This window comes from Carica papaya, chromosome 9 (genome assembly GCF_054855325.1).
Source record: "Carica papaya isolate Zhongbai chromosome 9, ASM5485532v1, whole genome shotgun sequence".
In the NCBI taxonomy this organism is placed as follows: Eukaryota; Viridiplantae; Streptophyta; class Magnoliopsida; order Brassicales; family Caricaceae; genus Carica; species Carica papaya.
In genome coordinates, this window is record NC_142317.1 from 33,321,471 (window position 1) to 33,609,828 (window position 288,358).

The 288,358-nt window shown below is 35.5% G+C and overlaps 13 protein-coding genes and 12 pseudogenes across 32 annotated transcripts; 15 read left to right on the plus strand and 10 right to left on the minus strand.

Moving 5' to 3' along the window:
• The first annotated feature begins 271 nt into the window (after positions 1 to 271).
• Positions 272 to 7,223, plus strand: LOC110819697 (benzoyl-CoA reductase subunit C, putative (DUF630 and DUF632)). Of its 3 annotated transcripts, XM_088210965.1 has the most exons (7): positions 272 to 633; positions 1,002 to 2,061; positions 2,685 to 2,741; positions 3,648 to 3,829; positions 5,271 to 5,494; positions 5,831 to 6,161; positions 6,467 to 7,223. In XM_088210965.1, the coding sequence occupies exons 2-7, from the start codon at positions 1,266 to 1,268 to the stop codon at positions 6,908 to 6,910; spliced, it is 2,034 nt and encodes a 677-aa protein (XP_088067091.1). In that variant the 5' UTR covers positions 272 to 633; positions 1,002 to 1,265; the 3' UTR covers positions 6,911 to 7,223. The 3 variants fall into 3 exon arrangements, with proteins under 3 accessions (XP_088067091.1, XP_088067092.1, XP_088067093.1); XM_088210966.1 differs by lacking the exon at positions 2,685 to 2,741 and having other exon boundaries at positions 3,627 to 3,829; XM_088210967.1 differs by lacking the exon at positions 2,685 to 2,741 and having other exon boundaries at positions 274 to 633.
• A 1,131-nt stretch (positions 7,224 to 8,354) lies between these two features.
• Positions 8,355 to 40,565, minus strand: LOC110819651 (ABC transporter C family member 12-like). 6 transcript variants are annotated; one of them, XM_088210960.1, is made up of 28 exons: positions 40,408 to 40,561; positions 39,229 to 39,696; positions 38,725 to 38,903; positions 37,632 to 37,671; positions 36,752 to 36,908; positions 36,350 to 36,464; positions 31,901 to 31,981; positions 31,739 to 31,763; positions 29,895 to 29,951; positions 28,598 to 28,663; positions 28,297 to 28,371; positions 28,085 to 28,192; positions 25,486 to 25,620; positions 24,886 to 24,992; positions 24,701 to 24,794; positions 23,964 to 24,131; positions 18,810 to 18,950; positions 16,883 to 17,086; positions 16,672 to 16,770; positions 16,438 to 16,590; positions 15,572 to 15,972; positions 14,885 to 15,065; positions 14,260 to 14,583; positions 13,329 to 14,085; positions 11,509 to 11,630; positions 10,360 to 10,605; positions 9,776 to 10,202; positions 8,355 to 8,912 (listed from the first exon to the last, which is right to left on the minus strand). In XM_088210960.1, exons 21-28 carry the CDS (start codon positions 15,796 to 15,798, stop codon positions 8,815 to 8,817), a joined length of 2,382 nt encoding a protein of 793 aa, XP_088067086.1. In that variant the 5' UTR covers positions 15,799 to 15,972; positions 16,438 to 16,590; positions 16,672 to 16,770; positions 16,883 to 17,086; positions 18,810 to 18,950; positions 23,964 to 24,131; positions 24,701 to 24,794; positions 24,886 to 24,992; positions 25,486 to 25,620; positions 28,085 to 28,192; positions 28,297 to 28,371; positions 28,598 to 28,663; positions 29,895 to 29,951; positions 31,739 to 31,763; positions 31,901 to 31,981; positions 36,350 to 36,464; positions 36,752 to 36,908; positions 37,632 to 37,671; positions 38,725 to 38,903; positions 39,229 to 39,696; positions 40,408 to 40,561; the 3' UTR covers positions 8,355 to 8,814. The 6 variants fall into 6 exon arrangements, 5 of the variants coding, with proteins under 5 accessions (XP_088067086.1, XP_088067088.1, XP_088067087.1 ...); XM_088210962.1 differs by having other exon boundaries at positions 39,229 to 39,742; positions 40,408 to 40,536; XM_088210961.1 differs by lacking the exon at positions 40,408 to 40,561 and having other exon boundaries at positions 39,229 to 40,042.
• Positions 40,566 to 42,035: 1,470 nt separating this feature from the next.
• Positions 42,036 to 84,480, minus strand: LOC110819648 (ABC transporter C family member 2-like). 2 transcript variants are annotated; one of them, XM_088211261.1, is made up of 29 exons: positions 84,322 to 84,474; positions 84,213 to 84,248; positions 83,016 to 83,463; positions 80,626 to 80,804; positions 80,366 to 80,405; positions 78,813 to 78,969; positions 78,086 to 78,200; positions 77,913 to 77,993; positions 77,078 to 77,102; positions 76,048 to 76,104; positions 75,492 to 75,557; positions 63,503 to 63,577; positions 62,637 to 62,744; positions 55,100 to 55,234; positions 54,408 to 54,514; positions 54,206 to 54,299; positions 53,443 to 53,610; positions 51,294 to 51,434; positions 50,421 to 50,621; positions 50,103 to 50,201; positions 49,835 to 49,987; positions 48,834 to 49,219; positions 48,350 to 48,530; positions 47,833 to 48,156; positions 46,158 to 46,914; positions 45,287 to 45,408; positions 43,263 to 43,508; positions 42,721 to 43,147; positions 42,036 to 42,490 (listed from the first exon to the last, which is right to left on the minus strand). In XM_088211261.1, the coding sequence occupies exons 3-29, from the start codon at positions 83,346 to 83,348 to the stop codon at positions 42,393 to 42,395; spliced, it is 4,875 nt and encodes a 1,624-aa protein (XP_088067387.1). In that variant the 5' UTR covers positions 83,349 to 83,463; positions 84,213 to 84,248; positions 84,322 to 84,474; the 3' UTR covers positions 42,036 to 42,392. The 2 variants fall into 2 exon arrangements, with proteins under 2 accessions (XP_088067387.1, XP_088067386.1); XM_088211260.1 differs by lacking the exon at positions 84,213 to 84,248 and having other exon boundaries at positions 84,322 to 84,480.
• Positions 84,481 to 90,495: 6,015 nt separating this feature from the next.
• On the plus strand, positions 90,496 to 95,615 carry EDA35 (temperature sensing protein-like protein). 6 transcript variants are annotated; one of them, XM_022049021.2, is made up of 3 exons: positions 90,496 to 90,653; positions 93,770 to 94,881; positions 95,100 to 95,615. In XM_022049021.2, exon 2 carries the CDS (start codon positions 93,852 to 93,854, stop codon positions 94,857 to 94,859), a length of 1,008 nt encoding a protein of 335 aa, XP_021904713.2. In that variant the 5' UTR covers positions 90,496 to 90,653; positions 93,770 to 93,851; the 3' UTR covers positions 94,860 to 94,881; positions 95,100 to 95,615. The 6 variants fall into 6 exon arrangements, with proteins under 6 accessions (XP_021904713.2, XP_088067745.1, XP_021904714.2 ...); XM_088211619.1 differs by having other exon boundaries at positions 95,124 to 95,615; XM_022049022.2 differs by having other exon boundaries at positions 95,134 to 95,615.
• A 1,454-nt stretch (positions 95,616 to 97,069) lies between these two features.
• Positions 97,070 to 118,800, minus strand: LOC110819767 (DNA damage-binding protein 1a). The gene is made up of 19 exons (XM_088212182.1): positions 118,542 to 118,800; positions 117,689 to 117,737; positions 115,076 to 115,135; positions 114,821 to 114,912; positions 107,954 to 108,005; positions 107,766 to 107,828; positions 107,557 to 107,606; positions 107,340 to 107,415; positions 103,972 to 104,181; positions 103,746 to 103,852; positions 103,521 to 103,629; positions 102,825 to 103,025; positions 102,506 to 102,721; positions 101,410 to 101,520; positions 100,244 to 100,519; positions 99,314 to 99,588; positions 98,543 to 98,891; positions 98,089 to 98,373; positions 97,070 to 97,810 (listed from the first exon to the last, which is right to left on the minus strand). The coding sequence occupies exons 1-19, from the start codon at positions 118,643 to 118,645 to the stop codon at positions 97,229 to 97,231; spliced, it is 3,267 nt and encodes a 1,088-aa protein (XP_088068308.1). The 5' UTR covers positions 118,646 to 118,800; the 3' UTR covers positions 97,070 to 97,228.
• A 1,595-nt stretch (positions 118,801 to 120,395) lies between these two features.
• Positions 120,396 to 120,513, plus strand: LOC148240282 (5S ribosomal RNA; annotated as a pseudogene).
• Positions 120,514 to 121,762: 1,249 nt separating this feature from the next.
• LOC148240283 (5S ribosomal RNA) lies at positions 121,763 to 121,880 on the plus strand (annotated as a pseudogene).
• Positions 121,881 to 123,606: 1,726 nt separating this feature from the next.
• Positions 123,607 to 123,725, plus strand: LOC148240284 (5S ribosomal RNA; annotated as a pseudogene).
• Positions 123,726 to 123,938: 213 nt separating this feature from the next.
• LOC148240285 (5S ribosomal RNA) lies at positions 123,939 to 124,057 on the plus strand (annotated as a pseudogene).
• A 531-nt stretch (positions 124,058 to 124,588) lies between these two features.
• Positions 124,589 to 124,707, plus strand: LOC148240286 (5S ribosomal RNA; annotated as a pseudogene).
• Positions 124,708 to 125,155: 448 nt separating this feature from the next.
• On the plus strand, positions 125,156 to 125,274 carry LOC148240287 (5S ribosomal RNA; annotated as a pseudogene).
• A 206-nt stretch (positions 125,275 to 125,480) lies between these two features.
• Positions 125,481 to 125,599, plus strand: LOC148240288 (5S ribosomal RNA; annotated as a pseudogene).
• A 206-nt stretch (positions 125,600 to 125,805) lies between these two features.
• LOC148240289 (5S ribosomal RNA) lies at positions 125,806 to 125,924 on the plus strand (annotated as a pseudogene).
• A 206-nt stretch (positions 125,925 to 126,130) lies between these two features.
• On the plus strand, positions 126,131 to 126,249 carry LOC148240290 (5S ribosomal RNA; annotated as a pseudogene).
• Positions 126,250 to 127,397: 1,148 nt separating this feature from the next.
• On the plus strand, positions 127,398 to 127,516 carry LOC148240291 (5S ribosomal RNA; annotated as a pseudogene).
• A 2,765-nt stretch (positions 127,517 to 130,281) lies between these two features.
• PSAK (photosystem I subunit K) lies at positions 130,282 to 132,521 on the minus strand. Its single transcript, XM_022048980.2, has 3 exons — positions 132,362 to 132,521; positions 131,209 to 131,289; positions 130,282 to 130,594 (listed from the first exon to the last, which is right to left on the minus strand). The coding sequence occupies exons 1-3, from the start codon at positions 132,440 to 132,442 to the stop codon at positions 130,367 to 130,369; spliced, it is 390 nt and encodes a 129-aa protein (XP_021904672.1). The 5' UTR covers positions 132,443 to 132,521; the 3' UTR covers positions 130,282 to 130,366.
• A 23,719-nt stretch (positions 132,522 to 156,240) lies between these two features.
• Positions 156,241 to 158,912, minus strand: LOC110819811 (Carbohydrate-binding X8 domain superfamily protein). Of its 3 annotated transcripts, none has more exons than XM_088211864.1 (5): positions 158,753 to 158,912; positions 158,441 to 158,619; positions 156,927 to 157,259; positions 156,623 to 156,653; positions 156,241 to 156,494 (listed from the first exon to the last, which is right to left on the minus strand). In XM_088211864.1, the coding sequence occupies exons 2-5, from the start codon at positions 158,496 to 158,498 to the stop codon at positions 156,395 to 156,397; spliced, it is 522 nt and encodes a 173-aa protein (XP_088067990.1). In that variant the 5' UTR covers positions 158,499 to 158,619; positions 158,753 to 158,912; the 3' UTR covers positions 156,241 to 156,394. The 3 variants fall into 3 exon arrangements, with proteins under 3 accessions (XP_088067990.1, XP_088067989.1, XP_088067991.1); XM_088211863.1 differs by having other exon boundaries at positions 156,927 to 157,265; XM_088211865.1 differs by lacking the exon at positions 156,623 to 156,653 and having other exon boundaries at positions 156,927 to 157,265.
• A 10,716-nt stretch (positions 158,913 to 169,628) lies between these two features.
• On the plus strand, positions 169,629 to 171,059 carry LOC110819766 (3-ketoacyl-CoA synthase 7 pseudogene; annotated as a pseudogene).
• A 1,309-nt stretch (positions 171,060 to 172,368) lies between these two features.
• Positions 172,369 to 174,259, plus strand: LOC110819722 (myosin heavy chain-like protein). Its single transcript, XM_022049019.2, has 2 exons — positions 172,369 to 172,785; positions 173,201 to 174,259. The coding sequence occupies exons 1-2, from the start codon at positions 172,683 to 172,685 to the stop codon at positions 174,001 to 174,003; spliced, it is 906 nt and encodes a 301-aa protein (XP_021904711.2). The 5' UTR covers positions 172,369 to 172,682; the 3' UTR covers positions 174,004 to 174,259.
• A 441-nt stretch (positions 174,260 to 174,700) lies between these two features.
• BRCA1 (breast cancer susceptibility1) lies at positions 174,701 to 181,579 on the minus strand. Of its 2 annotated transcripts, XM_088211335.1 has the most exons (15): positions 181,401 to 181,560; positions 181,065 to 181,136; positions 180,903 to 180,956; positions 180,698 to 180,768; positions 179,949 to 180,059; positions 179,098 to 179,576; positions 178,655 to 178,765; positions 177,541 to 178,584; positions 177,361 to 177,461; positions 176,315 to 176,501; positions 176,092 to 176,189; positions 175,888 to 175,993; positions 175,641 to 175,806; positions 175,358 to 175,476; positions 174,701 to 175,263 (listed from the first exon to the last, which is right to left on the minus strand). In XM_088211335.1, exons 4-15 carry the CDS (start codon positions 180,756 to 180,758, stop codon positions 174,913 to 174,915), a joined length of 2,934 nt encoding a protein of 977 aa, XP_088067461.1. In that variant the 5' UTR covers positions 180,759 to 180,768; positions 180,903 to 180,956; positions 181,065 to 181,136; positions 181,401 to 181,560; the 3' UTR covers positions 174,701 to 174,912. The 2 variants fall into 2 exon arrangements, with proteins under 2 accessions (XP_088067461.1, XP_088067460.1); XM_088211334.1 differs by lacking the exon at positions 181,065 to 181,136 and having other exon boundaries at positions 181,401 to 181,579.
• Positions 181,580 to 186,838: 5,259 nt separating this feature from the next.
• LOC148240292 (tyrosine decarboxylase 1-like) lies at positions 186,839 to 188,406 on the minus strand (annotated as a pseudogene).
• Positions 188,407 to 193,728: 5,322 nt separating this feature from the next.
• On the minus strand, positions 193,729 to 195,273 carry LOC110825659 (tyrosine decarboxylase 1-like). Its single transcript, XM_022056133.2, is given in 1 exon segment — positions 193,729 to 195,273. A coding segment is annotated over 1 exon segment (1,545 nt).
• Positions 195,274 to 232,563: 37,290 nt separating this feature from the next.
• Positions 232,564 to 235,433, minus strand: LOC110819815 (Tetratricopeptide repeat (TPR)-like superfamily protein). The gene has a single exon (XM_022049128.2). It carries the CDS (start codon positions 234,931 to 234,933, stop codon positions 233,170 to 233,172), a length of 1,764 nt encoding a protein of 587 aa, XP_021904820.2. The 5' UTR covers positions 234,934 to 235,433; the 3' UTR covers positions 232,564 to 233,169.
• Positions 235,434 to 237,088: 1,655 nt separating this feature from the next.
• On the plus strand, positions 237,089 to 241,540 carry ERD4 (Early-responsive to dehydration stress protein (ERD4)). Its single transcript, XM_022048958.2, has 6 exons — positions 237,089 to 237,766; positions 238,765 to 238,910; positions 239,083 to 239,358; positions 239,589 to 240,433; positions 240,591 to 240,846; positions 240,931 to 241,540. The coding sequence occupies exons 1-6, from the start codon at positions 237,496 to 237,498 to the stop codon at positions 241,306 to 241,308; spliced, it is 2,172 nt and encodes a 723-aa protein (XP_021904650.1). The 5' UTR covers positions 237,089 to 237,495; the 3' UTR covers positions 241,309 to 241,540.
• A 2,415-nt stretch (positions 241,541 to 243,955) lies between these two features.
• On the minus strand, positions 243,956 to 279,240 carry LOC110819665 (Galactosyltransferase family protein). Of its 4 annotated transcripts, none has more exons than XM_088211919.1 (10): positions 279,110 to 279,240; positions 278,219 to 278,518; positions 270,519 to 271,426; positions 263,711 to 263,943; positions 262,967 to 263,257; positions 260,316 to 260,417; positions 252,587 to 252,715; positions 252,227 to 252,400; positions 244,670 to 244,777; positions 243,956 to 244,471 (listed from the first exon to the last, which is right to left on the minus strand). In XM_088211919.1, the coding sequence occupies exons 3-10, from the start codon at positions 271,414 to 271,416 to the stop codon at positions 244,265 to 244,267; spliced, it is 2,142 nt and encodes a 713-aa protein (XP_088068045.1). In that variant the 5' UTR covers positions 271,417 to 271,426; positions 278,219 to 278,518; positions 279,110 to 279,240; the 3' UTR covers positions 243,956 to 244,264. The 4 variants fall into 4 exon arrangements, with proteins under 4 accessions (XP_088068045.1, XP_088068044.1, XP_088068046.1 ...); XM_088211918.1 differs by lacking the exon at positions 279,110 to 279,240 and adding an exon at positions 278,701 to 279,100; XM_088211920.1 differs by lacking the exons at positions 260,316 to 260,417; positions 279,110 to 279,240 and having other exon boundaries at positions 278,219 to 279,099.
• Positions 279,241 to 288,358: the final 9,118 nt, after the last annotated feature.

Consider the following 288,358-nt stretch of genomic DNA (forward strand, 5'->3'; position numbering starts at 1 on the left):
ATATAGTATATTAAATCTCAAAATACTTTTAACCGTATCATATTATTTTAAATGAATCAAATTAAATTTGATAATATTTTATGCACAGTAAACTCGCACGGTTGATTAAAAAATCTAACCGCGTTTGGTTTGAAATAATTTTCAATAAAGTAAAAATTTTAATAAATTAATAATAATGATAATAGTTAATTAAAAGAATATGCGAACCTGACGAGGAAAGACAAGTAAAAAAGAATTTAAATTTAAAAAAAAAAGAAAATTGAATGCTGACCTGCAAGACAACAGTTACAGCACTCAATAACTTAGATAATTCCTTCTTCTTCAAGCATTTTCTTCTGTCCCAGCCAAGATCCTTTCCTTTATTGTCTACTAATTTAATTAAATTTTGTTCCTTTCCTTTCTGAATATTTCGAAACCGGCCAATCTCTGTCTCTCCCAGTTTCTTTGTCAGTGATAGTAGCATTATCTTCCTCCCCGTCCTTATTTTTTTGAGATTAGTTTTTAAAAAATTTTGAATTTCAGTTTTTGGTTTGTGGGTAGACACGGTTGGTTCTCTTTTGTCTTTTTCCCAGGATCTGAAGCAGTAGCAGAAATGGGAATGCATGTAGTTGAAGAAATGCAGGGATATCTTCGGTATGGATGTCACTTTCCTTACCCATAAATCAGTAACAACCAGATTTACTGAGCTGATGTCTGTTTTAGGTTTTTGAATACATGGGTTTTGATGTAGTTTTGAAACTGAGTGTTGCTTCATTTGCTATCTTTCCGTTAACATGTTATTGACTTAATGTGGAGGATGCTCGTTGGTATTCGTAAAACAGGAAATTTAAGTTGATGGGTATCAATTTTTTTTTTTAATGATTTGACATGAAATTTTAGTGAAATATGGAGTCTGTTTCAGAGGTTTTGCTGGAGTATTTTAGTACCAGAGTTTTGTAGCTACTGTCATTTTTTTTGCGTGTTCCGGTTTCTGTTTTATTGATTTTGATCTTAAATTCCAGGAGAGGGAATGCATCTACAGTTGCAATGGCAAAATCTGGAGGAGATGTCTTTTTCAATAACTTTTATCATGCGTGCTATGAAGTAGAATAGTTGATTTAGAATGGAAATTTGAAAGGAAGTGCTCTTGTTTCTTTCACTAGATCAAAGAACTCTGGTATGAAAGTGCAACCAAGTGACTATTTGGGTTTATTTTAAAATCTTCATTATTTTTGGAGCAGTACTAGGTGATAAGAACCCTTTTTTCTTATATTCATATTGAGGAAATGGGTTGTGCTGCATCAACCATTGATAAGGCGGAGAAGGTGCAGGTATGCAAGGGGAGGAAGAGGCTTATGAAACAATTAGTGGGGTTTAGAGAAGAATTTGCAGATGCACAATCTGAGTATTTGAGAGCTTTGAAGAATACTGGTGTCACTCTCAGACAATTCACAGAATCAGATTCTTTAGAGCTTGAAAATACAACTTATGAGCAGGCATTACCTCTGTCACCACCTCCTCCACTGCCTCCTTCACCCCCACCACCTCCTCCTTTCAGTCCCGATTCGAGAAAGCCCAAAGATGAGACACAAAAAGAAATTGCTGAGGAAGAAAGTATGGAGATTGACAGAATAGGTGGTTGTACCCCACCGCCTCCTTCAGTTCCAAGTTCCTCATGGAACTATTGGGATCCTTTTGAATCCTTGTTGCCTCATCCTAACCCACAGAAGAGTGAAACAGTGGAACAAATTGAGGAAGAAGATTGGGCAGAGACACAGACAGAATTCGAGGGTGAAGAGCAGGAGCCAGAAGTTGCTGGCGTTGTTGCTGTTGATTCACCGTCTGAGAAGAAGCTGCCTACTGAATTTGTCGATGACAACTCATCAATGATGAGCTGGCATACAAAAAGTACCGCAGAAGTTCCCACGATAGGGTGGAGAAGCAAAAAGACCCTAGAGGGTATCGTTAAGGAATTAGACGAGTATTTCCTAAAAGCATCAGCTGGTGAAAAAGAGATTGCCATTTTGATGGATATCAATGGAGGGGACACTGCCCTTCCGCAGAATCAGAAAGAAAACAAAAGTAAATACTGTTTCCTGTAAAATATTCTTTAAGTTAACATTTTTTCTTCCTATATTTGTGCTGCATACTACTTAGGAAACTTACACTAAAAAAGTACAAATAGGAGGCATTTTATTTCAAAAACAGGTGCAAGTTTTCAACATTTGCTTAGGATTCTGCGTATGTTGTACTATGGTGTGGCTTTCTTCATAGATTGCAGATTCAGGAAATGAGCTGTTCAGAATAAGCTAATTTGTGAAACTGTTAAAATCTTGTGTGTGTTTACTTTTATACTTGTTGATTGCTTGTGTGCTAATTTTTTAAAATGTTTCTTGAGAGAGTTTTAAAATGATTTTATTTTGTAGTTTGAGTACTACATTGTTTCTTTTACATCCATTACTTTCTTTTATAGAATGGTTGTTTCTCAAGGTCATGAGCGATTTGAATTTGAAATAAGTGGTAGGTTATATGTGAATTAATTATCTGTGACTTAGAAAGTTGAGTTGTCTGTTTTCTCCACAGACTATCAGAATTGCTTTTAGTTTTTGGATGTGTAGCTTAGTAGTGAACTTGATTGAAGACCTGCTACATGCATTTTGGGACTTGTTAGTAGTGGATAATAAATTTGGAACTTAGATATGCAGGGCATATTTGGGAGTTCATGGCACCATTCAACTGGCCTTTCCTAGATGTTGCAAGAGGTTTGATTGCATTGAGTATTGGATATATGGGCATGCTCTCTTGCAATATTTCATACCATGTTATTGATGATTCTGGATATGGTACTCAAACCTATATGAATTTCGGTCCTCCATCTAGTCTGTAAAATACTCCTCTATGTTCTTGATATTTAAAGTTCTTCATTTTGTTCTCTCTTATTTCCTTAGATATTTTGAATCTTAATCCAATTGGTAAAAACTTCTATGACCTTACATTTGAGGTCATTTCTCTTTATTAACTTTTGCATGCCAAGAATACAAATAATAAAATTGGGTTATTTCGTATCAGATTAAGCTTTCATGATATTCATTAACATTTGAATCTTCTACATTGGTCTTTGACATTTGATGTTAGCGGTTAGATAAATAAATTGCACAAAGAACAACATCTGCTGAAAACTCTTTAGACATTTTTGACATTATTTTAGGAGCATGACTATGTCTTGCATATAGCAGGTGTGAAAACCACCTGGAGTTCTATCTAGTTCACTTTTAGGTTTGGCCAGGTAAAGAAACAGAAAATTTCTCTTGTAACTTCAGCTTGTATCATATTTAGAGCTTTGAGATACTAAAAATCTGTTTCTCGAGTGTGTGAATTGGCTTCCATTAGGCTGTCTTAATGAGGGTTATGGTTTGAGAGATTAATTTTGTCATCACAGATTACACTGTGTTTAGTTATCCTTTTATTTTTCTTTCACTGTCCGCAAGCTTATTATATTTTGTTCATCTTTTTGGCCGAGCAGTTTTATGCTTTGATCGACAGTATTCCGCGTTTCTTTGTCACTGTGTTTCTTGAGTTCTGATTAACCATTTTCAAAGGAAAAAAAGATCATCAGTTGCTGTTTTTTGATATCATATTCCTCTTAGTGGTAATTGTATTGCCTACAGGGAAGAGGAGCAATTCTGCCAGGGTCTTTAGTGCCTTGTCCTGGAGCTGGTCTTCAAAGTCACTTCAGCTTGCAAGAGATGGTGCTGAGTGCAGCTTTTCTGAACCATGCAGGCCCGGAGCTCATTCCATCACACTCGGAAAACTATATGCGTTAGAGCATAAACTTTACAAGGAAGTAAAGGTAAGAGTGATACTTGACTTGTATTCAATAAGATCTGTGCATAAGTCAGAGTTTTTTACTGCAGTAAATCTCCTGATTTTGATGCTAGAAGGATTATCAGTAGTTGACTAAATATTCCAAATTTATTTTGAAGTGTATAACTAATTATAATTATAATTTTAAAAATTTTATCTGCTTCTAAAAAATAAAGAAAAACAAACATTTAGTTTTCTCCTAATTGGACTTACGTGGTAATCACTAACACTGTTATTATTATTTTTTTAATTGTTAATGTTGTTTCTTAATGTTAACATATTAGTATTTTATGTAACAAATTAATCAATATCAATATTTTTTATTAATATCAGCGAATAATATTGTATATATACTAAAATTTATTTATTATATATTAATTTTATAAATGATGTGATATTTTGGTGTTCTTGAAAAATAGTTTAGGGTGTCTAGATCTTTCTAATTTAGTTCATATATTGGGGGTTAAGTCAATAATTTTAAAATATACAACGTACGTACTAGAGTAAACATGAGGGAGATTAGTACAATTTTTCCTAAAACAAATATGAAATATATTAACAATTTAATAATGTTTGTTTTGTTACATATTTTAGTTCTTGAATTTTACTAACTAAATACTATTTATAAAATAAAACTAAAAATCAAATGACATGATAATAAATAAGAAAGAGATATTTTATGTACTTTAGAAAATGTGGTGTTGACTACATTACCAAAATGAGGGAGGTCCGTGCAGAATTTTTAAACATAACGGAGGTAAGTGTATATTTTCGAAATACTAGAGGGTTACTGTAATATAGATCAAATTATAGGTTGGCTTTTTTAATTCGCCTCATTTTTTTTCTTATGGGCAGATGCTGAAGTATGTATTATTTTTTAATGACTGATGCATTTTAGTCATTCTCATAGCTGTGGGTTTATCAAGAAAAAATATTTGCCACATGAGAGTTGTCGACAGTTTCTGAAAAAATATGTGGTCTCTTCTGCAAACATTTTTTTTTCTTTTTGTTGTTTTTTTCAATATCTATGCCAGCTATAAACTTCTATTGTAAGTACCTTAGAGCACAATGGCATGAATGCAGAAGAAAACAAAATTTCAGGGTTGGAAGAAGGAAATAGTGGTTCCTAGTTGACAATATTATAGAGAGTGGTTTCTGTATTATTAAGCCATTATCTTTTTGAAATGGTGTTTGACTTGATTTCAAGTTCAAAAGAAAGAAATAATACACAGTTGCTATGGTTGTCCTCTTCCAACAATAACTGATGGGGATCTCTTTGAGGATCAGGATGAGAAGACATAATCTTCCTAACAAGCTTATGTTGCTAAAATTAAAAAATTATTCATCCTAATTCAAATGGTTCTGTTTTTATTGTTTCTTAGTCCGGATTTAGCACTTGCTTATGGATTTTGTTATCCTATTTGTAGGAGGAAGAACTTACTAAGCTAGAGCATGAACGGAAATCCACATTGCTGCAGAAGCAAGAAGATGAAAACCATGATTCGACCAAGAGAGATAAAACTCGGTTAAGTGTTGAAAGTTTGGAGTCTGACATAACATGTCTGCGGGATTCAATAAGTATGACAAGTTCATCCATATTGAAGCTCATTGACGAGGAGCTGCATCCTCAGCTGGTTGCATTAACTTCTGGGTAAAAGTTATACATTCTCATGGCTCTTTTTTGATTTGCTTTTGGGATTACATAAAAATTAAATAATATTCAGTATCTAGTATGTCTTTGGAAGGTAGAGAATTTATCTATGGCATGAACCAAGAACGGTTGTTCTTTAACTTTTTCTGATCGAAAAATTTTCTAGTTTTTGAAAGAAACTGTTGTGAGGCATTCAGGAAAACAGATCATTCACCTGTCACCGTTTTTAGTGGAAATTTTTCATTCATAATATAAGTATCTTGTTTTTATATGTTGATTAAGACTAATTACTTGTATTTCTTGTTGAATTATGTTTTTTCCCTATTATTTTTGCAGTCTGATGCATGTGTGGAGAACTATGTCCGAGTGCCACAATGCTCAGTATGAGATATCCCAACAGTTGAATCATCTCATGGATTGTCAGAACATAGACCTGACCACTGAATACCATCGTCAGGCTGCAGAACAGCTTGAAGCTGAGGTCATTCGCTGGTACAACAGCTTCTGCAAACTTGTAAAATCTCAACAAGACTATGTAGGAAACATCTGCAAGTGGATCCAGCTGACTGACTTCCTCGTGGTTGATCATCAACGGAGTGATTGCTTATCTGCTATGAGTAAGCTTTGTGAAGAATGGCAGGTGATCTTTCAAAGGCTACCTGATAAGGTACTATAATTGTCAACCTTGTTTGGGTGTTACTGACAGCATGAATGACCAAATATCCTCTGCTTGCTTTTCTGTATTTATGTATAGTGAAGTATCTTAATGGCAATTTAATGGGTTATGGTTAACTTGAGATGAGGTTGTCTGGCAGTTGCATTTATTTGTATGCTGTTTACAGAAGGCGCCCTGGATGATTTAACCTAGATGAGCTCGCAATTCCGACAAGGAGAACTATCATGTATCTCCATACTGAATTATTGGAGGATTAATGATTTTGAGATTTACACTTGGATCTGGTATGCTTACAGGTAGCGGCAGAGGCTATTAAGAGCTTTTTATCAGCCATTCAGTCAATAATTGAGCAGGAAGCGGAAGAACAGAAGCTGCATAAAAAATCTGATAAGCTTGAGAAAAGGTTGCAAAAGGAATTAATGTCGGTAAGTGAGATGGAACGGAAACTGGAAGGCGGGTCAGGTGCTGAAAATACAAAGTCTAACTTGAGTCCTAATGATTCCTTGTCACTAAAATGGGCAAAAATTGAAGCCTTAAAGAAACAAGTGGAGGTTGAGAAGGCTAAATATTTGAAGGCAGTTGAGATTGGGAAGACAATGAGTCTGAACAACCTGAAAACAAGCCTCCCGAACGTGTTCCGGGCATTAATGGGGTTCGCAAGTTCTTATGCTCAGGCTTTTGAGGCCATTCATGCCCCACAACAATCTGATATTTGCAATGCATCTCAGCCTCAGGACTGAGATTCAAACCGAATATGCATAGATCATCAGCCTTCTTTTATTCTCACTCAATATTTAGTAGGTCTATCTGCTGTTTACAGCATCTGAGATTTACTGCCACGAAGTTCCGATTATATTAGCATTTATGAAACAAAAATGTTATATTTATGTTTTTTTCGTTGAAAGATGCAGGATCTTTGAATTTTTGTTCTAGACTAAATCTTCTCTCGGAAGATTTTAGGTGCACAACATAAATAATTTACGAGTCTGTTTTCGTTGATGTACTGATCTTGTGCTGACGGATTTTAATACGACTTAGACTGAATTTTTATAACCTTTGTGATTAAGAACTTCATATTTTCTAGAAGTCCTCTAGACATGACATAATATTTTTATAGAATATGTTTTACAAGAATCTCCTAGTTTACTGGAGTTTGATTTTGGATCAAAGTTTTAACATTGTTTCCTATTTTGATTTATTGTTTAAGCTTTTGGTTTATATTGAAAATCTTTTAAGTATGATCATACTATGTGATTAACTTTTAATTGACTATAAATTTTAGAACTATACACCATACAAATTCTTGATCACTTGTTTTCTATCTATATCTAATTCGTTTTGTAAATCTTTTATAAAAAATTAAAATATAATAACCTTCTAATATAGTAATAAAAATCTATTTATTTTACTTTTATATAATTATAAATATATAGCTATTTTAAATTATTATTTATTTTATATTTATTTAATTAAATAATTTTCCTTCATATAAAATAATATTTTATATCATTTTTATATAATTATAATTATGATAAATTGTTAAATTACTTTTTATTTTTATAATTTTTTTATTATAATTTAATTATTAATGTTTTTTTTTTAATTTTTTTAAATATTTAATTTTCTTTTATTTTTTAATAAAAAAACTAAAATAATCAAGTTATGTTTAATACTTTAAAAAATATTTTAAAAAGATAATTTTGATTTAATAATTGAATTAATAAATTATTAACAATTTATTAGAGACCAAATTATAGTAAGTGCCAAATTTTAAAAATTAATTTGATAATTTATCCGTATAAATATTATAATATGCACGTAAGATAAGACATGAATATAGTAAAAATTAATGTTTGACGAAATAATTTAAGAGAATTTTCTGATGATCTTATTCTTGCCACATAGCATACATACATAATGTGAGAATGATATAGATTGTCAACTCTCATTCAAATTATGCAATCTTGGTGTATATAGAAATTAGACAAATATAACTACAACGGAAAACAAAGACGAATAAAAAAGGTCATCCGAAGAGGGAGATCGGGAGGCTAAAGTTGCTAAAACGTAATTCATAAATAATAGCTTTGAACACCATAACTGAGTTTATCCTTGCAGTAGAATTTGAAAAACTTTCTCACACAGAATTTCTCTTACATGTATATCTTTATGAGTTATTCCAAGTAAAAGAAAGGTGGGTATAGTACTATATTTAGATAGATGAAATGAGAGACTTACACATATCTTATGTTTTCTCCATCGCAAAGCTTAACGAGCTTCTTGATCTACACTAATGATTAGTTCGTACTATTACATTGTGTTCAAACTTAACTAATTTAGAGAATTTTTTTATGAATTACTGGATGTCTTAAATTAATATAATTCGATCTGATCTAATTAAAAGACTAAGAATAACAATTAACATGCTCGTGGGCGAGAAGACTAGTAAGAAGAGAAACCACTACGCTCCTTTAAGAACCTAAGGGACACACCTAGAGGCTTGTCCTCCACAACAAGTGATCGTAAACCGAAAAGAAGAGAGGAGAGGAGTGTGAGAAACCAGTATGTGAAGATTCAAATGATATCAACAGCACCTTTCAGACATGACCAAACATTTGGGTGATCTCTTCAATATTGTGGTTGCCTAAATTTCAAGACTGTCCCAATCAACAGGCTTGTCTCCCCACTGATATTCCAGTTGTTGATGCCTTTTCTGAGCCAAGTTGCCCATCAGAGCAAGACCTGAGATATTCCACAACTCCATAAAACAAAAAGGACAAGAGGAAAATAATCTCATAAAATGGAAAATAATGTCATATCATGAAGAGCACGGGAGAAAAATAACAATCTAGTTACGAACTCAAGTTTCATGCTGTGATTAGCATAAATTTATTTTTATATATCGCGTTATTCTCATATAATGTTAACACTCTTTATTAGTCTTCTTTCCAAGTTAATATATAGCTTATTACTTGTGTATGTAACTTTAAGCATTTTCCCCTCCAATTATCTCTTCTTTAGGTCAATAGGTTCCTATATAGAACATTTACGTACAAGTTCTTCATAAATCAATCAATTATAGTTGAATAACTTTATTTTATTTCTTCCCTATGGTATTAGAGCCAATATAGTCTTAAGGGATTCAAATTGCTTTCGTGTACTCCTTACCAACACAACAAAGATGTCGTAGTCCCAAGTTAAAGATCGTGTACAGGTTGACATTTGTGGAAGTTAAGGTTTAGGTCCTTAAAGAAGACTGGCCAATCTCCAACATCAAGTTATTCTACAACATTTTTTTAATTAACTATTCTGGTATAGATTTTCTGCCACGAAATTGTTACATATTTATAGGTAAGACATATGTAAGCTTTCCTTTTCAATAAAAAAATGGCCAGGATTTTGGTTACCAATTTTTTCGCCTTCAGTTAGGTAATATATTTTCGATTTTATTGCTCTTCTTCATAAGATATTGAAGTCATAGCATTTTCTTTAATACATACAAAAACAATATGAAGGCATTTATCAAAGTTTGCACATTCCTATTGATGTCTTGGAAAATTGATGCTGAAAGAAGTCGTGTACACGTAAAAATAGTATGTGCATACCTTCAATTATTCTATAGAGAGCTGACCACCATCTGTCTCTTGGAACATGGTAATGCTGTAGCGTGTCATCTACAACTTCATCATGCTTCCCCTCCAAAACATCCTGCAATGTGAGAACAGCATCTTTTGTTTTCTTCAGGATATCATTCTTGTCTTGAATATCGAACCCCTTGAGGTTATCTTGCAAAGAGGTGAGGCTAACGGAAAGTGCAAACTGGGTAGCAGCAGCCCACTGTGAAGAGGCGGCCAACCACCTCCGCTGTCCCTCCAGCCCCATAGATTCTTCCCTGGTCAGCTTGTTCTCTTTACGTTCAAAAACTAAGTTATGTAAATATTGGGCATTTGCAGGTCCTGTGCTTCGAACCATCTGAGAAAATGCACTTTCACCGTTTGATAGCAGTTCTTCAGGATAATCATATTCCAGAACCTGAAAGTAAGAGTTGAAAGTTTCCAACTGATAAATAAATAAAGAAATGCCTTTAATTATATAAATAAATGATGATATGATTCAGATTAAACAATCTGCTAGCCACTTTGTTGTTGAAACAAGGTGAACTAGTGAGCTAAGAAGATTCCAAGCATACCTGGCCAGCATCCAGCACTAGGATTCGGTCACTGTCAATAATGGTATTTAACCTGTGAGCAATGGTAACCATCGTGCAGGATTTGAATTCTTCACGAATTGTTTTCTGGACAAGAGCATCAGTTCCAACATCAACAGCAGCAGTTGCTTCATCAAGAACAAGGATCTTTGATCTTCGCAGCAGGGCACGGGCAAGACTTAGCAGTTGTCTCTGTCCAACACTAAAATTCTCTCCTCCTTCAGAAACCTTGACACAATTGAAATTTCATTGTTTACCACTTCCCAGTTTTGATCTCTTTGAACTACACACAGTCTGGCATAGATCAAATACTCAAACGTACTTTCATATCTAAAATTTTATGTTTGTACAATGTTAGGACAAATGAATTTCATAATAAGAAAATGGGAAATTCATTTGCAAATTTATATTCTTAGGTTTAAAATGTGAAAAATATATGGATTTTGCGAATGAATTTTATGTTTCTCTTGCATTTGTTTATTCAAAACTAACCTATATGCAACGAACAACATGCTATTTCTTGCTATGTGTATTCATCAGCAGAAGGTCCAAAGTTATTCACGTAGATGTCCTACATTCTTCAGATTTTTTTTTTCTAAGTCATAATAAAGGCTGGACATATATTTAAAAGTATTAACAATTCCACTGCACTTATTTGAAAACAACAGGCAGATGTCAATGATCTGTAAATCAATGTTTTCGGTGCCTGTTCAGTTAAAGTTACAATTTGAAATTATCAGGTCGATGTTATCAGGGCTGAGGATAGGTTTAGATTCTGATTACAAAAACTTTACCCACTCCAAAAGTTTACTGTTAGAATGTGGGCTTCTAATCCCAGAGAATCAAAAGAGAATGTGGCATGTTTCTCTTTATCTCATTTTACTTCACTCGACTCCTTTAATTTTAAAAAATAAATTATATATCAAAATTTAGTAGTTAAACCAAGAGGGCGTAGAGGAATGCTAATTTTATTCTTGTAAGTAGTTTTAAGTAGTTTCTTTCAATGTCTCTGTTTGGAAACATAAAAAATATCTAAGAAAAAAGAAGAATCAGCTAAGGTTTTCCATGGTTAATGACAGAAATCTCGCACCAAATCACCTTTGATCCATAAAAGATAACGATAACTCATACCTCAGCATCAAGCCCAAAGGCAATCCTCCTGATTACATCCTTCAGATGTGCCCTCTCTAAAGCCTCCCAAATGTCAGCATCATTATGCTCACCAAAAGGATCGAGATTAAATCGTACAGTTCCTATAAAATAGCAACAAGAAATAAAATGATATCGCATATTATTTAAATGTTATATCACAAAGTATTATTGAAACATAAAACACGTTTTATCAGGACATATTTCCCTGGATGAAAAGCACATGGGAACCTCATTGATATATTTGTTTCTAATTTATCACATGCCTTCTTTTTATCTAGAAAAATGTTTATAAGCTCCTATGACATAAATATCTTTCTGATTTAGCTTGGCTTGCTATTTGTAAATCGCAGCTGTAATTGTAATGCTCCAAGCTCAAGAATTACTAGTCCAGAAACTGTTGAGCTCAAAATCTCAATGTTGAGAACTTCATTCTTATATGAGCTTAATCAAATATGTTCCTGTTCTAATTGCAATATAATATCAAACTTTACTTATGTAGGATGAGTAACAGCAAAGCTAACTTGTCCTGTACATAATTTAATAATAGAGAAAATTTTGTGATAAACAGAAGAATGAAAATTGCTTGAGGAAATTAGATATCGATATGAAAAAAAAACATAGGGAGAAATAGGCTGAACAAGATAGATTAGATAAAACAATAATGAGAAGAACAAACATGGCCAGATATAAGGGAATAAAAGGTAACTAAAATAATATAATGTCTAAATAAATCTGAATAACTTAAAAATAGAAAGAAAAATAAAACAATTACAGACTTTTCTTTTAATACAAACTATATTCCAAACTGAGATCTTATTCTGCATTTTTCACCCTACTTCGATTATTATCATACTCATTAAGGCCACATATAAAGGTCATGATATAAAGTCCAAATATTACTTGAGCTTTGGAGACCAAAGATAATTGCCGAGAAAGGTTGTATTCTTTCGACAGCTATGAGGCAGTATTAATAATAACCTTGTACAAAAAAATTACAAGACAACCATAACATAGTAAACCCTATATAACATCATTAACTTTTATGTATCTGTTAGGATACAGCAATCAAGGATTACACTCTCATAGCACAATGATAGCATTATCAATGCCATATGTGAACATCTTCTAAGTCTAAGCACCATTGGGCTAAAAACTTATCAAACTCAAACTACTAATGCTCATAACACAAGCTCAAGCTACTGAAAATGACCGACTTGAATCCTTGTATGTGCTTCTTTGACCAAAATTTTATCTCATATAAGATAGCAACATTGTTCAATTCTTAGGTTGTCCAGTTACAACATGATAACCTGAAAAAACCACAGTATCTCCACACAATTTAAAGGAAATAACAAAAATATTTGTCTTGTGGGAATTGTTTTTCTTTTATGATAGAGAATGTGAATGACAAAGAATTACAGGTTTAGCAATACAGTTACAAAAAAATTGTGGCTGAAAAACATAGTCTCAAATTTAGTTATATACCTAGTCAATCAGCAAAATATTACATGGCAAGCCAATGAGCAAAATATTACATGGACCAAGTTCAGGTACAAATTAAAGCTTCAACGTCATACCAGACTCCTTTTGCATGCACAGACATTACCTTCACTCCATTCTGTAACTAAATATATAAATGCATATGAAAAGAAAAATGCTCAAAGAAGTTCTTGATACTTATGCATGCTCATAAAATCAAAATGTTTATTGAATTTCCTTGAACATCAAAGGAATTTCAAATTGAAGAAAGAGGCTGGTAACGAATCAAAACATATAGTTTAAAATTTTATAGTAAGTACCTGAGAAAAGAACCGGTGATTGTGGTATGATACTTAGGACCTTTCGTATATCTGTTAATCCAAACTTGGCAAGGTCAAAACCATCAATCAAGATTCGTCCTCTTTCAACTTCTACAATCCGAAATAATGCATTAATCATGCTGGATTTCCCTGCACCAGTTCTGCCAACTATGCCCACCTTCTCACTTGGACAGATACTGAAGGACAATCCATGAAGCACTGGAGGAAGTTCAGGTCTGTAACGTAGGACAACATCCTCAAACACAATTGATCCGGCAGAAGGCCAACCACTTGGAGGACGATTGCTTTCAATTATATCTGGAGCCTCAGGGAGAAGATCTATGTATGTGCCAACACGCTCAACAGCATTTAAACTATTTTCAGCTCTGCTTGCTTGCCTTAGAACACCACTCAACAGATTGGTGATATTCAAAGTATAACTGAGAAGCAGACCCATTGTAGATGCAAATGCAGCTTGATTATCAAATTTTCCATTCTGCAGCACTGCAAATGTTGCTGTTAACCAAATCATGATGCCTCCTAAAGTTTCCAACCTTATGGTGAGCCAACGATTTGAACTAACATTTGCAAGGGTGAATCTGATATTATTATCCATGGACTTTCCATTAACATATGCCATCCTATCATAGCCTTTGTATGCACGAATGGTTGACAAACCATTCAATGCTTCCCCAAATTGAGCATAAACAGGAGATCTAGTAATGGAATCCAAGCGCTTCACTTCACGAGCTGTACTCTGTGAAAATACGGATGGCATAGATGAAAATACAGCAATATGGAAAGGCAAATAATTCACATGAAAAAATTTTAATGAATAGCATATATGAGAGTCATAGAACTATCCATGCAAAGCTGTGAGATGTAGAAAAAAAAAACCATAGCCAAAAGCTGCATAAAACAACTACTTTACCTGATAATAGAGATAGGCAGCATAAAACAAGATAAGAAGTGGCATGATAACCCACAACGATACCGTGCTAATGATGCCTATCAGCAAAAAAGTTGAAAGGAGCTGCCACACCTGGCCAAGAAACATATTCATGAAACTGGCAACATTTCGGTCTATATCTCCTAGATCCTTTGCGAATCTGTTTATTACACGTCCACTTGGGTTGGTATGGAAAAATAGCATTGGAGCTCTTAAAATAGATTTTAGCATGGCGTCGTGCAAATTTTTGGCCGCATGTAGACTTGATTTGATCAACCAGAAAGAGTTCGCAAGTGTCACAGTCACCTAAAATCAAGAAAACATGAATTCTTCATTCCAATGTAACTGTAACTAAGAAAATGATCCCAATGTTATCATGCCAGCAGGAAAGGCAGGGCTTTATAAGGCAAACAATGAAGCAATTTCGTTTTATATTTTTTCTTTATTGGATTTCCTAGTACCTCCTATTTTTAAATTTTCAGATTCAAATTCTTGGATAACTTAATAACAGTGTTGAAAGCACAGAGAAGATAAGTTACCACAAGATCATTCAGTCAGTAACTTCATATGATTGTTGATGTTAATTATACACTGACCATATACACACCTGGCCAAATCCTAGAAGTGCATAAATGACAATAAAGAATCCAGGATTGAAACTCCTTGAAGTGCTTTGATCTGTCCAAACACTTAACCAAGTGCTACTCAAAATTCGAAGAACTTCAGTTGTCAAATAGCATGAAAAGAGTATCATGACTACCCACAACCCTCCCAATGCATCCTTATACCTGCACGTAGAAGCACCACAAGAGTAGAAGCACCACAAGAGACATGAGTTCGAATTATATGTATATAAAGCCCCAACAACAAAAGTGGAGGCAAATCCATGGAAGAAAAGCTCAATTAGTGTTGAGTACATTTCATTTAGATTCTTTGAACTCAAGGACTATTAATGATGTAACTTTAAATAAATCACCTTAAAGCTTGACTACAAGAAAAAGTAGTGAGGGTTTAATGCCTCCAACATTAATAGACAAAGCAAACGGGTCTGTACCATAAGAATAAATGCTATTTATAGTTATATGGTGTCATTTATGAGCTGGATTAAAAATTCTACTGAAAATGAAAGAGGCCTATCATACTTCATACATCAACACCAAGTAGGTGACTTGACAAGGTTGCAACCTCTAGTTGTTCATTGAGTTTAATTTGTTTCAGAGGAAACTTCTTGAAAGAAATCAAAGTTATAAATAATTCTTGGATTAATGAGTTGGAAAATTGCACACTTCATTACCTCATCAAAACATGCCAACTGACAACACCTGTTTCTCGTTCTTCTTGCTTGATAAGTACAGATCTACCTCCTTTCCCTCTTTTGCCATAGCTTGGATTACTTGGCAGCCCATTCACATAATCCACCTTGTTAATGGCGGGTTTTGAGGTTTCTAGGTCAAAGCTTTCTTCGCTTGCCTTTTCTTTACTCTGTTCTTCCATTTCTTCCATTTTCCCTGCATTTTCCATCAGTTTCTAGAATAGCCTGCCATTTCTTGAGAGCTCCTCGTAGGTCCCCTCCTCTTTAATCATACCTTCACTAACAAGAATGATCTTATCCACCTGAGGGAGAAAATGCAGCTGGTTCGTGACAAGTATTCTTGTTTTGCCCCGTAATTCTTCCTTGATACAGCTGTTAAATACCTGTGAGTTATTTCAGAACAGCTGAGCATGATACATCTCAAAAGCTTAAGGTGAAGGGAGAATGGGCCTAATGTTATTATATTTTCACCATCATATAAGAGCCATACTTGGCAATGGGCGTCGATGTAATGAAAATGAGTTTTCCAAGGATTGAAAGACAATAGTTCCTTTCTTGAAACTATGACTAGAAAGTTATTGCTTAAAAGGTTAACCTATAGCCAGGAGGCCCAACATTAAAGCTAGATGAAAATAAGAGAAAAAGAAAAACACAAGGCCATGGAATTGATAATTGTATGGAAGAATCCTACTCAGACTGCATAAGTGTTTCCTTTAGAATTGTATCAGTGAAGATTATGAGATATGATCACTAGTGACCCTGCTTTTAGAATCTTAGGATATAAAGTAACAAAAATAGTGATGGCTGACATGGCTAGCTAGATTATACTGGTTAACATGAACTAATACCTCTCGAGAAACATGAGCATCAAGAGCACTTAAAGGATCATCAAATATGTATACATCTGAATCAGAGTAGACAGCCCTAGCCATGGAAACTCTCTGCTTTTGTCCACCACTTATATTTACTCCTCTCTCTCCAATTTCTGTGAGATCACGATCCTGAAAAAATAGTTGTTAGATTATTGAAACATTCTGCATGGGATGAAACTAGGGACAAGTTTAAGATCATAATCCACTTACAGGAAGTAAATCAAGATCATGCTGGAGTGAAGTGACATCAATAGCCTTCCAATACTTTCCAGGTTCATAATCAGATCCAAATAATATGTTTTCACGTAACTGTGAAATTGCATTTTCAGTGTGAGAAGCATGATTACTGGTAACAAGTTAATAGAAGCCATCAAGTATAGAAATTATTCGTATAACTGGTTATTCATAGAGTAGAACGCACTGTGGCATTGAAAATCCATGAAACTTGAGGAACATAAGCAACGGTCCCCCTAATGAGAACACTGGAATCTGCTGCTGCAGGGGGAAGTTCCCCCAATATTGCTGAAATCAGTGATGTCTTTCCTTCTCCAGTCCCACCAACAATTGCAACCAATTCTCCAACTGATATGTCCAAATTGATATTTGAAAGCGTGGACCCATCTGCCTGAAAAAAAAAAGCACAAGCTCAAAGCACAAACTTTATTCAATCACAAGTCCCCAACAAATGCTGCTTCTTTTGGTAGGTCAAACATTTCTGATGAAAGTGGAGATGTTCAAAGAAAAGGTCCAGATCAGGGAAGTTAAGTTTCTTAACAAACAGAAGGATAGAAGGCTAGTTTCCATCTTTCAAACTGTAGAAGACCAGTATTTGCTCAAATAATTGATGTTTTCCTCTAGAGCAAGTATTCAGGGCCTGGAATGCTACAAATTATAAATTTTATGAGATTATTTCTTAGAATTATTCTATTGTATTATGATGAAGAATAATACAACAATATATAGAAGAATGATTACACAAGAAACCCTAACTTTCCATCCTTAATTTGATAAGAGAAGGATAGAACTTTGGAGAAAATATTGGAGGATCTGGTTATTAAATAATTGAGAATCCCCATTATATAGGAGTCAAACAAAGCTAGAATTACATGGAATCCCAGATAATGACACTTTCCTATTCTAAAATGCTACACTCTCCCTCAAGCTAAATACTTAACAATGTCACACAGTTCTTCAAAGGTGGTTCTTGGAGGGCTTTAGTGAGAATATTAGTAATTTTTGATTTTGTAGGTGTGTAGATTACTTGAATTATTGAGTTTTTAAATTTCTCTAAAATAAAGTGGCGATCAATTTATATGTGCTTTGCTAGGTCATGATGCACACATTTGCTTATGTTGTCTATTGAATAAATTACCTTACATCTACTAAAGTAGCCTATGCTAGCTTGGTTTGCATATATAAAGAGGTACTTAGGGGCCCCTTTTTGAGTGCTGACCTTCTCTTGTGCTTATAACTTTCTGAGTTAGGCAATTGAGAATATAAACGTTTCAGACGAGAGTGCTTTTGAGGACTTCAAGGTAAGTGTTTCTTGCGCTTATAATCTTCTCTTGCCCTTTTTGTTTTGGTCAGGGGGCCTCTCCAGCCAATGGACTTATACCTTATTGGCTCCTAAATGCTTTGGCTTCAATAGAAAACTTAAAAATTTCTGCCATAACTTTTAAATGAAGAGAAGAGACTCAAAAGATGGAAGCTACCAAAACAAAACGAAGGAAGAAGAAAATAACTCCGGAAAGAATTTTTTACCTGATGCTGACGCTAATTGTACATGCCAACATTTTTCTAATTTAAATCAATTCTCTTCAAAGCTTAAATTACCGGGCATGAATTTTTCAGAAGGCAGTTAGTCAACTCTACAGTTTGACATCTTATTGTCAAAAATTAGCAAACACAAATTTATAGGACAATGAGTCTTCCAACTCTATTATCTGATCAAAACTTACTAACAGTTTGAACTCAAGATCTCTTGCTCAAATAGGGGTTAGCCATCCAAAAATTTCCAACTTATCAGAAAGAGCTCAATTTAGTTTTTATATTTTAACAAAAGAGCCATAGTATCAACCTCTAAACCCTAAGGAATTGAAATATTTGTATTAGCTATTCAAAAATTTTCAGCTAATGTGAAAATGCTAAATTTAGTTTCTTTTTTGTTTAACACAACTTAGTTTTCATATTTTAACAAGAGCCATGGTATCAACCACTAAAACCTACGATAATAAATGCACAAAAAAAGTAGGAAGCAAATATAAGTTCTGTCAATTAGTAGAATAAATAAATGTTCCATTCAAAATCGACTATGCATATAAAGAAAAGAGATAAAACTTGAGGTTGACCTGTGAATTCCAGGAAAAGAATCCTTTCTTAATTGTGACAGCTGGAAGCCCTGGTTGAAGAGGTGGGTTAGGTATCAGAACTCTTTCCTCACTCAACAATAGCTCTTGCAGGCGCTGTAATGATACATTTGCATTCACAACCTGTGAAGTGCAGAAAGAAGGTCAAATAAATATGGAACCAATCTGAATATCATTGTAGATACACCTGAAAGTTTTTTGGGTAAAGAAACACCTAATGGAAGGAGGAAAATACAAATAAAAGAAGATAACCTATCCTTGTATATAAAGGGGGAAAAGAACAAATTGTAATGTCTTCCTACTCCTATGCCAAGAAATTGGAATTTAAAGGAAATTCAACATAAAGTAATACTATATGATAATATGAAGACGATGACGAAGACCCCTAATTAAGAGTTGAAAAAAGTATAGAAATAAAAAACTGGCTCTTGAATTTTCAGGGGTTGTTTAGTTATAGAAAAATTCTACGTTTGCAGAGAATACTTTGGAAATAAAATGAAAAGCTTTATAGTTCATTAAAGTTAAAATAACACCTCTTTCTTCAAGAGGGAAAGAATCTCTGATGTTCTTCATCTCTCGCCTAACTCTGAAGAAAGAAAATGATTTTGGGATTAAATTGAAAAGATAAGTGAAAGTAAGGGCTTGTTTGGCTGGAGATTTGCTGCAGCTTCTGCGGTGCCAAAGCACCTTGCAGCCAAACAGTAAAAATTGAAAGCACTTGTTGATAAGGATTTCATACTAAGTAAAATACTACATTAGTTAAAGTTCTAATAATATAATTATATTATATAATTAAAGTTAAACTAGAATAAAAATAACTACTCTATATATATCTTTTAAATATAAACACAAAAGATAAGTAATAAAATTTAAAAATTTATTTTATTCAAAAACTTCATGATATCAGAGTCAAAAAAAGATTATTTTAGGGTTTTGAACCTAAACTAAGCAAAATATGCCAAAATTAGTACTCAACTACCAAAGAAACCAAACCCAATATCATCCAGATGGAGTTACTGCTCAACCTCGGCCAGAACAGCCACAGTTTCCGCGCGCGTCCGCCACGCGCAACCAGCAGCAGAGGCGTGTGAGCCACACATGTTAATATAGTAAAATTAGGTATTGCTCAACCTATTTCTACTTCTGATAATTGGATTATAGACTCTGAAGTTAACAGACACATGACAGACTTTTTTAAAGAATTCTTAACCTATTCTTCTGAATAATATCCGTATAGCAGATGGGTCATACACCTTCGTGTCGGGAACAAATTCCATTAATTGTACTTCTATTATTACATTGTCTTCAGTTTTACATGTGCTTAGTTTTTCTGACAATTTTTTATCTATTAGTGCCATAATTAGAAATCTCAACTGTAAAATTGAATTTTTTCCTAATCATTGTATCTCTTAGGATCTTCAAACCGGGAAGATGATTGACACTAATAAACTGCAAGATGACTTATATGTCTTAAATAGACATATGAACTTGATTGGAAATCAAACAACTATTGAGAATAAAGAAGTCAATATGGCGATACTACAATGACACCGACGATTGAGATATCATTCATTTTTTATTTTAGAAAAATTATATGCCAAATTATTTAAAAGAACGTCTATGTAGTCTTTATTTTGTAATGCATGTGAACTTGTTAAATATAAGAGAAGCTCTTATCATTTAAGTAATAAAAGAAGTACTGATCTTTTTATGACTATTAACTCTGATGTGTGGGGATCTACTCAGAATACCTCTCTTTCTGCTTATAAATGATTTGTTACTTTTATTGACTATTGTACTAGATTAATATGAATTTATCTGTTAAAAACAAAAGGTGATGCATTTTCATATTTTCAATATTTTCACAAAATAATATGTATACAGTTTGGTGCTAAAGTTAAACTTTTACGAACTGATAATGGTATAAAATATATGTGTAGTGGGTTCCGCATCTACTTGGAGTCAAATGAAATAATTTATCAGACAAGTTGTTCTTACACTAGTGAACAAAATAGGATTACTGAAAGAAAAAATAGACACATACTAGAGATAGATCGCTCACTAATGTTTACCATAAATCTACCAAAGAGTTACTAAGGAGATGCAGTTCTGTCAACTGTCTATCTTATCAATAGAATGCCTTTGCGGTCCTAAATTTTAAAAGTCTTATGAAGATTTTGTAAGGAAAAATTTCCTACATTATTTCCCTAAAAGCATTTGAATGTATGTGCTTTATTCATACTAGAAATGTAGGTAAACTAGAACTTAAGCTCTTAAGTGTATATTTGTTGGATATTCTTCTACTAAAAAAGACTACAAGTGTTATCATCTACCATCTAAAAAATACTTTATAACTATGGATGTTACTTTTAGGGAGAATGAGTTTTACGTTAACTCAAACCCAACACCTTTTTAAGGAGAGAGTGAGAAAGAATAAGTGATACCTAATTGGTTAACAATTGAAAGTTATATCCAGAGAAAGAATTCTATTGCACAAAGTTTTAATCAAGAAGATAATATTGGATACCAAGATAAACAAGACTTAAAAAGATATTCAAGAAGAGAGAAGTTTGAAAAAGCCATCATGCGGTCTGTCGCAGATCAAGAATCTTCTCTGGTTTTAGAAGATATTGGTAAGTTATATTTCTCTTGTAATTTATCAAATAAACCTATTGCTACTAGAAAGGGAACGAAAACTTGCACTAAGTACGCTATATCTAACTTTGTTTCCTATGACTCTCTATCCCATCCTATAGAGTTTTTGTCTTATGTATTTCTTTTGCGTCTATCTCACAGGATTAGAGAGAAATTCTAAGAGATTTCAAATGGAAGAAAGCCATGATTGAAGAAATGAAAACATTGACAAAGAATGAAACATGATAACTTATTTCAGCTCTACAGAGAAAGAAGATAATTGGTTGCAAATGAGTGTTCACCATAAAACACAAAGCAGATGGATCGATCGAAAGGTACAAAGTTAGATTGGTGATTAAAGAATTTACTCAGACCTATGGGATTGACTATCAGGAGACATTTGTACTTGTTGCGAAGATGAACACAATTAGAATACTTTTGTTTTATGCAACTAATCTTGATTGGGATTTACAGCAGTTTGATGTAAAAAATACATTCTTCCATGGAGACTTAGAGGAAGAAATGTACAAAACTAGATTGTATAAAATACAAAGTAGATAGATCGGTCAAAAGGTACAACACTAGATTGGCAGTTAAAGCATTTACTCAAACCTATGGGATTGACTATCAGGAGACATTTGCACATGTTGCGAAGATGAACACAATTAGGATACTTTTGTCTTGTGCAGCTAACCTTGATTGAATCTACAGTAGTTTGATGTAAAAAATGCATTCCTCCATGGAGACTTAGAGAAAGAGGTGTATATGAAAATTACATATGGATTTGAAGATGAGAAGACACAAGGAAAAGTTTACAAATTAAAAAAGACTTTATACAGATTGAAGTAGTATCCAAGAGCACGGTTTGAACGGTTTAGAAGAGTTATGATCTCTTTTGGATATCAACAAAACAATACGGATCATATCTTGTTTATCAAACATCGTGAGGGTAAGGTTCCTATTGTCATTATTTATGTGGATGATATTGTGGTGACTGGAGATGACACAAAATAGATGACTCGGTTGAAGGAATTTCTTACTTAAGAGTTTGAAATAAAAAATTTAGAAAAGTTGAAATATTTCTTGAAAATTGAAGTTGTCAGATCTAATAAAGAGATCTTCATTTCTCAAAGGAAATATATCCTAAATTTACTAAAAGAGACTGGTATGATAGGTTGCAAGCCGGCAGAATCACCTATTGAGAGCAGCCGCAAATTGCAAACAGGTAATAGTACATCAGTTGACTTGGAAAGATACTAGAAACTACTTGAAAGACTCATTTTATCTCTTACATACCAGACTTGATATACCATATGCAGTTAGTCTTGTGAGCTAGTATATGCATGATCCTCGTGAGACTCATTTACATACTGTCTTTCGTATATTACGATACCTAAAATCTGCATAAGGAAAAAGTATGCTCTTTTCTGAGTATGGTCACATTAAAATAGAAGTATTTGCAGATGCCGATTGGGCTAGATCCCTAAATGATAGAAGATCAATTATAGGTTACTGCACACTTGTAGGAGGCAACTTAATTATATAGAAAAGTAAGAAACAAAGTGTAGTTGTCTGCTCCAGTGCTAAGGCAGAATATAGAGTAATGACTCAAGAAATATGTGAATTACTATGGTTGCATAAGCTAATGAGGGAGTTAAAACTGCTTAAAAATGAGAAACTTTCCCTATTTTGTGACAATAAAACAATAATTAACATTACTCATGATGCAGTTCAACATGACAGAACAAAACATATTGAGATTGATTGACACTTCATAAAAGACAAGGTGGTTAGTCGCTCTCTATGATTATATCATATATCTTTTGACGACCAGGTAGCTGACATTTTTCATAAAGGACTATGCAATAAATCTCTTCATAACCTAATTTGCAAGTTGGACATGTGTGATATGTTTATGCCAACTTGAGGGAGAGTGTTGATAAGAATTTCATGCTAAATAGAATATTATATTAATTAAAGTTCTAATAATATAATTATATCCTATAATTAGAGTGCAACTAAAATAAGAATAATTACTCTATATCTTTTAAATGTAAACACAAAAAATAAGTAATAAAATTATAAATTTATTTTCTCCAAAAACTTCAGCACTTTTTGCCAGAAGTAAATCTAAAATCTGCTTTTCTAATATTGCTCTTAAATAAATTAACAAACTACAAATTTGACCTCTAAAAATCAAAACCTTAAATCACCCTCTTTGTTCTTCTTCATTTTTGTGCCCCCATGGCAAAAGTTTTCCATCCCTCAAAGGGCAACCAGTTATTAGTAGTACTTGTTACATTATGCTACCATTAATAGCATGGCTTGGTGTTAAAATAATTCAAGTGGGAAAGCCGTGTGACTGATCACCTTATTACATACAAAATTTAACTAAATATACTAGTTATTGAATTAAAAACTTAATTATAAAACATATTGAGATCAGTATGCACAAAATGCAGAAGAAACTACGAAATTTTAACTATATAAGAATGAAAGTACCTGACTTAATAAATTAGGGAACATATTCAAAGGAAATCGAAGCACTGCAAATAGAGAAAGAGATGTAAATGCCCTCGCAGGTGTCAGAACCCCACCAAGCAAAGTGAACATCCCAAATGAGACTACTGTCACAACAACTGGGATGCTGTTCAGTATAAAACTGTTAAACTGCAATAGCAAAATTAAACAGAAAATAAATCGTTAGAAGAACTTGGTTTCAAAAATGAGAGCCAGATCTCAATATATGTGCGACATCTAAACTGTGCAAGAACGAAATATCGCAAAAATGATAGACATTCTTATGTTTTTTTTTTTAATAAAACATACCATATATTAATTTTGTAATAGACAAGGGTCAAAACTTGAACTCTAATGTAAACAAAAACATGGATAACCACTGAATCAAAACTCATTGATTGATAGACATTCTTATGTTGGATGTTACTACATGACACCTGTTTATGGTTATAGATCATGAATTTACTACAAAGATATCATCCTATGTAAGATTTGGGTGAATAATGTTTTCATGTGATAGGAATTGAGCCATTTTAGAATTGACATTGCAAAAAAAGCAGATGACTTTTGGGATAAAGCTGTCTATAATCAGATAAAGCATACATATTATCTTTTTCAGCAGTAAGCCACACATGCCATGAAGGAGTTATGACGGGTGACCCACAAAATTGAAATGAGATGAGCAATAAGATACACCCAAACTTCGGTTTGTTTCGTACAGCGGATAGTAATTGTGCTTTACGGAACCATGATAGCTCTTCATTTCGTATATTTTGAACTCTAGACTGGAAACTCCTCTCCCACGCGTAACATCTGAAAAATGTCCGCAATATTAGAAGTATCAATTTCATTGCCACAACATTGGACAGGAACCTTAGGAAATGGACCTTAAATTCAACCATACTTGACGGTATCCATGGCAGCCAAAATCTCATTCATGAGGCTAACTCTCTTGTCGGTCTGCTGGAGTCCTTCCTTACTTAGTTTCCGCATTTTACTTATCACAAATGTCTACTCGCAGGAAAAAGAAACAAAGAACTTATAAATATTAGTAAAATAGGTATCTGTTTGATTTTGTCATGAAAATTGCAAAGAATAAAACACTCGAGATATTTAGTTATCTAAACTACATTGGTACCCAATTGAGGTTACCTAGGATCAGAAAATTTCTAATTCACGTAAAGGAACATCAAAACATGAATATATTTGTTTTCTCATTTAATTTGATAAAAGCAGAAGAATGTGTCTTAGGTACTGTATTCTTGCATTCTAAAATGGGGTTAATAACCTTCCTTGTGAATGATAAAATGACAATTACTTGCTGATTTAACACGTGTTGGAGCTTCTTTTCCATTTTCTCCTGATTGAAATCTATTAAAATATCAAGATCAATTTCTTACTCCCGGAAGAAAAGAAAAGGAGGACCTTGCATACTATTCTTACATGGATGAATAAAATTTTTAATGAAACAACAGAAAGAATAAGAAATCAGAAATTTTATTACCTGTAGGGGAACCATAAGAACTAGCATTAGTGACCCAAGAAGCGAAGCAACTCCTAGTTGCTGATAAAGAAGAACCATAGACATGATAATACGAAATGGAGCTGACCATAGGCCATGAAGTTGTTGGCATATTTGCTGACCAAAATCAAAATATTATATTCACAGTGGTCAGTTCTTTTCTCCCAAATCAAGAAAAAAATGTATAAGTTAAAAAATTATTTCACTGTCAATATAGATTTTTTTTTAGTTCCATTTTCAGTTTGCAAAAATGTGTAAGAATAAAGAATGTAAAACTTAAACCTAATTGCGATGTGTATGGATATTCACTAATCAACTGCATACCATAGAAAACCAACTTAGCTTGTAGTTGACTGCCAACATTTATTTTCTGTATTATTCAGTAAATATTCTTCATTTAAATGTAAATACCTAACTTTCAGATAGGTTATTTTTTTAGCATATAGATACCATTAAAAATATTGTGCATATAAATGTATATGAAGGGTGTAATTGATGAGAATAATAACAAGAAAATGATTTTTCTCCCATCTCTAGTTCAGCCCCGACTTCCAACTTGGAATCAGTGCTGTGCTTAGATTGCTGTGTTTTATGAGGAAACTCTTTACTCTTCAAAGTACACAATCTGTTTCTTGGGTACAACTGCTTTCTAAATTAGACTAAAACAGACAACTTCTCAGGTGCAATCGACTACAAAAGATTTCTCCATAAGGTCACTGAATTAGGTTCAGGTACCACTTTTTAGGCTTGCCTGAGGATCTGGTTCAGGCCCCATTATTCTGGCTTGCTTGGAACTGGCTTAACTCTCACAAAACTTGTCTTAATTCCCATTTTTTCCTTTTTTTTTGGGGATCTTGACTGTGCATCACCTCTTGCCAGTTGTTTTTTCCTTGTCTGAGTAAACAGAGGACCTTTCTTAGTTCAATCAACCATGGTGAACGAGAAGCTCCATGATTTATTAGCAGCGACTTAGTAGTAATCTTGTTGCCATCAAACAAGTTTACTATGGGTAGGAACATGCAAATGTTGCTTATCTCTCGTGATATTGAGTCCTAGAGTCAAACCATTATTGTTGAATCTTCCTTGTCCTAAATATCAAATTATGGATCTTCTGGTTTAGGTCCAATGTCTAGAATATCATTGATTTTTCCTTTTCCTTTATGGATCGTTCGAATCAATTGTGACCAATTCAGATAATTTTTTCTATTCAGATGATAGATAGCCTGAATTGGTTGAAATTTTTTGCTGGATTGTTGTGAATTTACTATGTTGGGATTTGTGTCAATAACTTGAGACATAACCTCCAATTTGATTTAGAGTTTTTCAGGACAATCAATGCTGATTTGATAAGATGAAAACAGAGATTACCAGGCTGAACAAGTGGCTGAATAGAAGATTTCACCCTTGGATAGAGTTGGTTACGTCTGCTGGGCAAAGATGTGGCTGGAGGGACGCGCCGCTAGTCGGCTGGTGATAGCTGGAGGCACTCAGCTGGATGGCAGGCACATGGCTGGAGGCATGTGGCTTGGTGGCAGACACAGTTGAGTGAGGCGTGCTGTTGGCTGGTGCTGTTGGAGTTTTTTCAGATGAAAAAAACTAAATTTTTATTGACCTCACTTATTTAAAAATTAACAACTTAAAGTGTTTTTAAATAAACTTACATCTAAATCAAATTTCCTAAAACTAAGCTACCACTATTTAAAAGATAAATATGAACCAAATCTCTTAACAGATAAACTCGTACTAATTACATGATATTTAAAAAATAAATATGCACTAAATCTAATTCAAAAATAAATTTTATTTGAATTCAAACTAATAAATAAAATAAATTATAATTTCTATATTAATTTTCAACTGATGCATGCCACTGAGTCTTGCTTGGTGGTGCGTGAAGCTGCAAGTGGCAGCAGCTAATGGTTTGTTGAGTTTTTCTAGTGTCCAGCTATGAAGGGCCGGATGTGATGATGGTGGTGGTTGGCTATGAAGGTTGGTATTGTTTACGGTTTTCCTTTTTCTTATTTCAATAATAAAAACCAATTAGAGTTATAAAAGAGTTGGAATATTTACTGATACTATGTCAAGAATGATGTGTTGTGTATTTTATTGAATAATATGACCCTATACACAAGTTCTGTAATATAAGAAAGGAAACCGACAATTAATTACATAGGAAGTATTTGACCATAATCCTCTTTAACCTAATTCAACTCTAATTAATTACATATGGAGTACATTGTTTAACACTTCCTCATCTATTTAAGTGTAAAAGAAAGTCAATGTCAGTCGGGGTGAGGACTATAACATTTTGAGCTGGAAATATCATGCTTAAACACAAGCCTTACTCCCTTTCTCTTCAATGCCAGAACCTTTGCTTCCATAATATCTTGTTGATTAAATACTGTTTTCCAGGTAAAATATGTTAGTGCATTTAGGATTACTAACGTCTAGACATCCACCATGGATTGTCGTGAGACTACCTACACCATTATAATTGACTATCTTACTGATTATGCATAAATTACTTTGGGGATTTCCATACACTAACCATGCATGTTCCTGCAATTGAAATAAGCCATACCTGAAGTGCACTAGCATCTGTCGTGATCATATTGGTAATCTTCCCAGATGGAAAATTCTTGCGGCTCTCATGAGTTAGTCTTAAAGATTTGCGAAATATAGCAGCTACCTATAAATAGAAACTGGGTTCTTATAAAAATATGAATTATGATGTTGGCTGAGACATATTATCAAAAGGTATGTTATTTTAAACATAAAGAAACGATATTTTACCAAAGTTGACCTCAAACGGAAACCAACACGCAAAACATTCTGAAAATACTGAGCTTCACATAGCACACCAGCTGTCTGAACCAAATCACGCAACTTCTCAGTAAAAGAATAGTTAGCAGCTATGCTATCAGTTACCAGTATGAAATGATATAAATGCTACCATTAGTCAAAAAAGAATTTATGAACTAAAACTCCAGGGAAAATGAGGATAAACTTAAATATTTGTTTCTGAAGGATACCGTTACATTTCTATTAAGATGAATGAAAGGTATTGAAGATTAGCAGAAGATAGAGATCTTACCACCCCAATAAAAATTAAGAAGGCATATATGTAACCAATCCAAGCTGGATCACCTCGTTGCATAGACTGCGAGTGTAGTATAAAAATTATTAGTTATGGTGATCGAGAACAATGTAATACATAAAATAGAAGCCTCATGCTATGCCTCAATGATCAAGATATAAGAAGAATGATAGGTGCAAGTACCAAAACTATTTAACAAAGAAATTAGTATCATATGCAGCTGTTAGATAATTAATTGATGATCACCTTTTCCCAGCTAATTAAAAAGATCTCAACCTTATCATTTATACTTTTAACATACCATCTCATGTGCAACTATGATAAGAAAACCTAACAAGAGTAAGACAAATAGAAACTAAAGGGTTTTACAAAAAAGCTGAATTGCTAATAAGAAAATGAGTAAGTAGTAATAAATGAGGTTCATACAGTTTGAAGATCTCTTTTTTGACACTATGACCTCTACTTTGACGGTGTACTGAGTAATTGACTAGGTGATTATTTAAAAAACTTAAAATAATGGGAAATTAGTTAAGTTTTTTATACGGTAACTTTAGACTGGATTTAGAGAGGCTTGTGATTGGTCGACTAACCTGGCCAGAACAAGGATAGATCCTATAGAATTTATCCCTCAAAGAATCAGTTCTGTTTAATCTCTATCAGTTGAAGTGGTAGAATTTCTCTTCAACGTTTGAACTCAAAACCTATTCATGGGGTAGACTTCAGCCACTATATAGAGTTCCCAATGGTTAGAACCCTTCGACTGTAAATGAGGCTGCCATAATAATTCTAAAAACACCACTATGCATCGAAGAGATACATATAGTGCAGCTAAAATGAATAAAAGAAGCGGATGAAATTTGTAATTATGTACCCAACCCTAAAGTTTTGTGCATAAAATACAAGTCACATGAGAATCCTAGGACTAAGAAATAAAAGCCAAAAAGTGGTATGGTTAAGATCCTAAGCTTGGAATTCTTCTATATTCTTGCTTTAATTTGCATAATATATAATGACAATAACTAAAATCTACAGAAAAAAGAATCAATCAGAAATGAATCAATGCTAATTCATTGTTAACTAAAGTTCCATAACCTTGACAGTAATAAAACCCATACAATGACCAGAATAAAATTAAATAACCATAAAAGGGTGGTTCCTGAATCAGAATTGGACATAGATAGATTTTTAATACGAAGACTTTATTAAATGCAAGCAAAGGCATGAAACCTACTATAGCAAATAAGAATCAATGCAAAAGGTCTTTCCAAAAAGCTTCAAAAGGAAAATATCTAACCTGTAAGAGATGATTCAGTAAAACAGGCCCCACAAATTGAGAAAGATCATTTCCAATCTACAAGATGGCCAAAGAAATAAACTCATTTCAGAAACATGGAATTGAATTTTAATTTTGACATAATAGAGAGGGTTTCTGATGTTCTACAAAGAGCCAAATATCCACATGGATGATAGAACAAATTTTAAGCAGGAAATAGATTTCATTTTGGCAGTATATAGGGAACAGTAAAAGGGGAAGACTCACCTCAATTTAAGAAAATATTGTAATTTGATTGTGTTAGAAAGAGAGATTGTTTTAATTTATGATTTAATTCAACCCTAGGTTTGAAATCCAAACTTGTTTGAAGTTTCTGGAAAATTCTCCGATCTTATATCTTTTGTTCTGAATTTTCCACATTTCTTCATTATATTGTGATAAGATTTGCTCTCGGACACTTTTTGCTGCTAAATTGGGCATCATGGTGAGTTTATGATTGTTATGCTGATTCTAGGTCAAGCAAATATGAAGGTGTAGTATTCCTCCTAATTGCTGCTTTAGGTCTGGTTACTACATTATGTGACATACTGCACTGGTTCAGCAAGTTGTTGTGGCTCTGATAATAGAAACCAACTAAGAAATGAAATAAAAAAGCATTATGGACATTGAGAGTTACTTGCTGGCCGACTGATGTCCAACACTATTGTTCTTTCTCTTGTCTTATGTGGCCTCTTCCCAGGTTCCAGACCAAGTCTAGTTGGCCAAAACAAAGGTTATTCTTCATGTCGGGTTCTTTTTCTAGGAAATTCTTGATTATCAAAAGAAAATACTTTGACATAATGCTCTTGGGGGAAAGGTCAACAGCGTTAACATTAGCTAAAATGGCAAAGGATTCCGTTCCACTATTGTCTTTATGGGAGGGGAGATAGATTGGCTATCAGAACTTTTGGGCATTCTGTTGTTACAAGGGACATGTTCCTGGTTTAGGAGTATGGTGGGAAGAAACTAGATGTTACGGTTAGCTTTAGGCATCAATGTGGGTGCAAATTCTTAGCCATCGTGGACAGGATGGTTGATAGGCGACCGAGGATCTATATTCCCAAGGAGCCTCATGCAAGTGGTGGTGGCAAATGATGTCGACAGTGTGTGGAGTTGTGGGGAGAAACTTTAGACCTCCTTGGAAAGCTAAGACAATGTGTCTTTGCTTCCTTATGCAAGGAAGCCAAAGACCGCTCCAGTAGACCATTCTATTAGTTGCAAACTGTTACGCGCAGGATGCAAGACCATGCTCAATAGCTCTGGAGGCTGTCTCACATGGTACTTTGAGAGGTAATTTGCAGAGGTTCCAGATGGTGCAGATGCTTGGGTTGATGAGAAAGTATCCCAAACACAGGCAGGTCAAGTGGAATTAAGAATTTGAAAATCCCCCATCACAAGCCCATATTTTTATTGGATCTATAGGCAACCTTTTCTGGGCAAGCCCAATTCTTTTAAGCTGAAGGCTTATGTTTTGGAGAAAGAAAAATGGAAAAATGCAATGACACCCAAGCTTAGGTGGCGGGAGAAAAGGCCCAACTTACGGAAAACACCATCAGGACCATAGAACAGATATAGGCTCCAAATGAGTTGACACCACCTTCCACAAGTATTTCTAATCACAAGGAGGCAAGAGGGTGGCTAGGGAAAAAGTACCTCTAGCATGTGGCAGAATCTGAAAGGTGCTTTTGGAGAAATTTTGAAAGGGGAGATACATGAATGTCAAAGTAGAAAAAATATCAATACTGAAACTTGTCTTCCTAATAACTAAAGCTTTATGAAACTTGAAATTAGCATCCAGAGAGCAAAAAAAATGGAAGACTCATTACCTTGAAAAAGCCTCCCAACCAAAACCTGGAAGACAAATAAAATGAGACAGTTAAACATCAAGTAAAATATACATTTACTTTTCTTCGAATGTTTAAGCAACAAGGCAGGTTAATAAAAATTGTTGAAAGATAAAAACCATATAAAGGTCATTTAGCTAGTACGTTTCACCAAGGCTACTATTCAACGCTCTTAGAAGCCATGGCTTGGACCTTTTTGATTCTTCAATCCAGCATCTTTGGAACCTGCAGGGGTTAAATATTAGAAATTTGTGAACAATGGTATTAACAGCTGTATATTGAACAAATTCTAGTAGATATGACTGTTAGCTATATACTTTCTAAATCCTAGGAATTATTTATGAATCTAAAGTATTAATTAGACTTGACTATGAGGGGTTTACTTATAGCACAATCCCCTAGGTTCTTTGAGTCACATCCTCTAGGGTTTCAAGCTGCAAAAAACAAGAGTGTATCTATAATTTCTTTGCAGTTTGCAATCCTGCAATTTGGACAAATCTAGGGATTATAAATCAACTGCCACGAATGAACAAGGTAGTGGCAGAATGGTTGGTTCGTTCAGCAACAGTCCTCTCTAGATTAGTCCAATAAAATTGGATGTCACAAACTACCTAGCATAATCACAATCGTCTCTGTTTTTTACTCATGCCCATGGAGCGCAAGGTTATAGCACATTCACCAGAAATCAAAGAAGCAAGCAACTTTTGGCCCATCTCTTAACCAATTGGAATCTGAAAATTCTGTTTTATGTCTGGACTAATTAAATTAATGCAACGTCTTGCGATTATCTTCCCTTGATAAAGATCAACAGATTTAGAGTGTTGCATCTCAGACTTATTCTCAACTGGGAAATGAGGCTCAAGTACGAGTTGAGAAACAGTTTCACGAAACAACGCAGAAGGAGATGACAATAATACAGTATATTTCAGAACTCAGTGGATTATAAAAAGGGTTAGATTACCATGTGGACTTTAAAGCTGATGTACAGCAGATTTAACCAGATTCCAAAAACTGTTTAAGAAAGAACCAGTGTAACAATCTGAAAAAATGAACTTGCATTATTAAGGTATTTTTGACATGATTTGCATTATCGAGGTGTTTTGGCATCATTTGCATTATTGAGGTACCTTGGCATAATTGCATTATTCTTGGGTTAATATACACTTGAGGAATCTTTAGTCTTCAACAATTTGCATTAATTGAAGTACTTTTAGATGAAGAATGAATACATGTTTAATATGCATATAAACAAATTGAAGAGGAAGAAATTTGTCCCCCAGATGAGAGAAAAGTTGGAAGAGTTAAGGAGGGAGAAATTTTTCCCCCGATGAGAGAAAACAATTGGAAGACTTAAAGAGGGAGAATTTATACCCCGAATAAGAGAAAAGTTGGAAGAGTTAAAAATGGAGAAATTTATCCCCCCAATGAGAGAAAAATTGGAAGAATGGAAGAGGGAGGAATTTTCCCTCGGATGAGAGAAAAATTGGAAGAATGGAAAAGGATGGCACCTCTTTTTCCTCCTTTCCTATTCCATTATTATGTTTTTCTTCATGGTATAAGAGCACCTCTTTTGGGATAGTAATCTTTGAACCTCTGGTTGCCTAAATCATGTCTAAACACGCAACTCTTCATCCCCTAACACCCAACGGTCATGGTTCTGGCTCCCTCAACACTGCGACTATTGCAGAAAGCAATCTTCTGCCCGTCATCAGTCATAAACTTAATGGCCAGAATTTCATTCATTGGTCACGATCAGTTATTATTTTTATTTGTGGGAGAGGAAAAGAGGATTATCTCACAAGGTGTTGCTATGAAGCCCAGAGAAGATGATCCCTCGTATCGGACATGGAAGCTGGAACAACATGAATATGTCATGGCATCTTAATTCCATGACAAATGAGATAGTAGAGAATTTCATGTACTACAAAACCACACAGGAAATTTGGGAGGCCGTTCATGAGACATAGTTGTCAAAAAACCAATCACGATATATCACCTCCTCTGCTTTCTTCGGTTTTTTTCTTTGTCCTTCATCACCACATAGTTGGCATCAATCTTCATTGTTGGCTCCCCCAATGGACTCGAATTATCTGTCGGGAGCTTTAATCAGCAGCATTCCTCTTAGCCGCTCTATTATTGGATCCTTACAGGAGGAGATCTGAGCACCATTCTGGAGAAGAAGTCAAAAATGGCTAAAATGACATTGTTGTTCAACACCACCGATCAAATCAAGTAATTCTCCTCAACCAACTAGCATGAGAGCTCCAAAATTCAGACAACATATAGACTGAATAGGAAGAATTACCTCAAGTGATCCCAATTTATTTGGACCTATTTGAAGGGAAATAGGAAACTCAACCATCTAGTGATTGAACTTAAAGAAGGTCTAAGATTTTATGAGAGGGGTGAAGCATATTCAATGATCATCATGGTTACGGAACTCAATGGATCTGAAGATCAGTGACACGTGTATTTTTATCCATGCTAAATAGACTTGGGATGCTATTCGACAAGTGTATTCAGAGGCTCGTGATGCAACACAAGATGAAAATTAGTACAATGAAACAAGACAGGAAAACTGTTACTGAATGCGCAAATCTAGTACACAGGCTGTGGCAAAAACTTGACCAATATCAATGCATTAAATAAGAGCACCAAATATGTTGCGCAGAAACATATAATTATTGACTCAGGAGCCATAAGTCATATGACTCATTTTTCATTAAATTTTAGCACTTATACCCCCTATCCAATCAATCAAAAAATAATAGTCCCAGATGCTTCTCTTAGTACCATAGCTGGTCCACGAGATTTCCATCTCAGTCCATCCCTAAATTAGAAAATGTTCTCCACATCCCCAGATTATCCACTTGTCACCATTGGATAGATAGAAATTTATCCTACTACTCCTAACTACTAACTTTAATTGACAGTCACAACAGTTTGATATGATGAATATCTTTCTATATGAGGAGTTGGAAGAGAAAATCTATATAGAGATTCCTCTTGGATTCACTGAAGAAGGAGAGAAGAATAAGGTATACAAACTCAAAACGACACTATATGGCCTTAAACAATCTCCTAGGGCATGGTTTAAGAGATCTGTCAGTGTCATGTTATTAAATGGCTAAAGACAAAGTCAAAAAGATCATACCATGTTCATTAAGCACTTGGAGGCAGGGGGAGTCACAGCCCTACTGATGTATGTACATGGTATGATTTTTACAAGGAATGATGAAGGAAAGAAGACAACTTTCTAGTAATGTCTGGCCAAAAAATTTGAAATTAAAGAATTGGGAAGATTAAAGTATCTCCTCAGGATAAAGGTAGTCTACTCCAAGGTCCGATATTTTTATCTCAACTACATTCCAGCTTTTCTGAAAGAAATTGGCAAGGTGACATGCAAACTTGTTAATAGCCCAATTGATCCCAATCACAAACTGGGACTTGTAGAGGAAGAACCTAAGGTGGAGAATGAGATGTATCAGAAGCTAATGGGAAAGTTAATATACTTGCCATATAGAAGGCTAGACATTGCATATTCAGTAAGTGTAGTAAGTCAATTCATGCACAAGCTCAAAGAAGTACATTTGCAAGCTACCTATAAGATATTCCACAACTTGAAGGGTACTCTAGGAAAGGGAATTATGTCCAAGAAAACAATAGATTGCTCCTTGAGACGTATATTGATACTAACTATGTAGGACTATTAGTTGACAGAAGCTCTACATTTGGTACTACATATTTCTTGGTAGAAATCTAGTGACTTGGAGGAGTAAGAAACAAAATGTTGTATTCCAATCCAATGCAAAGTCAAAGTTTAGAGCTTTGTTTTAAGGGGTGTGTGAAATCTTATGGTCGAAGATAATATTGAAAACTTGAAAATTTAGTGAAATGGATCTATAAAGACTCTATTGTGATAATAAGTTAGTAATTAATATCGGTCACAATTCTGTATAACATGACAAGACGAAATATATTGAAATTGATCAACACTTTATAAAAGAAAAGTTAGATAGTGAATTGATATGCATGCAATACATGCCTACTACATTGCAACTTGTAGATATATTGACCAAAGGGTTAAGTAATCCTGACTTTTAAACTATTATTGGCAAGCCGAAAATAGATAATATCTATTCACTAACTTGACGAGAAGTTTTGAGAAGTGTACATGAGTAAGTGAGTAGGATATAGATTATACTAGTATTATATCGTTTCGGTATAATCTTCACAATCTTTGTAATTAAGTTTCCTTGTATACTTACCAGGGACTTATATATATACGGTCCAAATACTCAACAAAATACAATTATTCTTCTATACTGTGTAGTGCAAAATCCTATGAGATATTACCTATCTCCGTATGGTAACTCAATCTTAGGAATTATTTATGTAATCTTAAGTGTTAAGAGTTGACTACAAGAGGTCTATTTACACAATTTCTTGTACACTATTATGAATATATATATATATTCCTATGGGAGTAGGCAAACCAAGAACTTTTTTGCAAATTATTCCAATTCCTAAAATTTTTCAAATAGCAATACAAAAGCACACAGAAAAATACAAAGGAAGAAGCAGGATTCAAACTTTTCAATAAGAGTTTCAGTCTGATCCCATGTGTCTAACTTCCAAACATCCTTCTCAGTGATAGGCTTTTTATAGCCTAACTGCATGAGCTGTGTCATCCATCCAAAACATATTCCTACAAGAGGAGAAAGTACCCAACTATAAATATAGCAACTCACAAGCTCAGAATGCCAGTATTTAGTCATCAGAATGGTTCTCAGTTTCATCTGGCATAATAATGTTACTCCAAAACTTATAGCAGAAAACATACAAGCCACTAGAAATTTTAAATGTCCCATCTATCGGTCATGCTACAAAGATTGAATTTACCAAAAGTACAGAAAGTGAAATTAAATGAACAAGTGCAACCTCTGGTAATTCTGAAACTGTTTCCAATAATGATACAACTTGGAAACTACTTACTGGAAAAAATACCAGCATGCCTCTCTGGGCATATTTGCTCTCCTCCAGGAAGTGCTTCATATTGAAGACTATCCAGAGGCTCATCATCCATCACAACATACCCCGGGTAAGGATCCAAATTAGGAACATAAAAAAGAAGAAGAATCCCCAATATAACCTACATCATAAGAATAGTTATAAAAGAAATGTCATGGAATCATTTGAAGTTAATAGACCAGATTATAATCTCCACTACAGACTACATTCGTATAATCTGTCCTCATAAGAGAAACGCATCCAAGGTTAATGCAAGGTTGTCAAAAATTGTGTTCGATATTGTCATATGTCAATAATAAAGTATGCATGTCTTCATGCTCATCAGAAAGCTTGTCAAAAGTATTCATGTGTTTTACAACATATAAAGCAAAATAATACACCGCCCAGGGTACTCATTGGCATATAATATGATCACATAAGCAGGCTCAAGTGGCAGTTTGTCCTCAAGCCATGGAACATAGATAATATATCTAGACCGAGCTATATTTTTAGAATGTAAAAAATGTCCTATTTCCTTCAGCCCAGTCCTATCTATCTGATTTCTAAGAAAAAAAATTAGATTTCAGCAGAAAGTATAATGGAACTGTGAATGATCCGTGCTTTCTAACTAACAGATTCCATGTGAATAGGCATATTCCAAATATAAATGATCGAGCTTGAGCTTTTCAAAAAACTGTTTTCAATCAATTGTTTTCACAGGATATAAGTATTTAGATTTCCAAAAATCTGTCAGGTGTAAAATTTAGTCAGCTAATTACCAACCTTAGGTTTAAAAACCACTCTATCAGTGGAAGGTTATCTTTTTCATCCTAAAGATGGAAGAAGAGCATATAGACCAACGAACCTGGCAGGAAACCTCACTGATGAAAATATCCACTGCAGATCTGCATATCCAAATAAACAAGTGAAAAATAATGGTGCCCATGCCCAAAGTTCTCTAATTCTCCTAATCAAATAACATTTACATAAAGTTCATGCAATCACATATACAGCAGGTAACATTCTTCTAGAGGCTACGATATCAAGAAATAATGTCTCTATGATAAGTAGAGTAAGGAAAGATAAGACACTCTCCTATTAAAGAAAAAAGAAAAACAAAGTTTAAAACAACTAAAATGGAGCAGACACTGATATGTAATAGTCTCCCAATTACTTTGCATAACAAATAAAGGCAACCATCTCAAAAGCACCACACACCTTGGCCCATATAGAGGCCACACACATCATCATAACCCAAATAAAGTCTGCAAACCTGACACGTTGATTGGAGATCCTAAGATTACACTCTAGCCATAACACCAACATCCAGCAAAAGGAGCAAACACCATATTGTTGCATGCTACTTATTCTTCAAATCACTTAAGTAAATAGAGAAAACATGTCGATAGGTGGAAGGAAAAAATACCAGACACTTTCCAAAGACAAAATACCTTATTCTATACTTACAAGCTACCTTAAACGTGAAGAAAAAAAGGAAAAAAAAGATGTCCATTTGTCCAAAGCCCAATACACGGCAAACAAATATTTGAACAAATAATTAACATACTTCCCTTTTTGGAAAACAAATAAGGTTCTATTGGAATTTTAACTTGTTGTGGCTATCCCAACTAAGGGAATTTAATCATCATGAAATGTTTCTTTTGTCCAAATATATCATAACTCGTTTAGACGAAATCTAACTTGATTAACGTAATCCTACTAATGATTAACATACTTAATATCAAGTTGAATGGTTTGCCTAATTCTTCATAAACATGACATTCACCACAAAAAAAATGATGAAAGATGAACTTGAGACTCTGACAAATGAAATAAACAAGAGCAGACAAGAATTTATTATTTCTATCACTTATATTAACTTGCATAACTATTGCTTAATAAGAAGGAAAATCACGATACTAATAAGCCAAAAAGATACAAAATGGAGGAAATCAAACCTACGGCAATATTCCTTTACTGACATGATGAGATTTAGCAGCACAGCATCCCCCACTAAAACATAGACCATCCCAAACCGCACATACCATCGAAACTCTTTGATGTAAATTTTAGTTTCCAACCCAATCATAATAATCATAGACAACCAAGTACCAGCCTCGATTGTCAAAGAAGCCAACTGCACAAGGGAAAGGGAACTTGCATATTCAGAAATTAAACTGCTATATTATTGCTCCCGTGGCATAAAATAAACACCAGATGAAACTGTGGTAAAAAGTTAGTGCTACCAGCCTAAAATATAGCAATATGGTCAGCATTTTATGACGTCAAATTACTATTAAATCCGAGGAAATATGATAAATATAATTTACAACTCACAGAGAAAAAATAACTGTGATTCACAGTTCTTTACAGAGTGAACAGAACATATTTAGATTATGCGCGACTTTAAGAGAAAAAGGAAAAAACACAAAACTACTTTCGAACATGAAGAGAGAACCAACCTCAAATGGAGCAAAAACAGCCTCTTCGCTCAAGTTAAGGAGTGAAATTCCCATCAATAGTCTTAGCAGAGGCCCAAGAGCACAATAACCAGCCAAAAGTCCCAGCATATAGTTATAGTAATTTGACCTCAAACGAAACCGTTTTGCTTTAACATTGTTCTTAATGAGATATGTTCGGTAAAGGCACAAACCCAAGAGAACCAAATGAGAAAAAGAGATGACTAACGAGTCAATAACACAGGGAGTATATGCACCAAATGCACTATCAACTGCTTTTTCCCAAATCCTATTCGCCATTGGTTTACAGTACCAATCCAATGGCTCAAACGCCATCTCTGATAGCCAACCTGCAGATTTCCAAACTGGAAGAGACATTTAATACTTTTTTGAATGATGGGAAGACGGACGCCAACAAAAGCACCCACAAGCTTATTCCACAGCAAATTGGTTCCCCCCACAATACACTATCTGCAGTACAAGCAAACCATCTTCATAACTCCAGTGTAAAGAAAATCTGCAACAGATTATAACAAGCTTTCCATTACAAGAACTCTGCATATACAGAAGAGAAGAGAGAGATCCATCTTCTGCACACCCATTGACAATTCAAACTTAACAAGGCCAGATTAAAAGAGCAACATGTTTAAAACTTTGATTCAATTCTCGCCTAATCCCCACGTCTTATCTTCATATTAATCATGAAATATAGCATTAGAACTTCAAAATTTATTCAAAATGGAAATTAAAAGTGGGGAATTCTGGATGCCAATTGATATAAAAACTAGAGGCGGGAATCAAGTGAGAATGAAGTAGGAACTAAACCCATTTGCAGAAAAGAGCATTGAACTTTAACTGCCTCAGATAAGTCACATTTGCACAAAAGAACAAAAACCCATGTCCATTTTATTCTTTTCCACTTGAAACTTTACCTGATATGGGTAAAATGGAGAAAAATAAAAAGCTTTCCCCAAGTACCTTAAACACAGATCAAAACAAATTAGCAAGAGAAAGATTTGAGTTTTACACCTCCTTTTCCTCAAAAGAAAAAAAAAAAGAACAAGTCAGATGATTGGAGACTTCGATTTTCTGAGCTTCCAAACAAAGCAATAAAAATCCAAAGCCCAGAATTAGAAAAGATATGAGACAAGTACTACAGCTCAAACGATACAGTAATCATACCTCTGTAGTAGCAAGTCAGTTAAGAATCAAACTGGAATACTGAAGAGAGGTGAAGAGAAACGCGGCCATGCAGGGACGCTCTTTCATTACATCCTCTCTCTAGTCAACTCGAAGTAAATTTATACTGTAGAAAAACATAAGATGCAGTAATTTAATGAATTATACACTATAAATAAATATTTATACACAATACAATTATTTTTTAATGAATTATATACAAACTGTGTTGTAATACTTCACTATGGATTTTTATGAGGTATGATTTATTTCAAATATAAAAATTTTCTCTTGAAATTAATTTATTTTTCATTTATTCTTCATATAATCTTTAATTTCTAAAATAAAATGGTATTATGTTATTCTTTTATTTAAATTTTAAATTATTTTTTTTAAAAAAATTAAAAACTAAACTGTAATACTCCAAATTAATTTTTTTAGATAATTTAAAATTAATTTATAAATTCAATTTTTTAATTTTCTTCTAAACCATTCAAATTTAATGTTTTATTTTTTAATGTCACACGAAATTCTATTGAGATTAAATTTTTGTTCTTGACGTAATATAAAATTTTATTTAATCAGCAGGCCTGGGCTACCATATCCTCAGACCATTTTTTTTAATGGACATGGCAGAATCTTTTCCCTGTCAATATATATATATATATATATATATAAAGACAATAACTGCATTTACCATCTTTTAAATATATATATATATATATATATATATATATAGTCCGACTGCTTGCGTCATGGATGACGTCATCCATTACGAAGAAAAATTAAAGAATTTAAATGGATCGAATGTGAAAATATTTCAATTAAAAAATATAAAATATGTCGAAACTTTTTAAATTCACCCTCATTAATTTTTTTTTTAAAGTGTATATCTAAACTTTATGTATAAAATATGTAAGATTTAAAAATTAGATAAAATAAAACACTACATATATATATATATAATGAAAAATAAAACATTTAATTTATAAAATAAAAAAAATATCAAACGACATAAATTAAATTATTAAAAAGTATATTTAAATTACAGAAAACCAATTCACATAAACTAAGACTATAGTTTGCACATAAATATATTTAATAATGTTATACGATCATAGAATTTAAAATTTTATGATTTTTCATAAAAAATTTATGTACTTTAGTTTTTTATGTTTGTCTTTTTACAATTTCTCTGGGATATTATTTTTGTATGCAATATATATATATAACCACTATTGTATAGCTTTGTGGCTAAGATTTGTCTACAAGGAAAAAAAGTGAATAAGCTCATTTTGACTTTCACAGAGAGATGACGTAAGACGTGACATAATCAAGCTATTAGACCTGGCCCTTACAATGCAACGACGAGGATTGACTGTCGTTTTCCTTTTTTTTTTAGTAGTCGTCATGTAATCCGCTTGTACTCTGATATTTATGCACATCATATGTAATTCTCTAACTGTGTAATAATCCTGCACTTTTACTAATTAATTGTTCTTTTAATAGAACAAGTAATAGAACAAGTAATAGAACAAGTAAAAGAGGTAATTTTTGAGTAAAATACATAGAATTCTATCAGTTGCAATCTGTAAAACTTTTATATCAGATACAAAAAATTGGACATCGAGTTAAAGAAATTGGAATCGCATCCAGAAAAGCAATGCTGCAGAGTGCATGTGCCAGTGTTGATTAGTTAATTTACATACTGAAATTTCACAACTAGCATTTTCCACAGTTGTTGGTAGAAATTTTTATGATATGCAACAAAAAGAAATCCCCAAGAAATGGTAAAATTCAGTTGGTGGACAACTATTACCTGCAGAATCTAATGTACAAGAATGGAAGCATCTTAAAATGTAGTGACTGAAACCTATATGCACCCAAAAATATCTGATAAATTTATATCATACTCAACATCCGAAGAAAAGAATGCTCTGCCCACGGAATCGCTCTCTCTCTCTCTCTCTCTCTCTTTACCTATCTATCTATGTCTGAACACCGTCCCAGTTGATTGACCTGTCTTCCATATCATAATCTGATTGTTGAAACCTGCTCTGAGAGAATCTTCTCATCATAGAGAGACCTGGAAGGGCCAACAAAGCAAACAAATCGATAAATATTCTATCAGTAAAATAACAGCAACTATTTTCTATGGAAGATGGCCTTTTAGTTAACAAAAATGCCAAAGCATAAAATCCCAAAAACAATAGATTGAACAACCAACATAAAGAAAAGACAAATTTGGCAAAATGGGTTCGAGAACGTGCAGATAGCCACACAAAATCATGTAAACCAAGGACATTCGGAAATCACCTTCAATTATTCTGTAAAGAGCTGACCACCATCCATCTCTAGATATATGATGTTCATCCAAGGACTCTTCAATTTCTTTGTCATGCTTCCCTTCCAGAACTCCCTGTAACGTTATAACTGCATCCTTTGTTTTCTTCAGGATATTGTTGCCATCCTCAATTTCCAAACGTTGAAGGTCATTCTGTGATGAGGTGAGGCTCACAGCAAGAGCAAACTTAGCAGCAGCAGCCCACCGTGAAGATGCTAACCATCTCCTCTGTCCATCCGATGGCTTTTTGTTTTCCTTTTGCAACCTGTTCTCTCCATCTCCTCCAAGTACTAAGCTCCGTAAATATTGAGCATTGGCAGACCCTGTGCTCTGAACCATCTTAAAGAAAGTACTTTCTTCATTTGACAGCAGTTCCTCTGGAGTATCATATTCGAGAACCTGAGTGAAAATGAACAAATAAATTTAGAACAGATGGAAAATACAAATCTTTAGTTGGAAAAAAAACACATAGGCAAACGCATGAATGAGCAGAGCCTTAAAATGTGATTCATACCCGGCCAGAATCGAGCAAAAGAATCCTGTCACAGTCAATGATGGTATTAAGTCGATGAGCAATTATTAGCATTGTACAAGTCTTAAATTCTTCTCGAATAGTCCTTTGGATGAGAGCATCAGTTCTAACATCAACAGCTGCAGTTGCTTCATCAAGGACAAGTATCTTTGACCTCCGCAACAATGCTCGAGCAAGACTTAACAACTGCCTCTGTCCAACACTAAAATTCTCCCCAGCCTCTGAAACCTAGATAACACATATATCAGACTTGGCAAGAAACTCCAAAGAGATTCGACAAAGGATCAAGAGTGTTTATATTAAGATATTTAGAATATTGAAAGAAATTGTATTTGTATCAAAATTCAAATCACAGAAATTGAATATGGAGCCCATCTGAAGGTACAGAGGCAGTTTAAGATCTTTATCAGCAATCAAAGATCTAGAATTCAACTCACTCTCTTGATTAGGAACAAACTCAAATCACTTTCGCAGATATCAAATCAATTCAAGCTTGAACAGTTCAGACGCTTTGGCAATAGTCTTTATCATATCCAAACTGATTGTTGTAGAGGAAATCCTTATCTTTAAGGAATCCAATAAAAGGTTGTTTGACCTAGACTAAACTTCACGAATTTATATTAAATAAGATGTAGACAACGAGAATTTTACAAACAATTTATTGAACAAGTCAGTTAGCATAAGTTATAAAGTATAGTAGTTTATTATGTATTTTATAACATATATTATGAACTCTCGGTTTTTAAAATAACCAAAAAGGAAATTTCATTAACTTAGTAGATAAAATCATCACAATGTATGTAACCTAGGTAAATTATTTTGCCATTTACTACATTCAAGTTCTGGTTTTCAATACTTATGCTTCATGATACCCATGTTTATGATAAAGAAGTATTAGATAAAAACTTTGGCTTTTAATTGTTCAGATTATCATAGGTAATCAATCAACAGAAATTCTTATGGTGAAGAAAAAATTAAAACAGTAATCGACCCAGAGTGAAATGGACTACCAACATAAAAAACAGCATTCCAAAAAAATCTTCTAAATCCAAACAATAATCCAAGTATATCCCTCATCTTATGAAGATAAAAGCTTCAATGAAAAGAATGGAGGACGATAGAGATGCAGGATGTAGGAGGAACAAAACCATCACTATCATGGTTTATAGGGATTTTTAGGATTGGAATTTTTGGGTTCATTTGAGGGTATCTTAGATACTAATTGGGTGAATATAAGCTGGTTTGAGAAGTTTAGAAGCTCCATAATATTAAAAATACCTTTAAAGATTTTCTAAAAATTTTATTATAAGAGCTTACTACTTGCCTAACAAATTCCTGATCAATTCAAACATGCCATCAAATTTTTTAAGCTCTTTAAAGAGCGTACAACCTCCTAGACCAATCATCCTTTGTGGAATCTAGAAAGATTCACCAGAAGACTTCAATTTCTTTTTTTGTTGACGGAACACTTTAGTTCTTTAGGTGCATTTTTCTGTTCCGGCTGCTAACTGTTAGCTGGGCAGGAGAAAATAGTTAAGATCAATTGACTGAGGCGTGGAATTCTTCATCTTAGTATATTTTCAAATATCAAGTATACAATATCAACTAGGTTTTCTTCTAATATCCATCCTCACTAAGCTTAGAAGTTTTCTAACATCCATGTCTGCCTGTTCGTCTAGATCTTGCTTCTCAAATCTACTTTCTTATTTACTCAAGCTATGCATCTTAAAATTGGCCCATCCCATGTCAGATTCGGGAGGTGTGCATGAAAATTACATTGAAGACTAGCTTCAAAATGTAATGGACCTAGAGTTCGTGCTGGCAAACAAAATGATCTTTTGAGTAGAATGAATGCTTTCAATTCTTAACTAAACCTGACCAAGAAAAACAATGGCCAAGTATTTTCAGTCACCAAAACAATTGAAATGGGAAGTTATAAGTCCTGTATGAAGATTTCATTACCCTAGGTTGTTAAGGCTCAATAAGAAAATTTATTACGCAAGTACCTCAGCATAAAGACCAAGAGAATTCCTTCGTATGACATCCTTCAGGTGTGCTCTCTCTAAGGCCTCCCAGAGGTCAGCATCATTATGTTCATTGAAAGGATCAAGATTGAATCTCACCGTTCCTAAAAGAATAGAACATTAATTTTTTTAAATAAAAAATAGAGCATAGGTTGAAATAATGTATAGTATTCTCTTGCTAACATGAATTTTTACTTCACTCAGGTATGAATGCTGAAAGTAACTTATTTGGCACTTTTAGCTCATGTTTTTACTTACCACAAGAGAATAAAAACTAAGAGTTGGATGCAAATGGTATATACAAGCCATTCAGTTGAACCAAAACAAAAACTTAAGTTTTTAATAGAAAACTTTTTGCAGTATAAGGTTGCAATTTTTTGCTTTGGAGATGAAGGTAGGTAAAACAAGAAAAATCCCCAAGGTCTTTTTCAGTTCAATTCTCATTTACTTCCAAGCTTATTCATTCACTTAGTTATTATTAAGAAACTAGTCATTATAATTACCTGTACATCACAATCTTCATGTTGAAATCACCTCCACTGTCACCTTTTTTTGGAGGTAGATTTTGAATTCCAACTTTGAAAGAATTCAAGTGGCGGTGGTAGCGACTTAAATATGAAGGTTATGATGGAGATTCAAACAGACAAATCATACAATCTTTGAAAACATGATTATTTAGTAACTAAGTGAATAAATAAGATAGAAATTGAATGCGAATCGAGCCAAACAAACTGTCAAGGTAGAATTGGAACTATCATAGAAGAGGAAATATCTGAACATGGACTAATTTTATGACGGTCCCAGCATATTTAGAAAAAAGGAAAAAAAAAAAAAAGAAGATTAAATGTTGTACCTGAGAAAAGAACAGGTGATTGTGGTATGATGCCAAGTACTTTACGCAGGTCCATCAATCCAAACTTTGCAATATCACAGTCATCAATCAATATTCTTCCTCTTTCCAGTTCCACAATGCGGAATAAAGCATTCAACATGCTTGATTTCCCAGCACCAGTCCTTCCAACTATCCCAACCTTGTCACTTGGAGAGATTCTAAAAGACAATCCATGTAGAACTGGAGGAAGTTCAGGCCTGTAACGTAGAACAACATCTTCAAATTTAATTGATCCTGATGAAGGCCATCCTGGGGGAGGACGATTGCTGTCAATAATAAGTGGTGCTTCCGAAGGCAAATCTATATATGTGCCAATCCGCTCAACAGCATTTAGACTATTTTCAGCCAAACTTGCAAGTCTAAGAACACCTGTTAACAAACCCGTAATATTTAAAGCATAACTGAGAAGCAAACCCATGGTAGATGCAAAGGCCTGTTGGTTCTCTGCCCTTCCATTCTGCATGACAGCAAATGTTGCAGTGAACCAAATCATGATGCCACCTAGTGTTTCCAATCGGATTGCTAGCCAGCGATTTGCACTCATATTCACAAGAGTAAACCTGATATTATTGTCCATAGCTTTTCCATTAATATTAGCCATCCGATCATAAGCTTTGTATGCACGAATTGTTGACAGACCATTCAGTGCTTCTCCAAATTGAGCATAAACAGGTGATCTGGTTATAGAATCCATTCGCTTCACTTCACGAGCTGTGCTCTAAATTAACAAAATAGACCATATAAAAGGTTGTTCACTACTCCTTGCAAAGGAGAAAATTGCTGCAAACAAAAAATCTTACAAATATGGGCTCTCTACTTCAAATGCACAAGTAACTAGCTAGATTGACTCTAATAACCATTGAGAGAGGCTGTAGAATTAAAGAACAAAAAGAGTAAGTGCACCTATTTATTTTTTACATATCAAAATTCTACTGATGTGAGACAAAAATATCTCAATTGGAATAAATTTTTTATCAAAGAAATCTCTTGTAATTACTATTATTATAATTTTGTAGTTATTTATGCTTATTTAAATTCATGTGGCCATTAAAATATTTTAGTTTCCTTTTAGTTAGGTTTTAAACATTATAGAAAATAGAACCTTTTAGATTTCCTCTTTCATAATTTTCTATACTAGTTGATATTTATTGTAACATTTAGTTTCTTCTAGGTAAATAGTATAGGAATTAGAATCTTTTGTACTTCCCTTTTTATAAGTTTCTTATTCGTCGTAACTAAAGTATATACAATACACATATAAACAATTAGATAAGGAAAGAGAAGATACGATCTAAATGATGATAAACTATCCTCCAAAATGAAAAAAACAGAAATAATTGTTACATCCACAACAAAGTTGAAGAAATCCCTTTGATGCTTAGAAACAGGAAACACCAGAAGAAACCATGTGCTTTAGCATAAGTGTACAATCCTTTCCCAAAAATTGGTCCAAGGGGAAACAACAGTATCAAAAGTTTAAAATTTTTAAACATCTCAATTCTTGCTACCCTTGGAAGAAAAACATGCTAGAAAATTTTTGAGTGAAAGACAACAGGTGGTATGCAAGTAAATATATCACCATAACGTATTACATGGACAGGAAATATATGAATAATAAGGATAGAATTTTTATTACCTGATAATAGAGATAGGCCCCATAAAATAAAACCAAAAGTGGCATGATGGCCCACAGAGACATTGTGCTCACAATTCCTATCAAGACAAATGTAGAAAGAAGCTGTGACACTTGTCCTAGAAACATGTTAACAAAGACAGCCACACTTCGATCTATGTCTCCCAGATCCTTCGCGAATCTATTAATAATCCGCCCAAGAGGATTGGTGTGGAAGAAGACCATAGGAGCTCTTAGTATGGAAGTAAGCATAGCATCATGCAACCTTTTAGCTGCATAGAGACTTGAAATGATTAACCAATATGAATTGGTCAATGTAACCAAAACCTGAAAAAAAGGAAGAAAAATATTACTATAAAATAGACATGGTATGACCAAGAAGTTTAAATAAATTCATACTAATTCTAAAAGCAAAAGTAAATTTTGAAAAATATTTGAATTCATTATTTAAAAACTTTTGGACAAATCCTGAAAGAGTAGAACATGGTTTAATCTACTTATAAACAAAAACAACTCATACCTGACCAAATGATAGAAGAGCATAGATCCCATTGTAGTAACCAGGTCCATGAGTCTTTGTCGACCCTTGATCAGTCCAAGTACTCAACCATGTGCTACTTAAAACTCGTAAGAGTTCCGTTAGAAAATAGCATAGCAGAAGTATTGACACCACCCATGCACCTCCTAATGCATCCTTATATCTACAAAGATTGAAGGCTATTTATTAGAACTAAGGAAAAGAATTAGATATATTAGGATAATTCTCAAAACCAATTGTTTGCTGGTCTCTAACAATTCTGCAGAGGTGCATAAAAAAATGATAAATCTTCTTGTTTGCTATAGTTAACAATGCAAATAAAAACAAAGATTTGAGTTTGCGGTATATACATAACTATATGTTCTATTCTAACATACTTCTTCTTTCTTTCTTAAAAAAAAAAAAAGATATACGTAATTGTACGTAAAATATGTCCTTAAACACGAGAATTAATTAACAACATTACCTCATTGCCACGCCCCAACTTACAACACCTGTTTCTCGTTCCTCCTGCTTAACGAGAACAGATTTTCCTTCTTTAGGTTTCTTTTTCTGGCTTGCATCCTTTGGCAGATCATTTGTTACTCCATTAGCAACAGGTTTTGAGGATTGATTATCAACCCCCTCACTCTCTCCCTTTTCTTCTCCATACTCTTCAATTTTTCCCGCGTTTTCCATCAACTTTTGGAACAATGCACCATTATGAGAGAGATCCTCATAGGATCCCTCCTCTTTCACCCTACCTTCATGGACCAATATTATCCTATCAACCTGTGAAAGGAAGTGCAGCTGGTTTGTGACAAGAACCCTTGTTTTCCCCCTTAAGTCTCCCTTAATACATCTATCAAAAACCTGAAGACAATAAGTAGCTTAATTAGATGAACACAGTCTAATCAGAATGCATAATAGTGCCATCATTAAAATGAGAAGCCAACTGAAGAGCTAACAATGTAGTAAAGAAAAATTACTAAACAAATATTAAGCAAATCTAATAGAAAAGTAAACACTAACAATACTACACCAATAATGGTACTGGTTCTGTAGAAAAGCAAAAAGAATTATTATTGTTAGCCAATCATTCAAGGAAACGAAGTTTTCAGAACTATGCACTAATAAGATAAGCAGAGACATGGTTTCCATTTTGTGGAGGATAGTTTTTATCTTGGCTTGGTTGCATATATATACATATATATAGACACGACACCAATATATGTAGATATTCATGATTTCTTCCCTTTGATAGAATTTGCAGCATTAAAGTCCTAGAGATTAGCTCATGAAAATCTTCATGATCAAACCAGGATCCTAATGCTTACAAACTTGAACAATAATAATGGACCACGGGTCATGATTATACTTTTCTTCCCGAAAGGAATCATGTGTATGCATACACTTATATGTTACAACATCATATAGAACTATAATCAAGAAAAAGAAAATGATAAGCAAAGTGAACTATGATTTTACCTGCCGAGCCACATGAGCATCCAAAGCACTCAGGGGGTCATCAAATATGTAAACATCTGAATTGGAATATACAGCCCTAGCCATGGAAACCCTTTGCTTCTGCCCACCACTAATATTCACACCTCTTTCACCAATCTCAGTGAGATCTCCGCCCTAATATTGAAGCAAACAAGCTACATAAGGAATTAAGTCCAAAATTAATAATATGGGACTTCTTCCCATCCTTAAAAACTCAGATGTAATATGTCGGGCAAGTGCAGATATTTACAGGCAGTAATTCAAGGTCATGTTGCAACGAAGTTACATCTATTGTTCTGTCATATCTTGCCGATTCAAAAGGAGACCCAAATAATATGTTGTCCCGTACCTGCAAGAAGGAATTCCAGATTTCACTCATATTATATGAGATCGACTTAAAACAAGATGGATGCATCTTGTTTTTTACTGGATCTAACTAAATTGAAGCCACACACTGGAACAATATGAAACATCCAACAGTAAGGATTCCATGAAGCACAGGGAGATGATATGGAGATTGGCAATAACCATTTACTAACATTCAGAACTTATGCAATTAGTAACTTACTGTTGCATTGAAAATCCATGACACTTGTGGAACATAAGCAACTGTCCCTCTAAGAACAACTCTAGCCTCTGTTATTGGAGAAAGTTCTCCCAGCATTGCAGATATAAGCGAGGTCTTTCCTTCCCCTGTACTTCCAACAATTGCAACTAGGCTACCAGTAGGAATATCCAAATTGATATCTGATAATGTTGGAGTCTCTGCCTGGAAGAAAGCAAAACTAAATTTCCAAAGTAGTCCTCCAAGAAAGTTAAAGCATAGTTAAGAAGCTGCAAATATGTTAATTTGTCACTAGGAACATGAAAAGGAAAAGCAAAATGTCATATAAATAAGTAAATACATATGGTTAGTATATTTTATCAGAAAGCAAAAGAAGTGGTAGATTAGAAATTTAAGTATCAGAAAGCAAAAAATATTGACAAATTAGAGTTTTTGGCTACATAGGACAAAATTCCAAAATGTTACCCGAAACTAATCTATGGTCATAGCTAAAGAGACAAATATAAGATGAAATATGAACTTCAATACAAGGGAAGTTAATCAGAACAACTGGCCCCTGACAAAATTTGACACCATATAAGATAGGGACTATAACAATTATTTTAATCCACACTTACATAGATCATATTCAAATAACAAGCTAAAAACATGCCCATCAGTGGCATTGATAGAATAACAGAAGATAAGTTTTTTAACACTGGGAACAAGCATGGGAACCAGAACTCTGATAGATTTGCTTTAAATTTGATATCTGTATTATAATGAGTTATCAGAAAGAATAAGAACTCAGATAGCACGTGTAAGCACATGCACTAAGGTATATTTGTTCGACGGGAAAAAAATAGGTGCAAGGTGATAAAAATTTTGATAAAGTACCTTTGAATCCCAAGAGAAGTTCCCATTTCTGATTGATATGGCCGGCAATCCTGGCTCAAGAGGAGGATTTGGTAAAAGAACTCTCTCATCAGCTAACAATAGCTCCTCCAGACGTTTTAACGACACATTAGCATTGACCACCTATCAAAATAAATCAGCATTATAAACTTAAAACAATTAACTTTTTTTTACATAAAAAGTATATCATATGTATTAAATCAACGGCACCAAGGAGGTGTCACCCGTTTACAAAATATTTACAAATCAGTAATATACCTATGGTACTCCCTAGAAACATAAAAACAATCAACACAACTCGGAAACCCTAGTAAGCAACTAATTTCTTTTCCACAAAAGCCAATAGATTCCAATATCTCAACAAATACAAAACTCCAGTAAAAGATGTCTCCCTGTAACCCAAAATGAACTGATCCCCCAAAAGATATTGAAAAATCCAAACCTCTACAAAAAACAAAGTTTTTTTTTTTAGAAAAGAATATTATATTAAGATTGGAAGAGGATATGAAAAGAAGAGGTAAGTATCCTTAATCAAAAAGAAAAAATAAAGCATTTAAGATGAAAACTAAAGACAACAAAAGGGGGCCAAACCTAATAAGTCAACCACCCAATTCCTTTGCATAAAAGACAAAGGCAATCCTGAAAAAGAACCATGCACCTTAGCTGATAAAAAGGCCAAGTCAATCTATCCAAATAGCTTGTGTAGCATTAACATTTTTGGCATTTTATAATTTGGAAACGATAATTTGTTTGGAGTTTCTTTAGGCCAAGATACATGGCCTTCGTAAGGATACTTCTTTGTCTAGCTTATATAGATATTGACCAGTTATCTTCCATTCAGTACTTTTGTTCTCTATCGAGTTTGGCCAGCTTTTCTCCTTTTGCTTCGTTAAAAATTCCTTTTTTGGAGGAATTAAGTCCCCCTCTTGCGTATTTTCTGCTTGTTTGTTACTCTTTTTCTTCGAAAAAATTTCCTGGCATTTCACTCAGCCACAGAATCCAACAACCAGCAGATAGAGCAGCTCTTCAAAGCATTTATGCTCTTTCATGCTTAACTCAACCCCTCAAATAGGCAGAGAAAAACATCAGAAAATTGGGCGGAAACACCCAACTCTGCACGAAGAGGTCAATAACTTACCCTAAATTTAATTAGGCACCTTTGCAATGCAGGAACTGATGACTATTAGTCTCCAACTCCTTAGAACACATCACATAAATACCAAGAGAAATAGAAGTCACCTGAAGCAAGTAATCATTGTTAATCTAATTAAGAACTGTGGTCCAGACAAATATTTTAATCTTTGAGGGAGTCGCACCATCTCGAAGAGTTAATAAAATCTAAATTGGTGTTAGGATTCCAAATCAAAGTAGCCAGTAAGAATTTGTTTTCCTCCATATGGGAAAATAACTGTGTCAAAACAAATAAACCTTTCTTATCTATAATAAAACTTTAATCTTAATATTCCATTAAAGACTTTTTGACAAAACATAATACTCAACATCTCAATGAATTTGTCTAAACAAATAAAACTTTCTTAGATATAATAAATCTCTAGTCTTAGTATTCCATTAAAGACTTTTTGACAAAACATAATACTCAACATCTTAATGAATTATCACATAATCACCATCATTTACACATGAAATGATAGGAAAATGACATGTCCCAGGCACCAAAAGAAAAGAAAGAGAAAATAAAAAGAGGTATAGATCTGATTGATGCTCTTGTTTGCATCAGAGTTGCTGGGAAGAAAGAAAACTGAGCAGGAGGTTGCCACGTGAATACACTTTTTAAAAAAAAATAAGAAGTGTGGAGTACATATTGACAGGCAATACACTTAAAGACATACATATCAATGGTATAGCGTTGGTCTTAAGGCCAATATATGCACGTTCACATATATATGCTTCTGATTTTGGCCAACCAGGAAAGAAAATATGTGTTCGTTATAGCAGAAAGTACATAATATAACCACAGAATATAACAGAAAAAGAAGCAAAAACTGAAACTATAAAAAATGGACATTCATGCTATCTACATGCATAAGGTTTATCTATAATGTTTCTGAAAGAAGCAAGATCCCATTACAAGAAAAAAAAAACGAAAGTATAGAAGGGCAAAGAAAGCAACCTGAGTTATAATATTAGGAAGCATAAATAAGGGAAACCGAAGCACCGCGAACAGTGAAAGAGACGTGAATGCCCTTGCAGGTGTTAGATCTCCTCCAAGCAAAGTGAACATACCAAATGAAACAACAGTGACAACAACAGGAATGCTGTTTAGAATAAAACTGTTTAACTGCACCAAAAAAAAACATGAAATGGTCAGCAAAAATAATTACTAGAAAAGCAGTTATGACAGATGGCCCATGTTCGATAAAAGCATGAAAGACTCGCACATAATATAAAATATATCAACTTAGTCTTAAGTATAGAAAGAACTTCTCTTCAATATCCAAGATATTCAACCAAAAAATATCTAATTAATCAGTTGTAAACTTGACTTTCAGATATCAACAATTGCAACTGCCTAAGAGGACAAGTTCATATGATTTTTTCGCATGCAGAGAAAATTTTCATCAATGATAGTTAGGTAAGATTAACTGCTCCCGTGATAGATAAAATTTAGGAAAAAAAATGATAGCAACTAAATCCATGTGCATGTGTATGATGCTTCTTTTACCTCAAAAAAGCATGCATGGGACACCAATATTACATACAAAAGCTAGATACTGGCCACTGAACAGATTTGCACAATACATTGGTTATCTTCAAATATATCACGGGGAGAAATGATCCATAGTCACTGGATGCCAAGCTAACATATCAGCATTATATCAAGAGTGCAATGCACAAACAAACAAACTCCAAAAAAATCTTGCTCTGTGCCATACCGATCCCAATAGCAATGCTTTGCGGAACCATGACAACTCCTCGTTCCTGACACACTGAACTTTAGATTGGAAACTGTTCTCCCATGCATAGCATCTGCAAATTTTCAAAATGGAAAATGAAAATAGTCATCAAATAAGGCTTATTCTAAAATAGATCGAGAGTATCAGAGAGTGAGAGAATTTCTTATGATATTTATCATACTTCACAGTGTCCATGGCAGCTAAGATCTCATTCATAAGGCCAATTCTTTTGTCTGTACGCTGCAACCCCTCCTTAGACCATTTCTGCATTCTGCTTATAATGACAGTCTGTTCAAGAAAGGACAAAGAAAATTGATAAATCAGACCAATTTTATGAGCAGCCAATCAGGACGTACATGAAGCAAATGGCCCACAATTTTGTCTACAACAAACAATGAAATTTAATTCACCAAATAGCACTAAAGACAATCCCATTTTGTGCCGAATCAGTTTAATCTTTAAAATAAAGTCCAAAGATAAGCTTCAAGTCACTCTACTAGGACCTACAAGAGGCTTGAGTTCACATGTTCTCAAGTAAACCTTTTGTAAATACTTCTTCTAAAAAAAACCATTAGTAAATACCAAAAATTTTAATAATATTAACCCCCCTGAGTTTTAGAGTTTTCTTAGCTTTTCTTGTTCCTGACAGATTTTGATTCTTAAACTAGGTCAGATCCGAGGTTATCCATTCCCATCAAACATATACATGTCTGAAAGCAATGTCTCCTCCTCATAAGTGCAGATACACAAAGAGTGATTAAGTAAGTTTTAGGTTACCTTAAGCTAACCAAATGAATTAGAGAAAAACCCCATGGAGAAACTAATCCAATATTTGGAAAAAAGGATATTAATGCAAGAGAAAATTACTCATACCTGTATGGGGAACAAAAGGACAAGTAGAACTGCACCAAGAAGAGAAGAAACACCCAATTCCTCATATAAAAGAAACAGCGACACAGTTATACGAAATGGAGCTGACCACAAAGTGTGAAGCGACTGGCATACTTGCTGTTAAAAAAAAAATGAATACTCAGATTAGTAGAAAATCAACTCATTTTACATCTACAAATTTTGCTAGAATGGTTATATTCTTATAGATGCAACCAACTCTTTTTAGTCAAAGATCCCTAAACTTGTAACTTACAACATAACTGGGTGCATTTCTAAGTAATAATGCAAGTGAATTATTGCTCACTTCTTCAATCAGTTACTTGATTTCATGTATCAAACAATCATCTATTACGAAGACAAGCAATTAGAAGCCATTTAATTGCACAGAATTTGATAATAATTTCCAAGCTCCTAGTTCTATTTCTTCAAAAAGCTAACTACATTATTAGAAACAGATCCAGAAGCCCATTAACCTGTGGCTGGAATCATATCGCTTCTTATATATGTACTAAGGTAGGTATATAGTTGCTAGTGATAGGATTTTGTCAAATATAAGTAATAAACTTATGTCACTTTCACATTCCACAGCAGAATAGGGCTCAGAAAAGATAGGAAAAAAAAATTAACAAAAATCACAGGTTGTACAACCACAATTTAAGCAGTCTAGGAAATAATGTCAAAATAACTCATCCACTTCTAAATTGTTTCTAAAACCTGATAAAGACCTAAAATAACAAAATAAAACTTTTAACTGAATAGGAAATAAAAATCATAAACTAACAATCAGAATATTTTTAATAGTTCCTAATAAGTACAGTACGCCACAGTGCTGAACTACATGCATTCTAGGATCTTCTTGTTCTGCACTACATTTTCTATAAACTTAAATTTTTTGGATAATTGACTATATCAACCAAATTATTTCACAAACTAATCTGGAAACTAATGTGGAGCTGAGTTGAGTATTTCTAATAATTACATAATTGAGAATCTTATTCCTTTCCCTTCAAACATTGATTCCATCCTAGTGGCCAAACATCACTTGTTCGTTAAAAACAGCCAATACTCTTTACCTTATACTAAATGCTTAGGAGAAAATTTTTTAATGGGTGGGATAATGGTGAATAGTGGTAGTCAAGAGATTGTTAAAGAAAATTTATTTTATGTAAATTAGGTTAAAGGGTACAATGATAAAATATATTTTATGTAGTAATTGTTTATTTTCTTTTCTATTCTAAAAAATCTGTATAGATAGAGTTATAATATTCAATAAAATACAGTAAAATTACACATTTCAACCATTCTTCACATAGTATCAGAGATCTAAGGAAAAAAAGAAAAACTTAAGCCTCCTTCACGAATCCTCATCAACCTTCGTTGCCAAATTAATATAACCCTAAGGGGCCAGTCTTTATTAACGGCCACCAACACCAAGACCAGCCTTCATCACCGGCTCTAAAACTCTCCAACCGCACCTCCAGTAGCACACAACTCTGTCCACCCGCGCATCCAGCCTCTATCTGCATGCAGTCCAGCCATGCAGCTTCCAATCACTGGTTCCACCATAAGCCAGCCCTAGCCCCTAACCTGTGTTATCAGAAGCAGCCAAATGGAGCTGCTCAGTCGCCAATTGCTAGAACTGCACTTACAGAGCCTCTCTCTGACTCAGCCGCATGTCCAACCTCCTCTGCCACACACAAATCAGTCGCAAGCACAACCAGCTGTGACTCCCTTGCATCGCGGGCCTCTACTTTTCCATCCACCTCTATTCCATGCACTCAACCAGCCTCTACCTAGCTGTCCTTGCGCCTCCACCTTTCCGTCCACCTCTGTCCCACTCACTCAACCAGCCTCCAACAGGAGTGATTCCTTTCCGTCTAGTCCTTTAGACTCTTCCTGTAATTTTTATATTTGATCTTAATAATCCTACAACTCTTAGAAGACGTAGGAGGTAACATCCCAAATCACTGGAACAAACTCCCATATGAAAAGTTCCACGTAGAATAACAGTGAATTTCAGCCCATTCAGGCTACCTATCATCTCACATGTAAAGATTATTTGAGCTAGTCTCAATTAATCTGGACCGCCCTCAAGGGAAAGATAAGCTCAATCATTTTCTGGATACCTGACCAAAACTCAAAGGCCCAACCTTTGATGCTTGGAAGGAAGATGATTCAATGATCATCCCATGGCTCTAAAGTTCCATGGCTCCAAAAATCAGTAAGACCGTGATGTTTTGTCTACAATAAAATGAGTCTCGGATGCAATCAATGAGACCTACTCTATTATCAAGGATGCAAAACAGATTTATAACCTGACCATAAAGACATGTTCCACCAAGTAATGAAACAGGTCAGTCAATAAATTTACTGTAAAAAAATGACGGCAGGAACTAGACCAGTACCATGTTTTAACATGATTGCAGCAAAAATACACTCTGCCAAAACAAATTTGTGGAAAAACATTTTGCCTATTAGTTTCTGTCAGAACTAAATCCTGAATATGATCAAGTAAGGATTCAAATCTTAGGAAATGAGGAATACGACCCCTCAATGAGGTAATTTTCAGTGTAACTGCAGAGGAGAGCAGGAAAAGGATCATGCTAGAACCACTCGGCCATAGTCTCATGAGGCTCCAGATTTCACCAACAAAAAAAGGAACTGAGTCTGACTAAGAACTCGTTATCTGTAGCGGATAACAAGGATAATCTTTGTTGCATTTTTTACAAGAAACCCATACATACCAAAGGAAAATGTAGAAAACTGCATGACAATCCCAATACCTCCAGCAATGAATGGGGAAACAAAACTATTCCCCAGAAAATTCCCAAACATTTTCATGTGGTCAACCAGCAGGAGGAAGCAAAATATGCTGATCTCACTGCTTAAGGGCTAAAATTGAACGACTGGCAAAAGTTGATTGGAGGATCTTGAGAAACAACAGGCACAGGCGTAGTAAAGCGCTTAACTATGTTTTTCTTTTCACATAATACGAATGCTTCAAATAAACTATTTGAAAATTCATAAATTGTAAACTAGGAGCCATTGATCATATGAACAATACTTGTAAACACTTTCATACATATGTTTCTTATCCAAGTAAGAAAATTATCATTGCAAATAGTTCTCCCAATACCATTGCGATTAAGGACAACATTAAGCTTAGTCATACTCAAATCCTAAAAATGTGTTAAATGTTCTCAAACTGTATATTAATCTTATGTCAGTCAATAGGTTATCACAAGATTTGAACTAAAAAGTAACCTTTGTCTCTTTTTACCATGACTTTTAGGATTAGAACTCAAAGAAAATGATTGAACATACTAAAACCAGAAATGTATTCTACTAATTGGATGCACATGAGATATCTTTCTCAACTGTTATTACCGACCCTAAACACAAGTTTTGACACTACCACAAAGAATTTCGGCACCCATCATTTACCATTTTAAATCTTATATTTTCCTTCTTATTTAAAAATTTACATTACAGAGATTTACAATGCAACATATGTGAGTTTGCTAAACATAAACGTGTAACATTTCCTATTAGTAATAAAAGAAGTTTAGTTCATTTTTTATTAATGCATAGTGGTATTTGGAGATTGATTCAAACACTTAATATTTTATGGGATTTGATGATTTGTGATCATTAATTGACAACTACACTAGAATCACTTGGCTTTTTTTTTACTCAAAACCAAATATGATATTAAACATATAATACCCAATTTCGCAACATGATAAAGACCCAATTTGGAATCTGCACAGAAAGATATTGAACCGACAACACCAAAGACTTTTTTTACCATATACTTTCATCATTCTTCACCAAGAATTTATAAATCATTTTGGATCACACTCCACAATAAAACAAAGTAGAAAATATAAGAATAGTCACCTTCTAGCCACTACTAGAGTCTTCCTCTTCCAAAATCACTTCCAACAACAATATTGGCACTAAAAAGTCCTCACTGCCACCTAATTATTAGCAGCTTCCCTCCAATGTTCTAGACTTCAAAAGCTCTCTAGAAGCAGTTTCCAAGTTTTACCTAGAAATTAGTTTACAAATCATATGGTCCCTCGGGTATTTGAGTGTGTTAACTTTATTCATATTCATTTCTATCAAAGAGGAAAACTTGATCTCTATTCCTGAAATGTGTATTTGTGGAATACTCCTCTTTTAAAAAAGGTACAAATATTACCATATGTCCACTTGTCCACAGATGTCACATTTATTGAACAAAAATCATATTTTACTAGACCATATATTCAGCAGATACCTACATTGAAAGATAAGAATACAGATCTCTTAACTAACTTCACCATACCGTTTTTGCCACGCACTCCAACATTACCACCACAAGAATGCCTTCAGAACCCACTAAAATCACCCACTCGAGAGACTATGACTGATCTTAGGTTCAGGCAAGTGTATATAATGAGGAAGAATATGAGTTCTAAGCTTAAGTCGATCTAAACATCCAACCTTGATCTTGAAACGAAATCCTGTAAAACTTATACAATCTGATAATTATATGTTTATTGTATTTCGTAAAAGTACCAGAGAACGCACTAATATCTTAATCTTATCTCACAGTTTGTATTATTTGATAAGTACTTACAATCCCATAAAACTTTTCTTATAAGTTTAAATACTAAGTCTATTCCTAACACCATACCTGAGGTATTATCTTGTGAAAAATATAAAAATACTACAAACATAGAAATGCAAACACTAGAGAAAAACCAGACATAAGAAATAGTGGACCTACACAAAAAAAAAAACTTGTAAGATTCAAGTAGGTGTTTACAATCAAATATAAGGAAGATGAAAGATTTGAGAGGTATAAAATAAGTTGAAGTATTTCCTTAGAAACGAAGCCGCCCTCCCAAAATTTGGGAAATTCATTTTTTAGCAGAAACACATTCATGATCAGTCAAAAGATAGTAGCAAACTAGCATATAAACCAAGCTAATACTCCTATTAATCTCATTCATAAATTAGGAGAAGCAAAAAATATACCAGTAGATAAGGAAATGTACCAGATATTAGTTGGGAGATTGATATATTTGTCCCATAAAGAATCAGATATCACTTATGCAATAAGTCTCATAAGTCAGTCATGCAAAACCCTAAAAAAGTTACAGAAAACCTATAAAGCATTGCATTAACTAAAAAGGTTACCTAAAAAAAGAATTATATTCAGAAAGAATGATAGATTGCCTCTAAAAGTCTATACAGATGTAGATTATGTAGGGTTACTGGTAGACAGAAGATCTACCACAAGTTATTGTAACTTCCTAGAAGATAACCTAGTTATCTGGATGCGTAAAACAAAAATATAGTTGCTAGATTATGTGCAAAATAGACTTTCGAACAATGATCCAAGAGATATATCAACTATTATGAATAAGAAAAATTTTATAAGATATAAGAATCAAGAGGGGGAGTCTTATACGCCTGTGCTATGAAAACAAATCAATTATAAATATTGCACATAATCAGGTACAATATGACCAAATCAATCATATCAAGATCGATAAAAACTTTATCAAAGAGAAACTTGGCAGTGACCTAATATGTATTCCATACGTACTGACCAGTTTACAGCTACTAGCTACGTTGACTAAATGCTTGAGTAGTTAAATATTCTAGGCTATCATTGGCAAACTGAGAATGGATAATATATATTCTCCAGCTTGATGAAGAGTTTAAAGATTTATCTCAAAAAAATGTTAAAGAAAGTGTATTTCATGTAAATTAAATAAAAAGAAATAAAAGTAAAATGCACTCTAATGTAATAAATTATATATTTTCTTTTCTATTATAAAAAACCTGCATTTATAGGATATGATATTCAATGAAATACACATTTTAACTATTCTTCACAAAGGTAAATGAGCAATACCACCTAAATAGTCCTAAAAGACTAAAGTTTCTTTTCTAACTTTTTTCTTCCGTCTCTATACCTTGACAATTATAATAACAAGAACCTCACCTGCCGCTAGCCCCATAGTCGTGACCACTGCCAATATCACTACCACAATTATTGTCATCATAGCCACCACATCCACGTTGTTGCACCCCCACCATCTTTGTCACTTTCACTACTGTCACCACTACTGTTGTTGCTTTCATAGTTTCTACCACCATTGTTATTACTACCATAGTTTATGCCACTACTAATATCAACTTCGTTACTACTACTACTACAATCATTATAGCTACCCAATTTTTGTCATTTTCATTGTTTTCTCGCCGCCAACATTATCAATGTTATGGCAATCACTACCATTACTACCATTGTCGTTGTTCCAATCGTCACCTAGCACTACCATAACTGCCCCCGGTACCACTCTTGGTGCCACCACCGCTGTAAAGGCCATCTTCACTGCCCCTACTATTGTCACCTTGTCACCAATGTCGTCAACATCGCTTTTGTTACAATCACTACTACTGTCACTTATCCACCACTATTGAAGTCATTACCACCACCACTAACACTATCCACAAATAATTATAAATATGAATTAAGAGATTAACATGGTTTTTGTGCTATATTGTACATTTATTTATCTTATCACCAAAGACATATGGTAAGATAGAAACCTTAGCCATTATTAATTTATTATACCCTACCCTACCTAATATACAAACCAACAGCCAAACGTGGAGGATGTTTGAGATTTCTTATTTCGTCCTTATATATAGTTTTAAGCAATCATACTCCTACATTCATGTATAGTAAACAAAAAGCCAAGATGCATATTAGTTTCTTAAAAGTGATTTTAAAAATATAAAAATAAGCATTGCAATCCTAATTCCTAAGATTCTTATTTTTTTTCTAACTCTAATTACTCTCTTTATATATCTTAAAACTAACAATATATAAATATAAGAACAAAAATAATAAAATATTTGTAATAGATATATATTTTTCTATTAATTTTTATAAATAATAATAGTGTATTCCTTGCGGTCAGCATTTCCTTTTAAACTCGTAATCTTATTCTAGAATAAGAATTTAACTACTTTAAGTAGTCTGAAACATTCTACGCTTTAAAAACATTTTTTCGACAATCTTAAACATTCTTATCCTAAGTGTATCAAATTCAACTTTTTTATAAAAAAGAACTCACAAGACTTCTAGAATATGAATACTTCCACCATCTAATTGTAAAAAAAGTTGGAAATGAGGAACTCTAAACTAAAACATTATTCATTCCTACAAAATAGGTCTTGTTTGAAAATCAAACTAGAGATGCCTGCATAAACCATTCACAAGCAATATGCATGCTTCTACAAAGATGAAATCAGAGAAAATCTTAAGAAAATCCATATTTCTCATAAATTATGAAATTAATCCTAAACAAGAAAGTAGCTAGAGTCCAAAAAAAAACATATTCTTGAAACAACTGATTTTACATGAAAATCTCATGTCAACGAGCTGTACAATACACCCAGACTCCCAAGCCCCCCCCCAAACCAAAAACAAAAAGTTAATTCAAGAACGTGCCTGAAGTGCTTCAGCATCGGTTGTCATCAAGTTGGTTATTTTGCCAGACTGAAAGTTCTTACGACCCTCATGAGTTAGCCGTAGAGATTTGCGGAATACAGCAGCAACCTACAAACAAAAATATTAGAGAGAAGGGAATATTAAAGCTGAAGAAAGAAAAGGTGAATTTTCTAAGTAAAACATTATAAACTTGATTTTACTGAAATTAATTGCAATCCTAGCTAGTAGCTTAGCAGCCTACAATGGAACTAATAGGTTATCTGAATGGAAGGTCACACAAGAAATGACTGAATATAGAACAGAGGGATTACAAGGAACACGTCTGAACTGCCATTTAAATAAAGCAACAAGAACAGATGGAACCCAATACTCCCCATACCTCTTCAAACTTTCAGGTTCAATTCCCCCAAATTGGCAAAATTTGGTAGGAAACAAATACCTTCATTGATCTGATTTGAGAAGAACTTTCACTGATCATCATATCCTAACTTTTTTAGTTTATCACTTTCTTCCTCTCAAACCAAATAAGAAACAAGACATAACGAAAAAAACAAACTTCAATTCATTGAATTCTAGGCTATAATTTGATGGTCACCAAGAAAAGTTTTACTAATGAGAAATGGATTAGTGTTGTGATCTACCAAAGCTGCCCCATCCCCCAAATGCCTGTTCACACCTTAAGAAAAAAAGAAAAGAGTATATGCATTGGACCTTAATCAAAAAATAAAAGATAATATGCAGTGACTGTTAAAATGGACATGATTATCTCCTTATTGACAAAAAATTATTACGCTAGTTAAGTTTGAACAAAATATGAAATTAAGGCCTAAGCACAAGCAGATAAATAAATAAAAAGGTCAAACTACCAGAGTAGACCTAAGCCGGTAACCAACTCGCATGACATTCTGGAAATACTGGGCTTCACATAACACCCCAAATACCTGAATCAGTCGCAACCAATCAGAAACTTTGTCAGTCTTGGTGTAGAAAATCATACAATAACTGTATGCAAGCTAGAGAACAAAGATATAAACTTAGACAGCAACAAATAATTTGAAGATGCAGAGAAGTCAAGTTAAAAAATAAGTGCAATGATGGTAAACAAATGAAATTCCAACAGTGAGAAAAGATTTGTGCTAGAAGAATCATCTGAATAGAGCTCTTTTCCCTGACACTTTTGTATTATATTCTCATGCTATGAGACTAATAACTATATTGTTTTGCCCATAGAAGCCACAACTTTGGGATTAAGTTGTTTCCACTCTTTATGATGTCGGGTTTGTTCTCTCACTCTTGAGCTGTTTCTCTCGTGTAAAGAAAACTAAGCATAGAGTTGGGAGGCACTTATTCCTAAGAATTTAGTTTATAGTTAGAACATTATGCAGATTTTGTTTTTGTTTTGATAAAAGAAAAACTTCATTGAAGAGAAAGAAGATGTATGTAACAGGAGAGAAAGAATATTCTTCACCCAAAACAACAAACAAGAGATGCAAAAACTTACTAGAAAACCTTAAGACAAAATAATCCAATCCCTAGAAACAAACCCTTGAAAAAACACAGGCTTTAGCCCAAAGCAAAGCAAAATAAATACACCAGTCTCGGACCATGTTATGCATTTGAAAATGATGCTTGTTCCAAACACATGACTCATAAACCAACAAAATAAGCCTCCTAGGTAACAATCTATGCTCCTTATTCATCCCAGTGGCCCATACGGTAGAAGAGATACCTCTAGAATAGGTATCCAATCCCTAGAAACAAACCCTTGAAAAAACACAGGCTTTAGCCCAAAGCAAAGCAAAATAAATACACCAGTCTCGGACCATGTTATGCATTTGAAAATGATGCTTGTTCCAAACACATGACTCATAAACCAACAAAATAAGCCCCCTAGGTAACAACCTATGCTCCTTATTCGTCCCAGTGGCCCATACGGTAGAAGAGATACCTCTAGAATAGGAGGACACACCCACTCATCCCCAAACAACAAAAAATCTAGCCCGTAATATCCAAGCCTCATAATAATGGAGAAAATAATAATGATTGCTCTTTCAAGTTTGATAAAACACCAAAAAAATGTTGAGAGACAACTTTGCAATGTCTTCCAATTTTCACTTTCCACAAAATGTGAGATGGAGCACTGTGTCAAGATTATAAAGAAAGTTAAAAAACAATGTTTTATAATGCTCAGATATTTAATCGACGTGTTAACTGCTTACAAGATTGATATGCATAGCATTATCATGGGGTAAGAATAATTGGTTCTTTTGGGATTTTCATTGGCAATTATGCAATGGCAGGTTTGACTTATATTGTTATCTAACACCCCCCTCTCTCTCTCTCTCTCTCTCTCTCTCTCTCTCTCTCTCTCTCTCTCTCTCCTAGTGCTTTGATCTCAAGTTCATTGTGTAGGCACTAATTTACTTGTTGTTTCTCTACACCATCATCTCCCGTCACCACTGTGTCATCCACACAAACTAGAAAGCTAGTAACTTTCCCTAAAGATTGCTTAATGAACAATATATGACCTCTTTGGCTCTATTTGCATCCCATGACTATCATAACTCTTGTAAATTTGTCAAACCATGCTCGTAGTGATTACTAAAGTCCATACAAGGCCTTCTTAAAGTTTACACATGCTACAATTAGTCAAGTTCTCTCCGTGACACGATGGAATATCCATAGATATATATTCCTCTATATCATCATGCATAAATGCATTTTTGACATGAAGTGCAATTCACAATAAACATTAACAACTAATGTAATTAGATTCTTATCATATTCATCTTTGCAACTGGAAACAAATGTTTCCTGATTGTCAATTCCATACGATTCCATGTAGCATCTTGCTATTAGTCTTATTTTGTACTCTTCTATTGATTTATCTAATCTTTAGTTTACTATATATACCCATTTATAGTCCATCAACTTTTTACCTACTAGTAATGTCACTAACCCTCGAGTCTTGTTCTTCCTAGTGCTTCTAATTCCACATTCACAGTTTGCTTCTTTGTCTCATTGGATCATTCCTCGAATAAGAAAGTAAGATTAATGATGGTGGTTAGGTTAATTGGATTCTCATCATATTCATCTTTGTAATTGGAGCAAATATTTTTTCGCTATTGATTCCATACAATTGAATGCATCCTTTTACTACCAGTCTTGTCTTGTATCCTTCTATTCATTCATCTATTAATTAGTTTACCATAAATGCCCATTTACAGTCCACCAACTTTTTACCTATTGGTAAATTTACTGGTTCCCAAGTCTTGTTCTCCCCAGTGCTTCCAGTTCCACATTCACCATTTGTTTTTTTTTTTTTTTCTACTGGATCATGCCTCAAATAGGAAAGTAAGAATAGTGATGGTGTTTAGGTTAACAAGAAAGGTCTTGTAGGATGATGAGAACTTCTTAAATGATACAAAATTTGAGAGTGGATATAAGGATCTTTTTATGGATTCTCTTGTACTTTTCCCGATAGCTTTAGTTATATCTTGTTCAAGGTTACTCACATCAACTTCTTAGTTCCCTTGCAACGAATAATCAGAATTTGTTACCTCGTTCTAGAAATTTAAGTTGAATTCAAGGACTTACACAGATTTTGGAATGATTATCTTCTTCCTTGAAGACACCTTACCTTTGTCAAATCTTACGTTCTCAGAGACAATATCGAGTTCTAATTCAAGAAGATCTTCAGACATTAAGTTAAGTTCATGAGAACAAAGTAAAGAATCTTGATTAAATGTAGGTAATACTGCAATTTAAAGACAAAATTCTTATTTTCCTCTATTGAACTTGTAAAAATATATGAAAAGAATCAGAAGTTGACTGCATATATTTAAAATTATTACTGTATATTTTTAAAATTTATTATTGCATATTTATAATAGTTATTACTGCATATCTTTAGTATTTATTACTGTAATTTTTAGGAGTTATTGATTGTGCAGTTATTTACTTCTAAAATTAAGAAGATAAAATAAGAATGTAAAATTTTATAAATTCAGCCTTTTATACCAATTGAAAAACCAGAAAATAAAGAAGAAAAAATCCTCCTTCTCCCTCTGCTTCCATGAGAGCCATGGCTTAACTAGCATGACCTAAATACATTTTTTTCTAGCATTCTCTTTTCTATTCAGTTTTTTTTTGTGATGGCGCAAACCTCCGTGCCTGGAACAGTGAGGATAGGCAACATCAATTTCAAAAAGGTCTTCCACTCCACCATTGAGCAGAATAGGAACAGAGAAGTTGTTGATGCAAAACCTTCATTCAGTAAGGAATAGTTAGAATAACCGTATGGATTTTTTAAGTCTACATAATTCTTTAATCCTGTACCTTTCTCTTGTTCCTTAGCCCATAAAAATAATTATCTTCAAGCTATTGTCTTTAATGTGTCAACTATTCCTTTTTGTCCATGAATGATAAATTCAGGTGCTACAAATCACATGAGATTATTCCAAATTGTTTTCTTCTTATAATCCTTGTGCAAGCAATAAAAAAATTAAGATCGTCAATGACTCACTTTTAACAATTGTTTGGAAAGGGTCAATTGTCATTTCTAATACTTTTGTTCTTCATGATGTCATTCACATTTCAAACTTTTCCTATAAGCTTTTGTCTGTCAATAAAATAATTCGTTACTTAAGGTGCTGTGTTAAATTTTTTTCAAACTGTTTTGAATTTCAGGATCTAAATACGGGAATGATAATTGGCAATGCTAGAGAACATGGAGGTCCCTATTACTTTAATGATGAAAACTTCTTGTGTGAGCAACCGAAATCCTCAAGTCTTGGAGTATATTTTAATTCTACTTATGATGAAATAATGGTATGGCACCATAGGTTAGGTCATCCTAGCTTTCAATATTTAAAATATTTGTTTTCAAACTTGTTTCGTAATAATGATTTACCATCACTTCAATGTGACATTTACCAATTAGCTAAACATCATCGTGCATCTTTTCCTACTCAACGATATAAACCATCTGCGCATTTTTCTCTTATTCATAGTGATGTTTGGGGACTTTCTATGACATTAACCAACTCCGAAAAAAAATGTTTATAACATTTATTGATGATCATACATGTCTGAGTTGAATATATCTACTTAAAGAAAAATCTGAATCAGAAAATGTGTTTAAAAAATTTTATAATATGGTTGAAACCTAATTCCAAACAAAAATTTGAGCATTTCAGGAGTGACAATGGAAATGAATATTTTAATAAATTTTAGGGTCTTTTTCTTAAAAGAAAAGAATTGTTCATCACAGCTCTTGCAATGATACTTCTCAACAAAATGAGATAGTGGAAAGAAAAAACAAACACCTTATAAAAGTAGGTAAGTCTCTAATATTTACTACTAATGTACCTAAATATTTATGGGGGGAGGCAGTTCTTATTGATCAACAACTACATTATCTTATCAAGAGGATGCCATAAAGTTTTGAAATTTTAAACATATCTGATAATTTTTAAAAAATAATTTCCAATATCTTGACTAACCTCAAATTTACCATTAAGAATCTGCGGATGTGTTGCATTCATTCATATACATAATCATAATAGAGATAAGCTAGATTTACGAGCAATCAAATGTGTTTTTTTAGAATATTCTCCCTCACAAAAAATAAGCACCTTCTTTGCGTTCCAAAACTTTTTTAGTCCTCTTCAAGGGGAGGAAGAAATTAAGACTCGGTGTTTGAAAATGAAAAAATTAAAAAACATTTTGATGATTATACAAATAGTGAAACTGTAACCTTTAATCTTGATATCTTGGATAAGTAAAACAGGGGGCCCACCTTATTGGCTGAACATAAAACTAACACTAAGACAATGGATTATGCACATTTCAATAATGAAATATTGTTCAAAAAAACTTACACTAAAAAAAACCCAATTCAAAGTAAGAAAGATGAATCTATGTCTCCTCAAAACCAAAAATCTGATCCGATATCAGGATCCAAAAAATCAGGTACAATCTCTGAATCTGTAGAGTCTGAGTTTTTTCTCATTCAACAAGTGCACACTGACCCTCTAGACCTCCCTACCGCTCCTAGAAAAAGAACACAATTATGTACTCAACACCCTCTATCAAATTCTGTATCTTATAAGAACCTATCATCATCTTCCCATACTTTTGTCTCAAAATTATCAAGTGTGGATATATCTAAATCTATACAGGAAGCACTAAATGTTTCTAAATGGAAAAAAGTTGTTTTTGAAGAAATTGAGGCCCTAGAGAAGGACGGTACGTGGGAGATGACTTGTTTGCCTGAAGGAAAATTGATTGTTGGGTGCAAATGGATTTTCATTGTAAACTTCAACTCATATGGATCCTTAAAACATTATAAAACAAGATTAATAACAAAAGCATTTACGCATACCTATAGAGTTGAATATCAGGAGATGTTTGTCCTTGTTGCCAAACTGAATACTATTCGAGTGTTATTCTCTGTACTTGTGAATTTAAAGTGGTTATTGTTTCAATCAGATGTTAAAAATGCATTCCTCAATGGAGAACTAGAAAAGGAAGTATATATGGATCCGCTACCTGCCTTTGAAGAGAAGTTTAGAGAAAAAATCTGTAAGTTGAAGAAATCATTATATGAACTAAAGCAGTCTCCTCGAGTTTGATTCGAGAGATTTACCAATTTTGTTAAAAAAGAATGGTATACTTAAGGACAATCTGATCATACAATTTTGTGAAACACACTAGTGATGGAATGATGGTTGTCTAAATTGTATAAGTGAATGATATAATATTTATAGGGAGTGATGATGATGAGATCTGTAGATTGAAGAAATATCTTGTCTCAAAATTTGAAATTAAGAATTTGAGGCCTTTATACTACTTCCTTGATATAAAAATTGTAAGGTCAAAGATGAGAATCTATGGGTCAAAGAAAGTATGTTCTCGACTTATTAGAGAAGATGGGCATGAACAATTGCAAACCAAGATATACACCCATGGATCCTAATCAAAAGTTGAGAAATACTCCAAATAAAGTTCCAGTTGATAAAGGTAAATACAACGTTTTGTAGGAAAATTCATTTATTTGTCTCATACAAGACTTGATGTCGCCTTTGCGGTTACTATTATGAGTCAATATATGTACTCACCTTATGAAGAACTTCTGGAAGTTGTATACAAGATTCTCAAACATTTAAAAAATACACCAGAAAGGGGGTTGTTGTTCAAGAAAAATAATAAAAGGAGTATACAAGTCTTCACGGATGCAAATTAGGCAGGTTCAATTTCAGATAGACGATCAACCTCTATCTACTGTACGTTCTTATGGAGAAATCTAGTTACTTGACAAAGTAAGAAATAAAGTGTGATTGCTAGAAATAGTATAGAAGTTGAGTAAAGAGTTATAGCAAATGGAGTTTGTGAGATATTATGGAATAAAAGAGTACTTGAAAAACTAAGTTTAGATGTAGAAGCACCTATGAGACTATTTTGTAATAACAAATCAACTATAAACATTGCTCACAACCCAGTTCAACATGATCATACGAAACACATTGAGATTGATAGGTATTTCATTAAAGAAAAATTGAAAAATAGAGTTATTTGAATGTCGTTTGTGACTTTTGAGCAACAAACAAGTGACATTTTTACTAATGGGCATTTCAGACCAAAGTTTAAATCCTTCATTTGACAAGTTGGGTATGATCAATATTTGTGCACCAACTTGGGAGTTGGTGTACAAATATATGAAAAAAATCAAAAGTTGACTGCATATCTTTAAAATTATTACTGTATATATTTAAAATTTATTACTGCATATTTTTATTAGTTATTACTACATATTTTTAGAATTTATTACTGTAAATTTTAGAAGTTATTGTTTTTGATTGTGTAGTCATTTACTCTTAAAATTAAGAAAATAAAATAGGAATGTAAAACTCTATAAATTCAATCTTTTGTATCAACTGAAAAATCAGAAAATAGAGAAGAAAAAATCTTCTTGCTCCCGTCTGCTTAAAGTAGGACTCATGCTCATGGAACAAGACATTCTTCATGACATGGAAGCTTTTTGAGTTGTGGTATACCCAATAAAGACACCCTTCAAAGTCTTGAAATTTAATTTCTCTTGAATTGTGAACATGGACAAAAAAGACAAACTTGAATATCCTACGAACAAGATGATTTATTGTATGTAAGTTAGGATAGTATGTGGATAGAGGGTTCATGAGGATCTTGAATCCCAAAACTTTAGAAAGTAATCGATTTATGAGATGTTGATTGCAAGTACAATATTTTCCCAAAAGAATTTAGGTACATTTTTCTGAAACAAAAAGGCTCAGGTGATTTCAAAAAAATGGTTCTGTGAACCAGTTTTGTTGTGGGAGTATAAACACACAAACATTCATGTATAATAACTTTTTTAAAAAAATAGGATTAAGATTTGATTGAAATAGCCTCAAGCATTGTCCATCTTAAATCTCTTTATAATGCACCAAAAAAATTTCTGAACATAGAGTAAATGTTTAGAAGGACAATGTCAATTTCGTACTTATCTTTGAGCAAAAAAAATATCGTGTAAGACAAGAATAGTCATTAATAAAATACACAAGTCATCTTATTTTAAAAACATTAGAAGAAGTGAAGGGTGTCCCATAAATTACCATGAATCGAATAAAAAGGAATAGAAGTTCTTTTATTTATTTATGTATTTTGATAAAAGAAGAAAATAATATTAAGATGATAAGGAAAAGTATGGCTAGGGAGGAAAACTAATCCTTACCAAAGATACAAATAAAAAACCCAAACATGCAAAGAAGATATAAGTGATAAAACGAAACAAACAAATAGTAGAAAAGCTACGAGTTGTATATAAAAATATCCCAATGACGATGGAGATCAGTGACGCAAATATCTGAAAATAAACTATGAGCTTTGGTCCAAATGGATGCCAAAAAGGTCACCCCTCTCCCACATCTAGCAATTAGAAGAGATCCTATTATTAAAAATTCTCAAGTTTTACATCAGTTATATACACCAACGCCCAGTAAACAACGCCCCCTACCACAATCCTAATCTCTTCCCCTTTAATGAGGTGTAGAGGAAGTTATTCACAGTAGCAGGCACAGTCAAAAGACAACTAAATAGCTTAAGCACATCATTCCACAATTTTCAAGTTGGCTCACAATGAAGGAACAAATGTGCATTAGTCTCTCCCTCTCGGAAGCACAAAACACAAATATCAAGAGAAAGAGCACGAACAGGACGGTAGATTTGGAGCAGATTGTTTGTGTTAAGCTTTTGATGAGTCGCCCTCCACGCAAAAAGTTTCACCTTAGTAGGAACAAGAACTTTCCAAAATTCTTTAGCAACAGGCATAGAATGGTCGATGGGATTATCTGTGAAGTAACTAAATAAGGATCTACATGTAAAAAAGACAAATGTATCCAAGATCCATAGTATTCGTTTAGGCTGGGGAGAAATAGTAATAGGTGCCAAGATGTTTACCAGGGTTGATATGCCTAGGGTCTCCCTATCTTGAAAGGATATGAGAGCTCTAGGTCTTGTGGAAAGCCAGTACATCCTTGAATTTGGCTGCTAATGATTGATTACCCAACTGACAATCTTCCCAAAATATCAAGGTGGAGCCATTTCCCACGTTGATTTGGGTATGAGAAAGAAAAAGAGGGTATACCTAGGAAATGGCTTTATAAGAAATATGATCATAAGTACACCTTTATACAGTGACATCCTAACCATCCAAAGGAACTTCCTTATGTGATCCTCTATCCTATCTGCTAACCCTCCAAGGATCTTAAAGTGAAAAGGCTACTCTTCCAACTCTTTAGTAGCTTAGCAATTTTGTTCTCAACCCTTTCCCAAAAGTGTCTACTATTCGAGTTGCCGCGCAAAGGGACACCAAGGTAGATGAATGGCCACTCTAATTAGTTGGAGCCTATATCTGTCACTAATTCATCAATAGTGACCTCCTACACGTTAATTCCAATCAGTTCACTCTTGCTTAGATTTATTTTTAGACTCGAAATGATTTCAAAAACCTAAATGAGAATTAAAACCTTGGAGGTAGACTCATTATCATGCAACAGAAATAGAATTATGTCATTAGCGAACTAAAGGTACGACACCTCAACATTGTCCCCTTCCTACCCTCATGCCCTTAACATATCCCCTACTCTCAACCTTGGATATTATTCTCTGAACATCAACCACACGAGTGAAAAGAAATTGGAATAAATGATCCCCTTGTCTCAATCCTTTAGAGCACTCACTCATTCCTGTGGTTTCTTGTTAACTAGCACTACAAGACAAAATGTAGTTAGACATCCCTGTATCCATTTTCTCCATCTAATCTTGAATCCTTTTCTCTCCATTACCTTATCAAGAAATATTTAATTCACCCAATCATACACCTTCTCAAAGTCTGGTTTTAGAGCTGTCTTTCCCCATTGATCTCCTAGTACGCTCCACAATCTTGTTAACCACTGGAGATGCGTTTAGGATCTGTCTATCCCCCACAAAAGCACTCTAATTAATGGATATTGTCTTATCAAGAGAATCACTAAATCTAAGAGATAGAATTTTTACTATAACTTTGTAGACACTCGTCATAAGGCTTATTGGCCCCAGATCGAATGCTTTCCTAGACCCGCCTTTTTTTAGGATTAGGGTAATAAATATGGAATTCATACTCTTACATGTTTTCCCGTTAATAAAAAACTCCTCAAAGACTTTGATCAAATCCCCCTTCACGATGTCCTAATTATCCTTAAGGAACTCAATATAATGCATTAGGGCCCAGTGCCTTGTCCTTGCCCAAATCCCATAGAGCTCGTCTAATCTCATCCTCCTTAAAGGATATCTCCATGCTCTCGACCATATCCATAGGGATAGGGGCCCACTCAATTCCTTCAATTAATGGCTTGTGCTTGTCTTCTTCCCAATGCAATCCATGAAAATACTTTGTAATCCCTTACCACTAGCCTTGGTATTCCTCTCCATGACACCATTACCAAATTCAAGTTCCTCGATGACATTCTTGCTTCTCCTTCCATTACCATCTTATGAAAAAGGCTAGTGTTGGCATCTCCAACTGGAAAGAGTACACGTTTATGTTTAGATCATTCACACACTTCACAATTGAATTGTTGACAGCAACATCTTCAAGACATTTAATTTTTCAACACCTTGTAGTCATCCAGTTCTTGTCATACAGCTTTCACCCAATTGGCATATTCTGTAATTATTTTATTACCTTTTTTTGCAGCTATCTTCTTCATTTTAAACCTCATATACCTGGGTGCCATCTCTAACCTTCAAATATCTTTAATGAAGTGGGTCCAAATGTCTTTGGCAGTAGGCAAGAAAATGAAAATGCACGTCATAAATCTCGAGTATCATGGAGTTCCATGATAAAGTCATAGTCATTGAGTCTATTTTCCCATACTTCAAACTAATGATCTCCTAGTTTTGATGTTGTGCATCTGAGGTGACTGATTTTCATTTTTCCTTGCAGTTTAGTACGAACAAGTTAGGACAATTTCAGAGAGATCTTTCAATGCAGCCTTTATGCTGCCTGAATGATTTGCAATTCCATGAATAATTGGGATCTAATAGTCTCCTCTGTTTGAGCAGGATAATTTATTTCTGTAATTTCCAACACCTTCTAGGTTACTTTGTGTAGAAAAAATTACTAGTGATTTATTTAAAAAAAATTACTAGTGATGAAGGCTGATCAAGAAGGGGACTGCACAGCTTCACACCACCAGTGATGGAGGCTGGTTAAGGCCGAACAGGCTGGTACACGACCACTTGAGAGGTGAGCAGCAGTGGTCATGCAGTTGAAGCATGCGGAGGTGCACAGCTATCTCGGCTGGAAGGGGTTGGTTGTGCAGCTACTGCAGATGGAGGCCTGCAACTGGATGTGGCTAGCTGGGTGCAGCTTTTGGTCATGAACTGCTATGGCAAGTGAGCAGCTGGGAGCCACTTGCGTTCTAGCTCCGTGCGGCTAAGGCCGATTCTTTGAGTTTTAGGATTCTGTTTTGACTCTGGCAATAAATACTTGTTAGGTTTTATTGAAGAGAAGCTATGGATTTTTTCTTTTTCCGATAATCTAATACCATGTGAAGACAACTGAATTTTTAGTGAATATAACAAGTGATTACACACATATCTGTAGTGTTACTATAGCTATATAAAAGGAAACGTAATTATCTTGGAATTCAATGATTTATGGGACAATTCCACCGTAAATAGGATCTTACTTTAATAGGTCTTATTCTATATATTACATAAAGGAAAAAATATATACACTTTCCTTTTCCAACAGGGTTCACAACAACTTTTTCTAAAAACTAGTCCAGCCATCCTTGAGCAAAGCTTTAAGACTCGACAACAACAAATTTATTGGACGCTAGCTCTTTAGAAACTTTTAAGGAGAGTTTTAGAGAAATAAAATTCCTCCTGAGAACTTTTTGTGTGCTAAACAAATGGCAATCCATACGGTTTCTCTTCTTTTCCATGCCGATATCTCCACAATAAAGATTTTGGTCATTGAAAGGAAGTACTTTGACCTTTTGTTAGTAGGTGAAGAGGTCAATTATGTTAGAATTTCAGAGAATAGGAGAAGAGTTAGGCTATCCATCTTATTGGTCATAGCTGAAGTTGATTGGCAATGAAGTTATCTTCAGATAGATGGGAATAGAGTATTTTCTATTAGTAACAGGCATATGAATGTAACAAGAATTAATATCATCGAAAAGCAGAAAATGGCATAATAAATATAAGTGGCCAGAAACAGAGGCAGCATTGTTAATATATCTTTGCATAATTCTGTGACTGTTATTAGAAAGGAGCTTTATTTCATACCACTCCAACAAAAATTGCGAATGCATAGACATAACCAATCCAAGCTGGATCCCCTTGTTGCATAGACTGCAGGTAATTCGTTAGACAAAATGAGAAATGTTGTTGAAATAATCAAGAGAACATAGGCATACAAGATCAACAAAATCCCCAAAATGACTGGCTATAACAAAAGTGTGACTGTTGGAGTGGTTCTGGTAAACCAACCATCTTTTAAGACTAAAGAGATGCTGCTAGTCCTTAATCTGTGACAGGCTTAAGCTAACAGGCACTTTACAATAAAAGTAGTTCTACCAAATGTATGAAATATATCAAAATCATGGATTTGCAAGTATAAACCAGCTACATGCTGGCTAAAGGAGCACTGGCAGCTTTACTTTGACTTAAAGAGGATGGCCAGGTTCCATTCATTGGATGGATTAATTTAAGCACAATTACTCAGTACCTCTATTCTGATACATATTTAAAAATAAACACGCATTTAAAAACCACAATAAAGAGCTCTTTGAAATAAATTTTCTATCATGTGGATCAAGAATAAACGAACAAAACAGCTAACCTGTAAGAGCTGGTTCAGTAAAAGTGGCCCCACAAACTGGGAAAGATCATTGCCAATCTACAAGTTAATGCAAAGCGTAAAACAGATGAGAAGATTTGCCAGTAGTAATTTAACCAAACACAATAGCTTCAGTCTAAGCCTTCAACTGTCACCAAATTGCATAAAATAATGAATTCTCAAAGAATTCACTAAATAAAAGGGAAAAGACTAACAGCACAAAGGCAACATTTAGTTATCCCGAGTTCCAAGTCAGAAACAACCAAAACCGGAAAAAAAAAAAAGGCAAAAGAAAAAACAGAAACTCAAATTGTTGAACTACATTTAAGGTTGAGCTTGCATGATGCTACTATACATGGGTACCCACTACCAGGCTTACTAACATAAAGGCTAAGTTTGAAACAAATGGACAATTTTTTGGAAATTATATGGAGCTTAGGTCGACTAGGTGTAGATAAAGACCCCTCACAAAATGATAAAGATTTACCTCGTACAGAATTTTAAGTGGAACTAAAACAATAAGCTCTGAATCTCCTCAATTTCCATAGAATTTATAACATATTGCTTCAATTTTATATCAGATTTTCTAAGAAGTCAACTCCTTTATCAACTTCTAAAGAATTTTCATCCTTCCAAATGAATTCCATAATAATTGTTTAATAAGTCCAAATATAGCCTAAGTCTTAGACAACTTGTTCTTCATATTTCATAAATATCCATAGCTTTAAAATAACAAGAGTATATTCCTCCTAGGAATTGTAGCTCTTTTTCTTAGATATGTATATATAAACTATCAGAGGGGAAAAGGGAAAGTATATCAACGCAGCACTAGTTGTACACCAATCATATTCTTCAGTATTTCATAGCTAACAGCAGAACCATTCTAATCAACTACACAGGTAAATCTTACAAAATGATACTATGATAAGATTGTCCTGAGATTAAAATAAATAAATTTTCAAATTTTCAAACAAACATCAGAAGAGTGAATTTTTTTTTTCTTTGAAATAAATCAGAAGAGTGTATTTATTACCTTCCAGAAGCCTCCCCACCAAAACCTATAAAATTTGTGGCAGAAAATACATTAGATGCAAATTTTACATAAGGACATAGGTATCAAATGTCAATTTCAACAAAAAGACACAAGAACATAGGAAATTCTTATAAGATTCTTTTTATAGGAAAGGAAATATTATTGAGAAGAAAAAAGTGAAAAAACGAGACCAAGATACCCTCAGAAAAAAGAACAACTTTTTTTAAGAAAAGAAGAAGCATTATTGAGAACATAAGAAAAATAAAAGATGTAAAAAAAGGGAAAAAGGAACAATTATTAAAAAAAAAAAAAAGAAAGAAAGTCTCCTAATCCAAAACTAAAACAAAAATGTAAAACAAGAGCTTACAACACTACCAAGTAAAGGCCTTCCCAGCCCCCAACCCATCTAAAAGCTCCAAAACAAAAGCCAGTTAGAACTAGCATAAGAACAAAGAACTACTTTTCCTTATGCATCTATTGCATCCACCATAATTTCCTATAGTTACTAATCACCAAAGTTTCTTTTCCACTATCTTTTCTCTTATTGTTTGTCTTTGGAAAAAAAAAATCCATCTTCACATTTTGGTCTAAAGGACCAACCGACTTTAAAAGAGATTGATATCTCTATTTTCTTTTGCAGTACCTAAGAGCACAATAAAAATAACTCCTCCTGTTAGGATCTTCTCACTTGGACCCCCAAATATTTCTTTTTGTTTCATTTTTCCTGGTTTAGTCTCAAATCCTCAATTGTTATTTAATGGTGAAAATGCCAGGTTTAATCATATAACAAGGTCTGACAGAGAAATTACTATCTGCTGAGAGTTTCTTCCTTTACCTTCCCCCAAGGCTACAACTCAATGCCCTCAGAAGCCACGGTTTTGGCCTTTGTAATTCCTTGACCCAACAACTCTGGAACCTACAGGTTCAAGAAAAAATGTCACTGAATACCATGACACTTCAATTATTAAGAACTTCAAAGACGAAGATAAAGGAAAAGTAGGCACGCACCTGTCATTCAGTGTTCTAGTCCGATCCCATGTATCTAATTTCCACACATCCTTCTCTGTGAGAGGTCTTTTATATCCTAGCTCCATGAGACCATTCATCCACGAGAAACAGATTTCTGTCGAAAAAACAAGGAAAGAAGACAACTATGGAACTGCAAAACTTACTAAATAATTTAGAGAACATTGATGAATTTGTCTTCGCACTATGCCAAAAGTTAGGATGGAACGGGAAAAAAGAGGATGTTTGGCTTTGCTTATTTTCTATTTAGAAGGAAGCTTCCAGGCTGGGTAAAAGCTTAAAATTATTCTTTCATGGGATAAATTTTTTTTTTTTTAAAGAGGCAAAAAATAAGTATACTAAACAAAGAGGTACAGAAGTTTTTCATCTGAAAAAATTCCGTGATCCAAGTAGCTTATAAGCTTTTCCAAAAATTTAATTTGAAAGCTGATGAGAGTAGCTTTTTCTAGAGAACTTAAAGGCTCTGGTAAAGATCTCTTAAACTTGAAATTTTTCAATTTCAGAACATTTTCATTACCGTTTTCAAAAGAGGGAATTAAATAACAACCAATAACTAATTAATATATTGTGAACAATCAGCTTGGAGATAGAACTTTGGGGAATAAATAAGTATAATTTTTAACCAATCAGTTAGGTACCTACTGGTTTAATAAACATAAAGTTCCTTTTTTTTTTAACACTGGCAGCACAAATTTTAAAATGTACATACTGGCAAGAATGTTACAACGTCGCTCAGGACAAATTTGCTCTCCTCCAGCGAGTTCTTGATACGCAGAATCATCAACAGATTCAGTTGGCATTGGAGTATAACCAGGGTAAGGATCCAAATTAGGGACATAAACAAACAAGAGTGCTCCAAACAAAACCTGGATTGAAACAGACAATACTTAAAGATAATCATAACATGCTTTACAATTCAATCAGAATGCAATAAATTGTCATTTGCACATACTAAGTGCCTACTTGGCCAAATCTGGCAAACACCAAAAAGAAATATGCTTTTAGTTTGATGCATAAACTTTTTTTACTTTTGATAAAAGTGAAGTAAAATAAATACACGTGAATAGTATTTTTAATGCATATATCTACTAAATTTTATATTTTACTAGTTTATTAATTTCATTTTTAAAAATGTAAATTTAAAAGTAATCTATAATTATTATTTTTTATTTATTGAAATAATTTGTATTTAAACACTAAATAATGATGATTCAAAATTAATAGTTATATCGAATGCAATAAAATATAACTAAATTAGAATAAATACTAATTTACGTAATCAATAAAATTTCAAGAGAAATATTTAATATTATTTCAAATAAATGTAATAATTAACATTTTATCACAAAAAATTTGTTTCTTTCCAACATTCATTGCTAATGTCAACAGAAATTATAATTATTTTATTTGAGAACACTTTTACAGTAAAATTTACCAAACGATACAGCTTTCATCTTAAAATTGTTTTTCCTTGCGTTTGGCTTAAACATATTCTATTCTTATTCAATTCCTAGATCTTAATTATTTTTATATGTAGAAATTAGTCAATATTTACACATTTAGTATATAATTTAATCAGCTTCCCTCGTATCTTTGATTCCACAATGATTTTGAATTCTCACCTATCAAGTAGAAAATCAGAAAAATACTTGAATTGGAGACAGAGTTGACTTGGAATGAAATATTTTAATTCAAATTTCTATCATATGTGCATTATATTCCCATTCTTATTCTGTAAAATTGGAATTTGCAGTAAACAGAATGTATCAGTCATTTTCACAACACTTCTAAACTCACAACACAAATATCAGCAATAACAAACAAGCCCCAAAAAATCATATTTGTGCATAAATTGTACATTTATTTCAGCTAATCTGCTCACAGTACAGATGGCGTTAACAAATTAACCATCAAGAAATGAGAATTTTATCACCTAATCAGCAATATTTAATTGACATAATATCAATCCAAGAAATATGCAGGCTGTTTTACATTTAATTCATGTTTGCATTGAAATGCAGAATGGGACCAAAAACTTCCTCCTCCAGATGAATAAATGGGTAAACAGAAACATTAGGAAAATATTGTAAAGGTCTACAATTTTCTCTATAAAAAAAATTTTTCAAATATAGCCTATCCTACCGTACAGGAGTCTAGGGCTTAGGTCTTATAATATTACATGTTAAATGACCTGTAATGTCCTAGGAATGAGACCCATGGGAAAAAAAAAAGAATTTTGGAAAGCAAGACGTGACCACAAACCTGAACGAAGACCTCACTGAAGTAAATATAAAGTATAGACCTGCAAAAACATAAACTGTAAGTTTATCCTGCACAATGATATTAGTGAAACATAAAACTGAAGCTTCAAAGGGATATATTTGCTTTACCAGAGAGACAAACAAATGAGAAAAGACTGGAAGAAACAGAGATAGACATGAAGACAGAAAGTAAGCTTTCAAAAGAAAGAGGACAACTTCAGCTAAGAAAGCCCTCAACTAAAATTAATGAGAAAGACAAACCTACTGTAGAACGCCTTCACTGAAAGAACAAGATTCAGCATGACCACAGTCCCTATCAAAGTATAAATTACTCCAAATCTTACAAACCATCGAAATTCACGGATATAAACTTTAGTTTCAACACAAGTCACGACCAGCATGGAGGCCCAAGCAAGAGTTTCAATGATCAAGGAAATCACCTGCAAATAAGGTGGATAGAAAATATTGTAAGTGCAGAAAATGCAACAGCCTGTCAATAAGGTCACTGATGTCAACGGCAGCCGATATATTCTTCATGCAGACTAGTATTGGGTTCAGGTGATATCAAAAACAAATTAGAGCTTATTTTGGAATTGGTGAAATAAAGTGCGTGCTGGTTGCATCTTAACTATGGAAATGTAAGCTTTGTCCATGCAAATCCTGGAATCTATCATTATTAACTGCAATTTCTTTGTTACCTTAGTACATCAATGCAATCTCTCAATATTATCCTGGTTAATTAGTAAAAAGTAGATATTTGGAAATATAAACTTAAAAAAGAAGGATCATAAAATTGCAATTGAAACCAAGAACAGACTGGAAGATGCTCTACCAAACAACCTGGAGTAACTAACATACCAAAAGCTTTCTTTTATAAATCAAGGTTAACGTTTGCATTATGGTTCAGCCAGGAAAACAAGAATATATCCGTTGACACATTGAGATAACAAATTCACTATTATCAAATGACGGTAATATGAGGATAAAAGGTAAACACTGTTTTTATAGTTTATAAAAATATATAGACTACATAATTGATTGTAACCAACTAGCCTACAACTTTAAGCTGATAAAAGCAACTCAATTTATTATTTAAATTGAATCTTAACACTCCCTCTCATGCGTAAACAGAATTACATGTGAATCAATCAAACCCAATTCTAGGCTAGAAAATACAGAGAAAGTCACGGCACAACTATGGTCTACAGGATAAAGGTCAACAGATAAACAAACAGGGGCCAAGGTTGAACTCAATACTTCACATTCCAGTACCATACTAAATTAAAAGAAAAAAATTTAACTTCATTATCCTAAAAACCCAACCTACTGGGCCTATTTTATTTACACTCTATCATGCTTTGACATGCAAAAATTAAATTTTGCTGCAATAATTTATTTCACACGGTATCAGTTTCAAAAGTCTAGACCATAGAATTCAAAATTTTGGTTGTCACCTATTTTCTTAATTAAAATTCAGTATAAGGTACGAGAACTTGATCCACATTTTAGCTTAATGGGCTTGCTAGTCCGAGTCCTTCATATCTTGTGTGAAATTAAATTTTAACAAAAAAGAAATGGTCAAGATTTGAATATTAGACATCTATCTTTGATATCATGTCAAACAATTTGATTGTAATCAATTATCTTAAAATTTTAAAATGATAGTCAAGAGCCTAATTTATTGTTTGCATTGTACATTAACATTACACTTAAACATTTATGAGCCTGGATATTCAGATTGATATAAATTGGTTATCTTACAAGTAGATGCAGAGATGTTGTGCGAAATCCTAGCATACTACTTAAGAAATACATGAATATTACACTCTATAACAAAGACCAATAAAAGATGGTACCATTGATCAGCTTTTGTGAAGCAAAGTAACAGATGAAATACTCATTCAATTAACTGGTCTTCTTTGGGGTTTCTCTTCAGATATTTTACTAGGCTGCTATTTTGTATTGGTTTTGTTTATCCTCTCTCCTTTGCTTTTTGTGGTTTTGTAGTGGCTTTACTATTTTGTATTGGCTTTTTGCTTATCCTCCTTTTCATATTATTCTTCCTTTGTTCAAACAAAACACAAAAAAGTTGATCGTAGCAATGCAACTTTAACTATTTTACTGATTTAAAAAAAAAAATCTGATCTAAAAAAAATAAATCAGCATCTGTATCTTTCTTATATATGTGGAAGAAGCTTCTTGCATGTACCTTCCAGTGGCACAAAAGATGAGAAATTTCTGTGTACTACCATTAGTTAACTTAGTCTTTTGGGTTGGCCATTAACCAGAACCTTATGGAGTTTCATAAATAAGTTAATAACTTGAAACATCTAAGCAACCTCATAAACAAATTTGTAGCAACTTGAAGTGGTTATGATATTATCCACACAACGCCAAATAAGAACGTGAAACAGTTAGCAGGCTAAGTATCAGAAAAATGTAACAGATACATAGAAAAAGTTATTCATCCTCCAATATGAATCAAGAAGGCTTTGCACAAACATGCAATCCTGTTACTGAATAATTGGAGAGCGTATGACATTTTATCTAATTACTTTAATTTATATCAAAGAGGCATAAGTAACATCGATCGCCACTGTGCCAAGAGCAAAGAAGAAAACCATTCAATACCAGAAAGTAAAGAAACACACCTCAAATGGAGCAAGGTTCATTTGCCCATCCAAATCCAAAATAGAAATTCCCATTATCAACCTGAACAAAGGCTCTGCAGTACAGCAGCCAGCCAAGAATGCCAACATATAGTTATAATATTTTGACCTCAGACAGAAGCGGAGGACACTGAAATCCTTCTTTATCAGCCATATCCGATAGAGGCACAGGCCCAGTAGAACCAAATGAGAAAGAGCTACCACCAGGGAGTCAGTGGCACAAGGTGTGTATGCACCAAATGCATTATCCACTTCTCTGGCCCACACCCCATTAGATACCGGCTGGCAATACCAAACCAATGGCCCAAAAGCCATTTTCTCACGACCTGCTAGATACTAGGCCACCAAATCAGAATGCATAAAACACTACACTCTCCCTTCTTCTTTTCAGTAATTAATTTGTTTTTAGTCACAAAAATAAAATAAGGTCCTGCAAGAAGATAATAAACAAAAATGAGCTTCCACTGAGAAAAATTATTCTCTTAGGCCACATCAGGATTGAAATTTGAGGAGAAGCTAGAGATATATCTTGATAGTAGAACAAAAAAGAAGAAAAAGAGAATAGCAATGATAGAAGTAACTGGCAATTAGATACTCTTGTAACAAAATAAAATAAGATCATCTCTTGATAAGGCTATTTATCTTACAAAGTAGAGATGAGAGGTTAACCATTGAGATAGTAAAACAACTACAGAAACACAAACTAGCCTCTGAACGGAATTAGTTTTAGAAAATTCGTATTACAAACGATAAACTCCTTCCTCCCATTAACATTTAGAAAATTCGCATTACAAACGATAAATTCCTTCCTTCCACTAACATTTCTCAGTATCCAATCACTAAACTATAAACTGCAAAATTATTCGTCCTTTAATCAACAGAGCAGGCAGACACAAGCCAAAAAAAAAAAAAACTAAGAGCAAGATACAGAAATTAAAAGTAAGAATGTCTCAGAAACGTAAACTCATTAACTAATCTCATTATCAAAAACAATAAAAAACAAAAACAAAAACTCCAGAAGAATCATAACGACAAAGAAATTTGCAAATGAAAAGAAGAAACCAAACAAGAAAGATCAAGTAACAAAAAATGTCACATCCAGCTTCAGTTCAACGCAACGTTCTACAAACTAAACAAAAACAATCCAAAAATTGTTAGCAAAGACCTTAGAAAACTCACAGCTCAAAACGCTAATATCCATGATTGGTTAGAATCCTGGAAGAGAAGAAAGGAGAGAAATCCTTACAGTCTTAAACAGAGATAAAGAATGAGAGAATCGGTTTCGTACCTTAGTTTTTCAGTATTGAATACTAGAGAGGGGAATAGAACTGATTCTCCTTGTATCCATGAACCATAGAATACGAGAACCGAATGTTGTTTCACTGAAAATGAACGATATCCCGTTGGTCAAGACGGTAAACCTACGTCACCGATGACGACCTCATCCCATTGTAGGTTTGTGTAAATGGAAGGACATTAAAAATTACGACATTTTTTTAATATATTTATATATTAAAATAATTTATTTTTAGAATCGCGTAAATCGACTACCATGATAATTATTTTTTTATTAAAATAATTTAGTTGCCAAACAATTTTTTCAATGCTAAAGTGATAGAAGTAAATAAAATTAATATTTAAATTAATTAATAAAAGTTAATATATTATTATTTGATGATAATATTATTATTCTACATAAATTATTTTATAAATAAAAACTTAAAATATTTATTTATTTTATAATAAATAATATTATACATAAAAATAATAATAATACGAAGAGTTAAGAAGAGTCATGGCCTCCATACCCAATGGGAATTTAATTGAAAAAAAAAATTAAATTTATATCTTTATTATTTTTTATCTCTCCATACCATAAATAAATATATTTGTACATAAAATAGCAAAAAAAATTTAATAAAATTAAAATAATATATTCAAATTTTTGTTAACCTTTTGAATTTTTAAATAGTTAATTTTTTATTCAAATAAAACTTCCATCATCTCCTAACTAAATTAAATGTTCATTTTATTCCAAAAAAAATATATTAAAATGCTTAAATTCCACAAAATAATATTATAATGTAATAAAGTCTTTTAGAATATGAAATTCATCATCTCATCAAGTTATTATACAAAATTATAATATATGTATGTATATAAATTAATTATGAAATTATATTTTAATTTCATCAACCTCACAAATCATATTTTAATTGATCCTAAAATTTTATTATAGATATAAAATAATAATAATAATAATGGTTATAAAATTAACAAGCTTTATTATTTATTTATGCTTTTTTTCACAGTGGAGAGTTAGTTTTCATTATTTTATTGTACTGATTTCATATATTGTGTTTTCTTTTGGAAAAAATAATATATACGTGTATATATTATATTGTGTTTATTATATATATATGTATATAATAATAATAATAATAATAATATAGTAAGACCGGTGTAGGAGGGCGAAGGGTCACATTTAACATATGGGTTGACGGTTGACGAATTGTGAATGGCAGGTGAGTGTTGTATACGACGACAAAAAGGTCGTGGGTTTTCCAAGGGTATTTTTGTCTTTTCATCGTGCGTTTTCTAAGGGTATTTTTGTATTTTTGTCTTTCCAGGGTATTTTACTTCGGGAATCAGATATGGCGAAAGGAGTTGCTTTTACTGGCGCAGCGACAAAAGAGAGGACAACGCACGTACTGACTTTTTGGACAATAATTTCTCACTTTGGGAATATTCTCGGTACTTTAATTAATTACTTTTTAATAATTTATTATATTTAATTAATTCAATATTTTAAACTAATTAAATATATTTTAGTTAACGTTAATCAATAATGATTATATTATCTTATTAAAAATAAAATAAAATATGATTTTATTAAGTATCGTGCGAATTATAACTTTTAATAAAAATACGATAAAAATAATTTAAATATTGGAATTCTAATTTAGATATTTATATTATATATATAAACAGTACTATTTTAATTATTTATTCATTTTAAGATATCTTATATTTAATATTACAAAGTATGGAGTAGTTATTTATTTATAAATTTTAAATATAAAAATAAATTTGAAACGTGTTAAATTAAAACTAATATAATAATATAGATAATTATTATATATCTATTAAATATATTAAAATAAAATAATTATGTATTTAAACACTTTAAATGTAAAAATAAAATATGAACGTGATAAGATTATTATGTAGTTAATTTTTGCTTATCAATAAAAATATATATTATATACGCTATTATCACATATTTTTTTCTTATGCATAATTCAAATTCATCATTAGATTTTTTTAAAAAAAAAAAATCTAAACTTTTTTTCGTTTTCATCATTACATACTTTTTTTTTAACATTATGTCACTATCAACAATATTTATTATTTTCTCGATATGAAAGCACCACTAACTGATAATAAATAATACGGTGAGTTTTGACTCATAAGATATAAGTCATTATATTGAAAGTTATTCTTTTGATATGTTTTTTTAAACTCTATTATAGATTATTCACTTGAAAATATCTTCATTAAAGTAATTATAAACTATTTACTCGTGAGTTTATATTAGGGTCGTTAAAAAAGTTTGGACCTTATAGAGGGATTTGAGATTTGAGCGCCCTTAAATGCGAACTCTTTATTCAAACAGGCTTCATCGTCTTCGCATGGCTATTTCACAATCATTTCCTTCTCCTATAATGATTATATTAAATATATCACATAATATTTATCGTAATACTCATTATAATATTTTTTCTTTTTCATTCGTCTTATTTAAGATAGTAATTGTCCCGTTTTATAATTATTAATTATTATATATACTGGCGTTTCTCTCTCACTGTCATTAATGTCCATTAATTATTTCGTTGCACTAACTATTACCAACAATAATCATCCATTATGTGACATTAACACTCTATATACCTATAGTCTCTATATTTATATTTATAAATTATAGATTTCCCAAGTTCTTAATAAAGTTTTTTTTTTCTTTACTCGTTTCAATCATGTTTAATTTACACATAAATTAATTACCAACCAACCACAATACGACAACAACATAATCACCTTCCATTAGAAAATTCTCCAAATCCTCATATTGAATTATTATTGGTATAAATTGAACTTTTACCATTAAATGATTAAAAAATAATAGCAACTAAAATATAATAGTTTATTTATAAAGGTTTATAATTTAAATAGAAATAAAGTTATAAATTAAATACGATAGCAAAATAATAGAGTTAGAATTTACATTCCTTACACAATACCTTAAAATGTCCAATAAGATTACGGTAATATCCATTTTAAAAGAACAAACAAAAATTAAATAAATAAACGAAAGACAAATAGTTAATCAATTTTATGACGACCTTCACTAGCTTTTGAATGGAGTCCGGGTGGTGAGCTATTCACAACTTCCTTGTTGATAAGGATCTGGATCTTAATAATCTTGACCTGAAATAATTAACGAATGGGTGAACTACACTGCTCCAGTAAGAATATCACATTAATCACAGATATAAAAAACTGAAGACTAGTATAAATAAAAAAATAACAAATTGAGCTCTTAATTTAATGTAAATTCATTTACTATAAACAAAAGTCATTTATTCTATATTTGTGTAACAAGTATTTCCCAACAATAACTTATAAAAACTCATATTCATACATTATAATTTATTACATAAAAGATAAGAAGAAACGATCAGTTTATATTTTTACCCGCTTACCGGTACCCTTGAGGGTCCATAGGGATGTCCTCCTACTCGTGAACCCAGTATCCAATTAAACAATTAACTGACTGTCCCCATATCCCGTCCGGTAGTGGGCGTCAAACATTCTACCACCTCGATACCCCGTCCGGTATGAAAGTGAACTATATCTCTCAAACTTTACTAGTAAATAACTTATCAACCCCATCCGACTGAGGTAACGTTCACCGTAAGGTTTCCTATATACCAGGCCCGTCCGCCATTTTTCGGGTACCCAGTAAGTCTTTCCCATACAGATTTCTATCAGTATAACAATCAACCAAATAATAACCATATCTCATTTTATACTCACAGTTTACTTAAACAACAATATAGTTTAACAAAGCCAAATAACCAATGACCGAAATACCAGTACACAATACAAGAAAAACAAATAACCAAAAAGACCATAAAAATCATCAATTGAGTTATGCATAGTATAATAATAATCAAATATAGACAATACATAAAAATAAATAGAAAATAAAAATGATAATGAACTAACCGGTTCCAGCTCCACTAGTGACCTATAATTATTTTTAAAATTCTTTAATTTTTTATAAAAATACACAGTTATTAATTATAAAGCCTCAATTTGCCGTAACGGAGAAAAGGGTGAGGGATCCTTATCCGAAGCAGTATTTCGGGACGCCACGCTATCTACTACGTTTTTTAATGGGTATCGAATTTCATGAATTATCTTTGCAGAATTCAAAACAATCGTCACGTACCTAAAAATACCATAGGAATCCAAAATTGATGTTCAAAGCTTGTTCTGGCCAATTTCGAGATTCTAGCACGGCGACACCGCCATGCTCCGACAACGACATCACCGCCCGTGATGGCGATTTGCCTCAGTCTGGTCGTTTTCAGCATGTTTTGGCTGGTTTCGATCAGCTATATATATATCCCTACGAAAAAATACGTTAGGGGGACTCGGTTGGCAGAAAAAATAAAAAAACGAAAACCTACTGGTGGTAGAGTTTTTCGAGTGTGACGGCTTTGCTGGTTCACCTTCGCGATTGGGAGTTTTTCTTTGGTCAACCTGTAGAAAACAGAACGGTGAACCCAACGGTAAAAAAATCATACGAAGTGAAAAACGGGAAGGGGTTCATCGAAGGAAGTTGCAAGTTTTGTGTACACCAGCGTTGCCAGGCTTTGCCCACGGTTTTCGGCTCACCCACTGTTTGTTTTGCTCCGATATGGCTACAGGGGTGCTCGGAATCGAATTCTGAGTGGGTGAGAGAATCTTTATCTTTTTTCGGCAGTCAAAGGTGGTTCTAGTGCGGCGATGGTCAGCTCCCTTCTCTGACGACTGGCTCTTCTTTTCTGACAGGAGGCTGGCGGCTAGGTTTCAAATTCTGTATGATGCAAAAATATTTATATTTATCTCGCTTTAATTTAGGTTGTTTATCGCATTTGATCTCGAGCATTCAATTGCACTTAGAGAGGAAACGAATCTGAACCATTCATCGCGTTTGATCTCAACCGTCCGATCGCATTTAAGAAAAAAAATGTATATGGATCCTTCATCGCGATTTGATCTCGACCGTCCGATTGCGTTTAAAGGAGAAACAAATTTGAGCCGTCTACGCACGCGGGATCGATCCTGGGCCATTCGATCGCAGGGCTCGCAGATTGCCCACGTGGCACCGACATCAGCGTGCCTTATCCCGCGGCGTACTTCAATTCGTCGGGTTTGCTGATTGGGCGATCTACGTGACAAAATTTTTTTTATTTGCACTCTGACCCCTAGTTTTCGATTTTTCTTTCAAAAACATCATTCGAACCCAAATTTTTACCTACTTTTCTTAAATTTGTTTTCAATTTCATCGTTAATCTATTTTTTCCCCATAAATTCAACAAAAATTAAAATAAATTAATTTAAAAATAATTTTTTTTATATATTTAAAATCTTAAAATTAATTCCGGATCAAATTTCGGGTCCGGATATTACGTTATTATTTATAAATGTTAAAATCGACTAAAAATTATAGTTAAAAATTAATTAAAATAAAGCAAAAAATTAAAGTGGACTTAGATCTACCACTACATTAATTTATTGTAAAGCTATCTCATTAGTGTCCTAATTCAATACATGTTAAAGTTATGAACCTAATAAAATATGACAACATTAGATCTTAAGTTAAAGAAATATTATAAGTATATAAGTTTATTGTTTGACCTATATATTCTTAAATATTATGTGTTAAAGAAATTATACACATTTCTTGTATTAGTTAGGTCAAGATCTAAGATACCAAACCCACTTTTTGACTCTAGAAAATTGAAATATTTATTTAGGACAATGAATAATTATTTTATAAGTAAGGGGTTTTTTTTTTTTTTTTCTTTTAATCTTTTTAGTTCTCAAAAATTAAAATTTAAAAATTAAAAATTAAAAATAATAACTTTATAGAGAAAAAAAAAGTGAATCTTTAAGATATAAATTATAAATAAGTACTACATTTTATTATAAATAATAATTTATAAAAATATATATATATAATTAAAATATAAAATTATAATTGAAATTTTGATTACGCGGAAGTAATGTAGTGGGCCGGTCTCGCGCACTCAAGCCCATTTAACTCCATACAACCAGCCCACTTGCCCTATCCGGGTCCATCAAACTTAACCATCAAAACGGCAACGTTTTGAAAGGGAGCTTGAGAGGGAGAACCGGAGAAAGGCCATAAAGGAAAATGGAAAACAGAGGGTAAGCTTTCTTATTTAGTGAGGAATCGAGAGGCTTGAGAAGCAAAATCAGAGAGGAGAACAGGGAAGGGAGTAAAGTTCTGGAGCAGAGCAGATTCCAGTTGCTTACGGTTTAATAAAGGTAACTCAATCTTCCAATTAGATTGTTTTAATTCTCTAAATGTTTTGTTCAAATGAAAAATGGAATTTATATGTGCTTTGGTTGTGTTGTGGGTGGTGAGATTGACTTGAGGATAAAATTCTTGTAATCTGTTTCTCTATTTACTAATTCATTCCATCTGTTAACTGCATGTGACAATTAGGATCTTGGTGCTATATGGATACAAATTACTTCGTTATTTTTCATGAATCCTTGCTGCAGTGATTAGGTTCGGTATTTAGGCTTGCAAATACACTGGTTGTCTTCCATTTTTTCCTTCCTGTTTGGGCATATTAGGATGTGAATTACTTTGTCGGGGAATGGAACGGGCACGTAAGCTATTTGATGTGGTTTTTGTGAATACGAGTTAAAGAGGAAAATAAGAGAAACGGACGTCATTAGAGAGGTTGGAACACTCCCTCTTAAAGTCCTCTTTTGTAGTTACTATCAAGGCTATTTCTGAACTAAGGTGGGGAAACAGTTGGATGAGACTATCAATACATACGGGTTTTCTATGGTTTTCCTATTTGAAGATATGAATGACTCGAATCATGAAAATTTTGTTTGATTTTAGGACTCTTACCATCAATCATAAATTTTCTTTCAATATTTAATAACAAATAGACATGAGAAATTTTCCATATTTTCATTTATGTTTTGTCCAAATTTTCTCTTTACTATCAGGGGTGAATGTAACCATTGAAGTAAAATTAAGGTGCATTTGAGTTTTATATACATTTTTATGTAAGGGCATGATGTCTAAAATAATTTCTAATTAAGGTGATGCGAGTTTTTTTCCTTTGTAGGTTAAATTTTCTAGGTTTTGATTGTGATAGCACGAGAGTCCATTACTTTCAAATTGAGAGTTGCTTAATTTAGTGAAATTCAATTGATTTAAGGAAAAAAAATCTATGAATAACCCTACATCTTTTTTATTCCCCCCACACTTTTTTTGTATAAGATAAGTATTTCATTTCACATTTATGATGAACTTCAATTTATGCCGATTGTTTTTTTCTGTTGGTAGAGTCTAATTTACTAATTTGCAGTAAGTTACTGAACTTTTGCATTTGAACAATGTTTCAGTAGGCACCTCTGAAGTAGATGATGGTTGATAGAGTAATTCTTAATATTAATTTCCAGTATGCGTACTGTGTACAAAAAGGACTTGGGACTGGTAGTAAAACAATGATGTTTAGTTAAAAAAATGTTAATAAAGAGGGTACCAAAAATGAAAGAAGCAAACTAAGAAAAAAGTTGAATTTATTTTCGATGAAATAATGGGAGTGGCTTTGAGGTGAATTTCTCCTTCAAAGAGGATGTGTCAAATTTCATATTGCTTGGAATGAAACACAATTTAACAAGGGTACTTGTATTTTGGTAGCCCCATCCCCGTTAATTTGTATGTATATTAATTAGTGAGATTTTGTTAAAGAATGAATCTCACCTTCACCCACTTCACTTTAGATAGGCCATTAATAAAATATATGCAAATCATTCGTAATCACTTAGTTACACCATGAGACGGATGCCTCACCCTTACTGTTTTGTATCATTTTGGAACTGAGATTTTTATTTTGACTCTGCTTCCAATAGGATTGTTGGCAACTTCAATATTTTTAATTGCAGGGCTTTTTCCTTCATCACAGCTGTAATAATTGTGATTCCAATTTAGAACTAAGACTTTTGATTTTGACAATTGGCTGGGTTGCTCTAGTGTCAAATCTGGCATCCAATAGGATCATTGACAACTCCAATATTTTTAAATTTATATATGTTTGCAGAGTTTTGTCCTGCATGACAGTTGTAATAATTGTGATTCCAATTTGGAACTGAGACTTTTGATTTTGATAAGTAGCTGGGTTGCTCTAGTGTCCAATCCCGCTTCCAATAGGATCGTTTGACAACTCTAATATTCTTAAATTTATATTTTTTGAGGAGTTTTGTCCTGTCCTGCATCATAGTTGTAGCATTTGTGATTCTGTTTTGGAGCTCAACTTTATGTTTTTCTTGTTTGATGGAATGTCCTTGCAAATGGTAGTAGTTTGTGATGTTTCTTAGAAGCTGGTTAAATCAATGCTTTCCTTTTTCCTTTTATTTCACTCTCAAGGGCAGGATTGAGTGGTATCTTGACTGCTTCAACTTGCTCGGAAATGTTTTACTCTAATAATGTGCACCTGCCGCCAATGTAATGAAGTTTCCAAATTTATTTTATTTCATTTTTATTTTTTGTTGCCTTTGTCCTTATTGCGATTTGTCAAAACGGATTTGATGATTGATGGTGATGACATCTTAGTATGTCTATCTTCATTGTGTAAGATCCATTTTGCCTGCCTATGTTGTCATCTTTAGTTGCTTGCATGCTTTAGCGGAGGTTGGCGACTGGTCTACAGGGACCAGCTATGTACTCCTTTTAGGATGTTTTTTTTTTGGTTTATTTTAGTAATGAAAACCGAATAAGGTTTGTAGCTGAGGTTAAGTGTTCTTCAATTTAGGCTCTAAGAATGATTTAATGTATATTTTGTTGAATATTACAGTTTTATATATACTATTTTTTTAGAATGGAAAAAAAAAATAGATAATTGATTATAAAGGACCTTTATATTTATTAACCTAATTTAGCATTTCTTTAACAGTCGAAAACAATTTTTTATTCTTGTATGTTTTACCGTAGTGGATGACATGCAACTAAAGCACTTAAACTGGAAACTCTTACTCAGGCCCAAATTAAAACTTGTAGTGGATGACAATTGACACATACGTTTAAAGCACTAACTAGGACAAGCCAAGAACGAAGTTAAAAAAAAAAAAAAAAGAAATATTGTCTGTCAAAACGCAATAATAATTTGGACAGTAAAATAGGTGTCTAAACCTTCCTGGTCTATGACCAATTTCCTTGCCATTCTGTTTCATCAGTTGTAATTTGCTGCCCTGACCCTGCCGTGTTTTTGTTTTTTTGTTTTCTTTTGTTTTTTCTTTTCAAATTGTTCGCATTGCATATGATTTGATTTCATGTGAGGTTGCTGCAAATAGCTTATCAAATTCCTGAATCTTGACAGTAAATAGTTCTTTTTGGGGCGTATTTGCCATTCTACCAGGTGCACGTGGAAGGATTTTCAGCATTTCTAGAACTCTGAATTATTTTACAGGAACAACTCTTTTTAGTCTTTACCCTCAGTAATGAAGGAAGAAGAACTCAACCGATGTCAGATTCAGGAATGGTATCCAAAATTTAAATCCGTGTCTATTAGAACCCTAATCCATGAACTTCCTGAATCTTTTGTCCAGTACCTTGTTGATGATTCTGGGCCCTTCCTTCTTCCTGTTTCTGTTACGAAGGAAGATGCTCTACCTAACAGAATCCATAATCCTGAAGAAGAAGACGACTCTCAGGTGTCAGAAGGATCAGAAGATGAAGCGGAATTGTCGACCCCTCCATCTTTCCCTGAGCTTGAACTGAAGATTAAAGAGTCAATTGAAATACTTGGGGGTGCAGTCTTCCCTAAGCTAAACTGGAGCGCACCAAAAGATTCTGCTTGGATTAGCACATCAGGAACCCTGCGATGCACTTCTTTCAGCGAGATTGCTCTTTTATTACGATCATCTGACTCAGTGATCCATGACTTGTGTTATGCATATGATTCATGCAGTGACAAAACCTTGTCTGGACCACCGAGTTTCTTCCTTGCCCTGCGCAAGTGGTACCCATCTTTATTGCCAGAGAGGGAATTCCGTTGCTTTGTCCGAGGTCAGCAGCTGGTTGGAATTTCCCAACGTGAGACTACTACATTCTACCCCATTCTGTTGGAGAAGAGAGGGAATTTCAACATTTTGATTCAGGAATTTTTTGAGAATAATGTGAGACTGAAATTTGAATCAAGAAATTATACTTTTGATGTATACATCACAAAGGATGAGCGGGTCAAGATTATTGATTTCAATCCATGGGGCTCTTTTACATTACCACTAATGTTTACTTGGGAGGAATTGGAGCAGAGCTTTAGGGAAGGAGGTGGTGCTCCAGAATTTAGAATTGTGGAGAGCCAGTGCGCTGTTCGGCCAGGGTTAAAGACAGCAGTCCCATATGATTACATAGATACTAGCTCAGGGAGTGGTTGGGACCAATTTCTGAGGAATGCTGATGCTGAGTTGCAAAGACAGGCCAAATCTCCTGAGGCAGGGGCTTGAGGAATCTTTTGTCTATTCTGAGGTTGGTATCTGTCCATTGTTTCTTATGAACAATCTGGAATTAATGCCTTGAATAAGCTGTTATAGTAACTTATCATTTTCCACCATCCTCTCCTAAAAATACTGGAAAAATGTAGCAAAAGTATGCCAGTTACATTTTATGAATTAAAGCATGGTGATGATGGAACATAAATGAGGAATAGTGACAAACCTGTTAATTAGTTTTTGAATATAATCCAGGCAAGACATGCTGACTTTTTTTAGTCTGGGCAAGACATGCAGACTTTCTTCAAAGGCTAATTCACTGCCATTACAAGAGATCCTTAGATGTATTCTTGACAGTTCTGTAAGGGCTGAACATGAAAGTCAATCTTGAGCCTTGCTTGCAGACAGAAGCACAGAGCATGTTCTTCCTTTTCTGTGGTGGATCTCTTTTTCAGACATGATGTTATCAGTGAATGGTTGGTTTTAATGGTTGCAGTGTTTGCTCGGGAGATATTGGTTTTTGTTCTTGGAATCTTTAGTTTTAGTTTATAACATTGTGCTCTTTGAATTACTATTTAGTTATAGGCTTTTCATTCTTGTAATCAGACTACAAAAGCAAGTGTGGTAGCTTCCTAAAAGATGGGACTATTCTAAATATGAAACTATTGCAGCTAGGTTTAAGGAAAATACCAGATGAAAGGCCCTGCATGGTTTGTTGAATAAGCTGATATGATTCCGATGGCAATTGCTGATGTAAGAGTAGCTTTTACATGGTTTGATTCACCTTTATCAATTCTAAATAACTAATACGTGTACTCGTAATTCCCTTCTGGAAAAAAGAAGAGTAAATTTCTTCCTTTAAGCGATTGAGATAGTGGATCATGGGTGAGTTATTCACCCATGAAAGTTGGTTAGTTTACTTTTTAACACTGTTCCTCATTTGTAATTCCCTTGGAATTACTTGAGCTTCACGGATGAATGAAAAAAGTAGCTGAATTTTGTTTTTAGATTTAAAACAGCTGAATCTTCCTTTTCGTGCCTAGACCTTTTGATTTTTACGAATACGGACAGGCTCATCGTCAAGGGTCAAGTTAATTCCAATAGATGCAGTTTGAAGTATGCTTGCACTCATCTTGAATTCCTCACATATTTTGTGCATTAAATCAGACTGGAATTTGTTGCTAGTAGCAGCTTCATGTTCGGTTTTTTTAATTCCAGGCTTCACGGTGCCTTCAATATGGAAAATGACTAATTTGATGGTCTTTGAAAATTTTAGATCGAGAAATACGATTTGAAGTAATAACAAATTGGGAACTTGGAAAAAGATGTCTACTTTTTTGAATCTTGTCGATTCGTGCTCTTGAACCATTTTGTATATGTAATTTCACTTGGAAGTACTCTGATTTTTCTTTTATTTTATGTTATTATTATATTAGCTTTTAATCCCTTATACTTCAGTTTTAGTTTGAAAATTTTTTAGTCTTCATTAAGTAGTCTATAGTTACTGCATGGGTATTCATCTCTTCCCATTTAGTGATGGTTGAGAAGACATTTTTATAGGCTTTTGTCCCGTACTACTATTATGACATAATCTATTTAAAAAGGTTTTAAAAAATTACTATTATATTTACTACATTTAATATTTTAGAATGTTTATTTTAAAGAAAATTAAAAAAAAAATATATATATATATATATATACATACATACACATACAACAACGGTAATGACATAATCTATACTTAGAAATTAGCATACAACATTAGAATGCAAAATTTTGAAAAATTTTAAAACATTTTCATTGTCATGTTTTATTCTTTTTTCTTGACCAAAGCTTTATCTTTCAAAGTTCTCCAAAAAAATTTTTTAACGAAACAACTTTTCTATTTTACAATGAACATCAATGGAAAAAGAAATACAAACCTCTTTATGTATTTAATCCATAGTCTCATATGAACTTGTAAATAGAAGTTATAAGAAAAATTAGGGAATACCTCTAATGAAGGACAAAATACGGTTGTTTCTCTTTTCTCCTATTGGGAAGATTGTTACTTAAAAAACTCGATATTTCCCGAAATCTTTTTCACTTTCTTGCAACAAAAAGCAAATCTTACAAACCATTACATTTACACGATTTAAAGAGCAAACTCTAAGCCTAATTAGGCAGGCAGGCATGATTCGCAACTTCGGCTTATTCAAAAGGATAGAAGGAAGGGAAAAAAAAAATTTAAGTACACAAAAGACTATAATATACAGGCGTCTCAGTTCCCACAAAGAAACACATTCACTACTTGCCATGCACTATTCACGAAATTGGTTTGTATAAAGGCTACACAATGGAGAAACCAGAAGTAAGAGAAAAGTGAAGTTAAAATGCCAATCAAATCAATGTAACCTTGTAAGTTCTTCAACTCTTTTGCAAAGTTCCTCCACCGGAACACTCATTGATTTTGAGATCTCTTCCATCCGATTTCTGTTGAGATCTAGAAAAGACTCGATCAGATCTCCATCCAAGAAATTTTTGGCATCAACAGTTTTCTTCTCATTATTGAACGACCTCCATTGCTCATGGTTCAACCCACCCACACCCTTTATCACCTTCCTTAGATTCGACTGGAGCTTTTCTAAAAATATGTACTGATCATGTGGCAACGAGGCAATGACTCCAATCACACCATTGACGGTGCCAAAAATAACAGTTGGAATTTGACCTACATCGGAATCTGGCAAGCGCATGACAAGAGAACCATGCCGGAACCTATTGACGAATTCCCCAAGGTGGTATTCACCAACAACCTCTAGACGTCCTCGTTCCTCATCTGTGGCTCCTTCACTGTTTTTCCGAACTGTGAAGAGATTGAAGTTATTTTCAGCACCAAGGTATATGTCATCATCAAGAATCTCAACAGCTGACATCCAATTTGCGTTATAGTCACGTGCCCGCTCTTCTATAGCACCTTCCTCGTGCTAAAGTCAGAAAAGCAGTTGCGTCAATCAGCATTACTAGAAAATGAATTATACACGAACATGTGCAGAACGACAGATTACTTAATTGATTGCAAAGAGATGACAAATGTTCATGTCAAGTTGTCAATAATGGATTCAGCAACAAATATAAATGAGAGAAGCTGAATCTTTGCTTAATCAACTCGAGACCCATCAAGAGGAGGTATATTGTTCAATAGCTGAGAAAACATAGTGAATCAATTTAATAAGAGAGATATGAAAGTGATGTACTTGCTTACTTTGTAGATTAACAGGGAAATTGACTTCATCAGATCACCAACAACAATGAAATCTCCACGAGTTTGTACATACAGGGCAAGTATGTGTCCATGATGTCCACACTCAGATTGCAACTCACGAGTACCATCATCTCGCAGCATCCACTTGTACAACTGGATTTTCTGATTAATAGCGGCAAGCAATTTTCCATTGAAGGCATTTAGAGAGTAGACAGCTCCTTTAGTTTCTTTCTCAGCAATAAGCTGTAACTTTCCATCCTCAACCATGAATACCAGTATTCGGCCCTAAATTATACGATAGATGAAATTCAAGATACAATATTGATAACCATTTGTACAAAGACGAAAAAGAAAAAAAATTAGCAAGCACAGTAGATCAGGTTTTTTTCAGAAGATAGATGAGATTTTTATATTAGCAAATGAATATATACATATAATATAATATATGCTATACCTTGGTAGGTTCATTTTCTTCAGGCAAAACATATGCTGTCCCAACACAATAATATACATTAACATCATCCGAAAAGGAGCAGCTGAGAATTGAGCAACCATACTCAAAAGTATCAAGAGGGTAGGTTGACATGAACTCAAATGTTTGGTCATCTAACAAACGAATGAAGTGCATTTCAGATTCTTCTGCACTTGGCTGGTTTTTCAAACTACAGATGGCAAAAGTCCGAGATTGTTCCTGATGGCAAATACGACGTGCATGTTCCCCAAGCGGGATAGAGCGGATGTGGAGCTTCTGAATATCATCAATGGTGCCAATAGTAAGTTCACCTTCCTTTGCAATTGCAAGGCTGTTCACAAAATAAAACCAGAAATAATTGCTGTTCAGCCACATTTATTTTTAAGAAAAGAGCAAAGTTCAATTTTATTTCTCTGATTGCTGCTCGCAAACATAAGATCATGGAAATCAGAGTCAGGTGTTCCAAGTGTATATCAAATATTATCACTTAACACTTAAGCCATCATCAGTAGGAGACACTCCCAATACTAAATTTGTGATAGCAACTGTATTATAGAAAGAACTAGGTCTATCTTAGTTCTGAACCCCATGGATGATAAAGATGGAGTGAAATCTCTAATGTCACACAGCAAATCTAAGAAATGTAGATGGAAAAACACAAGAATATAATTTCAATTAAAGTGGAAATTGACAAGTTATATATGGAGATACTAAATGACGCAGGCCACACTGCTCGAGTAACAACATATTTACCTGTCTGGAAAAGCAGCAGAGTTGAAAGGGCACATATGACTAACTTCTTTCAAATTCACATTGCTGTACAACAGTTTCTTGTTACTGCTATAAATTACTGTTGGCCTATCTGAAGCAGCAAATACATGTGTAGTACTTTTGGATGAGAATGTACGGAGTGTAATGGGCTGGGTCCCAAGAGAAACCTTTTTCCTATCTGTTAATTCACCAGTGTTCATGTTCAATTGGAAGTTCAAGAGGTGACCATCTCCAAGGGCACATAACAAGTAAGATATCTGGAAAGAAGATCAATATTTAAATGCTAGCTCTATTTTCTAGAGAAGAAAAAAAATTAAATGAACAACGAAACAAAGGCAAACACGCGAGTTCCAATAAACTAAAGATTTCCTGCAAAAGACAATTTGATTAAAAACACAACTTCCATCTCCAGGTTCAATTGACTGCATCAGTGGTTTCACATCTCAATCCCCATGTTCTTTTTAGGCCAAAAAAAAAATATAACACACCCAATAAAGAAATTTTTAAAAGCTCTGCCTTAACTATTTTACTTAGATACTGCATTTATGCTGCAACTTGTAAGCCATGTTTGCATATATACGTGGATGTGTATGTACATATATATATATATATATATATATACAGCAAATGCATAAGGGATAAGAAGAAGAGAAAAGGCTGTTATACACATATATATGTGCATAACAGCCATTATATATATATATGTATAACAGCCTTTTCTCTTCTTCTTATCCCTTATGCATTTGCTGTCCAGAAATGATAGTCCAACTTCTGTGATCTCAAGAAGAGCCAGTACACTACATAGTACACAGTAGCCTAGTATAGATCAGAAGAGAAAAAAAAATAAACAAAGCTTCAGGAGTAATAATGAAGACATGCAAATATTCAAAAGAAAGAGAGATGAAAACATACCCCTTCAAAGGAACAAAGAAGAACCGAGCGAGGTATGATTTCTCCTCCTAGATACTCCTTTGTGATGAGATTCAAATCTGGTAGCGAAAATACCCTCACACTTATGTCTGTCCACATTCCTACTGCAGCTAACTGGCTGTAGTTAGGATTCTCGCCAATGGGGTTTATGTCAAGGCATGAGATCTCATATTCCAATTGTGCATGTTTTACTTCAGTTAGTTTACCATCACCAACTTCTATATAAACTAAGTGGCCGCCTCCAGTTGCCAACAGAACCTGTCCTTGCAGTGAAACATTTGGATCAATAACATATATTATTAATATCTCAAACTAGATGTCACTTCAAAAAATGCAAACTTTCATCCTTGATGCAGAATAGACTTTTATCCTAGATTTTTATATGGATTAGAAGTTAAGACAAAAATGCTTTTCTCCAATTCTTTAATCTATTTGAAATCTCTTTTTTTTTTCTTTAAGTAAAAGAAATTTTGTTAGAGAGAGGGAAAATTACAAAACTGGAGAACAAGACATACTCCACAAAGAATCAATAAACCAATAAACTAATACATAGAACATTGACATCCTATGAGCCATCTGTGATTGCTTGACGAAGTGCTGAGAGACTAACACCCATGTGCCCATAAGATTGCCAAAAAAGTTGCCCTTTCCCACAACTCATAGAAGGAGGTATGATGGTCATTGAAGATCTTATAAATAGTTCATTCACACCCTTATTCAAAAGCTTTTTAATAAAAATATACACAATACTCTTATTACTCGAACTTCAACAGCATTGTGATTATAGTTGTGACAACCTTGCGACGGCTCTATGAATGTAGTTCCATTTTGATCCTTGTGATGGTTGAATAAGTTCTTTTCATTTTCTTGATGGAAAATGGTATTATTAGAAGGAAGCACAAAAGAAAAAAAAAATACAACTAAAGAGGATAAGATATCCTCTGCAAAACTTCCACAAAGGACAGAATGAAAACAAACAAACAAACAAAAACTTACTTAGGAGATTGGTCTAGGTTACTCTTAAGACTAATGAGGCTGGTGATCATTCCATTGTATTATGTTCAATTGGAAGAAAAACTAACCGGTTAGAGCAAAATCCAAAGACAAACAATTATAATGCAGACATACAAAGAGGAAAAAAAATAAACCTGGGTGGCATTAGCTGTGGCGACGTTAATTGAATACCCATCAGGTGCATTCCATATATCCCGCAGCTCTCTAGTTGTAGAACTTACAAGTCTTACAGAATTTGATGTGACCTGTTACAGAACTTATCAGCGACCATGTAACTAATGCAAAATCTCATTGTCCATAAGTAAAAGAGAAAAAATAGTCATTTTGGTCTATCAACATAAAGAATACTGTAAGAAATATAACTGATATTAGGAAGCTCCTTGTTTGAAGTTCAAGGAAGATTGAACAACCCAAATGTTCTTAGTCAGCACATGCTTATAGATGTTATTGAGAAGACAAAAAGTTAAAACCAATAGAAGGTTGCAAAAAGAGAAATGGTTTGCAAACTTCTTGAATTGAAGTTTATGTTGCAACCTCTATGATATACTTTGAATAAAATGACCATTTACATAATTAGAAATACTTCAAGACACACTTTAACAAAGTACAAAAACCTACCGTAAATACTTTTGTGAATGGGTTGCGACCCCTAGGTGCCTATACTGCATACAGTACACACTTTTTATTTCAAAAAGAAAAAAAACAAAGTATAAAAACCTTAACAGCTTAGTTGGAAGTTTTTGGGTTAAGAAGTGTAGGACATCTACTTATAAAACTCTGTTTGGGGGGTGTTTCAAGAGAGTAAGAGCAAAGCATGCTCAAGGATGTGTTCTTAGAACCCCTCTTAATCCTTCTAAGCCCATTTACTCAATCCGCAGGGCCAGAAGGGGGTGGAAACGTTTTAGTAATATTTCCATAATTAAATTTCTTAAATGCCCACCCTACATATAACATAACTATCTTTTACCAAATGAGGATATTCTTTTCATATTAGAGAAACCCTTACTCTATTTTATCCAACCAACAAGAATGGGTCTCAAACCTCCATTTGTTTTCTTTATTATAATTAACTCCCAAACAAAATTTCATTAAAACTCTTATTCTAAACCCTCCACTCTTTTACTTTAAATCCTATAATCCTAGCTTATCTTATCTAAAATCTCTCAGACACATTGTGAGTTGCCTGTTAAAGCATAAACTGGAGAAGAAAAAGGAAAAGAAAAGCCTTACTTGTACAAGTTGGTTGTACATAGCATCATGGCAAAACAAAGTCTGCACTTGAGAACAGAAACCCTCTATCTCTGTTTCTTCCAACTCATCCTCCAGATTCATAGCCAATATACGAGTCTCACTAATAAAACTAACAACCAGGAAGGTGTCAAATGGATCATCAGTAGACGATCTCAACGACCACATTCCTTTAATTCCTTGAAGTTCAACAGATGCCTATTATATTCCAAAAATACACAGGTGAGAATTTCAAACAAGAGTAAACTTATCACAGTGAAACATCAATAAACAAGAAAAGAACCAAGAAAATAAATATAACCTGTTCATTGATTCCAATCCCATTCCTAACTATGCGAAGAGAACCATCTTTATAAGCTCCAGAGCAAGTCACAACCTGACCTTGGCCTTGTCTCTCAAGATCCACCACACAAAAGTCAACAATTGGGCCCAGATTGACATATCTCTCTAGAACTTCTACATAGGAACCTTTTGCATCAGGATGTAGATTTAGCTTTACAAGCTGTATTGACACCAGATTTGAGCATTAAGATTCGAGTTTAAAAATAATTGTGCATTATAAATAATGATAAGGCTCGAGTAAGCTTTAAATTCAGAATAAAAGAATAAACCCATACTTTTAGTTTTCTTTAGTTTCTTTTTTAATGCAAAAGTAAAACACCCATAAATAAATTGATATGAGTAGAATAAGCCACATGTATATTCAACAAATAGACTTAAAAATCCTTAGAAACAAGCATCCCAATACATGTATATGATAAAACAGGATCATCTGGCATACTTCTCTATCATCTTACAAGTTTAAGGTTGTTAATAGAATATAAAAATATTAGCTACGAGATATACAATCGAGATGAAGATAAGCTATTCTCCAAAAAGATAAGAGGAGAAACACTACCTAGTATTACTTGAGATTTAGATGAAGAGAAGAGAAATATATATGGAATTAACAAGCACCAAGTCAACAAACAAGGAGGCAACAGTAACATAGCAACACCTGTGAATCTCCATAGCTTGAGCCAATATAAACAACTGCATTATCGAGATATGATATTGTTGAGGCAATAGAAGTTTCCCCCAATAACTCAATTTTTAGTCCAGTAACCCTGTAAGACAGAAACATAAGACAACAAAAATATCGAAGTTATGCACAATGTACAGAGTGGAAGTTTTTTTCTGTTAATCTAATCAAGCATCCAGGAAAATATTGAAGATAACATACTTTTCTTTCTCATGGGTTATAACAAGTAGGTGAAGAAGCCCAGCATGATCGCCGAGTAAATATCTAGAACCATCAGCATCAACTCTTCCATATGCCTTTGTAATGGACTGTCAACCATAAAAAGAGGACAAAGTTAAAATAACTCTACAAAGAATAAAGTTACCAGGTTTTTAAAATTCATTATCATATGCTTATTGAGAAATAGTAAGTTCAAGAAGCAACTTACAGGTCTGATTGGTATTGCTTTAAATGCATTGGCACTGCAGTAAACAATCGTTTCCTCTCCAATGATCAGGACACCACAAAGAGGAGGGGGAACTGGTATCAACAAATCAGCACCATTATCAAGATTGTTCTGAGACCATGGACCCTCAACAAAATCTTTATCCTTCAAAGCAACCTCGTAAGTTTTAACATGGCGGGCATCTTTATTATCCTACAACAATTAAAACACGAAAATGAAAACAATTTAGGTTAGTCTACCAAATACACTCATAATACAGTGATGAATATTGTGGAGAATCTATTGATAATCATAACAACAAGAACAATGATATCAACACAGCACATATATATGCAATCACCTAAGACTAAGGAAACAGGCAAAGCGGTGATGCTTATGTCAGACAACTTTGACAACCCCTCAGAATTTCAAAAGATTCAGATCAAGAAATGCTTCTGACTAAATCTTCCAACATATCTCACTTAATCTGGCCTAACATTGTATATGCTGTTAGAGGCATCTTTTAGAACCTACGTTGCTGCAACTAGCCAAATTCAGTGCCATAACCCATGAAAACAAAGTATAATCCCAGTTGGGCATGATAATATGTCTCAATGGTTGACATGCATTGCAGACATATTCTTTTTTTTTTAGATAAAAAGAGTAGTATAAATATTAATATTGGCACCAAGGGGGTACCACCCATGTACAAGAAATTTAAGAGTCAATTAGTAGATCAATGACATTCCCAAAATCTTACCATCCTAAAAATATCATGACCCAAAATCAAAAATAAAAAATATTTATCCACCTATCCCTAATATTAACATTCTCCCCTCAATTCCCTCAAATGCTCTAGCATTCTTCTCCTTCCAAATCACCCAAAAAATAGATAAAGGAATAAGACTGAGATAAGTTTTCTTTAGACAAATTCTTGCCTAGGCCCAAACTCGTCCCTCACCGACCCCATAATCACCCAATTAATCCCTAGAAGGCCATACACCATAGGTCATATGTTATACACAAATGGGCACCATAAAAGAACGCGGTTACAAGATCTGCAGCCATCTTGCATAAAAAACAGCAATTCACTAAAATTTTCCCCTTTTCATCAGTTTATCAATAGTTAAGATGCATTCTCTACCCGCTTCCCAAAAGAAGAAAGCAATTCTTGGTGGGGTCTTTGCCTTCTGTATCTGACTAACTGAAAAATGTGTTGTCCCCATACCTTCCCTCCTGGTCAGATACTTGTATGATTTGACAATGAATTTCCCTTTTTTCCTTCCAATTCCACACCAACTGATCCATATTGCCATTTAATGGAATCTGGATTAACAAGAAAAGCACCGCTTCATACTCTTCAATTTCCCAATCATTAAGATTTTTTGTGACATTCACATTCTGTCCCCTCCTTCCACTCCCCTCAGTAAAAGCAGCAGCAATCCTCATGTTTTTAGGTGAAGCAATGACAAAAATTCTCGGGAAATGATCTTCAAGCCTACCTCTTCCAACCGATTCATCCTTCCAAAAATGAATTCTATCTCCCTTTCCCAACTTCCACTTGATGCAATCCTGGAATCTTTGTTTCACCATACTGATTTTTTTCCATAAACTCGTGCCATGCGACCTAGTCACGTCCCTAGAATCCCCACTTAGTTCACCTGTACCCCAACAGGCCTTCACAATTTGCTTCCACAGCCTCCCATCTTCCCTCAAATACTTCCATAACCATTTTCATTGAAGTGCGATATTCATCTCAACAATAGATCTCAGGCCCAAATCCTCATCCTCCAACGACATCTTCACATCATTCCACTTCACGAGATGGTAACTTCTATTACCTTCTTCATCCCCCAAAAGGAACCGACATTAAATGTTTTCTAACTTCTTAGCAATCTTTAAAGGAACAATCAACACAGATAAATAATAGATAGGAAGATTAATCAGCATGCTCTTAATAAGGGTTAATCTTCCTCCTTTGGATAAGTAAATCCTCTTCCATCCCGCAAGTATTATTTCAAACAACTCAACCACTGGATCCCACTTCTTCATGTCTTTATATTTAGTTCTCAAAGGAACGCCAAGGTACTTAATAGGAAGTTTAACTGCCTTACACCCTAGCACCCTCACAATCCTTTCTTCATCTCTCGTGTCCCCAGTTCTCACCAATTCAAATTTTTTCAAGTCGATATTCAGACTTGACATGGCCTGAAAGCATAAAAGGATACACCGAAAATGGAGCATCATCCTCTCCTCAGTTGACAAAATTTAAGAGTGTCATCAGCAAAGAACAAAGGAGATATCTTTACCCGTTGATCCCCTCTGCCTACAACCACCCCCTTAATCAAATTCACCGCCCTAGCTCTCTCCAACAACCTACTAAACACCTCCATAACAATGATAAATAATAGTGGAGAAAGCGGATCACTCTGTCGCAAAACTCTACTTGCCTTAAAGAATGAAGAAAGTCCTCCATTAACCATCAAGACGAAGGAAGCAGTGGTAATACATGACTTCATCCACTTGTTCTCGAACCCAAGCCTTCCCAGCATATAATTGTGGACATGTTATTGTTCAATAAGAATAAAGAATTAAGTGAGGAAGCATTTGATGCCAACAATTTTGGATTGTTCGAAGGGAGAAGAGAGAAATATGATGGGTATTGACAGAACTCGAACAAAGAGAAGAGAGAGAGAGAGAGAGAGAGAGAGAAAGAGGTGAAAAGTAATGCAAATACAAACAATTCTAAACCACTCCAGGATGGGAAATGAATAAAAAGGCAGGATGGGAAATGCTTCGCATTAAGGTTTTTATTGAGAGAAGCTTTTTAGATTGCACTTGGGCTGTGCTTAAAATGTTTAGGACCTTAGGCATATGGACTTGGACCATAAAGGTTTGCCTTAACTAACTCAAACATGAAAAAGGAAAACCAAAACACCATAATGGCATCAAATGTTCCTTTTATTATGCAGGATATTGTTTTAAGTTAGAGAAATAGTGTTAACTCTTTTATGAATTTGAACTCTTAATAAGTCTGTCTAGTATTTTTGACTACGATAATTGCCAAGTTACACAGATCCATACCCATGTACAACATTCATGCCTGAGTCTCAGCAACATAGTTCAGTGCAATCAAAAATTTATCCACTAACATAAGATGATAAATTGATGTATATAGTATCTGCCTTGGTCAGTTCATGTTAGCAGGGACCAGATTCTCTTTTTTCAGACATTCAAGTTTTCCAAACATAATAATGATGACATGAAATAAAAAATATTGATACCTTCTACGTAAAAGGCTAAAAATAATAATCTAGAAGGAAAATTTAAGGTTGTAAATAAAATAAAAACATGAAAGAAATGCAAGGGACCTGATAAAGAACTACGATAGTAGGTTTTGTGCAGCCAAATAGAAACTTGATATCCAAAACTTGAAGTTCCTCAAGCCTGAAAAAAGTCACCATCAATCTCTCATCTCAAAACCAGTATTAATTAAATGACTCATCAATAAAATCAATAAAATTTTATCTTGGATGTTTTAGAAAGATAGATGTTTATGCTTAATACAAGACAAATCAAAAGCAATACCTTATGTTAAATGCTTCTTTGAGCTGTCCTTTATTATCAAATGGAATAACCTGGAAAACAAGGATAAGAGAAGATTTTTTTAATAGTTAATGCAAACAAAATGCAGTAGTTCCTGGACACTCAATAAGTAAGCACATTAACAAACATTAAGTAACTAGGAGTAGCCTAGGAGTAGGCTTTAGTTATGGTCTGCATTCGATCTTACATACCTTGAACAGCCCATCATACAAATGGAGTCCAATTAATCTACAATCGGGATCTATAATGCCGATCTACAGGGGGTAATGGAACAAGGAAAAAGAAAAGTTACGATAAATATCACAGAAGCTCTGGAAAAAGATGAAAAATGAAATAAATTAGTCCACCAAACCAAAGGACAAAATTGCTTCAGACAAACCTGACCATTGTCTGTAGGGCGTCCAATACGATCAGAAACATCCCCCATTGCTCTGCAGAAAGATAGTGCAAGCCCATAGATCAAAATGCAGCAAACATCTATACATTACAGGCTTTTTGAGGGAACACAAGAAGAGTTGTTTTTCCTTCATACTAACTTTCATACGTATAGCATACATCCTCCTTAACTCTACCATGTCTTTGATTTCAATTTGTGAAGAATGAGTATTTTTTTAAGAGAGTGCAAAATGCACACATAAACAGGCACAGATCTTTGTATGAGAGAGATTACTTTATAGACAAATCCTTCCAGTTCCTATCAAAGAAAAAAATTCTTTTCAGTTAATCACTTACACTGCTAACCCAACTTCCAGCTGTTTCATTTTATCTTTTTTTATATCAAATTATTATTTTTTCCTAAATCCCTTAGGTTTTAAGGTGATGAAGAATACACCTGTATGGCAGACATATATCAAAAGATATTAATAATCCTTAGAAAACAAATCCTTCCAGTTCATTCCCTTACACTGCCACCCAAACTTGCGGCTGTTACGTATTAATTTTTACATATAAACTTCTTAGTGTGAATCAATTGGGTTTTAAAGCATTCTTCTAGATTATACATCACGGCATTCCAAAATTCTAGCACATGTAATAAACCACACAAAATGAACAATTTTTTTTCTTAAAAAAGGCAACCCCAATTTTCATAACAAATCCAAGAAAATGCATGACTTCAATGTTTCCATGCCTTTTTAGATGGATAAGTGAACCGAGCAAGGGATCAAGAACGAAAAAATGATGCTGTCATTAAAGTTTTTTGGATAAAAAGTAAAAATTAATAGAAGGAATGGATGGTGGAAAAAGTTTGTTAATAAAAAGACCAGCAAAGAGAATGGTTTGCCACAAAGGTATGGCATCCTTCTACAGCCCACGCCCACTCAAATAAGTACAAAAGAAACTCTCCACAGTAGAGGGCAGTACCCAGACAAGACCAATCAGCTTGAACAAATCTGTCCACAACTTCCAAGCCACCTCATAGTGAAGAAACAAATGATTATGTGTTTCTCCCCCATTTAAGCACATGACACAAATATCAGGAGAGAGAGAGCCCAATAAGGACGGGGTGTGTGGAGCAGATTGTCTCTATTTAGTTTACGGTGAAGGGCAGTCCAAACAAAGACCTTCACCTTTGAGGGAGCAGGCGCCTTGCGTTTCTTGGCAACATGTAGGAGCAGGTAATGGCAAACGGCATGTTGGATGAAGACTGGGGCTTGATGTATGGAGGAAAGGCTATATAATCTAGGAAATAATGTGGCAAATGGTTACTTACCCAATCAATAGTCCTCCCAAAAGCTCATGGTTGATCCATCTCCCACTTGAAAGCGGATAGGCTTATGAGATGGCTTTCCAGAGACCGCAGTGAGAAACATACCTTCATGCAGAGACATTCCAAACATCCTTCTCGCTCCCGTGGATGCTTCTGATCAATCTATGCTACAAAGAATCTGGTTCCCTTGGGAATCATCAAAGCCATTTTAGCCAGTAATGATAAGTTTTTTAATCTAAGATTCCTAATCCCCAACCCCTACTGAATTCTTAGATTTACAGCAAGTCTCCCACTTGACTAAATGATCTTCATACTTCTCACCTACCCCATTCTAAAGAAATCTTCTCATATAACCCTCGTTCCTCTCTGCTACCCTTCCCAGTGTCCTGAATAAAGATAGGTAGTAGACTATGATGGTAGAAAGACACACTTGGATCATAGTTACTCTAAAGACACACTTGGATCATAGTTACTCTACCCCCTCTGAAGTGAACAGTCCACCCTTCCAGGTCTTAAGACATTCAGCTACCTTGCTCTCCACTCTATCCCAAAAGGATACTTATCGTGACTCCCCCCCCCCCCCCGCGCTCCACTCTATCCCAAAAAGATACTTATCGTGACTCCCCTTCCCTAGGTGAAACCTTCTAGCTAGTTCCTCAACTAGAACAATGTCTATGTTGATCCCCAAAAACCTGCTCTTCCCCAAGTTAATCTAAGACTTGAATAATATCCAGTACCTAAATAAGAGTCAAGGCATGAAGTGAGGAGTAATTGTCATTTTTCAGGAAAAAGATGGTATCATCACAAACAAAAGATTTGAAACTTAAACAGTTTCCTCTCCTACCTGCAGGCCCTTCACAAAGCCTGTACTCAACCTCTATGAACATCCTGCTCGGTATATCCACCATGAGAGCAAATAGAAAAGAAGAAAGTGGGTCGCCTTATCTCAAACCTCTACAGGCCTTGACCCAATCATGTGGTTTCCTGTTAACAATCACTGAAAAGCATATAGAAGACAAGCATCCTTGAATCCACCTCCTCCATTTGATCCCATAACCCTTTTCCTCTATCACCCTGTCCAAGAGTCTCCAGTTAAGCTAATCATAGGCCTTCAGAAAATCAAGCGTAAGTACCGGATCCTTCACCTTTAGATCTCCTAGAATATTCCACTACCTCATTGGCCACTAATGTTGCCTTTAAGATTTGTCTCCCATCTGCAAAGGCACTCAGAGTCATGGATATAGTTTGGTGAAGGGAGTCACTAAGCCTACGAGAAAGAATCTTAGCAATGATCTTGTACACACTAGTTACCCAGCTAACAGGCCTACAATTGGAAACTTTCATTGAAGCATTGAGTTCAGGCTACGACATTGAAGCATTCCCAAACACCTTTATTAGCTCCCTTTTAGTCACATCCCAACAATTCTTACAAAATGCTAGGGTGACCCATCAAGGCTAAGTGCCTTATCACTACCCAACTCCCACACTGCCCTTCTAATCTCTTACTCTCCAAAAGGTCTCTCCAACTACTCAGCTAGTTCACTACGTAAAAGCTCACCACTCAATGCCTTTGATGAAAGGTCTATTGGTGCACTCTTCCACGTACAAGTCTTGAAAAAACCAGGTAATCTCTTTACCAATTACCTTGTTTCTTCTCTCTATATATTCATTGTCGAGTTCTAGCCGTCTTACAACACTCTTCCTCCTTACCATTCACCACTTTATGGAAAAAACGAGTGTTCACGTCTCCTTCCTTTATCCATTTGAGTTTAGTCTTTTGTCTCCAACTTCTTTCCTCATTGACTAATACCATGCCAAGACCTTTCTTCAAAGCCAATAGTCTCCTTTGGACATCCAAATCCTGTTTATCCAAGACATTGATTTCCTACAAAGTCCTTGTCGTCTTTAGAAAAATGTCCCAAGTTCCTCCTTATTCCACTTTTTGGTTTTCTCTTTCAAGTTTTTTAGTTTGTGCACAAACCTAAAACCTTCCCAAACCTTAATCCTCCTTCCGACACCCACCTGCCTCTAACGAAGTTTTTTTTTTTTTTTTAAATAAAATGTGTGAAATTCTATTAACATGGTACCAAACAATCGGGGGTACTGCCCCTATACAAAAGCTTTATAATGTAGTTCTTCAAACTCAGATCAACCACATGTTCTCAAACCTAAATGGAAGGGGGTCCCTAGTTGATGTGTTGAGATTCCAAGAAGATAGGGAAATTGTCAGAAATAGGTTGTGGGGAAAGCTTCGTATACCAACTCTGGTAAAGTGTCCTCCAATTGGGTAGTCAATAAATTAGCCCATACGTGATGACACAATGCTATATCTGTCCATTGACCAAGTAACTCGGAATTAGCTAGTGGCAGACATCTACGACCACTTTCTTCAATAAACTTGTTAAAGTTGGGAATTGACATGGTCATGCCTCCTCGTCCTCCCACTTTTTCCTAGGGAAATTGACAAGCATTGGCATCCCCTCCTAAACACCAAAGAGAGGTCATTTTCCTACCAGAAAAAAAACCTCCCTCTATAACTAGTAGGTCCATAGACATTTGTGAATCACCATCTTTTCCTTTAATATTCAAGAGGATTGAAAGTGAGAAGCGCCTCTTCACCATGTCTACTCTAGTGGCAAACCTAGAGTCCCACATGGTGAGAATCCCTTCCAACGACCTTATAGAAGGGATCATTGCTCATTCCCTGAATCTACTTTCCCAAACACTTCGAATGAGATATCTATCGACCCCTTCCTTTTTTTTTGTTTCCTAAATCATTTCCAACACTGGGTTAGCTCTACCTAAGCTCCCCATAATTTTCTTCCTTTTAAGCTTGTACCCTAACCCATTAATATTCCAAGACACTATCTTTATCTAGCACTTTCTACTTCCCTCTTTTGTTTGACTTCCCTGTTAAGAATGTTTAGGGCCACACTCCTAATCCTCCTCTCCATATATTTTTTCATTCAAACATAAGTTGTGGGACATGTGGCTATCTTGGTACTTATCATTAGTTGATTAATGACAAAGGCTTTCCCCTTAGTTATCCTTCCTCCAAGTGGCATATCATGGTTCTCAAGCTTTATATTATGACTAGGAGGTTGTAGAATACCTCTACCGGAGAGCATATTTTCTACCTGTGCCCTTGTCTCGTGGATAAAATCGAGAGGGTTAGATATACAAAGCTTGCTAAGAGGCTTACCAAGATGATTATAAGGTTGTTGTTAGGGTTCTGTGCGGGCTCTTTTTCCCATTCCGATCACTGACTTATGCTTAAACTGTCATCCTCCTTTTGCCTAATAGTCTCAACATGCTCCTCAACCCCTCTTGATCTCTTGTTCAGCCTTTGCCTTGTCGGTGAATAAAAACTGTAGCCCCTCCCACACTTCATTTAAATTCTCTTCACATGCTTTCTCTGAAACGATTGATTCTTCTCGTTCATCCTCCTCGAATTCAATCGAGCCAAAAGAGACTAAAGACTGTAGTCCTCGTCTTCATGGTGCAAATAGTGACCCTCGAGCTTCCTGCCCCAGGTTTGACTCTAGTTTAATAATCACTTCAATTCCTCAATTTGATTTTCCAACCACTTCCTTAATTCTCAACATCAGCGCTTTGTTGGGAGTAATCGACAATCTCTTTAACTATGTCCAACCAGAGAGAAATAAAATCATTTAGCTCCAGAGTTTCGACGCAATCGATAATTGATTTCAGCCCAACTTTTCCTTCCTGTGGTGGTGTGGCACCACTCTGTCCCTAAAAAACTGGCCTTTTTGTTGTTTCCCTCATGAAATTAGATAAATTTCGAGCCCTTGGTGACGACCCTGCCAAGAAGGAGAGATGTTGAACTCATTATCTCCATTAAATCAATGGTCTCCTAGTAAGCCTAACGGACATGACCTGGCTGGAACTTTGCTAGGCTAGGCTAGTTGGACTTGGGCCTGGATGTGATCCGAGCGGATTGGAGATGGCCTCCCTGTAATTGACCCGTAGGTCTGTTGCTGATCTGTCTTCACTATCCACCTAATTTTGCATGTCCCCAATGGATCAACTTTACACATAATTGATAGTTGTCAGTGCTTTTCTGATTTGCACCATCTCCTCTTCAAACAGAATTGGGCGGTTACAATGCTATAGCAGATTATGTGGCAAGATTCTCACAATTTTGAAAATCAACTTGTGGGTGCCATCACTTGCCCTTTATTATATGTCTTGGTCTTTGGCAACCCGACCTTCCTCCTGTCTAACAGCAGCTTCTTCCTTAAATTCATCCTTTGTGCACAACTAATCAAACTAGTTGGGTGAATTCTCCTTTCTCTTATGGATTTCCCTCACTCCACCCTAATTCCCAAGCTGAATCATCATTTTCCAACTTGTCCCTTCACTGCCCTCCAGAAAACATATAGAATTGCATAGTGCAGCCCCTTTGAAATAGATAACCTTTGGGAATCTTCCCTGCATTTTTGCTGAGTGCTGCCATGAGATAACCATTTTTGGTCCTACATACAGAACTATACATGACCCTCTCCTCCACTAAAGAGTTCAAACAATTTTGCAACCATTCAGCTTACCACATGGCATGTTGGATTACAAAAGATTGATTCTTTCACTTGTCTTGGATAAGCAAAACCCCTTTCACTTGTCCTGGATAAGCAATACACCCTCTTCCCCTAGAATCCCAACTTCCCTCGAAAGAGTAAAGGATCTCCTTTTCACTGCAAAACCACCGACGATCCCCCTTGACAGACAACCATTAAATTAACTATCATTATTTACTACCTTATAACTTTTTTTAGCTTATTTACATAGTTCTTAAGTTAGTTGAAACTTAGACTATTTGGTTAGATTTAAGGATTATAAGAATTAAAATCTTTTATATCTCCTCTTTTTATATTTTCTTATTAGTTCATTTTTTTTTAAAAGAACTATTATTAAAGTCAGAAAGAAAAAAGTACAATCTAGGAGAATGAGACATCCTCAAAAAAACTCAAACAAAACCAAAAAGAGAGATGCAAAGAAATGTAAACAAGCCAATATTTTAATTAGAAGAGATAAAAGCTTCCTAGTTATAATGAAGCTCAGAGATGCCAATGGTCGTTTACCAAAACGCCAAAGAAATGGTTCAAAATTCACACCATAGTTTACCAAGTTGACTTCAACTCTTCAAAGGATCCAAAATGTTTCAAGTGATTAGGCAAGGCATAATGATGCAAAATAGATAGATCAAATTCTCAAAGCTTCTATCTACCTTTCCCAAGTATGACAGCATACTGAAAATTAAAACACGTTCTACATTATTCCTAAGTTCCCATAAGGTTGATGCATGTTGGGGTGGATACAAGCACATAAACTTCAATATTGTTGGAAATCAACAACGAAAATGTAATCTAAAGCTATTAAACACCAAAGAGTCTTCTACAGGATGAATGGACTCATAGTCTAAAAGAAGCAGAAAGCAATAAGTTTAGGCCCAAGTAGTACAACATTGAACGGCTTAGCTAAGAAAATGAAACAAAAGTTTCCATCTTTTCACATTTGGACCTTGTAATAAGCTCAGAAGACTCGGCATCCCACTGAAGAACACAAAATTTGTATCTTTCAGTTGCAATGAATAAGAAATCTTGTACTTCACCCTGTGACAATATGATGAAGAGAATGGGATCAAAGCAAAATCCTTTCAACAAGAAAATAAGTATTACAAGAAAGAAAGCATGTACACAAGAGAGTCAAGAGAGAGAGAGAGAGACAGAGAAAGAAATGCAGTAAATTAGTAATAAAATAAATTATTATGCTTACATGAGGACGGAAAAGCTCCAATGTTGCAATTCTCCCATATATTGGCACATCCAACATAGGCTGCAAGGAAATGTTCAAAATATGTTTCACATATTTGGGTTTCACTTCTAAATGAGCCACATCTCAAAATTAAGAAAATCAAACTAGAGTTTAAAGACAAACGAATATACAAAGCAAACATTAAGGAAATTCTCTCTATTTGTTGTGTCAAAAGTAAATTGAGAATATCTGAAGCTCTATGCTAACATTCGTTTCAATTATCACCAAGAAAGAAACAACTATTTATAGAAGCACACTAAACAAAATCCCATAAGGTTGTCCCCAGGCATAGGAAGTGTATTAGTAAGTTTGGTATTTAGACTAGGAAAAGGTGATGCCAGGCTGGCGGAGGTTGAGTTGTAAGTTTGTTATTCAAACTAGCACTTATGAGTTAAGGTTATGAAGAGAGAATGCTTGGGCAAGAGGTGGAGATGGGAATGGCCACAAGACAGGTATGCCATGCCCAACGCTCAGCCCACTACAATTCAGCTTTTACCTTACACACCTCATTCTCATAGTTTTCTGAAATAAAAGAGAGAAATATTATTCACGAAGGTACCAAGGGGGTATCACCCATATACAAAATAGTTACATATCTATCAAGTGATCCATAACTAATCTAATGTCTTCCCAATCATGCACATCATGACCTAACAAGGTAGACCCAAAAGTATGAAACTATCTATTCTTAATGTTTACAATATTAGTTACAAGGCTATATATCTAGATTTTCCCATGAGTGATTCTTCTCACCCTCCATTCGCCTTATCATCTGCCTTACCTATCTTCCGCAATCCCAACCTATGTCCTGCTTGTTTTTCATTTTCAACCAAAATTCAACAATGCATAATATAGTGAATTTGAAAAACGAACCAAGGACTTTCATTGCAGAAACACTCATCATCATCCTTTCTCAAGATATGCCAAATTTCAAATATCAATTAGAAACATAAACTAATACAAATAGAAAAATATTTTAAAAATTGCAAAAAAAAAATCAATTTGTTTCAAATTGGTCAAGGAGGTATTTGCCAAAAAAATAAACAAATAACTACAAACTCAACCCAAATTTCAAAGTGTGCTAAAACAGCTTCATATAGCTTTTTCAGATTTGTATTAGTTTTTGCTTTTGCTCGCTATGAAACCTTTACAAAGTAGGAGTAAACTAAGAAATAGCAAAATAATCAGATTAAAAAACTAATATTAATAATATGAGGAATACTCGTAATAGTACAATAGGAAATATTAATACAAATAGGAAAACTAAATACCGAAAGAATAAGAATCTCAAAGTTACTTATTTCAAGAAAAAAATCTTAAAGTTGCCAAAACTATACTAACACTCCTAAATAATATAATAAACTCCTAAAAATATAATAAACTCCTAAATGTAAAACTTCTGTAATATCTAGGAGTTTATAATAAACTCCTAAATATTATAGAAGTTTTACATTTAATATAATAACAATTTTGTGATCTATTTAGATATATAACCCATTTTGCATCAATGTTGGGTGTAGACCAAACTACCTCCTAATAATTATGCCATAAAGAGTTTGGTTCCATAAGCAAACGGTCATAACCATTCAGCCAAAAGAGATAAATCTACAATAGCGGTCCCAATAACAAGTCTTGCATCTGCTTTGGGCAAGCAACGCTTCTCCCAACTAACTGATCTCTCAGAGACTCACTTGAACTCGTGCAAAGAAAAAATCTCATCATCCTCTCAACTCTCTTGACCACTCATCTAGGAATTAGAAACAAAAAACAAGTAACAAAATGATATACTAAATAAAAAAGATTGAATGAGACACTATCCAACAAAAAAAATAGCAGTTCGACCGACTATGTTTTACCATCCACTGGTTTCCCATGGTTGTGCAATCTATCTCAAATTCATCATACTCATATCATCTTTTTTCTCTTATTTACTCTGTGAGTTCATCGTTTATGGTATCCATTCTTTTTTACAAATCTTAATCATCTTAAAGGTGTTGATACAATTTCTTTTATTCAACTCCTCAATTTTATCTTTTCTTCCTTCGGAGCCTAGTGTAGTAATTTTTTTCTTGCAAGTGCTTCTTTGCCTTCTTAACCCATAATCCTAATGAACAATTCTTTCCAGTAGCCATTGACCAAAACATTTTGATATAAAAAAAAAAGTAACCTACAACCAAACATGGTTAAAGAAATTGTGTATTGTGTATGCATAGAATAAGACATACAGACCCATAAATTTGTTTGATATATTCTTTTATTAGGATATGATATTGAAACATGAAGAGGATGCAAAGGGAATTTTCGAAAGTGCCTAACATTTTTTATTTCATGCTAAACTGAAATATGCAACCCAAAAGGTGTTTTAAGAAAACTAAAAGAAAATTATTGAAACAAATCGATCACCCGGCAGCCATGTTGGAACCCTTTAGGTTGAAGAAAACAAAACTAATCAAAGCAGAGGAATTCCTGCTTATTCTGAATACCAAAGCACAGGAAGTAGTTTCATAATTGAAATTGTCATGGAAAATAAATTAAAAACATTCGAAGGAGAGAGGGGGAGGAGGAATATAGTACCTGTAAACCCTGAGGAGTAAGTAAATGGATTTCAATACGGGTGCATTTCCTGCAACCAGAATTAAATGGTGAATAGCCTGCTGACGGACAAATATTTAGATATTTCACACGACACACTCTTAAACATGATATGACAGAAAGAAATAGAGTAGTAAAACGCAGACAAGTTAGTATACTAAACTCCTTATTAAACTAGAAAAATACTTGAATAATTTCATTACTATACAATCATATATCTACCAAGACCATTCCAACAACCTAGCATCCAATGTACCAAAATAAGGTATAATGTCATCTGCATTCAATGCATGGCATTGATAGCTCATTTTTTGCTTTCCACGAGAAAGCTAATTCAATAGCAACTTCTTTTTTATTTTTTTATTTTTACAAGAAACAACATTACTCATACCAAGCTTCAACATAAAAAATTCATGAGACCAGGCAAGATATATTCGAAGAACAATAACGAAAATCTCATCATTACAGTACAGGAACTAATTCCCAAAAAATTAATTTGCAATGTCCACACATTACCAGAATACCAATGGATGGATTAGAAAGTAAAAACTGAAATTTCTTTTAATTCCCGCGAAATCTCCAGCATGCATTCTCCTAAATCTTAATGTAAAAACACAAAAATAGTAGTAATACATTAAAGCACCAAAATGAAAATTCATCAAAAAATCAAACCCCAGACATTCAACTGCTGAAGAAAACGAAAAGACATCGAAAAATGGACATACTGAAAAAACCCTAACATGCAAAAAATCTCAAACCGAAACGAAGAGAAAAGTGGAATAATAATATAAGAGTAGACAAATAAGAAATGGAGAGAATCAGAGGAGAGGCCTACGCGATAATGAGATTGAGTTCATGGGGGCTGGTGAAATTGCCGACACATGAGTGAGTGACGTTGGTGGGTTTGTGAGCGGTAACGACGTAGTTCCATACACTCATCTTGTGACTTGAGGATTCCTGAAGAATCTCTCTGTGTCTCTGTGTTCTCCTCTCTGGCTCGGAAGAATCGTGATTTGGAACCCTAACTTGGTGGTAGCTCGGGTTCAGTACCTGCTGACACGGTGGGTGGCACAGTTTCGAGAGCTGTGAAGCGGTGGGAACGAACACATGTAAAGCGCTAGAATGGAGCTTTAATGTTACCCCTCTATTTCTTGTTTATTTCCAAAATGCCACGCTACTTGAAATTTTAAATTATTCACTTCTTTTAAACCAAAAAAGGAGAAATATTACCATAGAAATTTATGTTTTCCTCTTATATAAAAAAGCATATATATGATATTTCTCAAATATAAAGATATATTTATTTTTTAAATCGTGAGAGTATCACTTAAAAAATAGGAAATAAGGAAAAAAATTAATTAAATAATATATGTTAAATATTTATTTTTATTATTTTAAGTTATTACAATGATATAAAAATATATTAGTTATATGTTAATGTATTAATAATTTTATTAATAAACATTTATGCTAAGATAGCATGTTACTTAGATAGATAAATGAGTTTTAAAGTGCATGTAAGTCTTCGATTATTCTGATTAACTCAGTCATTCTTCTTAAGTTAACGAGCATCGTAAATAATAGAACAAGCAAAACAGAGATGCGGCGGGCGGTCCGTTCATCTGGACGTAAGTCGAGGCAACGGGGCATTTTGCTTGATATTACAACTAGAAGTAGAGGTGCGGTGTCCACAGAGAGCGAAACTACTGATGGGAGGGGAGAGGGAAAGAGAAGGGGTATATGTATTTGAAGTGAAGAATAGGACGGGTGGGATCATACTAGCACTAATGCATTGTATCCCATCATAATCTGCAGTTAAGCGTGTTTAGGCGAGAGTAGTACTAGGATGAGTGACCTCCTGGGATGTGCTCTTGTTGCACCCGTCTTTTTGCGGACATGGTTTCAAACGTTACGCGCGACCCGAGTCATAGTCCACTGGTTCATTTGCCGGGGTGAGTCGCCGCGCCGGGACATTTTGCTCATTTTTTTGTGTGCATTCATTTATAATCCACCACGAGATAAGAGAGTCATTACGAGCATCTTATATAGTAGAACAACGAAAAAAAAATGTGTGGCAGATGGTCCTTTAATCTTGGCATAAGTCGAGGTGCTGGGGCATATTGCTTGATATTAGAACTAGAAACAGAGATGCAGTGTGCGCGCACATCGAAAAAAATTATGGGAGAGGGGAGGAAAGGAGAAGGGGTATATGTATTTGCAATGCGGAATGGAAGGGGTGCGATCATACCAACACTAATGCACCGGATCCCTTCGAACTATGTAGTTAAGCATACTTGGGCAAGAGTAGTACTAGGATCGGTAACCTCCGAAGAAGTCCTTGTGTTGTACTGTCTTTTTGTAAACGAGGCAGAAAACGATACATGTGATCGGAGCCACAATCCGCTGGCGTGAGTCACGTCGCCAGAAAATTTTGCTTACTATTTTTTCGTGCATTCATTTATAGTCTACCACATGATAAGAGTGTCATTATGAGCATCTTACATAATAGAATAAAGAAAAATGAGGTATGGCAGGCGGTCCTTTCTTCTGGCGTGAGTTGAGGTGTCGAGACATTTCTCTTGATATTAAAACTATAAACAGAGGTGCGGTGTGCGCGCACAGCGAAAAAAATGACGGGTAAGAGGAGGGAAGGAGAAGGGGTATATATATTTGCAGCGCGGAATGGAAGGGTTGCAATCATACTAGCATTAATACACTGGATCCCATTGAACTTCGTAGTTAAACATGCTTGGGCGAGAGTAGTACTAAGATGGGTGACCTCCTGGGAAGTTTTCTTGTTACACCCGTCTTTTTGCAGACGGGGCATCAAACATTACGCGCGATCGGAGCCACAGTCCGCCGGCATGAGTAACGACGTTGAAACATTTTGCTTAATATTTTACGTGCACTTATTTATAGTCCACCACGTGATAAGAGTCTCATTGCGAGAGTCTTACATAGTAGAACAACGAAAAAAGAGAGGTAACACGCCTCCGTTCTTCTGGGCATGAGTCGAAGCGACATGACATTTCACTTTATATTAGAACTAGAAGCAGAGATGCGGTATGCCTGCACAGTGAAATAAATGATGGGAGGGGGGAGGGATGGAGAAGGGTTATATGTATTTGCAGTAGGAAATGGGACAGTTGCAATCATACAAATACTAATGCACAGGATCTCATTAGAACTTTGTAGTCAAGTGTGCTTGGGCGAGATTAGTTCTAGGATGGGTGACCTCCTGGAAAGGCCTCGTGTTGAATCCGTTTTTTTGTAGACGGGGTGTTAAACGTTAAGTGCAATCGGAGCCACAGTCTGTCGGTGTGAGTCGCGAGGCTTGAAAATTTTGCTTAATATTTTTCGTGCATTCATTTATAGTCTACTACGTGATAAGAGTGTCATTACGAGTATCTTACATAGTATAACAATGCAAAACAAGGTACGGCGAGCGATCCATTCATCTGGGCGTGAGTCAAGTTGCCGGAGAATTTCGCTTGATATTAGAACTAGAAAAAAAATGTGTGGTGTGTGCGCACAACAAAACAAATGACTGGAGGGAGGAGGGAAGGAGAAGGGGTATATGTACTTGCAGCGTGAAATTGAAGGGGTGCAATCATACCTGCACTGATGCACTGAATCCCATCGAATTTCGTAGTTAAGTGTGGTTGGGCGGAAGTAGTACTAGGATGGTTAACCTCCTAGAAAGTTCTCATGTTCCACTCGATTTTTTGCTGACGGGACGTTAAACATTATGTGCGATCAAAGCCATTATCCCTCGGAGTGAGTCGCAACGTGAAGACATTTTTCTTAATATTTTTCATGCATTTATTTATAGTTCGCCATGTGATAAGAGTGTCATTACGAGCATCTTACATAGTAGAATAACGAAAAACGAGGTGCAGGGGGTAGTCTGTTCATCTGGGCGTGAGTCGATGTGCTGGAGCATTTTACTCTATATTAGAACTATAAGCAGAGGTGCGGTGTTCGCGCATAGCGAAACAAATAAAAGGGGTAGAGGGAGGGAGAAGGGGTATATGTATTTGTAGCGCAAAATAGAAGAGGTGCAATCGTACTAGCACGAATGCACCGGATCTCATCAAACTCCGTAGTTAAGCGTGCTTTGGCGAGAGTAGTACTAGCATGGGTGATCTTTTGGGAAGTTCTCGTGTTGCGCCCGTCTTTTTACGGATGGGGTGTTAAATATTATGTGCAATAGGAGCCATAGTCCACCGGCATGAGTCGTGGCACTAGAATATTTTGCTTAATATTTTTCATGCATTCATTTATAGTCCACCACATGATAAGAGTGTCATTATGAGCATCTTACATAGTAGAACAATGAAAAATGAGGTACGACAGACGGTCCATTTATTTAGGCGTGAGTCGAGGTGCCCAGACATTTCGCTTGATATTAGAACTAGAAACAGAGGTGTAGTGTGCATGCATAATGAAACAAATGATAGGAGGGGGGAGGGAAGGAGAAGGGGTATATGCATTTACAGCACGAAATAGAAGGGGTGCGATCATACCAACACTAATACATCGGATCCTGTCGAACTCCGCAGTTAAGCGTGCTCTGGCGAAAGCAATATTAGGATGGGTGACTTCATACGAAATGCTCGTGTTCCATCCGTCTTTTTATAGATTAGGCATTAAATGTTACGCGTGACCGGAGCGACAGTCCGCCAGTGTGAGTCGCGGCATTGGGACATTTTTGCTTAATATTTTTTATGCATTCATTTATAGTCCATCACGAGATAAGAATGTCATTACAATTATCTTACATAGTAGATCAATGAAAGTAGAGTTGTGGCGGGCGGTCTGTTCATCTGGGCATGAGTCGAGATGCCTTGGCATTTCGCTTGATATTAGAACTAGAAACAGAGGTGCGGTGTGCGTGCACAACAAAATGAATGATGAGAGGATAGAGGGAAGGACAAGTGGTATATGTATTTGCAGCGCGGAATGGAAGGGGTGCGATCATACCAACACTAATGCATCGGATCCCATTGAACTTCGTAGTTAATCATGCTTGGGCGAGAGTAGTACTAGGATGGGTGATATCCTAGGAAGTTCTCATGTTACACCCTTCTTTTTGCAGATGGGGCGCTAAATGTTACACAGGACTAGAGCGACAGTCGCCAGTTAATTCACAAACGTGAGTCACGGTGCCCGAGTATTTTGCTTAATATTATTTGTGCATTCAATTATAGCCCACCACGTGATAAGATTATTATTACGAGCATCTTACATAGTAGAACAACAAAAAAGGAGGTGCAGTGGGTGTTCCGTTCATATAGACATGAGTCGAGGCGCCGGAGCATTTCACTCAATATTAGAACTAGAAGTAGAGGTGCGTTGTGCATACAGCGAAACAAATGACGGGAAGGGAGAGGGAAAGAGAAGGGATATATGTCTTTGCAGTGCAAATTAGAAGGGGTGTGATCATACCAGCACTAGTTCACGGGATCCATCAGAACTCTGCAATTAAGCGTGCTTGGGCGAGAGTAGTTATACGATGGGTGACTTCTTGGGAAGCACTCATGTTGCACCCTTTTTTTTGCAGACGGGACATCAAATGTTACACAGGACTGAAGCGACAGTCTGTCTGTTCATTCATAAATGTGAGTCACGGTGCCAGGGCATTTTGCTTAATACTTTTTGTGCATTTAATTAAAGTCCATCACGTGATGAGAGTGTCATTGCGAGCATCTTAAATAGTAGAAAAACGAAAAATGAGGTGCGGCGGGCAATTCGATCATATAGGCATGAGTCGAGGTGTCAGGGCATTTCGCTTGATGGTAAAACTAGAAGCAAAGGCGAGTTGCACGCACAACGAAACAAATGACGGGAAGGGAGAGGGAAGGAGAAGTGGTATATGTCTTTACAGCACAAATTAGAAGGGGTGCGATCATACTAGCACTAGTTCAACGGATCCCATCAGAACTCTGCAGTCAAGCGTGCTTGGGCGAGAGTAGTACTAGGATGGGTGACCTCTTGGAAAGTACTCGTGTTGCACCCTTCTTTTTGTAGACGGGGCATTAAATGTTAAGCAGGGCCAGAGCGACGGTCTAGCAGTTCATTCACAAACGTGAGTTATGGCGCCGGGGCATTTTACTTGATATTAGAACAAGAAGGAGAAGTGCAGTGTGCACGCACAAGAAAACAAATAACAGGAGGGGGGAGGGGGGAGGGAAGGAGAAGGAGTGCATATATTTGTAGCGCAGAATGAAATAGATGCGATCATATCAGCACTAATGCACCGGATCCCATAAGAACTCCGCAGTTAAGTATGTTTGGGCGAGAGTAGTACTAGGATGGGTGACCTCCTTGGAAGTCCTCGTGTTGTAACCATTTTTTTGCAGATGGGTCGTTCGATGTTACGCGTGACTGGAATTATGGTCCGCTGGTTTATTCGCAAATGTAAGTCACGGTGCCGGGGTATTTTACTTGATATTAGAACGAAAATAAGAGGTGCAGTGTGCACGCACAAGGAAACAAATGACGGGAGGGGGGAGGGAAGGAGAAGGAGTATATGTATTTATAGCGCGGAATGAAACAGGTGCTATTATACCATCACTAATTCACCAGATCCCATCAGAACTCCGCAGTTAAATGTGCTTAGGCGAGTATAGTACTAGGAGTGGTGACCTCCTAGGAAGTCCTTATGTTGCAACCACTTTTTTGCAGATGGGTAGTTCGACGTTACGCGTGACTTGAACTATGATCCGCTGGTTTATTCGCAAAAGTGAGTCATGGCACCGGAGCATTTTACTTGATATTAGAACAAGAAAGAGATGTGCAGTGTGCACGCACAAAGAAATAAATGACGGGAGTGGGGAGGGAAGGAGAAGGAGTGTATGTATTTACAGTGCAAAATGAAAGATGTGCGATCATACCAGCACTAATGCACTGAATCCCATTAGAACTACGCAGTCAAACATGCTTGGGCGATAGTAGTACTAGGATGGGTGATCTCCTGGGAAGTACTCATGTTGCACTTATTTTTTTATAGACGGGTCGTACGACGTTACCCGGGACCAGAGCGACGGTCCAGATAAGGAAACAAATGACCCGGGGGGGAGGGAGGAGGAGAAGGAGTGTATGTATTTGCAGCGCGGAATGAAACAGGTGCGATCATAGCATCACTAATTCATCAGATCCAATCAGAACTCTGCAGTTAAATGTGTTTGGGCGAGTGTAGTACTAGGAGTGGTTACCTCTTAGGAAGTCCTCGTGTTGCAACTATTTTTTTGCAGATGGGTTGTTCGACGTTACCCGTGACTGGAACTATGGTCCGCTGGTTTATTCCTTTATGTGAGTCATGGCGCCGGACATTTTATTTGATATTAGAACGAGAAGGAGAGGTGCAGTGTGCACGCACAAGGAAACAAATGACAAGGGGGGTAGGGAAGGAGAAGGAGTTTATGTATTTGCAGCGCAAAATGAAAGATGTGCAATCATACCAGCACTAATGCACCGGATCCCATCAGAACTATGCAGTTAAGTGTGCTTGGGTGAGAGTAGTAATAGGATGGGTGACTTACTGGGAAGTACTCGTGTTGCAACCATTTTTTTGCAGATAGGTCGTTCGACGTTACACGTGATTGGAACTCTGGTCCGCTGATTTATTCGCAAATGTGAGTCACAGTACCGAGACATTTTACTTGATATTAGAACGAGAAGAAGAGGTGCAGTGTGCACTCACAAGGAAACAAATGACGGGAGGAGGGAGGAAAGGATAAGGAGTGTATGTATTTGCAGCGCAAAATGAAAGTTGTGCGATCATACCAGCACTAATGAACCGGATCCCATGAGAGCTCCGCAGTTAAGTGTGCTTGGGCGAGAGTAGTACTATAATGGGTGACCTCCTGGGAAGTACTTGTGTCGCACCCATTTTTTTGCAGATGGGTTGTTCGACGTTTCGCGCGACTGGAATTATGGTTTGCTGGTTTATTCGTAAATGTGAGTCACGATGCTGGGGCATTTTACTTTATATTTGAACGAGAAGGATAGGTGCAGTGTGCACGCACAAGGAAACAACTGACGGGAAGGGGAAGAGAATGAGAAGGAATGTATATATTTGCAACACAAAATTAAACAGGTGCGATTATACCAGCACTAATTCACCAGATCCTATCAAAACTCCACAGTTAAGTGTGTTTGGGCGAGAGTAGTACTCAGATGGGTGACCTCCTGGGAAGTCCTCGTGTTGCACCCATTATTTTTCAAATGGGTCGTTCGACGTTACGCGTGACTGAAACTATGGTCCGCTGGTTTATACGCAAATGTGAGTCACGGCACCGGGGTATTTTACTCTATATTAAAACGAGAAGGAGATGTGCAGTGTGCACGCACAAGGAATCAAATGACGGGAGGGGAGAGGGAAGGAGAAGGAGTGTGTATATTTGCAGCACAGAATGAAACAGGTGCAATCATACCATCACTAATGCACCGGATCCCATCAGAACTGCGCAGTCAAGTGTGCTTGGGCGAGAGTAGTACTAGGATGGGTGATCTCCTAGGAAGTACTCGTTTTGCACCTATTTTTTTACAGACGGGTCGTTCGATGTTATGCTGGACCAGAGCGACGGTCTGAAGGTTCATTCACAAATGTGAGTCACAACGCCGGGGCATTTTACTTGATATTAGAACGAGAATGAGAGGTGCAGTGTGCACGCACAAGGAATAAATGACGGGAGATGGGAGGGAAAGAGAAGGAATGTATGTATTTGCAGCGTGGAATGAAACAAGTGTGATCATACCATCACTAATTCACCAAATCCAATCAGAACTCTGCAGTTAAATGTGCTTGGGCGAGTGTAGTACTAGGAGTGGTTACCTCCTGGGAAGTCCTTGTATTGCACCTATTTTTTTGCAGATGGGTCGTTCAACGTTACCCGTGACTGGAACGTTGGTCCGCTGATTTATTCCTTTATGTGAGTCACGGCGCCGGGGCAGTTTACTTGATATTAGAACGAGAATAAGATGTGCAGTGTGCATGCACAAGAAAACAAATGACGGGAGGGGGGAGGGAAGGAGGAGTTTATGTATTTACAGCACAAAATAAAAGATGTGCAATCAAGAACTATGCAGATAAGTGTGCTTGGGCGAGAGTAGTAATATGATGGGTGACCTCCTAGGAAGTACTCGTATTGCACCCATTTTTTTTTTCAGATGGGTCATTCAACGTTACGCACGACTGGAACTCTGGTCCGCTAGTTTATTCGCAAATGTGAGTCACGGTGCCGGGGCATTTTACTTGATATTAGAACGAGAAGGAGAGGTGCAGTGTGCACGCACAAGGAAACAAATGACGGGAGGGGGAGGGAAGGAGAAGGAGTGTATTATTTGCATGGCAAAATTAACCAGGTGCGATCATACCAGCACTAATGCATCTGATTCCATCAAAATTTCACAGTTAAGTGTGCTTGGGCAATAGTAGTACTCAGATGGGTGACCTCCTGGGAAGTCCTCGTGTTGCACCCATTATTTTTCAGATGGGTCGTTCGATGTTACGCGCGACTAAACTATGTTCCGCTGGTTTATACGCAAATGTGAGTTACGGCGCTGTGGCATTTTACTCTATATTAAAACGAGAAGGATAGGTGCAGTGTGCACGCACAAGGAATCAAATGATTGGAGGGGGGAGGGAAGGAGAAGGAGTGTGTGTATTTGCAGTGCAAAATGAATGATATGCGATCATACCAGCATTAATGCACCGGATCCCATCAGAACTACACAGTCAAGCGTGCTTGGGCGAGAGTAGTACTTGGATGGGTGACCTCCTGAGAAGTACTCATGTTGCACCCATTTTTTTACAGACGGGTCGTTCGACATTATGTTGGACCAGAGCGACGGTCTGGCGGTTCATTCACAAATGTGAGTCACGGCGACGGAGCATTTTACTCTATATTAGAGCGAGAAGGAGAGATGCAATGTAGACGCACAAGGAAATAAATGACGGGAGGGGGGAGGAAAAGAGAATGAGTGTATGTATTTGCAGCGCATAATGAAATAGGTGCGATCATACCATCACTAATTCACCAGATCCAATCAGAACTCCGCAGTTAAATGTGTTTGGGCGAGTGTAGTACTACATGTACTTTTTTTTTTATACTTTACTATGGGAATAATTATTATTCTAGTATTTTGATCACCACAAGATAACCAATTGATCCTTAATTGTGGTGTTTGCATAAGCCCTTCCTTTCAATATAGTTCATATAACTCCCTCTCGTTCAGTTTTACCAATTTTATAATTGTTTCACTTTGGCTTTTTAATTGCACATTTGTTATTTCTTCTTTAGTATGATTTATCTTTGTTTTTATGCTGTTATTCACTTATTTTTCTCAAAATTTTAGTTTTCCAATAGAAGTCAATGTCTTACCATGGAACTTTCTTTTGTTCTCCTAACGATGAATTATCCACTATAGCTTCTCTCAACCATATAATCTTGAGAAGAAACTTTATTGTGTTTACTTTCTCTGAACATCTCTTGTGTGTAAGTTTAATAGAATTAAGGCATGGTTGGAACCATGTCATATAAGATGTCGAACACAATAATAAGTAAACAAAAATTTCCAAGATCAAGAAGCCACACACATGTTATGACATTCATGGATATTTTTCTTCCCTTTTTGTCCATTCCTCCATGTGAAGCGATTTTCTTGACAACTAAAGATCTTGCGAATTATAATTCATCACATAGTCATGATAGGAGGCAAGATGATTTATATTCACATGGGCATTCTCCTAGTTTTCATTTATGAATAAAGTATTGTTAAAATCTCTTTTGATCATCCAAGGAAATATATTTACATATTCAAATAATCTAAAGGTGCCTAAATGTGAGGGTTTAGTTGAGATTCCTACCACTTGTGTAGCCTTGTAAATCTCTACTCATCGTTTTATAATCCTAAATTGTAATGCCAATGTGATGGGAGGAAGAAGAAATTAAGTGCACTGTCTATTCGTTGTTTCACAATGAGGATAAATCATCTGCTTTTAAATTACCATTTTTGTTACATGTCACCACATGTGCTTTTATATGGTAATTTTTGTTTTACATCTAACTTTTATTTTTCTTAATCTTAGTAAAAGATGGTCACTTAAGAAGTACATGTCCAACTACTTGTTGGAGAATTCGAATTACCATAGCTCTCCCCAAATCATAGCAGTTCAACATAAAATATTAATAATTGTTGGCAGGATATCAAACAGTCTCTGCATACGTCACTGTGTTTAGGCCTTCAAATGAGTGAATTGTTGTCTTCGTCTTTCTTTTTATATTTAATAGTCATTCTATTTTTATTAATATAATATTTTTATCTTCAGCATAACTGTGTTTTCTTATAATTCCACAATAATTGTCAAATTTCACCTTTGACTTTATTATAGTAAACTACATTCATCCTTTCCAATTATCATTTACTGTATTTACCTTATTAATATGGAGTTCTTCATATCTTCACCCAATCTCTCTAGCATGATGCAATGTTGTAGCATTTCCCATGCTTATAGTGAAAGGGTATAGGGAATCTAATGGAGGAGAGACAAGATCGGCTAAGAGAGGGGTTTTATCTTTTGGATTTGTATGCTTCAATTTCAGAGACTCAAAACTTTTCGTTATTCAAGTTTTTCATTTACTAAAATTTCTTCAAAAATATTCTTTAAAAATATTTTTCACTAATTTTTTAAAGAACTGATTTAATTGAAAAAATATTTTTTTTTGTAAATATTAAAAGTATATTCAAAATAACATTAATGTGTCTAAAAATTTGTTTCCATAAATCATTTGAAAATCATAAGGTTTTCAAAAGATTTTTATGATGTGTTAGAACAAGTAATTTTGCAGGATCACGCATGAAATTACATCAAATGCAAATTTTAAAAAGCATGATATCGGAATTATATTATAAATCTCTTTGTACTTAACATATAATTGCTATTTTATTATTTAAATACACTTTTTTCACATCATTTAAAAGAGAGAATAAAGGAATTTGAAAATCATTTAAGAGATTATTTAAAGAAAAAGTTGTATTTTTAATATTTATTTATCTTCAAATTCTCTAATACGTTTTTACCCGCAAATTTATTTTTTGAGAAGAATTTTTTAAAAAAATATTTCAAAACTTTCGTGGGTTTTTAAAAGATTACTTCATTTATAACTTTTAAAAGATAGTTTAAAGAAACTAAGTCAAAAGTTTCATTCTTTAGTTTTAAATCCTTAAGTGTACTTTTATATAATAATTCATTATTTAAAAATGATTCTTTTGAGAAAATATTTCGAAAACTTTCTTGAGCTCTTATATATTATTTTACACACAACTTTTGAAGTTTTCAATAGCCGTTGTTAAGCTACAAATGTGTTTTCTACTCATAAATTAACTCGTTGAAAGAGAAAACTATAACCTCTTCTTCTACATTTTTACGAAATTGTAAAAAAAATTTATAAAGCCATTTCGAGAATTCCTAATTTAAAATATACATAAGTAGTCGGTAAGACAGACACTAAAATCATTTTTTAGGGTTCTCGTACAAAGATTTATTTAAGTTTTTCGGAGGCAAAAAGTGGGTATTAACATATTCATAACAATTAGATCGTAATTCGAAAAAAAAAATTTACATATTCATCAAAATAAAGATTCGAAATTAATTTACAAAGCACCAAGATTCTTAAGGCCAAGAACAACACCAACACCAATAATATGACCCACAACACCACAAGCCAAAGTGTCTGCAAGTGTAAATCCAGCTGGGTCGCCTGTTTGCAGCCCTGAGTCCCTCACTTCTAGCTTTAATCCTGCGGTCGCCTTTCGATTTGCCGATGGAGCTAACCCGAATCTCCCCGCGAATAACATTAGACTTGTACTCGTCACCATTATCTGTTATCGAATATTTTTAAGTTATTTTTGAAAAAAATTTAAAATTTTTATAACATTTATTTTTGTTTAATTAAAAAGGTAGTAATTTTTTTTTTGGAACAATGCATTTTAAATTTTATTATTTTAATTTAAATATATTTTTTAAATTCATACATTTAAATCAAATAAAAATAATGTAATTAATCTCTTAATTAAAACACACAAAATATATAATTTAACTCAAATTTTATACCATGGTAAAGAGAATTAAAGATATAAATTATGCAGCTAAAGGATTATAGATAGTTTTAAATAAAATTATATATATATATATACACATTTAATTTTTATTATTTTTTGGTGGAATTTGTAATTTTTAAATTAAAAAAAATACATAAGTGAACTCTACAAAAAAAAATATTTTTTAATTTAAATTTTATATATCATTTACTATATTAAAATTTTCATAATGTAATTCAATTTATATTCTACAAATATTTTATTAATTTCATAATTATCACGTCACTTAATTTTTTTTTTCCTTATTCTACGATCACTCAAATACGAATTTAAAAAGAAAAACCAAAAAATATTTTTGCTATAATTAAATTTCTTCTAAAGAACAAATTAATTACCAAGTTAGTGGGGGAGCCAATGAAATCACAGCGAGCACCCAGTGCTCCATTTCCCTTTCTCTTCATTGGTCGAACAGCTGCCTGCAACACACATATACGTACACATTATATATACATCATATACATATACCTGTACGTGTAGACACATACACATGTTATGAGATAAAATAGAGAGAGAGAGGGAGTAGAGACCAGGGTTTTTATTATAATCGTGCAAAAATTTATTCAGTGGTCACTCAAATTCATAAAGAGAGTATGAATATATATGTACATATAGATATATATCATTTACATACACCTATACATATACACATACATATATTATGAGAGAAGAGAGAGAGAGAGAGATAGTTGAGACCAGGGTTTTTATTATAAAGATGCAAAAATTTATTCTATGATCACTCAGATTCATAAAGAGAGAATATGAATATATATATATATGTACATATAGATATACATCAATACATACGCCTATACATATATTACGAGAGAAGAGAGACAGAGAGAGGGAGATGGATAGCGAGTAGAGACCAGGGTTTTTATTATGAAGATGCAAAAATTTATTCTATCATCACTCAAATTCATAAAGAGAGAATGTGAATACATGTGTACATATAGATATACATCAATACATACACCTATACATATATTATGAGAGAAGAGAGACAGAGAGAGGGAGATGGATAGAGAGTAGAGACCAGGGTTTTTATCATGAAGATGCAAAAATTTATTCTATCATCACTCAGATTCATAAAGAGAGAATATGAATATATATATATATGTACATATAGATATACATCAATACATACACCTATGCATACATTATGAGAGAAGAGAGACAGAGAGTAGAGACCAGGGTTTCTATTATGAAGATGCAAAAATTTATTCTATCATCACTCAAATTCATAAAGAGAGAATGTGAATATATACATATGTACATATAGATATACATCAATACATACACCTATGCATATATTATGAGAGAAGAGAGAGGGAGAGTAGAGACCAGGGTTTGTGCTATAACCATGCAAAAATTTGTTCTGTGATCACTCAAATTGACAAAAGAGAGAATAAGAATGTATATGTAGATACAGATATACATCGCATACATACACATATACGTATATTATGAGAGAAAAGAGAGAGTCGAAACCAGGGTTTTCACTGGAGCTGCTGAGAAGTTGGGTCTTAACCCAGAAAATTGAGGGAGAGAAGTCATCACAGTGGTTGCCATTTGCTAGCCGGAAAACACAAATGAATTTCTCAGCTTCTCTGATGAGTTTATTTTATTTTTATATTTTTGGGTTTTAATTTTAATTTTTATTATATTCATTTCGTGAGGCTGTAATGAATGAGAATCACCAGCCACATGAGTGGCTTTGGGATTTGAGAATTGGATACACTTGGATTCTGCCTCTTACGTGGCGTCATCTCATTGGGCTGTTTTAACTGGATAAGGTTCTGCCTGTCCTCCTATCCTTATGCTTAATTGTACTTGATTTATGACGTAAATAATTATAATAATAATAATATTAATAACGATCTAAATTAAGTATAAATTTTTAAATAAATTCTTCTAAATATATCATTAGTGAAAAATTATTGAGATTTGGTTTTCTTCCTTCCTCTATTAATAGTTACTTTATTTGCTTGGTGGCATATATATTTTTCACCACATTTCTTATCGACAAGTGTAATATCTGAAAATTTCCGAAAAAACAAGCCACGATCGACTCATTTTATATGAAAATAAATAAATAAATAATTAAATATATAAGAGCAAAAAATAATAAAAGTAGAAAATAAATTAAGTTGAAGCGATAATCAGTAATTTCTTCTTAAACTGTCATTTATTCATAGATTTCATGATAATATTTTAGAGTACAATGCTTATTTATTTTTATTTTTTTAATAATTCGTCTATTATTGTCTTCACATTCATTAATTATTGATAGGAGCTTTAAGAGAAGCTTTCTTTCTCTTTGATATGCTTTTTCACCTTATTACAGACATCCTACAAAGATGCATACATATATGAGGTCTCACTCGGGCTTAATTCACCAACTGGTTTTAAATATATGTCAAATTCTAAGTTGCTGAGTTGTAGGCGAAATTCTAACCCACACTTCTTTGCTTCATCCATTTGGTTTAGTAAATCATTAAGGTTCTAATTACGATTTTTAATTTTATTGGCATGCTGTGGATCGACATTGATATTGTTGTTGCTTTCTTGTTGACATGAGAAGTGCTGAAAAATTTCATCAACACTTGGACTGCCATAAGAGTACAGAATTATGGACGATGAATATATTAAAATGGTCATTTGAACAACACATAATGTAACTAGCTCACTTGCCTTCTTGAAAATATCTAACTTGACACTCTGAGAGGGTCATATACTTAGAGAAATTATTCTCAATCGTTTTCATTGCAATTTTTCGACAGCCCATGATTTCTAAAATTTCTATATATGTTGTGACAAAAGATGGTGTTGTACTTAAATTCAAAGCTATATTTATAGTTGAATGTTCAACATTATCAATCTTCAAGATTTTCTCTATTCTTTTAGAATTCATTTTTTTCATATATGAAAATTCGTTATTATATAATTAGAGTTTTAAATTAGGTAATTTTATCGAGATAATGTATTTTATACACTAGATAATCTATTAAATAATCATGATTTATAGCACGAAAACTAATCAGAACATAAATTTAAAATTCTTAATAGAATTAGAGACTTTTTTTTTTTCTTATTTAGACATTAAGTACAAATGTTATGACGCTCTTATTGTGTAATATGTTGTTAAGTTAGTCGAAGAGGAATGTGATACGTTATAATGACATAAAATGTCATTCAATTAATAAAAAATATTACTAGAGAGACTGTTGTTTATAGGACAGAGTAATTGATTAACTTTTAGAATCAATTAAGACATTTTTGGGGAATTAAATGCAAATTGGGTCTAGAATATTAAATTTGCAAATTGTGTTTTGGTTAGAGGTGAGTAAAAGCCAAATTAAGACCAAAAAACTAAATGAACTGGACTAATTAAAGGACTGGTTCAGTTTATTATTTTGTTCGGTTAAATAGATCAATAATTGAATAGTTAATCTCTTAACCAGTTTGATTTTCAATTCTTAAATTTTGGAATAGAATGTGATCCAAAATCAATTCCCTTTTTCTTAAAAAAATTAATAACTATATATAGAGATCTAAGATTTTCTTCATTCACTACTAGTTTCATCATTCTCAACATTAGCTCCAACTTGTCACCTCACTCTTCTTTTTCTTTTTCTCTACCTCTGATTGTTCTTCCTTCCTCCATTTAATTTCTCTAAAATTTAGCCTTTACATGTTATGCTTGCTACTCCCATATAGTCTCGTCGCTCGCATTTGGAGGCTTTTATTGCTCTCTCCTATTATTGTGCTCTCATTGCTTTCTGCATAAAGGTAATACGCATATTCTGTATATATAAGCGGTTAAGTATTTTGTATAAGCCCTAAGTAATAAATATATTATATACCAAGTGATAACAATAGTATATACATAATATATAAATAATATTTATTAATGTTATATTACATATATTGTGAACATAAATAATAAGAATTATATATATATATATTATATAATCCTTTGTGGTATTTTTTTAAAAAAGTAAATTGACCAAGCTTTTCAAATCGGTTCAATTTTAGTCTTTATGGAGTACTTATGTTTTTTTAGTTTTTAAAATTTGCAAACCAAACTGATGAATACTCACTGTGTAAGGCACATGAGTATGACACATGGAATGTTTCTGTGTATTATGTTTATAGGTTGTGTGAGATATATCCAACACTGTTTATGTGTTGCACATGATATATGCATGTGGTACATGTGCGCGACACAATCATTGCGATTCATGACCTACTACACGCTACACTCACGTGTTATGTGATACATGTGCGCGACACAATCATTGCGATACATGACCTACTACACGCTACACTCACGTGTTATGTGCAACACATCACATCTTATGTCTAGTGGTATGACATTTTACCTCTATATTTTTACCTATACTTTTGTGCATTTTTATTTTTAGTTTTTGTTAATTATAACTTATTTTTAGTGTGTAGGGTGTGAATATAATATTAACCTAGAAGCTAATTATCACAGTATTTGCTAACCTCACGAGAAATTAAGGGTTAAATTACATCCAAAAGAAAAAAAAAAAAGTGACGAAGTAAAAAGCTTAAAAAAATCTAGTCATATTCTACCAATGGTCGTCTCCTCAAAATTCTCCATTTTGGAGAAAAGATTAACATCACAATGTCTATGCTAATTTAATCAATCGCCAACAAGATAAAATTTCTCATCATTTTTCTTTTTCATGTTATTAATTATTTATAATTTTTTACACTCTTGACCATGTAAATATATTAAGTTTCAAAATATACCTGACATACCATTTTATGAATAAAAAAAATATGTGAAAAATTAGGGATTTTTTTTGGGTATTTTGTTTTATTGTTATTTTAAATTTTAATTAATTAAATTCCCTGACAAAATAAGGGTATGACCTTATACACCAATAAAAACTAAATAAAATTATCGTAAAATATACTTGAAAACTCAAGAATATTAAGCAAATGAGGTTTATTTATTGGTAAAAACCAACTCATCATGTGACTCTAATACTAGTTATCCAAATAATAAAGTAACCCGAAGTGAAGGTGAATTAGGTTTTTTTATATATATGATTTCACTAGCTAAAATGATAATGAATTCAATATGATAGTTTTTAAAGCATACATAAAGAAATAAAAACTTTGAATGCTTAAAAACAAAAGAGTAAAGATAAAATAATACAAATGATATTTATAGAGGTTACTCATCATACTGGTGTTAATATATTCTCATTGAGTCACCAATTTAAGAGTTTTATACTCTTTAGAAATCTTCTTACAAAAGTAAACTAACTTAAGAGTTTAAGGTGTATATAATACTTTTAAAATGATGTAGATACTAGTGTATTTCCTCTTTTATAATACCAAAAGAAGTAAAAATAAATAAATTTTCAAGCATTTATCTTTTAAATAGTAAGATTACAAGATGTAACACAAGAAGATTCAAACATTATGGGACAAGAGGAAAATAAAGCTTTTTTCTTGAAAATTCAAATTTAATGATATGAGCGTAGGTAGGTTTACTCAAATTAGGCTATAAGAAAGCTTAAGACCACTTGAAAGCTCATGGTCAGATGAGCACACATGACTATATGAGTCATTAGTTCAAGAAAAAACATGGCCAATTGATATTACAAGGCCATGACCACCTTGAGGAAGAGCAAGACACATTCCAAGATTGATCTCTAGGCCTCATAAGTATGAAAGGCCACAGTTTAAGCACCATAAAAGATGAATGTTGTAGTATGGACTAGCTAAGCTTGGTAGGTTGCAGTTTGGTTTGTCTAAAAGAAGATCAAGGAAGATTGGGTTGTATAAGTGGAGATCACGACCTTATGAACTATTCAAGACAAGGCCACGGGTAAAGTTCATATGGGTACATATAATCCCTCGAGCACCTTCTACTAAGTCTTAAATTGTGACTCTTTCTCTCTATAAATTCCTCTATTTTCCTTGATTTTCACGTCTTTTGACATGTATAGTTCTCCTTCTCCTTATTTTTACAAATTTACTCGTTTGATCTCTCCATTTTTTCAACCAACTCCCAAATATTCTTTGGCTTTGTTCTCCTACTCCGTGACTCAAATAGATAATTGTGCTCCTTTTATCATCATCATACGATCACTTTAGCCTTATGTATCTCGAGCTTTTTTATTTCCTTGTTTCTTTCGAGTTTATCATCATTGCACAATAACGATTTCTTTAACTCCACGACATCAAATGTCCTTTGGTATACGAAGCACTTTAAAAATTGACAAGCTTCACGATCCCCCTCGAGTTCTTTCTTACTCCTTTTGAATTGTTGTGTCTAAACCACTATGCATTTTGGGTGAAACCCTAAAGACACTAAAACGATGTCGTTGGAAAAATAGGATGGATATATGAGTTAAAATTTGCTTTACCTTTACATTAAGACTATATGGGCCAAGCTAGTTTTAAAAAAGAAGTAGACTTTATAGCTTTATTTGAACCTTTTTTGGGTTTAGGTTAGTCTAAAAAGGTAATATATATATATATATATATAATAAGGTTTTTGTGTTTTTTTTTTATTTTTTTACAAAAACAACAAAGTTTGATAATAATAATAATAATAATAACAAAAATAGTATTAACAAATATTTAAATAAAAATTAGTTGAACAAACTTAAGGTATTAGAAAATATTCATGTTTTCATCCTTGACCTAAACATAAATCTTCAAATAAATTTCAATAAATTCTTCCAAACATATTATTAGTGGAAAAATTATCGAGATTCTATTTTCTTGGTTTTTTTAGTAACAATAACTTTTTTTAATTGTTATTAAACATACTTTCATCTACATTTCTTATCAGCAAGTATAATATCTAGAAACTCGTAAAACAAGCCACAATCAACTCATTTTACATGAAATAAACAAGTAAAAAATAATTGAATATATAAAAGAAAAAATTATTCAAAGTAGAAAAAAAAACTTTAACTTAAAGCAATAATCAATAATTTCTTCTTGAACTACCATTTATTTTAAGATTTCATAATGATATTTTGGAGTACAAGTACAATGATTATTTATTTATATATTTTTAGTAATTCATCCATTATTGTCTCCAACTTCATTAATCTTCGATAGGAGCTTTAACTTCTTTCTCATTGATATGCTCTTTCACCTTCTTATGAATCCTGCAATGGTGCATACATCTTTGAGGTCTCACTTAGGCTTAATTCACCAACTTGTTTTAAATATTTATCCAATCCTAAGTTACTGAGTGGCTGACACAAAGTTATAACCCATGCTTATTTTCTTTCTCTATCTGGCCTAGTAAATAATCAAAGTGTTGATTGAGATTTTCGACTCTATTGGCACGCTGTGGATCAACATGGACATCACAATTACTTTTTTATTGAATTGAGAAACGTTGAAAAATTTCATCAACACTTGGACTGCCAAAAGATAATGGAGTCCCTGATGGCGAATATATTAAGATAGCCATTTGAACAACACATAATGTGATGAACTCATTTGCTTTTTTGAAAAGGACAACTTGGCACTTTGAGAAGGTAGTATGCTTGGAGGAATTATCCTCAATCATTTTTATTGCAATCTTTTGACAACCCATGATTCCAAAAATTTCTAAATATATTGTGACTAAAGGTGGTGCTCTACTCAAACTCAAAACTCTATTTACACTTAAAATTTCAAGATTAACAATGTAATATTTCCTCTATTTTTGCAGAATTCATTTCGTCCATATTTGAAAATTTCATATTGGCCCTACTTATGGTCATTTCCACCTCCTTGTGATAGTTCTTGAAGGATATAAATCTTTATGTTAAACACTGCAATTTCTTGTGGATTTCTATATAATAATAAGAGGGTATGAACTTTTTTTGCATGATGCCCTTTATCTTTCTCAAGTTGGAGGCTGGTCATTCTTCATTTCACCGACTAGTAAAGATTAACTGGTCCTATAATACTAGGGCATATTCAGTGAATTCTACAGCTACCAACTTGATCTTCATTTCTTCGATGTTGTTGCAGTAATTGAAGATCATCTCTACTTTTATTTTCCACTTTAAGTAGGCTTCTGCATCATTTCTACATTTGAAGGGTGGTACCTTCATTTTGATGGAGCTCATATTATTGTTTCTCTTATCTTTTCTCCTTATAATCTGACTTTCAGCTTTATAATCATTACAGGACTCGGCCTCATAATTAGGGATTTGGGTTTTAAGCCATATGGTATTAAAAGTATCATTTCTCACTTCAGTTAGACTAGTCCTCGTGTCTTCCACTACTTGACTCAGTCGTGCTAGTTTGACTTTTATCACCTCTATAAATAGTCGCCTATCGATAAGACTTGATTTTTATTAGACTTTTTTTTTAAAAAAAATAAACACTTCTTTACCCCGTCTCTTGTGTTTCACTCACTTGAGTTTTACCCCTGATGAGCTCACCTCTATTGCCTTTTACCATTTAGTCTTTCGCCTGCGAGTTGAGTGGGAGATAAGGTCATCTAAAATCAAGGTATCAAGTATTATTTTAACATATTACAAGAAGCCATATGTAAGAAAATATCGCACAAATACTAAAAGCAAGAGTTTGTAACACATAGATGAAAAAGTAAATGTGTTATATATATTGTTTTAAGCACTAGAATATAAATTAAATGCTTATATGCACATTGGAACTAGAGCTTAAAGAAGAAAGAAATTGAGAATATAAAAAAGACAATTATGAAAAATTATATATGGATTTGGTTTTACCCATAAGGAGGAAAACTTAAGATGTCTGTAAATTTCTAATCTTGATGTACACTACACTCTAATGTAGTCTTGAGTTAATGAGATGTGTAAGTATGGATGCACTTTGATTTTTAGGTTAAAAAAAAAGTTTCTTTATGGTGATGAAGAGATCAGTCTTGTGTCGTGAAAAAGAATGATAGTTGAGCACATAAGGCAAGTACTTTCTCGATTAGTATATTGAGTGATCGAGATTTCTTTTCTTTGTTTCTTTTTTTTCTTCTTTTTTTAGTAATAGAAAACGTAATAAAAAAAGGACAAAAACTCAAGTGATGATGATAATGATAAACAAATAAAGTTTCGAGTTGTTGCTTCTTGCTTGGGTTGGTGTATGTAGATATATATATATATATATATATCGTACTAATGATGATGACAATTGCAAAAAGTAAAGAATAAATGCAAAGAATAATAAGGTTTATATGCAGTCTAAACTTTGATACCAAATGATGTGAAACTCAATAGATCAACGATATAATTTAGAACTCATACAATACTCATAAATGATCAAAGATATAAATTCTAATAAACCTCCCTACTTAACCCACTATCAATAAAGTGATGGAACTAAGGTAATCAGAAAATTAAAAAACTTTAAAAAAAATGCCATAAGTATACATTGATAAATTGATCTAATAAGCTCAACGAGAAAGTTGAAGACACATCATTAGTTGAAAATAATTTTATAATTTTATTATCTCAAACTTAGATAGATTATAAATATGAATAAATGACTATTTATAGAGTAAACCATGCGTAATATAAGGAAATAAATCTCCCAAATTAATTTGAGAAATTATAAGAGAAATTAAATCTTGCTTTAAATGAGAAAATAATAAAAATTAAGAAAATTTTGACTAAATAATCTAAATAAGATCTTCCTTTGTGGAAATTTTTTAAATAAAAAAATCTTAATTGATTGTAGAAGAATTATAGAAAAAATAAATTAAAGTTTAGAACTTGTCATTAAAAGAGCGTTGAATAAGAAAATAATAAAAATTAAGAAGACTTGACTAAATAATCTAACTGGATCTTCCCTTATGGAAATTTTTTAAATGGAGAAGACCTAAATTAATTGTAGAAGAATTAGAGGGAGAATAGATGCAAGTTTAGGACCAGTCATTAAAGGAGCATTAAATGACAAAATAATAAAAATTAAGAAGATTTTGACTAAATAAGATCTTCCCCTGTGAAAATCTTTTAAATGAAAAAAATCTTAATTAATTACAGAAGAATTAGATGGAGAATAAATGGAAGTTTAAGACTGGTTATTAAAGGAGCATTAAATAAGAAAATAATAAAAATTAAGAAGATTTTGACTGAATAATCTAAATAAGATCTTCTCTTGTGAAAATATTTTAAATGGAGGAGATCTTAATTGATTGTAAAAGAATTAGAGGGAGAATAAATGAAAGTTTAGGAATGTCCATTAAAGGAGCGTTAAATGCGAAAATAATAAAAATTAAGAGAATTTTGACTAAGTAATTTAGATAAGATCTCCCCTTGTGAAAATTTTTTAAATAGTGAAGATTTTAATTGATTCTAAAATAATTAAGGGAAGAGCGAATGGAAGTTTAGAATTAATTAAATTAATAAATAAATAACATTAAAAAATAAATTAGTAAAGTAGTAAACAATAAACATCAAGTGATATCTTAAAAGTAATAAATTAGTAACATTGTGATCCCTCCATTTCTCAATTTACTCCAATACAACGAGAAAAAAAAATTAAAGAGACAAAAATAACATTATACATCAAGTGACTCCTTGAAGGTAGTTTTACTAAATTAATGAAATAATAAACAAATTCTATCATCATAGTAATATGAATATTAAACCAAAAGATATTAAAAATTTTTAGCACCTAACATGCCATGTATTAGCTTTTAAATATATATATATATAAATATTTCTTATGTACATTGTACTATATATTAATCTTACTCGAAAAAAAATTAAAACTTAATTAACGATCTTAAATTAAAACTCAGACAATCACAAAATGTTTAATGTTAGTCTGGCTCTGCAAAAAAGTCAAAACTTGAATATTAACATTAAATTAAAATATGAATAGAACATAAACAATATGCAATCCATTGGCCTAGTTATACTCAATTCAAGTTTACAAAATTTCTATTAAGAACAAAACAAGTTATTTTCTTTATCTATCTGGTCTTGTAAAAAATCAAGGTGTTGATTGAGATTTTCGACTCTGTTGGCATTTTGTGGATCAATGCGGACATTATTGTTGTTTTCTAGTTGATTTGAGAAACACTGAAAAAATTTCATCAACATTTGGACTAGCAAAAGAGTATGGAGTTCCTGCTGGTAAATATATTAAGATGGCTATTTGAACAGCACATAATGCTACCAACTCATTTGCTTTCTTGAAAAGGCCAACTTGATGCTTTGAGAAGGTATTACAGCTGAAGGAATTATTCTTAATCTTTTTCATCTCAACTTTTCGAAGGCCCATGGTTCTTAAAATTTCTGAATACGTTGTGAAAGAAGATGGTGCTCTACTCAAATCCAAAGCTATATTTATACTTGAAATTTCAACATTAATAATGTTCAAGATTTCTCTATTTTTTTAAGATTCTTTTCTTCTATATTTGAAATTCATAATTCCGTATATACTATAATTACAGTTCCTAAATTGTATGATTTTATCTAACTACTGAATATGATATGATAGCCAATCTATTAAATAGTTACGATTTATAGCTAATAAGAACATAAATACAGAATTCTTAGAAGAATTCGAGATTTCTTTCTTTATTTGAATAGGAAGGACAAATGTAACAATACTTCTATTGTAATACATCCTTAAGTTAGTCGAAGAGGAATATGATAGTTTATAATAGTAGGATAATGTCATTCAAGTATTCAAAAATATTAATAGAAGTAACATCATATATAGGCCAGAGTAGCTAATTAGCTTTTAAAATCAACTAAAACAAATTTTTGGAATTAAATGCAACTTGGAACTAGAATATTAAATCTGTCAAATTTGTTCTAGTTAGGGGTGGGAAAAAATCAAATTATGATTAAAAAATTAAATGAACCAAACTAATTAGAGGTACTGGTTTAGTTTATTCATTTGTTCAGTTAAATTGGTTAATAACTGATGTCTTAACCAATTTGGTTTTTTATTCTTAAATTTTGGAATATAATGTGACTAAAAATCAGTTCCCTTTTCTTGAAAAAAATTAATAATTATGTATAGAGATATAAAGTTTTCTTTGCATTACTTCTTTCTTCTTTTTCTCTACCCCTAATCGTTCTTCCTTCCTCTATTCAGCTTATCTAAAATCATGCCTTTACATGTTACGCTTACCACTTACATATGGTCTCGTTGCTCACATTTGGAGGCTTTTGTTGCTCTCTCTTATTGTCTTTTCATCGCTCTATACATAAAGGTATATATATTATGTATATAAGCAATTAAGTACTTTATATAAACCCTAAATAGTAAATATGTTATATACTAGGTGATACACAATAGTATATATACATAATATATATAAATAATAAAATTAATATTATATCACATATATTATGAATATAATAGTAAGGATTTTATATATGCATATGTCTATATATATATATATTATAATTTGTTTTAGCATTTTGGTTTTAGAACAAATTGATTGAATTTTTTGAATCCATTCAAATTTAGTATTTATGGGGTACTTATGTAGCGCCCGGGAAATTGAAGAAGAAGAGAAAATAAAAATAAAAAACGTGTGTGCCACGTCAGCAGCCACGTCAGCAGACCCAGTCAGCAGTCCTGGCCAACCAGGACCTGCCACGTGGCAAAACCACGTCGACCGAGGACGGGCCACGTTGGTGATCCGCGTGCGCGCGATCGGACGGCCCAGATCAATCACGCGCACGGACGGTCCAGAGTTAATCGCACGGACGGCCCAGATTTAATCAAAAACGGACGGCCCAGATTAAATCAAAATGGACGGCTGAGATCAAAAGGCAAAAGAGTATAAATAAGACCCCCCACACCAGACCCCAAACCCTAGCCGCCTGCCCTCGCCGGAGAAGACGAACCAGAAGCCGGCCGCCACCACCAGCCGCCGCACCGGAGGGATTTCCGACCGCCGATCGAGGTAAATTTCATACCCCCGACTCGTTTTTCCACGCTGATTTCTCCAGTGGCCAAATCGGAGCCAAAATCCCGGCCAAACGGCCAAAAAACACGGCCGAAAGCCAGCGGCGCCGCCGCGCCCCTCCTCGATTTTTGCCTCCGATGAGGCCCTTCCCGGCCTCCGTTTAATGCAATTTTTATATCACCGTGATCACCATTCTTTTCTCTACAGGTTGATCGGAGCCGAATCACCAAAACACGAACTTCACCGGAGAGCCACCGCACCCAAGAGCACCGCTGCCGGTAAGCTTCGGTTTTCCGTAAATTTTTGGCCTCTCGAGGGCCGTAGGGTTGTTTTATCGCAGGAACCAATGCGAGTGTGGCCGAATTCGGCTGGAAACGGCCGAAAACGGCCAACCCGAGGCGAACCACTGCCGTGCCCGAGTTGCAATATTGGCCGAAAGGGGCCCTGGGCCTAATTTGGGATTTTTTGGAACATGTACAGGTACCAGTAGTGCGTTTTAGTTCCCCGGAAAAAATTCAGGAAAAATTGGGGACAGCCTGTAGGCGCACTGTAAAGCCGTGTTCGGACCCCGAAACGTGTAAGGATCCCTCACCCTATTTCCTATCACGGTCTTAAAGTTCAATAAATGATAAAACGGTATTTCATGAATCAACGAATGTGTAAAATTGCTTAAGGTCGCTAATGGAGCCCGAGTCTAGTGTGTTTGTCGGTTAACTGTTATTTGGCCTGTTTATAATTTAAATGCAAATGCAGTATGAGATTTGATATTTTCATTTTATAGTTTCGTGTGCATATTTTACTGTTTTATTGATTATGGATTGAATGACTGGGATATTGATGCTGTATGTTGTCTGTTTGACATAAATTATCGTTTTGCTTGTTTGTATGTGATTGATGATACTGACTGAGGAAAAAGAGAATGAAAGATTATGTAAATGGGTAATTGTATAATGTGGTCAGCCTGACTAGATATCCTGGGAGATGGTGGACGGATCGGGTCCGTAGGGAACCCTACCGGGATTGTGGTCTCCCATACCGAACGGGGTATGGAGATCTTATGTGTTTTGGTGCCCATACCGGACGGGGTATGGGGATGGCCCGTTTCACCCTCATACCGGACGGGGTAATGAGGTTTATAGTTTTGGCGCCCATATCGGACGGGGTATGGGGACGGCCCTGGAATACGATTTCAAGTGTTAAGGGTTAACGGGTAGCGGGACCCCTGTGGATCCCCATGGATACTAGTGGGCTGGTAAATGAGAAAAATATATTGTGTAACGATTGAATTTCGAAAGGCTTGATAAGTATTACGTTATACACTTTATATATGATTTCATGATGATGATGATGTTATTATTTTCGTATATTGAATTATGAATTTCACCGAGGTAAGTGAATGGTAAAGGTTTTATTATTGATAAAAGGTTTTGTTGTAAATTATGCTCCATTGGTCTTTTTGTGTTTTCTACCCACCTTTACCTCCGTGACGGTGAGATATCGTGATGTCTTTACTGGACTAGTGTAGCTCATTCTTTATTTAATCATTTCAGATCAGGAAGACATTATTCCCGAGCCAGTTCCGTAGGAGGACGACGAAGGGGACGCCTAAAGACTCCATAGCCATATTTGTAGCTTTTACTTTCAAGTTTCTCCTTTAGGTAGTTTGATCTTTTATATTGTGAGCACGTTTTTTGTTTTAGTGTAAGGGATGTTAATCGAATTTTTGACTTCGCTTCTGCATTTGATATTTTTAATATACATTCCATTATGAATTTCTGGGGTCGTTTACAGTTAGTATCATAGCCGCATTTTCTCGGACCCATCCCTTACACAATAGTGCCTTAGAGTAATATTCACCGCTATATCGTTACTCAATCATTCCTTGTGAATGCAAGTACACGGGAATGAGGAGAGGAAGGCCCCCACTAAACCGAGCGGCCCAAGATAATTCGCTTCGGGAGGATTTAGACATACTATTTGAGATGGTGGAGGCTCTCGTAACTGCCCAGCAAAGGCAAGAGGAGAGAAGGGAGTTACCCGGACCTCCTCCGCTAGCGGAGGTTGAGCCCCCGCTACAGCAGGCTGATCCCGAGCCACCCCGGCAGGAGCCTGTTCCTCCACAGTACCACCCGGCACCACAGCCGCGGTACCACCCAGCACCACAGCCGCGGTACGACCCAGTACCACAGCCACAGTACCAACAGGTGCCGCCACAGCACATTCCAGTGCCCCCACCACATCAGCAGGTGCCACCACAGGGTCCCCCAGTTCACCCTCAGCCGGCCCCAGTCCCTCTACCTCGGGACCCTGCTCATTCCTTGATCGACCCCGGCTTCATAGAGAGGTACAGAAGACTGAACCCTTCTACTTTTTCAGGGGGATCCTATTTCGAAGAGGCCCAATACTGGTTGGCAGAGACTGAGAGAGCTTTCGAGACCCTGGGAGTAGTTCCTGAGCAGAGGGCTGCCATTGCCTCCTACATGCTGGTAGGGGAAGCAGTACGCTGGTGGAAACTCAAGCGGGCCACCCTGCCTGCACCAGTTACTTGGGAGCAGTTCCTAGCGGCTTTCCATGCGGAGTATCTCCCTAAACACATCTAACATCTAAAGGAAATGGAATTTGCTCAATTGGTCCAGGAAAATATGACAGTGTCGGAGTATGCCCGTAAGTACTTGGAGCTGGGCCGACATACCCCGGAGACATTGTTGGATGAGGGTCGAAAGGCCAGGAAATTCCAGTGGGGTCTCCGCTCGGAGATCAGACAGCACTTACTGGAGATGGAACGTTGAGACTGTGCATTGATTACAGAAGGATAAACAAGGTAACAATTAAGAACAAATACCCTCTTCCCCGGATTGATGACCTTTTCGATCAGTTGCAGGGTGCACAGGTCTTTTCTAAAATAGATCTACGATCAGGTTACCATCAGGTAAAGGTAAGAGCAGAAGACATCCCCAAGACGACATTCCAAACCAGGCATGGACACTATGAGTTCCTGGTTATGCCGTTTGGGCTAACCAACGCCCCGACCATCTTTATGGGTCTAATGAACAGGATCTTCAGAGAGTTCTTGGATCAATTTGTCATCGTGTTCATCGATGATATCTTAGTCTACTCAAAAAGTGGAGAAGAACATGCTCATCATCTTGCCCAAGTCCTACAGGTACTCAGGGAAAAGAAGTTGTATGCGAACTTGAGCAAGTGTGGAAAGTTGAGCAAGTGTGGATTTTGGCTCGAGCAAACCGTCTTCCTAGGACATGTTATATCGAAGGAAGGGGTGTCGGTGAACCCCGAAAAGGTTGAAGCGGTACTTGGTTGGGAAAGGCTGACAACAGTTAAGGAAATTCGTAGTTTCCTAGGGATGGCAGGTTATTACCGCCGGTTTGTCGAAGGGTTCTCTAGTCTAGCAGCTCCTCTAACCCGACTCACAAAGAAGAATGCAAAGTTTGAATGGAACGAGAACTGCGAAAGGAGTTTTTCAGAGTTGAAGAAGTGACTGACTACCGCACCAGTGCTGGCTCTATCGAGTGGATCAGGAGGGTACACAGTTTATAGTGATGCCTCCTATTTGGGCCTGAGTTGTGTCCTAATGCAGCATGGAAAGGTTATAGCATATGGGTCTAGACAGCTAAAGAATCATGAGAAGAACTATCCTACCCATGACTTGGAGCTTGCCGCAATCATGCACGCCTTGAAAACCTGGCGCCATTATTTGTATGGAGAGACCTTTCAGATCTACACCGATCATAAGAGTTTGAAGTACATCTTCACTTAGAAGGATCTCAACATGCGTCAGAGAAGGTGGATGGAACTCCTCAAGGACTATGATTGTGACATCCTATACCATCCAGGTAAGGGCAACGTAGTGGCCGATGCCTTCAGCAGGAAAAGTGCAGGCACCCTGGCCCATCTGATGGTTTCAGAATGTAGGTCCATTGGGGCTACACAGCAGGTTCGCCTGCGAGATCTGAAGAGAGTCACATGTTTGGGCCACCTAGCAGTCCAACCCGAGTTAATCCAAAGAATAAAGGAAGCCGAGTCAGTCGACCCCGCCCTAGTAACCCGCAAGAAGGATGCAGAACAGGGAGTGAGCTCAGAATTTCAGATCTCTGCCGACGGATTGATTCGTTTTAAGGACAGAGTGTGTGTCCCAGACGACAGTGAGTTAAAAAGAGACATCATGACAGAGTCCCATAGTTCAAGGTTCGCCATGCATCCAGGAAGTACGAAAATGTACCAAACTATGCGACCTCGGTTCTGGTGGAATGGAATGAAGAGAAATATAGCCGACTTTATATCTAAGTGCTTGGTATGTCAGCAGGTCAAAGCAGAACATCAACGCCCGGGCGGGTTACTTCAGCCTTTACCGATTCCAGAGTGGAAGTGGGAACACATCACCATGGACTTCGTATCGGGACTACCCAAGGCACGATCGGGACATGATGCTATATGGGTAATTGTTGACCGACTCACTAAGTCTTCCCACTTACTGGCCATCAGAATGACTGATCCTTTGGACAAGTTGGCAAGAATGTATATCCGGGAGGTAGTCAGACTGCATGGAGTTCCAGTAACAGTAGTATCCGACAGGGATCCCAGATTCACTTCTCGGTTTTGGAATAGTTTCCAGCAAGCTATGGGAACAAAGCTGTCTCTTAGTACTGCTTTCCACCCCCAAACTGATGGACAATCAGAGAGGACAATTCGTACGCGGGAGGATATGCTCCGAGCTTGTGTCCTTAACTCCGGGGGCCATTGGGACGACCACCTACCCCTGATAGAGTTTGCTTACAACAACAGTTACCAAGCAAGCATCGGCATGGCCCCATACGATGCGCTATACGGGCGTCCGTGCAGGTCACCGATCTGTTGGGAAGAAGTGGGCGATAGAAGATTGTTTGGCCCGGATTTGGTAGAAGAAACCACGTCCAAGATAGTTAAGATCAAGAAGAACATACAGACAGCTCAGAGTAGGCAGAAGAGTTATGCTGATACCCGGAGGAGAGACCTGGCCTTTGAGAAAGGCGACCGGGTGTTTCTTAAAGTCACCCCCTTCAAGGGAATTAGTAGGTTCGGCAGGAGGGGAAAATTAAACCCCAGATATATTAGACCCTTTGAAATCTTAGACAAGATTGGTACCACTGCCTACAGACTTGCACTGCCTCCTAAGCTCTCCCGGGTTCATAATGTGTTTCACGTATCTATGCTACGTAAGTACAATCCGGACCCTTCTCATGTCTTGGCTCATGAACCGCTTCCACTCCGAGAGGACTTGTCTTATGAAGAAGTACCGGTCGGTATCACGGACCGAGAGAGCAGAATACTCCGCAACCGGGAAATATCATTTGTAAAAGTCGTGTGGCAGAACCACACGCCCAGGGAGGCCACCTGGGAACTGGAATCAGAATTTAGGGCCCAATATCCCCATCTGTTCGATCAAGAGTAACGAGGCAAATTTGGGGACCAAATTTCTTTAAGGGGGGGAGAGTTGTAGCGCCCGGGAAATTGAAGAAGAAGAGAAAAAAAAAAAAAAACACGCGCGCCACGTCAACAGCCACCACGTCAGCAAACCCAGTCAGCAGTCCTGGCCAACTAGGACCTACCACGTGGCAAAACCAGGTCGACCGGGGACGGGCCACGTTGGCGATCCGCGTGCGCGCGATCGGACGGCCCAGATCAATCATGCGCACGGACGGTCCAGATTTAATCGCACGGACGGCCCAGATTTAATCAAAAACAGACGGCCCAGATTAAATCAAAATGGACGGCTGAGATCAAAAGGCAAAAGGGTATAAATAAGACCCCCACACCAGACCCCAAACCCTAGCCGCCTGCCCTCGCCGGAGAAGACGAACCAGAAGCCAGCCGCCGCCACCCGCCGCCGCACTGGAGGGATTTTCGATCGTCGATCGAGGTAAATTTCATACCCCCGACTCGTTTTTCCATGCTGATTTCTCCGGTGGCCAAATCGGAGCAAAAATCCTGGCCAAAAGGCCGAAAAACACGGCCGAAAGCCAGCAGCGCCGCCGCGCCCCTCCTCGATTTTTGCCTCCGATGAGGCCCTTCCCGGCCTCCGTTTAATGCAATTTTTATATCACCGTGATCACCATTCTTTTCTCTACAAGTTGATCGGAGCCGAATCACTAAAACACGAACTTCACCGGAGAGCCACCGCACCCGAGAGCACCGCCGCCAGTAAGCTTCGATTTTCCGTAAATTTTCGGCCCCCCGAGGGCCGTAGGGTTGTTTTATCGCAGGAACCAATGCGAGTGTGGCCGAAAACGGCCAACCCGAGGCGAACCGCCGCCGCAAGCAGCGACGCCGTCGCCGGAGCACGGCGGAGCCGCCGTGCCGGAGTTGCAATATTGGCCGAAAGGGGCCCTGGGCCTAATTTGGAATTTTTTGGAACACGTGCAGGTACCAGTAGTGCGTTTCAGTTCCCCGAAAAAAATTCAAAAAAAATTGAGGACAGCTTGTAGGCGCACTGTGAAGCCGTGTTCGGACCCCGAAACGTGTAAGGATCCCTCACCGTATTTCCTATCACGGTCTTAAAGTTCAATAAATGATAAAACGGTATTTCATGAATCAACGAATGTGTAAAATTGCTTAAGGTCGCTAATGGAGCCCGAGTCTAGTGTGTTTGTCGGTTAACTGTTATTTGGCATGTTTACAGTTTTGAATGCAGTATGAGATTTGATGTTTTCATTTTATAGTTTCGTGTGCATATTTTACTGTTTTATTGATTATGGATTGAATGACTGGGATATTGATGCTGTATGTTGTCTGTTTGGCATAAATTACTGTTTTACTTGTTTGTATGTGATTGATGATGCTGACTGAGGAAAAAGAGAATGAAAGATTATGTAAATGGGTAATTGTATAATGTGGTCAGCCTGACTAGATATCCTGGGAGATGGTGGACGGACCGGGTCCGTAGGGAACTCTACCGGGATTGTGGTCTCCCATACCGGACGGGGTATGGAGATCTTATGTGTTTTGGCGCCCATACCGGACGGGGTATGGGGACGGCCCGTTTCACCCTCATACCGGACGGGGTAATGAGGTTTATAGTTTTGGCGCCCATACCAGACGGGGTATGGGGACGGCCCTGGAATACAATTTCAAGTGTTAAGGGTTAACGGGTAGCGGGACCCCTGTGGATCCCCATGGATACTAGTGGGCTGGTAAATGAGGAAAATATATTGTGTAACGATTGAATTTCGAAAGGCTTGATAAGTATTACGTTATACAGTTTATATATGATTTCATGATGATGATGATGTTATTGTTTTCGTATATTGACTTATGAATTTCACCGAGGTAAGTGAATGGTAAAGGTTTTATTATTGATAAAAGGTTTTGTTGTAAATTATGCTCCATTGGTCTTTTTGTGTTTTCTACCCACCTTTACCTCCGTGACGGTGAGATATCGTGATGTCTTTACTGGGGTAGTGTAGCTCATTCCTTATTTAATCATTTCAGATCAGGAAGACCTTGTTCCCGAGCCAGTTCCGCAGGAGGACAACGAAGGGGACGCCTAAAGACTCAATAGTCATATTTGTAGCTTTTACTTTCAAGTTTCTCCTTTAGGTAGTTTGATCTTTTATATTGTGAGCACGTTTTTGGTTTTAGTGTAAGGGATGTTAATCGAATTTTTGACTTCGCTTTCGCATTTGATATTTTTAATATACATTCCATTATGAATTTCTGGGGCTGTTACAACTTAAGTTTTTTTTTTTAATTTTTGAAATTTTCAAACCAAATTGATGAATGCTTACTGCTAGCCATAATGTGCAAGGCACATGAGTATGACACATGGAATGTTTCTGTGTATTGTGTTTATTTGTTGTATGACATATCAAAATAATAAGGCAACCCAACGTGATGGTCAATTAGGTATTTTTTTAATATGATTTCACTAGCTAAAATGGTATTGAATACAATATGATAGTTTTTAAAGCATACATAAAGAAGTAGAAGCTTTGGATGCTTGAAAAGAAAGGAGTAAAGATAAAATAACGCAAATAATATTTATAGAGGTTCGTTACTACACTAGTGTCTATATCATCTCCGTAAGTCACCAACTTAAGAGTTTTACACAATTCAAAAATCTTCTTATAACTACTAGTTTAAGGTGCATATAATACTCGTAAGATGATTTAGACATTGGTGTAGTTTCTCTTTTATAATACTAAACCAAGTAAAAAATGAATTTTCAAGTATTTCTCTTCCAAATAATATGATTATAAGATATAACACCAAAAAAAATCAAATATAAGGGTTCAAGAGAAAAATTAAGCTTTTTGTTTAGAAGTTCAAATTTATTTACCTCAAATTTGTCATAGACATCACTAGTATTTATAACAGGTTCAAAGTAACCGTTAGAAATAATAAAATACTAACTTGAATATTAAATGCACGAAAGACACATTCCTACAAAGTGCAGTTCAGCGTCTGATGTGATCAAAATAATCACATCTAGAAACACATCTAGAATCACATATTTCATCACATTAGTTTGTTTAAGTTTTGGTATGGGCTAATTTACATTGGTTAAAGATTGAGCTATTAGAAAAGTACTTTTTTATAGTCTTAGATCATTTATTTATTTTTATCTTTTTCTCTTTCTTTTTCCTCTATTCCTTTTCGTTTTTCTTCATCCATGCCCTTGTCTTTCTTTTTTTCTTTTTTTCTTCTTTTATTCCATGCCCTTTTGGCTTCTTTTTCTTTCATTTACGCCCCTCTTGTTTTCCTTTTGCTTTCTATAATTTTTTCATTCACACCCTTACGTTTCCTTTTTCTTCCTTCTCTTTTTGTATTTTTTGTTTGTGTTCATTTTCTCTTTTTTTTCATGGGTAAAATAAAGGTAAAAAAATTTAACGAGAAAAATTGTACAGAAGATTAAGGACAATTTTTTTTAACATTTTCATTTGTTGTCCTCCAATTTTAGTTGTATCTTCTAGAGCACGATAGTGGTTCACATGGTGGACGAATGACCCCCACATATATCTCCTTATATGTGTTCCAAAAATATAGGAGATTCAATCCTAATTTTAGATAGTGAGGTTTAAAATAATTAATTTGTCGTGACACACGAAAACTTTGTTTCATTTAAGAATCTTCTAGTTCTTTTAGTGAATGTTCACGTGAATTCTCGATTATTTCATCTACAATAATTGAATCACGGTACCCCAATTTATCATATTAAATTCCCAAAAATTTTAAATTGGCAAACTTTTTTTTTTTTAATTTTATTTTAGTGGTATAAATATTTATGGAGTACAAATTTAAAGGAATCACCAATAATCTTTTTAATTTATATTTTTATATTCAACTCACTATCGATATATAAAGATATTAAATATTTTTTTCATTACATTTCTCAGTATTATATTTATTCTAACGAATATCTTTAGAACACAAAAATTTATTTTAAACGTTCGAGATAACAATTAGTTATTCATTTTATAAAAAAAAAAACACATTGGTTCACTAATGTAGTAATATATAAACTACACTAACTTTTATATCTATATATATTTATGTATATATGAAGATCTAAATCTAAACTATATATAATTAAGAGAAAACAATAAAAATAATATCTAAATATGTAATTTTCATAAACATCTTTTAAAAAATAATTAAAAATTCACAAAAAATTTTGATTTATTGTGAAATAAATTTAGGAATTTAGAAAGAATCTTCAGAAGGGAGAAAATGTTCGGAGAAAGCTGGATTTTTTGGTCTGCAGTGACGTGACAATTCATGATGATGATGCCTCCGCAGATGGAACGCTGCCCAAAGTTTACTACTAACCAACAAAGATCCTGCCGTGGGACCCACATAAAGCCTACACTTTTGTTTTGTCCTTTGCGTGTTCTCATCAATTTCTCAAATTCTCACCGTTTTATCGGACAAACCCAATTTCTCCGAATATTTACGAAACTAGAGGTTGTAGTTCGGAGTATTTATTAATTAATACAATTAATTGTATTTATTAATTATAAAATAAATAATTTTTTAGTTTTTTTAAAAAAGTTATTATATGATTTGATTATAATATCAAATTTTAAACTTAGACCGTAAATATAATTTTAGACATCGTAGTAGTAATACAAAATATATACATACATATATAAAAATTAATACGAATTCAAGTGATTTTTATGTATAAAATTGGTCGGTTTAAATAAAAAATAAATAAATAATTACTTATTACAAAAATTACTAACTCGTTAGTTTATAATTGTTAAAATTAAGTCACGATTAATTTATTACTACTAAAATTAAATCACACTAATCCATGATTAACAATTTAAAAATTCTCTAAGTGTTCTTTTTTTTAATAAAATATAGTAAAAAAAACATAATAAAATTTTTAAAATAATTCTAATTTTAAATTTGTGATAGAATTTTTAGTTATATAGTTTTTTAGTTATAATATCAATTTTTAATTTAAAGTGAATTTTTATAGTTATATTGTAGCGCCCGGAGAAATTGAAGAAAAAAAAAATTAAATTAAAAATTAAATAATCAAATAAATGCCAGTTATATATATATATACTTACACATATAGATATTATTTAATATTTTCCAAAGTAGTGAGTTAATCCAGCGGCGCTGCCGCGCCTCTTCTCGGTTTTTGCCTCCGATGAGGCCCTTCCCGGCCTCCGTTTAATGCAATTTTTATATCACCGTGATCACCATTCTTTTCTTTACAGGTTGATCGGAGCCGAATTACCAAAACACGAACTTCACCGGAGAGCCGCCGCACCCGAGAGCACCGCCGCCGGTAAGCTTCGGTTTTCCGTAAATTTTCGGTCCCCCGAGGGCCGTAGGGTTGTTTTATCGCAGGAACCAATGCGAGTGTGGCCGAATTCGGCCGAAAACGGCCAACTCGAGGCGAACCGCCGCCGCAAGCGGCGGCGCCGTCGCCGGAGCACGGCGGAGCCGCCGTGCCAGAGTTGCGATATTGGCCGAAAGGGGCCCTGGGCCTAATTTGGGATTTTTTTGGAACACGTGCAGGTACCAGTAGTGCGTTTCAGTTCCCCGAGAAAAATTCAGGGAAAATTAGGGACAGCCTGCAAGCGCACCGTGAAGCCGTGTTCGGACCCCGAAACGAGTAAGGACCCCTCACCCTATTTCTTATCAGGGTCTTAAAGTTCAATAAATGATAAAACGGTATTTCATGAATCAACGAATGTGTGAAATTGCTTAAGGTCGCTAATGGAGCCCGAGTCTAGTGTGTTTGTCGGTTAACTGTTATTTGGCATGTTTACAGTTTTAAATGCAGTATGAGATTTGATGTTTTCATTTTATAGTTTCGTGTGCATATTCTACTGTTTTATTGATTATGGATTGAATGATCAGGATATTGATGCTGTATGTTGTCTGTTTGGCATAAATTATCGTTTTGCTTGTTTGTATGTGATTGATAATGCTGACTGAGGGAAAAGGAGAATGATAGATTATGTAAATGGAAATTGTATACTGTGGTCAGCCTGACTAGATATCCTGGGAGATGGTGGACGGACCGGGTCCGTAGGGAACCCTACCGGGATTGTGGTCTCCCATACTGGACGGGGTATGGAGATCTTATGTGTTTTGGCGCCCATACCGGACGGGGTATGGGGACGGCCCGTTTCACCCTCATACCGGATGGGGTAATGAGGTCTATAGTTTGGCGCCCATACCGGACGGGGTATGGGGACGGCCCTGGAATGGATTTCAAGTGTTAAGGATTAACGGGTAGTGGGACCCCTATGGATCCCCATGGATACTAATGGGCTGCTGAATTAGGAAAATATATTGTGTAACGATTGAATTACGAAAAGTTTGATAGGTATTATGTTATACAGTTCATATATATGTTTTCATGATGATGATGATGTTATTGCTTTCGTATATTGTTTTATGAATTTCATCGAGGTAAGTGAATGGTAAATGTTTTATTATTAATAAAAGGATTTGTTGTAAATTATCTTCCATTGGTCTTTTTGTGTTTTCTACCCACCTTTACCTCCGTGACAGTGAGATATCGTGATGTCTTTACTGGGATAGTGTAGCTCATTCCTTATTTAATCATTTCAGATCAAGAGGACATCGTTCCCGAGCCGGTTCCGCAGGAGGACGACGAAGGGGACGCCTAAAGACTCCATAGTCACATTCGTAGTTTTTACTTTCAAGTTTCTCCTTTAGATAGTTTAATCTTTTATATTTTGTGAGCACGTTTTTGGTTTTAGTGTAAGGGATGTTATTCAAATTTTGACATCGCTTCCGCATTTGATATTTATAATATAAATTCCATTTTAAATTTCCGGGGCTGCTACATATATAACAGTAAATTTAAATTTATACTTAATTATGTTGTTATTAATTAGAGAAATAATACTTAGTTAAATGGTAGTTAAAAGCTAAAAGTGATTTCTTTCCAAAAAAAAAAGCATAAGCCATGGGAAACCAAGAAAGGAGACCTCTTATATATATATATTTAAGAAATGATTGAAGGGATTCAAATATTCCTAAACCCAAAAACAAAGCCAAGAATAACAAACACACAAAATCACATCTAATCAAAATATATGAACACTTAAAAAGTAGAGAAAACATCATCTTCCCAAATACAAAAGCAACAAAATCCCCACAAACTTCCACCCCAAAAAGCTTGGTCTGTACTTCAACAATGGCGGTGCTGAAGAGCCCACAGATCTGAATTTATTTAACAAAAAAAAAAAAGAATGAAAAAGTCAAATAAATACTGCCCAAAAGAAAAAAAAAAACCAACAAATGTTGAGAAGAAGATATATATGTACATATATATGTATATATATATATACCCTGATGCTGCATACTGACATTTTCCATAACCTGAAACAAAAGTATAAATTTAATTTTTATCATTTTAAATGAGAAGGGTATTAATTTTTAGTTAAAATAAATATATATTAGTATATAAATTTGATTAAATTTTGAATAGCTTTCTAAGGGTTATTTATTCCATGTAAATTCTATTTTAATCATTTTATATAACATGGTTATTTATTTATTTAGCTAAAATAAATATAAATTTGCATATAAATTGGCTAAAAATTATGAATTTGTTCGAAACGTAATTTTAAAAATGAGTGGGAGAAAGGTTACTCGGGTTATTTTTAGTGACGGTAGCGGTGCCTCCGAAATTGCAAGCAATGTCGGAATTGCCATTCTGTTGGTAATAGTAATTAAAAGCATACGAGGCATGAGACACGAGAGTGTCGGGTTGAAAACAAGGTCCACCCTCCTGGATTTGGCGACAATCCGCCACGCCCAACCCGCAAGCCCAGTCCAACGCGTTTTGAAGGTCGATCTGCGATGCCCCAGCGAGCGCCACGCACCACGTCGTCCCACCGAGGAACGTCGTGTTCCCTTCTGGCGGCGAAAATGTCGTTATTGGAACGGCTGATTCTGCCTTGATCTCTTCAGCAACACTCGATGCTACAACTTCATACAAGAAAATTCATTTCCTCCATTCCAAATAGTCATGATTTAATTTAACAATTTACTAATTGTTTATCGGAAGTACGTAAATTATGATTAACGTATATGTATCAAATAACTACGGAGTAGAAACTAACGAAATAGAGTAACATTGAATCGCGGGTAATTGCGAGATATAACAATACCAACGAATTTGTAAGTTAACAGAAAATAAATATTTTTGAAGATTTGTACATTAAACATTTTAATATTTATATATACAAATGGTTGGCTTCATAAGTTCTTTACCCATATATATATATATATATATTCACAAAAATGTTTTAAAAAATTTTTATGAAGAAAGAAATTCCCATCTAAATTCTATTAGATTTTTGTTTATGAATCGAAAGAACAAGACTAGTTGTAGGCATAAAGCAAGCTAATGCAATTAGAAGCAAAGTGTGTGGGAGATTCCCAAATTAATATTTTCTCTTTTATTAATTTTTTAAAATGGGTTTTCATAATTTACAAGCAATATATATATATATATATAAAATATGTTTCCTAGCAATATGAATTAAGCTCTATATATATATATATACATACATATATAGGCATGGAACACATAAAAATGTATGAATTAAATAACAAATAAACTGAAGTGGTAAAATTAAGTATATGGGCGGTTCTTGCATATTATAAAAATAAGCTAATAAATTCATCCTATACACACTAGACAATAAGTTAATTTCCAGTACTGTAAGCTTGTTTGATTTTTCTTTTTAATATGATTTCATCAGTTTAAGATAGACATAGATATATATATATATACATATACAGGAAAAAATCAAAAGCATTTTTCTTTCTTCCAAGAAAAGATATTATATTTTAAAGAAAATGATCAACAAATAAATCATATATATATATATATGTAGAGTGATATTACCAAAAGGGCTATACATATATATATATATATATAGAGAGAGAGAGAGAGAGAGAGAGAGAGAAATACCCTGATAATATGTTAAACAAGAAAAATGAAGAATGATTATCTTCAAACAAAGAAACTGAAGAACAAAAAAATCACAGAACAAGGCAGAAGAAAGTAAGCATAATGGCAGACCCATATTACCAAATAAAAAATAAGCAAGTAAATATATATATATATATATATATATATATACACACACACATACCCTGATAATATGTTAACAAGGAAAAGCACTGCAATAAAACCAAAAATTTCTTTGTCATTTTCCTGTTCTTCAGTCACTGATCAGATCTCCTACAAGAACCTCTGAATGAACTCGAAGGAAGCCCAGAAGTTTCCTCTCTCTCTCTCTCTCTCTCTCTCAACAACCAAGAACTCTAGAGGCTGTAGCAAGTGAACGTTAAATAAGATGAAGGGTATTATTATATACTAATAATAAGTGTATATATATATATATAATATAAATGCAGGAGATGAGAAGAAGAAACAGAGGAAGAAGAAGGGAATCAACAGTTACCCGAATGGCAGTAATGACAGACATATTGCTTCTTTCTCTTTCATGGGAAGTTATTTGCAAGAGAGGGATGATGAATTTTGATTCTGCATCTCCATGATAATATTATATTGATTTTTTTGTAAGTATATATATTACGGTACGTAAAGCCATCAAACGTATATATATATATATATTTAATCTTTTTTTCCTCTCACAACTTTTCGTGATATATTGATAATTTCCCTTTTGAGATTCTCGGAGTAATTAAAATAATCTCTAGAGACTTCTTTTTATTAAAAAAAAAAAAGAAATTAAAAAATGGCTGCATACACACATATATATATATATATATATGAGAGAGCAAGGCACAATGTCATTAATAGATGCTTAAATCAATTATAGATTTATAAATCACAATTACTATGAATTTGCATTCTTAACTATCAAGAAAAGAATTATAAAAATCACTTAATTTAAATTAAATATAAAATTAACCTAAGATCAAAATTATTTTTATTTCTTACCGTCTTGTCCGTGAATGAAAATACATTATTAAACTACGTAAAAATTATATATATATTTTTTTATATTTTTACTTCGTTAAAATTTTACATACTTTTGGAATTTAGTTCCCCAAGATTATTCAATTAAAGAAGACAAGATCATTTTATAAGAATAAGATGCCATGAAATTTGAGGCAACAAAAGGGATTTTTCCACCACAATTTTTCTTTTTTTTTTTGTAATTGAAAAAATTAATTCAAATATTATGTAAAAACCCAAAAATTTAAGAGAAATGAATTCGTGAAATTAAATGCGGAAGTGATTAATAGAGCTAGAGTTTACATTTCTTACACAATAATTTAGAATACCCAATAAAGATACGTCAATGTTCCTTCTAAAAGTTAAACGATAATTAAATAAATGAAAAGAAAAAGGAATACAAAAGTACCATAAGACAACCTTCACTAACTCTTGAAGGGAGTTCGAGTGGTAAACTGCTCACAACCCTCTTACTGATCGGGATCTGGATTCTGATCTTCTTGATTTGAAATAGTTAATGAAAGTGTGAGCTACACTACCACAGTAAGAATATCACACTAATTACAGACACGACGAACTGAAGATTGGTAAAAATTAGAAAATAACTAATAGAACCCTTACTTTATTTAAATACCTTTAAACTTGAAAATGTTTGTTTGATACTTACCGTAACAAGTTTTTTCAAAACAACCTATGAAAACTCATATGCATACCACTTTTCACTTTCACGCATAAGAGAACAAGAGATAATAATTTTTCTTTCTTACTTATTTACTTACTGGTACCCCTGAGGGTCCATAGGGATGTCCCCCCTACTTGTAAACCTAATATCTAATTTTACAATTAACCGGTCGTCTCCATACTCCGTCCGGTAATGGGCGTCAAACATTTCATCGTCTTGATATCTCGTCCGGTATGAGGGTGAATCATATCTCCCAAACTTTTTTGGTAAGAAACTTCTCATCCCTGTCCAACTGAGGTAACGTTCATGGTAGGGTTCCCTATGTACCGACCTCGTCCACCCTTTCTCTAGGTACCTTGTAAGTATTTCATATACAGATTTTCATCAACAACAAACAAACGCATACCAATATCTCATTTTACATTTACATATCAATTAAACTACATTCATGCCGACGACATATAACTAAAATAACAATATAAATTGATAAGACCAGTGAAACTATAAATTAGGAACATGTAGTATACAAAAATCAAGTAAGTAGGACAGTACAGGAAATCAAGATAATTGTGAACTAACCGGTTCTGACTCTACTAATAATCTGTAATTATTTTTACGATTTTTTTTAATTTTTTATAAAAATATGAAATTATACATTGTTAAACCTCAATTTAACGTAACAGAGAATAGAGTGAGAGATCCTTACCCAGATAAGTGTTTCGAGACGTCACGCTGTCTACCACGACTCCTAACGAGTATCGGGTTCTCTGAATTTTTTTACAGAATTCAAAACACTCATCACGTACCTAAAAATACCTCAAAAATCCAAAATCGATATCCAAAACTCTTTCCGGTCAATTTCGGAGTTCTGGTACACTGCCGGCACCGTGCTCTAGTGCCGGCTCTGCCGCCCACAATAGTGGTTCACCTCGACCAAGCTGGTTTTGACTAATTTTGACCAACTCTACACGTATCTCTACAGAAAACACGTTAAAGGACCTTAGTTGGCCGAAAAATCACCAAAAATATCGAACCTACCGGTAGGGGGGTCACCAAGTGCGGCGGCTCCATCGGTCTTCCTTCGCAGTTGGGGTTCCTTCTTCGCCTAACTTGTATAAAAAAATATAGTGAACACAATAATCGAAAAATCACGTGAAATAGGAATCGAGAAGGGACTCATCGGAGGGATTTTGGAGTTTTGGCCGCAGTGGCTCCGTCAGGCTTTGCTCGCAATTTTTGACTCACCCGTCGTCCCTCTTGCTCCGATTTGGCCACAAGGGTGCTCAAAATCAAATTCTAAGTGGGTAGAGAAATTTTTTACCTTTTTTGGTGGCCGGTGGTGGATCTGGTGCAACAGCAGTCGACATTCGACCTCCTTCTCCGACACTTGGTTCTTCTTCTCCTGCGGGGGGCTGACAGCTAGGGTTTGGGTTCCCATGCGATGTGAAGTATTTACATCCATCCCGTATCGGTATGACCCATTCATCGCGATTGATCTCATTCGTCTGATTACGTCTAAGGAAGAAATGAATTTGGACCGTTGATCTTGATTGATCTTGGTCGTCCGATCGCGCCTAAAAGGAAATGAATCTGGGTCGTCCACACATACGGGATCGATCCTGGGTCCAATTGTGAGGCACACGGATCGCCTGCGTCGCTTCCCGCGTGACCTCTCGCATGGTACCGACATCAGTGTGCTTTGTCATGCGGCATGCTCCAGTTCGTCAGGGTTGCTGACTAGGCGGTCCTACGTGGCTGATCTTTCCCTTTTTGCACTTTTACTCCCTTTTTTTAATTTTTCTTTTTAAAAACACCCCCAAACTCAAATTTTCACCCATTTCTTCTAAAATTGCTTTCAATTACATTCCTAACTTTTTTTTAATTATTTAATAAAATTAAGTTAAATTGATTTAAAAATAATTATTTATTTATTTATTTTTTGATACCAAAATTAAATCTCATACCAAATTCTGGACCCAAGTACTACAACTCTTCCCCCTTTAGAAGAATTTTGGTTCCTCAAATTTGTCACCCTCTCACTAGTCAAACAGTTGGTGATACTGGGCTCAGAAGTCCGATTCTACCTCCCATGTGGCCCCTTTCTATGTGTGATTCTGTTATAGGACTTTGACGAAAGAAATTTCTCTGTTGCGGAGTACTCTGCTTTATCGGTTTATAATGTCCACTAGTACCTCCTCATAGGATAGATCTTCCTGGAGTGAAGAGGGGTCGTGAAACAATATGTGTGAGGAGTCCGAGTTATACTTATGTAGCATGGGCACATGAAACACATTATGAACCCTAAATAGTTCTGAAAGTAGTGTCAGTCTGTAGGCAGTCGTACCAATCCTGTCTAAGATCTCAAATGACCCAATGAACCAGGGATTTAATTTTTTCCTCTTGCCAAATCTTTTGATTTTCTTGAAAGAGGTGACTTTAGAGAACACTCGATCACATTTCTCAAACTCCAAATCCCTCTTTCGGTTGTTTGCATAATTCTTCTATATGTTCTGAGCTCTTTGGATGTTTTTCTTGATCTTAACTCTCTTGGTTGTAGTCTTTTCCATTAGATCTGGGCTGAACAATTTTCTATCATTCACCTCTTCCCAACAGATTGAAGACCTGTAGGGGTGACCAAACAATCTCTCGTACGAGGCCATGCTGATGCTTGATTGGTAGCTGTTATTATAGGCGAACTCTATCAAAGGTAGATGATCATCCCAATGGCTCTCGAAATCTAGAACACAAGCTCGAAGCATATCCTCTAATGTGTGAATTGTCCTATCTGATTTTCAATCAGTTTGAGGGCGAAATGCGGTACTAAAAAACAGCTTTGTTCTTATGGTTTGCTAAAAATTAAACCAAAACTGATAAGTGAATCTGGGATCTCTGTCGGATACCACTATCACTAAAACTCCATGTAATTTGACTATCTCTCGAATATACATTCTTGTTAGCTTATCCAAATGGTCGGTCATCTTAATAGTCAAGAAGTGAAAGGACTTGGTGAGCCAGTCGACAATTACCCAGATAGCTTCATACCTCATGCATGCCTTGGGCAATCCTATCACGAAGTCCATTGTGATAGTCTCCCACTTCTACTCTTAGATCTGTAATGGCTGAAGAAACCTGTCTAATCGTTAATGCTCAGACTTAACTTGTTGACATACCAGACACTTGGAGACAAGGTCGGCTATCTCTCCTTTTATCATGCTCTACCAAAATCGGTGTTGCATATTTTGATATATTTTAATACTTTCGAGATGGATGACAAACTTTGAGCATTGTCATATGGAACACACACCATATCCTGAAACTTAAGCAATCCATCGTCAAAGACTCGAAATTCTAGATGTACTCACTATTCTGCATCTTTCATGAGGACGGCTATAATGGAATCGATTAATTGAGTTTCTTTTATTCTCTGGATCAATTTGGGTTAGACAGTTAAATGGGTCGAGCATGTAACTCTCTTCAAGTCCAAAAATCGTATCTGTTGTGTGACCCCTATTACCTTGCATGCAAAAGCTATTAGGTGAGCTAACATACCTACACTTTTTCTGTTGGGCGTGTCAGCTACTACATTGCCCTTATTCAGGTGATATAAAATATTATAATCGTAGTCATTGAGGAGTTCTATCCAATGCCTCTTACTCATGTTGAGATCCTTCTTAGTGAATATATGCTTCAATCTCCTATGGTCAGTATAAATCTCAAAAGTCTCCGTATATATGTTGTGGTGCCAGGTCTTCAAGGCGTGGATAATGGCAGTAAATTCTAAGTCGCGGGTGAGGTAATTTTTTTTATGACTGTTCAACTGCCTGAACCCATAAGCTATAACCTTACTATGCTGCATCATAATACAACCCAACCTCAGGTAGAAGGCATCATTATACATTGCATATCCATATATCCCACTCAATAAGGCCAACACAGGTATAGTAGTCAACCATTTCTTGAGTTCTGTAAAGCTCCTTTCGTAGTCCTCGTTCTATTCAAACTTAATGTTTTTCTTTGTGAGCCGGGTCAAAAGAGCGGTTAGGTTAGAAAATCCCTCCACAAACCTGCGGTAACAACCTATTATTCCCAGAAAGCTACGATCTCCTTGACCGATGTCAATTTTTATTAATCAAGCACTGCCTTAACCTTTTCGGGGTTCACTGATATTCTATTATTTGATATGATGCGTCCTAGAAAGGTAGTTTGCTCGAGTCAGAACCCACATTTGCTTAATTTTGCATATAGTTTCTTCTCTCTATGAACCTGCAAAACTTGAGTCAGGTGGTAAGCATATTCCTTTATGCTATTTGAATATATCAGGATATCATCGATAAACACAATAATGAACTGATTCGGGAATTTTCTGGAAACTCTATTCATCATATCCATAAAAATGGGTGGTGCATTGGTTAGTCCAAAGGACATGACCCGGAACTTATAATACCCGTACTTGGTTCTGAAAGCTGTCTTAGGAATATCCTCTGCCCTAATCTTTATCTGATGGTAATCCGAAAACAAATCTATTTTGGAGAAAATCTTGGCACCCTGCGATTGATCAAAAAGTCATCAATTTTGATGAGGGGGTACTTGTTCTTGATCGTGACTCTGTTCAATCCCCTTTAGTCAATAAACGATCATAACATCCCATCCCTTTTCTGCAAATATGACTCCAGCACCCCAATGAGATATATTATGTCAGATAAACCCACCATCCTGCAATTCATTGATATATTTTCTTAGTTCTTTTATCTCGATACGGCTCATGCGGTAAGGGGCAACCGAGATAGGCTGTGTGTCAAGTTGAAGATCTATGGTGAACTCAAATTCTCTGTCTACTAGCAGTCCGAGTAGTTCATCAGAAAATACATCCGAAAAATCTTATACTACCAAAAACTCATGAATGCAAACTTCTTTCTTAGGTTTGCCTAATGCATAGAAAACAATCGAGTTAAAGCATTATGCAATGAGGAAATCACCATGAGAAAATAATATTTAAAATTTTTATTAAGTTGTAAATGACTCCTCATTAGGAGGGTTGAATACAAGTTTCTTGTGAAAATAATTTATGATAGCGTAGTACGCCGCTAACCAGTTCATTCTTAAGATTACATCAAAATCTCCCATGTCAATCTCTATCAGGTCCACACTCAATTTTTTATCTACTATGTATATGATACAAGTTTTATGTATAACCTTCCCTAGTAGTGTCCTACTTCCAAGAGTAGACACAAACAATATAGAATCAAGTCTTTTCGGTGATACATTTAAGTTTTGTGTAAAAGTATGTGAGACAAACAACTCTGAAGCACCAGTATCAATTAAAATATGTGTAAGATGATTACAGATAGTGTATATATCTTGTATCATGTCCAAGTTAGCTTCAGCATCCTACTGAGTGAGGTTGTAAGCTCTGCCCTAGATAGGAGGTCTAGTTTGATTCTAATTTTGCAGGCACTCTCTCGCGTAGAATTGGGTACTGCCACATATGCAGTAGGTATTGTTGAGACGATAGTAGGGTCGATCCCCTTGAGACTTGTCATAATGCTGACAAGTCCTACTGCGTCCTATTACCGGAGCCTGATGTGGAGCCTGAGTCACTGGCCTAGACCTCTTGCTCTGCTGAATCGATGCAGTAGGTGCTGGTCTGCGGTGTGAAAATTGGGGGTCTGGAATTCCCCACTGATCGAGGAAATATACGAAGGTTCCTCTCCACTAGCTGTGCATTTGCCAAAACGGCTGAGTAGCTACTGAGCTCAAATACGTACAGTTGTTGTTTGATCTCAGGACGGAGGCCCCACTCGAACTTCTTTGGCTTCCTGCCTTCATCCATCATGCTCTCAGGAGAATACCGGTCCAACTTTAGGAACCTTTGGATATACTCTGACAGTCATATCGTTCTGGAACAAGTGTGCAAACTCCATTTCCTTCAAATGTCGGAGGTGCTTTGGGAGGTACTCTGCATTAAAGGTCATCAAAAACTGTTTCCAAGTGACTGGAACGGGCAAGGTGGGCTGCTTAAGCTGCCACAAACGGCCTGCCTCTCCCATAAATATGTAGGTGGCAAGTACAACTTTCTATTTAAAAATCACTTCAAGTGTCGAGGCCTTCTCTGTTTCAGTTAATCAATACTTGGCCTCTTCAAAAGAGGATGCCCCCGCAAAGGTAGATGGGTTTAATCTTTTGTGCCTTTTAATGTAGTTTGGGTCCATTATGGGTAGAATTCTGTTCCGTGGAAGAGGGACTTGATTGTGTTGTGATGGAATCGGGTAGCCTTATGGCAGTGTTAAACGATACAATGGAGGCATTAGATTGTACTATGGTGGTGTCAGATAGTACAGTGGAGGAGCAGGGTTGTATCGGGGTGGCTCTGGATCTTACCGCTGCAAGAGCGGCTCAAATTGTGGTTGCGTGGGAGGGTCAGACAGCTCCTTCCTTTCCTCCCGGGCCTGCTGGGCAGAGATGAGTCTCTCCAACATCTTAAAAAATTGGTTAACATCCTCTCGAAGTGAGCCATCTCGGGCTGCTCAGTTTAGTGGGGGTTCTTCCTCTCCTCATTTTCTTGTACTTGCATTTCAAAAAGAATGGTTTAGTGATAGTTTGTATTTGGTGTTTTTAAGTCTTTGTGTAAGGAATGGTTCCGAGAAACGCGGCTCTAATACCAATTGTAAAGGTCCAAAACGTTAAGGAAAATGAATTCATAAAATTAAATGTGGAAGTGATTAATAGAGTTAGGATTTACATTCATTATACAATAATTTAGATACTCAATAGAGCTACGACAATATCCCTTCTAAAAGCCAAACGGTAATTAAAGAAATGGAAAGAAGAGCGAATACAAAAGTGCCCTATGACAACCTTCACTAGCACTTGAAGGGAATCCGAGTAGTGAACTACTCACAACCCTCTTGCTGATCGGGATCTGGATCTAAGTCCTCTTGATCTGAAATGGTTAATAAAAAGGTGAGCTACACTAACCCAGTAAAAATATCATACTAATCATAGATACGAAAAACTAAAGATTGATAAAAATCAGAAAAATAACTAATGGAGCTCTTGCTTTATTTAAATACTTTTAAACTTAAAAATATTTTTTTGATACTTACTATAACGAGTTTTCCCAAAATAACCTATGAACACCTATATCCATACCACTTTACTTTTTTACTTACTTACTGGTACTCTTGTAGTTTATAGAGATGTCCTCCCTACTCGTGAACTCAATATCTAATTTTACGATTAATTGGTCGTCCCTATATCCCGTATGGTAATGGGTACGAAATATTCCATCACCTCGATACCTCGTCCGGTATGAGGATGAACCATATCTTCTAAACCTTTTTGGTAAGGGACTTTCCAATCCTGTCCGACTGAGGTAACATTCATGGTAGGGTTTCCTATGTACCAGGCTTGTCTGTCCTTTCTTTAGGTACCTAGCAAGTCTTTCACATATAAATTTCCATTAACAACCAACAAACGCATACCAATATCTCATATTACATTTACAGATTAATTAAACTACATTCATGCCGATGATATATAACCAAAATAACCATATAAATTGATAAGACCATTGAAACTATATATTAAGAACATGTACTATACGAAAATCAAGTAAGTAGAACAGTATAAAAAATCAAGATAATTGTGAACTAACTGCTTCCCACTCCACTAGTAATCTGTAATTATTTTTAGGATTTTTAATTTTTCATAAAAATATAAAATTATACATCTTTAAGCCTCAATTTACCGTAACAGAGAATAGGGTGAAAAATCTTTATTTGGATCGGTGTTTTGAGACGTCACGTTATCTACCACGCCTTCTAACGGGTACTGGGTTCCCTGAATTTTTTTTACAAAATTCAAAACACTCGTCACATACTTAAAAAATCTAAAATCAGTGTTCAAAACTCTTTCTGACCAATTTTGGGGTTCTGGCACGAAGGTGGTTCGCCTCGGTCAGGCCAGTTTTGGCCGACTTTACACGTATCTCTGTGTAAAAATACGTTAGGGGGCCTTAGTCGACCGAAAAATACCAAAAACACCTAACTTACCAGTGGGGGGTCATCGAGTGCGGCGAATCTGCTGGTCCTCTTTCGCGGCTGGGGTTCATTCTTTGGTTAACTTGCATAGAAAAAGACGGTGAACACAATAATCAAAAAATTGCATGAAACAGGAATTGAAAAAGGGCTTATTAGAGGAATTTTGTGGTTTTGGCCGTGGCAGCTCCCTTGGGGTTTACCCACAGTTTCTGGCTCACCTGCCGTCCCTCTTGCTCCGATTTGATTATAGGGGTGCTCGGAATCAAATTCTAAGCAGGTAGGGAGAATTTTTAATTTTTTTGGCGGTCGGTGGTGGCTCCAATGTGGCGGCGGTCAGCGGTTGACGGTCAGCCTCCTTCTCTAGTGTCTGGTTCTTCTTCTCCGGTGGGGGCTGGCAGCTAGGGTTTGGGTTCTCGTGTGACGCGAAGTATTTATACCCATCCCGCATCGATCTGGACCGTTCATCGCGATTGATCTCGTCCGTCCGATCGTGCCTGAAGAGAAAATGAATCTGAATAGTTCATCCGATTGATTTCAGCCGTCCGATCGTACCTAAGGAGAAAACGAATTCGGGCCATCCATACACGCGGGATCGATCCTAAGCCATCCAATTGCAGGGCATGCGAATTGCCCGCGTGGCACCAACATCAGTGTGCCTTGCCACGCGGCATGCTCTAGTTTGTCGGGACTACTGAGTAGGCGGTCCTACGTGGTCAAACTTTCTCTTTTTGCACTTTAACCCCCTATTTCTAATTTTTTTTAAAAAAATACCCCTGAAACTCAAATTTTCACTCCTTTATTATAAAATTGGTTTCAATTACATCCTTAACATATTTTTTTTCAATTATTTAATAAAATTAAGTTAAATTGATTTAAAAATAATTTTTATTTATTTTTTTATAACAAAATTTGATCTCGGACCAAATTCTGGACCTGGGTATTATATATTAAATGTTATAATTATTCTAATTAAAATTTTTTATTCATATAATTTACTTATAAGCTATAAAACTTGTAGAAATAATAATAAAAGAAAAAATCAAGTAAATTAAATGGGGCTGGAACTATAAAAAAACCTTCACCTTATAAGCTATGAAATTAGATTTTTAATTAAAGGAACATAATTCAGTATGCATAAATGTATTGTTGGAGATTATATCATCAAAATCATTTTAAATTTGGCATGTAATAAAAAATTATTATAAATTCTCAAAAATTTTATAATTTCTCATTTAGTTTTTGGTATTGAAATTACATTATTCTATCAATATATTATTACTAATTATTTGTATCTGAAATGTATTATTAGAGAGAAGTAAAGCTGAGTGATTAAAAGTGAAAGTTGCATAAGATGCAATTTATTATACTTATTATTATTATTATTATTATTATTATTATTTGCTTTAAGTTTATTTGTGGGTAATATGATGAATATTCATTTATAATATATACAACATTAGTCATGGCATTTTGCCATTTCCATTTACATTTCCTTTGCATGAGCTTTTATCCATCCGTTTGTTATGCTTAAATCAAGAAGCACAACATTCTTCCTTGTACATTCCTCAAAGGTCATTTCCCTCCCTATATATAAATGGAGTGAATTCAATTACGAAGACACTATATATGCAAATTTCGATTTTATAAAATGGAGAACATCTTAAATCAAGCAATTCTTACGGAAATATTTATATTAATTACAGATTTCAAGCTTCTAATCGTTATTACTCTTCTTGCAGTTATAGCATATTCTTTTACTAAATCTAGACCCATTTATCTCGTTGATTTTGTGTGTTACAGGGGATCAGATAGCAGTCGAGTTCCGATCTCTTCCTTCATAGAACATCTAGAAAGGTGGGGGCATTATAATAAAGAGACTCTTGAGTTTCAAACTAAAGTCATGGAAAGATCAGGTATTGGAAATAAGACATACTTGCCCCTTGGTTTTCACGTCATCCCTCCCAATCATACATTGAACTCTACGATGGAAGAATTTGAAATGGTTTTATTTGTAATAGTTCAGAATCTCTTTACAAAGCACAATATAAACCCAAAAGATATTGATATACTAATCACAAATTGTGGTCTTGTTTGTCCGGTTCCTTCTTTGTCTGCATTGGTCATAAATAAATTCAAATTTCGCAGCAACATAAAGAGTTATAACCTATCTGGAATGGGATGTAGTGCTAGTATACTATCCATGTCCCTAGCGAAAGAGCTTCTCAAACTCCAAAAGCACTCTTTAGCTTTAATCCTCAGCATGGAATCCGTAAGCTCTAGTGGCTACAAGGGAAAAATCAAATCAATGCTCCTTGCGAACTGCTTATTTAGAATGGGAGGTGCTGCTATTTTGTTATCAAATAGAAAACAAGACAAACAAATGGCTAAATATGAGCTACAACATCTCGTTAGGACTCATCTTGGTGCTAAGGATAGTTCCTACAAATGTGTGTTTCAAGAATCTGACTATGAAGGATATATAGGAATATCCCTCTCAAGGTCAATCCTCCATGTTGCAGGGGAAGCATTAACGACAAACTTGACAACATTAGCAACCCTTGTGTTGCCTTATTCAGAGCTTATTAAGTATGGCTTATTAGTTGTTTGGAAGAAAATTTGGCCAAGCACAAAAAAAAAAGGACCTTATGTACCAAATTTTAAAAAAGCCTTTGACCATTTTTGTATCCATGCAGGTGGAAAATCAGTGATAGATGGTATTAAAGAACATCTAAAGCTAAGAGATAGGGATATTGAGGCATCAAAGATGACATTACATAGATTTGGAAACACTTCTTCTTCATCTATTTGGTATTCACTTAGTTACCTGGAGGCAAAAAATAGAGTTAATAAAGGTGATAAGGTTTGGCAATTGGCATTTGGTAGTGGATTTAAGTGTAATAGCATTGTGTGGAAATGTGTAACTAAAAAATCGAAACTAGATAGTTATAATGTTTGGTATGATGATATTGATAAATATCCTATAAACGTGCCTGATGTAATAGATCATTAAAATGTAATTTGATATTTGGATCTATTCAATAAAATAATAAAGTTATAATGTTAAAAAAAAGAGTAAAATAGTTTGTTAGTATATTTCTATGTTTGATAGCTTACTTATAACTTTGCAATCATTTTTTGCGCTTGATTGATTGAGAGTTATGCGTTTTACTTTTTGATTGATGGCAAAAGTGAGAAAAAAAATAGTGTAGGGCATGTGTCAAGATAAGATTATTGTTTTGTATGTTGATCAAATTAAATTATAGCAAAATCAAATTAATGCACACACTAGTCTTGATATATATATATATATATATAAAATAAAAAATAGGAAGCATATACTAAGGAAGAGATATTTTGATTTCCTATGTTTTAGAGCTTCAAGGAAAGACCAATTAAGTTTTTATCATTCATAAAAAAGGGAAAGATATATTGTTGACCTATATTGATTTTGATATTCTATGAAAATGGTTTGATTTTAATATATTTGTAGTTATTTTTTTTATGTTAATCTTATTTTCTATTATAAATTATGATTTCTACTTATTTAATATATTTATATGTTAAATATCTAGATATAGTTATTATAGGAACAACATACGGCTTATGTTTATAAATATAAATTATAGAGTTAAATAACTTATTCCATATGTACATACAACTGTGTGTGTGTATATATATATATATATATATATATATATATATATCAATTTACAAAGTGATAAATTCAAAATGGTACCCCAAAATTTATAAATATTGGTCTGAACCGCTTCAAAAGCCACACAAAATCAAGATGCTTAAGAATTTAGTACTTTGTAACAAACACCTTAAAATTTTTATTAGAAAATAAAAACCCTAAACAGCTCTCATAGAAAATCCTAAGATGGCTTTATTTTAAATCCAAACCAAGATACATACTTTGACACTTTATAACCATTGGATTGGATAGAAATAAGTTCTTACCATCAATTAAACGGTGGGGATTTAATTTAATTAAGCAGCAATATAACAAGTTGAAGATAGCATTGTTTAACCCTTTAAAGGTACGTGTACATATATATATATATATATATATATATATATATGATATATGCATACTGTTGACGCTTTATAACTATTGGATTGGATAGAAATAGGCTTTCTGATAAACATCTGTATAATAAGTTGAAGATAGCATTGTTTAATCCTATAAGGGTACGTGTTTGTACATAAATATACATGTATATGTGTGGGTGTGTATATATGATATATGCATACCGTTGTAAGAAAGTCAAAACAGATGAATCAACGGTGAAGGAAAAAGTCAGACAATCACCAACAATTACGGGTGATTAACAACCAGAACCAACCATTACAAAAACAAATTGATAACATAAAATATAATTCCCACAGGAAAACCATTTAACACCAAACCCAGAAAAGGGAGAGGAGAAGGAGAGAGTGCAGAAAAGCAGTCTCTCTTTTTTGGATCTCTCAAATACATTACTACTAATATATATATATATACACACACACACATATATCTACTACAATTACGTATAGTATAGTTATATATATATATATATATGCGTGTGTGTGTGTGTGTACCTATTAATTATCTAGCTTGATTATCTTCTTCATCGTTTGCCATAGAATTCATTCTTGTATATTTGATGGTCAGATTTTTTTTCGGGTGGTTCCATTAAAACATCATGAATCGACTTCGAGCATTTTCAACTCCTGAATTGCCTTCAACAAGCGGCAATAATACCACTTACAGGGAACACAAACCTGTTGAAGATGCCAGTTTGGAAGGTACAAATATATTTACATGTATCTATATATATATATATGTTACATGTATATATATTCCCTACTTTTTGTTTTTTCCTTTTGGTTCTTGCATTTCAACATGAACAAAATATTGAAATGGTTGATATCTATCTAATATATAAAACATAAACAGTGTTTGATTATCCAGTGGGTGTGCTGATTATCTAAGTTGTGATTCTGGGTCTGATCTAATTCATCAGTACCAACATAAATGAATAAAATGTATTTGATTCAACCAAATGAGAGGAAAATTGGAAAAAGGGTAATATAACTAACCAGGAAAATTAATTTACTCTTTGCTTTTGGATATATTGAATTGAGGTGGAGTGACTTTTGTTTTTGAATTCTTTTTTGATACGAATCATGGAGTACTAAATTAAGTTTAATTTTGGGACAGGTATTGCAACAAATGTAAAAGTACTATTGAAATTGATCTATGATCATAATGAGGCAAGCACAAAAGATCAAGATACCTGGAAAATGCAAAGGGTTGCCAGCATGATGACAATTTTGGATGATGTGAAAGCCCGGATTCAAAAATCTCAATCTTCTAGCAAGAGAGAGCTCAGGAGGTGCAACACAGATCTTAAACCAAATCGTCCCGGAAGAGATAAAAAGGCGGGAGAATCATCATCAATCCCAGATGATAAAGATACCTTAAGGAAAGCACTCAGTACAAGTTTTGCAGCGAGAAAAGCCCTGGAAATGATGTGCTCAAGCTTAGGAAAGGAGAAGGAAATCATAGCTTCAGAACTTGCCAGAAAGGTTCAGCAACTGAATGGAATGGAGGAACTTCTTGCTGATCTTAAGGCACAAAATGAGATCTTGTTGGCTAAAGTACAAGCTTGTGCTTCCGAGCACAAGGAAAGGAGGTCCGCAGGAGAGACTCAAGGAAATGCTGCCTTGCAAGAGCGAAACAAGGAACTTTCAGAACAACTTCTCAAATCCCTTGATGGCTATAGATCCCTCAAGAGGAAATACAGAGATGTTCAAGAAGAAAATAATGGCCTTCACAATACAATAGCAGAAATTGAGGGGCAAGTGAAAGTCCAACTCGAAAGTATATGGGAACTGAAAGCCAGGATGAACGAACAGACAGTGAATCATGAAGAGGAGATTTCAGCAATAGAGCATGCATTGGAGGACCTCACTTTCAAGACCTCTCAGCACCGCGAGAAGAAGGATTGTTCAAGACCATAGTCTGATATTATCAATGCCACTCAACCTTGTGTTCCTGCAATCACGAGTCACTCAGAACAGAGGAGAATCAGTATGGAATTGTTTAACTAGAGGGAAGCAGTTGTAGTATGAAAACTAGAAGCGATTAATCCAATTGACTAGTTAAGTTTCTTACCGCTGAAGTCCACTGTCTCCAAATTCCGAATACTTGTATACTTCTAAGTTTTGTTTACATTTCAATCTCTTCTGAAATGCAAGGATTCAAGTCCTCTAGCCACTCCAACATACATTTTGTTTTTTACCTGTCCTAAGCATGAAATTTATCTTTCAACATAGAATTGAGTAGCAGGAAACATAAAACCCAGCTTCTCTGTTACATTTTGAATCTTATAGTTGAACGAAATGCAATTATTAAAAGTTGGGTCATATATCTCTCCCTTACTTATAACTAATGCTTAACAATACCTGTGATCACCATCTCTCAAGCCAACCTTCCAATGGTCTCTAGAAAATTAAACAGTTATTTTCGTACCTATCTTCTTGGATCACAAAGTCCATACAACATCTGCATTGTCAACATTAGAACCTAAATTGCTGCCTTTCTAGGCCTATTTCACAAGTCATACCTACGAGTATCCTGTCATTTACAGCGACATGTTACAAATGTTTGGAGCTGAAGATGACTATCCACAACCTTTCAAACAAAACAAGTAGACAATTATTGGTTTAATTCAACCACAACTTGCTTCACTCTTTATCATTATATATCAAAGTCGAGGTACAGAGGAATATGAAAGTTCATTTTTCCCAAACTAGTTTGAAGTTGATTCAGACCATCTTCATGCACGGTCAGCCCACTATTGCTAGACATCATAAATATATTTATAGAACTCAAATTGAGGAAACGCAGGGTGGATAACCGTCACATCATTATGCAGGAAGATTTTGCATTTTGCATGCAGCAATTGAATTCAGTACCCATGAATTGCTCACAGCTTTGGCTTGAATTGAGCTCGCAAGTGCATATGCATCTGATTCCCTACGGCTCAAAATTAAATTCTGCTTTCCAGGATCATGCTTATCAGGCAGTTCAAGGCTGTAAACTATCAAGGTTGAATATCTATATGATTCGGATAACAAGGGTTCCTGATCGCCTGAAATGGGCTTTCTATGCAGGACTGTACCTCCAGCAGCAGCAACAAGATCTTGTAGATATCCCTTGTAGGAAGGCACAAAATCTCCCATGAAAAAAAACTTGAGCCCGTCAAAAGGCTTCGGTCCCTGGGATAACAAATGATCCATGAAAGTTTTAAGTCCATATACACATGCAGATACTACTTTCTTGGTCGCAAATGATAATTAAAAAAAAGAGAACCTTATTAAGGAGTCTCAGTCTTCCACATCGTGGACCATCCCTGATTCCATGAACATCAACAGTAATCTCATATTGCTCCTCATCAACATGTTTCACGGCTTTCATGCAAGCCTTAACCCCTGTAGACAACCACAAAGAAAGAAGAAAAACATTGAACACCGGCATATCCCTAATTCATGACCGTGAAAAGATCATGATAAACATTCTAAAAGACAAATCTGCATTACATTTTATTCACACTAAATTCAATCAAATAAGCTTCAAAAGAAAGAGTGATACTAACATTCAATGTTCAGTATCCATTTCCCCTCCAAGATACCCATCAATACTTTGAGAGTTCTTCTGCATGCCCCGTTCTCATCCGTGGAAGCAATCACATGAGTGACACTTGATTCCCATTTTTTCAGAACTGTAACTCCAAATAATTTCTCAAATTCTGAAATCACTTCCTGCAGTTCAAGCAATTATAAACAGAACTGACACTATGATAAGAGTTGAACAAAGGAAAATTGCAAATAGAGTTTCTTTACCTTCTCTTCTGCTGTAAGAACTGAACAACAGAGAACCAAAGTTTTCTTCTGGTGGGTAATAATTCCATGCATTATAGCTAGTTGATGGGATTGAGAACTTAATTGTCTGTAAAGGAAAGAACAAAGAAGCAAATTTGATGGGAACAATACCATTGATTCAGCATGTTGAGCGCGAGCATTACATCAATGAAAGAACCAGGATACCTTTTTGAAGTGCATCTTTTTCTCTTTTCTTCTGGTTTGCTGCTTTCATTAGGCAACTTAGAAGAGGCATGAACAGGGCATAACATGACAAAGTTATCCTGTGGCAAGAGATTGCTTTTCAGAAAAGAAAATAAACGGAAAAGGCAAATGAATTTGTTAGGTGAAATTGCTTTTCAGAAGGCACAGAAACTAGTAAATCTATTTCAATCTATGCAATACTTACAGCATCCCATTGGCATTCAGGAGTCAACTTTGCACAAGGAAAATGAAAGCTCTTCCGACAACTCCTTTCATAGCACCCTAGAGCTGCACCTTTCAGTCCGCAACAGCAGCATTTAATTCTTCGACTTCTAGATAACTCAGCTTCCAGGTTAATTGCAGTATCATTTTCAAAGTAAACATTAGGAGCCCTGCAAACACAATTTTGGTTCAGGATTTTATATTAAAAGATATTAGTTATTCCCATCAAGCACTGGAGCAGAAATCAGAACCTTAACTTGTTCAAAAACTTGACTCATGTCTGTTGAAGATTTGAATTTATGTAAGATATCCATTATAAGGAATCACAGTTTTGCAACAATAGCACCAAACTTTTAATATCTAGTGTATTATGTATTTATGCACTGACATGTAGAAAAGCAGATTTATCAGCGATCACATTAGTCAGAAAGCAACTATAATCGTTGAAAGAGAAGTCCATTTTTCTAAACACATCTACGACAAAATCAATTAAAAATGTGTTACAGGAGTTGCAATGTGTTTAAGCTTTTCATCTTAACTCGTTTCCAAGCAGTAGATTATAGTCTACAACACATCTTGTGTCAATGAACAAGTAGAAATGCTCAAGACAGTCAAGAAAGATCCCTGCTTACAATAGAACTCAATAAACAAAGGTAATCAATGCCTTACTGCTTATAGAGAAATTGAATTTAACAGATGGTAAGGGAACAAATGTTCAATGTGTGATGAACAAATTTACATTCCCTTTTCCGTAGACAAATATACACATAGATGTATCTGTCCACAAAAAAATAAGCAAACATCCTAACTAACTGAATGTTTGCATATGACAATGCAACAACTTTTAAAAATTAATGGACCAACATCAAAATAAAAAACAAGTTGCTGAATCAAAAATGAAGAAAATTGAAAACTAAGACAAGCAATAAATCTTTTGTTGTTTAACTAAGATTTATGTCGAACAAATCCTGACAAAGGATAATTATATTCTACTTCTTTTCCTTTAATGCTATGGGAAGATTCCATTACCATTCAGTGCAGTTTTTGTGTGAATGTATAATCTTGGATCCTCCTTCATAATCTGCAGAGACAGGCCTGCCATTGTAGTAGTGAAACATCTCTCCTGAAACCTGTGATGTTTAATTGCCAATTAAAATACATGTTTATCACAATGAAATATTTGGCATAAAACGGGAGGCACTCTCTAACCTCCGAGTCTTCTGAAGAAAGGCAAAAGGCACATTGAATTTTATTGGCTAGGATTGCACATTTGCGCAAAGCCACCTCATTTGTCAGAGGAAGGTTTTTTACTATTGACGAGCCATTCAGAACTTGAGGAGCAGAACTACATGAAACTTTGTCAAGCAACTGAATTTCCTTCAACAAAATGTTCTTATGACCGTGACATTCATTAACCAAGCCAACTCTTGATACATCATCGAATGAAACTTTCATCTTTTTCTTAGATCTCAGTTCTTTATTGCATTTTGAAGTAAAAGTAGAGTCAAATTCCCTGGCTTGATTGCTATGTTTTTCCTTCAAATCATAGATGTTCTTGCCATCAGTTGATGGATCAGATGAAAAGATTTTCTGAGGGAGCGATCTTTTGTTTGTCTGTTTTCGAAATTCTGAATCTTCTCCAGTGATGTTAGTTTTAACAGAACGCACTTTTCGTTCCTTTGACCTCTGGGAACAAGCATCTCCATGCAGCATATCATTCTTACTGCTTTCTCCACTATTTTTCATGTTAGTATCTTCAACTGCATCTGGTTCCTTAAACATTGTAGTATTTAACTGATTGACCATATCTATTTCACCCTTGTCTAGCAATTCAGCTCTGTGAGAAGCAAAAGGAGCCTTCCGAGGTGAATCAGACTCATAGATATTGTTACCAGCCTTTTCATTCCCCGTTATCTCCAAATTTACAGGATTAACACTTCCTTCAGCTCCTTTTGAAATAAAATTTTCAGGTTTCTTTTTGGGATCAACAAGACTGCTAGAAGCTTGACCTTTACTTTTTTTAGCAGACTTCCTTTTGATATTTTTCCTCGCCTTTATAGATCTACTGCTGAAGTTACCACTCTTCATTTGACTACTGGTAATTTTAGCCTGAATAGATAATATATTTACTCCCCTATCAGAAGCTCCAAGTTCCTGTGTAAGATTAATACTTTCTAGATCTTCCATATGTGGTCCTTCATTCATTGCACCTTCTGATTTGCTGTCCTCAAGAACTTCATTGGTATCAGGAACCTGCATTGCACTAGAACTTCAGGGAAAGCAACTGAAACAAGTACATGAAAACTCGGTAGAAAATTATTACCTTAATCTTTACAAGACTTGAAATAAGCTCGGGGGAACAGGCTCTTTGTGTCCACTCAAACATCTCACTATCAAAAAGATCCATAGTGTTGGATTTGCCATGTACTTTCACCTACAAAAGATTTGCCAAAACATAAGAAAAAGTCAAAACAAAAAAAAAAGTCTTGTTAATGTAACTCCATATTAGCTGAGACCAAACAACTGGCTAAAGCTGGTGGAGAAATGCCAGACGAACTTTGGCATGCAGGCATGGTATTGGAAATAGAGTTTGGTTTTGGAATTAGAGCAGAACATTTTGGCTTGATCAACACGAAATCAGAATAAACTTTGCACAATGATTAATGTAAAAATCAAGACCCAACTCAATCATAAATATTAAGTCAACTAGATAATGAATTTACATTTCCAGATATTCCCGGAATTGGTCAAAGATAATTGACTCACTTTTAGAGGGCTTTCATCCTCACTATCCTTCAGATCACTGAAGGAAGGAATATTTGCCGGTGTTATATCCGAAAGTTGATCCTCATTAAGAGGCTGACTCAACTTTCCCTCATCTTCTTCATCTCTCAGCCAGAAGAAAGGGGAAAGCACCAGCTCTCCACTTCCATTTGGAGCAAGATTCTCTTTCAATACTGTTGAACTGTTCTTAAATTCCTTATTACTGTTCTTAACCAATTGTTCATCATACTCTGCAAGTCTTGTTGAGGTTCCTGAATGAGGGTTCCTTGGAACTTGAACTCTTTTCTTGGTTGGAAATGATGGTTTCACTATAAGAGGAGTAATATATTCAAGATTAGGTTCATCTTTTCTTCTCAACCGTTTTCTATTCAATGTCCCTTGATTCTCCATAGTATCTTGACATGTGCCACCAATTATTTTTCCAGGTTGATCAAGATCACCTTCAACAGAATTTTCTTCATCTGCAACATATGAAAAAGTAAATGACCAAACTATTGAATTACATTATAATTCCCATTGAACTAAAAAGAACATAGGACGCAAATACCACAGCACAATGGAAAGTATTGAATTCTTTGGGGAAAATCACTTAAGAAGAAGAAAAGGCTTAGATCAGCTCCAATTTGAAAGAGGATATCATAAAGAACTTATTCTGAGGACTGAAGTCCCCACAAACGAAAAATAATAATAATTGAAGCAACTGTGCATTCATTCTTTATGGACATTTTGCACATCCACGAGGTTCTAGTCCTTTTCATTTTGTTGGCTGCCAAAGAAATACCATACTCATTTTGCTAGGCCTGCTATTATAAGTGAATGTGCTGGTACATTACTTGGTTTATTTGTAGCTGCAGTTTGAGTGAGAAATATATTTACTCCTGAAGCAGCTTCCATGCTTTTGTAAATGCTCACCAAGCTGTCCATGTGAGGAGCAGCACGAACCTCTGCAAAGATTGTTTACCAGAAGTCAATGGCATAGAAGATAGAATGGAGCTTGAAAGAGGTGGAAACGCAAAAACTAAGTTGCTCATTTCCAAATAACTTATCGAATTTAGTAAGCAACATTTAGTATATTAGACACAATTGCTTGCAAATCAATTTACTATCAACCCAAAAAAAGATATGCAAGTGAATGCAAGAACACAATCTACAATCCTAATCACAGAACCTCAACATAGAAGCAAACTGAAGAAGTTATACAAGGAGAAGAGGAGGATTGCTGGCTATGTCTTATCTACCAGAGCTTGAAAACAGTGATCTCCTATCATGGTGCATATTATTATAGAAAACATCAGTACAGAAAACTGTCATCTCACCTGAATAGGCCAAATCCATAAATTCTTGGAATAAAAGTCTAGTATTAATACATCTTAGAGACAAACATTGAAGGCCAAATTTTACACTTAAGTCAAGAATATCAGATAGTCATTACCAAAAACGTTAAGTGTCAGCTACTCAAGTAAATATGACTTTCTCAAGTTTGACAAAAACAATTTTAGCACATTTTAAAGCACTAATCAATTTAGGTCACAGTTACAATATGACAATTAGGGCATACTTTGAGAGCAAAGCATGGAATTACCTCTTCGATGATATGGGACTTTACAAACCGGACAATTAGAACCAAGTTTCATGGATTTCATGATGCACGCACTGAAGACAAGTAGAAGGTTATAGCATCAGGATTGTTACCCCAATTATTTTAAAATGAGAATGAAAAAAGAAAATTCCAGCAATTGTTTAAAAATTAGAACCAAGCATTAAAAGCAAAGCATGAGAAAGCTTACTTGCAGAATACGTGATTGCATGTAAGTGAAACAGCAGAATCTAACAGACTCAAGCTGCAAACGAAGGACAAAAGTACAACAAAAAAAAGATCATTAAGATCCAGTAAGAAAAAGACTAAAGTCCAGTAAAAGCTGAATAAAGATAATCACTCCAGAACGTACTTATTCTCATTATAGGACTAATTTAAGATGAGAAATTGAGAAATTATAGTTCCTTATTCTACATTGAACATGCTGCAAACAAAACACGTTTACTGATTAAATTATACATATATATATATATATATAAACATGCTGCAAAATTTTCCGAAAGAAATAAAACCGGGAGAGAACAAATCAAGGAAAATCTGGGGAAAAAAAGACACATAGATAAACACAAATTTCGATTTTCGTTTTTTTTTTTCCTTTTCGCATGTGATTTTCATTTTACTAGCAACATCGATTCCTTACAGATAGAGATAAATAGCAGAGAGATGAAGAAATGTAAGATTAATTTACCAAATCGGACACTTGAGTTCTCTTCCCATTTTCTCAAGATGATCGGGATCTCCCATATCCGTTCTCAGTCAGCGTGCCTTTGATCAAGAGAATAGTAGGGGTGAAGAAGAGTTTTAACGAAGAAAAAGGAAGAAGAAGAAGAAGCAGAAGAGGAGATTATTAGAACGATTTAGGGCAGAGAAAGAAAAGATTGAGAAACTGGCGCGAGATTTGAATTCTGAAACGTTTTCAACTTTAGATTTTTACCCGCCAAATCTAAGGAAGATGAGGAGCCTCAGGCTTTTTTTTTTTTTTTTTTTTGAGTATTAAATTCAATTTTTTAAAAAAATGTTTTATTTATAATTTCATAATTACTTTAGTCAATATATAAAATAATTTAAATATATAATTTTTTGTATTTAAAAACTATAAGTTTAAAATAAAAATTTTAAAAATAAGTGTTGAAGATTTACTTTTTTTTTCCTCTAATATATGTTATTGTTGTTTATATATATTAAATAAAAAATTATTATTTTTGTTCAATTTTGTATAATTCATTTTCTAATTTTTATAACTTTCAAAATTCTATTAAAAAATGTAAAACATGAAGAATTTCTGTCATTTTATGTCAAAAATTTTGTAGATATACATAAAAAATTAAAATAATTTTATAAAATTTACCAAAATTATACTAAAAAACTTTAAAATATAATTATAAATTGGTAAGTAATACATTAGAGTAAAATTTATTTACAAATATATACTTTTTAATTTAATAATGATAAAAATCCTCTCTAAAATAATTAAAAAAATGAGTTTTACATGTGATTAAAATAATATTTATATATTTTAAATCCATTAAAGTAAATAAAATTTTAAATGCATTATTCTAATTTCACAAGAAATTCATATATAACCAAAGTTTTATCATTATAATATGACATAAAGTTGTATAGTCTCACCTAAGTTATTTTAGGAATAGCAAACAAACATTTCATAAATCGTGCGTCATCCTACTAAGTCATAGGTATCTATATCATTTATTCTCTTTCTCATTTTTGGTTGTGAGGTACTATACATATATATATATATAAATGAGAACTTGATTCACAAGGTGCAAGAGATCTTTTTTCCCCCCAAACATGGGCCAAATTTGGCTTCATCTTCAACCATAATCTAAAAAATCTATTTTCTTTTTTGTTCAATACAAAGAAGAGAGAATGGGAGGGAGAGAGAATGGAGAAAGAAAATAAAAACAAAGGTGAGACAAAAATTGGATTCGCGGGTTGCAAAAGATATGTGTTGATTTTCCAAAGAATGACAAGATTAGTTCAATCATAATCCAAATATTTGTTTTTGTTGTTGAAGAGAAAGAAGAGATAGTGGTGAGAGATGAAATATGAGAGAGGGAGAGAATGTGAGAGAGAAAGAAAGGGAGAGAGGAAATAAGAAAGAAAGAGAAACAGGGAATGAGAGAAAGAGAGAGAGAATAAGAGAGAATGTGAGAGAGAGAGGGGGAATATGAAAGTGAAAAAGAGAGAGAGATAGAGAGAGAGAGAGAGAGAGATTGTTGTTGAAGACAAATAAGTAGAAGTTAAATGCTATTCTTTCCCCCAAATATAGCAAGTAAAAGCAACTCTTTCTGTTTTATTTTTAATCATTATTAGTTTCTTGAAACAACTTGAAAAGTTTTAGAAATAATTTATAAGGACAAAATTTTAAGACAAAAATGTAATATTGACTATATTTCAATGACTAAATTATATTATTTATCGTACCTAAAATAATTATATATGATAGGTATAATGACTCGGAACTTGAAAAAAAATAAAATTATAAATTGAATACAGAAGTGAAATAATAGAGTTAGAGTTTACATTCCTCACACAATAGTTTTAAATACCCAATAGTGATACGAGAATGTCTATTTTAAAAGAATAAACGAAAATTAAAGAAATAAACAAAAAGTAAACAACTGAGCATCTTAGGACGATATTCACTAGCTTTTGAAGGAATCCAAGTGGTGAACTATTTACAACCCTCTTATTAATCGGGATCTGATTATTGGTCATCTTGATCTGAAATAGTTAATGAATGGGTGAGCTACATTAGCCCAATAAAAATATCACATTACTCATTAATACATAAAATTAAGGTTGGCAAAAATCATAAAAACAACAAATTGAGCTCTTAATTTAAGTAAATTCATTTATTATAAGTAAAATTATTTATTGCATACTTACCGTTGCGATATTTTTAAAACCGATCTTTAGAGATAATAATTCAAATAGCTCCAATCTCATTTTCAAGTAAGCAAGAATAACAAACTTCCCTTTTTATTTGTCTACTGGTATCAATGGAGGCCTATAGGGATGTTCCATTACACATGAACTATTATTCAATATTATCAACTAACCGGCTGTCCTCATACCCCGTTCGGTATGAGCATTAAGAATACCATTTCTCAATACCCCGTCCGATATGAGGATGAAATGGACTGTCCACATAACCTATCCGGTATGAGACGACGTTCACGGTAGGGTTCCCTATGTACCCGGTCCGTCAACCATCTCCCATGATATCCAGTAAGGCTACCATTCATTCATTCACTTAACCAATCAATTTTCCGTTTGCATTTAATTTTCAGTTTTACAATTTAACCGTAAATCAACGCAAGATAAATAATACATACATTAAGAAAATACAACTGAATCATTTTATTAATTTCAGTATGTTATCATCCATTTAAAGCTGTAAAATCAAATAATCGGTTAAACATGACAAACAATAATAAATAACTAATTCTGATTCCATTAGTAATATGTAATTAATTCTCAAAATTTTTTAAATTATACAAAATACCGTATTATTGATAATTAAACTTCAATTCCATAATAGAGAATAAGGTGAGAGATTCTTACCCGAATCAATGTTCGAAACACTGAACTTTCAGCTACGCCTACTAACGGTTATTAGGTTTCCTAAATTTTCCTGCAGAGCTTTAAATACGCTTCACGTACCTAAAAATATTTCAAAAAATTCAAAATCGGTGTTAAAAATCTTTTCTGACCAATTTTAAAATTCCAGCACGGCGGTAACGACGTACTCCGATGATGGCACCACCGCCCGCGGCGGTGGTTTGCCTTGGCTTGGCCATTTTCGGCCATTTTTGATCGATTTCGGTTGTTTTTAGACCCATTATTGCGAGAAAATATGTTAGGAGGACTCGGTTGGCCGAAAAAAAATCAAAAAATAAAAATTTATCGGTGGCGAGATTTTTTGGTGCGGCAGCTCCGCCAGCTCACCTTTGCGGCTGAGTGTTTTTCTTCGGTCAACCTGTAGAAAATATAACGATGAACACAATGGTAAAAAATTGCACGAAGTAGAAAACGAGAAGGGGCTCATCGGATGTAATTTTTTATTTTTCCTTTGACGGTGCCGCTGGGGTTTACCGCAGTTTCTAGCTCATCCGTCATTCCTTTTGCTCAGATTTGACCATGAGGGTGTTCAAAATCAAATTTCGGGCAAATAAGAGAATTTTTACCTCTTTTGGCGGTCGGAGGTGGCTCTGGCACGACGACGATCGGCTCCCTTCTCCAGTGACTGGTTCTTTTTCTCTTGTTGGAGATTGGCGGCTAGGGTTTGGGTTCAGTATAAAGTGGATATTTATACCCATCTCATTTAAATCTGGGTCGTTCATCGCGTTTGATCTCAATTATCCGATTGCGTTTAAAGAATAAATGAATATGTATCATTCATCGCGATTTGATTTTGATCGTATGATCACGTTTAAAGAGGAAATGAATTCGGGTCGTTTATTGTGTTTAATCGCGACCGTCCGATCGTACTTGAGGAAGGAACGGATCCTGACCGTCCACGCGCGCGGGAACACATCTGAGTCGTCTGATTGTGGGCACGCAGATTGCCAGCGTGGCCTCCTGCATGGCACCGAATCAGCGCGCCTTGCCACGCGGCGCGCTCCTGTTCGTCGAGGCTGCTGACTTGGCGGTCATACGTGGCATATTTTTTTTAATTGCATTCTGACCCCCAGTTTCTGATTTTTCTTTCAAAAATATCATCCAAATCTAAATTTTCACATCTTTTCCCAAAAATTATTTTTAATTTCATTCTTCACCTATTTTTTTCCCAAATTTTACATTAAATAAAAATTTAAAAATTTAAAAATTATATTTATATATGTTTTTAATTTTAAAATTAATCATGGGTCAAATTTCGGTCCCTACTATATAGTACTTTTCAAAAATAATTTTTGATACAATAAATTGGTATGATATTTAACATAGGATCTCCTTTCCAATAAAATCATTAACTTTGTTTCTTAAAAAATGAGAATTGTATAAACTAAAACTTTATATTTTTATAGAATCATTTCCCCATTTTCATTACCCTAGTTATGACATAAATGTTAAAGAAAAATTTTGATTTTGACTTAAGAAAAGCAAGTAAGAAAAAAATTGACCGGATACCTTTAGTAAATTTTAATAGAGTAGGCTTTGTTTTGTTTAAAAAAATTTTTGAAGTTGTTTTATATTGACAAAAAAAAATTAAATTTTGTTTTAAAAGTATAATTTGAATATGTCTAATACGTTTCGATTTTAAAATTAAACTATTTCAAGAGATTAGAATTTACAACTAAGTTACATAGGCTGATAGAGCTATACTAAGACTTATAGAAATGAAAATCGTTTATATAGCTCAAATTTTGGTAACGAAAACTAATTAATCAATAAAAATGGAACCTCGACAAACAATTTTTGTTCGTGTAGAATGGCTTGTAATGAAAGAAAGCTATCTATAGCTAAAGGTTTTCTATACTTAAAAAAAAATTCACTTATACTAATAGTTTATGATGAGATTTGCAGAAAATATATTGGATTTGTTGAAGAAGAAGAATGGTGTATATTTCAAGTGAGTTTTTTTGAATATTTTTATTGCATTGAAAATTATTAACAATTAAAATTTTACTCGAGCATAAAAAGTTGCATTTCTAATTAGCTAATATATAATAAATTTATTAATGATATTAGTGATATTTAACTGATAGAACTACACACATTTTTTTAAAGTAGATAGATCAAAAGCGAAAAAAATCAATAAATAAACTAATTCAAATATTTGAAATCAATTTTCTCATGTGTTCTATGTATCCAAGTGTTTGAATGCTTTCGAGAAATGAATATGAAATGTGAGATTAAACACGGTATTATTATTTTATATAAAGTGAAATTTCAAAATATAAAAATTAAACACATTTCAGTTTGATGTTAATTAAATATCAACATATATCATTAATATTTTTGTTATTGATAATTTATTGACAATAATACAAAGTAAATATGATAAAAGTTTTCCCTCGAATCTAGATTTTATCTTAAATAATAATAATTTATTAGATAAAAAACTCAATTATATAGATAGAAATACTTTAGGTTGAGAAATTAAGTAGCAAGAATCTTGTTGAGGAAATCTTGCACCACATTCCAAGCCATAACGATGTGGTGAAACCTTGTAAGCGTCGCACCAACAGCAAAGCGAATCATGTAGATTCCATCAACCAATGCATGAGTCATGAACAACTTTCCTGATGCATTAATGGATTCCAACAACTCACGAGTTAATTCATTTGTACGATCCCCAACACAATTGTTCTCATAATTTACAAGCTTATCAGATAATGCAAATGATGAAACCCTAAAGCAGACAACAGCAAAGTTTCTTGGGACAACGATCTCCAGTCTGGAGTCATCAGCTACAAACTGTTCAAATAGAATAGCCATCTTCACGTGACTTCTAATGATGTTCCGAAGGTTGGCTATACCATAACTTCTAAGCACAAGCCATAGTTTCATAGCACGAAATCTCCTGCTCAACGTGATTTGCCAATCTTTGTAATCTACAATCTTTTTTGTATCACTAACTTTATTTCTTAAATACTCAGGATATGTTGAGAGCGATTTCGTAAGAGCAGTTGGATCTTTTACCCACAAACAACAACAATCTAAGGGAGTTAACAACCATTTATGAGCATTAAGGCTAAAAGAGTTTGCATCTTCTATACCCTCAAGAAAAATTCAAAACTCCGGGCATATACATGCATTACCTGCATATGCAGCATCAATATGAACCCATATGCCATAATTCTTAGCAACTTGGCATAAAGGACCAACTGGGTCAATGGCAGTTGTTGAGGTTGTCCCTACAGTTGCACATAGAAAAAGAGGAACTAAACCAGTTGTTAAGTCAGATTCAATAGTGTGTTTCAACAATTCAGGAGATAGAGAAAAGGATGTAGTTTTTGTTGTTTTGATTGCTCAAACGATATTGGGATCAATACAAGCAATCTTTGCTGCTTTTTGGAGTGCACTATGAGTTTGATCGGATCCATAAACTACTAACTTTCCTCTATTTTCAATCCCATTTTGACTTAAATATTGATCTCTTGCCGCTACTAAGGTACACAAAATGGCCTCACATGTTGTCCCTTGTATCACACCTCCGCCATTGCCAGAGAACAAGAAAGATTTTGGTAGCATAAGCATTTTACCGAGCCAATCCATGACTATACTCTCGAGTTCAGTTGCAGCAGGTGATGACATCCAATTAAACCCTACAATGTTAAACCCAAAGCTAAGCATTTCACCTAAAAACCCTGTCGTGCTACCGCTTGAAGGGAAATATGCGAAGTAATTAGGACTTTGCCAATGGGTTATCCCAGGAATTATGTGCTTTTGAATATCAAGAATGATGGTTTCAATAGGTTCAGGTGCATTTGGAGCCGATTCTGATAAGTGTTGTTGAAGATAACCTGGTTGAACTTGGCTAAGAATAGGATAACTTTCAATATTTTGATAATAGTCAGCAAGGAAGTCTATTATTTTGTGGCCTTGTTTCCTAAATTCCTCCGGATCTAGAGGGTTCAAGAATTGGCTTTCATGATCATCAAAACCATGTACAGGTTCTTGGTTGAGTTCCACGCTACCCATTTTTTGAATAATTGAAAACAAAGCTTAAGTTTATAGGAAAATGAATGGAACAACTTATTGAAAAAATTGCACTCATATATAAATTTATATATAACTACATTGTATGTTTCAAGCAATGGTTGGGGTTTGGTAATTGTCATTACCTACTCAAGGGTGTCGTGACTATGTTCAATTCAATTGACAAAACTTTTAAAATACATGTAAAATAATATTTACGGTATCTTTTATCAGTAAACTTTTAAAACACATTCAAAATGATATTTGCAATATTTTTTTGTCAATGTCTTGTACCCTAATTGCATAATTGTAAATAAGGACATTCAATAACTAATGATTAAAAGCATTGAATTTATCTAATAATCACAAAAAGTTACCAAAGCTGTGACATTAAACCTTTTTCTTTTAAATTTAAATAATACTTAATAAGGAAAATTCACAAGAATGTGAGACACAAGCTTGAAAATTAATAAAATATTCTTCTAAAAAGCTAATAAATTTGTAAAGATATGAGAAGAAATCAAAACATTTTTCATATTAAATAATATAATATCAAAATATTAATATAATATAAAAAAAACTTACTTTAATGATGAATTAGTAACAATGTATTACGTGAGACACAAATTTAATGAAAAAGTTTAGTTTTACTATTCAGAAATGAAATCAATTACGATATATCACATAAAAATTCTATATTAAATCCCATGGCTAAGTTCGTCGTGAAATTGAGGTGCACGAGATTTCATTAGAAACAATTTAACTGCTAAATCTGTAGCTAATTTTTTTTTTTTTTTGGTTGCTAAGTTTATATATATTATAAATTTTATTAACTTTTAAATAATTTCCTCATGTTTTAGTTGAAAGCTTCAAATGAATTTACATATGAAAAGTTTATATTCGATTAATTTAAAGAATAAATTTTACCTTTATATTTGAAAAGTTTATCTTAAAAAAAGCATTCATATATCTCTTTAGATTTCCTAACTTATATCTATATATACATACATTATTGATATTCATGCATGTCTATATAGTTATAGTTATAGTTATAGTTATAGAGAATACATATTACATGTTATATAATATATTTATATATATAATTGATTTAACAGTTCTATATATAATAAATTTATATTCTTGTTTTTGTCCTTGCATTTGTCCCTACTGACTTTTTTATTGAGTGTTCCAGCTGTCCAATTAAAACCCAATTCCCATTCTTTGGCCTTTAGTTAATTGACTTAAAGTAACTACATCTACCACACTATTTGGTCCTATAAATGGGTGATCCCATAAAATAGAGTTAATGTAAATATAGACACTTATTATTCTTTTGGTTGTCTTGATGTTAAAGGTTCAACTTCTGATATTTTACCCAAAATACAAAATTTTGAGTAAGAGTCGATTGAGTATTTAGATCTTAACGTACTATATTTCTGAAAATTGAATCTATACGAATTGAATAGTTGAAATCTTATATTAAAAGTATTGTTATTTGTGAAGCCTCCATGGAGGATTTCAAAACGTGGGAAAAAATATAAGAAATAATTTTTTTAACTAATGATACTTATATTTTTATATTAGAGTTTCAATTTTGAACTTAATTGTAGCGCCCGGACCGAGAAGGAAAAAAAAAAAAGCCACGTCGGCAGCCACGTCAGCAGGCCCGGTCAGCAGTCCCAGCCAACCGGGACCTGCCACGTGGCAAAACCACGTCGTTCCAAAAAGGGCCACGTTGGCGATCCGCGTGGGCGCGATCGGACGGCCCAGATTTAAACGCACGGACGGCCCAGATTTAATCAAAAACGGACGGCCCAGATTAAAACAAAATGGACGGCTGAGATCAAAAGGCAAGGGGTTATAAATAGAACCCCCACACCAGACCACAAACCCTAGCCGCCTGTCGCTCGCCGGAGAAGACGAACCAGAAGCCGGCCGCCGCCACCCGCCGCCGCACCGGAGGAACTTCCGACCGTCGATCGAGGTAAATTTCGTACTCCCGACTCGTTTTTCCATGCTGATTCCTCCTGTGGCCAAATCGGAGCCAAAATCCCGGCCAAACGGCCGGAATGCACGGCCGAAGCCCAGCGGCGCCGCCGCGCCCTTCCCGGCCTCCGTTTGATGCAAATTTTATATCACCGTGATCACCACTCTTTTCTCTACAGGTTGACCGGAGCCGAATCACCAAAACACGAACCTCGCCGGAGAGCCGCCGCACCCGAGAGCGCCGCCGCCGGTAAGCTCCGTTTTTCCGTGATTTTTTGGCCCCCCGAGGGCCCTAGGGTTGTTTTCTCGCAGAGACCGATGCGAGTGTGGCCGAATTCGTCCATAAACGGCCGAAAACAGCCAACCCGAGGCGAATCGCCGCCGCCAGCGGCGGCGCTGTCGCCGGAGCACGGCGGAGCCGCCGTGTCGGAGTTACGATTTGGGCCGAAAGGGGCCCTGGGCCTAATTTGAGATTTTTTTGGAACATGTGCAGGTACCAGTAGTGCGTTTCAGTTCCCCGAGGAAAATTTAGGGAAAATTAGGGATAGCCTGTAGGCGCACTGTGAAGCCGTGTTCGGACCCCAAAACGAGTAGGGACCCCTCACCCTATTTCCTATCATGGTTTTAAAGTTCAATAAATGATAAAACGGTATTTCATGAATCAACGAATGTGTGAAATTGCTTAAGGTCGCTAATGGAGCCCGAGTCTAGTGTATTTGTCGGTTAACTGTTATTTGGCCTGTTTTACAGTTTTCAATGCAGCATGAGGTTCGATGTTTTTATTTTATAGTTTCGTGTGCATATTGTACTGTTTTATTGATTATGGATTGAATGACTGGGGTGTTGATACTATATGTTGTCTGTTTGGCATAAATTATCGTTTAGCTTGTTTGTATGTGATTGAAAATGCTGACTGAGGGAAAAGGCGAATGAAAGATTATGTGAATGGGTAATTGTATAATATGGTCAGCCTGACTAGATATCTTGAGAGATGGTGGACGGACTGGGTCCGTAGGGAACCCTACCGGGATTGTGGTCTCCCATACCAGACGGGGTATGGAGATCTTATGTGTTTTGGCACCCATACCGGATGAGGTATGGGGACGGCCCGTTTCACCCTCATACCGGACGGGGTATTGAGGTTTATGGTTTTGGCGCCCATACCGGACGGGGTATGGGGACGGCCCGTTTCACCCTCATACCGGACGGGGTATTGAGGTTTATGGTTTTGGCGCCCATACCGGACGGGGTATGGGGACGGCCCTGGAATCCGATGATGAATGTTAAGGATTAACGGGTAGCGGGACCCCTATGGATCCCCATGGATACTAGTGGGCTGGTGAATTAGGAAAATATGTTGTGAAACTATTGAATTACGAAGAGTGTGATAGGTATTATGTTATACAGTTCATATATATATTTTCATGATGATGATGATGTTATTGCTTTCGTACATTGTTTTATGAATTTCACCGAGGTAAGTAAATGGTAAAGGTTTTATTTTCGATAAAAGGATTTGTTGTAAATTATGCTCCATTGGTCTTTTTGTGTTTTCTACCCACCTTTACCTCCGTGACGGTGAGATATCGTGATGTCTTTACTGGGCTAGTGTAGCTCATTCCTTATTTAATCATTTCAGATCAAGAGGACATCGTTCCCGAGCCGTTTCCGCAGGAAGACGACGAAAGGGGACGCCTAAGGACTCCATAGTCACATTCGTAGTTTTTACTTTCAAGTTTCTCCTTTAGGTAGTTTAATCTTTTATATTTTGTGAGTACGTTTTGGTTTTAGTGTAAGGGATGTTATTCAAATTTTGACTTCGCTTCCGCATTTGATATTTATAATACAAATTCCATTATGAATTACCGGGGCTGTTACATTAATTTTAAGTAAAAGTCAGTTATGTATTTAAAAAACTATATCGATATAAACTGGGTAGTTGAGATCTTACATTGAAAGTATTATTACGGAGCTTGTGAGGTTCCCATGTGGAATTTCAAAACGTGGAGCAAAAATTTAAGAAATATCTTTTTTTAGCTAACATTATTTGATGCTCAATTTTTTATGTTAGAAGTTCAACTTCTGCCACTTAGCACGAAGACCTAATATTGTAAAAGAGTCGGTTGAGTATTTAAATATTGACGTTCTATATTTCAAAAAGTTAAATCGATATGAATTTGGTAGTTGAGATCTTATGTTAAAAGTATTGTTATGTAGCTTGTGAGATTTCCATGTGGAATTTCAAAACATAGGGAAAAAATTTAAGAAATATCTTTTATTTTTTTAGTCAACATTATTTGATGCTCAATTTTTCACGTTAGAAGTTCAATTTCTAACATATTAGCAAAAAGACTTAATTTTGAGAAGAAGTCGGTTGAGTATTCAAATATTAAAGTTCTATATTTAAGAAAATTAAATCGATATGAATTGGGTAGCTGGGATCTTTTATTGAAAGTACTATTACGGAGCTTGTGAGGTTTCTATGTGAAATTTCAAAACGTGGGACAAACATTTAAGATATATCTTTTCTGTTTTAATTGAGATAATTTGATGCTCAAATTTTACTAACGAAAAGTAATTCTTTAGTAAAAGCAGAACCTCGGCAGACAATTTTGTTTGTGTAGAATGGCTTATAACAAAAGAAACGAATTTATTACCGAATGTGATGTATACTAACAAAAAATCATTTATACTAATAGTTTCCATGGAGATGTTTAGAAAGGATATTGAATTTGTTGAAGAAAAAGAACATTGTAAATGTTAGAGTGAGTTTGAAGATGAGGAGAAGTTTTACTATTTAGTGAATATTTACTATTTTTATGTTGGAGAGGGGGGTGGTTTGCTGGCTCATGGAATCATTTTTACTTTTTATGTTTTTAATTTTTACTTTTAAATATTTTTGTTATATAAAAAATAATTAAAAATTAAAATTTTACTAACGATATTAGTGGTACCTGACCGATATAGACTAGTATACATATTTTTTTAAATAAAAAGACAAAAGTGAAAAAAAATTAATAAGAAATGGATTCAAATATTTAAAAGTAGAATATGAACTAATTTAATATTTAAGTCAATATGATGATCATGAAAACTAAACTTAAACACAATTACTATTTTAGATAAAGTGAAATACTAAATATAGAAATTAAACTCAATTCAGTCTGGTTTTAATTAATTCTCAACACATATCATTGAGATTTTTGTTATTAATAATTTTATGACAATAATACAAAATAAATAAAACATATCTTTTTCTTGAGTCTGAATTCTATTTCGTTTTATCTTAAATAATAATAATAATAATAATTTATTAGATAGAGAACTAAATTATATAACGAAAAAGTCTTTAAGTTGAGAAGCTAAGTAGCAAGAATCTGATGGAGGAAATCTTGCACCACATTCCAAGCCATAACGATATGGTGAAACCTTGTGAGCGTTGCACCAACAGCAAAACGAATCATGTAGATTCCCTCAACCAACGCATGAGTCATGAATAACTTTCCTGATGCGTTAATGGATTCCAACAACTCACGAGTTAGCTCATTTGTACGATCTATAACACGATTGTTCTCATAATTTACATGTTTATCAGATAATGCAAATGGTGAAACCCTAAAGCAGACAACAGCAAAGTTTCTTGGGACGACAATCTCCAGTCTGGAATCACCAGCTACAAGCTTTTCAAATAGAATAGCCATCTTCACGTGACTTCTAATGATGTTCCGAAGGTTGGCTACACCATAAGTTCTAAGCACAAGCCATAGTTTCATAGCACGAAATCTTCTGCTCAATGTGATTTGCCAATCTTTATAATCTATAATATCCCTTGTATCACTAATTTTGTTTCTTAAATACTCAGGATATGTTGAGAGCGATTTAGTAAGAGCAGTTGGATCTTTAACCCACAAACAACAACAATCCAAAGGAGTTAACAACCATTTATGAGCATTAAGGCTAAAAGAGTTTGCACCTTCTATACCCTTAAGAAAAATTCTGAACTCTGGGCAGATACATGAGCTACCTGCATATGCAGCATCAATATGAACCCACATGCCATAATTTTTAGCAACTTAGCATAAAGGACCAATTGGGTCGATAGCAGTTGTCGAGGTTGTCCCTACAGTTGCACATAGAAAAAGAGGGACTAAACCAGCTGCTAAGTCGGATTCAATTGTGTGTTTCAACAATTTAGGGGATAGAGAAAAGGATGTAGTTTTTGTTGTTTTGATTGCTCGAACGTTATTGGGATCAATACAAGCAATTTTTGCTGCTTTTTGGAGTGCACTATGAGTTTGATCGGATCCATAAACCACTAACTTCCCCCCATTTTTTATCCCATTCTGAGTTAAATACTGATCTCTTGCAGCTACTAAGGTACACAAAATGGCCTCACATGTTGTCCCTTGTATCACACCTCCGCCATTACCAGAGAATAAGAAAGATTTTGGTAGCATAAGCATTTTTCCGAGCCAATCCATAACTATACTCTCAAGTTCAGTTGCAGCAGGTGATGACATCCAATTAAACCCTACAACATTAAACCCAAAGCTAAGCATTTCACCTAAAAACCCTGCTGTGCTACTGCTTGAAGGGAAATATGCAAAGTAATTAGGACTTTGCCAATGGGTTATCCCGGGAATTATGTGTTTTTGAATGTCAAGGATGATGGTTTCAATAAGTTCAGGTGCATCTGGAGCCGAGTCTGGTAAATGTTGTCGAAGATAACCTGGTTGAACTTGGCTAAGAACAGGATAACTTTCAATATTTTGGTAATAATCAGCAAGAAAGTCTATTATTTTGTGGCCTTGTTTCCTAAATTCCTCGGGGTCTAGAGGGTTCAAGAATTGGTTTTCATGATCGTGAAAACCTTGTATTGGTTCTTGGTTGAATTTCAAGCTACCCATATTTTGAATAATTGAAAACAAAGCTTCAATTTCTAGGAAAATGAATGGAACAACTTATTTGGAAAACTACATCGATATATAAGTTTATATACAACGAACTTTTAAGTTTCGAGCTATGGTTGAGTTGGTGGTTGTCATTACCTACTCAAGGATGTCGTGATAAATTTTAATTCAATTGACAAAACTTTTAAAACATATTTACAATGATATTTACAGTATCTCTTATGAGTATCGTATAAATAATATGTTATCTAATTGTATAACAATAAATAATAATAATTTAGTGAGTAATGATTAAAAGCATTGAATTTATCGAAGATTAAAAAATGTTATAAAATTTGTCTCATAAACCATTTTTTTAATTTAAATTAATATTTATTAATGAAAAGTCACAAAAATGTGAGATACTGTAACACCTGAATCCAAAAATTTGGCCCAAGATAATTTAATATTAATGAACCGATAAATAAAAATAATTTAATTTTTAATTTTTTGGTTAATTTTTGAAGAAATATAGATTCTGGATGAAATTGAAATTATTTTTAAAAAACATGGTGAAATTGTGAATAAAAGGGGGGTGTATTTGAAAGAAAAATAAAAAAACAGGGGGTCAAATAGTAAAAAGGCAAAATGCAGGCCCCATGGGACGGTTAGGTCAGCAGCAACAATGAGTCAGAATTCACTCTTATTTTATCTTAAATAATAATAATAATAATAATATATTAAATAGAGAACTAAATTATATAACGAAAAAGTCTTTAAGTTGAGAAACTAAGTAGCAAGAATCTTATGGAGGAAATCTTGCACCACATTCCAAGCCATAACAATATGGTGAAACCTTGTGAGTGTTGCACCAAAGAAGGCATTTTTGATATTCGCAGAAAAAATTCGAGAAACCCGATAACCATTCGAGGCACAATGAAAAAGAAGGTATTTTGAACACCGATCCGGAGTAAGAATCTCTCACTCTTTTCTCTCGTTACGATAAATTAAAGTTTAATAACTGATAATTGTGTATTTTATAAAAATTAAAATATCTAAAATTAATTACAGGTCACCAGCAGAGTCGAAATCGATCAGTATATAATTGTCATAACATTGTTATTTATTTTCTCCTATACTACATAAAATGCTTACTGTTGCATCATATGCTGTAATTTATTGGTTTTAATTGGTTTCTCGTTATTAGTTTATCTACCCATTTGTCCCTATTTGTTGATTGATTTGCAAATTATCTATTACATGACTTAGTGTTGATATGTAAATATGAAATATTGGTATGGAATTGTGATTGGTTGATAATGTGGATATATATATGAAAGGCTCATTGGGCACCCTGGGAAAGGGTGTATTGACCTAGTGGATAGAAAAAATCCTAACGTGAATATTATCTTAGTCGAATATTGCTGAAAAGTCTCATATCGGAAGGGGTTTGGAAGTATAGATCACCCTCATACTGGACGTAGTATTGAGGCGGTGGCATGTTTGGCACCTATTAACGAATATGATATGGGAACGGTCGGTTAATTGATAAATTGGGTATTGGGTCCACGCATATGAGGTATCCCTATAGACCTCTAGAGGTAGTGGTAAGCGGGGAAGAAGGTAAGTTCACTGTCATGGTTCACTTAAATGTGTAATAAAATGTTATTCTGGTTATTGTTTTCATAGATCGATTTTAAAAACTTATAAGAGTTAGTATGAAAATAATGAATTTTTTATATTAAACAAATTTATTTAAAAAGATATAATAATTTCATTAGTTGTTTTATGATCTTTACCAACATTTAGTTTTTCGTATCAGTGTTAAGCGTGATATTCTTACTGGGTTAATGTAACTCATTCTCCTTATTTAACTATTTAAGATCAGGAAGATCAAGACTTAGATTCTGAGCAGCAAGAAGGTTGCGAATAAAAGCTGCCTCCCGCATTCCATCAGAGTTACCCAACGGAGGTTAACTCTATAGGAATTTTAGTTGTGTTATTTATTTATTTCTTTATTTTGTTATTGAAGACTTCCTTAAAGGAATATTCCTATATTCTTATTGGGCATTCTGAATTATTGTATAAAGAATGTAAACGGTAAACTCTTAATTGTTTCTGCTTATATTTTCCTTACTTTAATATTTCTATTCCCTTAAGTATTGGGTCTCTACATATACAAGCTTGGAAATTAGTCAAAAGATAATAATTAGGTAATCTATTAATATTCATGAGAATACATATATGCTTTATATTCATGTATCTATATATAGTTATAGTTATAGTGAATATGTAGTTGCATGGTACAATCTATTAATATTCATAATAAATTAATGTTTTGGTTTTTGTGTCTGCATATATAGCTACTTAAATTTTGGTTGTTTTCATCTTAAAAGTTCAAATTATGACATTTTAGCATAAAGATTTAATTTTGAATAAGAGTCAATTGAGTATCTAAATCTTATTATACCATGTTTTAAAAAATTAAATCGATATGAATTGGGTAGAAAATTTTATATTGAAAGTATTGATTTTAGAGATTGTGGAGTCCCTATTTAGAAGACAAAAGTTTAAGAAATATCTTTCCTCTTTATTAGTTGGCATCACTTGATGTTCATTTTTTAAAGTAAATTCTTACATTCATTAAATAAATAACTAATACAAATACATCAATCATAACACAGATAGAAATAATCTTTTAAGTAGTGATACTTATAGAAGTATAACCCGACTTAAATACCTGATATGTTGTAAAGAAATGGACGTACCAACTATTCAATTAACCAGTAGTTGATTATTTGATGCCTAAATTAATATTTTTAATATTGTGAAAGAAAATAAATGTTGTAAACAAGTGTTTTACAAATGTTCCTCATTTCTTATATGTTTTAGTTTTAGTTTTTTTTTTTTTTTGCGATTCTTCATTTTTTATGTGACATATAGTGAAAAATATACTTTCAGAAGTCTTACGTTTAGTGAAAAATTCATATTCTTAATAAAGGTATTGAGTCAGCAAAATTTTCATGAAACTTTACACGACACATGTTTTCTATTAATTTGTTATAATTATAAAAATTTTTGATTAGTTACTATTGGATTTAATATTAACTTGAAAGACCTTAGAGGAGTTGAAGCACTAATTTGTAAGGAAAAAAATTAAAAGGGAAATGTTACATTAATTGACTTCATGGACTAAATTTGGTATTTGTCCTAATTAAAATAATGTGTTCAATAACATAGTAGTTGTATAATACATTTTTAATCTACACTAGTTCGTCAAGTAATTAATAATAAAATAGACAAATATAATATTTAATTTCTAATAAGATTACTAGCTTCATTCTCTAAGATAGTGAGAACTTTCATAAATTAAAATTTTAATTTTTTTTATGAAGTCGTTCCACCATTCGCGTCAACTTGTTATGACATAACTGTTGAAGAAGAATACTACTTTCGATTTGAGAAAAATAAGTTAGAAAAAATAATTGAGTGTGTAATACCCAGCCCAAAAATTTAGTCTGAGATTAATTTTAAAATTAAAAAAAATATATATAAAAATATAATTTTTAAAATTTTAAATTTTTATTTAATATAAAATTAGGAAAAAAATAGTCGATAGATGAAATTGAAAATAATTTTGAGAAAAAGAAGTGAAATTTTGGGTTCGGGAGTATTTTTAAAAGAAAACTTAAAAATTAGGAGTCAAAACGCAAATAAGGAAAAATGCGCCACGTAGGACTATCCAGTCAGTAGCCTTGACGAATTGGAGCGTATCGCGTGGCAAAGTACACTGACTCGGTGCCACGCGAGAGGCTATGCTGGCAATCCGTGTGCCCGCGATCAGACGGCCCGGATGCATTCCCGCGCGCATGGACGGTCCAGATTCATTCCCTCATCGGGCATGACGAACGGCCACGATTAAATGCAATGAATGGTTCAAATTCGTTTTCTCTTTAAACACGATTGTACGGTCAAGATCAAATCGCAATGAACGATCAAGATTCATTTCTTCTTTAAACGTGATCGGGCGATCGAGATCAAACGCGACAAACGACTTAAATTTAAGGGAGACGGGTATAAATATCTCACTTCTATCTCACTTCACACCAAACTCAAAACATAGCAGCTAGCCCCCTATCAGAGAAGAAGAACCAGTTGTCGGAGAAGGGAGCCGACCGCTGCCACGCCGGAAAATTCCGTTGCCAGTAAGTTTTTATTTTTCGACTTTTTTGGGCCAACTGAGCCCCCTTAACGTGTTTTCTCGCAATGATGGGTATAAAACTGGTCAAAACTGGCAAAAAATGACCGAAAACAGTCAGTCCGAGGTAAACCACCATTGTGGGCGGCAGTGCCGTCGCCAGAGCATAGCGGTGCCATCGTGCCAGAATTCCCAAATTAGCCTAAAACAAATTTTAACACCGATTTTAGATTTTTGGGATATTTTTTAGGTACGTGAAGCGTGTTTTTACCTCCGCAGGAAAATTTAGGAAACTCAGGGACCACTCGTAGGCACAGTAGAAAGTTCAGTATTTCGAACACCGATTCAGGTAAGAATCCCTCACCTTATTCCCTGTTATGGAATTGAAGTCTAATTATCAATAATACGGTATTTTCGTAATTTAAAAAATTTCGAGAATTAATTATAAGTTACTAGTGGAGCCAAAACCTGTTATTTATTATTATTGTCATGTTTAATCGATTGTTTGATTTTACAGCTTTAAATGCATGATAATATACTGGAATTGGTAAAATAATTCAGTTGTATTTTCTTGATGCATGTATTATTTGTCTTGCGTTGATTTACGATTAAATTATGAAACTGAAAATTAAATATAAACAAAAAATTGATTAGTTAAGTGAATGAATGAATGGTAACCTTACTGGATATTTTAAGAGATGATGGATGGATCGGGTACATAGGGAACCCTATCGTGAACATCGCCTCGTACCGGACGGGGTATCGAAGATTGATATTTTTGGCGCTCGTACCGGACGGGGTATCGAAGATTGATATTTTTGGCGCTCATACCGGACAGGGTATGAGGATGACCGGTTAGTTTAACAAGGTTGGATGTTGGTTCACGTGTAGTGGAACATCCCTATGGACCCCCATGGATACCAGTTGGTAAATAAAAAGAAAAAATTGTTATTTTTGATTACTTGAATATGAAATTATGATGTTATTGAGCTATTGTTCCTATAGGTCGGGTTTAAAAATCTCGCAACGGTAACTATACAATAAATGGTTTTACTTATGATAAATGAATTTACTTAAATTAAGAGCTCCATTGGTTGTTTTTATGATTTTTACCAACATTTAGTTTCTATATCGATAAGTAGTGTAATATTTTTACTAGGCTAGCGTAACTCACTCATTCATTAACTATTTCAGATCAAGAGGACCAAGATCTAGATCCCGATCAACAAGGGGGTTGTGAATAGTTCACCACCCAGATTCCTTCAAAAGTTAGTGAAGGTCGTCCTATGATGCTCAGTTATTTACTTTTCGTTTATTTCTTTGATTTTTGTTTGTTCTTTTAGAAAGGAAATTTTCGTAGCCCTATTGGGTATTTTAAACTATTGTGTAAAGAATGTAAACCCTAACTCTATTGTTCCACTTCCGTATTTAATTCATGTCTTTATTTCCTTTTAAGTTCCAGACCGTTACAGTTGGTATTAGAGCTGCGTTCCTCAAAATCATTCCTTACACAAAAACCTTAGAAAACATCAAAAAAATGAATTATCACTCAATCATTTCTAGTGAAATGCAGGTACATATAAATGAGGAAAGGAAGACCCCCACTAAACTGAGTAGCTCGGGAGGGTTCGCTTCGAGAGAATGTTGACTGACTATTTGAAATGCTGAAGAGACTCATTGTTGTCCAGCAGGTCCGGGAGGAAAGGAGGGAGCTACCTGATCCCCCCCCCGTTTCAGCCACCCTTGCAGTGGGAGGATCCTGAGCTACCCTGGTACGACCCTGCTCCTCCACAATATCATCCAGCACCACCACAGTATGGTCCGGTGCCCCAACCGCATCACCCGGCACCACTACTGTATAGCTCGGTGCCCCAACTGCATCACCAGGCGTCACCATAATATGGCTCAGTGCCCCAACTGCATCACCTGACACCACCACAGTATAGCCTGGTGCCCCAACTGCATCACCCGACACTACCACAGTACAATTCGGTGCCCTCACCGTATCATCCATACCACCACAGGGTCATCTGATCCATCTCCAGCACAATCCATTCCCTCTTCCATGGAATCCAGTTCCTCTCATGATGGACTCAGACTATATTGAAAGGTGTAAAAGACTAAACCCATCTATTTTTGTAGGGGCATCCTCCTTTGAAGAGACTAAGTACTAGTTAGCTGAGATAGAGAATGCCTTCACGACTCTTGTAGTAATTTCCGAACAGAGAGTCATACTTGCCACCTATATCCTGGTGGGAGGCAAGCCGCTGGTGGCAACTCAAGTAGGCCACCCTGCTTGTTTCAATCACTTGGGAACAGTTCTTAATGGGCTTCAATGCAGAGTACCTCCCAAAGCATCTCCGACATTTGAAGGAAATGAAGTTTGCACACCTGTTCCAGGGTGATATGACTGTATCAGAATATGTTTGAAAGTTCCTAGAGTTGGGCTGGTATTTTCCTGAGAGCATGATAGATGAAGGTAGAAAGGCAAAAAAGTTCGAGTGGAGCCTCCGTCCTGAGATTAGACATCAGCTGTATGTGTTTGAGCTTAATACTTACTCGGCCATTCTGGCCAAGGCACAACTAGTGGAGAAGAACCTTTGTATTTTTCCTCCAACAGTATGGAACCTCAAGCCATCAGTTTCACACCGCAGACCAGCACCCACTGCAACTGTTCAGCAGAACAAGAGGCCTAGACTAGTGACTCAGGCTTCTCCTCAGATTCCGACAACAGGACGCGGTAGAACTTGACAGTACTGTGGCAAGGATCATGGGGACCGACTCTACCATTGCCTTAACAATACTTGCTGTATATGTGAGAGTGCCCAATATTACACAAGAGAGTGTCCGAGAAATCAGAACCAGACCATACCTCCTATCCAAGGCAGCACTTACAACCTCACTCAGGAAGATGTAGAAGCCAACCCAGACGTGAGAATATGTACACCATCTTTAATAATCTTACATATGTTTTGATTGATACTGGTGCCTCACATTTATTTGTTTCACATGCTTTTACACTAAACTTGAATGTATTACCTGAAAGACTTAATTGCGTGTTGTTTGTGTTTACTCTTGGGAGTATGACACTATTGGGGGGAAGGTTATATACAGAGCTTGTATCATAAATATAGCAGATAGAAAATTGAGTGTGGATCTAATAGAGATTGACACGGGAGAATTTAATGTAAACTTAGGAATGAACTGGCTAACAGTGTATCACGCCACTGTAGATTGTTTTTATAAGAAACTTGTATTCAACTCTTTTAATGAAGAGTCATTTACAAATTAATAAAATTCTTTAAACATTATTCCCTCATGGTAATTTTTCCTATTATCAAGTGCTTTAACTCAGCTGTTTTCTCTAACTAGGCAAACCTAAGAAAAAAATTTGTATTTGAGAGATTTTGGTAGTTCGAGACTTCTCGGATGTATTACCGTATGAACTACCCGGACTGCCAGTGGATATGGAAGTTGAATTTACCATATATCTTCAGCCAGACACCCAACTAATTTTGGTTTTCCCTTACCGCATGAGTCGTGTACAGATGAAGGAGTTGAGGAACCAAATCAATGAATTGCAGTATAGTGGATTCATCCGACATAGTGTGTCCCATTAGAATGCTAGAGTCACATTTGCAAGTAAGGAGGATGAAACGTTAATGTTATGTATTGACTACAGAGGACTAAACAGGGTCACGATCAAGAAGAAGTATCCTCTCTTTAGGATCGATGACCTTTTTAATCAGTTGTCGCGTGTGCAGATCTTCTCCAAAATATATATACGTTCAGGTTATCATCAGGTAAAGATCAAGGCAGAAGACATTCCCAAAACAGTTTTTCGAACCAAGTACAAATATTATGAGTTCTTGATCATGCCATTTGGACTAACCAATGCACTAACTATCTTTATGGATTTCATGAATAAGGTTTTCAGACAATCCGAAATCAGTTCATCATTGTATTTATCGATGATATTCTGATCTATTCAAAAAGTATAGAGAAACACACTCACCATCTGACTCAAGTTTTGCAGGTTCTTAGGGAAAAGAAGTTGTATGCAAAGTTGAGTAAGTGTGAGTTATGGCTCAAGCATACTACCTTCTTAGGGCACATCATATCAAGGGATAGAGTGCCAGTGAACTCCGAAAAAGTTGAGGCAGCGCTCAGCTAGGAAAAATTAACATCGGTCAAGGAGATTCGTAACTTTCTTAGGATGGTAAGTTATTACTGCAGGTTTATCGAAGGATTTTCTAGCTTAACTTCTCATTTAACTCAGGTCACAAAGAAGAATGTCAAGTTTGAGTGGAACAAGAACTATGAAAGGAATTTTTCAGAACTAAAAAAGTAGTTGACTACTGCATCTGTGTTGGCCTTGCCGAGCGGAACAGGTGGATATACAGTTTATAGTGATGCCTCCTACTTAGTGTTGAGTTGTGTTTTGATGCAGCATGAGAAGGCCATAGCCTATGGGTTCATGCAATTGAAGAATCATGAGAAAAACTACTCTACCATGACTTAGAACTTGCCGCGATTATCCACGCTTTGAAGACTTTGCGCCATTCCTTATATGGAGAGACTTTTAAGATCTATACCGATCATAACAGCTTGAAACACATATTCAGTCAAAAAGATCTCAACGTGCGTCAGAAAAGATGGATAGAACTCCTCAAGGACTACGATTGCAAAATCTTGTATCACTCGGGCAAGGGCAACGTGGTAGCCGACGCACTTAGCAGAAAAAATACAGGTATGTTAGCTCACCTAATGGTTTCAGAATACAGGATAATAAGGGTCGCATAATAGGTACAACTTCAGGACCTAAAGAAAGTTACATGCTTGGCCCACATTACTGTTCGACATGAGTTGATCCAGAGAATAAAGGAAGCTCAATCCGCCAATTCCACCCTAGTAACCCTCAAAAAAGATGCAGAACATGGAGTAAATCTAGAATTTCGAGTCTCTGTCGATGGATTACTTAGATTTCAAGACAGGGTATGTGTTTCATGTGATAGTGAGTTGAAAAGAGACATCATGACAGAGACTCATAGCTAAAAGTTTGTCATGCATTCCAGAAGTACTAAGATAAATCAAAGTATATGACCCCGATTTTAGTGGAACGAGATAAAAAGAGAGGTGACCAACTTTGTTTTCAAGTGTTTGGTATGTCAGGAAGTCTAGGCAAAACATCAACGCCCAGGTGGGCTACTTCAGTCATTACCAATTTTAGAGTGGAAGTGAAAACACATCACAATAGATTTCGTGACATGATTGCCTAGGGCATGCTCAGGACATGATACCATTTGGGTAATTGTTAACCGGCTCATCAAGTCTTCCCACTTCTTGGCCATCAAGATAACCAACTCCTTAGACAAACTAGTAAAAATGTATATCGGGGAGATAGTCAGGTTACACAGAGTGCCAGTGACCGTAGTATTCGATAGGGACGCCAGGTTCACTACTCGGTTCTGGTCTAATTTTTAGCAAGGCATGTGACCAAAATTGTCCCTTAGTACCGCATTCCACTCTTAGACTGATGGACAATCAGAAATGATGATCCGCACACTGGAGGATATGTTCCGAGCTTGTGTTCTTGACTTCGAGGGTCATTGTGATGATCATTTACCCTATATAGAGTTCGTCTACAATAACAACTACCAAATAAGTATCAGCATGGCTCCGTACGAGATGTTATACGGTCTCCCGTGCAAATCGCCGATCTATTAGGAAGATATGGGTGATAAAAAATTGTTCTGTTCAGATTTTGTGGGGGAGACTACAACCAAAATAATTAAGATTAGGAAGAACATCTAGATGACTAAGAACAGACAGAAGAGTTATACGGATACCCAAAGAAAGAATTTAGAATTCGAAAAAGATGATCGGGTGTTCCTTAATATTACTCCTTTCAAGGAAATTAATAGATTTAGTAAGATGGATAAACTAAATCCCCCCGGTTTATTGGGCCATTTGAAATCCTATATAGAATTAGCACTGCCGCCTACAAACTTACACTACTTCCAGAACTATCCATGGTCCATAATTTATTTCATGAGTTTATGCTACGCAAGTACAACTTGAATCCCTCTTACATCTTGGCCCATGAGCCCCTTTTACTCCAATAGGATCTGTCCTACGAGGAGGCACCGGTGGGTATTATGGACCGAAAGAGCAAAGTGCTCCGCAACTGGGAAATTCCCTTCGTTAAGGTCCTATGGCAGAATCACACACACAGAGAGGCCACATGAGAGTTAAAATTAGACTTCAGAGCCCAGTATCCCCAATTATTTAATTGAGCGAGAGGGATAAATTTGATGGACCAAATTTCTTTTAATGGGGGGAGAGTTGTAATAACAAGGCTTGAAATTTAGCCCAGGATTAATTTTCAAATTAAAAAATATATATATAAAAATATAATTTTTAAATTTATAATTTTATTTAATGCAAAATTAGAAAAAAAAGGTGGATGATGAAATTGAAAATAATTTTAGAAAAAATGATGAAAATTTGGGTTTGGGGGGTATTTTTGAAAGAAAAATCAGAAACTGGGAGTCAAAACGTAATTAAAAAAAATGTGCCACGTATGACTGCCCAGTCAGCAGCCCCGACGAACTGGAGCGCGCCGCGCGACAAGGCGCACTGACTTGGTGCCACGTTGGCAATTCATGTGCCCGCATTCGGACAGCCCAGATACATTCCCGCGCGCGTGGACAGTCTGGATCTATTTCCTCATCAGGCGCGATCGGACGGTCGCGATTAAATACGATGAACGGTCCAGATTTGTTCTTTCTTTAAACATGATTGTATGGTCAAGATCAAATCGTGATGAATGGTTCAAATTTATTTTTTCTTTAAACGCGATCGGACGGTCGAGATCAAATGCGATGAACGACCTAAATTTAAGGGAGATGGGTATAAATATCTCATTGACATCGAACCCAAACCCTAGCCACTAGCCCTCGCTGGAGAAGAAGAACTAGTCGCCGGAGAAGGAAGCTGACCGCCCCCCGCCGCCACGCTAGAGCTACCTCCGACTGCCAAAAAAGATAAAAATTCTACAATTCGCTAAGAATTTGATTTTGAACACCTCCATAACCAAATCAGAGCAAAATAAACGGGAAATGAGCGAGAAACGTGGGTAAAACTCAGCAGTGCTGCCGCAGAAAAAACTAAAAAATTACCTCCGATAAGCTCATTCCCATTTCCCATTTTGTGCGATTTTTTCACCATTGTGTTTACCATTCTATTTTCTACAAGTTGACTGAAGAAAAATGCCCAGCTGTGAAGGTGAGCTGGGGGAGCTGCTGCATCGAAAAATTTTGTCGCTGGTAAGTCTTTGTTTTTTGATTTTTTCGGCTAACCGAGTTCCTTTAACGTGTTTTCTCATAGGGATGGGTATAAAATCGGCCGAAACTAGTCAAAACTGGTCGAAAACAGCTAATTCGAGGAAAACCACCGCCGTGGGCGGCGGTGCTGTCGTTCTGGAATTTTGAAATTAGCCAAAATAGATTTTTAACACCAATTTTGAATTTTTTGGGGTATTGTTAGGTATGTGAAACGTATTTTTACATTCGCAGAAAAATTCAGGAAACGTGGGGACCGCCAATAAGCACGTAGAAAGTTTAGTGTTTCAGACACCGATTCAGATAAGAATCACTCACTTTATTCCCTGTTATGGAAATGAAGTCTAATTATCAATAATACAGTATTTTGTATAATTTAAAAATTTTCAAGAATTAATTACAGGTCACTAATGGAACTGAACCGGTTATTTATTATTGTTGTCTTATTTAAACGATTGTTTAATTTTACAGCTTTAAATGCATGATAATATACTGAAATTGGTAAAATGATTCAGTTGTATTTTCTTGATACAAGTATTATTTGTCTTGCGTTGATTTACGGTTAAATTGTGAAAATAAAAATTAAAGGTAAACAAAAATTGATTGGTTAAGTAAATGAATGAATGGTAGTGTTACTCGATATCTTGGGAGATGGTGGATGGACCGGGTACATAAGGAATCCTACCGTAAACATCACCTCATACCGGATAGGGTATCGATGATTGATATTTTCAGCGCTCATACCGGATGGGGTATGGGGATGGCTCGTTTCACTCTCATACTAGATGGGGTATCGATGATTGGTATTTTTAGCGCTCATATCGGACGGGGTATGGGACGACCTGTTTTTACCTTCATACTGGACGAGGTATTGAGGGATGATATTTTTGGCGTTCATACAAGACGGGGTATGGGAATGACCGGTTAGTTGACAAGGTTGAATGTTAGTTCACGCATAGTGGGACATCCCTATGCACTCCCATGGATACCAGTAGACAAATAAAAAGAAAAAATTGTTATTCTTGGTTACTTGAATAATATCGCAATGGTAAGTATGCAATGAATGGTTTTACTTATGATAAATGAATTTACTTAAATTAAGAGCTCCATTGGTTGTTTTTATAATTTTTACCAACTTTTAGTTTCTGTATCAGTGAGTAATGTGATATTCTTACTGTACTAGTGTAGCTCACCCCTTCATTAACTATTTCAGATCAAAAGGATGAAGATTCAAATCTCGATCAACAAGAGAGTTGTGAATAGTTCACCACCCGAATTCCTTCAAAAGCTAGTAAAGGTCGTCCTAGGATGCTCAATTGTTTACTTTTCGTTTATTTCTTTGATTTTTGTTTGTTCTTTTAGAATGGACATTCACGTATCCCTGTTGGATATTTTAAAATATTGTGTAAGGAATGTAAACCCTAACTCTATTTTTCTATTTGCGCATTCAATTTATGTCTTTATTTCTTTTTAAGTTTTGGGGCATTATAGAGTAACGACCCCAGAAATTCAAAAGAAAATATATAATAATTTAAGTGCAGAAGCGAAATAAAATGTTAAGGTTTACATCCCTTACACAATAACTTAAAAGTACTAAACAAACATTTCAGAATGAATTTTCTGAAAGAAACACGAAAAATAAGAAAAGTAATGGAAAATGGAAAGTATCTAGCATCTACTCGCAATCTTTTTGCGGATCGGGTTATGGAACTAGGTCCTCTTAATCTGAAATGTTTAAATAAAGGATGAGCTACACTAGCCCAGTAAGGATATCACACTATATCATCGACACAGAAGCAAATGTTAATATAAAATCAAAATAACTAATAGAGCACTAAATTTAGCAAATTCGTTTATCAATTATAAAATCATTTACTGTTCACTTATCATAGTGGAATTTATGAGAACAACCTATAGAGATAATAATACCATACAGATTATAACTTTATGAACAATCAGCAATATAGAATATATCATAGATTTATATCCATTAACAATAAACCAAATCATAACTGTTTCTCATTTCACCAACCTACTAGTATCCATGGGGGTTCATAGGGGTGTCCCCGCTACACGTGAACCCTTTTCCTTAACAATCTCAAGTACAGGACCATCTCCATACCCCGTCCGGTATGAGCACTAAGACATTAAACCTCAATATCTCGTCCGGTATGAGGGTAAGCAGGCCGTCCCCATACTCCGTCCGGTATGAGCGCCAAATTACTAAGTCTCCATACCCCGTCCGGTATGAGATAACGTTCACAGTAGGGTTCCTTATGTACCCGATATGTCCACCATCTCTCAAGATATCTAGTAAGGCTGTCATTCTATCTGTTTATTTGATCACACCCCTTTCCTATTTTTCTTTAGTCTCCATTACCAAATCGAACATAATCACATAAACAAATAACATGCATTCGCTAATGCAATCATGTCTCAAATCTCAATATCAAACGTTGGTCAGGTAAGGCAGTAATACATGCATTTAAACCATAAAATAGATAAATCAGATACCATTATACTTTTAGACTGTAAAATAAATCAATAGAAATCAACAAAGAACAATATCCGGTTCGTGCTCCATTAGCAATCCGTAATTAATTATGCACATCTATTTAATTTTTTAAAAATAGCATATTATTATTTATTCAAACTTCAATTTTATAATAGAAAATAGGGTGAGGGGGTCCTTACTCGATTTGATGCCGAAAAACTAAACAATTTACTGCACCTATGGGTGGTCGGTGGGTTCCCTGAATTTTTTTTCGTGAACTGAAATGCGCTTATAGTACCTAAAAATGTTCAAAATAAACCCAAAATCAGTCCTAAGCCCCGTTTCGCCAATTTTAGAAATCTGGCACGGCGGCTTCGCCGTGCTCCAGTGACGGCACCGCCGTCTGCAGCGGCGATCCGCCTCGATTCGGTCGTTTTCAGTCGAATTCAGTCAATTTTACATTGATTCTTGCGAGCACACACGCTGAAGGGCTTCGGTGGGCAAAAATACAAAAAATTGAAAACTCACCGTCGACGGGGCTCTTCGGTGAGGCGGCTCCTCTGACTCACGTTGCAATTAGGTGTTTTGCTTTGGTCAACTTATAGAGAAGAAAACAGTGATCACAACGGTAGAAAAATTACACGAAACATGAGCTTTATTTCTATTAATTTACTCAGTTTTTTCTATTAAAATAAAACAAAATATAATAAAATAAATTAAATAAATAAAAAAAATTATATTTATTAATAAAAAAAATAAGGAAAAAGTTTTTTTAGATGGGTGTTACAAATACTCTCTGTGAATTCTAATAGAATGAGCTTTATTTCATTTGACAAATATTAGAAGTTGTTTTATATGAACAAAAAAAGAAATTTATTCGAGTATGAGTAGGTTAAATATTTAAACATCAATGTTCCGTATTTCAAAAGGTCAAATAGGTTGAATATTTAAACATCAATGTTCCGTATTTCAAAAGGTCAAATGGGTACGAATTGGGTAATTAGATCTTATATTCAAAGTATTATTATCGAGCTCTTGAGATCCTCATGGGACAAAAATTTAAGAAATATATATATATTTAGCTAACATTATTTTATGCTCAATTTTCTTTTTTAATATATTCGTTAAATAGATAGGTGATGATACATCTCCACGTCTTCTGATCTCATCTTCATACCAAATAAAGAATTTATGAAAAACGCAAAAAAATAGTATAAAAATATCTATCGAATCTCTTCTTACCATCATATGTATTTATAAAATCAAGAAAATTATTACATGTGAAATACTTCTTCTCAAAAATAAATATGAAAAATTTTCACTAAAAACTTTGTGTAAAAAATACATGTGAAACTTATTGTTTATGTATAAACCTATTTGGACAAAAATGTATATATGCTCATGTAGGAGATAAATCTTCAAAAGATAACTTTTCTAACTTTAAAATTTGAATAATAAACTTTAAAAAATGAAGTTATATTTTATTTTAACCCATATAAATTATTTATCTTAATTAAAAAATTGAGTTAAATATAAATTAGAAATATAATAATTAACGCGTTTTTGAGTTTTACTATGTATGACTAATGAATTAAACTTAATTATAAGTTGTATATTTAAAATTTTGAAAATTATGTTAACACCTACATATATATATATATATATTTGAAGATTTATAGAGATAATTATAAATTTAAAAGTTGAGTTTTTTTTTTTATTACTCTCTCATTTTTATCCTATTTCTAACTAGGAAGAAAAAAATTATGTAAAGCCAACAACTTTAAATTGATAGCTCTTTAATAACAAATAGTAAATTAAGTTGTAAATTTTATCAAACTATTAATTTAATTGAAGAAATCAAAATTACAACGTAATACTCAGGTCCAATATTTGGTCTGAAATTAATTTTAAAAATTAAAAAAATGTATATAAATATAATTTTAAATTTAATGAATTTTTGTTTTATATAAAATTAGGAAGGAAAAAAATAAGTTGAAGATGAAATTGAAAATAATTTAAAAAAAAATGAGTGAAAATGTAACGGCCCCGTAAATATTAAAATGAAATGAGTATTTAAATATATCAAATGCGGAAGCGAGATCAAAATTTCAGTTAACATCCCTTACACGAAAAACCAGAAACGTACTTAAAATATAAAAGATTAAACTAACTAAGAGAGAAACTCGAAAATAAAACTATGAGTATGACTACAGAGTCTCTAGGCATCCCCTTCGTCGTCCTCCTGCGGAACGGGCTCGGGAACCATGTCTTCCTGATCTGAAATGGTTAAATAAGGAGTGAGCTACACTAGCCCAGTAAGAACATCACGATATCTCACCGTCACGGAGGTAAAGGTGGGTAGAAAAACACAAAAAGACCAATGGAGCATAATTTACAATAAAACCTTTTATCAATAATAAAACTTTTACCATCCACTTACCTTGGTGGAATTTATGAAAACAATATGAGAAAAATAATAACATTATCATAATCATTGAATAATCTAAGCTGTAAAACATAACACTTATCACGCCTCTTGTAATTCAATCATTGTACAACATATCTTTTTTTCTTTCATTTACCAGCCTACTAGTATCCGTGGGGGTCCATAGGGGTTCCGCTACCCGTTAACCTTTAACATTCATAATCAGTTTCCAGGGCCGTCCCCATACCCCGTCCGGTATGGGCGCCAAAACCATGAACCTCAATACCCCGTCCGGTATGAGGGTGAAACGGGCCGTCCCCATACCCCGTCCGGTATGGGCGCCAAAACCATAAACCTCAATACCCCGTCCGGTATGAGGGTGAAACGGGCCGTCCCCATACCCCGTCCGGTATGAGCGCCAAAACCATAAGATCTCCATACCCCGTCCGGCATGTGAGACCACAATCCCGGTAGGGTTCCCTACGGACCCGGTCCGTCCACCATCTCCCAGGATATCTAGTCAGGCTGACCCCCATAATACAATTATCAGTCTACACAATCTTTCATTTTCCTTTTCCTCAATCAGCATCATCAATTCACATTTAAACAAGCAAATCGTACTTCATACCAAACAGACAACATACAGTATCAGTTTTTTCAGTCATTCAACCCATAATTAATAAAAACGTAGTACATGCACACAAATCTGTAAAATGAACACATCAAACCTCATTTTGCATTTAAAGCTGTAAACAAGCCAAATAATAGTAAATCATCAATCACACTAGACTCGGGCTCCATTAGCAACCTTAAGCAATTTCACACATGCGTTAATTCAAGAAATACCGTTTTATCATTTTGAACTTTAATACCGTGATAGGAAATAGGGTGAGGGGTCCTTACTTGTTTTCGAGATCCGAATACGATTCACAGTGCGCCTGCAGGCCTTCCCTAATTTTCCCTGAATTTTTCCCGGGGAACTGAAACACACTAACAGTACCTGCACGTGTTCCAAAAAAAATCCAAATTAGGCCCAGGGCCCCTTTCGGACCAAATCGCAACTCCGGCACGGCGGCTCCGCCGTGCTCCGGCGACGGCGCCGCTGCTGGCGGCGGCGAGTCGCCTCGGGTTGACTGTTTTCGGCCGTTTTCGGCCGAATTCGGCCACACTCGCATTGGTCCTTGTCAGAAAACAACCCTAGGGCCCTCGGGGGGCCAAAAAATCACGGAAAAACGGAGCTTACCGGCGGCGGCGCTCTCGGGTGCAGCGGCTCTCCGGCGAGGTTCGTGTTTTGGTGATTCGGCTCCGGTCAACCTGTAGAGAAAAGAATGGTGATCACGGTGATATAAAAATTGCATCGAACGGAGGCCGGGAAGGGCCTCGTCGGAGGCAAAAACCGAGAGGGGGCGCGGCGGCGCCGCTGGGCTTCGGCCGCGTATTCCGGCCGTTTGGCCGGGATTTCGGCTTCGATTTGGCCATAGGAGGAATCAGTGGGGAAAAACGAGTCGGGGGTATGAAATTTACCTCGATCGGCGGTCGGAAATTTCCCCGGTGCGGCGGCGAGTGGCGGCGGGTGGCGGCGGTCGGCCTCTGGTTCGTCTTCTCCGGCGAGCGGCTGGCGGCTAGGGTTTGTGGTCTGGTGTGGGGGTTCTATTTATAACCCCTTACCTTTTGATCACAGCCGTTCATTTTGTTTTAATCTGGGCCGTTCGTTTTTGATTGAATCTGGGTCGTCCGTGCGATTGAATCTGGGCCGTCCGATCGCGTGATTGATCTGGGCCGTCGGATCGCACCCACGCGGATCGCCAGCGTGGCTCCTTTTGGAGTGACGCGATCTTGCCACGTGGCAGGCCCTGGTTGGTCGGGACTGCTGACGTGGCTGCTGACGCGGCTGCTGACGTGGCCCCCCTTTTTTTTTTTTTTTTTTTTTTTTTTTTTTTTTTTTTTCCTCCTCCTTTCCGGGTGCTACAGAAAATTTAAGTCCAGATGATATTTTTGAAAGAAAAATCAGAAACTATGGGTCAAAACGTAATTAAAAAAATTACGCCATATAGAACCGCTCAGTCAGCAGCCCCGACGAACCGGAACATGCTGCGTAGCAAAGTGCATTGACTCGGTGTCACGTGGGAGGTCGCGTTGGCAATCTGCGTGCTCGTAATCGGACAGCCCGAAAGCGTTCCCACGTGCGTAGAAGGTCCGGATCCGTTCCCTTTTCAGACGCGATTGGACGGTCGCAATTAAACGAGATAAACGGTCCATATTTGTTCCCTCTTTAAACGCGATCGTACAGTTGAGATCAAATCGCGATGAACGGTTCAGATTTATTTTCTCTTTAAATGCGATCGGACAGTCAAGATCAAACGCGATGAACGATCCAGATTTAAGCGAGACGGTTGTAAATATCTTGCATCACACCGAATCCAAATCCTAGTTGCTAGCCTCTCGCGGAGAAAAAGAACCAGTCGCCGGAGAAAGGAGCCGACTGTCGCCCATCGCCACACCAGAGTCACGTCCGACTGTCAAAAAAGGTAAAAATTCTCTTATCCGCTTGGAATTTAATTTCGAATACCCCATGACCAAATCAGAGCAAAAAGAACGGCAGATGAGCGAAAACTACGGGCAAAACCCGAAACTACCTCTAATGAGCCATTTCTTGTTTTTCATTTCGTGAGATTTTTCTACAATTGTGTTTACTGTTTTGTTTTCTACAGGTTAACTGAATAAAAATGTCTAACCGCAAAGATGAGCCGGCGGAGCTGCCACACCGAAAAATTACGCCGCCAATAAGTTTTTATTTTTTGACTTTTTTCGACCAACCAAGACCCCTTAACGTGTTTTCTCGTAAAGATAGGTATAAAACTAGACGAAAATGGCCATGCCGAGGCAAACTATCACCGCATGTGGTGATGCCGTTGCCGGAGCACGGTGGTGCCGTCACCAGAGTACGACGGTGCCACTATGCCAAAATTTCAAAATTGGCCAAAAAAGATTTTTAACACTGATTTTTGGTATTTTAGAGTATTTTTAGGTACGTGAAGTGTGTTTTAATCTCCGCATAAAATTTCAAGAAACTTGGGGACTGACAGTAGGTGCAATAGAAAGTTCAGTGTTTCAGACACTGATTCATATAAGAATCTCTCACCTTATTCTCTGTTCTGGAATTGAAGCTTAATAATCGAAAATATGGTATTTTATGTAAATTAAAAAACTCTTAGAATAATTACAAGTTACCAATGGAGCCGAAAACTTGTTAGCCATTTATTTGTTGTCCTGTTTAACAAATTGTTAAATTTACAGTTTTAAATACATAATAATATACTGGAATGGTTAAATAATTCAATTGTGCTTCCTTATATATATATTGTTTGTCTTATGTGATTTACGATTGATTTATGAAATTAGTAATTAATATGCAAACGGAAAATTATTTGGTCATGTGAATTAATGAATGGTAGCTTTACTGGATATCATGAGAGATGGTGGACGGATCAGGTACATAGAGAACCTTACTGTGAACGTTGTCTCATACTGGACGGTGTATCGAAGAATGATATTTTTGGCGCTCATACCGGACGAGGTATGAGGACGACTCGATTCACCCTCATACCGGACGGGGTATTGAGATATGATATGGGAACGACCGATTTATTGACAATGTTGGATATGGATTCACGCGTAGTAGGATATCCCTCTGGGCTCTCAGAGATACTAGTAGTCAAATAAAAAGGAAAAGTTATTATTCTTATTCACTTGAATATGAGGTTGAAATGTTATTTGAGTTATTGTCTCTAGAGGTCGATTTTGAAAATCTCACAATGGTAAATATATGCAATAAATGATTTTTCTTATGATAAATGAATTTACTTAAATCAAGAGTTCCATTGGTTGTTTTTATTATTTTTACCAACCTTCAGTTTCTGTATCGGTGAGTAGTGTGATATTCTTATTAAGCTAGTATAGCTCACCCTTTTATTAACTATTTTATATCAACAGGACCAAGACTCAGATCTCGATCAACAAGAGGGTTGTGAATAGTTCATCACCTATACTCCCTTCAAAATCTAGTAAATGTCGTCCTAGAATACTCAGTTATTGACTTTTTATTTATTTCTTTAATTTTCGTAATTTCTTTTAGAATAGACATTCTCGTATACCTATTGAGTATTCTAAATAATTGCGTAAGAAATATAAACCCTAAATTCTATTATTTCGCTTCCACATTTAATTCATAACTTTATTTCTTTTTAAGTTTCAGACTTTTACATACAAAGCCATCCAACTTTAAGCTCTCTCTCTCTCTCTCTCTTTTGAGTATTCTAAATTATTGTGTAAGAAACATTCTCGTACCCCTATTGGTCATTCTAAATTATTGTGTAAGGAATGTAAACTATAAATTCTATTATTTCGCTTCCACATTTAATTTATGACTCTATTTCTTTTTAAGTTCCGGGTCTTTACATACAAAGTCATCCAGTTTTAAGCTTCTCTCTCTCTCTCTCTCTCTCCCCTTCATTGTAATTGAAACAACCAAGTTTAGAAGATGAAGCAAAAACCCATTAGGTTTTGTTCTAGAAGTTTTTTTTTTTCAAAATGGGTTTCTGTTAGATTAGAGAAAAATCAAATTGATTATAAAAATTCAGGGATTTTTTCATTTGAATCAAATTTAATTATAATTTCTACATTATAAATTTTCACTAATTACATAATATTTAAAAAATAAATATAAGGTAAATCTAATTAAAAGATAAACACTATTTGAAATTAAATTAATAAATAAAATAAATTATAATTTCTATATGAATCTTTAACACTCTCCCTTAATGTAGAAATTATAGTTACCAAATTTGTTTTGTTGAAACACCTCTCCAATTTTCAAAAATAAAATATTCTTCTTCAATAATATTTGTTTGTTCATTCTTTAACCTGCAATTTCTTTTGTATATTCCCAAATTTTTTACAATAAAAATGCTATAATTTATTTTTATGCCACGATCTTTTTCATCACGATTATTTTTCTTACATACTCCGCATGGTGAAAATATTTTCTTCTTGATGTAGCGCCCGGGGAAATTGAAGAAAAGAAAAAAAAAAAAAACATGTGTGCCACATCAGCAGCCACGTCAGCAGACCCAGTCAGTAGGCCTGGCCAACCAGGACCTGCCACGTGGCAAAACCACGTCGACTGGGGACGGGCCACGTTGGCGATCCGCGTGCGCGCGATCGGACGGCCCAGATCAATCGCGCGCACGGACGACCCAGATTTAATCGCACGGACGGCCCAGATTTAATCAAAAAAGAACGGCCCAGATTAAATCAAAATGGACGGCTGAGATCAAAAGGTAAAAGGGTATAAATAAGACCCCCACACCAGACCCCAAACCCTAGCCGCCTGCCTTCGCCGGAGAAGACGAACCAGAAGCCGGCCGCCGCCACCCGCCGCCGCATCGGAGGGATTTCCGACCGCCGATCGAGGTAAATTTCATACCCCCGACTCGTTTTTCCACGCTGATTTCCCCAGTGGCCAAATCAGAGCCAAAATCCCGGCCAAACGGCCGGAAAATACGGCCAAAAGCCAGCGGCGCCGCCGCGCCCCTCTTCGGTTTTTGCCTCCGATGAGGCCCTTCCCGGCCTCCGTTAAATGCAATTTTTATATCACCGTGATCACCATTTTTTTCTCTACAGGTTGATCAGAGCCGAATCACCAAAACACGAACTTCACCGGAGAGCCACCGCACCCGAGAGCACCGCCGCCGGTAAGCTTCGGTTTTCCGTAAATTTTCGGCCCCCCGAGGCCGTAGGGTTGTTTTATCGCAGGAACCAATGCGAGTGTGGCCGAATTCGGCCGGAAACGGCCAAAAACGGCCAACCCGAGGCGAACCGCCGCCGCAAGCGGCGGTGCCGTCGCCGGAGCACGGCGGAGCCGCCGTGCCGGAGTTGCAATATTGGCAGAAAGGGGCCCTGGGCCTAATTTGGGATTTTTAGGAACACAACAGCCCCGGTAATTCATAATGGAATTTGTATTATAAATATCAAATGCGTAAGCGAAGTCAAAATTTGAATAACATCCCTTACACTAAAACCAAAACGTACTCACAAAATATAAAAGATTAAACTACCTAAAGGAGAAACTTGAAAGTAAAAACTACGAATGTGACTATGGAGTCCTTAGGCGTCCCCTTCGTCGTCCTCCTGCGGAAGCAGCTCGGGAACGATGTCCTCTTGATCTGAAATGATTAAATAAGGAATGAGCTATACTAGCCCAGTAAAGACATCACGATATCTCACCGTCACGGAGGTAAAGGTGGGTAGAAAACACAAAAAGACCAATGGAGCATAATTTACAACAAATCCTTTTATCGAAAATAAAACCTTTACCATTTACTTACCTCGGTGAAATTCATAAAACAATATACGAAAGCAATAACATCATCATCATCATGAAAACATATATATGAACTGTATAACATAATACCTATCACACTCTTCGTAATTCAATAGTTTCACAACATATTTTCCTAATTCACCAGCCCACTAGTATCCATGGGGATCCATAGGGGTCCCGCTACCCGTTAATCCTTAACACTTGAGATCATATTCCAGGACCGTCCCTATACCCCGTCCGGTATGGGCGCCAAAACCATAGACCTCATTACCCCGTCCGGTATGAGGGTGAAACGGGCCGTCCCCATACCTCGTCCGGTATGGGCGCCAAAACACATAAGATCTCCATACCCCGTCCGGTATGGGAGACCACAATCCCGGTAGGGTTCCCTACGGACCCGGTCCGTCCACCATCTCTCCGGATATCTAGTCAGGCTGAACACATTATACAATTTCCATTCACATAATCTTTCATTCCCCTTTTTCCTCAGTCAGCATTTTCAATCACATACAAACAAGCAAAACGATAATTTATGCCAAACAGACAACATATAGTATCAACACCCCAGTCATTCAATCCATAATCAATAAAACAGTACAATATGCACACGAAACTATAAAATGAAAACATCGAACCTCATGCTGCATTGAAGACTGTAAAACATGCCAAATAACAGTTAACCGACAAATACACTAGACTCGGGCTCCATTAGCGACCTTAAGCAATTTCACATATTCGTTGATTCATGAAATACCGTTTTATCATTTATTGAACTTTAAAACCGTGATAGGAAATAGGGTGAGGGGTCCTTACTCGTTTCGGGGTCCGAACACGGCTTCACAGTGCGCCTACAGGCTGTCCCTAATTTTCCCTGAATTTTTCTCAGGGAACTGAAACGCACTACTGGTACCTGCACGTGTTCCAAAAAAATTGCAAATTAGGCCCAGGGCCCCTTTCGGCCCAAATCGCAACTCCGGCACGGCGGCTTCGCCGTGCTCCGGCAACGGCGCCGCCGCTGGCGGCGGCGATTCGCCTCGGGTTGGCTATTTTCGGCCGTTTTTGGCCGAATTCGGCCACACTCGCATCGGTCCCTGCGAGAAAACAACACTAGGGCCCTCGGGGGGCCAAAAAATCACGGAAAAATGGAGCTTACCGGCGGCGGCGCTCTCGGGTGCGGCGGCTCTCCGGTGAGGTTCGTGTTTTGGTGATTCGGCTCCGGTCAACCTGTAGAGAAAAGAGTGGTGATCACGGTGATATAAAATTTGCATCAAACGGAGGCCGGGAAGGGCCTCATCGGAGGCAAAAACCGAGAAGGGCGCGGCGGCGCCGCTGGGATTCGGCCGTGCATTCCGGCCGTTTGGCCGGGATTTTGGCTCCGATTTGGCCACAGGAGGAATCAGCGTGGAAAAACGAGTCGTGGGTACGAAATTTACCTCGATCGGCAGTCGAAAGTTCCTCCGGTGCGGCGGCGGGTGGCGGCGGCCGGCTTCTGGTTTGTCTTCTCCGGCGAGCGGCAGGCGGCTAGGGTTTGTGGTCTGGTGTGGGGGTTCTATTTATAACCCATTGCCTTTTGATCTCAGCCGTCCATTTTGTTTTAATCTGGGCAGTCCGTTTTTGATTAAATCTGGGCCGTCCGTGCGTTTAAATCTGGGCCGTCCGATCGCACGCTTGATCTGAGCCGTCCGATCGCACGCTTGATCTGGGCCGTCCGATCGCACGCTTGATCTGGGCCATCCGATCGCGCCCACGCGGATCGCCAACGTGGCCCTTTTTGGAACGACGTGGTTTTGCCACGTGGCAGGTCCCGGTTGGCCGGGACTGCTGACCGGGCCTGCTGACGTGGCTGCCGACGTGGCTTTTTTTTTTTTTTTTCTTCTCGGTCCAGGCGCTACAACTCTTCCCCCCATAAAGAAATTTGGTCCCCAAATTTGCCTCATTACTCTTGATCAAACAGATGAGGATATTGGGCCCTAAATTCTGATTCCAGTTCCCAAGTCGCCTCCCTGGGCGTGTGGTTCTGCCACATGACTTTTATAAATGATATTTCCCGGTTGCGGAGTATCCTGCTTTCTCGGTCAGTGATACTGACCGGTACTTCTTCATAAGACAAGTCCTCTCGGAGTGGAAGCGGTTCGTGAGCCAAGACATGAGAATGGTCCGGATTGTACTTACGTAGCATAGATACATGAAACACATTATGAACCCGGGAGAGCTCAGGAGGCAGTGTAAGTCTGTAGGCAGTGGTACCAATCTTGTCTAAAATTTCAAAGGGTCCAATATATCTGGGGTTTAATTTTCTCCTCCTGCCGAACCTACTAATTCCCTTGAAGGGGGTGACTTTAAGAAACACCCGGTCGCCTTTCTCAAAGGCCAGGTCTCTTCTCCGGGTATCGGCATAACTCTTCTGCCTACTCTGAGCTGTCTGGATGTTCTTCTTGATCTTAACTATCTTGGACTTGGTTTCTTCTACCAAATCCGGGCCAAACAATCTTCTATCGCCCACTTCTTCCCAACAGATCGGCGACCTGCACGGACGCCCGTATAGCGCCTCGTATGGGGCCATGCCGATGCTTGCTTGGTAACTGTTGTTGTAAGCAAACTCTATCAGGGGTAGGTGGTCGTCTCAATGGCCCCCGGAGTCAAGGACACAAGCTCGGAGCATATCCTCCAACGTACGAATTGTCCTCTCTGATTGTCCATCGGTTTGGGGGTGGAAAGCAGTACTAAGAGACAGCTTTGTTCCCATAGCTTGCTGGAAACTATTCCAAAACCGAGAAGTGAATCTGGGATCCCTGTCGGATACCACTGTTACTGGAACTCCATGCAGTCTGACTACCTCCCGGATATACATTCTTGCCAACTTGTCCAAAGGATCAGTCATTCTGATGGCCAGGAAGTGGGAAGACTTAATGAGTCGGTCAACAATTACCCATATAGCATCATGTCCCGATCGTGCCTTGGGTAGTCCCGATACGAAGTCCATGGTGATATGTTCCTACTTCCACTCTGGAATCGGTAAAGGCTGAAGTAACCCGCCCGGGCGTTGATGTTCTGCTTTGACCTGCTGACATACCAAGCACTTAGATACAAAGTCGGCTATATCTCTCTTCATCCCATTCCACCAGAACCGAGGTCGCATAGTTTGGTACATTTTCGTACTTCCTGGATGCATGGCGAACCTTGAACTATGGGACTCTGTCATGATGTCTCTTCTTAACTCACTGTCGTCTGGGACACACACTCTGTCCTTGAAACGAATTAATCCGTCGGTGGAGATCTGAAATTCTGAGCTCACTCCCTGTTCTGCACTCTTCTTGCGGGTTACTAGGGCGGGGTCGACTGACTGGGCTTCCTTTATTCTTTGGATTAACTCAGGTTGGACTGCTAGGTGGCCCAAACATGCGACTCTCTTCAGGTCTCGCAGGCGAACCTGCTGTGTAGCCCCAATGGACCTACATTCTAAAACCATCATATGGGCTAGGGTGCCTGCACTTTTCCTGCTGAGGGCATCGGCCACCACGTTGCCCTTACCTGGATGGTATAGGATGTCACAATCATAGTCCTTGAGGAGTTCCATCTACCTTCTCTGACGCATGTTGAGATCCTTCTGGGTGAAGATATGCTTCAAACTCTTATGATCGGTGTAGATATGAAAGGTCTCTCCATACAAATAATGGCGCCAGGTTTTCAAGGCGTGTATGATGGCGGCAAGCTCCAAGTCATGGGTAGGATAGTTCTTCTCATGATTCTTTAGCTGTCTAGACCCATATGCTATAACCTTTCCATGCTGCATTAGGACACAACCCAGGCCCAGATAGGAGGCATCACTATAAACTGTGTACCCTCCTGATCCACTCGGTAGAGCCAGCACTGGTGCAGTAGTCAGTCGCTTCTTCAACTCTGAAAAACTCCTCTCGCAGTTCTCATTCCATTCAAACCTTGTATTCTTCTTTGTGAGTCGGGTTAGAGGAGCTGCTAGACTAGAGAACCCTTCGACAAACCGGCGGTAATAACCTGTCATCCCTAGGAAACTGCGAATTTCCTTAACTGTTGTCAGCCTTTCCCAACCAAGTACCGCTTCAACCTTTTCGGGGTTCACCGACACTCCTTCCTTCGATATAACATGTCCTAGGTAGGCGGTTTGTTCGAGCCAAAACCCACACTTGCTCAACTTCGCATACAACTTCTTTTCCCTGAGTACCTGTAGGACTTGGGCAAGATGACGAGCATGTTTTTCCCTACTTTTTGAGTAGACTAAGATATCATCGATGAACACGATGACAAATTGGTCCAAGAATTCTCTGAAGATTCTATTCATTAGATCCATAAAGATGGCCGGGGCGTTGGTTAGCCCAAACGGCATAACCAGGAACTCATAGTGTCCGTACCTGGTTCGGAATGTCGTCTTGGGGATGTCTTCTGCTCTCACTTTTACCTGATGGTAACCTGATCGTAGATCTATTTTAGAAAAGACCTGTACACCCTGCAACTGATCGAAAAGGTCATCAATCCGGGGAAGAGGGTACTTGTTCTTAATTGTTACCTTGTTTATCCTTCTATAATCAATACACAGTCTCAGCGTTCCATCCCCTTTCTTTGCAAAAGTAACCCCGGCACCCCATGGGGAAATGCTGTGTCTAATGAAGCCACTGTTTTGTAGCTCAGTGATTTGTTTCCTTAGCTCTTCCATCTCGATGCGGCTCATTCGGTAAGGAGCTACCGAGATGGGCTGGGTTCCTGGCTGTAAGTCTATGGTGAACTTGACCTCTCTGTCCCCTGGTAGACCGAGCAGTTCATCCGGAAATACGTCTGGAAAGTCTCGGACTACTGGAATCTCTTGGATACAAACTTCTTTCTTGGGTTTACCTAGTTATGGAAAATACAATATCAAGGCACTGGGAATTAAGAAGAAAAGAATTTGTCATTAGGGAAAATCAATACCGAATAATTTTATTAACTTGTAAATGGCTCCTCGTTGGGAGGATTAAATACAATCTTTTTATTAAAGCAGTCTATGGTGGCGTGATACGCCGCTAGCCAATCCATTCCTAGGATTACATCAAAATCCCCTGTGTCTAACCCTATCAGGTCTACCCTCAATTTCCTATCTGCTATCTCCACGGCACATGCCCTGTAGACAACCTCTCCTAGCAATGTCTCCCCCCCAACGGTAGATACAAGCAATAATGAATCAAGTCTATCAGGTGATACACAAATTTTGGAAGCAAGAACATGTGAAATAAAAGAATGTGATGCACCAGTATCAAACAAAATATGAGCAATGTGGCCAGAGATAGTATACATACCATGTACCACGTCCGGGTCTGCGTCGGCATCCTTCTGGGTAAGGGTGTAAACTCTGCCCTGGATTGGAGGCCTCCCTTGATTCTGGTTCCTAGGGCACTCCCTCGCATAGTGCTGGGCACTGCCGCATATGCGACAGGTGTTGTTGAGGCGGTAGCAGGGTCGGTCCCCATGATCCCTGCCGCAGTACTGGCAGATCTTCCCACGTGCTGCCCCCATAGCCTGAGGAGGGGCCTGGACGGCAGGTCTGGGCCTCTTACTGGGTTGGACAGGCATGGTAGGCGCTGGCCTGCGGAGCAGGGCTGAGGGTCGGGAACTTCCCGCTAGCTGAGGGCGGGTGTCGAAGCTCCTTTTTATGATCTGCACCTTTGCCAGGACTGCCGAATATGTCTCGAGCTCCATCACCAATAAGTGCTGTCTGATCGCCGGGCGGAGGCCCCACTGGAATTTCCTGGCCTTTCGGCCCTCATCCAACAATGTCTCCGGGGCATGTCGGCTCAGCTTCAGGAACTTGCGGGCATACTCCGACACTGTCATATTACCCTGGACCAATTGAGCAAATTCCATTTCCTTTAAATGTTGGATGTGTTTAGGGAGATACTCCGCATGGAAGGCCGCTAGGAACTGCTCCCAAGTAACTGGTACAGGCAGGGTGGCCCGCTTGAGCTCCCACCAGCGTACTGCTTCCCCTACCAGCATGTAGGAGGCAATGGCAGCCCTTTGCTCAGGAACTACTCCCAAGGTCTCAAAAGCTCTCTCAGTCTCTGTCAGCCAGTATTGGGCCTCTTCGAACGAGGATCCCCCTGAAAAAGTAGAAGGGTTCAGTCTCCTGTACCTCTCTATAAAGCCGGAGTCGATCAAGGAGGGAGCGGGGTCCCGAGGTAGAGGGACAGGGGCCGGCTGAGGGTGAACTGGGGGACCCTGTGGTGGCGCCTGCTGATGTGGTGGGGGCACTGGAATGTGCTGTGGCAGCACCTGCTGGTACTGTGGCTGTGGTACCGGATCGAACCGCGGCTGTGGTGCCGGGTGGTATCGTGGAGGAACAGGCTCCTGCCGGGGTGGCTCAGGATCAGCCTGCTGTAGCGGGGGCTCAACCTGCGCTAGCGGAGGAGGTCCCGGTAACTCCCTCCTCTCCTCTTGCCTTCGCTAGGCAGCTGCAAGAGCCTCCACCATCTCGAATAGTCTATCTAGATCCTCCCGAATTGAATTATCTGGGGCCGCTCGGTTTAGTGGGGGCCTTCCTCTCCTCATTTCTGTATTCCTGCATTCACAAGGAATGATTGAGTAACGATATATCGGTGAGTATTTCTCTAAGGCACATTAGTGTAAGGGATGGGTCCGAGGAAACCTGGCTCTGATACCAACTATAACAGCCCCGGTAATTCATAATGGAATTTGTATTATAAATATCAAATGCGGAAGCGAAGTCAAAATTTGAATAACATCCCTTACACTAAAACCAAAACGTACTCACAAAATATAAAAGATTAAACTACCTAAAGGAGAAACTTGAAAGTAAAAACTACGAATGTGACTATGGAGTCCTTAGGCGTCCCCTTCGTCGTCTTCCCACGGAAGCGGCTCGGGAACGATGTCCTCTTGATCTGAAATGATTAAATAAGGAATGAGCTACACTAGCCCAGTAAAGACATCACGATATCTCACCGTCACGGAGGTAAAGGTGGGTAGAAAACACAAAAAGACCAATGGAGCATAATTTACAACAAATCTTTTTATCGAAAATAAAACCTTTACCATTTACTTACCTCGGTGAAATTCATAAAACAATATACGAAAGCAATAACATCATCATCATCATGAAAACATATATATGAACTGTATAACATAATACCTATCACACTCTTCGTAATTCAATAGTTTCACAACATATTTTCCTAATTCACCAGCCCACTAGTATCCATGGGGATCCATAGGGGTCCCGCTACCCGTTAATCCTTAACACTTGAGATCATATTCCAGGACCGTCCCTATACCCCGTCCAGTATGGGCGCCAAAACCATAGACCTCATTACCCCGTCCGGTATGAGGGTGAAACGGGCCGTCCCCATACCCCGTCCGGTATGGGCGCCAAAACACATAAGATCTCCATACCCCGTCCGGTATGGGAGACCACAATCCCGGTAGGGTTCCCTACGGACCCGGTCCGTCCACCATCTCCCAAGATATCTAGTCAGGCTGAACACATTATACAATTTCCATTCACATAATCTTTCATTCCCCTTTTCCCTCAGTCAGCATTTTCAATCACATACAAACAAGCTAAACGATAATTTATGCCAAACAGACAACATATAGTATCAACACCCCAGTCATTCAATCCATAATCAATAAAACAGTACAATATGCACACGAAACTATAAAATGAAAACATCGAACCTCATGCTGCATTGAAGACTGTAAAACAGGCCAAATAACAGTTAACCGACAAATACACTAGACTCGGGCTCCATTAGCGACCTTAAGCAATTTTACACATTCGTTGATTCATGAAATACCGTTTTATCATTTATTGAACTTTAAAACTGTGATAGGAAATAGGGTGAGGGGTCCTTACTCGTTTCGGGGTCCGAACACGGCTTCACAGTGCGCCTACAGGCTGTCCTTAATTTTCTCTGAATTTTCCTCAGGGAACTGAAACGCACTACTGGTACCTGCACGTGTTCCAAAAAATCCCAAATTAGGCCCAGGGCCCCTTTCGGCCCAAATCGCAACTCCGGCACGGCGGCGGCGATTCGCCTCGGGTTGGCTGTTTTCGGCCACACTCGCATCGATCCCTGCGAGAAAACAACCCTAGGGCCCTCGGGGGGCCAAAAAATCACGGAAAAACGGAGCTTACCGGCGGCAGCGCTCTCGGGTGCGGCGGCTCTCCGGCGAGGTTCATGTTTTGGTGATTCGGCTCCGGTCAACCTGTAGAGAAAAGAGTGGTGATCACGGTGATATAAAATTTGCATCAAACGGAGGCCGGGAAGGGCCTCATCGGAGGCAAAAACCGAGAAGGGCGCGGCGGCGCCGCTGGGCTTCGGCCGTGCATTCCGGCCATTTGGCCGGGATTTTGGCTCCGATTTGGCCACAGGAGGAATCAGCGTGGAAAAACGAGTCGGGAGTACGAAATTTACCTCGATCGGCGGTCGGAAGTTCCTCCGGTGCGGCGGCGGGTGGCGGCGACCGGCTTCTGGTTCGTCTTCTCCGGCGAGCGACAGGCGGCTAGGGTTTGTGGTCTGGTGTGGGGGTTCTATTTATAACCCCTTGCCTTTTGATCTCAGCCGTCCATTTTGTTTTAATCTGGGCCGTCCGTTTTTGATTAAATCTGGGCCGTCCGTGCGTTTAAATCTGGGCCGTTCGATCGCACGCTTGATCTGGACCGTCCGATCGCGCCCACGCGGATCGCCAACGTGGCCCTTTTTGGAACGACGTAGTTTTGCCACGTGGCAGGTTCCGGTTGGCCGGGACTGCTGACCGGGCCAGCCGACGTGGCTTTTTTTTTTTTCCTTCTCGGTCCGGGCGCTACAACGTGCAGGTACCAGTAGTGCGTTTCAGTTCCCCGGAAAAAATTCAGGGAAAATTCGGGACAGCCTGCAAGCGCACTGTGAAGCCGTGTTCGGACTCCGAAACGAGTAAGGACCCCTCACCCTATTTCCTATCACGGTTTTAAAGTTCAATAAATGATAAAACGGTGTTTCATGAATCAACGAGTGTGTGAAACTGCTTAAGGTCGCTAATGGAGCCCGAGTCTAGTGTGTTTGTCGGTTAACTGTTATTTGGCCTGTTTTACAGTTTTAAATGCAGCATGAGGTTCGATGTTTTCATTTTATGGTTTCATGTGCATATTTTACTGTTTTATTGATTATGGATTGAATGACCGGGATATTGATGCTGTATGTTGTCTGTTTGGCATAAATTATCGTTTTGCTTGTTTGTATGTGATTGATAATGCTGACTGAGAGAAAAGGAGAATGAAAGATTATGTAAATGGAAATTGTATAATGTGGTCAGCCTGACTAGATATCTTGGGAGATGGTGGACGGACCGGGTCCGTAGGAAACCCTACCGGGATTGTGGTCTCCCATACCGGACGAGGTATGGAGATCTTATGTGTTTTGGCGCCCATACCGGACGGGATATGGGGACGGCCCGTTTCACCCTCATACCGGACGGGGTAATGAGGTCTGTGATTTGGCGCCCATACCGGACGGGGTATGGGGACGGCCCTGGAATATGATTTCAAGTGTTAAGGGTTAACGGGTAGCGGGACCCCTATGGATCCCCATGGATACTAGTGGGCTGGTAAAGGAGGAAAATATGTTGTGTAACGATTGAATTACGAAAAGCTTGATAGGTATTATGTTATACAGTTTATATATATGGTCTCATGATGATGATGATGTTATTGCTTTCGTATATTGTTTTATAAATTTCACCGAGGTAAGTGAATGGTAAAGGTTTTATTATCGATAAAAGGATTTGTTGTAAATTATGCTCCATTGGTCTTTTTGTGTTTTCTACCCACCTTTACCTCCGTGACGGTGAGATATCGTGATGTCTTTACTGGGCTAGTGTAGCTCATTCCTTATTTAATCATTTCAGATCAAGAGGACATCGTTCCCGAGCCGGTTCCGCAGGAGGACGACGAAGGGGACGCCTAAAGACTCCATAGTCACATTCGTAGCTTTTACTTTCAAGTTTCTCCTTTAGGTGGTTTAATCTTTTATATTTTGTGAGCACGTTTTTGGTTTTAGTGTAAGGGATGTTATTCAATTTTTGACTTCGCTTCCGCATTTGATATTTTTAATATACATTCCATTTTAAATTTTCGGGGCTGTTACACTTGATGTTGATGAAAACTCGTTTGACATCTTGGCAATGAAGACTCGTTCCATAGTTTTTTTTTTTCCTCATTGCTCTTCTCTCTATATAATTTTTTCACATATTCATAACTAATAAAGGTTCTGATGCCAGTTGTTGAGATTTTTTCTAAACGAAAAAAACTTAAATTTTTATTGACTTCACTAACTCCAAATTAATAACTAAAAGTATTTTTAAATAGATTTACATCAAAATTAAAAAGAAAAAATTTCCACCATGCAGAGTATGCAAGAAAAACAATCATAATAAAAAAGTTTGTTTTCCAGAGAAGTAAATTACAGTGTTTTTATTGTAAAAGATTTAGGTATATATAAAAAAAAGATTGTAGGTTGAAAATTGAGCAAGCAAATACTGTTGAAGAAGAAAAATATCTTTATTGAAAATTGGAGAGAAGTGCTCCAACAAGACAAATTTGGTTACTATAATTTTTACATTAAGGAAGAGTGTTGAAAATTCATGTATAAATTATAATTTATTTTATTTATTATTTTGCATTCAAATAGAATTTGTCTTTTAATTAGATTTAACTCATATTTATCTTTTAAATATCATGTAATTAGTAGAAGTTTATTTTTAAAAAAATATGATTAATGTTTATCTTTTATATTGTAGTATATTAATTTTAGAAAATTTAATTTTGATGTAACTTTATTTAAAGATGTTTTTAATTGTTAATTTGGAGATAGTGAAGTCAATGGAAATTTAAATTTTCTTCACTTAGAAAACATCTCAATAGAAAAATTTGTGTCTATGAAGATTTTTTTTACCGTGAATGACTAAAGAAAAGCTTTTGAGAGATGGGGGATATCGAGAGAAGGAATGAGAGAGAGAGAGAGAGAGAGAGAGAGAGAGAGAGAGAGAGACAAAAAGACGAAGAAGAAGAAGAAGAAAAAGAAATAAAAACTTTGGGGAAGAAGTGGATTCCATCCAAGTGGTAGTGTTTTGAGAGAAGAAAATGGTGGGAAAATTTTAAAAGATGACTAATTTTAGATAATACTTTACTAAAAATGAGAGTAAGAAGAACGGAAAATTAATCGAAAGACTCAATTTTTTAATTTGTGATAGTTCCAATAAATTTTCAAGTACACGAGTATATATACATATTAACAAAATCAAAAGTTTCCAAAAAAAAAAAAATTAGAAAGTTGGAGATTATTTTGTAACAAAAAACATTAACTACTAAAATAAAAAATAGATCCGTGTTTGGAGATTAAATTAGTAATTTACGCTAAAATCAATTCTCTTTGAATATGATAAAATATTAGAAACGAAAATTTGAAACTATTCTTGAGGTAGAGCTTGAAAAACAACTTAGATATTTACGAATATACAACTAGTGAGACTCTACTCTCTTGTCTTTTGTTCTTGCTTCATTTCCTCAATTGTTTTCTGTGTTCTAATCCTCTGTACTTCAGATTTTTGCTGCATATATTTTTTAGGAAACTTAAAGCAATTCTTGAAACAAATTAATATGCCCCCCACCCCCTCAGTTTATGCATATATCTAATATGCACAAAGATATTCAGAATCTATTAACACAGTGTATATATCAGTTTTGATAGGCAAATGGAGATTACCTTTAAGATTCAACATCAGCCTCTACGAAATTTATATCCACAGCTTTTAATCTTCCGAGAAACAATTAAAAAATTCGTTAGTTCATAACCTATTGTAGACATTTTAAAATTTTTCAATGTAACGCGTTCCTTTTTATCGAATGATAGACAATATCTAAAATCTCGACACAGCTAGTAAGAATCTTTTCCGTGTAGCAAAAAACTGTTTAGACATCAAAGTTCATCAGGGCAAGAACTTTTAAGATCAGTCCATTCACTTCACAAGACAACTGTTTAGAATGTATAACCAATAAACACCTAAATTTCCCTTATTCATACAGGAAACACATAAAACAGATATATGTATATGTATATATGTATAGAGCAAACACATCCTTACAGATACTTCATGCATGGGAAACAAATACATAAAGATTCTTCATTCAGGAAATAAATATCACAGAACCGATATACATGGATCCTTCACTTATGAAACAAAAGAGCATATACAAATATCATACATTCATAGATACAACATCCATGTAGTGCAGATAGAAATGTCATAGATTTATAGATGCAACGTTTACATATATATATCAAATAATTATGTGAAGCTAAATGCCAACCAAAAGTATGGATTAATAAGAATTTAGATAACTAGATCAATTTAACAAGTAAAATTGTAACACCCAAAAAAAAAAAAAAATTTCTTTTATTATTTTATTTTTATTTTTATTTTATTTTAATTTAATTTGGAATTTTGTTTATTTTATTTTATTTTAATAATTAATTTATAAGTTTTTAATTTAATTTAATTTAATTTAATAGAAATAAAAATAATAATAATAATAAAATAGGGTAAAATTATTTTTGAAATTTAATTGAATTTGAATTTGAGAAAAAATGGTGAAAATTTGGATTCTGTGGATGTTTTTGAAAAGAAAATCGAAAATCGGAGGTCAAAACGAAATTTAGAAAAATAGTGCCACGTCAGCAGCCGCGTCAGCAGTCCGGTCAGTAGCCCAAGCCAATCAGGACACGCCGCGTGGCAGGGACGCTGATGCGGGAAGCACATGGGACGGAGATACGTGGGCGATCCGCGTGCGCGCGATCGGACGGCCCAGATCCGTTCCCGCACGCACGGACGACCCAGATCAAAATCGCGCAAGGGGTGTTTTATCACAGGAACCAATGCAAGTTTGGCCGAATTCGTCGAAAACGGTCGAAAACAGCCAACATAAGGCGGATCGTCGCCGTGAGCTGCGGTGCCATCGCCGGAGCACGGGGGAGCCCCCGTGCCAGAATTTTGAAATTGGCCGAAAGGGCCCTGGGTCTGATTTAGGGTATTTTGGGGACATTTGCAGGTACCAGAAGTGTGTTTCAGTTTCTGAAAAAAAAAATTCAGGGAATCTAAGGACTGCCCGTAGGTGCAGTGAGAACCCGATTTCAGACTCCGAAACAAGTAAGGATCTCTCACCCTATTTCCTATCACGATATTAAAGTCTAATAAATGATAAAACGGTATTTTATGAATTCATGGATATATATAATTAATTAAGGTTGTTAATGGAGCTCGAATCTGATATGTTTTTCGGTCAGTTCCTGTTTGATTTATTTTACAGTTTAAATGCAGTATAGTATCTGATTTGTTTATTCTGTGGCTTCGTATGCATGATTCACTGTTTAATTTATTATGGTTTGATTTTTGTGAACCCGATGTTATGTTTGTCTGGTTTGGTGTTCGTTACTGGTTTACGTATTTACATTTGATTGGATAATTGAAATTAAGAAAAATGGAAAAAAGTATGTGACTTGATAAATGGATAATGTCGACAGCCTAACTAGATATCCTGAGAGATGGTGGACGGACCGGGTCCATAGAGAACCCTACCGGGAACGTGGTCTCTCATATCGGACGGGGTATGGAGACTTTATGTGTTTTGGCACCCATACCAGATGGGGTATGGGGACGACTTGTTTCACCTTCATACCGGACGGGGCATTGAGATTTATGGTTTTGGCGCCCATACTGGACGGGGTATGGGGACGACCCTGAAATTAAGTTATTAATATGAATGGTTCACATGTAGTGGGAATCCCCTATGGATCCCCATGGATACTAGTAGGCTGATAAAAGAGGAAATTTGTTGTCTGATAATTGAAATACAAAAGTATGACATGTACTATGATATAGATTATGTATGAATTCATGATATTTATGATGTTATTGTTTCTTATAAGTTGTTTTCATGAATTTCACTTAGGTAAGTGGACAGTAAAGATTTTTATTATTGATAAATGAATTTGTTATAAATTATGCTCCATTGGTCGTTTTTATTTTCTACCAACTTTTATTTCTATGACAGTGAAATAGTGTGATGTCTTTACTGGGGTAGTGTAGTTCATTCTTTACTTAACCATTTCAGATCAGGAGGACTTGGTTCTCGAACCTGTTCTGCAGGAAGACGGCGAGTAGAAGCATAAGAATTTATTAGTTTTCTTTATAATATTCATTCATAATATTTCCTTTAGTTAGTTTATTCTTTCATACGTTTAATTCGTTTTGTTTATTGTGTAAGGGATGTTAATCATAATGTATTTTATTTCGCTTCCGCACTTAAAATAAATTTATACATTTCCTTTTAATTTCCGGGACCGTCACAAAAATAGACAGCTATAGAGTTCAAGAAGTATCAAAACATATTTTCAAGAGATACAAAAATAACTGTTGGACATTCTCTTACAACTCTCTAACTGATAATCTATGTTTAGTGCTCTTTTACAAAAATAGCAGAAAGAATCATGAAAAGAGTTATTTAATATTTCTAAAGGTAAAGGCTACTCGGGGAGATTTTTCTTTATGGTCTTCTCAAGTGTCTCTAGCAATTGCTTGATTTTATTCAACAACTTCATTAACTGTTAACTAAGATGGAGGTTCAGGTTCATGAGCAACTTTTTCTTTTACCTTGGAGGAGGAAGAAGATGCAGTCTAAGTTCTCCTAGCCGTTATTTTGGCAATAAGAGAATTAGGGTCATTTAGCCTCATCTGCTTGAGGTTATTCTTATCATGAATTAGAGTAATTGACGCCTCAATCACTTCTTCCTTTCTCAAAACAGAGTCATCCAACTTGAGGCTTGCTATGTATGATATGAGGGAACCATACGGTAGAAGCATATGTTGCAGGTTCATATCCCTCATTTTATTTAGAACAATAGATTTCGAGTTTACTTTCTTCCCAAAAGTAGATGTCAGATAAGACCCAACTCCATAACAGTCATATTGTCAAAACCACCTGAACTGGGTAAAAGATCTGAAATTAAAATTTAATCACCAATAATCCTGACAAGAGCAAGAACCATCTCTAAAATGGTGAAACCTACTACAATCTCTCACAATAATCTCTCTATTGTACATCTTCGATATAAGCTTGATTGCCAAATGGCAATCCCCACAAACTCTTAGATTTTTCACCACCCTAATTGGAGTCTCCGGTGCTGTTTTGATTAACATAAAGGCAATAGCAATCTTCTCACTGTGATAGGACAAAGAATTCTCCTTTTCCTCCTCTTCAATGTCTGCAAATACATTTGAAGTCTGAGGCACATATCCTTCTGATCTCAACCTCCTTGTGATCTCTGCTAACATTGTATATATCTCCTCACTTTCAGAATGAGATTTATCCCCCATGACAAATTCATGCACACAATTCCCTATCTCAACAAAGCTATACCCAGGAGTTTTCTTCACTCCTTCCCGAATCATTTTCTTTCTCACCTTGTGCACATCAGACCATCGTTGCTCTGATGCGTATAGATTAGATAGCAGCACATAATCCCCACTATAATAAGGTTCTAACTCTATAAGTTGAGCTCTGGCATGTTCCCCTATTCCCATATAACCATGTTTTGTGCAGGCTGCTAGTAATGTCCTCCAAACAACGGCATTGGGCTGCAATGACATGTTTCGGATATATTCATGTGCTTCCTTCACCTTACCAGCCCTACCCAACAAATCAACCATACAACCATAATGTTCTATTCTTGGTACAATGTTATACTTTTCTGTCATCCTTTTAAAGTAATTGAATCCTTCATCCACCATTCCACAGTGACTACAGGCATACAACACACCAACAAAAGTGATCTCAGTTGGCACCAATCCTTCAATCTCCATAGCCTTGAAAAGCTCAAGTGCTTCCCCTCCAAATCCATTCACTGCCAACCCAACAATCAAAGTTGTCCAAGAAACCCCATTTCTTTCTTCCATCTCATTAAACAATTTTTGAGCCTCTCTAATGCTCCCACACTTTGCATAAACGTCTAAAAGAGCATTATTGGCATATAAATTCTCACTCAAACCGACTTTCCTCATATACCCATGAACCCTCTTGCTTAATGCTAATGCACCAAGCTCAGCACAAGCGGATAACAGACTAACCATGGTGAACCCATCAGGCTGGATTCCTTCCAGACCCATTTCCCTGTAAAGACTCAGAGCTTCATTGGGTCTACCGTTAACGATAAACCCATTAATTACAGAGTTCCATGCTACAATATCTCTGTCAGGCATTAAATCAAACACCTTGTAAGCACTCTCTACTTCCCCACAAATACTATACAAATGGAGCACAGAATTCTGAGTGAAAACCAAGGACTCAAACCCAGTTCTAATAATAATACCATAAATCTTCTCACCCAATTTAAGGTCCGCCATTTTAGCTATGGCTTTTAAAAGAAAAGGGTATGTATGGGTATCAGGCTCAACACAAGTGGATGCCCGCAATTGATTATACAAGTTAAGAGCTGGAGCTGGATTCTCAGTCTCGGCATAGCCTCTTATCATGGTGTTCCAGGTAAATATGTTGGGATTTTTGATCTGGGAAAAGACGTTGTGGGCATATGACATTGAGGCTGAAAGAGAAACAAGATGATAAATTAGGTGCTTTCCAGTTTCTGGGTCGCTGATTGGGACGCCATGCCTGATCCAGAAACAATGAATTTGTTTCAGTTTGAGCTTGGAGGATGAACAAGTTCGCAGGAGAGTAATGCATCTCTTGATAATCAAAGGTGGCAGAGTATCTTTGTTTCTCATTAAGATGTATATATGACATTATTGTAATAATCAAATTTCAAACATGTAATGTAAGACAGAAGAATCAACTCTGGATCTCTTTAGGGATTCTCCAAGTCTCCATTTTTTTTTTCCTCTCCCGTCTCTTCCTCTTCTCTTTTCTTCGTTAAGATGGCAAAAACGAAGTGCAAATAAATCAAGGATGAAGGCGTAGAAGAAAAAATAAGAGAAACCCAGCAGCCCAGCCAAGAGCCTCAGCCCAAAGAAAGAGAAGGAAGGAAGAGGTCCAACCGACACTCTCTAAAAGTATCCTCTTTTGCAGATCAATAACAAACAAGTATTAATTGCTGAAAAATATATATACATACAAACATGTATACATATATATATATGTTTGTCTTTTAGTGGGTTGGATCCCACCACCATGGCTGTCACTGACTACTGATTTACTTCAGCTAGATTTCAGGATCTACCAAGTAAAATCAATGGAATCCAACAGAAGTTGATATCAGAGATCTGCTGACTTTAGCCTTCAAAAACTTCTAACAGACATGTTTTGACCATCTATATATACATAGTTTTAGTCCTCCATGCTTGGAAATACCTACCGACGACATAAAAGTTGAAAACTATATTTATATTATTAAGTAAATTTTTAAATTCAAATATAATTATTTTAATTATCCAAAGTGACTATAAATATAACTAAAATATATTCATTTTGTAAGATTTATATGTTCATCTACAATATTATTAAATTGAGTTTAAAAGATCAAATACAATTTTTTTTTTTACTAAAGAGTAAAGTTATCATTGTATTTATATATATATATATATATATATATGATGGTATTTGAAAAGTTACACCCTTATTTTTTATGTACTACAATTTGGCATAATTCTATTATTCTATAATTTTTTTTAGTATACTCTTATTTTAGAATTAAAAATCCAAATTTGAATCTAAATCCTATTTCCCACTTTGAAAAGTTGGTGACAAAATTTAAATTTTGAGGGATAGTAATAATAATAATAATAATAATTATATCTCCTATTTGGTCTTGACAGTATTCGCATTTTGAAGAATAATAATAAATTTACATATTTTTACAGAAGTATTATGAGAATATTAAAAAAAGAAAGTCATTTACCAAAAAATAATTTTAATTTATTTATTTTATTTTTTTTAGATAAATTTTGGGTGAAACTCGAATTTAAATATCTAATATTTTATTGAGAATTTCATAATAAAAATACTATGTCGTTTTAAATATACTTAAATATTAAATTAATTTTTGTATTATTTTTAAATATTTAAATGAGCTTACGTACTAATTTTTTATCCTTTTATAATATTTATTTTAAATATCTGTATTAGTTAACATCAATTAAATTGACACTAATATTGTTGATAGATTTATTAAAATTTTTAAGTTAGATATTACTTAATATTTGATAAAACAATTTTTTTTTTAATTTTTAATTATTTTTTATTATAATAAAAAGATTAAAAAATAAAAAAATTAAGAACATAAAATTAAAAAAGAAAAAAAAAAGCATAAATGAGGAGCTTATCGTCTTTTCGGATCTTGTAATTTTTTTGAAACTCGTCAATTTTTTATTTATGATATCACGTTATATTTAATGTAAAAATTAATTTAATTTAAAATAATTACCGTATTTAACTTATCATATAAAATATTTACTTATTAATTTAGTTAAATTAAATGAATATATATTTTTTAAAAAGAAAAAATTTTATTCAAATTTGACCAAAATTATTTGAAGTCGGCAAGGTGTAAAAGGGGGTGTTCATATTTTTTAGTAGCATTTAACACACAGAGTAATATATATTTTAAAAAATTTAAAAAAAATAGTACATAAAATAATTTAAATATTTAAAAATAATTATAAAAATTACATGTAAAGCAAAAAGTTTTATTCAAAATTGACCAAAAGTATTTGCTGTCGGCAAGGTGTAAAGGGTGTTCTTTATTTATTTTATATTTTTTTGGGTATTTTAATTAATTATGATACAAAATTATATATATATATTATATATGAAAGTTGATGTGTGTGAAAGGAGGGCATTTCTGTAATTTCATAGTAAACTAATCCAAAGTCTCTTATACCTCACGAGTGGCTCTTGTCTTCCTCCATCAAATCCGCTCTCTCACTCACTCTTCCTCACAATCAAACTCTTGAGGAACAGAAAAGAAAAAGAAAAAAGAAAAAGGGGAAGGAAAATCTTACAACTTTGAAAAAGAAAAATCATGAAGAGTGACAAAAAACTAAAGATTAAAATTGAAGTAAATACTACCCCACAAAACGGCTAGAAACCAGAGACACAAGTCTCAATCCAATCCATTACAGATATTTCTTCTTTGCTCGTCAAAAACAGAACTTACCAATCATAATCACCAACCAACAACGCCCATCAATCATTCAATGCTTCTTCACGTTCTACCCTTCTTATACTTTCCCTTCTTGAACGGAAATCTCTAATCTTTTCATTTCTCTTCGCCGAAAATCCCACCTTTCTGCATTTTACAAAGATAAACCCGAGAGAAGAACCAGACCCAGATGGAATTTGAGTCCTTCTTGACGTCCTTAGCGACGTCGTTTCTCATTTTCGTTGTGTTGATGTCGCTCTTCTCGTGGCTGTCGAGGAAACAGGGGAATACAGTTGTGTATTATCCGAACCGGATCCTCAAGGGAATGGATCCGTGGGATGGCGGGTCCAGGACCCGGAACCCGATTGCGTGGATCCGGGAAGCATTGTCTTCCACCGAACAGGATATTATTAACATGTCTGGAGTGGATACGGCTGTCTACTTTGTGTTCTTGAGCACTGGTTTGTTCTGGAAATACCCTTTTTTGTTCTTTATATCTTGTCTTTTAGTGCTTAATGTCGGTGCTGCATACCCTTTTTGGTTTACTTGAAAATAGATTTGTTCTTGTGTTTCTATTTTAAGGAACTGTAATTGCAGGGAGTTTTTATGGAAGTTTTTGACCTGGGATTTTCTGTTTGTGGATAATTTACTGATTTCTCTTTATTATTTTATAACAAATTTGTGGATTCACTTCCAAAACTCATGTTTCTCTCCTTCTAATCTTCTGTTTATTCAATTTAGTCTGCTTGCACTTGAGCTTACCAGTTGTTGGAACAAAAGTATGCTTGTTTTCCCATAAAAATATGATACCAATGATTTATGAAATCCACCATATTTATATGAAAATTTTGATTAACTATAATAAATGAATTGAGAGCCTTAAGAGTTGTAAACTAAAGGAAGACAGAAACATGAGAGTGTTTTTGTTTTCTATACACCAATTTGTTAACATTATAAAGAGATGTGTTTCAGTTGGTCATTCTCTGCCAATAAGTTCTAGAGGTAGAAGATGGTTCGCTATGCTTCAAGTAATTATTTATTTAAGAATCATAGCAAATGGTGGGTGCTATGTAAGCAATAGGAAGAAAAACCCAGTTCAAGCTACTGAATTCTCTGACTTTGCTTCCAAAAATAAAAAATAAAAAATAAAAAAAGAAAAAACCAGAGGACAGATGGTCTAAGAAGACAATTTTACTAATCTGGTGTTCTGTCTACTTGTAGCTTCTCGTGTGTATACGGTATTACTTATCCCCATTACTGGAAGCAAATTTGTACTCTTCAATATCTGTTCATAACTTCGTGTTGTTTGTGGTTTTTATGCATTACATAAACTTGTATAGAATATTGTTCTGGCCTGATTGACGCATTCATTGTCGAAAATTTCCTTAACTAGAGCACTTGAACCTGAAACATAAAGTTTTAGGAAAAATGTCTTTAACATTTTCGATGGGTATGGCAGTGTTGGGGATATTGGTTTTGTCTGGGATTATTCTCTTACCCTTACTACTACCACTTGCTGCAACCGATGATGGTGGAAAGATAGTACATGCCAGAACCAATACAACCATCAACGAACTGGACAAGATATCAATGGCAAATATTGAAGTAAGAAACACAGCCCTTTTGTTTTAGTTCAATATTATTTTGGTTTCTTTCCCTTTTTGCTCTGTGTCTTTTTATGTTAGCAAGTGTGCTTTGAGAGGTTGTGTTTTAGGCCCGATGTGAATTCTGGATTTCTTTGTATAACTGTCTAAGCAGTCTCTTTCCTGATGTGCAGAAGCGTAGTCCAAGGTTGTGGGCCTTCTTAGTAGCCACCTATTGGGTTTCTTTTGTCACGTATTTGTTGTTATGGAAGGCATACAAACATGTCTCTGAGCTGAGAAGCCAGGCTCTTATGTCTCCGGAAGTTAAATCAGAGCAATTTGCCATTCTTGTCAGAGACTTACCAGGCGTCCCTGAAGGTCAAACTCGAAAAGAACAGGTTGATTCATATTTTACAACCATCTATCCTGACACGTTCTACAGATCGGTGGTGATCACAGACAACAAAGAGGTATCAATTATAATAATGTGCTTATCCACTTCATCTAATACACGTTAATGTTATAGTTTTTAGATCACAAATCCATTTTATTTGATTTCCACTGTAATTTTCCTTTTCTCTTATCATTTTAATTTTACAACTTCTGTATTATGAATGTTTTATAGCATAGTATTAGGGTGATGCTTTTCATAGTATACTGCTTCAGGTGGTAATACACTGACACAATTTAATTCTCTTAGGTTCACAAGATTTGGGAAGAACTAGAAGGTTACAGGAAGAAGCTCTCACATGCAGAGGCCGTATATGCAGGGAGCAAAACAACAGCAAATCCTGAAGGAACAAAACCTACCACCAAAACTGGCCTCCTTGGTCTTATAGGTGAAAAGGTTGACAGCATACAATACTACAATGACAAGATCAACGAACTAATTCCGAAATTGGAAGCTGAACAAAAGGTCACTCTTCGAGAAAAGCAAAAAGGTGCTGCACTCGTATTCTTCAACAACAGGGTTACAGCAGCCTCTGCGGCTCAGAGTCTTCATGCCCCAATGGTTGATACCTGGACAGTCACTGGTGCTCCTGAGCCTCGTCAACTTCTTTGGAGCAATCTCACAATTAAGTTTTTCGGGAGAATAATCAGACAATATGCTGTTTATATCTTTGTGGCTTTGATGATACTGTTCTACATGATTCCAATTAGTTTCATTTCTGCTTTGACAACTCTGCCAAAGCTGCAGAAGGCACTCCCATTTTTGAAGCCAATTGTTGAAATAGCACCAATTAGGACAGTTCTGGAGGCATATCTTCCACAGATTGCATTAATCGTGTTCTTGGCATTGTTGCCTAAGCTGCTTTTGTTTCTCTCAAAGACAGAGGGAATTCCTTCTCAAAGCCACGCAGTGAGGGCTGCTTCGGGTAAATATTTTTATTTCATTGTGCTGAATGTTTTTATCGGAGTTACAATTACCGGAACGTTATTCGGTACATTAAAGACCATTCAGAATGATATCAATGGCATTGTTGGTCTGCTCGCAAAGAGCCTTCCTGGCAATGCAACTTTCTTCCTTACCTTCGTGGCTCTCAAGTAAGCTTAAATTTCATATTCTTGTTTTTCTTTTTCGTTTCATCTTCTGATTTATTCTATCCTCATATCAGTTCTACAACCAATTAGTTCTCTTGAGTTATCAAAGACTTCTTACAAAAGTTTGACCTTTTTAAATGTCAATCTTTTGTTGTTATAGATTCTTTGTTGGCTATGGACTAGAGCTATCCCGATTAGTTCCGTTAATAATATATCATATAAAAAGGAAGTACCTTTGCAAGACTGAAGCGGAGTTGAAAGACGCTTGGTTTCCCGGTGACTTAAGCTATGCAACTAGAGTTCCCAGTGACATGCTTATTATCACAATTACGTTTTGCTACTCTGTTATAGCTCCTCTTATCATCCCATTCGGCGTGCTTTACTTTGGCTTTGGATGGCTTGTTCTGCGCAATCAGGTTATGTATCTTTTTCTCCTAATTTTCTCTTTGCTATGCACATACATAAAATGGGATATTAGAAATTTCTTTTCTCGATAACAGGCTCTCAAGGTGTACGTTCCCTCATACGAGAGCTACGGACAGATGTGGCCTCACTTACATTCACGCCTCATAGCTGCATTGCTACTATACCAACTCACCATGGCTGGTTTCTTCGGAGTGATGGAATTCATGTTTGCTCCTTTCATGATTCCACTTCCTATAATCTCATTGATCTTTGAATTCGTCTGTAGAGAAAAGTTCTACCGGTTTTTTCAGCATCCAGCTCTTGAACCTGCATCCAAAGAGATAAAAGAAACACCTAACATGGAACAAATCTTCAGATCCTACATTCCACCATACTTGAACTATGAGAAAGCCGATGACGAACAGTTCGAAGATGCTTTATCTCAAGTTTCAAAAACAGGATCGACGGTTTAATTCATGTATCACGTGTTAGTTCCGCTATGGTCTGTATTGTTTTAAGTAGGAAATCATGTTGAAGCTTAGAAATTATAGGTTTTAGGAAGATTGTTGGTGATTTATTTTCTGTAATATAGTGTGTATTCTTTGATCTTTGATGGGTTTCTTTTGCTTCCTCTGAGAATTCTGTTGGGTGGGATGTATGGTGTATTTGTGTAGAATCATCAAGTGAAGATATTTTCTTATATTATATTCTTTACATATGGTTTTAAAAACATTAACATTACATATTCCCTTTTGAGAAATGCTTTATTATATAATTATTATGTCATTTTCTAAAGTTGCAAAATAATTATTTGACAAATTACCTGTTGTGTATTTCAGTCTTGAAGCAATGAATGATTATATATTTTTTTCCTTAGAAAAAAATTGATCCAAAAACATCATTCAATGAACAAAGTTATAAAAAGAACTCATAAGAGTATATGTTACTGAGTATATACAAAAGGAAAATAGTTTCATATTTGTATTATATTAAAATATTTAGTTTTATCTTTATTAAATTTTATTAAAAAAAATATATTATAAAAATAGTTTGTCTTTTATGATCAATATATATATATATATATAAATATGATATATTTTGAAGTAGTTGAGTTTTTTAAACTAAAGATGGAAGAACTAATAATTTATTTGAAGATTAAAATATTAGAATTAATTAATTATTTTAAAAGAAAAATAAATCTTTAAAACATGCACAATTTTAATAAAATAAAAGCATAAAGAAAAATAATATAATATTTTTACGTGGTTCGATAATGTATTTATATTTACAAGCAAAACTAGCATAATTTTTTTTTTTTTATTATGATGATACGTCCACTAATAGTTTAATATAGTTATTCATTATTCATATTTAGTTTAATTTTTTAATAAAATAAAAAGATTAAACGCTAAAAATTTATAAATTATTATTTTTAAATAATATATATGAATATATATACACATTGTAAAAGGGAATGCTAGAATGGTGGATTAGAGTTTTTTTTTTTTTTTTTAGTATTATACTTTATATTTTTTAATTAAAAAATTAATATATATAATATTTTAGATATTCAAAAAGTAAATAGAGTTTATACGAATTTTTTATATTTAAATCTGAACTTGCATTATCTCAGTATAACATAAAAAAAAAAAGTACCATCAAAATCTAAATTGAATATGAACGAATAAATCAGGTTTTAATAAATTTTTCTTGTCATATCTATTTTCTAAACATATATATTATCTTAAAATTTTCGAACTATATATATATATATTTTTGTATTTTACTCGAACTTATAGTTTCGTGAATCTCGAAACTCAAAACTTAAAATTTTTTGATCTCTGGCTCTAAATTATAAATTCTTCATTCTTGCTATATAAGACTTAAATATTTTGTATATGTATATATATACACGCCAAAAAAACTAGGATATTAGCAACTGTCTTTTGATAGAATTAGTAATGAAATTTCTTGATGTGTAATTTTCGTTGACATAATATATATATATATGATTGTTTTCTAGTGGAATATATTGTATTATAGGATATAATCAAATTAAACAAGACATGAGAAGAATTAATGTTAAATATGGAAAGAACAGTTTTGTTTATAAACTATATGACTTTATGAGATTATAATAAAATTTTATTATGATATAAAGTAATGTACTTGTGGGAAATGTTACTAACATTTTCTTTTAATGCGGCTATCAGATTTCTATGAGCAGTTGCCACTACAGAGTTCACATGGTTTGGAATATTATATATATATATATCTATGTATGTATGTATGTATATATATATATATATGTATGTATGTATGTATGTGTGTGTGTGTGTGTGTGTGTGTGGGTGCTTTTCTTTAGGTTGAAGCACGTGATTCTTCCAGAGGATTCTTTGCTTTAATCTATTTAGAAAAGAGATTTGATTCTCAATTTGTTTTTTTTGCCTGAGTTTGGTTTAATTTTGATCTTATGAAATAAAATTTTGAATATAAATATAAATATTAATTAATTCTAATTGTAAAGATTAAATTTTTTAATTACAGAAAAGTATAGAATTAATTTAATTATGTATTAAGTATATAAATTATAGTTATTTTTTATATATCAAGTAATTATTTTCTAAAAATTGAATAAAAATAGAATAAACTTTATTCAAACCCAGTGTTAATGTTGTTCTGTTCTAAGTTTTGGATCCACTTATTTTACTTTGCTCATATATATATGTATTCTCTTCTGTAGCAATGCTCTCAATAGCAATATATACATATACATATACATATACATATATCTTTTCTTCTGTAAGAACCCAAGAAGAAAAACTAAGATACAAGTCAGTCCCTCCATTTATAGACATCTTTATTACTAGTAAACCTTCAACTTGAAGTCATTATAGATCCAAGGACTCTTAGTCACACATTCAGCAAAGAAAATATGACTATTTAGTAGTAGTGTATATATATATATATGTATATATGTATATATTAATTTTGATCTTATAATCTTCTAAGAAGAATAAGAATAATTTTTTCACCTTTTCTAATTTATACCACCATTTTCCTGTTATTTCTTTTAATAGAATGTATATATGAATTTAAGAGTGGATGTCAATCTTCATATCAGAAAAGAAAAACAAGTAAATATATAATAGAAAATAGTAGGTGTGGACATGAAAAAACCTGGAACTGATTGCTTCTTCACTAATTGCATCTAAACTCACTCATTGAAAGTGTAAAGCATGTACAGTTTAGTAAGAATTGTACAAAAAAATGATGACCTGATTGCCGATTGTATCAACTTGCATCGAGAAATAGTGTATATTCCCGTTCCGAAATGGAGGCAGTACCTTCAAAGTCTGAGTAAAGTGCACCTCAATGGACAAAATTTTGGAGGAGGAAAGGTAAAACGATTTGGAAGCATGAGTAGGGTCATCTAAAATTACAACATTGAGCTCGACCTCTCGCCAACTTGTCCCATAGGCAGATCATCTGCCGCGGAGATTGGTAATGTGCGGTATAATAGTTCTCCATGCATCCGTACTGACAAAATTTCCAGTTATGGGAGTACTGGACGGTCGTAGAGCTGTTGAACTGTTCAACCCACATTCCCATACTCACATCCTCCATCTTAAAAAGCTGCTACCAAAACAATTGAATAAAAAGCTAATCTTTAATGGAAGTAACAATCAAAAGTTAATCAAACTATTATTGACACAAGGAAATGTTGAATTAACAAGAGAGGTGGGGTAATAAGAGAAATAGAACAACATTATCAAGAGAAAACAAAACACCAAATAAAAACAAGAAAAAAGGTAGTCGATTTCAGTATCATACCCGTAGCTTTCGATTTGCATGCTGAGAAACAACGAATTTTGCAATGTCACTGGAAATTATATACCCAGGCCCATTGGCATAAGGTGGATATACTTCTTCTGGCCATTCCTGTTATAATGAACACTGATCTATGAGAAAGAGGAATACAACAAATGAAATTAACTGGGATAACCATCAACGAAAATCGTACTTAAGTTATACTCATCTAGCAAAGAACACGTTTCTTATCCAGGAATTTATGTAGACGGATACATTAATAAGAGGTACAAAGATGAAGGATAAGATATCCCTCCAACCAAGAGAAAAAAATTACAAAAAACAAGGGGGAAAATTAATATAAATCGGCCACTAAATTTCTTGGACTTGTTGGCTGTGTATGTGTTGGACAGAGAAAAGAAATCAGAAGGAAAACAGGAAACACAAAAATCTGAGGAAAAGGGGAGGAAAGGAGAGGGAGATAATCTGGAAAAACTTAAGATTACTTCTTCAATAAACTTCCTCAAAAAATATATTACATGAATGCATTTCATTACAGCTAATCAACTTCTAAAAGAGGCAAATTACTTTGCTTGTCGAAACAAACAACTTAAAAACAACATAAACTTGCCATAAAAGGCTAAATCACTAATACAAGCAATTTACTCCTAATTAACCAAAGTTGAAGACTTAAAAGACTTAAACATGATAAAACACCATCGTTGAAAGCAAAAAGTATCAACCTTCAACTGGAGATATATAACAAACCATGGCAATCAATCCTATCCAAACAAGATGTGCAGGTGAAAAGACCAGTTAAAGGACCCGTGGTATTACCATTCTATAACTGCATGATCAACACACAGCAAAACTATCACCTTTGTGTTCCTACTCTTACTATATAGAAAACAAGGGGGGAGAAATCAAAATAGAGCAGCCACCAAATTTCTTAGCATAATAGAAATAACTAAGGCTATCCAATCTTGTCAAGTGCAAACAACATCTGTGACTTAAAAGGCAGGTTAAAGAATCTGTGGCACAGTGGAAACCGCAAGACCAAACACACAGCAAACAATCTGCCTCAGTTCTATCTGGCAGGAATTATTCTTCTCCTCATCCCCCCTTTACGTTGAGTAAGACTGGAAACTTTCCCATGTAGGGTCTTTTATACATAAGATACTGTGACCTGATGAACAAAGGTGCCAACAGGAGTAATAGATAGTTGGATCTTCCATTTTCCGAAATCTTCATGCAATCAAAAGCCCCTCTCACCAACAAGAGGCCAGATGATTTCCTCTCTATGACCAGCAATCTCTGTCAAGTGAGCCTAGCATGATTCACTAACCTTATCAGACTAACTTCTCATTGATGCTTATTTTCCTTCAAGCTAGAGTCCAAATCACGAATGCATTTTCTTGTTAGGTTTAGGCTCGACTCCGAGTAAAGATTTGTCCAATTTAACAGTCTATCGCTTGAATAGATTGAAGATTTTTGGTTCAATGAGAAATATTAATGTGCTTTCAGTCAAACGAACCAAAGTTGGATAAAAAGGCTGTGGAAGGAATTTTCTTGGTCTATTCTTTAACATCTAAAGATACAGTGTCTATAACCTGCAGACTCATAAAATTTCTACTAGTGAAGATGTTATTGTTGATAAATTTTCTCACTGGAATTGGGAAAGAGGTGCTGCAGAAAAGGATGATGTGGGTTATCAGACACCTTTACTTCCAACACTGAAGTCCGCAGATTCTCCAGCCTAAGATAACAGAAAATGTTGATCACCACCGGATTCTCCTGTTCTCAAGAGAAGTCTTTGTCTGAGATTTATAAACATTGCCGCTTAGCAACGTTGGAGCCGATTTCTTTTGGTGATGCAGTTCAATATGAAGTATGGAGAGCTGCCATGAAAGAGGAGATTACCATATTGAGAAGAATGGAACTTGGCAATCAGTGGACAACCCTGAAAATAAAAATATGATTGGGGTAAAGGGGACTTATAGAACAAAATTGAAACCAGATGACACTATTCACAAAAACAAAGCAAGGTCAGTAGTTAAAGGTACTCTCCACTGGCAGAAGTGGATTATGGAGACACCTTTGCTCTGGTGGGCTCAAAATGAGACAATAAGGCTGACGTTGGCCTTACTGCATAATTGGGATGTGATATGTCTCATTTGGATGTGAAATTTGCCTTTCCTCAATGGTGATCTTGAGGAGGAATGATTTATTGATGAACCTGAAGTTTTCAAAATTTCAGGTGAACACAAGGTTAACAAGCTGCATAAGGCTCTTTATGGACTTCAAGTAGGCACCTAGGCCCTGATACAACAAACTGATGCTTATTTGATTTAATGTGGCTTTAAAAAGTGTGAAACTGAAAGCTACCTCGTATGCAAAGAAGGCTGAAAGAGATAAGTTATTAATCATTTCCATTTATGTTGATGATATGCAGGTAATTGGAACTGACTTCATTGATCAATGACTTTAAAATGGAAATGATATCAGCTTTTGAAATATCCAACCTAGGGCTTATGACCTACTGCTTCGGTATGCAGGTTTATCAACTAATGCCAGTATCTTGTGACTCAATGGAAGTATGTCTTGTATCTGTTCAAAAGGTTGAAGAAGGAAAAGTGCAACTTAGTTACATGTCCTTTGATTCAACAATGAGAAGCTGTCTAAGGCAGAGAAGGGAGATGAAGTTGAAGTCAGAAATTATGGAAATTTGGTTGGAAGTCCACTAGACTTGACTACCTCAAAGGCTAGATATGATGTTTGCTTCTAATGTTTTGTCCAGATACAAGAAATCACCAAGTCAAGTTCATTTAAGAGCTATTGATGCATATTAGGATACACCAAAGAGACCTATAACTATGGTACCCGGTATACTAAGGGCAAAAATCGTGATTGATTGATTACTCTTGCAGTGACTGGGCTGATGCCCAGATGACATGAAAAGCACTAAGAGGTATGTATTTTCTGTTGGCTCAGGCGTATTTTCATGGGTCTCAAGGAAGCAAAAATGTGATGGCTAAGTCTACTACTGATGCTAAGCATATTGCTTCTATCACCAATGCAGATAAGGCTGTGTCCAAAATCACCGAAATTAACCCTCAGTTTGATGAAGTTTAATCAAAAGGTGCACTTTAAAACATCCCGACAGCATACCATTTGAATGGAAAAAACTGTCTGAAGTGGTCACAGCTAGTACGAACCTAGGTCACCTATTGGGAACTGGACCTAAACAAAGGAGAATTGGGTTTCGCAGCTTGGGATGAGGAGGATTAACTTATTATGTCATGGTTGTGGAGTTCCAAGACACCTAAGATTAGTTATACCTCCATGTTTCTCCCAACAGCATAAGGGATTTAAGAGGCTATTCAACAAATTTACTCCAAGGTTAGGGATGCTGCTCAGGTGTATAAAATAAAGATTAAAGCAAGAACAACAAAACAAGGAGGGAGATCTGTTGCTGAATATGCTAATCTGTTACAGAGTCTGTGGCAGGAATTAGATTATTACAGGGCTGTTGAACTACAATGTAATAGCTGTTCTGCTAGAATAAAAGATTTTATTGAAAAAGATAGATGTATGATCTCCTTGCAGGCCTGAATCCTGAGCTGAATAACTTGTACCACAAGGACTCTCTCATTTCATTATAATGTAGCAAAGCACTAGTGGGGAGAAGTTGTTCTCATATTTACATATATGATTAATAGGATGTCATCACGGATCCTCGATTCAAGAACTCCACAAAATTTCCTTCTCAAATTTAACCAGATGTTAGAACTTTCCATAACCTAATGCATAGAATTTTTCTTTGCACTGCATTTGTCCATATTCATGGTCCTTAATGAGGAATGAAACCTCAATGTACATTAATAGGACATTCACCAAGTCAAAAAAGACTACAAATATTATCATCTATCTTCCAAAATCTTATATGTGTCCGCAAATCTAACATTTGTTAAAGCTGTGCCCTATCTTTTTCAATCTTATATTCATGGGGAATCTATACTTTGGGAAGCAAGGAGGATGCCTTGGATAACATGTTCGAATTCTCTCTCTCACCATTGTACTTGTCACCATCTGTTCCTAGGACAGAATCATCTAAGTTCAATAGGGCACCTAATCCTAGAGAGTCAGTGAAACATGATAAAGTGGCTACAAAAATTACTGCTGGTGCAAAGAGATTTGGAATGGTGTATTCAAGAAAGCTATCAGACATTCCTGATCTCATAGCAATCCAGGAATCTATCTTGGACCATCCAGTAAATAACATAAGGAAGAAATCTAGTGAAACAAAAACTCAAAATGATAATAGAGATTTACTTATTGCCTTAAGGAAGGAACCCAAGAGTGTATAAATGACCTTTATATCCCTTATCCCACATTGTGTCCCTCCGTAGGCTCTCACCTATCCATAAATCTTTCCTTACGAATCTAAATTATTCTCATACCTAAGATCTTACTCAAGGCATTATCCAATAAAGTGGGGAAAAGCTATGAAACTTGAGATGGGTAGATTAGAGAAAAATAATACTAAGGAATTGGTAAAGTTTCTCTAAGGGAAAAAGAACTAGTGGTATTTGCTATGAAATAGAAGGTTGATAGATCTTTGGAAAGGTATAAAGTGAGATTAATAGCTAAAATACACTCAGACGTGTGGAATGAATTATCTAAACACTTCCATACCAGTTGCAGAAATAAACGCCATGAGGTCATCTTATCCTTGGTAGCTAACTTTCATTAGGAATTATAAAAGTTTGACATAAAGAATATATTCCTTCATGGTGATTTGGAATAAGAAATATACATGGGAACTCCTCTGGATTCAATGACATTATGGTAGGTAATAAAGTTCGCAAAAAAGCTCTTTGTAGTTTAAAACAATCACTGAGGGCATGGAGTGGTAGATTTGCTAAGGTAATGTTAGTTATGAATTACAAAGAAACCCGAGGTGGTGCATTGTTTATTAAGTATTCAAATATAGGAGTTACAGTTTGTTAGTCCATGTTGATGATATAATTGTGACTACAATGATGAAAAGAAAAATAGGTGATGAAGGGACATTCAATTAGGGAGTTTGAAATAAAGGAGATAGGGAGGTTGAAGAAAGTTTTTGAAGATTAAAGTAGTTCATTCCAAATAGGGATCTTCATTTCACAACAGAAATATGCTATAGATCTCCTAAAAGAAACAAGACTAGCTTGTAAACCAGCTCTAACTCCAATAGATCCTAACCATAAACTTAGTGAAGCTAGAGATGACCTTAGTGTTGATCCGTAGATGTATGAAGATCTAGTTGGTAAACTCATTTATCCGATACAGGGTTGGACAGAGCATACATGGTCAGTGTGATAAGTTAATTTATGCATGCTTCCAGGAAAGTGCATTTGCATGCAGCTAATACAATCCTCAACTATTTGAAAGGAAATAAAGGAAAGGGTATTCATTTCAAAACAAGTAATGTGTTAGTTCTTGATGCATATACTAATGAGGATTATGCAGGTTCAACAGTTGATAGAATGTCTACTTCAGAGCATTGTACAATTTTGGACATTAATCTAGTAACATGGCAGAGTAAGAAGCATAATGTTGTGATTAGATCGAGTGCAGAAGCAGAATTCAGGTCTATGGCGTTAGGGATTTTTGAGTTGGTTAAAAATTGTTCTTGCTAATTTAAAGATAGAATTGACTAACCGATGAGGTTGTACTACAATAATAAATATCACATATAACCCAGTATAACATGATCAGACAACATATATTGAGATTAACATGAAGAAAAATTAGAGAGAGGAATGATTTGCATGCTTCCTGTTCAAACTCGAGGTTAACATGTGGTTCTTACAAAAGAACCGAGTAACCAGTTTTCAGATTATTTGTCAGAAGCCTTAGTCATGGCTCTGATATGAGAGAAACAGAGAGAAAGAAGAGAAAAAGTCGAATGAGAGAGAGAAAGAGAAATCATTTAGAGGTAACACTTCTGATGCCTTTATTCAACTCAAGTCAAGCCTTTTTATAGGCTACTAGGGTGGGAATGGGAGCGTGCCTGGAGGTTACAAGAACCTGAACGCCCGGCAACTTATTGGTTAAGGGTCCCGATCGTCGACCATTTCTGTTTCTCCGGTTCCCACTTGCATGCTGTTACAATGGAAAAGACTAGCCTACCTTTGTACAATTTGTCTCTTTTGCCCCTGTGTAGTCCTTTCCCATTTTACCTCTTCCTCTATAATAAACCTAAGTGGTTTGCTTAACAGTATTCTTGGCAAGCTGGGAAAGATAGATCCACATTCACTAGCTTGAAGGGAAGTGTGCAAAGGAAATTGTTTTTCAGCTGCATAGGGACTAGGAAACTGTTGGACAGCTGCATGTTTCAACCTCATTAGAATAAAATCTTTAGTCTCCTAATTTGACTAAAATCTGTAGCTTTTTTAAATCTGTTGGTTTCCTATATTAAGGCCTATGCTTTAGTTTTCTTTTAAGCGTACATGCTGTATAAATACCTTGAATATTGTTCATAACAGATAAAATCTTTCCTCTCTATTTTCCCAGGTGGGAATATGGATGACAATGAAATTTAAAGATGCTGGAATTTTTCTCTTTGGAACAGTTATTCATTAAATACTCATCTTTCACATCTCAAAATAAAATAGGATAAGGAAGCACTAAGTGAGAGGGAGATTCACTTTTAAAATTAAAAGCTTCTACCTACTTTAACTTAGTTGAATGAAAATAAAATTAAGTTTTGTCATTTATGAAAAGGGAACACTGTTGAACTATATACATTGGTTGGTGATTGATAATACTTAATTTCATATTTATGTTGTATTAATTAAATTCTTGAGAATCTAAGTATAACAAAATTCAAGAAAGATGAAGGCAACTTGAAGACTTCAAGAAAAATTAAAAACGGAAGAAGTACTTCAAGTATAAAGAATAAAAATTTCATTCATTATCCATTTCCCTGAGTAATTAGGTGAATTAATTTAAGGTCCAAGAAGTGTTAGTGTTATCACAATTCTTAAATCAAAAGAGTCACTTTAAAAAGTTCTTAACCTTTTGCACTTCAATTTTATTTTAAGAAAGCTTATTTTGGATGTGTTAAGAAAGCTTTAAATTGAAATATCTCCCCTTCTCCAAGATAATAGATAATCGATTTCAGGCCCTTCAATTTTTTTCCAGTAATCACATTTTTTGAGAGAAAGATCTAGAAAGCTTTTCAGATATCTTGACTAAATTGTAACTCATTCTTCCGTACATACAGCAACCCCGTGGTGTGCAGTTAATACCATACTTAATTCTCTTTCCGAAAAAAATGCTTTTATGTGCATACATATACAGAAACAAGGTCAACAAATCATTTTCAGCTACCTATGAGCACACAAGTTAGTATCAGTTATTTCTCCAATGAAAAAATCATGGATTTCAGAGATTCGAAAGGATATTATGTTTGAGAACAACAAAAATTGTAATATCTATTTTTCCACTATAAGCAGAAACAAACACAAGAAAAGAAATGAATTTCATAAGTGAGACAGTAACAAATCCAGTATAAGTGAGTACAAACTTGAATACCTCATAAGTGACTGCCCATTTTCCACTCCTCAGAGGACGATGTAAGAGGTTCAAATTACCCATATAAAGGGACTTTTCCGGAGAAATGCCCTTAATTTCTTTCAAGACACTGTCGATCCTGATAAATGTGTCATCATCACATTTCATTATGTAGGAAGTAGAAACATTTTGGACCTGCAAAGAAGATATTAGGCCATTACATAACTACAAGTCAATTATGAAATGACTCAACAAAACTAGAAGTTGATAATAAAAAAAAAACTTATTAAAAATATTAAAAGAAACATAATAGAATAAATTCTATGAGAGCATCATCCTCTAAAAATCTATGAAAGAAGACAGGGATAATTATCAACTCACCCCATACTCACAAATAGCAATTGTTTTAAGAACTACAAGCTCATAACGATCCATAAATGGCAAGATCACAATATCACCAAAGTAATCGGCCTCCTTCTTCAACATTGCATTCACCTCCTTCCTTGGATTCTACAAATTGGTTTCTTAAATGAGGATGAAAACCAGCACAATAAGGACAAAGAAGTATGCTAACAAGAAAAGGGACAAATAAGTACATATTAGAAAATAAGCACTTCTCAAATAGGTAGACAGCAGAATGCACATTGATGTGCCACAATTGACTCAGCATTTCAAATCCAAAATTTATAAAAATCAGTTTATTACTTACCTCACCTGATTAATTAGCTAATCAATTATCCCAAAAACTTCTTTTCATGCATAGTGTGGAGATTGAACCCCATAAAGGAAGTAGAGATCTATACCTCTTCTGATTGTCAGAATTGTTTCCTAATATTGTACTGTGTATATTCGTGTTTAACTGCAGTCCAATATCAGATCCCTAATTTGTATCACACTTTATTTTTATCCTCGTATTAAGTAGTTTCCTATCATAAATTATCTATACGTAGGAAAGGATGTAAATCATAATAGATATGAGAAAAGCATTATGCTTCTTCCAACTCTTTCACATTTACTCCATTATTGACTGATCAATTATCCAAAAAGTTTGTTTTTTCATGCATAGCATGGAGATTGAACCCCAGAAGGGAAGTAGAGAAGTCGCCCTAGATTGCTGCCATTTTTTGGAGAAAAGGTTCTCTTCTCAAAGCTGACTACAAAGAAATTTCCTAAGGGCATGACTGCATCTTATTCAATTTGCTGTTGCCCAATTTCCCCTTCCTCAGCTCAACTGCAACAGAATTCCCTTTAGGCCTCAACTACATCTATTTCTGTTTCCCCGTGTTTAGGTTTGACTATGGTTACAGAACCTAAAGCATGAAAAAAGTAAAACTAAAGAAAACATTGCTGAGAACAGTGCAGTTAAAATTGAATTGATGGGCAAAAATTCCTCACTGCAGATTAATTTAATAAAGTTTGACGGAACCAATTACCTAGCATGATCATGGTATTGTTAATCTAAAATAGTGGTCTTCAAGGGTATGTTACAGGAGGCAGGCCTAAATCAACTGATACTGATCCCGCGTTTAACATGGGAATTCAAAAACCCTTGTCATGTCCTGGCTCATCAACTTGAGGCAACTATAACTTTTCATAGGTACTTGTTACTCAATACTACCCATAAAATCTGGCATACCATATCTCAGACATAATCTCAAGCTTATTCTTCTGTTCAACATGAGGAAAGCATAGGACTGCAATAATCCATCTAGTCGTGGTCGAAATGGTAGGGCTTGTTGCTAATATCCTTCAGGAACAACCTAAAGCCAGTAACATTGACCGAGGCATACAAGAAAATCTCATCGACAGCTTAATAGTCAACCAGCTAGGTGTCATGGAGCTAGATAGAATGGTTCTACAAGGCTATAAGCAAATCTATCTGAAAACCTGTTGAACCATCAATGGTTGAAAAATAACAGGATCTTTTCTAGTGAAACGATATAGAACCTAAAGCATCTTTTATCTCAACTTAGCTCTAGGTCAACCATACTGGCTTCTTCCAGGCTTCTCAAATAAGGAATTACTTTTCTTCCAAACCTTAAATCCCAAATGATCCATAGGTTATTCATTCAAGTTGAAGGAGAGCATTTCTTCCATCCTATAATCTCTTCACCATCATCTCTGCAATATGATCACCAAATCCTCCATTAATGATCCAACCAGCTAAATGATCTCAAATTTGCTCCAATTACCCTTAAGCCTAGTAACTGCTTGAAAACTCTCAGGTAAAAGTTGCAGAACAAGAGAGAACCATCAGCAAACAAATGAGAAATCTCCATACTGTTACCATCCTGACCAATTTGAAGACTCTCCAACAAATTGCATTAAGAAACTTTAAATTCATAGGAAGTTTACTTTTCAAGTGAAAAAATGACTATTATCCCAACACTTGAAGAGATAAAAATTTCCAACTTCCGAATGAGCCACTCCAATGCCATGTATTTTAGTCTCCCTATTTCTTTAATTTCAAATCCTCTATCCAAGCGCTGTTTGAGCACTAATGTCTTTTCTTCAATCATTACTAATAATGTCATCGTAATGAGGATGGGGATAGAAGTCGAGAGATAGATGGGTTGAGGAGTGGGACTGTAACACCAGGTATTTCTATTGCATGGCAAGCCACCATACAAGAAATAACAATGTGTAGTCTTTGGAGATTGATAGTAGAATTATGGTGGGGAACGAGCAATTAAGGAGGAAGGTTAGTACTATTTCTGTGGACTCTACAAAGAAGAGGAGGGATGGAGATGAAAACTGGATAGGTTGGAATTTAGAACATTTAATGAAGCAGTAGACTCGAGTTGGAGAGACACTTTTCTAAAGATGAGGTCTTTGATGGTTTCAAGTCATGTAGAAAAGATAAGGCACCTGCCCAAATGGATTCAACATGGGTTTTCTTCAGGAATTCTGGCATATAAAGAAGAAATACATTGTGGACCTCTTTCAGGAGTTGCATAAAGCTGGATCTTTTGTTAAATCCCTCAATACTACTTTCTTGGTTCTTATTGCCAAGTTTGGGGGGGCTTGTAACATAAAAGACTTCATACTCATAAGCCTTGTTGTATGTATTTATAAGATTATAGCTAAGGTCCTTACGAAGAGGTTGGCACGAGTCATAGATATGGTGGTTGGAGAATGTCAACACGCTTATGTGGATGGAAGGCAAATCTTGGATGCAGCTATTATTGCTAACGAAGTGGTTGATGAACTCATTTATAGAGAAAGAAAAGGAGTTCTGAGTAAGCTATATATAGAAAAGGAGTATGATCATGTGAATTGACATTTTTTGGATTATATGCTAAGGAAGATGGGTTCTGGGGAGAAATGGAAGTATAGGATGAAGACACGCATTACTACTACTTCTTTTTGCGGTTCTTGTCAATGGAGATCCTTCTTCGTTTTTTTTCAAGCTTTTCATCGTTTAAGGCAGGGTGATCCTCTATCTCCATTGCCCTTCATTGTGGTTATCAAAGGTTTGAATGCAATGCTCACAAGGACTAGGGAATGTGGTTTATTTAGAGGCTTAAGAGTGGAATGGGTGACAGGTTTAAGGAGATAACCAATTTGTTTTGTTTCGAATGATACTATACTTTTCTGTGAACCAGAGAGAGGACCTTTGTTGAACATCATATGTATTTGGATGGGTTTTCAAGCAGTTTCATGCTCATCATCAATCTTGTTAAGTTGGAAGTAGTAAGACTAGGTTCGTAAGGGGATTAGGAGGAACTAGCGAGCACCTTAGGGTGTAGACTTGTCAGTTTACCTATCATATATTTGCGCTTACTTATGGGTGCTAAATACAAAGAGGCAAAAACACAGTAAACAATGGTGAACATTTTTGAAAAGAGATTGGCAAGACGGAAGAGAGTTCTGCTATCTAAAGAAGGTAGACTTACACTTATCAAGAGTACTTTGAGCAATTTACCTACCTACTAAATGTGTATGATGATCATTCCGAGAGGGGTGACCAAGAAATTGGAAGTCATCCAGAATTGATTCCCGTGGGGGGACATGAGTGACAGTAGGAAGTATCATTTGGTTATTTGGAGCAAGCTTTAAAAACCACTTCACCTCAATAGTTTGGGCCTACGCTCGTTGGTGGAGATGAATGAAGCATTGTAGGGTAAGTGCCTATGGAGACTCATAAGGAGGAAGATGCAATGTGGAGAAGAACTATAGCAACTAAATATGACAAGGATGATAGTGGGTGTTTTACAAAAGGGAGTTCTAGATCTTATGGGAAGAGTTTATGGAAGAAGATCGACTTAGGACAGAAGAATTTTTAGGAGAATATCAGGTGGAAAGTTGATAGGGCGATAAAATAAGATTATGCAAAGATTTATGAAAAGAAGGTGGTACTCTTAGAGTTTAGTTTCCTCGTATCTATGCTATTGCTAAGTAGAAAAATGTCAAGATTTGTGACATTATTGTGGAAAATAATAGTGGGACGATGAAATGGCAAGGGTTAGTGTTGTAAAACATCAAAGATTGGAAGATCAATGAGTATGAGGAGTTACCGCGTATCTTTTCTCTCTATATTTTGGATGAAAAAACTAACACTCCTCAGTGGAGTCTTGTAGCGAATGAATCGTTCACAATAAAATCATTCTACAAGAAATTGTTCAAGTGTGAAGATAAGGGATGCATTTTCCCTTGCCAACAAATGTGGAAGCCTATAATCCCTCCCCAAGTTTCGTTTTTTGCTTGGGAAGCTAGCAAGGAATGTTGTCTGATTATTGACAATTTTGGGAAAAGAGGAAAGATATTAGGCAATGCATGTTATTTTTGTAAGAGGGCAGATGAGACCCGTAATCATCTTTTGCTTTGGTGCTTTGTAATTCACAAGTTATGGATTGTGCTTTGTAAGTGGGTCATGGCAGGTTCAGTTGAGGGATGAAATTTGGGCTTGAAAGGGCATTTGTGGTTGAAGATTTTAATGGAAGCAAAGTTTGAGAGAGAAAATGAGAGATTCTTCTCTTCTTTCTTGCTTGCTTAAAATAGAGAGGGTGAGGTGCCATGTATAGGCACTCATTGCTCTGATGTCACACGAAAGGTGAGAGTGCGAGAGAAAAACAGAAAAAAGAAAAATAAGCAACAAACGTAACCAATTTCTGGTGGTGGTGGTGGACATTCCACCTGTCCAGAAAGAGTAAATACTAAACTACCTTTATTCTAACATTTTCTACACTCCCCCTCAATCTAGGTTACATATATATATATATATTGAGTAATCCTATATTGAATATAATGTTATTAATTTTTCTGTTGGTAGTGCCTTTGTAAGGATATCAGCAATCTGAAGATTAGTAGAAACATAGTATAGGGTAATGGGCTTGTCTTCTATCTTCTCTTTAATGAAATGACAATCAATCTCCACATACTTGGTTAATCATGATGCACTGGATCTTTGACCATACTGATGGTTGATTGATTGTCACATCAGAGTTTCATAGGATTAAGAATACAAAAACTTAGTTCATATAGAACCTTTTTCAGCCATACACCTTTGCATATTCCATGAGCAAGAGACATCAATTCAGCTTCAACACTACTTCTAGATACAACTGACTGTTTCTTACTTCGCCAAGTGACTAGCTTGCCCCACACATATGTACAATAGCCAGTTGTTGATCTTCTATCAGCCACTAATCCTGCCCAGTCAGTATCGGTAAAAATCTCAATGTCTCTGTTTATTGTTTTCTAGAAGAACAACTCCTGACCAAGGGTCGTCTTTAAGTAACTCATAATCCGGTAAACAGCACTCATATGTTCTTCAGTTGGTTTAGCTATAAACTGACTTCCAGTGCTCAGGTCTGGTATGAGTAAGATAGATAAGTTTGCCAACAACTCTTTGATATCTCTCTTTATCAACAGGTTTGCTATCATTTTTTAGACCAATTTTGACATTAGACTCCATCAGTGTTCCTACAAGTTTACAACTAAGCATACCTATTCCCTTTAAAAGATCTAAGACATATTTGCGTTGTGAAACAGAGATACCTTTCTTAGATCGAGTTACTTCCATCCCAAGAAAGTATCGAAGTAACCCAAGATCTTTGATCTCAAATTATTTTGACTAAAAACTTTTTGAGTTTTAAAATTTCTTCATCATTATTACCTATTACGATAATGTCATCAACATATACAATTATGATAGATTTTTTCCCTGTGACACTGTTTTTAGCAAAAAGTGTGTGATCAAACTGACACTGAACATATCACATCTGTTTCATTGCTCTTGAGAATCTCTCAAACCATGCCCTCAGAGACTGCTTAAGAATGTAGAGAGCCTTTTTTAATCTGCATACCTTCTTATACCCAATGCTAAGTCCAGAAGGGCTTTCCATGTAAACTTCTTCTTCTAGATCTCCATTGAGGAAAGAATTCTTTACATCCAGTTGATGAAGAGGCCAATCAAGGTTTGAGGCTAAGGAGAATAGAACCTGCATCGTGTTATGTTTAGCAACTGAAAGTTTTCTGATAGTCAATTCCATATGAATGAGTGAAGCCTTTGGCAACAAGGCGAGCTTTATGAAGGCTCACAGTTCCATCAGGATTACACTTTGTGGTGAAAATCCATTTGCACCCTACAGCCTTTTTCTCTGAAGATAGAACAGATAGTTCTTGTGTCTCATTCTTCTCAAGTGATGTGATCTCTTCTTAGATTGCGGCTTTCCATTATGAAAACTCAAGTGCCTCATGAACAGTTCTTGGGACAATGTTGTTATCGAGCTTACTAACAAGTGCTTTGTATGTTGGAGACAACTTGACATATGACACATAATCCTGTATGGGATACATGGTGCAAGACCAGACACCTTTTCTCAAACCAATAGGAAGTCCGACATAGTGTCAATATTAACTAATGAGTCAGAAATTTCATTACCTGTAGTATTATGAGTGCTCGGTCCAGAAGTTGACCCATGACTTTGCATGGTTGATTCAGAAATTCTACTATCTTGAGTCTTATTTCTCCTCGTGTAGACTCGTAATTTACTTTTTGCAGGTAATGTGCCATCAGTATCTATGTCATTAGTATTTATGGTGGATTCCATTTTTTCTGTGATTTCGTGGATATGAATATTCTGGGAAGATATCAACGGGATTTGAGATGGAAGAGGGCTTATATCCCATAATTGATATTCTTGAGTGAAATTCTCCCTCTGAATATTAGTTGTGGGATAAAATGGTTGATTCTCAAAAAATGTTGCATTCATAGTATTGTAAAAACGCTGAGTACCTGAGAAAAAAACATTTGTATCCTTTTTTATTTGAAGAATTAACCAACAAACATACATTTAAGAGCCCTTGGATCAAGTTTCCCCCTGAGATGAGTGTGAATGTGAACATAAATGGTGCAGCCAAATATTTTCAATGAGATAGTGTTTAAAACATGAGATTTTAAAAATACTTGAATGAGAGCTTTATAAGGAGTTTTGAAATTTAATATTCGAGTGGACATTCGATTGATCAAGTAGGTAGCGGTAAGAATGACTTCACCCCATAAAAATTTAGGAACATGGGTTGTAAACATCAATGATCTAACAACTTCAAGCATGTGTCTATTTTATCTTTCGGCTATGCCATTTTGTTGTGGAGTGTATACACAAGAGGTTTAATGGAGGATACCTTGATTATTAAGATATTCTCCTAGGGTGGATTCAAAGTATTCACATGCATTATCGGTTTTCAGTACTTGTATTGTGGTGTGAAACTGGTTTTGAATCATAATATTAAATCTCTAAAATATTTGACTCACTTCAGACTTTTCTCTCATGAGAAAGATCCAGGTAATTCTAGTATGGTCATCAATAAAAGATACAAACCATTTTTTTCTAATAATAGTTTTGACTCGTGAAGGTCCCCAAACATCACTATGGATTAAAGCAAATGGTTGTGTGGGTTTATATGATATACTAGGAAAAGAATTGCGAGCGTGTTTTGAAAATTGGCACACTTTATATTGAAATAAAAGTGGATTTTTATTCTTAAATAAAGTAAGAAATAATTGCTTTAAGTACAAAAAGTTTGGGTGGCCTAATCGATAATGTCATAACATAATTGTGTGATCATCATTTGAACAATCTATAGAAACCGAATTAATACATACAGCATTAGAAGCTTGTCTATTTGAGGTAGGTGGGTCAAATGCAAGATAGTAGAAACCTGAATCCATCCTAGCATTGCTAATCGATTTCTCCAAAACCAAGTCCTGAAATACACAAGAATGATTGTCAAATTTCACCATACAAGTCATGTCTTTACACAATTTACTTATGGACAGTAGATTGCAATTCAAATTAGGCACATAAAAAACCAAGTTGAGTGTCAAGCAGGATGATATTTTTGTGGAGCCAATTCCTACCACTCTAGAACTTGAACCATCAGCAATTTTAATTAATAAATCTTCCTTACATTTAAGATAATCACCGAGCAAGGACTAATTTCCTGTCATATAGTTAGATGCCCCAAAATCCACAATCCAAATCTGTTTTTTATAGAACCATGCTGATAAACCAAATGGGTATTTACCTTTTTGGGCAACAGAGGCAAAGGAATTACCTAGACTTCCCATTTTCGAGGAAAAAAGCTTCACCATTGCCTCCATTTGTTATGGACTGAAGGGAGCACTCTCGGCTTGAACAGAGGGCTCTTTCGAAGTTGCTAAGTTTCCGTGAGGTGTCTTGGTGATCCTCATCTCTCCTGGTTTCCCATGAAGCTTCCAGCACTTCTCACGAATGTGCCCTGCCTTTTTGCATAACTCACAGAACGGACGCTCTTTCTTTCCACGAGAATCAGAGACGCGAGAAATAAGAGCAGAAGCATTCTCACTCAGCTGAGTTGACTGAGGTTCTCCCAACATCAATTTCTTCTTGTTTTCTTCTCGCGGAACTTCAGAGAAGACCTCACGAATACATATCAGTGGTTTCGTGCTTAGAACTCGGCCCTGCACTTCATCTAGACTTTTGTTGAGCCCCATGAGAAACCAAAAGATTATTTTCTACTCCACAATTTTTCTATATTTCTTAACATCTTCTGGGTAGCTCCATTGATGATCTTCGAAGACGTCGAGCTGCTGCCAGTTGCGGGTGAGAGAGTTATAATATTGAGTAACGTTCAGCTTACCTTACCGCAGCTCATGGATGGTGGATTCAACTTCGAAAATTACTAAGGTGTTTTCGTGGCTGGAGTAAAACTCACGAGCAGCTTCCCAGACTTCGTGAGCTGTCTCGTATAAGAGGAAATTTTTACTGATTTCAGGAATCATGGAGCTTAGCAACCAGGACATGACCGTGCTGTTGTCGATTTTCCAAGTCCGAGCATATGGGTCATTCGATGGAGGTCCTGCAGCTTCTCCCGTGAGATATTCATCGCGTCCTTTCCCTCGGATGAATAGCCGCACAGACGTTGACTATTGGAGGTAATTATCACAATTGAGTCGATCGGTGGTATGAACGAGGAATGTTACTCCACCATTCCAGTGTTGATGGAGTTGGGGAGATACATACCCAAAATAACTTCGGGTGATGAAGAGTTTCGGTCATCCGTGGCCATTGAAGAATCTGGCGCAGATGGAAGGAGATTTCTAGATCAAAGGCGCTATGATACCATGAAGATTTTAATAGAAGCAAAGTTTGAGATAGATAAAATGAGAGGTTCTTCTCTTCTTTCTTGCTTGCTTAAAACAGAGAGGGTAAGGTGTCATTTATAGGCACTTATTGCCCTAATGTCACACCAAAGGTGAGGGTGTGAGAGAAAAATAGAAAAAGGAAAAATAAGCAACAAACGTAATCAATTTTTGGTGGTGATGGTGGACATTCACCTGTCCAGAAAGAGTAAATACTAAATTATCCTTATTCTAACATTTTCTACAGTAGTCGTAGGAAGCATGTGGAAATTATCCCTCTTACTATATTTTGGATGGTACAAAATGAGAAGAATAAGAAAGCTTTTGATGGGGTGGAGGATGTTGATGGTTTTGATATCGTTAAGAATAAATACTTCCAAACCCTTAGTTTTTTGTTATGAGGTCATTCTATTTATTTTGTGGAGGAATTAACAAACCTTGTGGATAATTTGATTGACATGTAAAGTTTTGGACATAGGCGGCACTCCCTTGGTGCCTATAGTGATTTACATTTACACTTTTTAATTCAAACTAAAACAAACTAATTCTTTATATAATACACCAAAGTCATTGTTTACTACCATCATAAGTTTCTAATTCGTAAAGATGGATAACTGGTCGTAACCTGCTACAAACATTTTTATGCCTACTAAGGTTTTTCTTTTTCTTTGCAACTACAACTCAACTAACCGGTTAGTAACTCTAGTCATCTTTAGCAAGTAAAAGCCTTTTTTTCTGTTTTTTGAACAATTCTAAATTAGTTGTGAGTATCTTACTCTCCTTGAACAAGATATAGTGGTCTATGTATCAACTTTAAAGGTTTGCATGCAACACAAGCCAAAAATTTTATTAGATTTTCTCTGTTGACAATATATCTGGATGTCTACAATTCTCTCCATATCCCTATCATGCACGGTTTCCATCATCATCTGACTGCATATCCAAAGTCAATTTTCTCAGTTTTCATTTCCTATTTTAATATTTACAATGAACAATAGTAAATAATAATCATTACGGAACTTTTCGTACACTAACTTCTCTCAATTGGAAAAAAACACATCAACTTCAATGTCACATATAAGCCTTATGTCTTAATACCATTGCGAACATATATAGTAATGCAAAAAACTTACCAATGCAACAAAGAAACGAACTACCACGTTTGAGGACTTGATAGCTGAATGTTGCATCCACGTTTTTCTGACTGCCATTCGCTCTGCAAAGTGATTAGTAGCAGAAAGAACCCCAATGAAAAGTTGAAGAAGACTTCTCGGTAGAGATTTTGCTTTCCACTTGGAGGACATCTCCAATGCTCTTTGAGGTGAGAAACTAGGGTGAGAAGTTGGAATAGATGTAGCATAAATTGAATCAACATCCACATCTCCTTTCACCACTAAGCCTGTTGCATCTTCAAGTGTGAATCCCTAATGGTCCAGATGAGACAATAAGAGGAGCATTTTGTGCCTTTTTAAACATTAATGTTCAACTACCAGATTGAATAGACATATCATCAGCAACAATATTTATTATAAAGGCACACCAGAAGTCTATAACTTCGATGAGTAAGAAATCAGAGCAAATCCAAGGGGATAAAAATAAATATTACAACAGTAACTGACAGGATGACAACATACTCCATTCTTAAAGAGAAATTTTTCACAAGTAAGAAGCTCATCGAAAAGTTTCAAAAATGGGGCAAACGTGCAAAAAACATATATAAAAATTTCAAAAAATGCAGAAAACCGAAAACTATACGGGACTCTTTCATTCCTGGCCAAGCAATGGTTAAGGAGAAACTCATGAAGTACACATGCAACATGCAAACAACACCAACAAGGCTGTATGTGGAAGGAAAATTTTCAGCTTGCATAACTCACTGTTCGGTAAGGGAATGAAGTAACATGCCGACCCCCAACATTAATGTGGTATCCATCAACACCAGCACGCAGGGTCAGGACAAAGAATCTACCCTCAACAAAAGGGAATGGCCAGGTTACTTCTGGTTTCTGCTCACGCCCTATGAACCGCTTGAACCAAGAAGTCGTTTTGGACTCTTTTGTATCTATTATATCATTCCTCATCCATTTTTCACACCTCCGGTACCCATCAACTGCAATAATGTAATTGAAAGCTTATAGAATCAAAAAGTACACCAGAAAGCAAAGTGCGAAGTATAAACACAAGAAGACATAATAAATTACTAAAAACTATCAAAAGAAGGATGACCTGCTGGGTTCCAATCTCTCTTTCTTTTTAATTTCTTCTTTTTTAACTGTATTTCTTGACAAACTGCCTGTTATGGAATTTTTGGTTCTAGAGACAATCGAAAGAATTGAGAAGGAAGAGGAAATGGACGACAAAATGATCAATGATGGATGAAATAGCGTTACTATTAATTTCACAACATTAGTACATATTTTTCAACATAAGCTGTTGGGATCTATTAAATTAAAAATTAATAATAATAAATGTCAAGGGTCCACTATTTTAGGACATAACATCGAATGTTTTGATGATCTTGGCTCTATTGTCGATTGTTTAATAGATCTGTAAAGTTTTGTAAATGAGTGGTGCCCCCTTGACACCTTTACTTCAATACAACTTTATACTTTTATTTTAAAAAAATAATAATAATAATTGTTACATAATATAATATCAGTTATCCCCAAAAAGCTACAGTTGATACTAAATTGTTTGCAGTGATTAGTGAGAGAAGGGAGAAGAAAGGAATGCGAATCAATAAGAACGGGAAGGGGTTCCAAATATTGATCTACCTGAAGAAAGAAGACGTGAGGTGGCTTATTGATATAGAACCCAGAATCAACCAACGTGATCAAAAATCCCAACATATAATTTAGCATAAACTTAATCTCAAAACAAATCCTCTTTACTTAACCCACAATCAACCTGTGATTACAAACTAAGAGAGTTGGAAAAAATAATAAAGAATTGATAAAACGTCTTGAGATTATCTCGATAAATAAAACTAATTCTTCACTCGACAAGATGGTTGAAGAAACTTCCCCAAAGAGCACTCACAATAGGCGAAAGGTAAAGTAAACACTTGAATTTTATTGATCTAAATTGATTGATTACAACAAATGTTATGGCTTTTTTATGGGCAAATATTAAGAGAATTATTTTTTTTGAAATAATAGATGAAAGTATTATTATTCACAAAGGTACTAAAGAAGTACGACCTAATTACATAGAAGCTACATATCAATTAGGTGGTCAATGACACACCCCAAATCTCCCCAATGTAATGTATCATGACCAAGTAAAACGGAACCAAAAGTGTTTAACCATCTATCCTTAATGTTTACAAAATCTGTTTCGATACCCTCAAAAACTCTATCATTCCTTTCTTTTCACATAACCTAAAAAATGATAAGTGAAATCAAAAATAAACATTTTTTCTTTTTACAAAAACCCGCTTATGCCCACATTCTTTACTAACATTACTCGCCATTACCCAACTCATCCCCATCATCCCGAAAACCGACATCCATAAGCTGTGTAACCGGGCAAAATAATAAAATGTGGTCATGTGTTTCCTCATCAGCCTTGTATATGTAACATCGGTTAACAAGAATGTTGCCCCGCCTTTTTAACATATCAATGGTCAAAATACTTTCTCTTGAAACTTTCCAAGCAAAGAAAGCCATGGGGGGGGGGGGGGGGGGGGCAGTAATTTTCCAGATTTGTCTATATGGGGCTGTCACATTATTACCATTGTCTCCTTTAGCTATAAAAGTATAATAGGATTTCACCGAAAACCCATTCTTCTCATCCAACTTCCAAATCCTCCTATCCTTCCTATTGTTCAAGTTAATTCCAACCAGCACATTGAGTAAATTGCAGTATTCATCAACTTCCCAGTCCTTCAAGTTCTTTCTCACCTGAAAACTCCATCCCCTCCCCCCATCAACGTTCCCATATACTTTATCCACAGTAATATCCCTCTCACTAGCAATATTGTAGATGTTAGGGAATCTGTCTTTCAGTTTAAAAGCCCCCGCCCAATATCCTGCCAAAATCTCACCCTTTCTCCATTCCCCACCTTCCATCCCATACATTCCCAAAATCTACTGCCTTCCCCACTGATTCTGTTCCATAAACTCATTCCATGCGGTTTGTATTTCCCTCTTCTCCCCCCATCTAGAAATCAAAGTTTTAAAATCTAGGAAACAGATTTTGAATCCTATTTAGGACTCTTAAAAAAATAATAAAATAGACACTTGTAAATTAACGAAAATTAAGACTCTCCACCCTTGAATAGTTGTTGAATTCTTCAAAGATTGTGGTCGACTTTATCTTCAAGAATTCTTCTTGGATTTGAACTCCATTATTTTATTGATTTTTAGTGTTGAAAATAACTAAGGATGCAACCAAGTTAAGGTAGACAAGAACTCCTTTCCTTTGAGAAAATCAAGAATAATCGGCTATGAAGAGAAAATCTAGGAGTGAAGCGGCCTTGAGGAGAACTTGCTCTTTTGAGTTTTTACTTGTTGAATTGGATGCAAACATTCATTCAAGATGAGATTTAGTAAAAGATAAGCAAACTAGGATTCTTGAAAGATGGATCCCATGAGTCTTTTTTTGAACAAGGATTCCTTGTAGCCAATTTGCATGAAGAGAAGAAGAGTGGAGGAAAACTTCTCATGGGAGAGAATTTCCCTCTCGGGTGGGACTCTCCTTCATGCATGTCTCTTGGCTATGTGTCCTCAATTTTAAGAGAATGCATGGTCAAACTTCCTCTTGGTCGAATGGGCTAAAAACTTTTCCTTTGTGAGCTTTCTCTTGGCTCAAGCTTGTTTTCTCTATGGATCCACTTTTAGCAAGCTTTCTTGAGTTCATTGGCCCTAAACCCTTCATATGTTACGTCTATCCTTATTGATCATATGTGTGCAGTTTAGACCTCAAACCTTCTTGATCTTGGACAGCCTTACCAAATATTGAGAGGGATGGAATGATCCCTTGAATATTTCATACCATCTAGGATCACATCACTTATGGATCGTTTAGCATATTTTTATTGGTGAAAAGCAGCGAAGACATGGGGGAAGCATTTTGAAGGCACCACTCCAATCTTTGCATGGCGCTTTGTAGGAAGAGGAAAGATTGCTATTTGGTCTTGACCGAGGAGAAAGGGAAAGAGAGGAAGAAAATATTTATACCGGAAGGCCATGAAGCAGGAGGATGTTGGAAGATCATTAAATCAGTGTTTGCACTGGCGGACCAATCGTTGATAAATCAGGAAAAAAAAAAAGAAGGATAAAGAGGTTGTGGGAGGGGAAACGTTACTTGAATAAAGGAAAGGGCGGGCGCAGAGAAAGGAGATCTTACCATGCCCTCACTGTGATGTTAACCTCAAAATCATGATGGAAGTGGATGGGCAAATGTCCTTCGCAGAGGTGGTCCAAAACAGAGGTGCAATAAGAAAACGGGTAGAGACAACAAGATCCGAGAAGGAGTGAGGACGAATCCAATTTGAATTTCAAAAAGGAAACCAAGTGAATCACATGAGGTGAAATCTTGGGACGGCTGGGTTTGGGCCAAGAAAAGGGAAGACTATTGGGCTGAGTGGTGGAAGGAAATATGTATGGGCTGACAAGGGGAAATGGCTGGATCAAGCTAGACCGAGTAGAGAGACAGGCCGAAGGAGCTTAAGAGTTAAATGGGTCTGGAGACCCAAAAAAAAAAGCCCGATCCAGATCGATCTGTTAACTAAAAAAGGAAAGGAGAAAAAAGAAAAGGGAACTAATCAGTTGGGAAGGAGGTAGGTCCGAGGAGCGAATAGTCGGAGAAGGAGAGGAGAAAGCAGTCAAAGTGGAGGAAGAAAGGCTTTCTATCGTTGACAGAGTGTAGTGAGGTCAAGGGAGAAGCTCGGTTGGATGATGAAATTGAAATAGAGGGAGTAACAGCAATGGCAACGGTGGTTATGGCATCAGACACGGACCCAGAAGAGGAAGAAAGGGAGATGGCGATGTTGGTGTTGTGGGATGATACTGAGCAGGTTAGATGTTGCAGAATATGTAAAAAATTAGCAAGATGTTGGGGGTGACTTTTGATGGGATTGAGGATAAGGTGATGGAGTTGCTTGAAGAAATTGAGAGAAGAATGAGGGAGAAAAAGTTAAGGGAGGCCACAATGTTGAAAGGAAAAAGAAAATCGCGGAAGGAAGGCTGTAGGGAGCTGAAAAGATTACAATCATTAGTCAACTATGATTTTAGGAAGAAAAACAACAAAAATGAGGGGATTAGTGGAAAAATTGTGAAATGATAGGGAAAATCATCTCTTGAAATGTTCAGCAGTTAAATAATAGGAAAAAGAATATGTGATTAGAAGTTGTATGAAACATTAGACACCAGATATTATTTTTCTTCAAGAAACAAAATTGGAGACAATCATGGAAAGAGAAATAAAAAGCTTATGGAGTGTGAAGAATGTTGGACGAAAAGCTCTTCTGGCAATAAGGGTTACAAGGGGGGTTCTAGCGTTGTGGAGAGGGGAGAGGGTGAATTGCAAGGAGGTGATCATAGGAGAAATAACCATCTCATGCTTGTTTGAGAATAGGATAGGTGGGGCTGAGTGGGTGGGTGTTTATGGGGGTATATTGTAGGGGAATAAGTGAAGAGAAGATTTTGTTGTTCAAAAAATTGGAGGAATGTAAGAATAGGTGGAGGGGCATGTGGGTACTAGGAGGAGATTTTAATATGGTGTTAAGACGCTTAAAGAGATCTGATGAATGTTTTTCCAGTGTGTGTGCTAATGAATTCAAAGAAGAAATGTATAGGTTGAATCTGATGGATTTACCATTGACAGGAGGCAACTGGATGTGGACAAATCAAAGAAGTAGACCGTCATGCTTGAGAATTGACCATTTTTTAATATCTCACGATTGTCTTTTGCAATTTGCAAGTTTGCGCCAAAACGTTCTGCAAAGGCCCATATCCGATTACTTTCCCATATGCCTAGCCTCTGATGGTATATTTTGGGGTCATATTCCATTCAGATTTGACAACAAATGGCTCAAGGTGGAGGGATTTCGAAGTATGGTGGAGAATAGATGGAAGGATATGCTAGTGGTTGGGAATGCAAGCTTTAGGATCGCTAAAAAACTTGTGATCCTGAAGGCTAAGATTAAAAAGAGGATGAGAGAGGAGGAAGGAAAAGCAAAAGAATGCACTAACAAGATACTTAAGGGACTTGAGAAAATAAACACGAAAGAAGGTGAATGGGAGCTAACTGAGAATGACCTGGATAGGAGAGAATTATTGATAAGGGAGGTGGCTAATAAAATACACATTGAGGAAATTTCGTGGAAACAGAAGACTAGGGAGAGGTGGCTGAAGGAAGGTGATAGGAATACTAAATATTTTCACTGCTTGGCGAGCTATAGAAGAACGTGCAACTACATGGAAGAATTGTTAATTGACAGTCATAGCGTTTAGGGTAATGATAGCATGAGAAAACAAGTTCGAGGTTACTTCCAACATCTATACGAGGAAGAGGTTAATAGAAGACCAATGTTAGATAGTCTACAATTCAAGGAGTTGGGCATGGTTAGTAGAACTGAGTTAGAACGAAATTTCATTGAAGAGGAGATTTTCAATGGTATCAAGGAATGCAATAGCAATAAAGCTCCGAAACCCGATGGTTCTAATATGCGGTTTTTACAAGAGTTTTGGCATGTTATCAAATGGGACCTGCTAGCGGTGTTCAAAGGATTGTATGTGTCAGGATCTTTCGTGAAGTCTCTTAACTCCATTTCCCTGGCTCTCCTTGTTAAGGCAGATGGTGCAAAAAACATAAAGACTTCCATCCTAGCACGCACTTAGAGTGCTTGAGCTCAAAAAAGACGAGAACATTTTGTAGAACTAATTGGATTTGTCTTATAATTAGACTTTTGTACTTGATGGGATCCCTCGGACTATTATGAATTCAAGTTTTTCTTTATAATCAAAACTTTTGCCAATGACAACAAATGCATTTTCTTAAACAAAAAATCATAAGACCCAACTAATTTCTTCATCTAGTGTGATACATATCAACAATAGCAATAGCCAAATAATAATTAATGTGATAGGACAGAAAGGGTCCTAGTACTTTCCAAATATATTCAACAGATTGTTCCCACAATTTTACAAGTGTATTCTGCATATGATACATCACTACTATGAATTAGATCCTAAAGTTAGACAATAAATTTCTGAATGATATGCCAACATCCAGAAAAAGTTTTAGGAGAGTTGATCCTGTTTCTTTGCTCTTTTATTAATAACAGCAAGCTGCTTAGTATCAAGGACCTCCAACAATCTCTCAATAGTCATTTTTTTATAAGTATAGTCAGGAAACCAATGCCCCCTCTAAATCCCCTGAAGATCATAATATGTATATGCATATGTATATTCTAGTTACTCTTAATCAAACTTCCATTTCCATTTCTTTAAACCAAAAAGAAAATTTCAAATAATTGGACAATGTCAGACAAACATATGCCTGATAATTATTCTATGACAACATATGCTTGATAATTGCAACTAATCAAGTTGTTTATTTTAATTTTTGCTGACACATACAGCGCGAAACACATTCATGGCCGCCACAACATTGCCAAAGACTAAACAAGGATATGAAATAGGAGGACATTAATAGGAAGAGATAGACAACAAAACTTACCAAGCATGTCTTCGTCATTCTTGGATTGTAAGCCATCACACCTCTGAGCAGTGCCCCACTGCATCCTGTAGCATGTGTTATGCTCAATGACTGGTCGACGACTCCAATCTCCTTTCAATCTAGGATTCAAGTGTAGAATCTTTGGGGGATCCTCCCCATCTACGGACTTTAGTCCTTGCAATTCAACCATAAACTGTGAAACATTAACCATGCCCTGACCCCTGCCCAACTTCGCCAGCTGAGGGACAAATTCTTGATGGGCATATTGTGGTGTCCCAATAATAGTAATAGAAGAACCTGCAGCAAGTCCACAAGGAAGAAACATGATCCTGTCCCCACTTGCCAATTCTTCTCCGTTTACTGATAGCCATGAAGGACATGACTCGGGCACCCCTTCAAATACAGAACTCTGTGCCATCATGTTTGTATCCAATGAATCCAATTCATCCCATGCCTTTGAACCCAATGTCCAAGCCTCATCTGCCATCCTTTCAAGTACAGACAAATCCCCAGTCCTATTCCTCTGTCTCATAATTTCTTCTGTTATTCGACCATATTTATGCTGAAGAGGCCTTATAGGCCTCAGCCCATCCTTATTTGCTTCCAGAGATTCCTTCTTTGGAATAAACGGTGCATTTTGGTTCTGGTCATCTTCTAATTTCCGGTGAAAGGTATCCTTATTAATAGAACTCAACAGCATTTTGCTTAAACCCGCATCTTCAAGATCTCCTGTGATTTTCCCATCTAATCCAGCATTTCTGCCCAAAATTGCCGTTATCTCCAGAAAATGAGGAAACTTGAATGCTATGAAGACTAAATACAATGCCGCAATGCCAAACATTAAATGTGACAATTTGAATCTCTTGGTGCTAGAAGCCTCAGATTTTACCCTCTTCATCTTCTAACACCTAAAAAAAACAATGGGCTTAGTCAAACTCAAAAACCTTCACCTATATATCTAAACATCCTACGTGGGAGGCAGTAAATCCAAAAAAGAGGTGAAAACCCAGGAAATAAGCAAAAGTAAATGCACCCAAAATATTCAAAACTATTGTACGTAATGTTTAAACTAAAGTAGAAATCCTCTAAGCAAGAAAGAAGTCCAATAACAAATGAAAAAATAAAAAAAAATAAAATCTTGAAAATCTTGAGATGATCAAGCTAACACCAAAACCAATTTAACAACTGTCAAAGTTCGAGTTCATCAAAGTGTAACCCAATAAGCTCATATCGCTCTGAATTATTCTTACATACTAGACTCGAAACAAGCAAAAACAGCTAGGTCACTGCAAAATAAGATAATAACTCTTCTAAACTTAATTAAAACTGAAACCTGACCCTAGCAATTATTGAAAATAGTAAATCAAGCTACTAACTTTGCGTTTGTGGTAATAATGACAGCTAAAGCAAAACTGCACAGAAGAAAAGAAGTAGAGAATCAGTGGTATCTGATATTAATGTACTATACACAAATTCGCATTGTATGGATGTTGAGAAATAAGCAACTGTTGAAGTCTTTACATGCTAAAGAAGAATTCTATGGAAAATTACAATTGTTTCTTTTATATCAAATCATAATTACTCCATTTTTTGTGCTTTTATTTTTATCTGACTGTCAGGGAAGAAGAGATAAAGATATCTTTGTTGCCTAGAACTGGTCATTATTTATTTTCAGGACAGGAAGAAAGCAAAAAAAGAAAAAACAGAATCATCAGGTGGTGATTACACACGTTGAATTTTATATCTAAAAGAATCAAACTTCTGAAAAGAAAACAAAATATTTTTAGTTTTTCCAAGATTTCCAGTATTCCTTCGTTGTTTACTGTTTGCTGATGTTTATTTTCAGATGAATTTTTAATTTTTAAAGTTACTGTACAATTATATTCATGAATTAGAAGAGTTTATATTAAAGAAAAAGTAACTAAGGTTAAAGAATATGAGAGCAAATCACACCTTTCACAATTAATAATAATTTATTGTCTATTTCATTTTCTATCCTAAAATATATATATATATATATATATATATATATATATATACACACATACGGTTATAATATTCAATACAAAACACATTAAATCATTATTGACATGGTATCAAAGTTTTAAATTAAGAAATTTTAATTCTTTCATAAACTCTATTTGGCTTATAAATTAGAAAAGCTAAAGGGATCAGCCTTCATTGCTGGCCACCACAACCCTAGTCGCAAGCCACCTAGACCGACCACCTCCACCACAAGCCGACATCGTAGCCGGCCATCTCCACCATAGACTGACCACCTCCAACCCAATCACGCACAGGCCCGGACACGATCACACAATCGCACAGTCCACCTAGACATACAACCCTAGCGCCATCATCTAAGCATCCCTGAGCCATGGTCACCTTCTGTCGTGCATACAGATGTAGCCACAAAGTGAACAGACGCAGCTGCACCACAAACTTCACCCCCGTCGTAGACGGGTGATGTTGCTCAATTTGTCGCAAACGTGACCTGGCCGCTTAGTCTCTATCAACCAACGATGTCTTAATCTTGGTTCGGTCACAACTGTAGCCACCATGCAGCTCTCTCAATTGCGCACCACTCGCACTGTAAGACGCGTGCGCAACCAGACATAGACATGATCCTCTCTGCTCCATTATCGTCTATCATACGCCTCCGCTCAAGACCAAATGCAGATGACAAACGGCAGACACAAAGGAATGGACCCTCTATTCTTGTCCGCACATGTGTATGGTGAGTTCTTATTCTTGATCCGAGTTGACTCAGCAAGCTGACTCAATGCAACACGTGAGTCATTGGCAAGATGTGGATTTCCTTATAACACCCCCGGTAATTCATAATGGAATTTGTATTATAAATATCAAATGCGGAAGCGAAGTCAAAATTTGAATAACATCCCTTACACTAAAACCAAAACGTGCTCACAAAATATAAAAAATTAAACTACCTAAAGGAGAAACTTGAAAGTAAAAACTACGAATGTGACTATGGAGTCCTTAGGCGTCCCCTTCGTCGTCCTCCTGCGGAAGTGGCTCGGGAACGATGTCCTCTTGATCTGAAATGATTAAATAAGGAATGAGCTACACTAACCCAGTAAAGACATCACGATATCTCACCGTCACGGAGGTAAAGGTGGGTAGAAAACACAAAAAGACCAATGGAGCATAATTTACAACAAATCCTTTTATTAATAATAAAACCCTTACCATTTACTTACCTCGGTGAAATTCATAAAACAATATACGAAAGCAATAACATCATCATCATCATGAAAACATATATATGAACTGTATAACATAATACCTATCACACTCTTCGTAATTCAATAGTTTCGCAACATATTTTCCTAATTCACCAGCCCACTAGTATCCGTGGGGATCCATAGGGGTCCCGCTACCCGTTAATCCTTAACACTTGAGATCATATTCCAGGACCGTCCCTATACCCCGTCCCGTCCGGTATGGGCGCCAAAACACATAAGATCTCCATACCCCGTCCGGTATGGGAGACCACAATCCCGGTAGGGTTCCCTACGAACCCGGTCCATCCACCATCTCCCAGGATATCTAGTCAGGCTGAACACATTATACAATTTCCATTCACATAATCTTTCATTCGTCTTTTCCCTCAGTCAGCATTTTCAATCACATACAAACAAGCTAAACGATAATTTATGCCAAACAGACAACATATAGTATCAACACCCCAGTCATTCAATCCATAATCAATAAAACAGTACAATATGCACACGAAACTATAGAATGAAAACACCAAACCTCATGCTGCATTTAAGACTGTAAAACAGGCCAAATAACAGTTAACCGACAATTACACTAGACTCGGGCTCCATTAGCGACCTTAAACAATTTCACATATTCGTTGATTCATGAAATACCGTTTTATCATTTATTGAACTTTAAAACCGTGATAGGAAATAGGGTGAGCGGTCCTTACTCGTTTCGGGGTCCGAACACGGCTTCACAGTGCGCTTGCAGGCTGTCCCTAATTTTCCCTGAATTTTCCTCGGGGAACTGAAACGCACTACTGGTACCTGCACGTGTTCCAAAAAAAATCCCAAATTAGGCCCAGGGCCCCTTTCGGCCCAAATCGCAACTCTGGCACGGCGGCTCCGCCGTGCTCCGGCGACGGTGCCGCCGCTGGCGGCGGCGAGTCGCCTCGGGTTGGCTGTTTTCGGCCGTTTCCGGCCGAATTCGGCCACACTCGCATCGGTCCCTGCGAGAAAACAACCCTAGGGCCCTCAGGGGGCCAAAAAATCACGGAAAAACGGAGCTTACCGGCGGCGGCGCTCTCGGGTGCGGCGGCTCTCCGGCGAGGTTCGTGTTTTGGTGATTCGGCTCCGGTCAACCTGTAGAGAAAAGAATGGTGATCACGGTGATATAAAAATTGCATCAAACGGAGGCCGGGAAGGGCCTCATCGGAGGCAAAAACCGAGAAGGAGTGCGGCGGCGCCGCTGGGCTTCGGCCGTGTATTCCGGCCGTTTGGCCGGGATTTTGACTCCGATTTGGCCACAGGAGGAATCAGCGTGGAAAAACGAGTCGGGGGTACGAAATTTACCTCGATCGGCGGTCGGAGGTTCCTCCGGTGCGGCGGCGGGTGGCGGCGGCCGGCTTCTGGTTCGTCTTCTCCGGCGAGCGGCAGGCGGCTAGGGTTTGTGGTCTGGTGTGGGGGTTCTATTTATAACCCCTTGCCTTTTGATCTCAGCCGTCCATTTTGTTTTAATCTGGGCCGTCCGTTTTTGATTAAATCTGGGCCGTCCGTGCGTTTAAATCTGGGCCGTCCGATCGCCCGCTAGATCTGGGTCGTCCGATCGCGCCCACGCGGATCGCCAACGTGGCCCTTTTTGGAACGATGTGGTTTTGCCACATGGCAGGTCCCGGTTGGCCGGGACTGCTGACCGAGCTTGCTGAAGTGGCTTTTTTTTTTTTTTTTTTTTCCTCCTTTCCGGGCGCTACATTCCTCCTCACACAACCACTTGTAATCCTTCTGATAATTTTTTTTTTCTTTTTGATATTAATTACTATACAATTCTTACAGGAAGGATGTTAAAAGTACATTCCAAATTACTGGAGCAAATCCCAACATAGCAACTTCATATCTTAGTGAGTTCAACGTGAGTATTGAAAAATTAAGAACTCGACCTGAGTACCTGGAGAAACAACAAATATCGATTTATTGGTACACTTACATTCGGTTTCTACCTCATATGAACTAAATGTTTTTGATAAACCCTTCAAAAATTCTTGAACTATAAACTTAGGAGCCACAAATTATATGATTAAATATTTTCGAACATATGCTCCATGTCTAAATATTTCTAAATATTAAAAAGATTATTACTTCAAACGGTTCCTTCAATACTATTACAGGCGAGGGCGACATTAATCTTAATCCTACCTTTTTTTTTAAAATAAAAATAGTAAACTGTATATTAACAAGGTACCAACAAACCGGAGGTACCACCCATGTACAAAAAACTTATAATAAAATTAGTGTCTCAATGATATTTCTAAAATTCACATTACTAATAATGTCATGACCTAACAATGTAGACCTAAAATAATTTAGTCATCTATCCTTTAGTCTAGAAAAGCTATTTTACTCATAATCAAAAGTTCTATTATTCATTTCTTTCCAAATAACCCAAAAAACTGTTAAAGAAATCATATTAGCTAATTTATTTTTAACATTTAATCCATCCCAAGCCCAAATCTCTCCCCCCCACCGACCCAGCAATAACCCAATTAATGCCCAAAATACCGTACACAAAAGTCCACAAACTATATGCAGTAGGACATCAGAATAGAAGGTGATAACATGTTTCCTCCACCTTTATATAGCAGTAGCAAGCATTTACTAGGATGCAACCCTTACTTTTCAGCTTGCCAATAGTTAATATCTTTTCCAAACAAGCCTCCCAAGCAAAAAAAAAAAAAAAGCAACACGAGTGGAAACCCTAATTTTTCATATTTGTTTAGCCAGGAAATTGCACCTACCAACATCACTCTTCATATTAAAAAATTTGTAGAAAGAAGATATAGAGAAAGAGCCATTTTTTCCAAAATCCACAACGGCAGATCATCACCGGTTGAAACATTTAAAGTGGCAAGCAACTGCAACAAACTTGCATATTCCCCCAACTCCCAATCATTCAAATTTCTATTAATCTTAATCCTACCCGTATCCTAAAAATATATTATATGTTCCCAAACTGTGTACTAATCTTGTATCGACGAATAAGCTATCACAAAATTTAAACTGCAAAGTAACATTTGACTCTTCTCACTATGATTTTCAAGACTGGAATTCGTAAAAGATAATTGGACATGCTGAAGCTAAAAATGGACTTTACTACTTGGATGCGTCAAGGAGATGCTTTTCTGCTATTACTATCAAACTCACACACAAGATTTGATTCTACCATAAGAAATTTGGGCACTCATCATTTTCCATCTTAAAGGTTATGTTTCTCTTGATGTTTAAGAATTCCAAATATGGAAACTTACATTGCAATATTTGTAAGTTTGTAAAACATAAACTTATAACATTTCCATTAGTAATAAACGAAATTTAGTTCCATATTCATTAATCTACAGTAATATTTAGGTTTAACTCATACACCTAATATTTTTAGCGTTCGATGATCATTTATTGACAATTACACTAGAATTCTTTATTGTTTTTACTCAAAACCAAATATGATGTTAGTCATATCATACTCCATCTGGCATAAAATGATTCTGCACCGACAACATTAAAGGTTTTTTTAACCACACATTTCATCATCCTTCCATCAAAAGGAATTCTTCATGAATCATCCTGTGTCTACACTCTACAACGGAACAGAATAATAGAACACAAGAATAGTCATCTTTTACCCACCACTAGAGTTTTCTTTTTCTAAAACAATGTTCCAAAACAATATTAAGATGAATTTGTCCTTACAACCACCTATATTATTAATTGTCTAACATCATAATGCCTCAACTATAAGGAAATTGATAAAAGAAAAAATCTATAAAATACTAATTTCTATAATATTTAAAATCTACCTAAAAGAAAATTAAAATATTCTAATGTCTGAAAAAACTTAAATAACCTAAAAGGACAAAACAATAATAACTAAAAAATTTCTTTAATAGAAAATTTTAACGTAATTAAGATTTTCTCATTTTGCATCACCCATATTGGGTCAATAGCTCCACTCTCAAGAGATGTCAAAAGACTTACCTTCAGTAACCAATAACCTATGAGGCAGAGCCATTGGCATGAGGGCAAAGAAAAGGTTGAAAAAGAAGCTTTGGGTTTATCAATGCTGCAACTAAAGTTTTGGCCATCAAGATATTAACATTTAGACAAAAACTTCTCATGTAACAGGGAAAAACTAGAGCTTAAAGTATGTGGATAAGAAGGCATAGATATTAAGAGGACGACCACATACTTTTATCAACAACTTTTTTCTCTTGAAAAGTGACATACTTCTAAACTAAACCTAGCACAAAATAGTTCATCTCCACCTGCCATATTCATATTTCTCTATAATTGAAAGAAAGAAGAAATCCATGCAAATCCACTCAACACTTCAAACATCAATGATGAGAGTCAAAGGACTTCGTCTTCGAGATGATGAGTTTACAAGGCATAAATTTCATAGAATCTACTAAAAATATTACTAACCTGTTTGGAGAAGCAGCTTAGAGATTGGGCCTCGGTTCAATCAAAAGCTGTACCAGGCCCTCCTGCTGTCACCAATTTCTAATCCTTCCCTTTCCTTCTTCTTGTCTCTATCCTCAAGCTTCTACTGTTTCTTAATCTTCTCCCCTTACCATTTTCCCGTCCGCTTACTCTCCTCACGCTCTCTGTTTCTCTACTTCTTCTCCCTCCAAAACTTTCCCCCTCCCTATTTGTGGAAGACCCCGCGTCTCTCTCCTTCTCGGTAGCTGAATCTCTTCGCAATGGCGGTTCCGTGTGAGTGGTCTACGAAAACCAAGCAAATAACCAAAACTAAATGCTCCCAAAATATTCAAACAGTACATTAAGCAACGTTTTACAGGTAAGTAAGCACGAAGTCCTCTAACGAAGAAAGAAGTCAGATAACTAAATGAAAGAAAAGAAATTAATCCTGGAAAAAAAAATTTCGGAAATGATCAAGCCCACACCAAAGCCAATTAACCGATGTCGCAGTTCAGCAGCATTTTGCGTGAAAATTCAGTAGAGTTTAATCCAATAAACCCTAAATTACTCAACATTTCACCCGCATTCTTCTTAATTACTCGATCCCGAAACAAGCAAAAACAGCGAACGAGTAACTGCAGAATAAGAAGCGATTCTTCGAAACCAAACAAAAACCGAGCCCGATCCCAGTGGTTACATCAAATCAAGCTCGTAATAATGGATCTCTGGTAATATTAACAGCTAAAAGCAAAAGCACAGAGAGAAAATGAAAAGAGAGAACCAGAGTCATCTGGTACTCGTGTCTCACAAGCACGCATTAAGGAAGACGTTCAGAAATTATTATAAAAAAAAACAAAACAAAACAAACTGTTTGAGTAGTTTATGTAAAATTACATTTTGTTTTTAATGGCGGAATTGCTCCAAATTTTTGTTTTTAGTTTAATCTGGCAGGCGAGATGAGAGAACAAAATCTTTGTTGCTAAATTCTTTTCCTTTTTTTAATTTTCAGGACTGTAAGGGAACTCATTTATTATCAGGAAACTATAGTTGCTTTATGTGTAAAAATGGTACGAATTTATATTCTCTTACCCGTTTAAATATGATCAAATATAATTTAAAAAAAATGAACTTAAATTGAAACAAGTATAAATTAATATGAAAATAAATGTAGAGATGTATTGAATTCGAATTTAGTATTTATATATAAAAATGACAAAAGTCGTCCGAATTTACTTTATTCGGTCCGTTTAAATCTGATCAAATATGATTTTAAGAAAAAAAAAATGAGTTCGAATTAGAACAAATGTATATCGATATGAAAATAAATGTGGGGTGGGTTGGATTCGAATTTGGTATTTATGTGTAAAGATGGCAAAATTCGTTCGTATTTATTTTATTCGACTCGTTCAAATCTGATTCGATATAATTTTTTTAAAAAATAAATTCGAGTATAGATTAATATAAAAATAAATGTAGGACGAGGTAGATTTAAATTGGGCGTTTATGTGTAAAAATAGCAGAACTCGTCCGAATTTACTTTATTCGACCCGTTCAAATCTGATTCGATATAATTTAAGAAAAAAATAAGTTCAAGTTAAAACAAGCACGGATTAATATGAAAATAAATGTGGGGTGGGTTGGGCATTTTTGTTTGACAAAACTCGTACAAACTTATTTTATCCGACCCCGTTGAATCTAAACCAATATAATTTTAAAAAAAAGTATGAATTAAATTAAAACGAGTATAAATTAATATGAAAATAAATATGGGGCATGTTGAATTTGAATTGGGCATTTCAAAATCAGCCTAAACTCAATCCGCAAGTTACACTAATTTTTTAATTAATATGAATAAATATATATTTAATAATTTATTTGTGAATTATTTTTTAGAAATAAAATGCCAAAAGCAGAAGCACTATTTGAAAATAATATTATTTTCTATTTTGTGTTTATAAATATACTTTAGTTTTAATTTTAGTTAAAGCATACTTTAATTTTTCTCGTTTAATTGTAGAATACGTAAAAATGATCATCGATTTTATTTAAAAAAATAAGTATTTTATTTATATTTTTCTTTATAATTTAATTTATGTGATTTAATTATCTACTAATTTATATAAATTAATTAATTTTAAAATGCTTTATTTATTCTGAAATATTAATGGGTAAAATTCAAAGTTATAAGATAATAACAATTTTATGGGAAATGGTAAAAGTTAAAGAATTAAATTTTTTTAAAAAAAACTATAAAATAAAATCATAATTTCAACTACTAAGATGCATGCGTACATATTATGACCAAAGTATAATATAATATAACAATAATTTGATATAAAAACTATAAATTATCACAAATAATAATTACCCAAAGCTTTATTTTACTATTTGTCATTATAAAATCCTACCATACTAACTCATTTTACTTAATTCCTTTTGCCATAATTTTTAACATGTAATATTCTAATTTTATTCCAATTAATTTATATTATTTTTTATTTTATATTTAAATAAAATTAGGAGAAGTTTTGGGTGAAAATGAAAGGAGTTTTTGTGTAAATTGTGAGGGAAAAAAATACCGATAATTCAATTAATTTTTTATTTTATTTACTTATCGGATTTATATATATTTACTTAAAAATCATATTATTATAATTGAACTAATTAAAATTTTATTTTTCTAGAATTGAACATACGGTTGAAATTAAATAGGTGAGTAATCATCATTCACAAGTAAAAGAGTGAAATAACATGAACTTTTTCCTAGTAAATGAAATCATTACGCAAATGTAAATCTTAAAAAATAAAATTAAGCAGCAACTAGCATATCAAAACTTAAAAAACGAGTAAAAGAATATAAATAAAATATGTAAGTATTACAAGCATCACCTTTTAAGAATTATGTCCACTTTATGTAACATCTTGGGCTCGGAAATAAATAATTTCAAAGTAAAGAATATTAATTTTTTTATATATGTTAAGAATAATAAGTTGGGAAATCCTAAGCTGGATAGGACTGATGTTGCGTCAATGGCATGGCGGTCGGAAAAGTATGATTCCTCATCTACTCGGCTCCCCTTATCCCGAGAATAAGGGAAGGTGTCGAGCCTGATTGCAACACGAGTAAGGGATTAAGTTGATTGTCCCACTAGCAGAAGAAAATCGGGAACTGGAGCGAAAGCCACTCGACTGGTTGGAGAGGAGCGAAAAGATGAGACAGTGCGCAGAGATGAGATGATGAACTTGATCTATTGTAATACCCTGAATTAATTTTAAAATTTTAAAATTAATGTACAAAATATAATTTTTAAATTTATGAATTTTTATTTAATATAAAAGTTATGAAAAAATAGGTGGATTGTGAAATTGAAATTTTTTTTGGAAAAAATGGGTGAAAATTCAGTTATAAGAGTGTTTTTGAAAGAAAAATCAGAAATTTGGGAGTCAAAACTTAATTTAAGAAAAATGTGCCACGTAGGACCGCTCAGTTAGCAACCCCGACGAACTGAAGCGTGTCGCATGGCAAGGTACGTTGACTCGGTGCCGCGTGGGAGGCCATACTGACAATCTGGGTGTCCACGATTGGACGGTTCAGATTTGTTTCCGCGTGCGTGGACGGTCAGAATCCGTTCCCTTCTCAGGCACGATCAGACGATTGCGATTAAACGCAATGAACGGTCCATATTTATTTTCTCTTTAAATACGACCGTACGATCTAGATCAAATCGTGATAAACGGTTCAGATTTATTTTTTTTTTAAACGCGATTAGACAATCGAGATCAAACGCGATAGACGGTTCAGATTAAAGGGAGATTTGTATAAATATATAACTACACACCGAACCCTAACCTTAACCGCCAGCCCTCCGTCGAAAAAGAAGAATTAGTCGCCAGAGAATGGAGCCGACAACCGCTGTGTCGGAGCCACCTCCGACTGCCAAAAAAGGTAAAAAAAATTTCATTCCCTCGAAATTTGATTTTGAACACCCCCATGACCAAATCGGAGTAAATGAATCAGCAAATGAGCCGAAAACTGCAAGTAAAGCCTGACAGCGCCGTTGCGAAAAAAAAAATCGCCTCCAATGAGATCATTTTCGATTTCTGTTTCGTTCGATTTTTCCACCATTGTATTCACCATTATATTTCCCATAGGTTGACCGAAGAAAAAAGTCCAGCTACAAAGGTGAACTGGCAGAGCTGCCACACTGGAAAACTCTGCCACTGGTAAGCTTCTATTTTTTGAATTTTTTCGGCCAACCAAGTCCCCTTAACGTGTTTTCTCGCAGTGATGAGTATAATCAGCCGAAATTGGTCAAAACTGGCCAAAAATAGCTAGTCTGAGGCCAACCACTATTACGTGCAATGGTGCCGTCGCTGGAGCACGTAATGCCACCGTACTGGAATTTCGAAATTGGTTGGAAAAGGATTTTAACATCAATTTTTGATTTTTTGGGGTATTTTTAAGTATTTCGAACGTGTTTTAATCTCCGAAGAAAAATTCAGGAAACTCAGGGACCAACAGTAGGCGCAGCTGAAAGTTTAATAATCGGACACCGATTCAGGTAAGAATCCTTCACCTTATTACTTGTTATGGAATTGAAGTTTAATTATAAATAATATGACATTTTGCGTAAATTAAAAAACTTTAATAATTAATTACAAGTTACTAATGAAGTCGAAACTAGTTATTTATCACTATTTATCCTGTTTTAATTGATTAATTGATTTTACAGTTTTAAATGCATGATGATACGCTGGAGTTGGTAAAGTGATTCAGTTGTGTTTCATTGATGAATTATATTTCTTGTTTTACGTGATTTACAGTTAAATTGTGAAAATAAAAATTAAATATAAATGAAAAATTGCTTGATTAAGTAAATGAATGAATGAGAGTCTTACTGGATATCTTGAGAGATGGTGGACGGATTGGGTACATAGGGTACCCTACCGTGAACGTTGCCTCATACCAGACGGGGTATCGAGAATTGGTATTTTGGCGCTCATATTGGACGAGTTATTAAGTGATGGTATTTTTGGCATTCATATCGAATGAGGTATGGGGATGGTAAGTTAGTTGAAAATATTGAATAAGGGTTCATGCGTAGTGGGAACATCCTTATGGACCCCATGGATACCAGTAGATAGATTAAAAGAAAAAGTTGTTGTTCTGGTTAATTGAATATGAGATTATGATGTTGTTTGTGTTATTACTTCTATATGTCAGTTTTAAAAATCTCGCTACTGTAAGTATGCAATAAATGATTTTATTGATGATAAATGAATTTACTTAAATTAAGAGCTCCATTAGCTGTTTTTATGATTTTTACCAACTTTCATTTTTGTATCGGTGAGTAGTGTGACATTTTTACTAGGTTAGTGTAGCTCACTCTTTCATTAACTATTTCAGATCAAGAGGACCAAGAAGCAGATCCCAATCCACAAGAGGGTTGCGAATAGGATGTCCAGTTGTTTGCTTTTCATTTATTTCTTTAATTTTTTTTTTATTCTTTTAGAATGGTCATTACCGTAACCTTATTGGGTATTCTAAATTATTGTGTAAGGAATGTAAAGCCTAACATTATTATTCCGTTTCTGCATTCAATTTATAACTTATTTTCTTTCAAGTTCCGGGTTGTTACAGTTGGTATCAAAGCGGTATTCCTTGAAACTATTCATCACACAAAAATCCTAGGAAACACCAAAAAATAAATTATTACTCAACAATTCCTTGTGAAATGCAGGTACATATAGATGAGAAGAGGAAGACCTCTACTAAACCGAGCAGTCTAGGAGAGTTCGCTCCAAGAGGATGTTAATAGATCATTTAAAATGTTGTAGAGACTCATCGCTGCCCAGCAGGCCGAGAGGAAAGGAGAGAGCTGTTTGACCCTCCCCGCTACCACAGGTTGAGCCACCCCTGTAGTGGGAGGATCCTGAACCACTTCGGTATGACCGTGCTCCTCCACAGTACCATCCGGCACCACCATAGTGGTCTGGTGCCCCAACTGCATTACCCGACACTACCACAGTATACCTTGGTGCCCCAACTGCATCACCCGGTACCACCACAGTATAGCCTAGTGCCCCAACTGCATCACTCAATGCTACCACAGTACAATCTGGTGCCTCTGCTATATCATCTAATACCACCACATGGCCATCCAGTCCATCCCCAGCACAATCTAGTCCCTCTTCCACGGGAGCCAGTTCCTCCCATGATGGACTCATGCTACATTGAGAGATATAAAAGACTAAATTTATCTACTTTTATAGGGGCATCCTCATTTGAAAAGACTGAGTACTGGTTAGCTGAAACAGAGAAGACATTCACGACTCTTGGAGTGATTCCCAAACAAATGGTCATACTTGCCACCTACATGCTGATATGAGAGACAGGCCGCTGGTGGCAACTTAACCAGGCCACCTTGCCCGTTCCAGTCACTTGGGAAAAATTCTTGATGGTCTTCAATACAGAATATCTCTCAGAGCATCTCCGACATCTAAAAAAAATAGAGTTTGCACACCTAATCCAGGGTGATATAACTGTATCAGAATATACCTAAAAATTCTTAGAGTTGGAATGGTATTCCTCTGAGAGCATGATAGATGATGGCAGAAAGGCAAAAAAGTTCGAGCGAGGTCTCCATCCTGAGATTAGACATCAGCTGTATGTGTTCAAACTCAGTACTTACTCGGTTGTTCTGGCAAAGCACTGCTAGTGGAGAGGAACCTTTACATAATTAAATTATGTGATTTAATTATCTACTATTTTATATAAATGAATTAATTTTAAAATGTTTTATTTATTCTGAAATATTAATAGGTAAAATTCAAAGTTAAAAGTAAAATTGAAAGTTATAAGATAATAACAATTTTATGGAAATGGTAAAAGTTAAAGAATTAAATTTTTTTAAAAAAAACTATAAAATAAAATCATATTTTCAACTACTAAGATGCACGCGTACATATTATGACTAAAGTACAATATAATGTAACAATAATTTGATATAAAAACTATAAATTATCACAAATAATAATTACCCAAAGCTTTATTTTACTATTTGCCATTATAATATCCTATCATACTAACTCATTTTACTTAATTCCTTTTGCCATAATTTTTAACATGTAATATTCTAATTTTATTCCAATTAATTTATATTATTTTATATTTTATATTTAAATAAAATTAGGAGAAGTTTTGGGCGAGAATGAAAGGAGTTTTTGTGTAAATTGTGAGGGAAAAAAATAACGATAATTCAATTAATTTTTTATTTTATTTACTTATCGGATTTATATATATTTACTTAAAAATCATATTATTATAATTGAACTACTTAAAATTTCATTTTTCTAGAATTGAACATAGGGTTGCAATTAAATAGGTGAGTAATCATCATTCACAAGTAAAAGAGTGAAATAACATGAACTTTTTCCTAGTAAATGAAATCATTACGCAAATGTAAATCTTCTCAAGTTAAGACATTTGTCATTTGATTACAAGATCTAAAGATTTAGAATAAAACAAAGAACCAAAAAGATGAAAAAAAAAACTAAGCATCAACTAGCATATCCATTGAAATAAATTTGAGTGACTAGGGGTCACTATATAATTTCAAGAAAACAGGCCACGTGGACGCCAGTCATTGTAGCACCCGGAAAGGAGGAGAAAAAAAAAAAAAAAAAAAAAAAAAAAAAAAAAAAAAGGGGGGGCCACGTCAGCAGCCACGTCAGCAGGCCCGGTCAGCAGTCCCGGCCAACCGGGGCATGCCACGTGGCAAGATCGCGTCACTCCGAAAGGAGCCACGTTGGCGATCCGCGTGGGTGCGATCCGACGGCCCAGATCAATCACGCGATCGGACGGCCCAGATTCAATCAAAAACGAACGGCCCAGATTAAAACGAAACGAACGGCTGTGATCAAAAGGCAAGGGGTTATAAATAGAACCCCCACACCAGACCAAAAACCCTAGCCGCCAGCCGCTCGCCGGAGAAGACGAACCAGAGGCCGACCGCCGCCACCCGCCGCCACTCGCCGCCGCACCGGGGAAATTTCCGACCGCCGATCGAGGTAAATTTCATACCCCCGACTCGTTTTTCCCCACTGATTCCTCCTATGGCCAAATCGAAGCCGAAATCCCGGCCAAACGGCCGGAATACGCGGCCGAAGCCCAGCGGCGCTGCCGCGCCCCCTCTCGGTTTTTGCCTCCGACGAGGCCCTTCCCGGCCTCCGTTCGATGCAATTTTTATATCACCGTGATCACCATTCTTTTCTCTACAGGTTGACCGAAGCCAAATCACCAAAACACGAACTTCGCCGGAGAGTCGCCGTACCCGAGAGCGCCGCAGCCGGTAAGCTCCGTTTTTCCGTGATTTTTTGGCCCCCCGAGGGCCCTAGGGTTGTTTTCTGACAAGGACCAATGCGAGTGTGGCCGAATTCGGCCAAAAACGGCCGAAAACAGTCAACCCGAGGCGACTCGCCGCCGCCAGCGGCGGCGCCGTCGCCGGAGCACGGCGGAGCCGCCGTGCCGGAGTTGCGATTTGGGCCGAAAGAGGCCCTAGGCCTAATTTGGATTTTTTTTTGGAACCCGTGCAGGTACCGTTAGCGTGTTTCAGTTCCCCGGGAAAAATTCAGGGGAAAATTAGGGACAGCCTGCAGGCGCACTGTGAATCGTATTCGGATCCCGAAAACAAGTAAGGACCCCTCACCCTATTTCCTATCACGGTATTAAAGTTCAAAATGATAAAACAGTATTTCTTGAATTAACGCATGTGTGAAATTGCTTAAGGTTGCTAATGGAGCCCGAGTCTAGTGTGATTGATGATTTACTGTTATTTGGCCTGTTTACAGCTTTAAATGCAAAATGAGGTTTGATGTGTTCATTTTACAGATTTGTGTGCATGTACTACGTTTTTATTAATTATGGGTTGAATGACTGAAAAACTGATACTGTATGTTGTCTGTTTGGTATGAATTACGATTTGCTTGTTTAAATGTGAATTGATGATGCTGATTGAGGAAAAGGAAAAATGAAAGATTGTGTAAACTGATAATTGTATTATGGGGGTCAGCCTGACTAGATATCCTGGGAGATGGTGGACGGACCGGGTCCGTAGGGAACCCTACCGGGATTGTGGTCTCACATGCCGGACGGGGTATGGAGATCTTATGGTTTTGGCGCCCATACCGGACGGGGTATGGGGACGGCCCGTTTCACCCTCATACCGGACGGGGTATTGAGGTTTATGGTTTTGGCGCCCATACCGGACGGGGTATGGGGACGGCCCGTTTCACCCTCATACCGGACGGGGTATTGAGGTTCATGGTTTTGGCGCCCATACCGGACGGGGTAGGGGGACGGCCCTGGAAACTGATTATGAATGTTAAAGGTTAACGGGTAGCGGAACCCCTATGGACCCCCACGGATACTAGTAGGCTGGTAAATGAGAAAAAAGATATGTTGTACAATGATTGAATTACAAGAGGCGTGATAAGTGTTATGTTTTACAGCTTAGATTATTCAATGATTATGATAATGTTATTGTTTTTCTCATATTGTTTTTCATAAATTCCACCAAGGTAAGTGGATGGTAAAAGTTTTATTATTGATAAAAGGTTTTGTTGTTAATAAACGAGTTTATTGTAAATTATGCTCCATTGGTCCTTTTGTGGTTTTCTACCCACCTTTATCTCCGTGACGGTGAGATATCGTGATGTTCTTACTGGGCTAGTGTAGCTCACTCCTTAATTAACCATTTCAGATCAGGAAGACATGGTTCCCGAGCCCGTTCCGCAGGAGGACGACGAAGGGGATGCCTAGAGACTCTGTAGTCATACGCATAGTTTATTTTCGAGTTTTCTTTCTTAGTTAGTTTAACCTTTTATATTTTAAGTACGTTTGTTTGGTTTTTCGTGTAAGGGATGTTAAATGAAATTTTGATCTCGCTTCCGCATTTGATATATTTAAATACTCATTTCATTTTAATATTTTCCGGGGCCGTTACAAGCAACGCAATAAATCATCACACGTCGCGTGGTGGCCGCATTGAGACAAACTCCATGCAGGAAGCCCATGCTGGCAATCTGCATGCCAGGAAGATCGAACGGCTCATGGCTACTCTCGCTTATGCGAACGGTCTAGAT

Coding starts and splice junctions, on each gene's coding strand:
- LOC110819697 (XM_088210965.1), top strand. CDS start 1,266: ATGGGTTGTGCTGCATCAACCATTGATAAGGCGGAGAAGGTGCAGGTA. Junction 2,062..2,684: donor GAATCAGAAAGAAAACAAAA/GTAAATACTGTT, acceptor TTAGATATGCAG/GGCATATTTGGGAGTTCATG. Junction 5,495..5,830: donor CTGGTTGCATTAACTTCTGG/GTAAAAGTTATA, acceptor TTATTTTTGCAG/TCTGATGCATGTGTGGAGAA.
- LOC110819651 (XM_088210963.1), bottom strand. CDS start 39,603: ATGTCTCTTCCAGTTTGGAAATCTGCAGGTTGGCTATCAGAGATGGCG. Junction 38,904..39,228: donor CTGTTTTTGCTCCATTTGAG/GTTGGTTCTCTC, acceptor TCCCTTGTGCAG/TTGGCTTCTTTGACAATCGA. Junction 28,372..28,597: donor TCTTAATTTTTATTGGGGTG/GTAAGATCTCTA, acceptor GATTTGGTTCAG/ACAGCTGGTGTGCTATGTGA.
- LOC110819648 (XM_088211260.1), bottom strand. CDS start 83,348: ATGGCTTTTGGGCCATTGGTTTGGTATTGCCAGCCGGTATCTAATGGG. Junction 53,611..54,205: donor AAGCATTGCTATTGGGATCG/GTATGGCACAGA, acceptor TTTTTGGTGCAG/TTAAACAGTTTTATTCTAAA. Junction 51,435..53,442: donor TTCCTAATATTATAACTCAG/GTTGCTTTCTTT, acceptor TTATTTTGATAG/GTGGTCAATGCTAATGTGTC.
- EDA35 (XM_022049021.2), top strand. CDS start 93,852: ATGAAGGAAGAAGAACTCAACCGATGTCAGATTCAGGAATGGTATCCA.
- LOC110819767 (XM_088212182.1), bottom strand. CDS start 118,645: ATGAGTGTATGGAACTACGTCGTTACCGCTCACAAACCCACCAACGTC. Junction 114,913..115,075: donor TGGAGCTTTTCCGTCCTCAT/GTAAGCATAATA, acceptor ATATTGTCACAG/GGTGAAGTACAAGATTTCTT. Junction 102,722..102,824: donor GGATTGGAATCAATGAACAG/GTTATATTTATT, acceptor GGAATATAATAG/GCATCTGTTGAACTTCAAGG.
- PSAK (XM_022048980.2), bottom strand. CDS start 132,442: ATGGCAACCACTGTGATGACTTCTCTCCCTCAATTTTCTGGGTTAAGA. Junction 131,290..132,361: donor CAGCTCCAGTGAAAACCCTG/GTTTCGACTCTC, acceptor TGTGTGTTGCAG/GCAGCTGTTCGACCAATGAA. Junction 130,595..131,208: donor TTGGCTCCCCCACTAACTTG/GTAATTAATTTG, acceptor ATTCGATAACAG/ATAATGGTGACGAGTACAAG.
- LOC110819811 (XM_088211863.1), bottom strand. CDS start 158,498: ATGACAAAGAAATTTTTGGTTTTATTGCAGTGCTTTTCCTTGTTAACA. Junction 157,266..158,440: donor CTTGTTAACATATTATCAGG/GTATGTGTGTGT, acceptor TCTTGTATGAAG/TTGTAGCATCGAGTGTTGCT. Junction 156,654..156,926: donor CGTCACTAAAAATAACCCGA/GTAACCTTTCTC, acceptor CTTTTGTTTCAG/GTTATGGAAAATGTCAGTAT.
- LOC110819722 (XM_022049019.2), top strand. CDS start 172,683: ATGAATCGACTTCGAGCATTTTCAACTCCTGAATTGCCTTCAACAAGC. Junction 172,786..173,200: donor TGAAGATGCCAGTTTGGAAG/GTACAAATATAT, acceptor ATTTTGGGACAG/GTATTGCAACAAATGTAAAA.
- BRCA1 (XM_088211334.1), bottom strand. CDS start 181,456: ATGGGAGATCCCGATCATCTTGAGAAAATGGGAAGAGAACTCAAGTGT. Junction 180,060..180,697: donor AGTCCCATATCATCGAAGAG/GTAATTCCATGC, acceptor CAATCTTTGCAG/AGGTTCGTGCTGCTCCTCAC. Junction 176,190..176,314: donor CTGAATGCCAATGGGATGCT/GTAAGTATTGCA, acceptor CTCTTGCCACAG/GATAACTTTGTCATGTTATG.
- LOC110819815 (XM_022049128.2), bottom strand. CDS start 234,933: ATGAGAAACAAAGATACTCTGCCACCTTTGATTATCAAGAGATGCATT.
- ERD4 (XM_022048958.2), top strand. CDS start 237,496: ATGGAATTTGAGTCCTTCTTGACGTCCTTAGCGACGTCGTTTCTCATT. Junction 237,767..238,764: donor CTTTGTGTTCTTGAGCACTG/GTTTGTTCTGGA, acceptor TGGGTATGGCAG/TGTTGGGGATATTGGTTTTG. Junction 240,847..240,930: donor GGCTTGTTCTGCGCAATCAG/GTTATGTATCTT, acceptor TCTCGATAACAG/GCTCTCAAGGTGTACGTTCC.
- LOC110819665 (XM_088211919.1), bottom strand. CDS start 271,416: ATGAAGAGGGTAAAATCTGAGGCTTCTAGCACCAAGAGATTCAAATTG. Junction 260,418..262,966: donor TTCGTTTCTTTGTTGCATTG/GTAAGTTTTTTG, acceptor TGTGTATTTCAG/GACTTGGTTTTGGAGAAATC. Junction 244,472..244,669: donor ATGCAAATCGAAAGCTACGG/GTATGATACTGA, acceptor TTTTGGTAGCAG/CTTTTTAAGATGGAGGATGT.